Raw genomic sequence first — 288358 nt, forward strand, 5'->3', positions numbered from 1 at the left:
CTTTGAAATCTTCTGTTCAGTTCTTTTATTTCATCAATTCTTCCTTTTGTTTTAGCTGCTCGACGTTGGAGAGCAAGTTTCAGAGTCTCCTCTGACATCCATCTTGGTCTTTTCTTTCTTTCCTGTCTTTTCAATGACCTCTTCCTTTATTCATGGATGATGTCCTTGATGTCATTCCACAATTCGTCTGGTCTTCAGTCACTAGTGTTCAATGTGTCAAATCTATTCTTCAGATGGTCTCTAAATTCAAGTGGGATGTACTCAAAGTCATACTTTGGCTCTTGTGGACTTGCTCTGATTTTCTTCAGTTCCAGCTTGAACTTGCACGTGAGCAATTGATGGTCTGTTCCACAGTCAGCCCCTCGCCTTGTTCTGACTGATGATATTGACTTTTCCATCATCTCTTTCCACAGATGTAGTCAGTTTGATTTCTGTGTGTTCTATCTGGTGAGGTCTATGTGTATAGTTGCCGTTTATGTTGATGAAAGAAGGTATTTGCAATGAGGAAGTTGTTGGTCTTGCAAAATTCTATCATTCGATCTCCGGCATTGTTTCCATCACCAAGGCCATATTTTCCAACTACTGATCCTTCTTCTTTGTTTCCAGCTTCCGCATTCCAATCGCCAGTACATATCAATGCATCTCGATTGCATGTTCAATCAATTTCAGACTGTAGCAGCTGTTAAAAATCTTCTATTTCTTCATCTTTGGCCCTAGTGGTTGGTGCATAAATTTGAATAATAGACGTATTAAGTGGTCTTCCTTGTAGGCGTATGGATATTATCCTATTGCTGACAGCATTGTACTTCAGGATAGATCTTGAAACATTCTTTTTGATGATACATTCAACACCATTCCTCTTCAAGTTGTCATTCCCAGCATAGTAGGATTGTCCAATTCAAAATGGCCGATCCCAGTCCATTTCACCTCACTAATGCCTGGGATATCGATGTTTATGTGTTCCATTTCATTTTTGACGATTTCCAATTTTCCTAGATTCATACTTCGTACTTTCCACGTTCCGATTATTAATGGATGTTTGCAGCTGTTTCTTCTCATTTTGAGTTGTGCCACATCAGTGAATGAAGGTCCCAAAAGCTTTACTCCATCCATGTCATTAAGGCCAACTCTACTTTGAGGAGGCAGTTGTTCCCCGGTCATCTTTTGAGTGCCTTCCAAGCTGGGGGGCTCATCTTCCAGCACTATATCAGACAATGCCCTGCCGCTGTTCATAAGGTTTTCACTGGCTAACGCTTTTCAGAAGTAGACTGCCAGGTCATTCTTCCTAGTCTGTCTTAGTCTGGAAGCTCAGCTGAAACCTGTCCTACATGGGTGACCCTGCTGGTATCTGAATACCAGTGGCATAGCTTCCAGCATCACAGCAACATGCAAGCCCCCACAGTATGACAAACTGACAGGCATGTGGTGGGTCATTGGTATAGGCTTCAGTAGTGACAGTCAGGAGGCTCTTCATTGATCCAACAAATCTTACTGTTACCAAGCGCTGATCTGACACAAAAGGTCCTTGTCTTTTCCTGAGTAAGAATACAGGTGAAAGACAAACTTTATCTTCAGCAAGCTTTATTTTGCTTGAGTCAAGCAAACTGAGTCGGTGGTGGACTAATCCTCTCCAAAAGGCTGACTTGGAAAGGGAAGCAAGGCTAGGGTTTATATAGGTTTTGTGGAGACAATAGAGTAATGAATATTTAGGGGGCTGCTTTCAAGGGGCAGGTATTTCTCAGGATGGAGGTGTGTGTTAATTAGGTTGCCTGCACATCTGGAATCTAAGATGGAACCCGCTGGTTTTCAAGATGGAGTCCTCTCGGCAGCCCTTGGCATCACTTATTATGGGACATAGCGCAAGCTCACTGATCTTCGGCACTACATCGCCATCTCCGGAGAGCTAAGGAAGGTTAAACAGTGGTCATGCGGAGCCTGTAAAGGGGGAAGAAACTAGAAAAACACTAAGAAGGAGATAGTAATTCACAGGTTGTTGCAACCTTATCTTACGTTGACAGGGTATGATTACTGTTTACGCAACTTCTAGATGGTAATCTTTTAAATGCTCTTTTGTTCCACCAGCACAGTTAACCCTGTATCATTACTATTCACTTAATGCTAAAAGAAAAAGATAACGGTGGAAAATACGTGGACCTTTTGTGCTGTTTATGATTTGTTTATGTGAAAGCTTCCCTGAAAGATGTTTTCCAAGGTAGTCCTAACAACAACAACAAAAAAAAACCAACCTGTTGCCATCAAGTGGATTCCAACTTACAGCGACCCAATGGGACAGAGTAGAACTGCCCCATAGGGTTTCCAAGAAGCGGCTGGTGGATTCAAACTGCCTACCTTTTGGCAGTCCAACTCTTAATCACTACGCCACCAGCACTTTGAGATTGTCCTAACTATTGCCTTTATACCTCAGGGCCCAGTTGATGTGCCCTTGTGAGTCCTTGTGGGTCCTTGTGAGTCCAGGTCCAGCTGGGTCACATTCTAGGACAGGGAATAAAGGCTCCAATATTATCTCCTAAATCATCCCTTCCTTTTGATCAGAGATTGGAGATAAGACATTGATGATCAATACCTGGACTTAGTCAGTGTCCTAGATGGTGGCCATGGCAAGATCTTTAAACTCATGGCATTGGTTTTCTACCAGATACCATCTGGTTCTTTACCAGCATCTTAAGTAAAAGCAATGTTCTCATCAATCACGTTGCTGAAGTGAGCAGGCTCAATGTACATCAACATTTTAGCCTGAGGCTTTCTTTTGCTTTTTAAGTGTGTAAGGCAATAGAAGATAAGTTTTATTATGCCTAATACTATTAGGATGCAGACTAAGAATATTACTATTCCTTGCCATAATGATCTAGCCCATGTACTTATTTCTCACGAAAAGCAACCAAATAAATCTGGTGTTTGTGAGGGTGTCACCATGTGTAACTAAGTAGCTTGCTTTCTAATCCTGTGTATATCCTGTTTACAGCACAGACTATACCCTCCTGGGCTAATAAAAAACCTAAGGCTATTTTGTTATCTCATGTCACTTTTGCTAACGAGGTCAGAGATTGCTGTTGTCCCTCCATCCAACTAGCAACTTCATCTGCTAGTTGTCCCATAGTGACTGATAAATTTCTTAAACATCTCTCTAATTCAGCTATACCATAAGTAGGAATAAAACTTCTTAGAAGTGACTAACCCCACCCTGAGGGTTGGACCAATGGGTTTTCTTCTGACTTTCATTTTACTCACTGTCAGTTGGAAGGGGATGATCTAAACTAGGACAGTTGAATCCACCACACAAAAACATGTATTTAAAAGGAGCACACAAAGTTTATCTAGAGAAAACAGAAGGTATAGAAAAATTGGCATGTACCAAACAAGTTTCCATTAGAGAATACATGATTAGCAAGATAAAACAGGGTAGACCTTTCCTGTTGGAGGTCTTCAGTCAATCTATTTAAACATACTAAGTGTTCTTCCCAAGGGCAAGCTGCCCTTCCTTGGTTTACCTGTTAACAGTCTTGGGAGTGACTTCCTTTCTCTATGAATATTCTCATAGTACTGTTTCTTGTTTTTATTATTGAGGTTAAATTCACGGAACATACAATCAACCATTTTAAAGAGTAATATTCAATGGCATTTAGTGGATTTAAAAGTTGTGCAACCCTTGCCTTGCTCTAACTTCAAAACTTTTTCATTATTTAGACCACCCTGCACTTAAGTAATCACTCCCACTACTCCCCTCCACCCTCTCCCTGGCGACCATTAGTCTGCATTCTGTCTCTATGGATTTACCTATTCCGGATACTTCATATCAATGGAATCATAGAGCATGAGACCTTTTGTGCCTGTCTTCTTCCACTTAGCTAACATTTTTGAGGTTCATCCAAGCTGTAGCATGTATCAGCACTTCATTCATTTTTATGGCTGAATGATATCCCATTGTATATACATACCACAATTTGTTTATCCATTCACCTATTAAAGAATATTTGAGTTGTTTACATCATTTGGCCATTAAGAATAGTGCTGCTGTAAACATTCGTGTATAAGTTTCTGTGTGAACATATGTTTTCATTTCTCTTGGATATGTACCTAGGAAAGGAATTGCTGGATCATATGGTAGTTCTGCCTGGTCATGCAGAGGGTCATAGACAAAGAGGGAACCCCTCCATGAAATGAATCAACACGGTGGCTGCGACAATGCAAACTATTGTGAGGATGGGCTCCATTTCACACAGAGCCAACTTGTCAACAACTAACAACAACAAAGGTAATTCTATGTTTAAACTTTTGAGGAACTGCCAAACTGTTTCCTAGTGTTTTCCACAGTGGCTGCCCCTTGTACAGTAATGTACGAGGGTTCCTATTCCTCCACACCCTCACCAGCATTGTTATTTTCTTTTTGGGAGTTTGTTTGTTTGTTTGTTTCATAGCCATCCCAATGGCTGTAAAGGGGTGTCTCATGGTGGTTTTCATTTCTTTTTCCTTAATGACCAATGATTTTGAGCAGCTTTTCACGTACCTCTGAGCCTTTCTCACATCCGATTTAGAGAAATGTCTACTCAAGTCAATTGTCAGTTTTTAAATTGGACCTTTCATTGTTATTTCTAGTATAAATCTCACAATGGCATTTGCTTATATTGTAAACTAAATTGTGTTTGGACTATTAATAGGGAACATAATGTTTTCAATTTAAATTGAATCTATGAAACTAGAGAAGAAAGAAATTACATTGATATGAGTCAGGATAGGCTAAGTTATGCTGCAGAAACAAGTGAACCTCAAAATCTCAGTGGCTTCAAAGTTTCACTTCTTACCCACGAGAAGTTCACTGTAGGCCCTCAAGGTGGTGGGGGGACAGGGGGAGGTGGGTTGGATGGTGAGCTAGGCTGCCAGGGCCTTCCCTGTCTTGTAGCTATGCCAGCTGGAACTTGTAACCATTTTGGTAGTCTCAGCAGGGCACGAAAGACCAGAATATACAGCAGGGGCTTTTCTACCCTCACTCTTCAGCCAGTCCTGCTCACATTCCTTGGGTCAGAGCTGGTCACGTGATCCCACCTGACTACAAGGGGGCAAGGAAGTGTGGCTTCCTTTACGTCAAGGAAGGAAAATAACCACGTTCTGGTGAGCACCGTGTCTACTTCATTCTTATCTCATGCTTCGTAGATACAGTGATCCTTCGTTCATCCATGCAACATTATTTATTGGGTACCTACCATGTGCAGGCCCTATTCTAGGCATTGATCATAGTTCAAAGACTTTATTAAATGGCTGCACTCCACAAAGGAGTTCTGTTAACTGAGACAATACCAAGCTCTGCCTTTTTATTGCTCACTAGAATAGAAAATATAAACTTGAAGAACAGAGACAAAAATCTGTTTCCTGACACATAGGTGCTATATACCCAGAAGATGTTGTAAATCAGAAGTACATCAGAGAATACTTAATTTTTTTTTTTTTAAACTAATATCCAGATGACCTTTGGAGTGAGACACATCAGGTTCCAGTCCTAGATCACCACTTACTGTGTAACTTCACTAAACCCCGGTTGCCTACTTTGTAAAATTAATAAAATAAGGTGGAAACAACCCAAGTGCCCATCAGCAGATGAATGGAGTGTGGGTCTTCATATGCAATGGATTAGTATACACCCATAAAGACAAATGAAGTCCTGATACATGCTACAGCAAGGATGAAGCTTGAAAACATTATGCTGAGTAAAATCAGACACAAAACGACAACTGTTGTATGATCCCACTTATATGAGGTGTCTGGAATAGGCAAATTCATAAAGACAGAATGTTGACACTAGGTCACCAGAGACTTGGGGGAGCAGGGAGTGGGGAGTTATTGCTGACAGGGTTCTGAGTTTCTGTTTGAGGTGATGAAAAAGTTTTGGAAATGGATAGCGGTGTTGGTTACACGACACGAATGTAACTAATGCCATTAAATTATACACTTAAAATGACTAAAATGGTAAATTTTATGTTATATGAATTAACACATAAGGCATCCTGGTAGCACAGTGATTAAGCGCTCAGCTGCTAACCAAAAGATTGGCAGTTCGAACTCACCAGCCACTCCATGGAAGAACTATGTGGCAGTCTGCTTCCATAAAGATCACAGCCTTGGTGTGGGGACCGTGGTCTCGGGGAATATCTAGCTCAATTGTCGTAACATAATTTATAAAGAAAATGTTATACATTCTACTTTGATGAGTAGTGTCTGGGGTCTTAAAAGCTTGTGAGCCATTGTCTAAGATACTCCACTGGTCCCACTCTGTCTGGGGCAAGGAAGAATGAAGAAAACCAAAGACACAAGGGAAAGATTAGTCCAAAGGACTAATGGACCACAGCTACTCTAGCTTCACCAGGCCGAATCCAGTACAACTAGGTGGTGCCTGGCCACCACCACTGACTGCTCTGATAGGGATCATAATAGAGGATCCCAGACAGAGCTGGGGAAAAATGTAGAACAAAATTCTAACTCACAAAAAAAGACCAGACTTGCTGGCCTGACAGACTGGAGAAACCCTGAGAGTATGGCCCCTGGACACCCTTTTAGCTAAGTAATGAAGTCACTCCTGAGATTCCCCCTTCAGCCAAAGATTAGACAGGCCCATAAAACAAAACCAAACTAAACAGGCCCACCAACCCAGGGACGAGGACGAGAAGGCAGGAGGGGGACAGGAAAGCTGGTAACGGGAAACCCAAGGTCAAGAAGAAGAGAGTGTTGACATGTGGTAGCATTGGCGACAAATGTCACAAAACAATATGTGTATTACTTGTTTAATGAGAAGCTAGTTTGCTCTGTAAACCTTCATTTAAAGTACAACACAAAAAATTTAAAAAATATATAAAAAGATGACAGCCTTAGAAACCCTGTGAGACAGCTCTACTCTGTCTTATATGGTCGCTAATAAAAAATGAATAAAATAATATGACTTACCTCAGAGAACAGCTGCAAGGATCAAATGAGGCAATGCACAAAAAGTATACACAGTACCTGGCACACAGAATGTACTCTATATATGTGTAACACACAAATAATTTCTAATTGAAGTTAAATAATTTTAAAATAACATAAAAATGGAATTGCTAGGAAGCTTCCTGCCCACCTATCTGCTGGCCTTCCTTCTTTCCTGAATCATTTAGTTCACAAGCCATTGAGTGGGGAACAAGCAAGATAGCTGCCCATATCTGGGCGCCTGGCACAGGGCGTTGGAGCTTAAGCAGGAGTAGGAAGGCATCTGGAAGGGGGATGGCAGCAATGACTGCAGGCCAGTTACTTACAGGGGCATCGATCCAATGTGTAAACATATTGAGAAAAACAGGAACTAGGTTTCTCACTGTCAGAGAAGGAAGTTAGAAATATAGAAGAGAAAAAAACACCAGAATGAATCGTGTGGTGTTAGACTGAAACTGGAAGTATGGGTAGAAACTCATGGTTTTTAATACACAAAGATAAGAACTAAATGTTGGATGTGTGCGTGTGTGTGTCTGTGTGCACGTGTTTTCTAGCTCTGTTTTATGGGGTAAGACTGTGCCTGAGAGCAGTGATACCCCAATAACAATGTGTACACCTAGTCTAGATCTTTGTTTCTAAATATCATTCTCTGCAAAAAGGAACCAGGGATCCTGGAGAAATGCCTGATTCTGGGGCTGAGGCAGAAAAATACAAGATGCATCTAGAACATTCTGTTGTGCCAAAAAGTAGGGAAGGGCCCAATAAATGGTAAAACCAAGCCAAACCCGTTACTATCAAGCCAGTTCCGACTAATAGCAACCCTATAGGACAGAGTAGAACTGCCCCATAAGGTTTCCTGATAGATTTGAACTGCTGCCCTTTTGGTTAGCAGCCGTAGCTCTTAACCACTACACCACCAAGGTTTCCCAAGAAATGATAGGACATGTTAAGAGGACACAGAAAACAGCTTGATGGGCTGCATACTGGATAAATCTGGGATTGTGTAAGCATCAAAATAAGTAATTATGGTAAGAGATTATAGCCCACTAAATAAAATAGGGATCGTAAGCCCTGGTGGTGCAACAGTTAAGTGCTCAGCTGTTAATTGAAAGGTTGATGGTTCGAACTCACCCAGCAACTCTGTAGGAGAAAGACCTGGCAATCTGCTCCTGTAAAGATTACAGGCAAGAAAACCCTATGGCACACTTCTAGTCTGTCACATGGGGTGGCTATGAGTTGGAACTGCCTCGATGGTACACAACAACAACATAACTGATACAATGAAATGAAAGAATAAGTAAATGGGGAAAAAAGAAAGCTTTTCTTTACAGTAAAATGCCAACTAATAAGTGTACTAGGGATAACAATTAGAAAATCACTACTTCATGACATAAAAAAAAAATTTGACAATATAGCGATTGTAAATTCAGCCAACAAACTTCAATGGATGCTACAACTGGTAGGTGAAAGTTTGATGAGGACTGGGATATTTTTAGTCTCCAAAGTACCTTCTCACACAATTCAAATCAATTATAAAAAGAAAAATTACCACATTTTAATCACATGGTCAAAGTTAATAACACCTGTTGTAAGACAAACTGGCATCGTGTACCACCTGAGAAGGTGTAATGATGAATCCACCAAGATTTCTGTCATGTTCCTGCCAAAGACCATAACCAGAATTTAATCATGAGGAAACACCAGGCAAAGCCAACTGGAAGGATGTCTATAAAATAACTGGCCTGTAAGATGGAAGAATTGATGCATTCAAACTGTGGTGTTAGCCAAGAATATGGAATATACCATGGACTGCCAAAAGAATGAACAAATCAATCGTAGAAGAAATGCAACCAGAATGCTCCTTAGAAGCAAGAAAGGCAAGACTTCGACTTGCTGACTTTGGACGCGTCATCAGGAAAGACCAATCGCTAGAAAAGGACATCATACCTGCCAAAGTAGAGGGTCAGTGAAAATGACTGAAACCCTCAAGGAGTGAAACCCTCAATGAGATAAATTGATACGATAGCCACAATGGACTCAAACATACCAATGATCATGAAGCTGGCAAAACACCGAACAAGGAACATTTCGTTCTGCTGTGTGTAAAGTTGCAGTGAGTTGTAGTTGACTTGACAGTGGGTAACAGCAACAGCAACCTTTAAAAGCAGCAAGGTCGTGAGGTCTTGAAATTCATTCCCCCTGCCCCATTGCTTATCAAAGCTCACGATCTCCAAAGCTTAGTTACTGGAGTGCGAATTTAAGGATTTTAATACAGGGGATATGTTTTTGGCAGTGCTTGGTCACTATACCATCCTGCGTGAAATGGCAGGAAATTGTTTTGACACTACATTTATCAATGTGACAATGTCATGAGTCCTCAATTTCCACAGTCTATAATTTGTTTTGGGCATGGGTCATGACTTCAAATAAGGTTATTTTCCTCTTTCTTCATATAGTTTTTTCTTTTTCTTTTTTTTTAATCCTAATGCCTACTCATACATTTACTCTTTCATTTTCTATACTTTTTCTATAGCGGGGTTTCTGATCTTCTCACTTCTTTTGAATACAGACATTTATTATAAACAGGTGCACACATTCATTTCATTATGTCTGCTAGTATAGTTATGACTGAGCATTAATGTGTTATTTCATCATAAATTATTTTCCTTTCATTCCTAATATAACAAGGACATTACATTGTTTTTAAATTACGTGTGTAGGTAGATGGTTGTATGTGTGAATTTTTTTGCTGGATAGCAGAGGGAACATTATACAATATTTGTCATGAGAAGGGGGTAGGTCTTGGGTCTGATAAGGACAAGAACCTGTGCTCTAATATAAATAACTAATTGTCATATGGATTGAATTGTGTCCCCCGTAAATACGGATTCAATTCCTGACCCTTGTACCTGTGGATGTGATCCTGTTTAGAAAGAGGGGGTTCTTTTGTCATGTTAATGAGGACATGCCCGTGTAGGGTGGATCCTAACCCCATCTGAGTGCTGTCCTTACACAGGAGAACAGATACAGAGAGACTGAGGAAGGATACCATGTGACACTGCAGCTTCAAGCCAAGGAATGCTTGAGCTACTGGAAATAGAGAGGAAGACAGTTCCCCTGTCTTTCAAGGAACACCAAGGATCGCCAGCAGACGCTGGACACTGGTAAAGAGTCTCAGAGGAAATCAACCTGGCCAAGACCCTGATTTGGACTTTTAGCCTCTAGAACTGTGAGAAAATACATTTGTGTTCTTTGAAGCCACCCAGTTGTGGTATTTCTGTTGCAGCAGTACTAGGGAACTAAGACAGGTGGCTAGGACGATCTGAGGGGCACTGTGAAGAGAGGAACAAAGATGCTGGGGCCTCCTGTTGAAAAACCTGAGGGACAGCTGAGAGAATCGATGATGTCAAGTTTCAAGCAGCCTCAACCATTGGTCCTCAAATGCCTAAAGGTCAATCTGGCAGACTGAGGTATAGGCTGGCCAGGTTAGCCCCAGAGGACAGAAATTTGGTCAGTGGGGAAATTTTCAGAGAGGCAGATTTTAGCTCGATAGAGGGAATAATCTGCTCTCAGTTAAGTCTTCCCCAAATAGAATCATCATCTTCTCCTCCCCTCCTACCATCACTAAAGGTGTTCAGACAGATGCTGGCTGCCGTAGAGGTGGTGAGTCTAGGATGGCATCCATCTGGACCCACCTGAGACAGGGTTGTGGAAGCTGGAGGTATTGGCTCTGGAAAAAGGTTGCTGAGGTCCATATTCTGGGCTTGCAGCCCCCTATAGGTTGACAGTGGAATAATGTGATTTCTCTGTGCCTCAGTTTACTTGTATGTATAATGAAAATTATAATAATACCTTTCTCAGAGGGCTCTTGTGGCATAGACCAAGTACTCAATAAGTGTCAGCTACTTCTATTAATAGGAGTCCCTGGGTGGTGCAAATGGTTAAAGAACTTGACTGCTAACTGAAAGGTTGGAGGTTCAAGTTCACCCAGAGGCACCTCAAAAGAAAGGCCTGGCAATCTACCTTGGAAAAATCAGCCATTGAAAGTCCTATTGCACACCATTCTACTCTGTCATGCACGAGGTTGCCATAAGCCAGGGTCAACTTGATGGCAACTGGTTTACCAGTTTATTTCAGTCTTTTTATCAGTCTTTATCAGGAACCCCAGAGCAAAACAGAAATAAGAAACAGAGAGTCCTAAGAACTTTCCACTTCCTTTTTGAGACCCAGTTACATTTTTACCCCTGGGTTCCATGAAACTTTCCTGTATTCTTACATGACAGTTCCTTTTGTTGTTGTTTTATAAGCTAATTTAACTTAGTTTCAGTTACTTGAAACCAAAGAAACTTGACTAATATAGATCAAGAAAACCTAAAATAACCATTGAAAACAGGGCTAGGAAATTAACAAGAGCTGACTGACAGTACTGGTGTTTTGGGGTCAATGTCACGGCAGACCCTCTGCTTGCTTGGGGGACCCTCTATGAAGGGCCTTCTGTGAATTTGAATATACACCCCAATATGCACACTTGCGATACTGTTGCAGAGTAGAGGGGAGAAACCATATCCCAGAAGGTGGGGGAATTTCCACTAACTGCTGGGTGAATGAGGTTGGGTTGAAAATTACCCTGTGAACCATCCCAGGGCTCTGGACCAGCTCAGAAATGGATGGTCGGAAGAAGCGAGGGAGAGGCTCTGACTCACTTCCACCAGCGTTCTTATTAATTGTTTGAGAACACTTCACTAAGCATGCCAGCTTGGCATTCATATGTAAAAGTAATACAGCTAGTCAAATCTGCCAAGCTCAAAAAGTATACTATAATACACCTTCCTGAAAACATCATGCAAAATACCTGGGGAAGAATGTGGGGAGAACGCCGGAATTCTCAGAACCAGCAGAAGGCTGGAGGACTTGCCTGGGGTGACAGCAACCAAAGCAGCTCCTTCGTGGTTCTCATGTCCTGATCTTGTGCAGACCCTGGGTGGCACAAACCGTTAAGCACTTGGCTACTAGTGGAAAGGTGCCTCGGAAAACAGTAAGCTATCTGCTTCCTTAAACACCCTTCAGAGCAGTTATATTCTGCACACGTGGGGTCACTATAAATCAGAATTGACTCTAAGGCAATTAACAACAACAATATGCTGATCCTATTTATGGTGGGGTCAAACCACTTCTTACAATTCCCATTCAAAGTGTTCTCATGAAAGTGTACACTGTTGCCCATTAGCTCTGCTGAAACTTCTGGGAGTGCGTCTTCCCTTCGTTTGTGCCTTCCTCTATCAGATCCAGGGTCCTGGCGAAAGTATCCAAGTGACAGAGCCCAGGGTTGGGAGGGAGACTGGGGATCCCACCCCGCGCTCCTAGGGTAAGAAGCAGTGCTCTGTGCCCCATCAATTCTATTCAGAGAGTAGGATACCCCAGAAGTAGGAAGGGGAACTAGCTGCTGCACAGTCTAAAAAAAAAAAGATAAATATTTGACATATAGTATAAATAACCAAAAAATTATTTTTTCCTTCAAAGGAATTTTAAGTTCAGCAGCAAATGCCCAGTGAGATTTAGGGACTGTGAGTCATATTAGCCTAGCTTTGTGACTGTATTCGTCGGTCCCAGAGCTCCTCTGCCCCAACACCTTCCATGTTCTGGCTTTTCTGTGTTGGGTGATGTGAGATTGTGTGTTGACTTGGCTGGGCCATGATTCTCAGTGTTTACATGTGATCACTCCCATGATGGGATCTGCAATGAGTAGGCAATCAGTCAAAAAGGAGTTTTCTTGGGGGTGTGACCTGCATCCCAATATAAGCAGACATTCTGGCTTTTTGCTTAGATCCTGTGGCTGCCTCCTGTTGGTCTGACCTCCAGTTCTTGGGACTTGAGCTATCAGCTTATCTGCTGATCTTGGTATTTGTCCATCTTCACAGCCTGTGAGCAGAGCATTGCTCTCCTGCCTGCTGATCTCGGATTCGCCAGCCCTTGCAGCTACGTGAATCAGGACAAGCCTTGCAGTCTTACTTGTTGATCTTGGGATTCATGGATATTCACAACCTGTGAGCAAGAGCCCTGCCTTCTGACCTGCTGATCTTGGGTTCACCAGCCCTTTCAGCTACGTGAATTGGGAGGAGCCTCTATCCTAATCCATGGACTTGGTATGTTCCAGCCTCTACAATCGCATGAGCTGTTTCTTTGATTTAAACCTCTGTATACATATATTTATATGCCTTACTGGTTTTGCTTCTCTAGAGAACCCAGCCTAAGACAGGAGACTTCATCGCAACCTACCCAATACCCAAGCCAGGAACCTGGGCTTCATTCCTGACTTCTCTACATACGGTCAGTCACAAGTCATATCACCCCAAATGTCCCTCTTCTCTACCCCTATGGCCACCATCCTGACCACAGTTCTCATCGCCTCTTGCCTGAATTATTACCTGAACCTCCTCTCTGGTCTTTTCTACCATATTTCCCTCTCTAAACCACTCATATACCATGGACTACCTAAAGAATGAACAAATCTGTCTTGGAAGAAGTACAACCAGAATGCTCCTTAGAAACAAGGATGGCAAGACTATGCCTCACATACTTTGGACATGTTATCAGGAGGGATCAGTCCCTGGAAAAGGACATCATGCTTGGTAAAATAGATGGCCAGCAAAAAAGAGGAAGACCCTCAATAAGACAGATTGACACAGTGACTGCAACAATGGGCTCAAGCATAGCAACAACAGTGAGGATGGTGCAGGACTGGGCAGTGTTTCATTCTGTTGTACATAGGGTTGCCATGAGTTGGAACTGATTAGATGGCACCTAAAAATAACAACAACAAACCATCCTCAACCTGCCTCCAGAGTTGACTTTCTAAAATACAACACAGCGCTCTGCTGTCTAAGCCTTGCTTGTCTGTCTCCACATGGGTTCCCAAGTGTGGAAACAGCTGATACCTGCTCCAGCTTGCAGACACACAGAACCCTTGACATGATTTGCTAATGTTTGGTGAGAATATTGCAGATAGACCTGCTAGGGTACACTGTATCCCACCATAAATGCAGACAGAGTGCATGAAACAGAAAGTTCCAAACTGCAGAATTTTAAATAAATCTATTTTTCCCATCCAAGAAAGTAAAATAAAGCTTAGATTTACTCTACTTTTTGGTAAGTGTCTTTCTGGGTAAAACTTAGATTCATTTTGCCTGTTTTTTTTTTTTATAGCCCCCGTTGACTATAATACCTAAATAATACATTATTTAGATATTATTTAAATAGGGTTATTATCTAAAAATATGCTTATGTTACCCTACCAGCCAATGTACCGCCCGTCTGTCAGTGGAGGCTTGCATATTGCTCTGATTCTGAACAGATTTCATGGAGCTTCCAGGCTTAGATGGACTAGGAAGAAAAGCCTGGTGATCTACTTTCAAAAATCAATCAGTGATAATTCTATAGATCACAAGGATCCAATCCACAACCAAACTTGTGGATGGCACAGGCAGCATTAGGGTCTATTGTTCACGAGGCCGCACGAGTTGGGGCTATCTTAGTTACCTAGCACGGCCATAACAGAAATACCACAAGTGGATGGCGTCAACAAACAGAAGTTTATCCTTTCACAGTTTAGTAGGCTAGGAGTCCAAATTCGAGGTGTCAGCTCCAGGGGAAACCTTTCTGTCTCTGTCGGCTCTGGAGGAAGGTTCCTTGTCATCAATCTTCCCCTGGACTAGGAGGTTCTCAGGGCAGGGACCCCAGGTCCAAAGGGCACACTCTTCTTCTGGCACTACTTTCTTGGTGGTATGAAGTCCCCCTGTCCTTCTGCTTGCTTCTGTCTTTTATATCTCAGAAGAGATTGGCTTAAACACAATCTAATATTGTAGATTGAGTCCAGCCTCATTAACAAAACTGCCACTAATCCCATCTCACTAACATCACAGAGAGAGGATTTGCAACACATGGGAAAATCACATCAGAGGACAAAATGGTGGAGAATCACACAATTTTGGGAATCGTGGCATAGCCAAATTGATATACATATTTTTGGGGGACACAGTTCAATCCATAACAGGAGCCAACTCAATGGCAGCTACCCACAGAAGGAACAAAAACAACTCTATCATTTCATGTATTCATTCACACAGAGGCGCAATCATTCAGCAAAGCTTTATTGAGTGTCTGCACTTGTCAGGTGTTGAAAACACAAGACGTGTAAGCAAAGGCCCCTGTTTTATAGTTCAGCCCACGCACCAATTTCTCCTGGCTGCCAGCCTGGTAGTGAGGTAAACGCCTGCCACAGTCATAGGTACCCTCCCCACTGGTAGCCTGTGAGTTGAAAGCTGTTATTTGAACATGTTATTAAAACTCCACATACAAGAAAATGAATAGAAGTATTTCTTCCCTTTCATCAGACTACTAACAAGAAGGAGAAACAGCCAAAATAGCGTTAGCCTTGACCTGAGCTGCTCCATAACTATTCATCATTTTAAAAAGAAAAATAAAAAGGCATCTCTTTTCCTTGGCTTGTTTTTCTTCTCTGTATGGTAAATCCATCCGCTCAGTTTTATTGTCTCCTTTATTTCTTCCTCCGTTTCTGCATATGCCAAAGGTTACTGAGTCACTTATCTTCAACAGATGTAACAGTTTACTCAGACTCTCCAAACTATTTGATAATTGTGGAGAGATGCACATTTGTGAAACATTACTCCACGGGTGTAAATCTGGCTGTGCAACATTTAGGAGATAAAAAAATAAAGAAAACATCCTAAAGCCTCTCTTTAAATACCCACATGGTACACAACTCTAAAAAGAATCTCATTTTTCTAAAATATAAAGCAAACACCCGTGTCCTGCTTCTTACCAAATAGTCTTAAAGTCGAGTAAAAACCGGCAGCTGGTAGCAACCAAACCAAACATTCTGTTTGTTTGGATGTAGTCAGAACTGGATGATTTAAATGAATTGCCAAACATTTATTTCCTTTCTGGAATATAAACGCAGAATAACACGGCAACGGAGCATCTGGATGATTTGGAAATTGGAACAACTACAGTTTTTGGACCCAATATCCTTCATATGTCAATCTCAACAAAATATCTTCTTTGGATCCTTATGCACTGGCAAATCCCAGCACAGTGTTTGCAAAAATGCTATTAATAATCACCAACAATGAGAATATCTACAGGGGATTAAGCATTGTCCCCAGTGTGGTTCCCATTGGTTATTCCAACCGTCTTCTACTGCCGCCATGCTTGACCCCTCCGTTTTGGTCAGGCTGCCCTACTCCCTAGTCCTTTAATACGCCACATGCATTCCTACCACTTTCCTTTCTTGGCCTCATGCTGTGCTTTTCTATCCCAAAAGAAGACTCTTTCCTCTTCTAATCATCTAATAATTCCTCTTCATCCTTCAGATTTGGGAGCAGTAGTCACCTCCTCCTTGAAGCTTCCCTTGACCATCTTAGTGCACAGTTTTCCCTTCCAAGTTAAAGGATAAGGGCTCTCCATGCATTGGGTAGGGAGATGGGAGACCCTTCACTACCTCATCATCATTAAACCTGGGCTATTGCAATCACATTCTAATTGATCATCCCTTCATGAATCACTTTTGTCTAAAATTCATTCTTTGATTTATCCATGTTATTGTCATAAAATAAACTTGATCATAATAATTCACCTGCTTAAAATCTTTGCCTATAAATTCTAGAATGAACGATGAACTAAAGTTCAGGTTCCAGACACATGGCAGACCGAGCAAATGCAGACCCCCACTCCCTCCTAGCCACAACTCACCACAAGCACATAGAAACACTAGCTAAAATATAACAAGATAACTTAAAATGCATATCTGAGTTCGAGTGCTCCAGGTTCCAGAAAAAAAAGAAGGAAGGAACTTAATGCCAGCATGAGTAGCAAGCTTGTAACTCATATATTGGGATGAGGGCAGGATATAAAGTATAGGTCCTAAATGCTAGGGGCTGGGATTTCAATACCCAGACAAGAGGAAGAGATGTAGTCTTAGGCCCACACAAGATAAGGAGATGGAACTGTGATCCCTAAATAAACTAAGACCCTGGAAGAGCTGCCTTCTCAATGGAAATAGAACTAGAAAACTCTTGCTAGTTTCCCAAGAAAGCAACAATGATGTATACTCTGCACAGGGTCCTGGGGAGAAAAAACATCTCTCATGAAATATTATAGTTCCAAACCTGGACCATGCAAGGGTGTGGAGTTGAAATTTATAATACCTTCATTGTGTAGCAACTCTAAGATGAAAATTTAGTGTTAACCAGTCCCAGACTGGTGAACTCTCTGAGTTCCTAGTGGAAGAAAATATAAACTACTCTCTAAGGATATATCCTTAACCCAGAGTAAACACGACTTTCTCAGAAAAAGAAAGAAAGAAACTCACAAACAAAAATTACAAACCATAAAAGGAAAAAACTCACCACACACACACACAAAAGAGGATTAGCAAAAGCTTGAGATGATAATAGAATAATTGGAGTTTATAAAATAAGACTTTTCAAAATTATGTTAAAAAGGAACATAAATTATTGTTTAAGAAAATACTACTATGTGACAAGATCCAAGTAGCTCCTCTAAAAATGAAAAAATATCATTGTTCCAATTTAAAATTTAATGCATATGCTAAACAATGCATTGAACAGAGCTGAGGAAATAATTAGATCTTGAAGAAATTTCTCAGACTGAAATACAGAGAGATAAAACAGAGAGAAAAAGTGAAAGAGACATGGAAAATAAAACAAAATGTCTAATTAATATCTCCATCAGTTAACTTTTGTAGTGTTACAAACCACCCTGTGCTGGTTATTGATGTATTTCTTCTCAGCTTCAAATTCACCCTTTTTGTCTGCTCTGTGAAAATGAATCTGGGCCCTGTAATATTTTTCCTTTATACAATGGCTTAATGTTTAGCTTTATTAGTCAAAGGCACTTGGGAAACTTTACAAGAGGAAAGAGTTTTGCTTTCTGTTTCTGCTGCACTTGTAGTGCACGGAGCTTCCCAAGCACCAAGCTCATGAAGCATGGGCAGTTTTCCCTGTACAGACTCTTGCCTCTTCTCCAGTGCCCAGGTGCTGCAGTGTACAGCAGCCAGCAGCACCCATTGGCCATAAGAAAATAAAGAATACACATACTAGCAATAGCAAGAGTGAAGTAGAGGACATCACTAAATCTTACAGATACTGAGAAAAACTTTATACTGATCAATTTGACAATTTAGATGGAATGAAAAATTCCTTGAAGGGAACCTATTACCATAATTTCCTCAAGAAGAAAAATAAAATATAAATAAACCTATATCGGTTAATGAGTTCCTGGGTGCACAAACGGTTTGCACTCAGCTGTTAACCAAAAGGTTGGTGGTTCGAACCCACCCAGCAGCACAATGGAAGAAAAGCCCTGGTGATCTGCTTCAGTAAAGATTACAGCCAAGAAAATCCTATGGAGGAGTTCTACTCTGTATGACGTGGTGCCACCATGAGTTGGAATCAACTCAATGGCCCAAAACAACAACATATCAATTAAGGAAATTGGCTTTGTAGTTAAAAACCTTCCTACAAAGAACACTCCAAGCCTAGTTGGCTTTACAAATGAATTCTATCAAATATTTAAGGAAGAAATAATAACAAGCCTACATAAACGCTCAGAAAGTTGAATGGGAGGGAACACTTCATAACTCACGTCATAAGACCAGTACTTTCCTGTTGCTAGAATTAATTGTCTCAGTTTCTTAGGGCTTCCATAACAAAATACCACAAAATGGACGACTTTAAAAGAGAGAAACTTATTGTCTCACAGTTCTGGAGGCCAGAAATTCAAATAAGAGTATAAGCCATGTTGATTCTATCTGAGGGCTTTGAGAGAGAAGTTGTTTCATGCTTCTCTCCTACATCCTGGTGGTTCTCAGCAATCCTTGGCACTCTTCAGCTTGTGTCTATCTCCACACATTCCGTCTACCCCTCTCTGCGTCTGTTGTCCTCTTTTACAAGAAACCACTCAGATGGGATTAACACCTACCCTACTCTGGTATGGTCTCATGTTAACTGGTAACATCTTCAAAGACCCCGTTTTCAAACAAGATTGCATTCACAGATCCCTGGGGTTAGGACTTCAACATATCTTGGGCGGGGGGCACAATTTATAAATTAATCTCAAAAACACCCTTTGCTCATTCTTGTATTTCCTCACTCCTTATTTACTGAATAATAGAATCACATTTTTCAAAGTGTTAAAAATACCACTAACACCTTTCCATAACATACAAAAGAGAAAGGCAGAGTTTTCCCTGAAGTCATAACTAGCCAAAGTGATTCATCCTACAGGGTGGCTGATCGATAGACAAGTTGCATTTTTACAATCTCCAGAGATTGTTCTCCGGTGTTGCTTATGAGCTCTGCAGACTTAAGAGTCAGTAATGCGGTCTATTCTATAGGGTTAGTATGAGTCGGAAAGGACTCGACGGCACTAGGTTTGTTTGGTTTTTCAATGCAGTCTATGCTACTGCCATACTTGGGGGATCTCCCCGCTCTGCCATCCAGAAGTTTATGGCACTGTATTGCTGTACAAATTATTCAGTATATATAATTGTTTAATAAAAAAAAAAAAAACCATCTTTGGAGTAATTAGAGACTTCCACAAATGCGGGATAAGAAGAAGAGGGAAGTAAAAGGAAATGTATGAAGATAAGATAGGGAATAATGGTAGGCTACCTCCAGATTCAATTGCTTCATATGAATAAGGAAGGCTAAAGAAGAATTGACGCCTTCGAATTGTGGTGTTGGTGAAGAATATTGAATATACCATGGACTGCCAGAAGAATGAACAAATCTGCCTTGGAAGAAGTACAACCAGAATGCTCCTTAGGAGCAAGGATGGCGAGACTACATCTCACTTATTTTGGACATGTTATCAGGAAGGATCAGTCCCTGGAGAAGGACATTATGCTTGGTAAAGTAGAGGGCCATTGAGTAGAAGACCCTCAATGAGATGGATTAATGCAATGGCTGCAGCAATGGACACAAACATAGCAAAGATTGTGAGGATGGTGCAGGACCAGGAAGTGTTTCTTTCTGTTGTACATAGGGTCACTACTAGTCTGAACCGACTCGATGACACCTAAGAACAACAACCTCCAAATATGGAAGTTAGAGATATGGGAGTCAGTCTGGACTACAAGTTTTGTAATTCCACAGGGCACCCATTTTTTCAAAGGTAGGAATCAAAGATGATCCTAAGATTTCAGGATAGGGAGTAGAGTATGGGCAGTGATGCATTTAACCAATATGTGCTTTGTTAACTCTTTTGTCCCCAGTAATTTGTACAAAGTTGTTTTGGATATTTATTGTTACATAACAAATGACTCCAAAATTTGCAGCTTAAAACAACAAATATTTATTTTCTTGTTATTTCTGTGGGCCAGGAATCTGGGCATGACTTAACTGGGTGTCTCTGACTTGAAATTGCAGTCCAGCTGTCAGTCATCTCAAAGTTCAAGAAGGGCTGGAGAATACACTTCCAAGCTTGATCATAAGACTGCTAACAGACCTCAGCAGATCTACTTCCACATGTACTCATGTTTTTGCAGGCAGGCCTCAGTCCCTTGCCATGTGAAACTCTCCAATGGAGCCTGAATGTTTTCATGACACAGCAGCTGGTAATGCAAAAGACAGAGAGGAGGAGTCACAGAGCACCCAAGATGGAATCTCTAGTTTTTTATAACCTAATCTTTGAACTGATATCCACCTATTCCGTCCTATCTTATTCAGTGAAGTTCAGTACAGACTCAAGTGGAGGGAATTACACGAGGAAGGAATACTAAGAGACGGAGATCATTGTGAGCTGTCTTAGAGGCTGTCTACAACAAAAGCTGGACAATGAATAAGGAAGACTGAAGAAGAACCGATGTCTTTGAACTATGGTGTTTGCAAAGAATGTTTAATATACCATGGACTGCCAGAAGGACGAACAAATCTGTCTTGGAAGAAGGACAGCCAGAATGCTCCTTAGAAGCAAGGTTGGTGAGACTTGGTCTCACATACTTTGTACATGTTATCAGGAGGGACCAGTCCCTGGAGAAGGACGTCATGCGTGGTAAAGTAGAGAGTGAGCGAAAAACTGGAAGACCCTCATCAAGATGGATTGACACAGAGGCTACAACAACAGGCTCCAGCATGATAACGATCGTGAGGATGGTGCAGGACCAGGCAGTGTTTCATTCTGTTGTATATAAGGTCATGATGACTCAGAACCACCTCAATGGTGCCTAACAACTTAACAACAACAATCACAAAAGTCTAGTGGGCTCTCCATGGATAATTGTTTAATGAATGAAATATATAAGAAATAGAGAAAGAAGAGTATGATTAGGGAAAATTTTTGTAAGTTTAAGCGTCCAGTTTTGGTATATCCTATTTTGGTCCCGGTGTGAGATTATAGCAGAGCCTATGTATTCACCAAATCCATTTTCTTTTCCCATGGGCACACAGCTAGACTGCGTTTCCCAGCCTGGTTTGCAATTAGATGAGGCCACAGGATTGAATATTGCCAATGGAAAGTGGGTGGAAGAGATGTATGCCACTTTCAAGCCTGGTCGCTAATCCCGCTCCGTTCTCCATGTTCTACCTCCTTCCCCAAATGCCAGCCAGATGCAGAGGATCCAGTGAAGAACTCAAGAATTGGTGGTGGTGAAGCCACTAAATGAAAGAGCTTGGATGTTTGATTCTGTGGAAAAAAGCACCCCCCCCCCCACAACCTCCCAACTAGCCCACATCTTTATGAGTAAGGAAAAAAAAAAGTTAATAAGCCTCCGAAATTTGGGGGTTATTTGCTACAAGGGATAAGGAGATGTCAAAATGGAGCAATTAAGACAACATGGTATTGACAGGGAGCTAAAAAATAGACCAATATAACAGGATAGAGAGACCAGAAATTCACCAATGTGTGTATTATAAGAGAGCTAGCATTACAGATCAGAGAGGAAATGATGGCTAATCAAGATACAAAAGTTACAAACGATAAAACAAACAAAAAACCCTGTTGCTGTCAAGTCAATTCTGACTCATAGTGACCCTATAGGACAGAGTAGAACTGCCCCATAGGGTTTCCAAGAAAAGTCTGGTAGATTTCAAAAGCTGACCTTTTGGTTAGCAGTCAAGCTCTTAACCACTGCACCACCAGGGCCCCACAAACTATAAAGAGGGAAAAAAAAATCTAGATAAATGGAGCACATTAAAATCATGAACTTCTATTCACCCATAAAGAGTCCTAGAGGTACAGTGTTAAGCGCTTGGCAGCTAACCAAAAGGTTGGCTGTCACACCCACCAGCCACTCTGCAGGAAGAGATGTGGCAGTCTGTAAAGATGTACAGCCTTGGAAGCCCTCTGGGGCAGCTCTACTCCGTCTTACAGGGTTGCTGTGAGTCGGAATTGGCTTGATGGCAGTGGGTTTGTTTGTTTGTTTAATACATTCACAGATACTATAGACTGAAAGAGAAGCCATACCTTGGGAAGATAACTGTAACACATGTAATTGATAAAGGAGTAGTGTCTAGAATAAAAAGATCTCCTATGGATCAGCAAGAAAAATATAAACATCACAGCAGAAAAACGTGCTAAAGACATAAACGGGAATTTCACAGAAGAGAAAACATAGTGGCCCGTAAACAAACAAAAAAAAACCTGCTTATCTTTATTGTAGCAAGGAAAAATGAATTAAAACTACAATGATATACTATATTGATCTTCCAGATTGACAAAAATTAAATAATTGGACAGCACTAAGCATTGGGGCAATTAGAACTCTTACACAGTCCTTTTGGAAAAAATGACGTATTTTTCTGGTAAAGTTAAAAATATGTACATCCTGTGACCCAACAGTTCCAGTCCCAGGTATATACATGTACCAGAAAGTTCAAAATAGCATGGCTCGTTGTTGCAAAATCTGGAAACAACCCATATCTACCAACAGTGTTGTGAGGTGCTATCGAGTCAGCTCCAACTCATAGTGGCCTTGTATAAAACAGAGTGAACTGTTTCCTAGTCCTGTGCCATCCTCACAATCGTTGCTATGTTTGAGCCCATTGTTGCAGCCAACAGTAAATTTACCAAGAGTAAATAGTAATATAAACATTATAGTATAATCAAAGGAATAGGATGTAATAGTTAAAGTGAAAAAAACTATAGCTACATGACTGAACCTCCAAAACATAATGCCAAGGGAAAAAGAAAAAAAGTCATGTAAAAAAACATATAGCGCATTTACTTAAAGTACAAAATCAGGCAAATCCAAACAATATAGTTTAGAGATACACAAAGGTTTAAAAAATAATAATCTGATAGAAAGTACACACGTTTACAAAACTGAGGAGAGTACGTCTGAGAGGGAAAGTCGAGGTGTACTCAGGATGGAGCACATGGGGGCTTCAGAGGTCCTGGCAAAGTTCTCTTCTTAAGCTGAATGGTGTTAGGTCTTTAATATATCTTAGTTAGCGCGACTTGACAGGGCAAAGTCATAGAAGCTTCACAGACACGTCCAAACGCCCTGAGAGACTGAGCTACTGGGCTGAGGGCTGGGGAGCATACTCTTGGGGGACATCTAGCTCAACTGGCATAACGTAGTCTATAAAGAAAACGTTCTACATCTGACTGAGGTGAGTAGCAGCTGGAGTCTTAAAAGCTGGCAAGTGGCCTCTAAGATACATCGACTGGTTCCATCCTGGCTGGAGCAGAGGAGGATGAAGAAGACCAAAGACACAAAGGAAAAATTAGTCCAAGGGATTAATGGACCACAACTGCCACCAGACTGAGCCCAGAACAACTAGATGGTGCCCAGCTACCACCACCGACTGCTCTGACAGGGATCACAATAGAGAGTCCCAGCGGAGGGGAAGAAAAATGAGGAACAAAACTCAAATTCAGAAAAAAAAAAAAAGACCAGGCCTGCTGGTCTGACAGACTGGAGAAACCCCAAAAGTATGGCCCCCGGACACCGTTTTAACTCACCCCTGAAGTCACTCCTGAAGTTCACCCTCCAGCCAAAGATTAGACAGGTCTACAGGGCCAACAATAACACACGTGAGCGCGCTTCACAGTTCAATCACATACAGGAGACTAATGGGCACACCAGCCCCAAAGCAAAGATGAGAAGGCAGGAAGGGACAGGAAAACTGGGCAAATGGGAACATGGAACCTGGGGTGGAGAAGTGGAGAGTGTTGACAAGCCATGGGTTGGCAACCAATGTCACAAAACAACTTATGTATTAACTGTTTAATGAGAAACTAAGCTCTGTAAACTTTCACCTAAATCACAATAAAAAAAATTTATTTAAATGTACATGTATACTAGACACTCTTATGTTGACATATTGCACAAGTTTAAAAGGCAAAAAAAAAATCCTTGTAGAACTATGTTTATTGATCTGAAAGTCTGCCCATGATATATTCCTAAAGATAAAACAAAGCCAAAAAAAAAAACCCTTTGCTATCGGCTCAATTCTGACTCACAGCGACTCTATGTAAACATTATAGTATAAACAAAGGAATAGGATATAACAGTTAAAGTGAAAAAAACTATAGCTACATGACTGAACCTCCAAAGCATAATGCTAAGAGAAAAAGAAAAAAAGTCACGTAAGAAAACATATAGTGCGCTTACTTAAAGTACAAAATCAGGCAAAACTGAACAACACAGTTTAGAGATACACAAAGGTGTAAAAAAATAAACTGATAAAAAGTACACACATGTTTACAAAATTGAGGAACTGCCCCATAGGGTTTCCAAGGAGCCCCTGGTGGATTCAAACTGCTGACCTTTTGGTTAGCAGCCATAGCTTTTAACCACTAGCCCAAAGATAAAAGGGAAGGATATCAAGAATGTGTACAGAGGAGAGAGGGGGAGAGAGAAAACCAGATTAAGAAATATGGAAGGACACAAACCAAAGTGCTAACAGCAAAGGTTTTTGTTCTTCCTCATTATTTTTTCTAATTTTCTACAATGTACGTGTATTACTTTTGTAACTTAAGAAAGAATATTTCTACAGGAAACCATAAGAAGAAGTGGACAGAGAAGTAGGAAGAGAACTTTGAAGGGAGAACCAGGTAACTAGAACTGAGGAAGGAGAAACCGGTCAACTATATCCTGTCATAGGTTCTGACTCCTAACAAAGTAAATGACCTTGCAGCAGAGAGCAACTGAAAGAAGACCTGGGAGGAGGTCACCCCTAAAGTAGCCCCTAAGCGTCTCCTATATAGTGAAGAATTTAACCTCGGCTTATGGGAGGTAATCTGTAAACCCTCGGAATGTCAAAGGTCATGCCTGATAGAGTATCTTCATATGCCTAGGGCTGTGGGTTAGTTGAATAGAAACAAGGTGATGTAGAGTAAGGGCTTTGCTTAGTATCAGCCTCAGGAGGGGCTGGAGACTGAAATCAGCCAGGTGGGCAATCAACCATGCTTGTGTGATGGGGCCCAAATGAAGATTCTGGACACCAAGGCTCGAGTGAGCACCCCGGTTGGCAGTACTCCACGAGTCCTGTCACACACTGACACCAGGAACCGTAATCCTGTCCTGATGCCACAAGAGAGGACTACCGGAAGCTCCGCATTTGGAGATTTTCCTAGACTCTGCCCTATGTGTTTCTCCCTTTGGCTGATTTTAATTTGCATCCTTTCCCTGTAATGAACCATAGCCATGGGAATAACATCTTCCAGAGAGTTCTGTGAGTCCTTCAAGTGAATCATCAAAACTGAGGGTGGTTTGGGGACTGTGTTCCCTCTAACTTCGAAGGTGTCTAACCCTCTCCCACTCCCACAACAGAGTGGCCAAGCCTTTGTGTGGCTTCTATCCTGCTTCCTCGTACTCTGTTTACTGTGGCATGTGAAAAAATTAGGGTCTCTTTGGGAAACCTCATGACGCTAGCAAGAAATACAGTAATATGTGGAAAGGTAGAGAGACTTACACCAATCTTTGCAAAAATAGTTTTTAGAAGTCAGCAAAGTTGTTTAAAGAAGATGACGAGGAGAGGCCCAGAAGCAGCAATAATTTTGGGTCATTCCAGCTCATAAAAAGGCCTGACTGAGCAGACAACAGCTAGTGTGGGCGTGGGTGGTTCCTTTCTCTTTTACTCATCTTGGCTCTGAGAATTATTATTTTTCTTTCTTTTTGTTTTTTTTTCCTCCTCAATCTTGCTGTGGATATCAAGGCAAAATAAGATTTTTTGGATTCTGTATTGTTTACTTTTCTTTTGTCACTTTACTCGATTTGTTACCTGATTTTAAAATGGTAGTGACTAAGAAAAAGGAGACTAGTGTTCAGGTATCTGAATACTCTTAATCACGGTGTTATTGAATTACACCTTTAGGGTCAGGTTTAAATACTTATTCAGTTGCTAATCAAAGTGACTTTATGTCTGTAAAAGAGACTTGTGTTAGGTGCTATGGAGTCAATTTTCAACTCATAGTGACTTATGTGACCGACTAGAGCCGCCCCTTAGGGTTTTCTAGGCTATAGTCTTTACTGGAGCAGATTGCCAGGTCTTTCTCCCGTGGAGCCTCTGGGTGGGCTCAAACCTCCAACCTTTTTATTAACACTTAACCACTTATAAGCACTTAACCACTTTTTTTTTTTAACCTTTTTATTAACCTTTTTATTTATTAACCTTTTTATTAACCTTTTTTTAACCTTTTTATTAACACTTAACCACTTATAAGCACTTAACCACTGTACCACCACGGCTCCTTAAAAGAAACTTACAAATATAAAACTCTTTTATCTCAATTAACAATTTATCATTTAAAAGATGGGTTTCCCCATGGCGTTAAAGTGTCTGAAATTCTGTATCTTTAGTCCAGTGTTCTTGCTCCCACGCCGTCAAGCTGGGACTCCTTCTCCCCGTCATTGTTAAGCCCCTCGGAAACCTAGCGATGGTGCCTATGTTATACAATCTTGGCCTTCACTCCCAGTTGTAACATCTCTCCAGTTTCTCCCTCGGATATCTCACATCTCTCACTGCTGTTTTCTTGAAATTTTCATCTTCGGGCCTAACTTCTCTCCAGAGCCCTACTCCCCTTCCCAAGTATCAGCTGAGTATTTCCATGAGGATGTCCAACCTTAAACCTCTGCCTGAGCAGACTGGGTAGGGCGGGAGCCTAGAATTTGACCCGTCGTCAGGGTGGAGGAGGCCCCAGGCAGGACAGATGGGGCTGTCCCCACAGGACACAGCAGTAGTGGGTAGGATGCAGACAACGGCAGGCGTGGCAGACATCTGGCATCAGGATAGGCGGGAGCGTGAGGAAAGGATCTCATGGAGGTCTCACATCTCGTCCTTGTGCCCTCTGACCATCATAAAAATCACACTTGCCACCGCTTGCCCTGCTCACCCCACCTCTGAGCCTCTCAAGGGGTTTTGTGCCATGGCCACTAAAGTTTCTGATTTCAAAGGCTACCTTAGTCCCAAAGCCTTCAAGAGACAAGTCTTTACAGAGATTGCAGTGCAGGGCCTGGCTGCAGAAGAAGGAACACTGACACCGGGTTCCTCCCAGCACCTCACCTCTACTAATGGCTTCACCCTCTCTGAGCAGAGTTAGTATGTAACATGCTACGAATAGGATCTGGCACCCAGGACTGCTAAGACAATGCTATCAATTACTAGTATCTAGCATCAGGATCACAGTTCCCTTTAATTCTCTCCTTTCCACCTGTATGTAATTGGTCACTGAGTCCCGTGTGCTCTTCATTCAAAAGACCCCTTACATTTATTTAGCGGAATGTTTACAGAGGAAATGATGGGGCGTTTAGGATTCTTTTCAATATAATATGGGAGGGGGAAAGCTGATGGGGTAGGAATGAGGGGATTGGTCATGGATTGATGGATTCCAAGGCTGGGTAATGGGTACACTGGGGTATTACTATTCTATCTACCTTTGAAATTTTCCAAAATAAAAATTAAAACAACAATGAGATTGTGTCTTGTGTTGATTCTTTCCTTTCCATCTCATTGTCACTATAGAAGTTGAAAGAAACAAAAGACAATTGGCCAACAGCAATCCTAGGAGTACGTGTCCCCTGGGGGAAGCTGGCCTGTCACACGAGAGGGCCTCAGGGTCATATTCCCAAAGGCATCTGCTGGGCCCACTGTGGCCACCCACCTCGCAGGCTCGGAAACTGATTTGTCAGCACCTGCTCGTGGCTCTGCCTCAGGGGATCAGGCCCACAGGAACCAAGCTCAGGAGAGTGATGGCAATGTTGAATGCCAACTCATTTTCCTGTAGTGCAACCTGCGACTGCTGAAGGTTAGGAGTCTTTTCTCCAGCTGCTTCTCTCCTAGGCAAGTAGATGGAATGCTTTAGGAGCATGGAGTCAGAGCAAGGGCAGGTAATTATTCTCTGCATGTATTTACTGGCGTCAAGCCAAGGTCCTCTGACCCTACCAGGGCAGGGAAAGCACCAGAGTCCTTGGTAGGTGCCCGCACGGGCCATTGGGTCAAACACCCATCACCTACTGAAAGGCATTCCTTTGTTTAGTTATTCCCTTTAATTTTTAATTATTGTGGAAATTTTGCATGCCAAGGAGCCAATTTTTATTTCATTTTTGTGTTGGATGTTAAATATTGATTTTGTGTTGATCTTTAAGAATACAATGGTTGTCTTAGTCATCTAGTGCTGCTATAACACTGTCTTAGTCATCTAGTGCTGCCACAACAGAAATACCACAAGTGGATGGCTCTAACAAAGAGAAGTTCATTCTCTCACAGTCCAGTAGGCCAAAAGTCCACATTCAGGTGCCAGCTCCAGCAGAAGGCTCTCTCTCTCTGTTGGCTCTGGAGGAAGGTATTTGTCACCCGTCTTCCCTTTGGGAGCATCTCAGCTCAGGAACCTCAGGTCCAAAGGATGCATTCTGCTTCCACTGCTGCTTTCTTGTTGGTATGAGGTTCCCAACTCTTTGCTTGCTTCCCTTTCCTTTTTATCTCTGGAGAGATAAAAGATGGTATAGGCCACACCCCAGGGAAACTCCCTTTACATTGGATCAGGGATGTGACCTAGTAAGGGTGTTACATCCCACCCTAATCTTTTTTAACCACAGGCAGAGATTATGATTTATAACACATAGGAAAATCACAAAGCGGAGAAGAGCCACACATGGCCTAACCAAGTTGGCACATATTTTGGGGGGACACAATTCAATTCATCACAAACAGAAGTACCACAAGTGGATGGTTTTAACAAAGAGAAATGTATTCTCTCACAGTCCGGTAGGCTAGAAGTCCAAATTTAGGGCATCAGCTCCAGCGGAAGGCTTTCTCTCTCTCTTGGCTCTGGAGGAAGGTCCTTATCAACAATCCTCTCCTGGACTCGGAGCGTCTCTGTGTAGAAACCCCAGGTCCAAAGGACACGCTCTGTTCCCAACGCTGCTTTCTTGGTAGTACAAGGTCCCCAACTCTCTGCTTGCTTCCCTTTCCGTTTATCTCTTTTGAAATAAAAGGCTGTACAGGCCACACCCCACGGAACCTCCCTTTACTTTGGATCGGGGAGGTGGCCTGAACAAAGGTGTTACATCCCCCCGTAATCCTCTTTAACCACAGACAGGCATTATGATTTATAACACACAGGAAAATCACAAAATGGAGGACAAACACGATACTGGGAATCATGACCTAACCAAGTTGACACATATTTTGGGGACACACAATTCAATCCATGACAATGGTCATATCATTTCTCTTAATTCCAAGTTGCCAGGGGAGAGAGGGAGGGAGGCTTTTCAGAATGGTGTGGCATTAACTGCTATGCTAGTACCTCATGCTCAACTACAAAGAGCCTTCTAACCCGAATCTGCCTGCTCCGACGCATCCTACCCGCCGCGGCCAGATTCATGTTCCAGGAACATAACTTTAAATACTTCCTAATGGTTTTCCATGGCCTCCCAAAGTCACAATCTGCCTTCTACCTGTCTTTCCAGTCTTATTTGCCACATGGAACCTTCTGCCTCAGTAAACTTGGCCTAGCTGCTGCTGGTGGGGGCGGGGGGGGGGATACAACCTGAATGGTTTCATTGCTATGTATTCATTCACAGCATTCTTTCTGCCCTGACAAATAGAAAAGCTACCTGTCTTTCAAGAAGCAGTTCCAATTCCAGCTTCTTCTGAAGTGTCCTGATTATACCAATTACGGGTGACAACAATCTTTTGTGAAAAAGCATAATAATTGTCAAGGCCGGCCTCATGGGTGAGCCACCTCTTTGGTGACACAGGACCTCACCCTCCGAGGGACTCCAGACTTGGTTTAATGCTCTGCTATTGCCAACTCGAAACTCTTATTGATTTCTGAACAAGGGGCCACACATTTTCATTTTGCCCTAGGTCTTGTAAATCACGTAGCTGGTTCTGATAACTGTATGTATCTCTATTTTAAGTCACCTTGGCCTGCTCAGATCATAGGATCTGATTCCTAACAGACTTAGTGACCATATTAGCAAGTTTTTCATTTCAATCAATTCAACCTATTGAATATTTATCACGCCAGTTTTATACCAGGGGCCAAGAGTTCCTTAAAAACTAAAACCAAACCCCATGCTGTGGGTTCCGACTCATAGTGACTGTGTAGGACAGAGTAGAACTGCCCCATAGTGTTTCCAAGAAGCAGCTGGTAGATCCGATCTGCTGACCTTTTGACTAACAGCCAAACCCTTAACCACTGTGCCATCAGGGTTCCTTAATCCTCCCAAAAAACAATTACACTTTTAAAAGATGTTAAATAGTCTCTGATTGTCCAGTGGGGGATGTCTGAGGCAGGGCCAGTGTGTTGGGATTCGAGGCGGAGCCAGTGTGGTTCACCTCCCGTAAACTGCTCTGTTTTTCACAGCTTTCCCTGTCTTGACTTCTGAAGCCACAGGTTCTCTAAAAGACCTACGGTCCTCCCGGGGGTTCTCGTGGGAAGAGCATGAGAGTCTCATTTTCAGGAAGGAGCAGGGGCCATTAGTGAAGTAAGAGTGAATAGTGGACCAGGACCTCTGAGAGGTGTCAGGATGAATGTCTTATTTTTCTCATGAAATTTCAAATTCTAGGAGAGCAGGAAATGCATTTTGCATGACTTTGAGTTGCCTGTCACAGCTCTTTGCCCGAGATAGGCTCTCAATAAAAATTTTGTGAATGAAATAAAAAGCAGCTGATAGACCAAATTAGCTTTAGTAAGAGCCCTGCTGTGTGCCAAGCACATCCTTCCAGCCAATGAATAATGATCATCTGAAAACCTTTCTAAACGTTGGCATCAACAGGTAACAGGTAGGTAGGGACTGTTTACAAGAACCGTATGTGTTTCTGAATGGTTATTTCACTGTGCTTATTTATAACTCTAATTTTTCTTTTTTTAATTAAGTTTTTACCCATTTATGTGTTGGCGTAGAGCCTAGTTGATTCTAACTCCTAACAACTCTATAGGACAGAGTGGAACTGCCCCACAGGGTTTCCAAGTAAGAAGGAAGGGAGTCTGTGTTTGTGTCCAATCACTGAATGTAAATGTGTTTCTGAGGACTCATACCAGAGAATCAGAGAGATATTCTAGAGTCAAAGTGTGGATGGACAACAGAAAACCTGGAGGCTGGGACCTCATTTGGGAAGTCAACCAACGAGCCAATCTCACTGTTCCTGCCCACACTTACTGTACATTCTGAGGCCTGCTCAGATGCCAGGAGTCTGATCCTGCTAGATTGCTAGTTGTAGACACTATGTATCATTACTGTTCATGTCTCTGTGTTTCCCAGATAGTGGAGAGAGAGGGAGGTGACTTAGGCAAAAGAGAACAATAATTAAAACGACCCAACAAAAACAAAAACACACATGAGGTTATACATACAACCAGCTATCTTAACACCATAGGAAAGCCTTATATAACATTAACTCCTCTAATTCACTCTTTAGCCCCTTGTTGTTGTTGTTAGGTGCCATTAAGTCAGTTCCAACTCATAGTGACCCCATGTACAATAGAATGAAACACGGCCTGGTCCTGCGTCATCCTCACTGTTGCAATCCATCTCATTGAGGGTTTTCCCCTTTTTCGATGACCTTCTACTTTACCAAGCATGACCTCCTTCTCCAGGAACTGGTTCCTGCTGATAACATGTCCAAAGTACGTTAGAAAAGTCTCGCCATCCTTGCTTCAAAGGAGCATCCTGGCTGTACTTCTTCCAAGACAGACTTGTTTGTTCTTCTGGCAGTTCATGGTGTATTCAGTATTCTTCGCCAACACCGTAATTCAAAGGCGCAATTCTTCTTCGGTCTTTCTTATTCATTGTCTAGCTTTGAACTATGGTGTTGGTGAAGAATATTGTTATTGTTTGATAATTTCCACGTGCATATGAGTGGAAGTTGTAGATATTCGGTAATTTCCGCATTCTGTTGGATCACCTTTCTTTGGAACGAAATCTTCTGTTCAACTCTTTTCCTTCATCATTTCTTCCATTCGCTTTCACTGCTCTAAGTTTAAGAGCCCCTTACCCTTCTTTTTTCTTCAGAGAATTTATTAAAGCTCCTGACATAATATATATTTATTCGTAGTTTATTGTCCTCCACTACTCTCTACATTTGTAAGTTCTAAGAGGGCAGAGGCTTCTATCTCCAACACCTGTAACAGTGCCTGGTACAAGACAAGCATTTAACATAGTTGTTATGATTGGAAAGGCACTTATCATGCCCTTCTGCTGTTGATTTTCCCTTTGAGGCTGCCCCTGAAGTTTACTTTAGCCTCATTTAACTCATATAATAACTCACAGCATTAAACTCAGATCATGAGAGGAGGACACATACCCTTGTGCTGAACCAGGCTGACTCTGGGCTCTGAATTATTCACCTCTCTTTCCACCCTCCAGTTTATATTAGATGACCATCACGAGTCTTCACCCTGTTGCATATTAGTTCCGTATCAGTTGACATACCCTTTGCTTGGGCTCTGAGCTATTGGAACATAAGGACAAACTACTTTTTTTTTTTTTGCTTGTTCTTTTTTTTTTAATAATTTTTATTGTGATTTAAGTGAAAGTTTACAAATCAAGTCAGTCTCTCACGCAAAAACCCATATACACCTTGCTACACACTCCCAATTACTCTCCCCCCCTTTTTTTTTTAATGAGACAACCTGCTCTCTCCCTCCACTCTCTCTTTTCGTGTCCTTTTCGCCAGCTTCTAACCCCCTCCACCCTCTCATCTCCCCTCCAGGCAGGAGATGCCAACGTAGTCTCAAGTGTCCACCTGATCCAAAAAGCTCACTCCTCACCAGCATCCCTCTCCAACCCGTTGTCCAGTCCAATCCATGTCTGAAGAGTTGGCTTCGGGAATGGTTCCTGTCCTGGGCCAACAGAGGGTCTGGGGGCCATGACCACCGGGGTCCTACCAGTCTCAGTCAGACCATTAAGTCTGGTCTTATGAGAATTTGGGGTCTGCATCCTACTGCTCTCCTGCTCCCTCAGGGGTTCTCTGTTGTGTTCCCTGTCAGGGCAGTCATCAGTTGTAGCTGGGCACCATCTAGTTCTTCTGGTCTCAGGATGATGTAGCCTCTGGTTCATGTGGCCCTTTCTGTCTCTTGGGCTCATAATTGCCTTGTGTCCTTCGTGTTTTTCATTCTCCTTTGATCCAGGTGGGGGTTGAGACCAATTGATTCATCTTAGATGGCTGCTTGCTAGTGTTTAAGACCCTAGACGCCACTCTTCAAAGTGGGATGCAGAATGTTTTCTTTATAGAATTTATTATGCCAATTGACTTAGATGTCCCCTGAAACCATGGTCCCCAGACCTCTGCCCCTGCTATGCTGGCCTTAAGGACAAACTACTTTTGACTGGAGCAGAAAACAACAAGAATAATTATAACTAATATCTATTGACTGCTTATTATGTACATATCATCTTGCTAAGTCCTTCGGGTTCATTATCTCGTTTAGTCCACACAACAAACCTGTGAAGTAGGTACTATTATTACTCCCATTCAGCAGTTCAGGGAATTGAGGATTAGAAAAGTAACGTGTGCCTAAGTAATGTACCACAGTTTGTAAGTAACAGGATCCAGATCTGTTGGCATGAAGTAAGTGCTCCTAAGGATGAAAGGAGGAAAAAAGAGAGAAGGGAAATGGCAAGGGGGCTGTATTTGTGTTTTGTTAAACCACCATACCTATATCTAACAAACTTCAAGTTATCAAAACATGAATTTTTAAAACCACCATTTCAACGTGAAAAATGTACTCAGGACTAGAGATGTTCTGAACTACAACAATGAAGTTATTATTAATCCCTGCAGCGAAAACAAAAGTGCTTTTAACACCGTAAGTCCGTAGCCATAACACCCAAACATTACTGAACAGATCCAGGACAAGAGTTAATGGTCATTCTTTTCCTGTCACCACCAGCCTGTCACCAGCACAGGGCTTCCTATAAATCCTTATCACCCTATCTCCTTTGTCCTGATTAAAGGGCAGGAAGCCTAAACAGAGCCCCTCTGTTGTTCTGGCTACAGCTCTTTTTTGTTTTGAAAGTGCAGTCTAGTTATAACCAAGAGTAGTTTGCAAATGCAAATCGAATTTCTTAACTAACCAACTGCGTTCTCACCAATGGGCATAATGGAAACTCAGGCTGTAGAAGAAATACCTGAATTTAGCTGTGCCAGCCTCAATGTGAAGGAGCCCTCGTGCCTCATCCATTAAGCACTCAGCTGCTAACCAAAATGTTGGCGGTTCAAACCTATCCATCCACTCTTCAGGAGAAAGACCTGGTAATCCGGCTCCATAAAGATCACAGCCAAAAAAACCCCTATGGGGTAATTCTACTCTGTCACGTGGAGTCGTCATGAATCGAAAGCGGACTCCATGGCACCTAACAACAAGGCTCAAAGCTAGGCTCTTCACTCTGAGCTTAGGCCAGTGTAGGGTGCCACCTTCAAAGTTGCTCAAAGGAACATATAGGGAAGGATAAGGAAGAAAGAGATGTGGATGGGTGATCAAATGGAAGCAGAAGACAAAACCACCTACTTCCTAACTTTGCCCAGGGCTCTTTGTGATTATCCTGAGTGAAATCCATTTTCTAGTTTGGGAAAAGCCACTCTTCCACTGGGCGCCTGGACTTCATGCTGAAAAGATGCTATTATGCTTCTCCCAATGTGGGCAGGAGGGCGTTGAGTGGTAGCTGCTAACACAGCTGAGATTGGAGTCCTTATCCTATTCTCAATAGTGACTCTTGAGGCCTTCAAGCAACTCCCTACAAGCTTCTCACCTAAAATGGTTTTTAGTTTGAAAATGACATGTTCAGGGATCTGTGATAGAGAGGTAGGTGCTTGTTCCTTCTCGGGCTTAATATGCGGACTCGAGTAAGTCATAACGTCCCTGGCCCCTTATCTGCGGCTGTAAAGGAGGGATTGACATTTTGCAACTCCGTGTATTTGGCAATTATATCCAGACAAATGCCAACCAATAGACTAGATAGTACATTATCGATAAACATGTATAGTTCAATGATAAGTCACACTAAAGTTATCCTGAACATGATTAAAATTTCTATTTATTGCATTTTTAATAATGAATTGGGCACTACAGTTCCAGGAAATACTGTTAAATTTAGCAGTTTTATGTTCATATGCATTAGTCAAAATCCTCACTTCATAAAATGTTGTCATAGCAGAATATCCCTTCTATGGAGTAGTAATTTTTTTTAACAGAAGTTTATAGTATATAAAATAAAACTTGCAGAAATCTTGTACTGTGCAATGTTTCGCATTACCTTCTGTTCCACGTAATCCTGAGTTCCTTGAAAGTATATTTGGGCAAATGCTATAGTGCTTAATTTGTGATTGTTCAACTGTTCTCATTCATTCATTTAACAAATATTTAGTGGGCTCTTACTCTGAGCGAGGTGTTGAGCTAGAGACACGGGATATGACGGTGATGTGACTGGTGTGTAACTTCAGGGGTGTTCTGAAGGACCAATGGGAGATTAGCTGGTGTGTGGAAGGGGGTGGGGAGAGTATCACCTTTTCATTTCAGACAAAGGAATAACAAACGCAGTATCCTTGCCAGGACCAACTACCTAATTTTCAAGGTCTTGTGAAAAATGAATATGTGAGGCCTCTTGTCCAAAATCTATTAAGAATTTCAGGATGGTGGCAGCAGAGCGTTAAGCCAAACATGGGCCCTTCTAAGCAGGGGACCCTGTGCAACTGACTACACAGGTCATATGCCCAAGAAGCTGGTTCTGGTCCTCTCTGTGGCAGAGGCCGCAATGCTCAGGAGAATCTGAGAGGCCAGTGTGGTTGAAGAAAGAGCTCTGGAAGGTGGTGTGAGATGGAGTTGGAGATCAAGTTCACCTGAAGCTGAGGTGAATGACATCCATGACTTCTGAGTCCTCTAAAACAATGCCATGGTGTGTTTACTACTTCAATGATATCGGTAGCGATTTCGTTTTTATTTAAATATTTTGATTGGTCTGCATCAGTCATCCTGAGTGTGGTGTCTCCATCATTACTCCTAAGATTGAAGCCAGGGCTACAGAAAATGTTCAAGTGGGAAAAGATTGGACTTCTTGCTTTCTTGGTTCTAGGCGCCCAGGATGGCTAGTTGCCCAGAAGTTCCCAGTTGAACATGCTGAAAGGCCTATCTTCACATGTATGACCCTGACTTTCCTATTAAAGCGTGTGTTTTAAATTTGAGTATAGGAAGCTATACTCAAATTTAAAAGAATATGATGAACACCTTACTTATAGTATTACCTGAGTTCAGATCCTGACATCGTCACATACTGGTACATGCTCTTAGTCATTATTTAGTTTTTTGTTTATTAAAATATGAATTCATGTTTTTTTTTTAAATAGTTAAAATAATACATATCCTTGGTCAAAAACTCTGAAAATAGCATCCCGTGAATCTTTACAGAAATTGTCTAGGCATATACAACATATCTACCTATTTTTTACACAAATGGATTGTACTATACATAACGTTCTTTTCACCAGTACTAATACCTCTTAAAATATTACCATTTTCTCGTGGGCTGCCTTGCATTTCATTTGTATGGATATACCGTATTGACTGAGGCAGTCCTATTAACAAACATATTGGCTGCTGTCTGGTTGGGATTATTACAGAACAATGCTTTAAGGATCATCTTTCCTCACTTGTGCAAGTCTGACAAGAGGATAAATTCCTAGAACTGCTGACTTCAAGGTTATGGACATTTCCAGTTCTGACTGCTGAGCAGTATTGCCAAACCAGGCAAGTTATTTCATTTAGGCTTGATTTCTTCATACCTGTAAACAGTGAACAATAACGGCTTTCCCAAAGGTTCCTTACAAGGATTAAATGAGATAAACGCATGTAAAAACTACAAAAAAAAAGCAAGTAGGCTGTCAGTGAATATGTCTTTGGCTTTCCTTTTACTTATAAAGACAACTATTTATGAATATGATGATGACTCTAACTTTGGCCATGAGCTCAGCAAACACAAATTTCACATGAAATTCTGTAGTGCTATATACCTCGAGGGGCCCTGCTGGCGCAGTGGTTAAGAGTTCCGCTGCTAACCAAAAAGGATGGCAGTTTGAATCCACCAGTCGCTCCTTGGAAACTCTATATAGTGCAGTTCTACTGTGTCCTGCAGGGTCACTATGAATCGGAATCGACTCGATGGCAATGCATTTTTGGTGTTTATTAAGAAAAACACTTTATTTAATATAATTAAGTGAAATCTTCAGAGATGTTCGAGAGGACACAAATGTGACTTTAACTGTAAATACCACTTCCCTAGCTTAATAAAACTGACTTGATGGATGACTCTTCTAACATATATCACTGATAATAAAAACAAAATGTACTAGATTATTATACCAACCAAGATATATTTTCGTCATGAGTTCTGTACTTGAGTGAAAATTTGGCTGCTCAAGTCATCCATTTATTAATAAAATCCATACATACAACTCTGAAGAAAAAGTTTTACAAAAAAGAAAAATTTTAGACCTTTTATTTCCACTTCTGATGACCTGTTGTCTTCCCCAAAACCTCTGGGGCCCTGAGACATTTTAATTTATCAAGAGTCATGAAAGAGGTTAATGAGACGCCTCAGAATGCAAGCCCCGAGAGTCCCGGCCCAGAAGCTCTAGTCGAGATTCCAGCCCGCGGTAAAACTCCAGGCTGAGGCAGAACCTCCTTCAGGAAAGACGGGTCCTCCCAGGAAGCCATTGCGCCTCTCCTTCCTGGCTGTTGATTTGGCCCTCAGTTACTTTGTCCCGAGCACAACCGACCCCACAACCCTCCCGACACAGACAAAGTCCCCGATTGAGTGGCCCATACCCTGCCCGGGACGTGTATAGTGATTAGGGCCACACTCCTGCACCCCGCACGTAAATCTAAGTCCCCGGAGCGCAGCGTCTACGTGGGATTAGGGTCGACACACAAGCATGTCTCCACTGTGTTGGAACGTTTAATTCGCGGCCGCCTGGCTCCGTGACCCGTGTCGCCGGCCCCGACCCCTCCGGGCAGCGGCCCTCGGGCGTTGGGACAAAAGACGCCAGGCGGCGGCAGCGGTCGAGGCTGTGCGAGGGGCCGGGCGGGGCGGAGAGTGGGCGCGGAGGCCGGCCGCCGAGGCCCGGGCGCGCTTCCGCCGGCCTGTGCGCCGCGCCGCGGTCAATGGGCGGCCTCGCCGGCAGGGGCGGGGGCCGAGCCGGGCGGTTCAGGGACCGGAGGAGTGGCCGGCGGCTGGAGTCTCCGAGCGCGACGCGGCGGGGCCTGAGCGCAGAGAGTCGGGCCCAGGCGGAGCCGCCGCCGTCCTCGCTGGCCCGCGCGGCCCGACCAGCCGCGGAGCGGGAGAGGAGCCGGCCGTCCCGGGCCGGGAGGCCCGCCCGCCATGGCCACCAAGGTGAGGGGCGCGCGGCGCAGGCCTGGCCGCCGCTCGGCGCCCGGAGCACAGGAGGGTCGCCGCCCGGGAGGCTGAGGAGCCGCGCCGCGTCCTCTGAGGGGGGCCGGGCCCCGCCGGGGCTCGGTCGCGCAGGGCGGGCAGTGACGGGGTCGTTCGCACCGAGGGCGCTCGAGGCCCGCTCCAGGCGTGGAAGGGGCGCGGGCGGGCCCCCAGGACGGGGGACCCCGGGACGAGGGGGGCCTGGCCGGATGGGACGCCTCGCACGGTGCCCTGTGCAAAGTTTGCACCTGAAACCTGGAGGGAAAGTTGCCGCAGCTCGGAAGTTTCCCATGCGGACGGCCCCTTTGCAGAGTTGGGGTGGTTCCCGGGCGCCCCCTTCTCCGCGGTGCTGTGTTTTGGAGGCGGGAGCCCGAGGGGCGCGCCCTAGCCGCCGCTACCTAGTGCGGGGCCCGTGGGGCCAGGGCGGGTTGGGGTCCCCGAGCCCGGGCCGCCGAGCAGGGCTGGTGGACGGCCAAGCCACCCGGGAGCGTTGCGTTCATTTAATTGCAGTTAAACGCTCCGCGCATCGACTTCGTTTCTCTTTTTATTTTTCTTGTTTTGCTACATTTTCAGGTTGAACGGTATTTCCAGCATGAATAAAATATAAAGAGGGAAATGACTGTGCTTTCAGTGACGTGTTTGCTTGAAAAAAGGCCCACGCCCGAGCTACATGGTGGAACTTTGACTAGGGAATTGGTCAGGAGGGTTCGTTTGCGTGTTTTAGTCTATTTGTGAAATTAGCAGTCACCTTTTGCTCCCAGAGTCAGCAAAAGCCACACTCCCCAGTTCCCTTTTCCTGGGGCGTTTTCAGTAGATACTTGATGTAAAATATTAACAGGTAAAGCCACTGTCGCTGCATGAGGACTTGGAATAGATAGGCGGCGCCTGGTTCAGTGTGCTGTTGATAATGTGATACGGTTTGGGGCTTGGATTTACTTTTGCAAATAGTCACTGTAGTATGACCTTCATAAACATCAGCACCCTTTTTCTGTCTGGTTTGAAATCTATAACCTACTTTTGGAACAGTGAAAACCTTAATTTTTGTTTGTTTGGCTTTTGTTTTTGGGAGAGGGTTACTTAGAAAAGTGATTAGAAACTTGAAATTTCTTTGAAAGGTGAGAATTGTCTTATTTCATTTCAGGCTGTTAAATTTTGCACTCTGAATTCTTCTTAGTGTGTATGTTCATCTCCAGGTAACCTGTTGCCTGATGTAACTGAAATTATTACCTTCTTGCTAATATATTATTGGGTTTTATTAGATGGGATAGAACTTGCCCCACTTGCTTAACACATACTAATTTTTTGTTGACCTTTTTGAAAACAAAGCTTAAGAATTTCTCAGGAAATTAGATTTTGAGGTATGTTGCCAAACATTCCAGAAATCACCAGTTACACATCCCATTATACACTCATCTTGCATCCTTACACGTGATCATAGCGTTGTGGTATTTTCCACTCTGACGTATCTACTGAGGCATGTTACATGTACTTTTTTAAAAAAAATTGTTTTTCTTGTAGAGAATATACACAGCAAAACATACCAATTCAACAATTTCTACATGTACAATTCAGTAACATTGATTATATTCTTTTAGTTGTGCAACCATTCTCATTCTCCTTTATCGAATTGTTCCTCCCTCATTAACACAGACACTCACGTCTAAGTCTCTTATCCAATCTTTCAAGTAACTATTGTCAATTTGATCCCATGTAGATAAATCTTAAAACACTCAGTGCTCCAAGCAGACATTCTTTACTTAAGCTGAACTATGGTTTTGAGAAGATGTCAGGGGATATTTTTGGTTTACGGTTTAAAGATTATCTCAGTACAATAGTTTCAAGGCTTCATCCAACTGCCGTGGCTCCAGAAAAGCTGGATTCCATGAACATGAAATTCTGTCTGCATTTCCCCCCTTTTGATCAGGATTCTTCTATAGAATCTTTTTTTTTTTTTTAATTTTTAATTGTACTTTAGATGAAGGTTTACAGAACAAACTAGTTTCTCATTAAACAGGTTTTTTTTTTAATATACATTGCTTTATGACATTGGTTAACAACCCCATGACATGTCAGCACTCTCCCTTCTCAACCTTGGGTTCCCTATTACCAGCTTTCCTGTTCCCTCCTGCCTCCTGGCCCTGGGCTGGTGTGCCCCTAGTCTCGCTTTATTTTATGGGCCTGTCCAGTCTTTGGCTGAAGGGTGAACCTCAGGAGTGACTTCATTACTGAGCGGAAAGGGGGTTCGGGAGCCATACTCTCAGGGTTTCTCCAGTCTCTGTCAGGCCAGCAAGTCTGGTCTTTCTTATTGAGTTAGAATCTTGTTCTACATTTTTCTCCAGCTCTGTCCAGGACCCTCTATTGTGATCCTTGTCAGAGCAGTCAGTGGTGGTAGCCGGGCACCATCTAGTTGTGCTGGACTCAGTCTGGTGGAGGCCGTGGTAGATGTGGTCCATTAGTCCTTTGGACTAATCTTTCCCTTGTATCTTCTATAGAATCTTTGATTAAAACATTCAGTAGTGGTAGCCAGGCACCATCCAGTTCTTTTGGTCTCATGGCAAAGGGCACAGTTGTTCATGGAGGCATTTAGCCTCACATTCGATTTCCCCCTCTATTCCTGGCTCTCATTCTTTTTCCTCTTGCTCCAGCGAATGGAGACCAATTGTACTTTGGATGGCCACTTGCAAGCTTTTAAGACCCCAGGCTCTGTGTAGTGAGCTGGGAGGCAGAACAGAAGCACATGGACTTTTTTCAAAGTGGGATATAGCTTAGCAAGTAGTGCAGGTATACAAAATGATTCGAAATAGTTAAACTTGATTTTCTTTTGTTTGTTTTGATGGTTAAGCCTGAACTTAATTTTTTCATATAATTAAAAAGGACATTGGATCTTTTACTAAACTTGAATTGAATGTCTGCTTACTAAATAAGAGCCTTAAAGCATGTATTGGCACTTCCTACTTTGTTATCTCCACTACTCAGAAGGCACATTCCAGTAACTCCGGGCCGTTCCTTTCTTTTACCTTTCTAATCACTATCATTTACATGTTTGTGTTGTGACAGACATTTCCATTTGAAGAAAAACTAGAGCAAAGGTATACACTCCAGGCCTGAAAGGAAAGGCACTTATTAAAAGAGAACCCTTCCTCAGTTTCTGATTTTCCTACTTCCTGGTGATTCTTATGTCAAACCAAAGTACCATTTTTCAGTTGTTCCCAGTGAGTGATGTTGCGGATGTTGGCCCCTGCCCCCACCTTTCCCTACTTGGGAATAGTTTATTTTTTGCTTCTTTAATTGGGAAAGAGGAAGAATGTGCTTAGTACGTAACGACAGTGAACTTTTAATGTTAGGCTCATTTGGCACGCAGGTTCTGGCTACAGGCATCGAGTAATGAGGAATAAATTCAGTGTCTGAACATTTTAGGTCGTATTGGTTTCCTTTTTAATTTCCCAGAGAATTGTTTTAGTTCTTTTCAGATACAATGTCTTGTTCTTACATGCTTTCTTGAAGATACCATTACTTTTGAACTCTCATGATTCCATCGGTACGTTCACAGTAGAAAAAAAGACATTTTAGAAGAGAAACTTTAACTGGTCCATTCTTCACAGCTAAAGAAAACTCATCAGTAACTGCACATCTTAAAGGGATTGTTTGCTCTTTTTTTACTTCTTTGCTTTGAATCCTTACTCCGTAGAGTATTGGCCTACAACTCCGAGTCCAGTCATGTCTCATTTAAAAATTCACTGAAAGGCTAACATGAGTCTGTTTTAGTCCTGACTTCTGCTAGAAGCCTTAACCCATAACCCATTGCTGTCGAGGTTATATTTTGACACAGTCATATGATAAGTTTAAGTTTCATTTAAATGACCAAGTCTTGGGAAAGAAATTAAGAAATATGTGTGTGTGTGTGTGTGCGCGCGCACGCGCTGTATATGCCAACAGGGACCTGAGCAAAATAGTTAATGGAACTTAATCCGTATCTATATAATTTCACTGTAGTTTCTGTGTCAGAGTTAACCTCTGGTAACCAACTTGGATGCTTTAATGTTTACGTAGTCACTTTAGGAATAATCATTATAACAAAATTCTGTAGCCCGCCTGTCCCCCTTTTTTTAAATTAGGAGTTCCTGGTGACTTTTTAAAAAAATTTTTTTACTTTTCCTTCCAGCTTCAGTACCCAAAGTACCTTAATCTTGCATGTGTGTTTTGCAGCTTGTCTGATTGAGTTAAGTGGGTGTAGAGTGTTGCAAATACTGGTAGGAAATGAGTGAACTTCTCAGGACTGTTCCGTGATACAGAATTGAGGGAACACTTAAGAAAGCATGCTTTATAGTGCCTCCTGAGCAAAACCTATTTCTCTGAAGAAAAGAATAGAGTATCTTTCTGAAGGTCTTAAGGATTAAAGTTGGTTTTGATTTCTTTTTAAACAGGATGGGAAATGCTAATCATTCAATTTCGTATTGTCTTAATAAATAAAATGGAAATTCTGGTGGCATAGTAGTTAAGTGCTATGGCTGTTAACCAAAAGGACAGCAGTCCAAATCCACCAGGTGCTCCTTGGAAACTCTATGGGGCAGTTCTGTTCTGTCCTATAGGGTCGCTCTGAGTCAGAATCGACTCGATGGTAATGGGTTTGGTTTGGGTTTTTAATAAATGGAATATCTGTACAGTATTTGTATACCCAGACCCAGTTCCATCGAGTCGAAGAGAAAAACTGTGACAGTAGAAAGATGAACAGGGCAGTGGTGGTTCAGTGGTGGACACTCACCTTCCTTGCTGGATACCCGGTCCAATTCCTGGTCGTGGATGGCCACCACCCGGCTGTCAGTGGAGGCTCACATGTTGCTATGATGCTAAACAGATTTTACGGAGTTCCCAGACTAAGACAGAAAAAAAGGCCTGGCCATCTACTTCCAAAAATCATCCAGCGAAAACCCTGTGGAAAGCAACAGTCTAGTCCGCAGCCAGCCATGGGGATGGCACAGGGCTGGGGAGTGTTCCGTTCTCTTCTACACGGGGCCATCGTGAGTCGGGTTGGCTCAATGACAGCTGACAACAACAAGAAAGATGAACTGGTTTTTGTTATTAAAGAAGAGTAGATCGGTTGTTGCTGGCTGCCTTTGAGTTGGCTCCAGCTCATGGTGACCTTGTGTGTGACAGGACAAAGCATTGCCTGGTCCTGTACCATCTTCGTGACCCTTAGTGTGTTTGAATCTGCTGTTACAGCTGTTGTGTCAGGACGTCCTTTTCTAGTGATTGGCCTTTCTGGGTGATGTGTCCAAAGTAAGCAAGAGGAAGTCTTGCCATCCTCGCTTCTAAGGAGCATCCTGGTTGTATTTCTTCCAAGACTGAAATTTTTGTATGTCAGACAAGATTAGAAAGCATAAATATTTTGCAGCTTTTCTGCTGCACCCTGTTTTTATATTGACCATCTGAAAATTATAGTTTTACTTTAATTGTCTGCTTAAAACTTTGTAACTTCGTGTATGTTGTTCCTATTTTCCTGTAATGCTTTTTCTCTGTCCTCTCCTCCAGCTCCTCCCTCCTTCTCTTTGCATAGCAGGTCTTAGCTCAGAGCATCTTGTCTTTGGGAAAGCCTTTCCTGATCTCCCTGACCACTGTGACAGGGTCCATTCATACCTCTCCCTCACATTGTAGACCTTGTCATGACTGCCATTTTACCTTTGTTTCTGTGAGCAATGGCTGTCTCCTTTAAGACACCATAAGCCCCAGGAGGCTGGGGGACTGTGTTTGTGTTTGCTCACCTTTGTATCCTTAGTGACTGGCACAGAGGAGGCTCTTCCTAAAGAGTTATTACATGAACGAATATTGAATTTTCTTGACTTGGTTCCTTCTTCAGTTTGAAAGAGCAGAAGATATTCCAGTGAAATAAAAAAAAAAAAAATTTTTTTTTTTTTGAGCTTAAAATTCCTAATCTCCACTTGTATGCTTTTGCTCTTTTAACTAGGCATTTCACCAAACGTTTTTAAAGAAATACACGTACCAAAAAAACCCCAAACCCATTGCCTATGAGTCGATTCTGACTCATAGTGACCCTATGGGACAGAGTAGAACTGCCCCGTAGAGTTCCCAAGGAGCGCCTGGTGGATTCAAACTGCTGACCTTTTGGGTAGCAGCTGTAGCACTTAACCACTATGCCACCAGGGTTTCCTACACAATGCAAAATATCTGTCTACAGCTTAGGTATTAGCAATACTTTTAAAAGATAATAATTTATTTTTACTAATTATATAAGAAATTGGTTCTTATGTTTTAAGGTAATTGAAACAAGTCTCATACTTCTGAGACCTTAAAGAATTATCTTTAACCCATGAGTTGTTACAAGTGTTATTTTTCTGTTAATGACTTCTAACTTAACTGCACTGCAATCAGGGAATCTCATTGATACCAGTATTGTACCAGAAATTTACTGAGGCTAGCTTTATACCTAGCATATAGTCAGTTTTAATAAATGTTCCACCTGTGAATAAAAAGAACGTACTAAGTTCTTTAATTGGTTGGGGATGGGGGAGGAGTATTCTGTATACAGTCATTAAATTGAACTTTTTAATTATGTTGTTCAAATCTGTATCGTTACTGATTTCTTTTGTACACTCCATCTTTCAAGAACTGATGAAGATGTTAAAATGATAGATTTTTATATTTTCTCTAAGTTTAGAATTAGTATATCTGTCAGGTGAATTGAAGTTTTTATCATTATGACATGACCATCTCTATCTCTAGTAATTATCTAGCAATACATTTTTCCTTAAAGACTGTTTTGTCTAATGTTAATGGTGTTAGTTTCACTAGCTTTCTCTTGGGTAATGTTTGCCTGGCATGTAAAAGCCTGTAGCTGGATTTTACCTTTTTAGTCAGTCTGGAGATCTTTGCTTTGTAGCTGGACGGTTTAGTCTGCTTCTTCTGTTTACTGATATATTTGATTTCTGTCTACCATATAATGGATTAAACCAAAAAACCAAACCCAGTGCTGTCGAGTCGATTCCAACTCATAGCGACCCTATAGGACAGAGTAGAGCTGCCCAGTAAAGTTTCCAAGGAGCGCCTGGTGGATTTGAACTGCCAACCCTTTGGTTAGCAGCTATAGCACTTGAGCACTATGCCACCAGGGTTTCCTATATAATGGATTAAGTGAGGGTTTTTCCCCCTTTCTCTTATTTCACCCTTTTCCCTGCCCTGTCCTCCTCCCCCACTTGCTAGGAAGGTTTTTGCTATATGTCTTTTTTCCAGTGGTTATCGTAAATATGTTTGTTCATATTTCTCAGTTAATGTACAAAATTACTCAATATCTTCACCCTTCTCCTGAGTGACAAAAAGAGCTTAAGCCACTTAACTCTAATCATTTCCCCCAAGACAGGTAGTTATTGCCCAGTATTTTAGTTCTGTCTTTTCCACCACCAACTAGACATTACTTTTATTTTCATAAGGTCATTATTCAGATTCAGTCACATTTTATTGTAACTTTGCTTACTATTCTTTTTTACATTTCAGTCTTTTCTAGGATAATTTTCTTTATGTCTAAATACATTCTTTGGAATGTCCATTTGGGAAGATTTGTTAGTTGTAAATCTCTTATGTGTGAAAATGTATTTTGTCCTTATTTTTGAAAGATAGTTTTGTGGGAGATAGTTTTGTGGGTATAAAGTTCTAGGTAGACAGTATTTTCTTTCAGCACATTAAAGATAAATATCCCCATTTTTTACTGGCTTTTCAAGGTACCATTAAGAACCCAGCCATCTGTGTATTGTTTCTATGTAGGTAGTCTGACTCTTCTCTCTGGCTGTTTGTAAGACCACTTCTGTGTCTTCGGTGTTTTACAGTTTCACTATAATGTGCCTATATGTGAATTTTATTTACACACCTTGGAATTTATCTTGCATCTGAGGACTGGTATTTTAACAGTTCTAAGACAGTACAGTCCAACAGAACTTTCTGTGATGATGGACACGTTCTACATCTGTGCAGTCCAATCAGGTGGCTAAAAAGAGCTTAAAGTGTGGCCAGTGCAGCTGCAGGGCTGTGTTTTTAATTTAAATAGCCACATGTAGCTAATGGCTGCTATACTAGAGAGTACAGTTCTGGGAAGTTCTCAGCCATTATTATCTCATGATTATTGCCTCCTCCACATTTTCATTTTTTGGAACACCAGTTAGCATGAAAAGGTCCAACAGATATTTAATACCGGATCTCGCAAACTTTCATGTTTTCATCGTGCTACGGTCTGTATAATTTCTTTAGCTCTAACCTTCAGTTCACTATTCTTTCTTCATTTAAGCCTAATCATTTGTTTAATCTATTCATTTAATTTTTTTATATTGTGGTAAAATATACGTGATAAAACATTTGCCATCTCAACCATTTAATTTTTTAATTTCAATCATCTTCTATTTGTACAAATTGTATTTGTCTCTATTTCAGTCAGCTTGGTTATTCTTTATAGTCTCTTGTTCCTTGCTAACATTTTTAAACGTCTTTTATTTGAGCATATTAAACATTCATTTTATGATTTTGTGTCTGATAATTCTCACATTAGAAGTCTTTGCAGGCGTGATTCAGACATCTATTTCTGTTCATTCTCACTCACGATGCCTTGCTTTCTTGTGATTTTGTTTTTTTTTTTTCTGAGTTTCTTGTTTTCCTTGGAACCGCATTTGAGGGAAGTCTGATGCCTTGGTTAAAGTTGTGTTCTTCCAGGGAGGATTTATGTTTGCTTATACCAGATTCCTGGGACTATGCCATACTTGGGGCCACTGTAACTTTAATTCCTGGCTTAATGTTTTTCCAGCCAAACCGGGTAGCCATAAATATGGACCTCAGATCTCAGGGCAGATTTCCCGCACTTCCCCTATTCTGCCCCGGTGATAAAAACAACAGATTTTTTTTGTCCTTTACTCTTACCCTGGAAGGCCTAACCCTTGGGGTCCCAGCTTCTAGCTTTTTACAGGAGTCTTCATCTGCCTTTCCTTCTGCCCACCCTCCCATACAGCCTTCAGAGCACACACTCGGGTCTCCATAGTTTGGAGGAGACTCCTAGGGTGAAATCCTGTCTCAGCACATATTTTCCTCTAAGGCTCTGTTTTCACTTCCTTTATGATCTCTTCAGATTCTTTAACTCAGCAATGTGTTTTAAAAGGTGTTTATTTTTTGCTTGTAATATTTTATTTAGTGCTTACCTGTTTTGGTCTGGTGGAGTGCTCCAGGGCACTGGTCTGCCATATTGCTAGAATAAAATCCAAGTCAGAGCCTCTTTGTAACAGATTATAAAGTGAAAGGAATGAACTGTGTGCACGCAGAGTGTTCAGCTCTTCTTTGGGGGGAGAAAGGTAGAAAAAAAGCAAAGTTGTTAAGAATTTTAATTGAAACCAGATCCTCAGTCAAGCAGGCAAAATCACACACTGTGAGCATTTCTTCCTCTAAGAATTTCAATATAGCAAATTTTCAGGTGGTATTTCTTCTATTTTTTTTTTCTTTTGACTATTTGAAAACATGATAGATTTAGCCTTTCCTATTAATTTTTAGAAACTGTAAATATAGTGCTTAAGGATGCTATTCAGTGTGACTCAGTTTTTCTAAGCTATTTGAGGCCTGTGAAAACCAGGTCATATACTCTAATTACCTGCAGAGGCAATATTCAAAAATCATGGGCTTGTGGTTCATTATGCTGAAGAGACATGTGATCATTCTTCCATACCTTCTGCAACTTCCGGTTTCTCTTACCCATTACCGTTCCCTGACTGATTCATTTGAACTGCGATTGAGCTTAGTGCCAGGTCCTCTGCTAGATGTTGGGCTATCAACATGAAATACCTGTTTCGTTTTGTTTTTTTTTCTTTTATAATTTTTTTTATTGTATCTTAGATGAAAGTTTACAGAACAAACTAGTGTCTCATTAAACAGTCAGTACACACATTGTTCTGTGACATTGTTTAACAATCCCACGACATGTCAACACTCTTCAACCCTGGGTTCCCTATTACTAGCTTTCCTGTTCCCTCCTGCCTCCTAATCCCTGCCCCAGGGCTGGCGTGCCCCTTTCGTCTCATTTTATTTTATGGGCCTGTCCAATCTTTGGCTGAAGGGTGACCCTCACGAGTGACTTCATTACTGAGCTGAAAGGGTGTTTGGGGACCGTACTCTTGGGGTTTCTCCAGTCTTTGTCAGGCTGGCAAGTCTGGTCATTCTTTTTGAGTTAGAATTTTGTTCTACATTTTTCTCCAGCTCTGTCCAGGACCCTCTGTTGTGATCCCTGTCAGAGCAGTCAGTGGTGGTAGCTGGGCACCATCTAGTTGTACTGGTCTCAGTCTAGTGGAGGCCGTGGTAGATGTGGTCCATTAGTCCTTTGGACTAATCTTTCCCTTGTGTCTTTAGTTATCTTCATTCTTCCTTGCTCCCGAAGGGGTGAGACCAGTGAGTATCCTAGATGGCTGCTCACAGAGAAAGACCTGTTCTTGCCCTCAGAGAGCATGTTACCACAATTGTACAGCATCACGGTGGAATGCAAGGTTTCCATGGGAGCACAAGGAGGGGCGCCTGGCTCAACTTCTGAAGTCAGCAAGGCTTCAAAAAGAGGTGGTTCTTGAAATGTCTGCTTTTTTTGTTTATTCATTAGGTGAGTTTTAATCCTTATTTAGGGGCAGTGGTAGTTCAGTGGTAGAATGCTTGCCTTCTATGCAGAATACCTGGGTTCAATTCCCGGCCAGTGCACCTCAGGCACAGCCACCACCCTTTCATTGGTGGAGGCTTACACGCAGCTGTGATGCTCGACAGGTTTCAGTGGAGCTTCCGGGCTAAGACAGACTAGGAAGAAAGGCCCATCTGCTTCTAACAGTCAGCCAGTGAAAACCCTATGGAGCACAACACTTCTGCTGTGCATGGGGTCACCATGAGTCAAGGGCTTGACATAAGCTAGCGACAATAAGAATCCTTATTCTATCATACCAGTCACTTAAAAAACAAAAACAAAAACTTACATAGTGTAAGTATTAACAACTGGACAGTCTTCAAACCCAGACTTTGTGTTGTAGGATCCCAAATATTCAGTCAGCAGGCATTTCAGTAGCTACCATGTGCCTCTCTTATGCCGGAAGTAAGGATGACAAGACTTGGATCTTCCCCTAAGAGGGCTGACAGTCAAATATTAATGAGCTATTTAAAATGTACCACTTAAATGGGAGTTTAAATGTGTTTTCTAATGCAAATTCACGGAAGAGGGCTTGAATATGTAGATGAGTGTATTAATAGTAGTCACTTCCTCATGGTGGCCGCACTTAGGGACTTTTAAAAAAATCTTTTAGCTTGGTTTGTATTCTCAAGATTTTCAGTAATGAATTATTTTTTGCTGTTATAATGAGGACAGAAATGGAAGTTTACTTTTTTAATTTAAAAGCTTATTATCTTTAACCAGGCCTCTAAAGCAGATCCCCAGACCTATTCACCTTCTGTTCATTTGTTTTAAATTACAGTAAACTGAAAAAAAATGTTTTTACCCAGTGCTGATAAAATAGTAAATGACACTTTCATAGAAAAGCTGCTTATGAGTACAGGACTACAAAGAGGAACTTAAAATATTACTTGGTTTTCGTAAACGCTGTGTTTTCTCACATCCTCCAAAGGAGAAAATATATATGCTTTTTAAATCTTAAAAAAAAAAAATTATTTAACTAAAAATTTCTTGAATAGCCGGCACCGAACCTGAAAGTCTTAACAATTGCTGCTTTGTAGATACACTTGTAATTTTCTCTGCGTCTCTGTATGCCTTCCCTCAGGACCCAGAGGAGACAGAGCAGCCGACCCTTTGTGGATTGGCAGAAGCTCCCATCGTGCTTGTCTTTTCCCCATCTTCATAACTTAGCCCCTCAGTGCTAAGATTTTAGAGAGAGTTGAATATTATGAAGGTTTTGTAGTCTTTTTGTTGATATGTCAGATTTACTTTGTCCCATGATTCCCATAACTCTGGTGGTGCAGTGGTTAAGAGCTACAGTTGTTAACAAAAAGGTCAGCAGTTGGAGTCCACCAGGCACTCCTCGGAAACCCTGTGGGGCAGTTCCGCTCTGCCCTGTAGGGTCACTATGAGTCGGAATTGACAGCAGCGGGGAGTGGGGGGGCTGGGGGGTTGAGGGGGTGGTGATTACCATGACCAGTAAAGCAGATTCATTGTCTTTGTAACAAAAAAACAACACAAACCAAAGCAGAAAACTCAAAACAAGAACCACAGAAAACCCTTAGAAAATCAGTATTTTTAGAAAGTGGATGATGGAGCCTTTAGGCTACTGAGTTGTTGGTTACCTTAGATTGATCCGTCTTCGTCATTTAACACCAGGATTGCATCCAGAAAATGTGGAGAGAGTTTTAAAATCCCGGTAACATTTAAAGCTACTTCCATTCTAGTTTTACTACCGTAACGTCCAAAGCAAAGTTCTCCCCTTGGAAAACTCATTCCCTTTTTTTGATAAGAAAAAACATCTCTGCCTTTTCTTTTTCTCACCAAACCCCCTACTTCCTGACTCAGTAAGAATCTTGCTATGAAGAAAGATTATGGCAATGGTGGTAAGTTTCCATTTAAAAGAGAGAAAAAATTGGACTATTTTTAAAGTGCCTCAATATTTTATATGTGATAATTCAGTAGGCTTGGGGTGGGGGCTGAAAATACGCATTTCTACAGGTTTTCAAGATGTTGCGGTTGCTGCTGGCCCAGGGACCGGGCTTTGAGAACCACTGCTGTGGAGGATGGGAAAACGGAAGTACAAAAGTAACAGCCTGGGTTCTGTCCTTGGTGGGTCCCAGAGCCTGTGAGACCGTAAAATGGGGGAGCTGCTCTCGCGTGCCCTCCAGAGTGAATAAACACTTCTTGCCTGAAAAGGCGCCTTCTATCTAACTGGCCTCACAGGATGCTGAAAAGCAAAAGATTGTTATTCTCAGATAAAAGCTGCTTCGTTTCTTGTCAACTCGTGGTGCTCTCTGTGCTCTGTCGATTGGTGGTTTGTATTGTGTATGAAATGGTGTAAGATGCTGAGCCTCGGCTTATTACGGTGGTAACATGACGGTGACTTTCCAGTTGTGTTTTAGTTGGCCGGAAACAATACCATACAATTTTGTGTATCATTGTAGTTCACAGGAAGCCATCCAGATTTCTTTGCTTTGTATAACATGTTCCTAAAATGGTTGTAAATGAGAACAATTTTTAATTCACTGGGGTGGGGGGGGGTTGCTATATAAAAGAATCCTGTGTTAGGATTCTTTTGTAATTAGATAATCCGTGATGTTTGTGTAAATGGTTAATGTGCTTGGCTGCTAGCTGAGAGGTTGGAAGTTTGAGTCCACCAGAGGTGCCTTGGAAGGAAGGCCTGGCGATCTACTTCTGAAAAATCAGTCATTGAAAACCTGCGGGACAGAGCTCTACTCTGACACACAGGGGGTTGCCTTGAGTCGGAGTTGAGTCGGCTGCAGCTGGTCTTGAGAGTGGTATTGCGGTGTGGTGAATTAGAGACCAGCAGGAGATGGTGTGATGGGCTTCCCAGCCCACAGAGCAGGAAGGCTGAGTGCCTTCTGGCGGGAGGCTTGCTGGCAGAGTAGGGTGCCTCTGGGCACCTGGTGGAGCCAGGTCTGCCTGCCCACGGAACCAGAGCCGAGCTCCTTCAGGCGGAGGCTTACCAGCAGAGTGGAGTGCCTCTGAGCACTTACTAGCAGAGGTGAAAGAGCTTTGTAACCTTGCCTGAGGAGGGACGAGGCCGAGGGCCAGAGAGAGGCACACCGGAGGGATAGCTGAGAAGAGGCAGTCCTGATGGAAGAAGTGTGTTCTGAGAGTTCCTGGACCTGAACTGTAACCTGTCACTTCCCTAATAAACCTCATAATCGTATTGCCATGAGTTCATTGTGGCCACTGCAGTGGATTACTGACTCAGCAGAGCAGTAGAGAATGCCATGAGGTGGACGATTGGTGTCTTCAGAGTTGGTAAAAAGGTAGAAGCATGTATGACCTCTGCCTCATAGGAATCGGCCGTGGGCTATTGATGTTGATTCTTCCTCCTCCTTGTGAAATCAGAGGTCTGAAGCCCCAGCCACACCATTTTTACTGGTATATAACAATACCTAATTTTGATAATTTTGATTTTCATCAACTTCAGCTTTCCTATTTGCCAACGTAAAAGCCTCAAAGTAATAAAATGCCAAAGGTTTGTAAAAGCCGGAGAAAATAATGGATACAGTCTCTGAACTAGAAAAATCTGCCTCTGAGAAAGAAGGAAACCCAAGAATCAGAGAAGCAACTGGACTACAGGGCTAATAGCCTCCATGAAAACTGCTCCCTTTAACACAAGACAAGAACTGGGTGGTGCCCGGTTACCATTACCAGATGTTTCAATCTGAGACACAATAGGTGCATTCTGATAGGGAAAAAAACGTGGAATGGAAGTTCAGTTTCCCAAAGAATCCAGATTTACTGGATCCCTGAGACTGGAGGAATCCCCGAGACTATTGCCCTGAAAAAACAAAAAAACCAAACCCCTTGCTGTTGAGTTGTTTCTGACTCATGAGTCAGATTGCCCTGAGATAAATCTTCAAACCTTGAAATGAAACTGTCCCCTGAAGTCATCTTTAAACAAAAAACAGTTTAGCTCAAAAAGTAAAGAATGTCACCGTTAAGTATTATACTTAAAAAAATAAATATATCTTTATGAGACCAGAGGGACTACAGGAACGGTAAAGCTTAGATGAGAAGTTTAGCGGGCAGTGAGTCTAAATTAATACAGGTAAAACAACCAGAGCAGAAATAACAAGACTGTTGATGCAATGTGAAGAATGTAACCAGTGTCACTTAACAATATGTATAGAATTGTTAAATGGGAGCATGTTTTGCATTTTTTAAAATTTTTGTTGTGCTTGGTAAGTGAAAGTTTACAAATCAAGTCAGTCTCATACAAAAACTTATATACACCTTGCTGTATACTCCTAGTTGCTCTCCCCCCAGTGAGACAGCACACTCCTCCACCGCACAGCTGAAACAGTTGTAGTCGGCCAACAAGGGCCTATTCTCCTGAAATGGGCCTACACAGGTCCATGCAGGGGGGAAAGGTACTCAAAGTCCATGGACCGTTTATGTCTGGGCAGGAGCCGCATCTGTCCAGAGCTCCCCAGGTTAGTGGAGCTGGCAGATTATCTTTTCCCCCAATTGTGAATTTATTCCTTCTCCAAGGCCGGGAGAATGGCTCCAGGCGCTCAGCAGGCCCTATTTCAGGCCCAGGGAAATTGACAGCCACTGAAGCTGACTCGGGGCCTGGGGGCGAGGTAGAATATACGCAAGTACTTAGCTTTTGCAGAGAGTGCCGTTCTTTGGTTCCAGACGTGTGAGTAGTTCTTTGGTTCCAGACGTGTGAGTAGGCTGTGCAGCTGGGTGTCTCTCGCGACTGAAGCTGGCTTAGGGGCTGGGGGTGAGGTAAAATATACGCAAGTACTCAGATTTTGCGAAGAATGCCGTTCTTTGGTTCCAGAGGTGTGAGTAGGCTGTGCGGCTGGGTGTCTCTCCCTGAAGAAACTGCAGCCCGGAATGCTACCACCAGCCTGCTGCAGCCGCTCCCGGGAATGGTGCCTGAGGGCTCCCGGCGATTCAGGTCCAGCGACTCCTCTCCACTTCTGAACCTTCTCTCCCTCCATCTGCCCCTCAGCCTGTTCTCCATCTTTGCCTTTGATGTTCAGGGCTCCTAGCTTGTCATAAATATACTCGTTTCACTTGTTTTTTAGGGTCTTTATTATAAGAGGGATCACCAGAAGGGTCTGACTACTCTGCCATCTTAGCCCCGCCTCTCTGTTTTGCATTTTTGATGTGGGTGTTTTCACCTACAATAAAATTTTAAAAATCTACCTCTGAGTAATTAAAATTGATTGGGCCTAAGACCCATATGTGCCTTAAGGCAAGGGTGTGCTGTAGAAAATAGCTTCATGATTGGGAGGCTGCCCCAATATAGCTTGCCTATACAGTGTCCGTACTGGTGGCCTGGTGGTTAAAGTGCTTGGCTACTAACCCAAAGGTCGGTGGTTCGAACCGACCAGCTGCTGCATGGGAGAGAGATGAGGCGGTCTGCTTCTGTAAAGATTTACAGCCTTGGAAACCCAGTGGAGCAGTTATGCTCTGTCCTGTAGGGTCACTGTAAGTCGGATTTGATGGCAGTGGGCTTGGTTTTTGTTTGTTTGCTTTTACAGTCTCAGTAAGAATGTGTGTCTGAATAGGAAAAGTGCAGCAGATTACACAGTTGTTGGTGGCATTTATGTACACTATTTAGAGTCTTTCTGTTCGATCTATAAACAGCATGTGCTCTTAGTTACTGAGGGAATATATATTTGATTTTTACTCTCTGGTTAACATTAGCATATTATTATATATAAATACCATGTGCATGTGAAAGCTGAACAATGAATAAGGAAGACAGAAGAAGAACTGATGCCTTTGAATTGTGGTGTTGGCGAAGAATATTGAATGTACCATGGACTGCCAAAAGAATGAACAAATCTGTCTTAGGAGAAGTACAACCAGAATGCTCCTTAGAAGCAAGGATGGCGAGACTGCGTCTTACATACTTTGGACATGTTGTCAAGAGGGATGAGTCCCTGGAGAAGGACATCATGCATGGCAGAGTACAGGGTTAGCGGAAAAGAGGAGGACCCCCAAAGAGGTGGATTGACACAGTGGCTTTAACAATGAGCTCAAGCATAACAATGATTGTAAGGATGGCGCAGGACCGGGCAGTGTTTCATTCTGTTGTGCGTGGGGTCGCTGTGAGTTGGAACCGACTCGACATCACCTAACAACAACAACAAATACCAAAAACCCATTGCCATCGAGTCAGTTCCAACTCATAACGACCCTATAAGACAGAACGGAACTGCCCCATAGGCTTTCCAAGGAGCAGCTAGTGGATTCGAACTGCTGACCTTTTGGTTAGCAACCAGGCCCATAACTACTGTGCCACCAGGGCTCCTACACCAAGGAGTATTTACAGGAAATGTTACATATGCTACATTGCTACCAAAAAATCAAAAGCAAGTTTTTTTTCCCCCATTCATTCAACAATCTCTCTAGGATTTGTAAATTTTGTAAGTGAACAATTACGTACATTTTCCTAATCTCAAAGAATTGTATAGTCTAGTCAGGGGGACAGACCTTTAATACCTGCAGTCAGGTATTGTAGTTGCCAGGGCAGGAGTAGATGAGGTATACAGCGATGACACAGTATTTGGAGCTGGTAAGAGAATCCTCTGGTTTATTTTCATCCCATTCACTATCAGTGGAAACTTAAGAGTAAAATGAATTTATGTCAGTAAACAAGTCACAGTTTGAAAATCTTACATAAAAATAAATGCTAACTAAATACTCTGACATACATTAGGAAACCCTGGTGGCGTAGTGGTTAAGTGCTATGGTTGCTAACCTAAAGGTCGGCAGTTCAGATCTGCCAGGCGCTCCTTAGAAACTCTATGGGACAGCTCTACTCTGTCCTGTAGGGTCGCTAGGAGTCAGAATCGGCTCGACAGCACTAGCTTTGGTTTTGGCTTTTTGACATACGTCAATCATATAATGCAGGAGATGATCACGTAGATACGTGAGTAGATTAGGGAGTGGCATCTAGTAAATTAGGACACTTTTAGTCTGAGGTCTCAAAGAGTTCTTTATAACAGTGACCGACCTTACCAGACAGAAAGTCATTGCAAGGAAGGAGTAAATTTCCAGTCTCCCTAGTTGTGATCTAAAATTTTATCTGGGACTGGTCCAGCTAAGCCACTTTTGCATAGGTTATGCAAATAGCATGCGTCCGTGGCATGGCTTGCTCTTAGGCTTTTACAGTGGACATAGTGTCTTGGAATGGTTAGAACTAATTTGGCTCCTTTTGATTTCCAACCGGCCAGTTTAGTGAAAATGGTTGGAGCGTTTTATATACCTGCTTTGCAATACGTAAAGTGTATTCTAGATTGGCGATTACCAGTTAGTGAGCTCTCAGGAAACCTTTAAATCTAAATAAGCAAACATTGCTTACAGACTCTTCTGTTTTCAGACTTGTAGTTTATTTTTATTGTGCTTTAGGTAAAAGTTTACAGCTCAAGTTAATTTCTCATTCAAAAATTTATGCACATATTGTTTTGTGACATTGGTTGCAATCCCCACAGTGTGACAGCACACTCCACCTTTCTACCCCGGGTTCCCTGTGTCCATTTGTCCAGTTCCTGCCCTTGCCTGCCTTCTTGTCCTGTTTTTGGACAGGAGCTGCCCATTTGGTCTTGCATATTTGATGGAACTAGGAAGCATGTTCTTCAAGTGTGTTATTTTTTGTTTTATATTAAAAAAAAAAAACCAAACCCATTACTGTCAAGTCAGTTCCAACTCATAGCAACCCTATAGGACAGAGTGCAACTGCCCAGTAAAGTTTCCAAGGAGCAGCTGGTGGATTCGAACTGTCAACCTTTTGGTTAGCAGCTATAGCTCTTAACCACTATGCCAATTGTTTTATAGGCTTGTCTAATCTTTGTCTGAAAAGTGAACCTCAGGAATGATTTCATCTCTAGGTTAGCAGAGTGTCTGGGGCCATAGTTTCGGGGGTTCCTCCGGTTTCTGCTAGACCATTAAGTCTGGTCTTTTTACATGAATTTGAATTCTTTTCCACGTTTTTCTCCTGGCTTCCGGGACTCTCTGTTGTGATCCCCGTCAGGGCAGTTTTTGGTGGTAGCTGGGTACCGTCTAGTTCTTCTGGTCTCAGGCTGGTGAAGTCTGTGGTTCATGTGGTCTTTTAGCCCTTTGGGCTAGTATTTTCTTTTGTGTCTTTGGTTTGGTCAGTATATATAGTTACCAATAAAATATAGATTCATTTAAAAACTGTAATGACATTATAGTAATTTTTTGGCATTAAGTATTTCTCAGTGAGTTGTACTTTTGTATAACTCTTGTTTGTGGGTGATGTATGCATGTAATGGATTAATTTTGAGGTCATTGGCATTCCTCAGTTCAGGGTAGCCCATTTTCCTAATTAGTGTTTGGGTTTCCAATTTATTTTATACTTAGAAGAAAAGACAAGTTTTTGTTGTTATCTATTAGAGATGAAACAAATGAATAAATCAGTTTTACCTGATTATGTAAAGTTTATGTATTTCAATGCTGTCATCGTGGTACAGCATAGAGATTCAGATCCCATTGCCAATACTAGCTACATTACTTTGGGAAGTTACTTAGAACATTGATTACTACTGTCAAAAGTAGTTACAGTGTGGATTCCACAACCCAGGTGGGCAAAAAAGCAGAACTTGATTTTTATGTAGTAATTTAAAGTAAATTATGTCCCCATCCTGCTGGGAAAGTGGAACTAGAATCTTAGTTCAGAGTTCTCTTCCTCTTCCCCAAGGTTAAGTCTAATTTGAGGGTAGGGATATTTATATAATGCCATGACTTGAGGTGTATTGGGGAACCTCATCTTAACTCCAGTCACCTCTCCACATAACCCAGGCCCAAGGTGCTGCTTGTTCTTTTAGTGTGAACCCTTCAGCTCCTGGAGTCCTCCCCACCACTTACATGCTTCACCTGAGGACATGGGAGTCATTTTGCTGGTTATTGTTCTGTGCTGTTGAGTTGTAGTGACTCTCTCTGACAGTGTAGAACTGTCCCATAAAGTTTCGAAGACGGTAATCTTTATAGGAGCAGGTCACCAGGTCTTTTGTCCTACGGAGCCACTGGTAGGTTCAAACCTCCAGCCTTTAGGTTAGCAGCCCAGCGCTTAACCATCATGCCACCAGGGCTCCTTGTTCCATGCTTTAAAAAAAACCAAAGCCGTTGCCAGCGAGTCAGTCTCGACTCACAAGAGACACTATAGGTCAGGGTAGCTGTGTCCTGTAGGGTTTCCCAGGCTGTAATATTTACAGAAGCTGACTGCCACATCTTTCTCCCGAGGAACAGCTGGTGGGTTTGAACCACTGACCTTTTGGTTAGTAGCCGAGTGCATAACCACTGTGCTACCAGGGCTCCTTGTTCCATGTTAGAAAAAAACCAAACCAAACCCATAGCCATAGAGTTGATTCCGACTCATAGTGACCCCATAGGACAGAGTAGAATTGCCCCATAGGGTTTCCAGGGAGCAGCTGGTGTATTTGAACTGCTGACTTTTTGCTTAGCAGCTGTAGCTCTTAAGCACTGTGCCACCAGGGCTCCTGTTCCAGGCTGTAGTGAGGCACACATCTCTGCAGAGCTCAGTTACTTTCTGTCCCAGTGCAATGAAGAGCTGTTGTTTTCTTCTGTTAATTTTGCTTTTTCCTTGGGGTTCTGGAACCAGAGTGAAGGTTCTTCTCTCCAGCTCTCACCGCCCTTGTGGAGGTGATAAGCTTTTCATCCTTTGTGCCCTTAATTTACCTGGAATTTTAAGTTAACCATTTTCCCAAATCTGGGTATCTGGCTATGTGAATTTGATTCTTTTTGCCATTGCTTCAGTATGTCTCGTTAATTACCTTTCCTACATCAGAACTAGATAAAAACAAGGCAAAGATGTTAGAGGCATAGAGGACAAAAGAATGAGATTAAAAAGCACATTGACACTGTTAAAAAATCCATGATATAACACCACTGTGTTTTTTAGCAAACCCGTTTACTAAGTTCACAGAGAGCAAATCTCATTGGATCCTCACAATAGTAGAACCTAATGTTGTTTTGTTCGTTCAGTGAGTTTGTTGAGCGCCTACTATGACCAGAATCTGTTGAGGCATTAGCAATACAGCATTGAATAATAATAAAAAAAAATCCCTGCTTCTGCAAAGTCTGGAGTCCATGAAATATGAAATTCTCTTCTGCGTATTCCCCTTTCTGATCAGGATTCTTCTACGGAACCTTTGATCAAAATATTCAGTAATGAGAGCCAGGGAACCATCCATTCATTGGAGGGTTTTCAACAGGGTTTTTTTTTTTTTTTTTTAAGAGTTGAGCTTGCCTTTATTGGCTAAAGCTAACTGTGAGGAGGTGATGCTCTGCTTCCTTTGACATTGGACTTAAGTCTTATTTTATCCCCTCTTAAAGGGCGATTGATTACATCTGATTAAAACCACACAAGAAAATCCTTTGCTCCATTTAATCCAATTAATGAGAACGTGACAAAAGATTGACAGATTATCCTTTGTTTATATGAGATCCAAGATAAGTCAGCTGAAAGAATTTTTATGTGAAATAAAGATTGGTAGCATACTGAATTTGAGATTCTGTATGAAAGACATGTTTAGATCATGTTTCCTGGATATAGTGAAAGTAAATACATATGACCAAGGAGCCCTGATGTCACAACGGGTACAGTGGTTCAGACTCACCCAACAGCTCCTTGGGAGAAAGATCTGGTGATCTGCTTCCACAAAGATTACAGCCAAGGAGACCCTATGGGGCAGTCCTCCTCTGTCACGTGGAGTTACTGTGAGTCAGAATTGACTTGATGGCGCCTAACAACAGCAACAACAAACAGATATAAACTGTCAAACTATTGACTGCTTTGGGTAAGGTAGATTGGCAATATGGCCATCCTTTTATTGACTTGGCGTTCACCCAGTAACAAGTAAAATACTTCTAGACTGCCAGGTTCCAGGCAGATATACAAAGAATTATAGCCAATTAGCACTGACTGCATTCCTCTTCTAAATGGAACCCCTGCTTGCTAGAGCAGTTTCTTACGGTATAAACGTCCTGAAGCCTCAGCAGTTTTGAGAACAGTGGTGTTAGAAAGCAGCTGGAACACCAAGAATTGGGTCAGAATGTTCTCACGGGCTTAGCAGCAATGGCATCGTTGTGGCTTTGAATTTTGAGATTTAATGAATCTTTATTCTTTCCCTGGTTCTTCCATTAAGTGACTTTTTTTGGTATGAAATATATTACTGGGATTTCGTATAATTTGTGCTTAAAAACTATACCTGTGAGTTAAGGTATTATCTGGACAGTTTGGCACGATGTGGTATTTTTTATTTTAACTTATAAAAATTTCAAACAGACAAAAGGAGAACAGTACAGTGGGCCTCCTATGTACCATCACCAGCCTTGACAGTTATCAACTCCAGCCAATTGTGTTTTCTCTTAACCCCCCCAATTTTCCCTTCCCCTCATTATTTTGAAGCAAATTCAAGACATTACATTATTTTATGGTAAATAGTTCAGTATAGATTTCCAAAAACAAAGACTTAAAAAGAATGCATAACCATAACTCCTGTTATTATACTTAAAAAAATTAAAAAATGAATTCTTATTATCTTCAACTATTCAGCCCATTGGTATGCAATTTAAACATATTCATGAATTAACAGAGCGCTGCACAGTCCTTCCTCAGTATCCGAGGGGTATTGGCTCCAGGACCCCCACGGATACCGAAATCCAAGAATGTTCAAGTCCCTCACATAATATGGCATAGTATTTGCATATAGCCTATGCACAGCCTCCCATATACTTTAAGTCATCTCTAGATTACTTATAATACCTAGTGCATGTAAATGCTATGTAAATAGTTGTTATATTGTTTAGGAAGTAATGTCAAGAAAAAGGAGTTGTTTTTTTTTTTTTCTTCAAATATTTTCAATCCACAGTTGATTGAACCTGTGGATGCGGAACCCACAGACACAGAGGGCCGACTGTGTTTATATGGTGACCCCGCGCACCACAGAACTTTCTGGTCCTTCGCCATCCCTGTGATGACCAGTTGCAGATCAGAACATTGTGGTTCGTAGGGTTTCGTTGGCGGATTTTCAGAAGTAGATTGCCTGGCCTTTCTCCCTAGTCTGTCTGAGCCTAGAAGCTCCACTGAAACCTGTTCAGTATCATAGCAACAGCCACACTTACTTTCACAGTAAGTTTTTTAGTAGCTAATTTTTAAATTTTTTTTTAATTGTACTCTAGATGAAGGTTTACAGAACAAACTAGCTTCTCATCTAACAGTTAACACACACATTGTTCTGTGACATTGGTTAACAACCCCACCACATGTCAACACTCCCTTCTCAACCCTGGGTTCCCTATTACCAGCTTTCCTGTCCCTTCCTGCCTTCCAGTCCCTGCCCCAGGGCCAGTGCACCCCTTTTGTCTTGTTTTGTTCCATGGGCCTGTCCAGTCTTTGGCTGAAGGGTAAACCTCAGGAATGGCCTCATTACTGAGCTGAAATGGTGTCCGAGGGCCATACTCTCAGGGTTTCTCCAGTCTCTGTCAGGCCAGCAAGTCTGGTCTTTTTGAGTTAGAATTTTGCTCTATGTTTTTCTCCAGCTCTGTCCAAGACCCTCTATTGTGATCCCTGTCGGAGCAGCCAGTGGTGGTAGCCGGGCACCACCTAGTTTTCCTGGACTCAGTCTGATGGAGGCCATGCTAGTTGTGGTCCATCAGTCCTTTGGACTAATCTTTCCCTTGTATCTTTAGTTTTCTTCGTTCTTCCTTGCCCTGGAAGGGCTGAGACCAGTGCAGCATCCTAGATGGCTGCTCACAGGCTTTTAAGACCCCAGACGCTACTCACCAAAGTAGAATGTAGAACATATTCTTTATAGTTTAAACCGTGTTACACCAATTGAGCTAGACGTTCCCTGAGACAGCAGCTTATTTTGTATCAAGTCTTCTGAAAATATCCAGCTTAGTTTTCTTAGAAAGTTACTAAGTTTATGATGGAGAATTTAAAAGAGGTTTAAAAAACCGTCTCTATCTTTGAGGCCCTTACTTTTTTACTGTTAAGACAATAAGTACATAAAAGCAATTATTCAAGACCGTATTAAATATCCAAATGGAAGATACAGACCAAATAATTAAGGCTCAGCCTACCCCTTCCCCTTCATCCCATGATTTGTTCCCTCCTGGAAGCCTCTCCTTCTATGCCCTGAAGTAAGCCGTCTGTCCACTGTGCTTCTCTTTTTGCCTGGCGCATACTTATTGTCACACCACACTGTATTGTAACTATTTCTCCTTCTCATTCGCCTCTGAGGAACGACCAGTAGGAGGTGTTCAGTGATTTTTTTGAGTAAGAGCTGAGCACCCTTTGATGTACCAGAAAGGGCCCAGGCTTTACCATCAGACAGTCCTGGCTTGTAGTCCCAGCTTCACCACTTTTTAGCTCTGTGACCTTAGGCAAATTATTGACTCATTCTGGGCTCCTGCTTCCTCATCTGTAATTATGCCAGAGTCTATCATATCCCTTGGAGAGACACTTAGCTTCTTATGTGCAGGATAGTCCTAAATAAAGAATTGTTCTTCCCCAAATTTTGACAGTACCCCCATTGATAAACACTGGCCTGGGTTAATCAGGCCTCAGTCTTTCCCTGAAGCCGGACATGGGTTCCCTTACCTGACTCGTAAGACAGAGGGATGAAAACTTTAATAAAATTGGGGGAGGGAGCTCCAATAAGGAAGGGAGAAGGGCATGAATGGTGTGTGCTCTCAACAGTGTTTATTCCAACAGTGTTTTATTGGGTGAGAGAAAAGAGTGATCTGGTATTGTGGAATGGGAGAGAGGGTTGGATTTTTAGGGTGGGTTTAGATTATGGAGGGTCTTAAATGCAAGGGAAATGTATTTGAACTTGGTCCTGGGTAACAGGGAACCTTTTGAAGTTTTTAACACATGACATGATGAATAAATACGTGTTATCCAAAGAGCATCTAGCATTAGTGTGCAGAGTTGATTGATGAGAGGAAGATGAATGGCAGGAAGATCAATTAAGGGACAAGGATGTGGTGGGCTCTGGTGGGATTACTGACATCGCGGAGGGGGTGGGCAAAAACTGACTCAAGGTTTTAGTTCTTCCATTTGCTGGTTGTACCTCAGGGCAAGTTCTTCAATGTATGTAGTCATTACGAGCTGCTATTTCTCCTGCACAACACTCTTAGGGTTGTTTTTAAAATTAAACAAGGACATATGTGAAGTGCCTCACCCCTAGAGATGCCACTTCACCTTGCATCATCTACTTGGTTCTCTGTCTCTTTTGTAGTTTTTATTTGTTTGCAGAAAGGATCACTGGAAGGGGACAGAGGATCCTGGCAAAAATCTGACCAGAGGTTCATTTCCTTCTGCTTGGAAGGGGTCTAGTAACGGACCCCAGTGAGGGAGGACCTGGTCTTCTGGTTTCTCTGTCTTTGTACGTAAGGAATCCCTCATTTTGTAATTGTTTCCCTCTCTTGGTTGCTGTTTAGTGAGAATCTCTTCCTTTGACCAAATATGATCCATTCTTCCATTTTTGGTATAATAAGCATTTCTTTAAGTTAGCTCTTCAAATTGTATTGTATTTAGTCAATGTAATTCTCTTTGACATTCTTACTTTGCTACTTCCTTAGCCTGACAGCTGTGATACAATAAAAACCAGCTGTAGTTTTGTGGTGAGTTTTACATTAGTTGTATTACTCTAAAGAGAAATTGCCCTAAAGAGGAACTGCTGGTAAAAATAAGTTATAGTTAAAAATATTAGTCCTAGTTCAAGTGTCACTTTAAAGCAGAGACCCATATTCTTCACGTAATGCGGTTGTACGTGTATTTATGTAGAGAACATTAAGGAGAGGTATCATTTTGAGTAGCTTAATTTTTAAGATCTGTACATTTCACTTTACATTTCTATTTGTATGTCCGATGCTGAAATTGCCATGTTTTTTGTTTTGGGGGTTTTATTTTTTTTTTAAAGCCAAGTTCAACATGTTTCCTGTTGGATTTTTCTTTCAACTTTTTATTTTGAAAAATTGCGAGAATAGTACTATGAACACTCATACACCCCTCCGTCACATTCACCATTTGTTAGCATTTTACCACGTTTGCTTCCCTCTTGTGTCTGTGTGCACACACGTCTGTACCACTGGGAATAAAGCATAGACGTCTTGCCGTTTCACTCTTAAATAATCCAGCGTGAATCTCCTAGGAACAAGGTCATTCCCCCACATAACCCCAATATAATTATTACACTCAGGAAATACAACATTGACAGAGTGCTGTCCATATTAATTATTCCATTGATTTCGTCATAGCCTTTATGGCTTTTTTAAATTTTTAGTTTTTCTACTATTTTTATTTTTCAACCCTGTTGAGGATTACAAACTGCATTTTCTTGTTGTGTCTTTTTAATTTCTTTGAATCTAGAATGGTTTTCTAGCTGATTTTCTTTTCTTTGATGACACTGACATTTTTGAAGCGTGTGGGCCAGCTGTGTTGTAGATAGTCCCTCCATTTGGATTTGCCTGTTCCCTCGTGATTAGGCTCATGTTAAATGCTTTGGGCAGGAATACTTCCTTGGTGGTATGTCATTCTCAGAATGACTCTTCAGTGTTTTTATGTTTGAGTAAATTTTCTTAGTTCCTCCTTTTTATGTTAGTCCCCACGTTCAACAGCTTTTAGTTTGCATGGGATTTCTATGACAAGGTTGAGTAGCTAGGAGGAGGCTAAACTATAACCCAAAAAAATAAACCAAACCCACTGCCGTCAAGTCGATTCTGACTCATATTGACCCAGTAGGACAGAGTAGAACTGCCCGATAAGAGTTTCCAAGCTATGGAGGGTCCTATTATAAAGATGAGAGTTGAACTAATTGGTGGGCGGTGAGGAGTTGCTAACACTTTAGCATTTCAGATGCTCTCAGCTGTAGGTAACCAGTGGCTTAAGCCATAAAGGTATATATATATCCCATGTAATGAAGTTGCTTCCAAGATTGTTTTAGTGATGCAGCAGTCTTGTGAGGGACTCAGATACTTTCTGCTCTCCCATCTTCAACCCTAAGATAGCTTTAGACATTATATACATTGTGAATAGATCCAACCAAGTCCAGCACTGTGCACGTGTCTTTTTTTCATTAGGGAAGAGATTCTTCCCTAGAATCCCCAGCCAGCTTCCCCATAGGTGCCATTGGCCAGGACTGGGCCAGTGAGTTTGCCCTTGCCACGGGAAGGCTGGGAGGGATCTTGCATATTTATCCTCTGTAGTAGAAGACTGGTCTATAGGGCGGGTCGTGGTGGCACAGGGAATGGTTCTGGGAGGGGCAACCAAGAGTATCAGGCATTGTGTATACAGTAGAGTTGACGTTGATGCTATGTGCCCTTGAGTGGACTCTGATTTGTAGCTACCCTATGTGACAGTAGAACTGGCCCATATGATTTCTTTCTGGGAGCAGATTGCCAGCACTTTCTGCCAAAGAGCCACTGGTACATTTGAACCAGCGACCTTTGGTTAGCAGCCAATTCAACTATTGCGTCACCAGGGCTCCTTATACAGTAGAGTAGACCCAGAAGAGCTTGAAAATAAGGAAACCAGAGGCAAAGAGGAGGTGAAAGGTTCTCATCACCATCAAAAGTGAGCTTTCTCTGTCTGTCCTTCTACCTACCTACCTGCCTTGTGAGAGTGGTGGTTTTCTGGCAGTTTGCCTTATTCCAAATACATACATCGGGTGTTGGCATAAGCTAACTAAGAGAGTTACCAGAGGGTGTCTGCTACTTACAAAAGAGTGACCATGACAAATGGTTAGGCTAAAGTTTCCCTGACTTTTCAGATATCTGGAGAACTTGTTGTTGTTAGGTGAGTTGGTTCTGACTCATAGCGACACTGTGTACAACAGAACAAAACACTGCCCAGTCCATGGAAAACAAATATCCAGAATTATATACAGCCAGGTGTCACTTAACATCTACCGTACATTATGTGCAATAGGATGTTATGTGATTTGGATGTCGTTCAAACACCATATTACAGTGTATACAGGCAGTGCCTGGGTTACACACCCAGCCCCGCCTGCTGTTTTGCCAGCCTGAGGAGCAGGAGCAGCACGGTCTGGCAGCCCCTGCCTCCACCTGCCCACCGAAGCCTGAGAGCCGTATCCACTGGATACAGGAGACCAGCCTTGCTGGCTGTGCCTGGGTGGGGGCTGCACTGGCAGCTGGATCGGAACTTTGCACATCTGGGCACAGGGCAGGGGGTGCAGGCAGGGGAGGCATGGAGAGGTGACCGCGGGGAACGCGGGAACACGTGGGGAGCTGATGTGCAGGGAGTGCTGCTGGAGGCGCAGCCCTGTTGGCGGGGCTGCCTCTTGATCGTATGCAGCCGCTTCCACTGTGGGAGCCACTGCCCTGTGCTGGGAGTGAGTGGCTGCAGGGCTGCTGGGTGGGTGAGTGAATCCAGGAGGAGGAGGCAGAGGACGAGGTGCTGGGGGGATTGGGACGCTCCCTGAAGCCCCGCTGCTCCTTCACTCTGGGGGTTGGGGGTCTTTAAACCATTAGGGAGAAGTAATAAACAAAAGGAGAGCTGCTTTCCCTTAAAAAAACCTCATGGGACCGTGGACATATATGAGGTTGGACGTTGCCCACACGGACGTTAAATGGCCTGTGACTGGTATATTCTTCTGGAGTTTTCGTCCTGAAAAAATTTTTTTAAAAATTTTATCCGTTTTGATTATTGAGCTTTTAGGATGAGGGGGATGGCAGGCGGTAGCTGCCAGGAAGGCAGGGCTGAGAAGGACTGAGGCAGTGTACAAACAGTACTGACAGGTTGGTCGTTTATACTGTGGGCCCAGGAAGGAGGAGTGGAAGCCGGCATACCATCTCACACATCTTCTCTTCTGGTTTTAGGAGTGCTTGATTTCTGAAGTTTATTTTTCAGTGTATTTTTTTTGGTAAGTTATACAAGTAATATCTCCATTTTTCCTAAATACTAGTTTATTTGCATAGGAACAGAGCACGAAAGCCCTGCTAAAAAATAAGGTGTTGATTTTAAAAAAACCTTGTAAGTGAACTTATCATTGTCAGTGTTCTCTAAAGAAATAGAACCAGTGAGATATTGATATCTGTAAAGAGAGGGGAGGGAGAGATATACTTCAAGGAATGATTGTGGGAGCTGGCAAGGTCAAAATCTGTAGGTCAGGCAGCAGGCTGGAGACTCCTGCAGCCTTGAGTCCCAAGATCTGTAGGTCAGGCATGGAGGGGAGATTCAGAGTGGAGAGGACAAGTTCTGCTAGTGTATCTATTTATAGTCTGGAGACAGACACACCTTAAGGAAACTCCCTTTCCCACTGCTTGAGTATATTACATTAGATCACATTATGGAAGATTATCTGCTCTACCCAAGGCCAGCTGATTTAATCACACGTATTTACTCCATGACAACAACTAGACTATGCAGTCTTTGCCCAAACAGCAGGGAACCAGTGCCTAGCCAAGCTGACACTTAATTTTATGTGACATCACAGACCTTTGGGTTACTTGACCTCAGATTTGTAATTTTACGCTTAGCATCCCCTTTATCTGGGCCTTTGCACTTGCTGTGCCCCGTGCCATACTTATTAGCCTCATGTCCTGTCCCTTCCCCTGGTTCCCTTTCATTCTTTAGTTCTCAACTCAGAGACGCCTTCTCAGAGTGACCCTTCCTCAGCTACCTTGCTTAAAGCAGCCTTCTCCCACCCAGTCTCTCTGTCGTTATCACCTCATTAATTTATTTAATTGTTCTTACCACAACCTAGAGTTACCTTATGTGTTTTTTGGCAGTCTCCTTTTTATGGATTGAATCGTGTTCCCCAAGAAGATAGATTGAAGTCCTAACCCCTGTACCTGTGAATGTAACCTTGTTTGGGAATAGTGTCTTTGGAGATGTTATAAGTTAAGACAGAGTAGGGTGGGTCCTAATCCCTCCAGACTGGTGCTTTATAAAAGGAGAGAGCGGTCAAGGTGAAAAAGCCACATGGGGGAACGATACCATGTGAAGATAAGTCTCCAAGCAGCGAAGGAACACCAAGGATTGCCAGCAGCCACTAGGAGCCAGGAGGGAGACGTGGAGCCTTTCTCCGAGCCCTTAGAACGAATCAGCATAGCCAGTAGACCGCTGGCCTTCAGAATTGTGAAAAAATAAATTTCTGTACTTTAAAGCCACCCACTTGTGGCATTTTGTTATGGTGGCCCTAGGAGATGAAGTCACTCCTCTAAAACAAAGGCTTCTGAGGGAAGGTAGACACCTTCTTACTCTTTTTTTCCTACTGTATCCACCTGGAACAGTGCCTGGCCGTAATAACTGTTACACCTTGGTTGAAAAAATGGATGCATATCGCCACCTGCCTTCAATCTTAGAAGATGAATTGGTTAGGAGGCTGTTGAAGTAAATGAAAAGCGTTGATGATGACTCGGACTATGGGATGGAGAGAAGTAAGCAGATTTTAAAAATATTTAAATGACTGGTACCCACCCATCAGCTTTAGCAACCACACAGCATCCCATGAGAATACAGACTTAAAATTTCCTCTGATGGCTTTAAGCATAAAAACCTCGGACCCTGGGGGGAAATTCTTCCCCCAAACTGTGGTACAGATTTAGAAAAGGTGTAACTTTTTAAATGCGTGGGATAAGCATTGACATTTTTTCACAAAATAAAATTTATAAACTTAAAAGAATTGTGATTATCTGTTAAAGCACTGCCTTTGCATCTTTTATCTGGGACCTAGAATAAGTGAATGATTTCATATCAGGAAAACTGTACTTTATGTAATTGGAAAACTGAACTAGCAAAATTACAAATGTTCGGAAAATGGCAGTGAGTCCATTAAATTGAATACGTAAGTGCCTTTTAGGTAATAGACACTGCTAAGTGGCAAAGGGATTAATAATTCATCCATTAAACAAATATTTGTGGCCTTAGGTGCTGTGCTGAACAAGATAGAGGTGTAATTTAGCATTTAGTAGAGACCACAGACTGGTCAACAAGCAATTATAGTCCATGGAAAAATACCTAACACAGATTTTGAAGGCCATGGAGTGCTTCCTAGAAGTGAAATATCAGCTGGACCTGAAAGATGGACAGGATTTAATTAGGTGGAGAAAGAGGGAAGGAACATACAGAGGTCTAGGCATGACCTATTCATAGAATTGAAAATAGTTCAGTAAGTCTGGAACTTACAGTTTAAGATGAGAATGCTAAGTGATAAGACCACTGAGATGTTTAGGGTAGAGTGATTATATATAATTTTTTGTCTAAACTAATGCTTTTGAAAATAACACAGGGCACCATTAATTATCCTGAAGCAATTGGCATAAACTGGGACTGCTGTGGATCAGATAGGACGTATGGTTCTCCTACTTATAAGCCATGTTAAGTAAGGTGTGGACTTACTATAGTGAACAAATAGACATTGAGTACCTATTGTGTACCAGGCAGTGGACTTTATTTTAAGAACTTTGGGAAGCCCCTGAGGGGTTTTAATAAACAGTGGCATCCTCAATTTGCATTTTAGAAAGATCTTTCTAGCTATAGGGTAGAAGATGAATTGGAGAAAGGCATGGCAGATGTGGGGAGGTTGGTTAGGAGGCTGCTAAAGTAAGTAAAAAGAGTTAATGGTGACTCGGACTATGGGCTGGAGAGAAGTAAGCAGATTTTTAAAATATTTAGAAAGCAGATCTGTCAAACCTTTCTTAGATGTGGAAGGTAGTGGGAGAAGGAGTCAAGAGTAGCTTTCAGGTTTGTTTTTAGGGCAGTGATAGGTGGGATTCCATCCACAGTGGTAGGAACACCGGAGGGAGAGCAGGTGTTATGAGGCAATGCTGATGAAGTCTGGTTTTGGAGTGTGGAGTGTCTGCCTTTGGAACATGCATATGAATATCTGGTGGGCAGTTAGATTTACAAGTCTGAAACTTGGGAGAAAAGGCTTGTTAAGAAATAGATTTGGGATTCATTAGTATAAAGATGGCAAGTGAAATTGTCAGGGTGGCTCTCACCCGGGGAGAGTGTGTAGAGGACCCTGGGGAACGCGAACGTTTACAGGTTGGCCTGTCTCCAGAAAAAAGCCTGAGAAAGGAGAGAAAGCAGAAAGGAAGGAAGAAGAAACCAGAAGAGGGCACTTGTGGAGAAGGCTTTCAAGAAGGAAGAAATGGATAGCTGGGCCAGATGCAGCAGGAGGCCAGTAAGCAAGAGCCTAGCAGTGTCCACAGGATTCAGCATGAGAAGGGTACTGGTGTCCTTAGGCAGAGCCATGTCAGTGGTGAGATGCCGCCAAGCTGGACAGCATGTTGAAGGGCGAGTAGTAGATAAAGTAGACCTGGTGAAGGTGGACCGCTTTTCTTGAAATTTAAGTTTCTTAAAGGGAAAAGAGAAAGCATTGGTCAAAGGAAGATGTGGAGTTAAGGAAGATATTTTTTACTTTTTAAAGATGTAGTAAACATGAGTGGTTTAAGTGCTAATGCGAAAGGCGTAGAGAGGTTTAGTCATGAAGTCATTAGAAGTGTAACTGAGAGATGTCCCAGTGTAACTGAGTAGGATCAAATGTCTTTATAGTTTGCTGAGAGAGTTCTCTTTTCATGGCCTCTCCTTTTCTTTCTTTCTCTTTTTAAGTGGGAGTCGAGTTCATATGCTGACATGTAACCCCCAGAAGTGCCCTAAAGCAAAAATTTGACAGTTGGTTTTCAGTGTTGACAGTGGTTTTCAATGTTGAGCTCATCCCATTTGGTTTATAATGTTTGGTGACTGTATTTAAAGAACAATACTTTTTCTTAAGACTTCTGAAAGACTGCTTTTAGCTTTAACTTCTCAGCCCTGGTACTGTTGGCTGCTCTTAGCAGTGAATGTGTCTCAGTGTGCCAACTGTCAGCTAAATAACGCAAATTCCATTGAAGAAAGAAAGTATAATTAGGGTACCATTTGTTTTATTTTACTTCAACTATTTAAAGAAGTATGTCTGAATTTCATAAATCCTGTAAAACCAGAATCATTTGAACTAATTGGGATAAAAATTAATTTGAATTAATGAAATGTCTGATTTATCAAACATTAAAAACTGCTGGATATTAGGTCATTTTACTCAAGAGTCCTCATCCTTTTTGACTCTATCATATGTGTAAAAAAACCTATTGACCTCCAATTTCTTGACTATGACAGTATATTAGATTATACTGAACTAGAACGTGCCATCATATGGCTTTTTGGGTAATGAGGACTGCAAGTGTACCCCAGAGTCTCGTAATACTCTCTGTGGTACTGTTTTAAAGTGTATGATTACATGTCTGTTATTCAGACTCATCACTTTACCAGTAATCCTGAATCCATAATACTATTTTGATATCATTTCCCTTTATAGTTTAGAAAAATCGCTTTGTGTACAAGTATTTTGTTGTTACTAAGCAAAGATTGTTTCTAAGCAACTTTTACTTAGTATTATAGTTCATTGATTTTTGTTGAGCAAATACCATACTTTCCTTCCTTCAAAGCTACTTTAGTTACTTTGGTATATAGTAGGTATATATCTTCTCTTTTGAATGAATGACTTTGTCTTGTGTTAAATTACAGTATAAATAATATATAACATATATAGTCACAATGGAAATCCTGGTGGCGTAGTGGTTAAGTGCTGTGGCTGCTAACCAAATGGTCAGCAGTTCAAATCCGCCAGGCGCTCCTTGGAAACTCTATGGGACAGTTCTACTCTGTCCTATAGGTCGCTCGATGGCACTGGGTTATAGTCACAATAAAGAAAAAAAATCAAAACATATTAAGTATGTAGAGTGAAGATTCAAGCCCTCTTTTTCCTTCTTTGATCCTTGTCGTGGTAACCATTTCTAATTGTTGGGCACGCATCCTTTCAAATGCTTTCAAAATATATTTACTAAGCATACACAGAGTTATTTGTTTTTTGATGAATGGACTCATACTAATATTCTCTGACTTGCTTTTATCATTTAAAATATATTTCTTGGCATTCTTTGCACATCACTGTAGATTTACATTGTTCTTTTTAATTGGTGCGTTATCTTCTGTAGAAGGGAAATACTATTTATTTAAACATTACTCTGTTAGTGGATACTGGTTTTTCCAGTTCTCTTCTGTTATAAATGACACTGTAGTGAATATCTTTGTGTGTGTGTGTGTGTGTGTGTTCGAACAGTTATGTAAGAATATTTGTGGCTCAAGTTCTGAGGTAAAGTACTGGTTCAAAGGATGTTTCGAAGAAATGTTTTTAAAATGTGGACAAATTGTCCACCAAAATATTTTCCAAATTTATTCCATCAGCCACTTATTATGAGAATAGCCATTTCCCTATATCCTTGCCAATAATGGGGATTAGAAGTTTTTTCAATCTTTCCAGTCTGATAGATTAAAAAACTAAAATGGTATGCCTGTATTGTGAGATTGAGCATCTCTTATGGGTTTTTGTGTGATGTGTGTTTTGCTGATGTCTTATCAGTTGCCTTTATTGTTGGTGGACCCATTACACCACCCAGTGTGAATGATACTCAGTCACCTTAGTATCTAATACACACACATATACCTAATAGATCCGTGTTGTGTGTGTATATATGTATGCATCTGTGTGTGTCTATAAATTTATTTTGGTTCTTGTCAGAAAGGTTGACGAGATGCAAATACGTCCGTATCGTTTCGTGTAGAAATGTCCCTAGGATGCTTGTTTCTCCTCTGACAGGCTCCTGCCTTTCATAGTACTCAGTCACTTCCCCGCTGGTGCGTTGGGCTGGGGCCAGCTCCTGCAGTTGGGTCCAGTGAGTTAGAGTTTCTCCGTGGGAACCAAGTCCAGGTGGGGCCTCTGCCAGCCCACCTTGAGCAGATGGGCTCCGACTGTCCCTGCCGCTGTTGGGCATCCAGGTGGGCCTGGCCCCGCGCCATCTCATGAGAGTACCTCAGCCTCCTTGCCTCCCAGAGACTCCAAAACCACCCTGGTGAGACTCAGTCACCCGGCTCAGCCCCTTCAGTTCCGAGGCTAGTCCAGAACCCTTGGTGGGATGTGAGAAAGTCATTATGCAACAGTGTCTGTTAAAGGGCCAACGCCGGGCCCTTTGTGCCAGTCACTGTTGTCAGTGCGTCTGTTATTATTTCATGTATTCCTCGGAGTCTGGGCCGGTGCTGCTGTTCTCACCGTAAGCCTGAGAAATCTGAGACACAGAGACCTTAATCTAAGGAAATCGCAGTGCTGTGAAGGGTGCGGAAACAGACACTATTACTGGGATTATGGAAGTTTCTCCTGGTTGTTTCTGGGGCTCGAGTTTTGGGGTACTGGTGCTTTTACATTTGTCTGTTTTCCCACAGTGGGCATGTAGTTCCGCGATCAGGAAAAGCAAACCCAATTTAGGGGTGGGTGAGTGGGGGACAGAGCTAAGTAAGCTGTAATGCACTTTGCTCTGGAGGTTGAATAATGGATTAGTAACCTCGTGGGTGTAATAAAGAACAAGGAAAGATGTGCTGATAGGAAGAGTCCTCAGATAGTACTATTAAATAATGAAGGAAATGTAGACGAGTGTGTGCTGTGGTCCTAATTGGCTCTGTGTGTATGTGTGTAAAAATGGTTGTGTGTGTGTGCAAGTGCGTGTGTCAAATGCATAAACATTTTGAAGGACACTCTGAAAACTATTAGCAGCATGCCCTTTGGCAGAGGAGGAAGGAACATTTGTTAATGTTTTCTTTTTAGCCGCACGATACTGCTTTGTTGTTGTGAAAGTGTATTTACATATGTTTATGTACAGTGAAAATAGTAGTAATCGGAATGAGAAACTCCAGGAGTATGGTTTAATCACGTATGTATTCCAAAATACAGGTATCTGTTTGCCTTCCCTTTTAGTTATCCAATGCTGCTGTAGCAGAAATACCACAAGTGGGAAGGCTTTAACAAATAAAAATTAATTTTCTTACAGTTTAGGAGGCTAGAACTTTGAATTCAGGTTGCTAGCTGTGTAGGGAAAGGCTTTCTCTTTCTGTCGGCTCTGGAGGAAGAAAGGTCCTTGTCTCTTCTGAGCTCCTGCTCCTTGACATCTCTCTTCCCCCATCTTTGCTGATTGCTTGTTTCATCTGTTTTATATCTCAAAAGAGATTGACTCAAAATAATCCTGCCTCATCAACATAACAAAGACCACCCATTCCCAGTGGATTATAACTGAACACATTATTGTAGTTTTTAGGTGCTGTGGAGCAACCTTACATACACCAGAACAAAACACTGCCTGGTCCCGCACCATCCTCAAAATCGTTGCTTGAGCCCATTATTTATAATCTACTCTGTCAGTCTGTCTCGTTGAGGGTCTTCCTCTTTTTTGCCGTCCCTCTACTTTACCAAGCATGATGTCCTTCTCAGGGACTGGCCCCTCCTGATAACATGTTCAAATACATGAAAAGAAGTCGTCTCATCATCCTCTTTTCTAAGGAACATTCTGGCTGTACTTCTTCTAAGACAGGTTTGTTCGTTCTTCTGGCAGTCCGTTGTATATTAGACATTCTTCACCAACATCATGACTCAGAGGGGTCAATTCTTCTTCAATCTTCAGAGGCACGAAGGTTAGGATTTACAACACATAATTTTGGAGGTCATAATTCAATTCACAACACCTTCCAGTCAGCATCTGAGTTAAAACTTTGGAGCATGTTGCATTTGACTTAAAAGTGACTTTTAGGAGACCAGTCTGTTCAAGGCTCAGGGTTTAAAAGATCTCAGGGCAGTGGCCCAGCCAGGTCACCCCAACTCCATAGAGCCCAGAAATCTCGATTCTAGGTTAATTAAAACTCTGTATCTCACTCTAAAGATGGGGGGTCTTTTAAAAACATAACCACAATACCATTGTTGTTTTTAGGTGCCTTTGAATTGGTTCTGACTCAGTGACCCTATGTACAACAAAATGAAACACTGCCTGGTTCTGTGCCATCCTCACAGTAGTTGTTATGCTTGAGCCCATTGTTGCAGCCACTGTGTCAGTCCATCTCGTTGAGAGTCATTCTCTTTTTCGCTGACCCTCTGCTTTGCCAAGGATGCTGTCCTTCTCCAGAGGCTGATCTCTCCTGATAGCATGTCCAAAGCATATGAGATGCAGTCTTGCTATCCTGACTTCTAAGGAGTGTTCTGGCATCGTACCATTATGATACCTAAAAGTTTAATGCTTTTAAAATATCACACAGCCCTTAAGTATTCAAATTTCCAGTTGTCTCAAATATCATACTTTTTACAGCTTGTTGGAATCAGAATCCAAATAAAGTGTATACATTTTTCTTATGATTGGTCTTCTAAATTTTTTTTAATTTATAGGTTTCCCTGCCCATCTCTTCCCTTCTCCCCTTCTTTCTTTCTTTTTTTTAAAGCAAAAAGAAAGGTTTTATTCAGCATCTATTCAAAGAGGCAAAAGTAGGAAACAGACAAGCATGTTGCTAGAGCCATGTCTGCCCGAGTCCAAGGAACATTACAGAATCATCAGAATATATTAACATTACAAATTGGTAAACCCATTGAAAGCTTCACCTTTTCACAGATTGGCTAGAAACAGTGATCCTACAACAACAGTCAGGAGGGTCTTCATTGGTCCAACAAATTTTCTATTCACTAAATGCTAATAGAAAAAAATAAGAGTGGAAACTCTTCTGTGTTCTGTTTTTGATTTATGAGGAAGTTTCCCTAAAAGATATTTTCCAATATTGTCCTAGGTGTTATCTTTGTACTTCAAGGCCCAGTTGATGTGTCCTTGTGAGTCCAGCTCCACCTGGGTCACATATTAGAGGACGGAGAATAATGACTCCAATATTATCTCCTAAATCATTCCCTCCTTTTGATCAGAGATTGGAGATAACACATCAATGATCAATACCTGGACTTAGTGGAGCTCTTAGATGGTGGCCATGGCAGGCTTTTAAAACTCACGGTGTTGGTTTTCCACTGGATACCATCTGGTTCTTCACCAGTATCTTAAGTAAGAGTGACATTCTCGTCAATCGCATTGCCGAAGTGAGCAGACTCAGTGTACATCAACATTTTAGCCCGAGTCTTTCTTCTGCCTTGTAAATGTGTAAGACAATAGAAGGTAAGTTTTGTTATGCCTGACACGATGAGGATGCAGACTAAGAATATTACCATTCCTTGCAATAATGATCTAGCCCATGTACTTGTGATAACCAGCCAAATAAATCTGGTGTTTGTGAGGGTGTTACAGTGTATTAACTAAGTAGCTTGCTGTCTAATTCTGTGTATATCCTTTTCTACTTCTGTGTTATTTATCCAAATTCAGCAAGAGGTGTTTGCTACAGCACAGACCATATTTTCCTGGGCTAATAAAAATCCAAGGCTATTCTGTTATCTCATGCCACCTTGGCTTCATGAGGTTAGAGATTGCTGTTGTGTTTCTATCCCATTAGCAGCTTTGGCTGTTGTTTGTCCCATAGCGATTGATAAATTTCTTAAAGATTTCTCCAATTCAGCTATACCATATATAGAAACTAAAGCTACCAACTGTACCCAGATTGTTGGACCAATGACTTTTCTTCTTTCATTTCACGATGTGTAACAATTTAACATTCCCTTTCCAATATTTACTAGCATCATTACTATGAATATCTAAAGGTAGTCCTAAAGTTCCCCTGCCCACACATTGGTCAGGAATCTAAACAAGACATTGCCCACGAAAATTTACTGTCAGCTGGAAAGGGATCATCTAACTTAGTGTAGTTGGATCTGTCACACAAAACCATGTATCTATACGGACCACTCAAAGTTTGTCTAGAAAAAACAGGTAAGATAGAAAATTTACGTATGACAAGTTTCCATTAGAGAATTCATGATGAGCAAGATAATACGGGATGAACCTCTCCTGCAGGAGGTCTTCAGCTAATTTCTTTAAACATTCTAAGTGTTCTTCCCAAGGGCAGGCTGCCCCTCCTTGGTTTAACTGCCCATTAACAGTCATGGGTCGCTTTCTCAGAAGCATAAGTCTGAGACAAAATGGAGCCTGAGCCATGAGGTGGATCTCTCCTGAGAAAGTGTTTTCTTTAAGATACATAAATTTCTGCATAGTAAGAGGGTGAGAGTTTGATTACAAACATTAAAGAGGTATTTCATAGGACCCTGTCTTGAAGACTAATTAAACTAATTACTGACTTACCCTAAACATACCTCTCAATCTGATCTCTGAAGTCAGTAATTCTTCCCCAAAGCACAACACCCAGCGTAAAAGGGTCTTACTAGTTTATCTGAACCATTGTTTGACTTAAAAGTGGCCTCAGGAATAAGTTTTGTTTTGTTTTCTCAGAGTTTTAGGTTCAGAAGGACACCCAAAGACAGTGGCCTGTGTGGGTTACCCCAACCTCCATGAAAGCCAGAAATCTGGGTTCTAGGACAATCACAGCTGTTTCATCATTCCCTCTTTTGGATCATAACTCTGCTGCAGAATCTTTGATCAGAAACGTTCAGTAGATCTGGTTTCTAAGATCCAGGGACCATACGGTGAACTAGGAAGTTGAATAGAAACACTAGCAGTGATACTGGGCTAATTGCCTGTGAACTATCAATGAAACCATGACCCTAAGTCTTTGAACCAAGGAAAACAAATCTCACAAGGTGTTTGTTTATACATAAGCAGCATCAGTAACTGTTTTTCATGTGCCCAGACAGCAACTACATTCTGTTATCTATTAAGGCACAAACTGTTCCTTGAGACACTAACAGGAAATCTTATACTGTTAGACCTTAAACATACTAGTTTCTTCAATTGGAAAGTACTTTAAAGTAGGTTCCGATGACTTTTGTTTTAACATTGTGATTCTTTATTGAGAAACTGTATCATAAAACAGATACGGAGCGACCACTTCTCCCTTCAGTTTCATAAAACAGGTCCAAGAGCTGCCGCCGCCTCCTGCAAATTTGGCAGAACAGAGCGCTATCTCCCGGGTTTTCTCTGAGTCACAAAAAGAACCCTAATGGAGAAAGCCGTGGGGTTCAGACAGTGTTTTGCTTGAAACAGTGTGCCCTGCCATGATCAGCTGTGGTGAAAAAAAACGCCCTAATAATGGTTTTCACTGGTGGACCCATGCCTGAATTTTGCGGCTTATAGTGACCCAAAGCTCTTTGAAAACGGAGTTACTTCATTAATATTTCAAATGCCCAATTCCGGACCTAAACTGCAGTTCACCAAAAGGCTTACTAAATGTCACTCTTAGCCAAATGATCAAGCAACAGTCTGAGATTCTCCTTAGTCAATCAGTTTTTCAAAACAAATATGCCAAATGAAACTTAAGGAAACACGAGGAAAAAAACAAATATGCCAAATGAAACTTAAGGAAACACAAGGAAGAGAACAAAAAAGAATAAGCAAAGGCTCGTTTTCTGAGAGCACTCACCCCATTGGTGTCAAAGGGGCATGGAGTGCGAATGCTTGGGTCCAGAAGATGGGACCTCTCTTTTGCCAGCTTCTGCTCCACAGTCCAGGTCTCCTCGAGGTCGACTGGATTCTTAGTTTCAGTATCCTTGACCACTATGTCATTAAGTGTTATAGGGTAAAAATATCACAGTGTTTAGTAAAGCAAAAAGAAAGGTTTTATTCGGCATATATGCCAAAGAGGCAAAAGTGGGAAACGGACAGGAATGCTGCTAGAGCCATGTTTGCCCGAATCCAAGACAATATTACAGAATAAGCGAGAATGGGAGAACGGACAAGCATGCCGCCACAGCCATGTCTGCCCAAGTCCTCCCCCACTTTCTTTTGTATTGGGGATTTATTTGTTAGAGAAAACAGGTTCTGTAGTTTTCTGTAGTCTAAATTTTCTTTTTGCATCCTCATCGCATGGTTGAATATATTCCTTTGAATTTCCTATAAATTGGTAGTAGGATCTCGAAGGTCAGTAAGATACAAATAATTCTTTTTTTTCTTCAAGTATATTTGATAATCAGTGTTGTGTTCTATCAGGAGGTAAATTACATCTGGTTGTGCTATACTGAGATGAATTAAACCATCTAGGGAGTGAAAAATGATATTCCATATTATAGGAAAAACAAAATATTTCTATAAAGACAGACTTCTCATTTACTAATTGATCTCTGACTGGTGCAGTTTGTAAAGACAAGGCAGAATGAAAGCTCGATTTTATTTTCCTCCTTTATTTACCACTTTGCAAAATGAGTTGGTCCTGGTGTGCTGTAATGGCGACCAGTCCGATTGATGACTCGTGATGGCTCATGGATTTAAACAAATTTGCAATCATCATTCTTATTGATACTTAAATGTTGTCCCATATTTAGACAGCGAGCTCCTCTTTAAGCTGGCTCCTGAGTGCTTTGACACAACTATAGCAGGGTTTGAGACTATCTTTAATATCTGATAGGAAAAGATGGTCCAGGCCCAGCTTGTATGTTGGATATGCGTTTTTTTGTTTTGTTTTGTTTTCCCCGAAACATGGAATCAGCCAGTTCTCCAGTGAAACCTGGTTCCTTTTAATGAAAGATGTTTTTGGAGACCACGGTCTGGGCACTAGATTTGTGGTTTCTTTTTTTTTTTTTTAGGTACATCTTTGATCCGTTTGGAATTTATTTTGAGGTAAGGAGTGAGATATAGATCTAACTGTATTTTTTCCAGATAGCTACTCAGTTATTCTAACACGATATACCAAGCCAAACCAGTTGCCATCAAGTAAATTCCGACTTACGCCAACACAGTATAATGCCATCTTTATCATATTACTGCATGTATTTCTGTATGTCTTTGGAAAGAGTTGTGGACTTTGTACTATTTCTAGTCTCTCCTTGTTACTGTTCTCTGTGGGGGGCGGGGGGGGAAGCCATTCTTGTTTATTTGTCCAAATGGATTTTAGGATAAATTTTTTCTGTTTCAGGGGGAAGAAAAAATCTTGTTCATATTTGTATTAGAATTCATGAAGAATGAAGAGAGAGTCTGCTATCTTCACGATATTAGGGCTTCTTATTTAAAACCTTAGGGGGGCTTTTTGTATGAATTAGTTTTTGCTGTATAACAAACTACCCCAAAACTTAGTGACTTAAAACAACAAATACTTACTATTTCTTATGATTCTGTAGGCCAGCTGTGGGTGGACCTTGTAGTCTGGAGAGCCTGGCGGAAGCTGACTTGGATGGTATGGTAGTTTCCCAGGCTGCCGTGACAAAATATCACAGTCTGGCTTATAAGAACAGAAATCTGTTGTCCCACAGTTCTAGAGGCTAGGAGTCCAAATCAGATGTGTCAACCGGGCCATGCTCCCTCTGAAGGTTTTAGGGGAAGATCCTTCCTGTCATTCCTGGCTTCTGGTAATGCCAGGTATTCCTTGGCTTGTAGGTGTGGCTTCACTTGACTGTCCTTTGTAGCCTGTCTCTCTGTGTTTGTTCTCAGTTTTTTTAAAGACACCACTTAGATTGGTTTAGGTCCCACCCTATTCCAGTATTACCTCATGTTAACTGATAACATCTCCAAAGACCCTATTTCCAAACAAAGTCATGTTCAAAGGCATCAGGAGTTAGGACTTAATTGTATCTTTTTGGGGACACAAATCAACCCATAACAACTCATATGTTGGGGCCTCACCTAATACGGCCAGGATGCCTGGGGTCTCTTTCCATGTGGTCTCATTTCCAGAGGCAAACCCAGGCTTGTTCACGTGGTACCAAAGTGTTCCTAGTAGCAAGAGAGGGCAAGCCCCCACGTGCCAGCGCTTTTCATGCCTTTGCTTGTATCACTTTTGCTGTTGTTCTGTTGGCCAAAGCACACACATGGACAAGTCCAGAGTCAAGGGGTGGAAACAGAGCCTTCATGGCTCAGTGGAGGAGGGGCAGAGTCACATTGTGAGGGGGTGTTCGTACAGGAATGTGAGGATTTGCTGTGACTGTTTGTGGAAACAATTTATCAACCCCCTATTTTTTCCCAATTTTATGTGTCTTCCAGGAACATACTACAGTTTTTTCCAGACAGAGAAAACTTTATCCTAGGTATTTAAGTTTATTCCTAGATGTTTTATCTTCCACTGCTATTGTAAATCATATCTTTCCCCCCCATTTTATTTGAGGATTTGGGGGCAAGTAATTAATACCTGTATGCGATTAAAATTAACTACCCTTTTTTCCCCACCATTTTCTTATGCAAAATTTCAAACGCATAGAGAAGTTGAAAGAATTTTTCATTGAACACCATAAACCCACCATCTAGATTCTGCAAATACTGTTTTACTATACTTGCCTTATCACACAGCTGTCCATTAGTCCATCTTTTTGTTTTTTATGTGTTTCAAAATAAATTAGCATTCGGTTGTTCTGTTTTTTTTTTTTCCCTAGCCTTTAATCACTGGATCTGACTCCTTAATCCTTGTGAAAAGAATGTCAGGCATCGTTAAGCAAATGTGGAGAAAGAGCAGTGGCTAGCCAAAGGGCCCAGCATGTCTCTTGCCATATGGTGGTGGGTGTTTGGTAAATATTTGTTGAGTGAATGCAACTCCATTGGTCCTATTTGCATTTGCCTTTTATGGTAAGCAATTGCTTTCAAAACAAACCGTATGTTTCCTAGATACCCATGATCCTCAGTTTATAAGGTAGACTTCTAGATGCTAGTCCATGCAAGACAATTATTTAGGTTTTGAAATGGATTAAAATATATACTATTACGCATTCATTATATATTATAAAATACAGGTAAAAAAATGCTATACGTACTACAACAGTGCTACACACACACATACATGTGGAAATATTCCAAGGAGTCCACTTTTCTGGGTTGCTGCCTCAAGGAAAATATTTGGAAGTCACAGCTGTTTAGGTAACCTTACCAGCGTGCACAGCCCTATGTAAGTGTAATGGAAAGGATTATAGTCGTTGTTGTTGTTGTTGTTAGGTGCCGTGGAGGCATTTCTGACTCAGAGTGACCCTGTGTACTACAGAACGAAACACTGCCCAGTCCTGCGCCATCCTCACAGTCATTGTTACGCTTGAGCCCATTGTTGCACCCACTGTGTCATTCCATCTTGTTTAGGATCTTCCTTTTTTTTCAGTGACCCTCCACTTTATCAAGCATGATGTCCTTTTCCAGGGACTGGTCCCTCCTGATAACATGTCCAAAGTTTGTGAGTCGTAGTCTCACCATCCTTGCTTTTAAGAAGCATTCTGGCTTTCCTTATTCCAAGACAGATTTATTCATTCTTTTGGCAGTCCATGGTATATTTAGTATTCTTTGCCAGCACCATAATTCAAAGGTGTCAAGTCTTCTTTGGTCTGCCTTATTCATTGTCCAGCTTTCATATGCATTTGAAGCAATAGAAAACATCATGGCTTGGGTCAGGCACACCTTAGTCTTCAAGGTGACATCTTTGCTTTTTAACGCTTTTAAGAGGTCTTTTTGCAGATTTGCCCAATGTAACGCATTGTCGTCTGATTTCTTGACTGCTGCTTCCATGGGCGTTGATTATGGATCCAAGTGAAATGAAATCCTTGACAACTTCAGTATTTTCTCCGTTCATCATGATGTTGCTTATTGGTCCAGTTGTGAGGATTTTTGTTTTCTTTATGCTGAGGTGTGATGCATACTGAAGGCTGTGGTCTTTGATCTTCAACTCACCTTCACTTTCAACAAGCAAGATTGTGTCATCTGCATAAGGCAGGTTGTTAATGAGTCTTCCTCCAAGCCTGATGCCCCGTTCTTCATATAATCCAGCTTCTCGGGTTTTTTGCTCAGCATACAGATTGAATAAGTATGGTGACAGGATTTAACCCTGACGCACACCTTTCCTGACTTTAAACCATGTTCTGTTCCAACGACTGCCTCTTGGTCTAAGAACAGGCTCCTTATGAGCATTAAGTGTCCTGAAATTCTCATTCTTAGAATTGTTATCCATATTTTGTTATGATCCACACAGTCGAATGCCTTTGCATAGTCAGTAAAACACAGGGAAATATCTTTCTGTTATATTCTCTGCTTTCAGCCAGGATCCATCTGACATCAGCAGTGATACCCCTGGTTTTTACATCCCCTTCTGAATCCCACTTGAATTTCTGGCAGCTCCCTGTCACTGTATTGCTGGAACCACTTTTGGTTCTAACTTTTTGGACCTAACTTTTGGATGATCTTACTTGCATGTGATATTAATGATATTGTTAGATAATCTCCACATTCTGTTGGATTACCTTTCTTTGGAATAGGCATAAATATGGATCTCTTCCAGTTGGTTGACCATATAGCTGTCTTTCAAATTTCTTGACATAGGTGAGTGAGAGCTTCCAGCACTGCACCCGTTCGTTGAAACATCTCAGTTTGTATTCTGTCAATTCCCCAAACCTCATTTTTCACCAATGCCTTCAGTACAGTTGAACCTCTTCCTTCAGTACTGTTGGTTCCTGATCATATGCTACCTCCTGAAATGATTGAATATCAACCAATTCTTTTTTGGTGTAGTGACTCTATGTAGTCCTTCTATCTTCTTCTGATGCTTTGTGCGTCGTTTAATATTTTCCCCATAGAATCCTTCACTATTACAACTTGAGGCGTGAATTTTTTCTTCAGTTCTTTCAGCTTGAGAAACGCTGAGCATGTTATTCCATTTTGGTTTTCTGTGTCCAAGTCATTATAATATTTTACTTTGTGTTCTTGAGCTGACCTTTGAAATCTGTTCAGCTCTTTTACCTCACCATTTCTTCCAATTGCTTTAGCTACTCGATGTTCAAGAGCAAGTTTCGGAGTCTTCTGACATCCATTTTGGTCTTTTCTTTCTTTCCTGTCTTTTTAATGACCTCTTGCTTTCTTCATGTATGACATCCGTGATGTCATTCCACAACTCACCAGTTTTTGGTCATTTGTGTTCAGTGCATCAAATCTGTTCTTGAGATGGTCTCTAAATTCAGGTGGGATAAACTCAAGGTCGTACTTTCGCTCTCTTGAACTTATTTTAATTTTCTTCAGGTTCAACTTGAACTTGTATACGAGCAATTGATGGTATGTTCCGCAGTTGGCCCCTGGCCTTGTTCTGACTTAGGATATTGAGCTTTTCCGTTGAGTCTTTCCACAAGTGTAATTGATTTAATTGCTCTGTATTCCATCTGGTTAGGTCCGTGTGTATAGTCACTGTTTATGTTGTTGAAAAAAGGTATTTGCAGTGAAGAAGTTGTTGGTCTTGTAAAATTCTATCATGCAATCTCTGGCATCATTTCTATCACCGAGGCCATATTTTCCAACTACCAGTCCTTCTTCTTTGTTTCCAACTTTCGCATTCCAATCACCAGTAATTATCTATACCTCCACTATCAGTGATAGGATTATAGTAGAAGAGTATAAATATGTCTCACTAGCCGAATCTTAAATTTCTGAGTTTAGATGGCGTTCTTAAAATTCATCCCAAGGGCTCTGGATAAGGAATAGTGAGAGTTTTAACTGGAAAAGATTGATGTAAAGATAGACGTATCTTAAGTGTGTGTGTGTGTGTGTGTACATCTCTTTAGCCCTTGAGAATATTTGCAGAATGAACAATGTCTGTATTTCTATTACTTAATTCCTGAAGGAAGGGCATGCTGCTGCTGCTTTCTTTCTGTCTTTAAGAAATGGGTGTATTTTGATAAAATACTAAGGAATAAATCTTACCAGAGATGTAAAAGACTTATACAAAGAAAACTACAGTACACTTCTGTAAGAAACTAAAAGAGACTTACATAAGTGGAAGAACATACCTTGCTTGTGGATAGGAAGACAACGTTATAAAAATGTCTATTCTACCAAAAGCGATCTATACATTTAATGCAATTCCGATCCAAATCCCAACGACATTCTTTAATGAGATGGAGAAACAAATCACCAATTTCATATGGAAGGGAAAGAGGCCCCGGATAAATAAGGCATTACTGAAAAAGAACAAAGTGGGAGGCCTTACTTTACCTGGTTTTAGAACCTATTATACCACCACAGTAGTCAAAACAGCCTGGTACTGATACAACAACAGATACGTGGACCGATGGAACAGAATTGAAAATCCAGACATAAATCCATCCACATATGAGTAGTTGATATTTGACAAAGGCCCCAAAACAGTTAAATGGGGAAAAGACAGTCTTTTTAACAAACGGTGCTGGCATAACTGTATATCCATCTGCAAAAAAATGAAACAAGACCCATACCTCACTCCATGCCCAAAAACTAACTCAGAATGGATCAAAGACCTAAATATAAAATCTACAACGATAAAGGTCATGGAAGAAAAAATAGGGACAACGTTAGGAGCCCTAATACATGGCGTAAACAGTATTAAAAAAAAAAAAAGCAAACTCACTGCTGTCGAGTCGATTCCGACTCATAGCGACCCTAGAGGACAGAGTAGAACTGCCCCATAGAGTTTCCAAGGAGCGCCTGGCGGGTTTGAACAGTATAAAAAACATTATAAAGAATGTAGAAGAAAAACTAGATACTTGGGAGCTCCTAAAAATCAAACACTTATGCTCATCCACAGACTTCACCAAAAGAGTAAAAAGACCACCTACAGACTGGGAAAAAGTTTTTAGCTATGACATTTCTGATCAGCGCATGATCTCTAAAATCTACATGATACTGCAGAAAGACAAATAATCCAATTAAAAAATGGGCAAAAGATATGAATAGACACTTCACTAAAGAAGACATTCAGGTAGCTAACAGATATCTGAGGAAATGTTCATGATCATTAGCCATTAGAGAAATGCAGATCAAAACTACAATGAGATTTCATCTCATTCCAACAAGGCTGGCATTAATCCAAAAAATACAAAATAATAAATGTCGGAGAGGCTGTGGAGAGATTGGAACACTTCTACATTGCTGGTGGGAATGTAAAATGGTACAACCACTTTGGAAATCGATTTGGCGTTTCCTTAAAAAGCTAGAAATAGAACTACCATACGATCCAGCAACCGCACTCCTTGGAATATATCCTAGAGAAATAAGAGCCTTTACATGAACAGATATATGCACACCCATGTTTATTGCAGCACTGTTTACAATAGCAAAAAGATGGAAGCAACCAAGGTGCCCCAGCAATGGATGAATGGATAAATAATTTATCGCATATTCACATAATGGAATACTACGCATCAATAAAGAACAGTGAGGAATCTGTGAAACATTTCATAACATGGAGGAAACTGGAAGACATTATGCTGAGTGAAATTAGTCAGTTGCAAAAGGACAAATATTGTATAAGACCGCTATTATAAGAACTTGATAAATAGTTTAAATTGAGAAGAAAACATTCTTTTGTGGTTACGAGAGGAGGGAGGGAAGGAGGGTGGGAGAGGGGCATTCACTAATTAGATAGTAGATAAGAACTACTTTAGGTGAAGGGAAAGACAGCACACAATACGGGGGAGGTCAGCACAATTGGACTAAACCAAAAGCAAAGCAGTTTCCTGAATAAACTGAATGCTTTGAAGGCCAGAGTAGCAGGGGCAGAGGTCTGGGGACGATGGTTTCAGGGGACATCTAAGTCAGTTGGCATAATAAAATCTATTAACAAAACATTCTGCATCCCACTTTGAAGAGTGGTGTCTGGGGTCTTAAACGCCAGCAAGCAGCCATCTAAGATGCATCAATTGGTCTCAACCCCCACCTGGATCAAAGGAGAATGAATAACACCAAGGACACAAGGCGATTATGAGTCCAAGAGACAGAAAGGGCCACATGAACCAACGACTACATCATCCTGAGACCAGAAGAACTAGATGGTGCCCAGCTACAACCAATGACTGCCCTGACAGGGAACACAGCAGAGAACCCCTGAGGGAGCAGGAGAGCAGTAGGATGCAGACCCCAAATTCTCATAAGACCAGACTTAATGGTCTGACTGAGACTGGTAGGACCCCGGTGGTCATGGCCCCCAGACCCTCTGTTGGCCCAGGACAGGAACCATTCCCGAAGCCAACTCTTCAGACATGGATTGGACTGGACAACGGGTTGGAGAGGGATGCTGGTGAGGAGTGAGCTTCTTGGATCAGGTGGACACTTGAGACTATGTTGGCATCTCCTGCCTGGAGGGGAGATGAGAGGGTGGAGGGGGTTAGAAGCTGGCAAAAAGGACACGAAAAGAGAGAGTGGAGGGAGAGAGCGGGCTGTCTCATTAGAGGGAGAGTAATTGGGAGTGTGTAGCAAGGTGTATATGGGTTTTTGTGTGAGAGACTGACTTGATTTGTAAACTTTGACTTAAAGCACAATAAAAATTATTAAAAAAGAAAAAGAAATGGGTATATTTTGAGTTACTTTGTATAGGACTGATTTCTAAATACAGTGGGGGCAGTTACCAGCAGTCTCCCCCGTACCCAAAACAGCACAGGGGCTATCTCTAGTGCTGCTATTCTTCCTCCCCGTAGAGCTAATGAATCGTTTTGGTAACGGCCTCCTTTTTTCCTGAAAGAAATTGTTTGTTCAGATCAGAAAATTTACAAGCGGCCTATAAAGGGGTTTTGGGTTTGCTTGTTTGTTTTGTTTGACGATTAAGTTTACCTTTGTAATTTTTTGTCTTTTCCTCTCTCCTTCCCATAGGCTCGGGTTATGTACGACTTTGCTGCTGAACCTGGAAATAATGAACTGACTGTTAACGAAGGAGAAATCATCACCATAACAAATCCGGTATGAGAGTTGGGAAGTTTAAATCACGTTGTACCTTGTGGACCTGTTTTTAAGATTCGATTTTTTTAATAAGTTGGTCATTCACCCCACGTGAATTTTTTATTCCTGCGGCTCCTGAAGTATTGCTGGTGAAGTGAGAAAGTATTTAAATAAACATTGAGAAGAATTAAGTTTGCTAACAGTAGCTGAGTATGTCATTGAGTTTATTATTATCTCTTTGTTTTATATCTTTTCCAATATACTTATTCTATACTTTTTTCTTCATTACTTATTCTGTAAATTGATTTTATATACCCCGACTTCTTGAGCACCCTGCTCTTGTACAGAACTTAGTTTTCTGTGCTTTCTCCTGACACTGTAATACTGCGTTTCTAGAATAAAGGATTTTCCTAAATTTCTGAGCTTATTGATTTAAGCTTGCTCTTATTGGAATCATTGTCTTTCTAAACTTTAGTCTTAAATCAGATTAGATTACCAGAAAGCAATAACTTGGAGTGTATTACCTGACTCCTGGTGAAATTATCTTTGCTGAATTACAAGTTATTGCTTCAACTTTTATTCAAATAAGAAACGGCTGTGTGTATAGCAAGCAGGTTTTACATCTCTACCAAACTGTGCTTGAACATGTGTGTGTATGTATGTAAACACACACATACCTGCAAAGTATACATGCGTGTGTGTTTAAATATGTGTGTATCTACACACATGCACACACATCTTCAAATATGTATATGTATTCTGCTCATGTAACCGTGTATATTACCATTCTCTCTGAACGGCATCCACGTGATCTTTTATCTCAAGCTCTTTGTCTTGGAGATTTGGCATATTTCCTTTCATGAAACAGAATCTGTACACATATTGAATTGCTTTCTTTTTTTTAACCTTTGTTTCCAGGAAACTCATAGGCAAGTATCATAGTCATTTTTTCTATTATCTTACCCCAAAATCCTGTTACAGTTTTTTTCATTACCTCTATGTGATAGCTGCCTTCATTTCTATTTAACTGACCTTTTTTTATATGTAACTTTATTATAGGCCTTCTTAAATGTCTGTTGCAAGTAAGTGGTTAAAAATTATAGCAAAACTATAAAATGAACCTCTCGAAATAGAGTTTTAAAAAAATTATCTGAATTGCTAGTATTTCATTCAGGGCAGATGTAAATGGGGGAAGAACAAAAGCAGGCTGAGAGAGTTAGTTTTCGTACTTGTACCACTGGCAAAACTTTGTGATCCGTTGCTCCCTTTCTTTGCCACTTGCCCCTCAACATGCCTAGCGTGCCTGCTTTGGTGACACTGCTCTCTGCCCTTGTCTGGTCCCTGCCCCTGGGTGGATACTGCCTGCCTCTGGGTTGCACACGATCCCATAATGTGTCTTCTGTGTCCTTTCTCACTGTTACAGTCTCTCACATGCTTAAGATGTACACAGTCCTGTGCTGGGTGCCTTGGGGATACAGAAATGGGAAAGCTTTGCCCTGCCCTGTGCTCACTATTTTTCAGTGGTCTCCAGCCTTGTTTTTTCCTGAATGTTTCCAGTGAGGGATATTCATTGCATCTGACATCGGTTTCTACATCCCTCTCCATTTGCCTCTCTACCTATCCCTTTGTGATCCCTTCCTCTTTCTGCTTCTTGAAGGTTGTTGTTCTCACCTGATTCCATCTTTGGCTCATTTTCCTCACGTTACATACTCTCAGATTTGTTTGTTTGTTTTAATTGCCACTGATATGCTAATTACTTTATATCTTCAACTTGACCGTGTCTCTCAAACCTGCAGCTGCCTCCTAGACATCTTTACTAGTTTTTCTGTAGGCACTGCACACTTACCGTATCCAGAGCTCAGCTCATCAGCCACACTGTACTTGCTCCTACTCCTGAATTCTCTTTCTTTGCATTGTAGTGCCACCTTCCACTCAGTCACCCCAAGAAAGACTCGCCACTTTGCAGTCACAGCTAAAGCCTTTGATTTTTATCTGTTAAGTGTTGCTCATATCTCTCCTCTTATCCTCTCCTCTCCTCCCCTGTTTTCAGGCTCTCACCATCTCACCATCTCACCATCCCAGCAGGCTCCCTGCCCTCAGCCTTTGTCTCTAAAACACAACCTGACCATGCCGCTCCTTCAGTAGCTTCCTGTCAGCTCTAGGTCTACAAGACCCACCACCGCCTGGCCCCTTCTTACTTCTCCAGCCCAACTCTGTGTATATCTGCCTCTGTCCCCTGACTCCTCACTCTGGCCAACCGAGCAGGTCATCGAGGCAGACATACACGGTATGGTCATGCCTCTGCTCCTTCTTTTGTCCCCTGATGTGACGCTTGCTCTTCCAGTTACCATCCATTCCCCGTCTCTCTCTGCCATGAAACAAAGCAGAAAAGACTGCCTTCCTGCTTTCCTGTATTGTCTGAAACAGTGTCTCCTCCAGAAAGAACTGACACCTTCAGTGACAGTGCCGAGAGCTCCCCTAGGCGAGGGCTGTGCGCTCTCATTGTGACCACCAGGGTGTGTTAGGTTACTGGGAGTTCTCTGTGCCTGCCTCCCATGCTAACCTGGGAGCTCCTGGAGGATGGAAACCACATCCTGTCTCCCTCTTTCCCCAGCCATTGTGTATTGCATTGTGTATACTAGTTAGCATGAGGTAGGCACACAGATATTTTCATCTTAAAATTATTTTATAGAATTTCAAACACATACTAAAGTAGAGACAACAGATTAATGAACACCTTTGTACCCATCACCCCATTATCCACCTTCAGTAATTATCCACCTGTGGCCAGTCTTGTTTCACCTGTGTTCCCACGTGGTCCTTCTACTTCCTTCCCCTGCTACAGGCTTTATTATTCTGAAGCAAATCCATTGTTATCATTTCATCCATAAATATTTCAGTATCTCTAAGAAGTAGATTTGTTTTTAGACATAATTGTAGTACCATTGTATCACACGTAAAAAAACTACTAACTCCTTAATGTCATCGAATAACCAGTGAGGGCACACAGACTGTGCTGACTTGAATATTAAATTTCTGTTAGCTTAAATACTCACTAGAATATTAACGTCTGAAAAAAATATTAGATATACTCAAGTTTGACAAATTAGCATAGACGACCACATTTTCTAAAAACGTTCTTTGTGTTAATCCGTTTCAAATTTCCCAGTTTTATTCTCTGGAATTATATGTCCTAGAAAATGCATCCAACGTTTTTCTGCCCCTTAAAACTAAAGCACCGTAGAGTTGAAATTTCTCCAAAACATTTATGCTTTCAGTAAGTTTTTACTGGGCACCTGCTGCGTACTGGGTGCTTTGAAGAATACACGTGCAGATGGACCAGATTTTTCCCATCTCTACAGGAAGCGTGACACGTTGCAGCTCTGCCACAAAGGACCTCTTCAAAGTCTGGAAGAGCAAAGATGTCACCCTGAGGACTAAGGTGCACCTGACCCAAGCCATGGTGTTTTCAATCACCTCGTATGCATGCGAAAGCTGGACAGTGAATAAGGAAGGCTGAAGAAGAATTGACGCCTTTGAGTTGTGGTGTTGGTGAAGAATATTGAGTATACCATGGACTGCCAGAATAACAAATCTGTCCTGGAAAAAGTACAATCAGAATGCTCCTTAGAAGCAAGGATGGCAAGATTATGACTCACATACTTTGGACATGTTATCAGGAGGGATCAGTCCCTGGAGAAGGACATCACGCTTAGTAAAGTAGAGGGTCAGCATAAGAGAGAAAGACCCTCAACAAGCTGGATTGACATAGTGGTTGCAACAGTGGGCACAACCATAACAGCGATTGTGAGGGCGGTGCAGGACTGGGCAGTGTTTCGTTCTATTGTGCATAGATAGGGTCACCAGGAGTCAGAACCGACTCAACGGCACCTAACAACAGTAACACAAGGAGCATATGAAATAAAGGAGAAGTTCAAGGTGATATGTAAAAATGTGACAAAGCTATTGACAAGCTGCTGTGGTGGGAGAGACTCATTTTTGTCACTGTTGTCAGGACAGATTTTAATGGAGAAAATGAAACCTGACTGGATAGATCTTTAAGCGTGAATGGGGTTTCACCAGACAGAGATGGAAAGAAAGAATTCCAGACAGAGGGACAGCTGGACCAACGGTGTAGAGATTAGGAGGTATTTGGTGCTGTTTAGCAGTCCCACCTAGTGTATTTTGACAGCCTCTGAGCCAGGTGTTTGGCTAAGTAAAACTGGTTACCGTTGAGTTGATTTCAACTGATGGCAACTCCATGTGTGTCAGAGTGAAACTGTGCTCCACAGGGTTTGCAGTGGCTGATTTTTCTGAAGTAGATCACCAGGCCTTTCATCTAAGGCAGCTGTGGGTGGACTTGAACCATCAACCTTTCAGTTAGCAGCTGAGTGCATAACCATTTGTACCACCCAGGGACTCTGTTTGGCCAAGTACTAGTTAATACATTCTTTAATGTATTTTCCCTGTGTGCTCTACTAGGTAGATAATTTATATCTGTTTTACAAATGAGGGTAATGAGACTCAGAGAGGTTAAGTAACTTGTCTGGGAGCACTCAGCTTGTAAGTGACAAAACAAGAATTCCAAGCCACATATGCCTGACCCTGAAGCCACTGTTTTTTCTTCTCTGCTGGGGACGGTACATGTAAATAAGTGTCCCAGGAGTACAGGTATGTTAACAGCGGTAGGAATAACTCTTAAGTCGGTTAGCAAGGACCTGTGGCCAGGCTGTAGACTTAGAACGTAATTTGGTAAGTGGTGGATTCAGTTAAGCGTTTTGTATGGTTTTGATTGTTGCTGTCATAGGGGAGTGACGTGATGAGACCTCAGGAAAAAGTAATCTGGCAGAGTTGTGTGCACTGAGCTGGTACAGCTAAGCCTGGGGACACGAATCTGGGTTGTGGCGGTAGGAATTGAAGGAAGATGGATGTAGGCAGCTTTGGAGTCCTACCCATGGACCTGGGTACTGATTAGGTATCATGGTGAGAAGAACCCAGGATGGCTGAGAGAATGAGGGATTTATTAAAGTATGTGAGTGGGTAAGAACTTCTTGAAAAGATTAAATACATTTACTTGTTGATACATTGTGTTTGAAAGACAGCAGATGGTTGACCCGCCCTTAGCTTTGTGCCTGGAAGTGGAAATGCAGAGCTGGAGGTCAGCCTCAGGGCTGCAGACAGGTAGACCTCTCTCAGCATCTTAGAACACATGACAAGAAGATGCAGGGATGGCTCTGGATCTTCTGGGGGAGGCGCAGGGGAGCGGGGGGAAGCAGGTATGTCACCAAGTGAGAGGAAAGATCAAGCAAGGAGGAAGAGGAATGAGAAGGATGATGGTAAACCAAAAAAAACCAACACTGTTGCCGTCGAGTCAATTCCGACTCATAGTGACCCCAAAGGACAGAGCAGAACTGCCCTATAGGGTTTCCAAGGAGCGCCTGGTGGATTCAAACTGCCGACCTATTGGTTAGCAGCCGGAGCTCTTAACCACTACACCACCAGGGTTTCCAAAAATGGTAGTAGTTTCTTAAAAAAATGGATAGTTTTTTTTTTAAACCTATGTTATATCTTAGATGTAAAAATAGAATTACTGGACAGAATAAGTATATGTAGTAAATTTGGATAATGTGCTATGTGTATATAAGAATATAAGTTCCCTTTTTAATCATAAAATTAAAAAAAATTTTTTTTTCCATAGGAGAGATTAAATATTCTTTTGTCTGTCATTTTTTTTTTTTTTTTTTTTTAGAAAAAGTACTTAGAATGTCAAGATTTTTTAAAAATCTAGGTAAATACACTGGATTGGATTTTTTTTTTTTTGGTAAAATATTAATGTCTTCAAGTTGCATGATTTTTTTTTAAAAAGGAATGTGGTTATCAGATTCATCTAATTATTAAACTGATAGTGCTATTTAGACACTTGAGCCTAACTATTTTAAGGAAGAAAATGTGACCTGGCTGGAAGAGCAGATTGAAAAAATGAGAATCCTGGTGTAGAGTTCTACTTTATTGTTTGGTTTATTAGTGTAGGAACCGTGATCAGCTAGCTTTCACTGTCTAACACATGGTCCCGAGACTTAGTGCCTTAGAACAGTAGCCATTTGCTCCTGCTCAGAAATCTTCGGAGCGGCTGGATGGTGCTGCTGACCTGGGTGAGGAGTAGCTGGGCCGGCTAATGTGCCTCGTGGCCGACGGGGCCCGAATGGGCTCAGGTGACCTCACTCACCAGTCTGGCAGTCATGCTGGGGGTTGGCTGGCTTTGGCTGGGGCGGAAGAGAGACTGAGCCCTGTCTCTCTCACCATCGAGCAGCCCAGATGTGTCCTCACGGTGGCTGAGGGTTCCAGAGAGCAATTCAAAGGGCGCAAAGTCTTGAGGCCAGGCTCTGAAGGCACGCACCCCGTAGTATTTCAGCCCCATTCTGTTGGCCAGAGGGCCACAAAGGCTGGCGCAAATTTATGATGGGACAGCATTGTATCTCTCAGCATCTGGAGCCGCAAGCTATTTCTGTACTGTACCAAAGAGCAGTAGACAGAAAGGAATTACAAAACATGGCAGTCCCCTAATTGGCTGTTTTTCAAGCTTTGATCATTTATTGTTAAAGTTTGATTTTTCTTTTTAGATTATATCACTTTTCTGGAATAAGGAGAAAGCTTAAGAATTTAAAATGTTGAACGGAGTGTAAACTTTATAGGAATAAAAGGCTTAGTGCTAATTGCTTTTGTGTGTATGGAAGTTCCCAAAGCAAAATTTCTGCAGGAAATTCCAACTATAATTTTTTTTTTTTGTGGTACATTTATTAGGATGTTGGCGGAGGATGGCTGGAAGGAAGAAACAGTAAAGGAGAACGAGGGCTTGTTCCCACAGACTACGTTGAAGTAAGAACTTACTGTCATTCGTTAATTAAGCTGATTTTATATCAGACATCCTTTTATGAATTATCGACTTAAGGCGACAGACTGAAAGATGGAAACTTTTTGTAATATAACAATTTTCATTGTAAAACTAATAAATGCTAGTTTTATAAAATAAGAAAAATATATTGAAATAAAACTAAGAAAAAATATTACCTATAGACCCAAGCTCCAAAGAGTGACGGCAAATAACTTAGATTGTGTTCCTTCCAAGGACAGCAACTTTTGAGTATTCTAAATAAAAGTCCCTGTCTTCCTTTTGCTCCTATTATGTCCTCACTGCTGCCTACAAAACCGTCTATTGTAGAATTGATTCGCAAAGTTTAGATAGCAGATTTTTCAAAGTAGCTCCCTTCTCCCTCTGCTGATTCAGGTCCTACTTCTCAGTCCCGTATCCCATCCCATGGACAGAAGGCATCTTGAATGAGCTGCAGTGAGCTCTTTCCAGGTTTCAGCTCTATTATGATAGGTGCCAAGGATAGTATTACAAACACCCTGAAGAAGCTCTGTCTGGGGACCCATCACTCAGCTGATAAAAACCTCCTGTGTCAACCTCCTGGTGCCCCCTGCTGGTTGGTCATACAAAACCGATGCACTGGGTACTGGTGAGCTTGCCTCTCATCTCAGGACAGACTGGAGAGAGCACAAAATAAAGATGCATTTGGTTCACTCCCCTAGAGAGGAAGAAAGGCCCTGGGAGCTTGTTTACCTGGCACCAGCTGCAGACTGGAAAGGCTGTGTATCTGTTGAGGGTGAGGGACGGGGAGTCTTGAACCCCTGGAGGAGCCGATGAAATCTGTAGACCTTCTTGAGAAAATGTACATACTTCATACAGTGTAATATAGTGTCAGAGCGCCGCCAGACCCCAAACACTGTCCATAGATCGTATGCTTTAACCCCGAGCTAGCTCTGTGCACTCAGTATTCTAAAAATCGACAGGATTGAGAAAAACCTGAGGAGTTAGGTTGATGTTGGCGTTAACTGCACTTTCTAGAAATCTGTGTACTTGTAGAAAGGGATTGTCATTACCCACATTCTTGGGTATACTTAACTTTTAAGAGTGCGAGCCCCCTTTTCACAGTAGCTGACAGTCATTACTTGCCCTCAGGGACTCTGATTCTGAGATAACCCTAATGAATGAAAATAACTGTGGTCCCTTTTCATATTCAGATTCTACCCACTGATGGAAAAGATCCTTTTTCTTGTGGAAATTCCGTGGCTGACCAAGCCTTCCTTGATTCCCTCTCAGCAAGTACAGCTCAAGCCAATTCGTCTGCTGCCCACAGTAACAACCAGGTATGTCATGCATTGTCCTGCTGGTGTGGCCGGCTGTACTGAGCGCAGAGCTCCTTGTGAAAGCCTGTGGTGCATCACAGCTCTTGTCCTTCTCTAAAAGAATAAACCAAGTGGCTGTTAGATTTTTGTGTGGCATTTCTGTTGGATACTAACCAAGAACTCACCTGGTACACCTGCCCAAAGACTGGTTTTTAAATTGGTTAGAGAAGTATTAATTGAGAGTCTGCTTTTCAGACTTTGGCATGATATGTGCACGGACCCCAGAAGTTGCAAATCCCCTCTCAGGGGAGGGCGTGGGAGGAAGAGGAGGGATACTATTGCCAAGATGTTGGTCTAACAGGAGACACATTCTCTGGCCTCAGGCACAGTATTTAACACTCAGAGCTGTAATTCCCTCACCTTGCAGGGTAGAGCAACCTGTGTGAAAAACCCAAAACCAAACCCGCTGCCATTGAGTCCGTTCTGACTCACAGCAACCCTATAGGACAGAGTGGAACTGCCCCATAGGGCTTCCAAGGATCACCTGTTGGAATCGAACTGCTGACCTTTTAGTTAGCAGCCATAGCACCTAAGCGCTGCGCCACCAGGGTTTCCATGTCTGTAAAAGTGGGTAGCAAACGTAGGCACTCGGCACCTGCTACTGTTACTGCATCGCATCAGGGAAACTCAGAATAGTGGGATCATTTGAGAAAAATAATTATTAATTCATCTTCTTAGCAGTTAAAATTCGACTAGTGTAGGTGAATTTGCCTAGTTCAATTATTGCTTAATGATTATCCAGAGTTAGTTTCAAGAAGAAGATTGAGAATGTGGATATTAAAATGTTATTGCTAACATATATCTTTAGATGAATGGACTTTAAAGCATATTATTTCTTGGTATTTTTAAACTACTTGAAAGGTTTTAAATGATCTTAAACCCGATAACCGTAACACTTATATCATTTGCTTACAGAATGTCTCTGTTAGATCTTAACCCTCCAAGAATTTATCAAAATACTGTTGCAGTATATTAACTACAGATTTTATGCATTTTAAAATACTTTTTGTAGACATCCTGAATTAACAAATTAGTCTGATCCAGATAATTTAAAATTCAGGGTCAAGGTGATATCATAGTTGAACTTTTTCCTGTATTTGTTACACTCTAATACTTAAGAACATTGGTCAGTTAAAGATTGTTCATTATAAAGTGTGAGGAAATAATAGTTACACACTACTTGAAGTTTTACCAAAGACTCTCAACCTGAACACTAATGACATTTGGGGCTCGGTAAGTCCTCACTGTGGGGATCTGTCCTGCGCATTAGAGAGCGGTTAATAGCATCCTTGGCCTCCACCCGGAAGTGCCAGCAGCACCCAGTGGTTGGAGACAGCCAGTAAGGCCTCCAGATATTGCCAGATGTCCCCTGGGGGGCACAGTCAACCCAGCTGAGATTCACTGGGTTATACAAAAACATCAGTGAAATGAACATGCCTAAGTACAGGCCAGTAGTTTTATTAAAGGGGATTATAATGAGGTGATCATAGACTACGTGAAGGAAACAAAAGATAGAAATACCCATCTTGTTTTAATTCAGGGGACCTACTTCAGCCGTTATCTGAGGATAGGCTGAGGCAGTGTAGCTGATGATCACAAATTTAAAACCAGGTTCAAATCCTGTACTTTGGTGAAGTAGATTTCCTCTGTGTTTAAAAGTAGAAATATAAACTAATTAGTGTAAGTCTAACTTTTTTCGTCTAGGTTATCGAGAAGGAAATATAACCAACTTTTTATAAAAAAAAAATAAGTTGGACTTTACTAACCCAGTCTAACATTAAATCTAATGAAATCCTTTGAAAAGAAAATGAACTGAAACCAGACTACAAAATACAGGAAACATGACCATAATTAATTAATTTGAGCATTTGAATTTAATTTAAGTCAAAAATAATTTTAACAGCCGTTGGTGATCTCTCTTATCCGGGATGTGAGAAAATTCTGAATAGTCCAGGATTATGGTACATGTTATAAATACCATGGAAGATGTCGTGATTAAGGTCCCAGATGGCCATTACGAACTGGTAGCTTTTAAGGATTACGCTTTCAGGTTTGGCCGTTCCTTCATCTTCTGAACGTCAAGGAGGAAATGTTATTTTTGTGCCAAGGATATACTTGGGATTTCCCGGTTACTCCAACATCGTGCTCCATCGCAGGTGACAGTGTGGCATTGCAGGCACATGTGTCAGGGAAGCCCCGTCAGGCTGTGCAAGGTGCCCCCACCCCCACGCCCACGCCTCTCCTCAGTGCTGCTCACTGCGCAGGCTTCTCACCCAGCATCCGCTCGTCTTCTCAGCATCAGGCGTTTTCCACCTGGCTTTCCTCCCACACCGGCAGGTTCAAGGGCCACATTCAGCTACTGGTTGTCCAACTGTCCGACTCTTGCATTTTTCTTCTCAATCATATCTTTAAAAAAAAAAGTCCTTCCTTGAATTTTGAGGCTGCTGTCTTCATATGGGAGGCCTGGTGGCACAGTAGTTACGAGCTCAGGGTGCTAACCAAAAGGTCGGCAGTTTGAATCCACCAGCCACTCCTTGGAAACCCTATGGAGTAGTTCTGCTGTGTCCTATAGGTCGTGAGTTGGAATCAACTTGATGGCAATGGGTTTGGTTTGGTTTTTTGGGTGTCTTTATTTGAGCCTTCTTTGACTTTGTATTTTTCTTTGACTTTGACTTTGTACTACATTTCAAAGTAATTAGTTCATAAATTTATAACTTAATATGTAAAATAGCACTACCTTTTGCTTTTCTTAAAACTTCTAGTTTCAGGTTGCTTGGGTTACCATGTGTTGTAGTCTTACTGAGCAACCACAGTGCTAAGTGGAGTAGTTGGTGCGGAGCTAGAGGAAATGGGTACATCCTTAAATGACCCAATATGACTTTTGTCCTTTAATAGTATATGAAACAATCCTTTATCATTAAAAAACATAGTCAGGGTCCTTTGGTGGCTCAGATGGTTAAGCGCTGGACCACTGATTGCAAGGTTAGCAGAATAGAACTGCTGTCATAGAGTTTTCAAGGCTGTGACCTTTTTTGGAAGCAGTTTGCCAGGCCTTACTTCCGAGGTGCCTCTGGCTTTGAACTATCCTCAATCCACGTACTCTTTTTCAGTTCCGCCTCTCTCCCTGTTCCACCCTTTCTAACCATGTAGATGATTTCCTTTTAAATGTCTCTCTGAACTTGAATTTTCTCTTCAGCTTGGCCAGTTTCTGCCTCCTTACCCAGCAGCTCTGTCTGCACGCCTCCTTTGTATCTCAGTGTTGGCACAGGCAGAATCTCTCATTATTTCCCCCATAGAGCTAGCTTCTCATCCTGACTTCCCAGGTTCTGTTTTTCTGAAATGCTACTTGTTTCTGTGTCCTTGTTTCATTCCACTTTCAAAGCCTAACTGAGTGCCACTGTGAGCCACGGGTATTGCTCAGGGTGCCCTGCATCCTGTCAGTGTGGAAGGCAGGAGAGAGACTGAGACCCTGTTCTCGTTCATCCCGCTCTTGGGCCTCCTCCTCCCTTGAAAGGCAGCATCACTTGGTTGCCAGGGGCGTGGGCTCCAGAGCCAGAGGGCCAGATTTTAGTCCTAGAGCTCACGCTTTCTTGAGACTCAGGGTAAGGTTAAATAGCCTCCTTGTGCTTCCATTTCCTCATCTGTAAAACCTCATAGGACTGTTGGAAAGAGTAAGTGAGAAAATAATTCTAAAATATTTAGTACAGTACTTAGTACTTAGTAAGGATTTAATAATTGTCCATTGTTGTTATCTTACATGCCATTGCTTCAAAATAAGACAATAAATATGTCAATTCTCTGCTCAAGAAACTTTAGGAACCACTTCTTCCTTACTGAAATAAGTATCCCTGTTCTACATGTCACGAGAAAGAACTGTTCCAGGAGGTAGTCAGTATCCTATTAGAGTTGTGCTAGCAGACACTGAACGGCTGCTTGGTAGGGAAATTGTAGAAGGAATTCATCTGAATTTAAGGTTGGTCTGGATACTTTTCCAACCTCACTAATATTTGTCTGATTCCTCAGTGTGGCCCCAGCCTTATCCTGATACATGTTTTAGGCAGCAGCCAAAGAGCTGTCCCCCCATGTTATCCCACCTTTGCATCTTTGGCTCTCTCTTAGAGTGATAGAATGACTCCTTCCATCTTTCAGAAAAGGTTTCCCACCCCTCAGGGTTCAGCCCAAGTGTGACATGTTTTTATAGAGCCTTGTTTTGGTTCTTTTTCCATCTTCTGGATTCTCTTAGTACTGTTTGTGGCTTGTGTGTTACGTATCACTAATTATATATATATATATATTTATTTATTTATTTGTGTGTGTGTGTCCTTTCAGTGAAAGTTTACAACTCATTAGTTTCTCATACAAAAATTTATGCGTACATTGTTATGTAATGGTAGTCATTCTCCCTGTAATGTGACAGCAGACTGCCCCCTTGCACCCCAGATTTCCCATGTCCATTCAACCAGCTCCTGTCCCTTTCTGCCTTCTCATCTCGCCTCTGGACAGGAGCTGCCCAGTTAGTCTCATGTATCTACTTGAGCTAAGAAGCACACTCTTAACCAGTATCATTTTATGTCATATAGTCCAGTCTAATCTTTGTCTGAAGAGTTGGTTTCGAGAATGGTTTTAGTTCTGGCTTAACAGAGAGTCTGGGGGCCATGTCTTCTGGGGTCCCTCCAGTCTCAGTCAGACTATTAAGTCTGGTCTTTTTACTAGAATTTGAGTTCTGCATTCCACTTTTCTCATGCTCCATCAGGGACTCTCTGTTGATGTATCACAAGTTATATTACCCAGCTTTCACTCTACCATCTGATAAGTTACCCAGTCAAAAACAGTTCCAGGCGGGGCCGAGATGGCTGACTAGGTAGAAGCTACCTCGGATCCCTCTTGCGACAAAGACTCGGAAAAAACAAATGAATCGATCACATGCATGACAATCTACGAACGCTGACCATCAAACACAGATCTAAAGAGTTGACCTGAGTGACAGAGACTCAGCCAGCGCAAGCAGGCTGCACACTGACGCGGCTAATGAGAGAACGAGCAACCACAGTGAAGCAGTGACTGTTTTCGGAGCCTGGAGCCAGCGTCCCAGTCAGAAAACCTTGGAACCGGGCTTTGGACTGGACACAGGGGAGCTGAGCACAGCATCCTGAGATGGCGCAAACACGGGACGCAGCCCTAGCCCCCAGAAGTGACCTCGGGGGAAGCCCAGCCAGTGCACGCAGGCAGCACAGCAACGTGGCTGACAGGAGGAGAGGTCACCAGGAGGTAGCGACTGGTTTTGGAGCCTGGAGTGTGGCGTCCCAGCCAGGGAACCTTGGTGCTGGGCTTTGGGCTGGGAGCTGAGGAACTGACCATGGCTTCTGAGACAGCACAAGCACAGGACACGGACCTGACCCTTGGGGGCAATCTCGACCCAGCCAGCACGCACAGGCTATACACCCCTCAGGAATCTCAGATAAAACAGTCATCACCAAGCAAGATAAGTAACTTTGTCTATATTCCTGGGTGCTACTCTCTCCTATCTATCTGATCCCTCCCCTCCCCTTCCCAGGCGGCTTCATTAACATTGGAATTTCCTGGGCCAGAGAGTGAAGTGCTCTGTGTTTTTTTTGTTTTTTTTTTTTGTCTTTTCGTAACCCATTCTCCTGGCCTGAGAGAAGCAGCTACAAAAAACCCAGGGACCAAAAATCCTTCCTTGACTTCCTGAAATTGGAATACAAATACAGAACCAGCTCCAGCCAAGCATATGAGATCCACAGTCTTGGGCTTTCATCCCTTGAGGGAACAAGGTGGCTCTTATAATGCAAAGGCAATTCTGATAGTGATCTGACTGTAATTGTCCTAGGGGATTACTGGAAAGACAAGTTTCCCAGGTCTGATACCTCTACCTATTAAACAGAGCCCTCACTGACCCACAACTGAGGGCTGAAGCTCCACCCAAGCCACCTAGCCTCCTGCCATAGGGGTCTGAGAATAGTGACACCTACCAATCTGTAGAGGTACATGTGTTGGGTGCCTAAGGTACAGCTGCAGAGCCCACCCACCAAAGTGCTTTAGGAATAGAGACACACCTACCTCACTGGCACTTGGGGGAAGCCTGTCAGCATCCTGCCCCACCCTGGAGTGTGACCCCCCGCTGCTACTAGAATTGGGTGCACACAACTATCATCACTAGTCCTCTAAGTGAATAGGTGACAGTCTACACCACACACTTGGCGACCCAAAAACAGATTCTACTCAAGAATAGTGAATGGACTCTTAGGCTTATATATCTGGTAACAGCCCAAACCAGCTGGTAATAGGACATAAGTGATTCAAAGGCTACAACAATCAAGACAGCGCAATCTAGTAGCCCATCTACGTATATTGAAAGAAAACAAAACAAGGTAAAATTCAGTGAGCAAATATAAAATAAAATAAATCATTACAATATCTAATTAGTGGCTCGGAGACAGCAGTCGACATCAAACCACATAAAGAAGCAGACCATGATTGCTTCTACAACTCCCCAAATTAAAGAATCAAAATCTTTCCCAAATGAAGATACAATCCTGGAATTGCCAGATGCAGAATATGAAAAAACTAATTTACAGAATGCTTCAAGACATCAGGGATGACCTCATAAATGAAATAAGGCAATCTACAGAAAAAGCCAAGGAACACACTGATAAAGCAGTTGAAGAAATCAAAAACATTATTCAAGAACATAGTGGAAAAATTAATAAGTTGCAAGAATCCATAGAGAGACAGCATTCAGAAATCCAAAAGATTAACAGTAAAATTACAGAATTAGACAACTCAGTAGGAAATCAGAGGAGCAGAATTGAACAATTGGAATGCAGAGTGGGGGAGATGGAGGGTAAGGCAATTGACACCAATATAGTTGAAGAAAAATCAGATAAAAGAATTAAAAAAAATGAAGAAACCCTAAGAATCATGTGGGACTCTATCAAGAAGAATAACTTGTGTGTGATTGGAGTTCCATAACAGGGAGGGATAACAGAAAATACAGAGAGAATAGTTGAAGATCCGTTGGCAGAAAACTTCCCTGACATCATGAAAGATGAAAGGATATCTATCCAAGATGCTCATCGAACCCCATATGAGATTGATCCAAAAAGAAAATCACCAAGACATATTACCATCAAACTTGCCAAAACCAAAGATAAAGAGAAAATTTTAAAAGCAGCCAGGGATAAAAGAAAAGTCACCTACAAAGGAGAATCAATAAGAGTAAGTTCAGACTACTCAGCGGAAACCATGCAGGCAAGAAGGCGATGGGATGACATATATAGAGCACTGAAGGAGAAAAACTGCCAGACAAGGATCATATAACCAGCAAAACTCTCTCCCAAATATGAAGGTGAAATTAAAACATTTACAGATAAACACAAGCTTAGAGAATTTGTAAAAACCAAACCAAAGCTACAAGAAATACTAAAGGAAATTGTTTGGTCAGAAAATCAATAATATCAGATACCAACACAACACAAGGTCACAGAACAGAACATCCTGATATCAACTCAAATAGGGAAATCACAAAAACAAATTAAGATTAATTTTAAAAAGAAAAAAATACTCAAAACAGGGAATCATTGAAGTCATTTTGTAAAAGATCACAATAATCAAAAAGAGGGACCAAATACAGGAGGCATAGAACTGCCATATGGAGAGGAAAACAAGGCAATATAGGACGATACAAGTTAGGTTTTTACTTAGAAAAATAGGGGTAAATATTAAGGTAACCACAAAGAGGTCTAACAATTCCATAATTCAAAATAAAAACCAAGAAAAACATAACAACTCAGCAAACATAAATTCAACTACTATGAAAATGAGGAACACACAATTTACAAAGAAAAACGTCTCAGCACAAAAAAGAAAGTGGAAAAATGAAATTGTCAACAACACACACAAAAAGGCATCAAAATGACAGCACTAAACACTGGAAGTCCTATCCTTGTCTGAAAATGGTGTGTTGAAGTCTGTAATTACGCTGAATGTAAAGGGACTAAATACACCAATAAAGAGACAGAGAGTCTCAGACTGGATAAAGAAACACAATCCATCTACATGCTGCCTACAAGAGACACACCTTAGGCTTAGAGACACAAACAAACTAAAACTCAAAGGATGGAAAAAAATATATCAAGCAAACAACAATCGAAAAACAGCAGGAGTAGCAATATTAATTTCTGACAAAATAGACTTTAAAGGATAAAGAAGGACAGTACATAATGATTACAGGGACAATTGACCAGGAAAATATAACCATATTAAATATTTATGCACCCAATGACAGGGCTGCAAGATACATAAAACAAACTTTAACAGAACTGAAAAGTGAGATAGACACCTCCACAATTATAGCAGGAGACTTCAACACACCATTTTTGGAGAAGGATAGGACTTCCAGTAAGAAGCTCACGGAAGACCTAATTGCTACAATCAACCAACTTGACCTCATAGACTTATACAGAACACTCCACTCCACAGCTGCAAAGTATCCTTTTTTTTCTAGTGCACATGGAACATTCTCTAGAATAGATCACATATTAGGTCATAAAATAAACCTTTGCAGAATCCAAAACTTCGAAATATTACAAAGCATCTTCTCAGACCACAAGGCCATAAAAGTGGAAATCAATAACAGAAAAATCAGGGAAAAGAAATCAAATACTTGGAAACTGAACAATACCCTGTTCAAAAAAGACTGGGTTATAGAAGACATTAAGGAGGGAATGAAGAAATTCATAGAATGCAATGAGAATGAAAACACTTCCTATGAAAACCTCTGGGACACAGCAAAAGCAGTGCTCAGAGGTCAGTTTATATCGAAAAATGCACACATACATAAAGAAGAAAGAGCCAAAATCAGAGAACTGTCCGTATAACTTGAACAAATAGAAAGTGAGCAACAAAAGAATCCATCAGGCACCAGAAGAAAACAAATAATAAAAATTGGAGCTGAACTAAATGAATTAGAGAACAGAAAAACAGTTGAAAGAATTAACAAAGCCAAAAGCTGGTTCTTTGAAAAAATTAACAAAATTGATAAACCATTGGCCAGACTGACTAAAGAAGTACAGAAAAGGAAACAAATAACCCAAATAAGAAACGAGATAGGCCATATCATGACAGACCCAACTGAAATTAAAAGAATCATATCAGATTATTACAAAAAATCATACTCTAACAAATTTGCAAACCTAGAAGAAATACATGAATTCCTAGAAAAACACTACCTACCTAAACTGACACAATCAGAAGTAGAACAACTAAATAGATCCATAACAAAAAAAGAGATTGAAAAGGTAATCAAAAAACTCCCAACAAAAAAAAAAAGCCCTGGCCCGGTCGGCTTCACTGCAGAGTTCTACCAAACTGTCAGAGAAGAGTTAACACCACTACTGCTAAAGCTATTTCAAAGCATAGAAAATGATGGAATACTACCTAACTCATTCTATGAAGCCACCATATCCCTGATACCAAAACAAGGTAAAAAAACACCACAAAAAAAGAAAATTACAGACCTATATCCCTCATGAACATAGATGCAAAACTCCTCAACAAAATTCTAGCCAATAGAATTCAACAACATATCAAAAAAAAATAATCCAGCACGACCAAGTTGGATTTATACCAGGTATGCGTGGGTTTTTATGCAAAGTTGGTTTAATATTAGAAAAACCATTAATGTAATCCACCATATAAATAAAACGAAAGACAAAAACCACATGATCTTATCAATTGATGCAGAAAAGGCATTTGACAAAGTCCAACACCCATTCATGATAAAAACTCTCAGCAAAATAGGAATTGGAGGAAAATTCCTCAACATAATAAAGGGCATCTATACAAAGCCAACAGCCAACATCATTCTAAATGGAGAGAGCCTGAAAGCATTTCCCTTGAGAACGGGAACCAGACAAGGATGCCCTTTATCACCGCTCTTATTCAGCATTGTGCTAGAGGTCCTAGCCAGAGCAATTAGGCTAGACAAAGAAATAAAGGGCATTCGGATTGGCAAGGAGGAAGTAAAATTATCTCTATTCGCAGATGACATGATCTTATACACAGAAAACCCTAAGGAATCCTCAAGAAAACTACTGAAAGTAATAGAAGAGTTTGGCAGAGTCTCAGGTTATAAGATAAACATACAAAAATCACTTGGATTCCTCTACATCAACAAAAAGAACATCAAAGAGGAAATCATCAAATCAATACCATTCACAGTAGCCCCCAAGAAGATAAAGTACTTAGGAATAAATCACCAAAGATGTAAAAGACCTATACAAAGAAAACTACAAAGTACTAGTGCAAGAAACTAAAAGAGACCTGCATAAGTGGAAAAACATGCCTTACTCATGGATAGGAAGACTTAACATAGTAAAAATGTCTATTCTACCAAAAGCCATCTATACATACAACGCATTTTCGATCCAAATTCCAATGACATTTTTTAATGTGATGGAGAAACAAATCACCAACTTCATATGGAAGGGAAAGAAGCCCCGGATAAGTAAAGCATTACTGAAAAAGAAGAAGAAAGTGGGAGGCCTCACTCTACCTGATTTTAGAACATATTATATAGCCACAGTAGTCAAAACAGCCTGGTACTGGTACAACAACAGGCACATAGACCAATGGAACAGAATTGAGAACCCAGATGTAAATCCGTCCACATATGAGCAGCTGATACTTGACAAAGGCCCAGTGTCAGTTAATTGGGGAAAAGATAGCCTTTTTAACAAACGGTGCTGGCATAACTGGATATCTTTTTGCAAAAAAATGAAACAGGACCCATACCTCACACCATGCACGAAAACTAACTCCAAGTGGATCAAAGACCTAAACATAAACACTAAAACGATAAAGATCATGGAAGAAAAAATAGGGACAACGTTAGGAGCCCTAATACAAGGCATAAACAGAATACAAAACATTACTAAAAATGACAAAGAGAAACCAGAGAACTGGGAGCTCCTAAAAATCAAACACCTATGCTCATCTAAAGACTTCACCAAAAGAGTAAAAAGACCACCTACAGATTGGGAAAGAATTTTGAGCTATGACATCTCCGACCAGCACCTGATCTCTAAAATCTATATGATTCTGTTAAAACTCAACCACAAAAAGACAACCCAATCAAAAAGCGGGCAAAGGATATGAACATGCAGTTCACTAAAGAGGATATTCAGGCATCTAACAGATACATGAGAAAAATGCTCTCGATCATTAGCCATTAGAGAAATGCAAATTAAAACTACGATGAGATTCCATCTCACTCCAACAAGGCTGGCATTAATCCAAAAAACACAAAATAGTAAATGTTGGAGAGGCTGCAGAGAGATTGGAACTCTTATACACTGCTGGTGGGAATGTTAAATGGTACAACCACTTTGGAAATCTATCCGGCGATTTCTTAAAAAGTTAGAAACAGAACTACCATACAACCCAGGAATCCCACTCCTCAGAATATACCCTAGAGAAATAAGAGCCTTTACCTGAACAGATATATGCACACCCATGTTTATTGCAGCACTGTTTACAATAGCAAAAAGCTGGAAGCAACCAAGGTGTCCATCAACGGATGAATGGTTAAATAAATCGTGGTATATTCACACAATGGAACACTACGCATCGATAAAGAACAGTGACGAATCTGTGAAACATTTCATAACGTGGAGGAACCTGGAAGGCATTATGCTGAGTGAAATTAGTCAGAGGCAAAAGGACAAATATTGTAAAAGACCACTATTATAAGATCTTGAGAAATAGTATAAACTGAGAAGAACACATACTTTTGTGGTTATGAGCGGGGGAGGGAGGGAGGGAGGGTGGGAGAGGGTTATATACTGATTAGTTAGTAAATAAGAACTACTTTAGGTGAAGGGAAGGACAATACTCAATACAGGGAAGGTCAGCTCAACTGGACTGGACCAAAAGCAAAGAAGTTTCTGGGATAAACTGAATGCTTCAAAGGTCAGCGGAGCAAGGGCGGGGATTTGGGGACTATGGCTTAAGGGGACTTCTAAGTCAGTCGGCAAAATAAATTCTGTTATGAAAACATTCTGTATCCCACTTTGAAGTGTGGCGTCTGGGGTCTTAAATGCTTACAAGTGACCATCTAAGATGCATCAATGGGTCTCAACCCACCTGGATCAAAGGAAAATGAAGAACACCAAGCTCACATGATAACTATGAGCGCAAGAGACAGAAAGGGCCGTGTGAACTAGAGACTTACATCATCCTGAGATCAGAAGAACTAGATGGTGCCCAGCCACAACCGATGACTGCCCTGACAGGGAACACAACAGAGAACCCGTGAGGGAGCAGGAGAACAGTGTGGTGTAGACCCCAAATTCTCGTAAAAAGACCAGACTTAATGGTCTGACTGAGACTAGAAGAATCCCTGCGGTCATGGTCCCCAAACCTTCTGTTGGCCCAGGACAGGAACCCTTCCCGAAGACAACTCATCAGACATGGAAGGGACTGGACAATGGATTGGAGAGAGATGCTGATGAAGAGTGAGCTACTTGTATCAGGTGGACACTTGAGACTGTGTTAGCATCTCCTGTCTGGAGGGGAGATAGGAGGGTAGAGAGGGTTAGAAACTGGCAAAACGGTCACGAAAGGAGTGACTGGAAGGAGGGAGCGGGCTGACTCGTTGGGGGAGAGTAAATGGGAGTATGGAGTAAGGTGTATATAAGTTTATATGTGAGAGACTGACTTGATTTGTAAACTTTCACTTAAAGCACAATAAAAATTATTAAAAGAAAAAAAAACCAGTTCCATCCCTTACAGAAAATCCTCTGGCATCGTTCATTTTTTTTTTTTAACAGCTTGGGTGTTAAACAAATGCTTGAAGTTAAGTGGGTATTTAGAGATACAGTACCCTTTTATTATGCAGAGGTTTTCTTTTTTTTAATAATTTATTACTGTTTTTGTTGTTGTTGAGACTATGCACAGTAGAACATACACCAATTCAACAGTTCCTGCATGTACACTTGGGTGACACTGACTACATTCTTCAAGTTGTGCAGCCGTCCTCGCATTCCTTTCCTGAATTATTCCTCCCCAACTATTAGCAGAGATTTTCACCCTAATGGTATTTGTTATAAAGGAATTCTTATTGGCTAAGGGATGAGGAAGGCAATAGAAGTTTATGTTAGAACTACATTTTGCTTCCCCATTTCTCAAAAAAGTCTGTTTTTAGGCCAATTTAAGGGCATTTTTTAGTCCATTTAAAAATAAATCGAAAGAAACCTTCCCAAGGAAATTAAATTTGCTTTTTATTTCATCATCTCAAGTCTTAAATGCCTTAGATTTCTCGTAAGTGCTCACTGATAGTTCCTCTTTACAAAACCCTTTATTGAAAAGGGTCTTTCCTTCTCCCCGCCCCCACTTCTCTCTGGTGACGTAGGAATCCTTTCTGTTTGACCACAAGGCTTTTTAAGGAAAGTTGTATACCACTCTTCGCAGGGTTTGTGAACATCATTTGCCTTTAAAACTGCTTTTGGCTGCCAATCCCAACTTTCCAGGCTCTGTTTATCCCAGCTCTTTGCACCGTGTCACAGCTTTGTTCATCTAGGAAACCTTTCAAAATACATGCTAGTAAAATTTATTGTTTAGGGATTTGTTTGGTTGGTTGTTTTTGCCCAAGTGGAAACAAATGACAAAGGTGAATTTTTTTTTTACCTTAAAACCGATATGATAAAGGGCCAGTCAGCTTGTTATACACATAGCCCATCATGAGAAGAGTCTTCGTAAAGCTGTTTCACGCGAACTCTTATCAAGTCTGTCTGGAAGCAAATTGCCTTTTTTTAGTTGTGACATCATCTGGCTTTGTACATAAAACTGTGTATTTTAAGACTTTGAGCTATCAAAATAAGTAAACGCTCTAATACAAGTAATACCCATTTATCTTAAGGCAAATTTTACTCTTTTATCTCACTATATTTTGGCGGGGGGGAATCTAGAATTGATATCTATGGGTCCAGAATGGAAATCATTTGTAACTTTTTTTGTAATTAATGGCCTGTCAAAAGGGTGGATGCAGTGGGCTACAAATGAGTTTAGTCTGTTCTTATGATCTAGCCTCTTTTTTTTTGCATGAAATGTTTGTTTTCTGTTTTATTGAACTTTAGAGGAAGGTTTACAGAACAAACTAGCTTTTCATTAAACAGTTAGTACACGTATTATTTATGACATTGATTAACAACCCCACAACATGTCAGCACTCTCCCTTCTCAACCTTGGGTTCCATGTTACCAACTTTCCTGTCCCCTCCTACCTTCTAGTCCTTGCCCTTGGGCTAGTGTGCCCCTTTAGTCTCATTTTGTTTTATGGGCCTGTTGAATCTTTGGATGAAGGATGAACCTCGGGAGTGACTTCGTTACTGAGCTAAAAGAGTATCTGGGGGCCACACTCTCAGGGTTTCTCTAGTCTTTGTCAGGCTGGTAAGTTTAGTGTTTTCTTGTGAGTTAGAATTATGTTCTATATTTTTCTTCATCTCTGTCCGGGACCCTCAATTGTGATCCCTGTCAGAGCAGTGAGTGGTGGTAGCCGGCTACCATACAGTTGTGGTGGACTCAGTGTGGTAGAGGCCATGGTAGTTGTGATCCATTAGTTCTTTGGACTCATCTTTCCCTTGTTTTATTCATTCATTCATTCATTGTTTTCCCTAGTTTTCTTCATTTTCCCTTGCTCCTGAAGGGGTAAGACCAGTGGAGTATCTTAGATGGCTGCTCACAGGCTTTTAAGACCCCAGGCACTACTCACCAAAGTAGAACATAGAACATTTTCTTTATAAACGATGTTATGCTGGTTGAGCTAGATGTTCCCCAAAACCATGGTCCACGTAGTCCTCAGCCCAGCAATTCAGCCTCTCAGAGTTAAGGTGTGTCTATGGAGTCTAGCCTCATTTTTAAGAGGACGTGCAAGTTTTATGTTAGCGTTAGTGGTTTTCTAAAGTCAGTAGAGGTTTATCTCTGGAATTAGATGATATACTTTGAACAAAAGATGTGTAAAGAGCAAGATAGGGAGTTTTACAAGGTCTCTTGCATTTTAGCCCAAATGGTTAGACTTTTTACATCAGAGAATCTTATACCCTCTGTAGGCCCTTTTGAGAAAAAGAGTTAAATCTTTCAGAAACTCTGAAATTTTCTTGGGTATACCAGCCAAACAAACCAAACCCTTTGTCATCGAGTCCATTCCAATTAATAGCGACCCTATAGGACAGAGTAGAACTGCCCCATAGGGTTTCCAAGGAGCAGCTGGTAGGTTTGAACTGCTGACCTTTTGGTTAGCAGCCATAGCTCTTAACGACTGCACTACCAGGGCTCTTTCTTGCACACCCATTGCCGTCAAGCCGATTTCGACTCATTGCAACCCTATAGCACAGAGTAGAACTGCCCCATATGGTTTCCAAGGAGGACCTGGTGGATTTGAACCGCTGATCTTTTGGTTTGCAGCCTTAGCGCTTAACCACTACACCACCAGGGTTTCCATATTCTCGTATATAAGAAACGGTTATTACTTGCTTCCTGTTCCCACTTCCTAATGTGATTGCCACATGGTTAAATGATGAGTGAGAAATGTCAGGTAAACCTTTTGGTTTCTCAGTCTTGCCCGTGAGTACAAAAAAAAAAAAAAAAACCTGCAGCCTTCACAAAACGAAGTAATTTTCCATTATTTTTGTTGTGTGCCTCTGGAAAAGTCTTGCCCTAAAAGTTTTAGTCAACAAGTTCCTTCCTTTCTCCCTCCCTTCCTTCCTTCTAAGCAGGAGACATTTGTTAGGGTGTATTTATTAGGGTCTGTCTTAGTCAGACAACAAAATAACAATGTACAAATGTGTGACGGAGGCACAGTGACGATTTCCTTATGTGGTCATAAGGTCGACCCTTGAATGGTGACAGATCCTCTCCCTCAGGCTAGTAACATAAGAGGTAGTGAGCCCATAGCTAGGACCTCCTCTCACCTGGTAGACTTATCCAGCTGAATGGTCTGCACTGACCTGTCCTGCAGTGAACTTTGGATATCTGCTGTAAGGAACCAAATGGGCAGTGGTTGCTGTGACCACTCCCAGCATCTTTTGAGCTCTCATATATCCTTTGTACTCTTGTTTCCTGGCTTGGTAGCAGGCCAAAGGGAAAGCAGCCTTCATAATATATAAGTTATCTTCAGTAATTCTCAAACCTAGATCACTCTTGGCAGGCTACCCCCATGCAGGTGGACACCGAGGGCAGTAATGGTGTCTACTGCCCATCTCCATCTTCTGCCAGCCTCCCTTCCAAAGTTATTATTCTCATGGTCTATGCAGCGAAACTTGATCCTCTTAGACTATGTTTGCCTACTTACTGGGAAACCAGTGAACTGAGTAAGGTCTCATCAAGTTACCCAAACAGGCCATTGCCCAGGTCTTACTGTGTTTTTGTCATATCTGTTGTCAGAAGTGGGAGTTTGGTTTTCACTGTTCCAGTTCCCCCAAGAGTGCCTTATAAGAAGCAGAATACAAGATACCAAAATCTAGCAAAGCCAGAACTTACCATGTTTGTTGTCAGCCGTGACTGACTAGTGTCCTTACTTCCTTTAAAAATAGTTTTTAAAAGTACCCTTTTATCGTTATAGAAGCCGTCCGTACGCATTGTAGAAAATGAAACAATTCAGACTAGCAAAAAGAAAAACATCCCATTACCCACTGCTGTTTACATCTTTGTTCTCTCCAGTGCTCTGCCCCAGACTCCCACTCCGTCTCCACCACTCACAAGGACCACTGAGCTCTCTGTGGGTCCCCTGTGACCTGGAAAGTCTCTGGAGGCGATAAACGGGGGCACTTGTAGCCTCACCTTTGTTTCCCGTTTCTGAGGGGTCACTGTCCTTCACTGCCTGGTGTCCACTAACTTGAAAACGTTCTCAGATATTTTGTCATGCTGTGCAATTTTAAGTGGGAGCGTAAACCAGTTCCCTGTTAATCCAGCTTGATTGTCTGTTTTGTACCTTAGTGATTTCCAAAACTAAGTTTATTTTCAGCTAGAAAATGGGGATGTTGCCACTTCCTTCACAAGAGAGTTGTTGAAAAGTACATCCACATGGCAGTATGTAAATGTTAATAGTCATGACTTCCCCACTGGATAGTGGAAGAGGTGGGGTTTGAAGGCTGGCCTCCTAACCCTATACGTTGATTGGTTGCATGGGAGTGTTTGCCACAGAGATGCCGCGTGACAACCCAGTCAGAACCCCAGTGGCATGCTCTAGAAGACACCTCCGTTCATCAGTTCGTAGACTGGCTGGCCTGAGCTGCTGCTCTGTGCTTGGCTTGCCAGGCTCGTCACGGGCCTGTGTTGGCTCCAAGCAGTCTATCTAGGTGGCTTTGCTGATCTTGGCTGGGCTCTCTCATGTCTGGGGCCTCAGGTCAGCTGATAGCTTTGAAAGCAAAAGTTTCAAGATCTTAACACTTAGTAAAGCTTGGGTATCTTTTTTCTCTGGAGTTTCTTTTATTGGCTGTATTCCTTGCCTGATCTTTGCCCCATTTTCAGTGATAGTGTACTGTGATACCAAGTAGCAGACTTGAGAAAACATGCCAGTGCATTGAGGGTAACCTACTACCATACAGCTGAGGAGGTTCTTTGCATGCAGTGTTTGAAAGTGAGCAGCATGCCGGAATTTTCTGATGAATTAACCCTGCCATGAATTTACCGTTTTTAGTTAAAAGCTTTGCTATGCTTTTTTTTTTTTCATTCACTGGACACCTTTTTTGTTTTAAGGTGGATATTTTGGCTCAGATTGGTTGTCTTGAAAGTCTCAGCCAGTCACCACCTTCTTCACCTTCTCCTTCTCCTTCTTCTTCCATAAATAAGGTAAAATGCAAACTTGAGTGCAAGAAAAAGCAAATCATTTAATAACCCTGGAATTTAATCATTTTTCCCAAGCGAGGTGACTGTTTCAGGTAAGGTATCGTGCCAACGCCTTCTTGGGGCATGGGGACACCAGAATGTGGAATATACAAGAATCAGAAACGCCACTGGGACTTCTGACATGGATACCCTTTAGTTGAAGCTTTCCCTGAGACTTGGTGAATTTATGCCGTAAACTGTGAGGCCTGTAATGAAGTATGGCTGACTGTGCGTCGGGAGTGGCTTGGTAACGTAAAGGGTGAGAAAAGATGAGGAAGAAGACATTACTCAAGAGGAACAAGAGAGGAGGGAAAGGTGGAAGAAGGGTGTAGAAGAGTCCCATACATGGAGCAGAACAGATTATCTGACCAAGTGTCAGTAGTTAAGGGACCCTAGAGATTACAGGGGTTGAGAGCGAAGAAGCCAGGCCAAGGTATTGCTAAACCAGATCATTGTAGATAGTTTGTTACGTTAGGGGTAGGCGTTGGAGAAAGCAAGATCCAACATTTAGCACGTAGAAAATGTGCTGAAACCCCTAAGAATTAGGACTTGCCCTTGGGCTTTATGGGGAAACTGCTCTTATCTGAAGGAAACAGATCTTTGATTAGAACAGAAACTAAAGTGCCTGTTCTTAGCGCTTTCATTAAAAGTTGACCTAGCATTGAAACATGTCTGGCCTTTTCCTCTGTAGCACAAACTACTAAGTGCAGTTTCTGCTCGCATGGGGATTTGCCCATGTCAAAGGACCTCCTGTCTTCATTCTTTTCTTTACGTCCTAGATGAGCCCCCACAGAATCAGACAGCCTCTACTGAGTGCACACTGTGTGCCAGGAATTGGCTTAAGTGCTTCCGTGCGTTGTCATTTAATCCTTACAAAATCCTTGTGAGGAAGGTGATGTTACTATACCCACTTAAAAAAATATATATATATTTAGAGGTGTGGAAACTAAGACCTAGTAAAAAAAAAAAAAGTAAATCGCCTCAGGTCACACAACTAGAAAGTGGTAAAGTAGGATTCAAACCCAGACAGGCACCAGAGCTGAAGTGCTTAACCACTGTACCCACATGAAATTTACTTGATTCAAATTTCTACAGTTTCATAAATGGATTTAAATCCACCCAGTGAACCAATATTCTTATCCTTTCTACCCTATGTTGTGTATTTGTAAGATGTGCAACTTTCCAAAAGTTACTGTCTAGTGTATCGGCCTTCTGTTCCTTTCCAGTTGACTTAATTTGCTTCTGGCAGTCTTGCTGAATGTGAGTGAGGCTGCCTGCTTAGAATCCTAGGCTGAGGTAACAGCTAGAAAGTGGTAGAGCTAGAATTTGACCCTGATTGAGCAGCCTGAGTCAGGGCCATGCCTTTAACTCTGCAGGGGTCCTGCTCATTCATTGGCTTGAGAAAGTCATGTGACTCTCCTGTTCTGCACTCATTGCTGTCTCGTGACCCAGAGCTTTTGTACTTTTTGAAGTTTTAATTCCAGGAATAAAACCTGATCGTTTAGAGGGCAGGGTATATATTATCAAATAAAACTTCCTGAAAGAAAAATGTGGAGAGGAGGGATTCCTCTCTTAGGTGAAGTGTTGATTGTCAGGCCATTAGCATGAGCGCTTTCATCTCTGGTGTTAAGAGTTGCCTTATCTGCCCAGCGTCACCTTGTATGTGAGGAGGACACCATCATGTGGAGGAAATGTCTTCTGCCATTAATATTTAACTTAAAGTCACTAGTAACTGCATTTTTTTCCCTTGAAAGCATGAGATGCTAGAATGAAATCATACTTCCATATATAAAACATACACTTTCTTTGGGATGCATCTGAGATGTGGTAGTCAGTTATCCACCTCACTGTAACAGCCACTATAACATCTAAAACATTAGAGAGGTGTGTTAGTTTGGGCAATTTCTTGTAAATCTTTTTTTTTTTTTTTTTCTTTTTACTACCACCAATTTTTTTTTTTTTTAAATATGAGAAAGAAGACTTGAATAAAAGGAAAGACTTTCTATGCCATGTTCTTGAATAAACAAATTCAGTATTGTGCTTGTGAAAAAAAAAAATGCACTATGAATTTTCCTTGAATTTATTAATTTAAAGTGATACAAATGAAAATACAACACATTTTTAAACCTGCTATTCTAATAGTGAAGTTCAGATGATCTAGTTTAGAAGAGCCCAGAAACAGGCCCAAATTTCATGTGTGATAAAGGTGGCATTCCAAGTCAGTGTGGAAAAGATGGGTTGTCCATTAAATGGTGTTAGGACAACAGACTGACTACAAGGAAAGATGAAGCAGGATCCCTGTGTCATTTCTTACACCCAAGTAAATTCCAGACAGATCAAAGATTTAAATGTAAAAAAAAAAAAAATCAAGCAAGCAAACAAAAAGCAAAGGGCGTGGTTGCCTCAGGTGGAGCGTGGGAGCATGGCTGTGTATGATCTCTTTGGAAGGCACTTTGACGAAATCTGTCAACTTTAAAAGCTTAGTCTCCTCAGCCTAGCAGATTCACTTCTGCGGGCTTTCAGATCTACTGGGGATGTGGGAAAGGCTGTGCAAGCGTGGGGGTAGCAGCATTAGCAGCAGCAAGGCACTGAAAACAAGAGACTGAAACGAACATTGGGAGAAGCAGGTTAAGTTAGGGAAGTAAATACAGTGGAATTCATTGAGTCATGTCAGAAAATGGTGTAATCCACACGTGCTGATGTATCTCGGAGAATGTTTCATGCTAGTCAGTGAAAACGTAAAATACAGAACAGGCAGTATCACTCGGCCCACTTTGAAAACAAGGATCTCTGTGCGTGGCCTGTTTCCGTCAGTACCCCCAGGGAGTTTGTGCGGGGCAGTTGTCTTTGAGGCGATGTCTGGGGGCTTAGGGTAGTCGGCGTATATATATATTTTTTATTCAACATTATTATCCTTTTACTCTGTGTGTGTGTGTGTGTGTTGTTTTTTTTACTGTGTGTATTACCTTTTCAAATAAAAATAAAAACCTGGTTAAAAATACAACTGACTGCTATGAAACAGCTGCAGTGAATAAAACAGATCTTGTTATCAGCACGTATAATCTCAAAAACGGAATGATGAGTGGAAAAAAAGCAAGTCACAAAGAGATACATAAAATGTGATTCTGTTTAGACCAATTAAAAAAAATGACGTAATTGTTATTTCTGAATGTGTACATGTGCAATGGAAGTATAAACACGTACCTGGGAATGAATACAAGGTTCAGAAAAGTAGTGACCTCTGGGAAGGAAGAAGAGAGGGCCGTGGACCTTAACCGTGTCCAGTGGTTTCTTTGTTACTGTTTTTAAAGTTCCTAAGAAAATACCAGGTTGATGCTGCTTTTTGTTAGATGCCTCAGTGGTACAAATGTTTGGCGTGGCACTTAGCTGCTAACTGAAAGATTGGAAGTTCACGTCCACTCAGAGGCACCTCAGAAGAAAGGTCAGGTGATCTGCTTCCAAAAACTCAGCCACTGAAAACCCCATGGAGCACAGTTCTACTCTGACACACATGGGGCCGCCATGAGTCAGAATCGACGTGACTGCAGCTGGTCTGCACGTTTGAAAATTTTTAGTATTAAAAATTAAAATTGTTTTTGGTAGATTTCTGTTGATTCCTCAGTACCCCTCACATTCCATTGTCATGTTATTTTTATTTAGTTCAGTCACGGTTTCCAGAAGTCACAAATACTCTGTCTCCTTTTTTACCCCTGACAACACAGGTCAGTGGTGGCAACGACCCCTGGTCTGCCTGGAGTACACCCAAATCTGGGAACTGGGAGGGCACAGACGGCTGGGGAGCCAAGCCCGATGGAGCCGTCGCCCAGAGGAACACCTCCAACAACTGGGACTCTGCCTTCGGCCATCCCCAGGCCTACCAAGGACCAGGTGCGAAGGGGCCCTGCTGGTGACAGAGCCCACCCTTAGAGTGACAGGGTGCTCTGAGTTAAAAACCCATCTTATTTCAAGGAACTGCTCACATTTGCCGTTGTCCACTAGTAGCAAACCTGTTTTTCTAGATCCAAATGCAGGTAGCTGTTCATTGACTGTTCAGTCCCATCTCATTTATCTGTCAAGGTGTCACGCATTCACGTGTTTGCAGGGGCCAGTTTTCTCAAGTAAAGAACACAGCCAGCCAGGTGGGGGTATGGATGGTTGATGGATGCCATTGGAGGAAAACAGTCTTCCTAGATTCCCACGTTTTTAGGACAGGGCTGGAAAACTAGATGTTTGAGTGTTCTTCCCATTTTTAAATCTTGGCAGCTAATGCGCGTTTGTTAAAATCTTGGGCCAGATAATGTGTATACAAATCAAAAGTGGCCCGTCATGTGTTGGTCCCCTACCTGTGAATTAGCTGTTTGATCATTTCTTTAACTACCCAGGAGGAGCAGGGCTTGTAGACGGGGAAGCAGTTCGGGAATCAGGAAATTCAGGAAAAAGCCAGAGCTCTGCCCATTACTTTCTTAGGATCCCTGCATCCTGTCACCTCTGTTGGTACGTTGTGCCAGAAATTGAGTGTCTGTTCCAAACAGGCAGACCTCACACCCTGGGACCATCAAAGGGCACAGGTCCTGCTCCAGAGCCAGCATTTGTTGACAGGAATGTGACTGTCAGCAGAACCGGGAGCTGTGGGCCAGGCAGCAAATACGGTGTCTAGACTACTGGCGTTCTAATTCTGAAGTGACATGGCTTGGCCACAGGACAAATGGCCGTCCCTCTGTTGGTTGCCATTCTTTTTCCCTTTGGCATCTGTCTCAGCTGCTTCTCTGTGGTGGCAGTCTTAGCACACAGAGCCCAGTGCTGTGTACTGCCTCACAGTGAAAGGACACCCCAGTCCATCAGGGGTAGGAGACAGAGGCTTTAAACAATGGGAAGAAGAAAGAAGGAAGGAAGGAAGAAGTGTGGGTAGCCGGGAGGGAGGGAGATTAGGCTAGTAAAGCTTGTTAATTGCTTTTTTCCCCATTTTTTCTGGTTCCCGCCTCCCCACCACCCCACTGCCTGTTCCTTTCATGGTCTGTCTCTCACCTTTATTTAAAAAAAAAAAAAAACCCAAACCCGTTGGCGTTGAGTCAGTTCTATAGCGACCCTATAGGACAGAGTAGAACTGCCCCCACAGAGTTTCCAAGGAGCGCCTGGTGGATTTGAATTGCCAACCTTTTGGTTAGCAGCCATAGCACTTAACCAGTATGCCACCAGGGTTTCTGTCACCTTTATTAGTGGTGTCGAACTTGTCCTTTTCAAAGACCTGTCATCGCTCTTGTCCTCCTCAGGGCTTCTTGGCTTAAGTGGTATATATTCTGCTTATTGGTGAGTTGATAAGGCTAAGTTTATCAATGGATAAGGGTGCTGGGTGGCCTTCTCTTGTGGGCCGACCACTGAACATTTTTATAGTGGGCATTTATCTGCAGTTACCGAGGCTGACAGCCCCTGTGGGTTGCTTCTGAGCCCTGACCCTATGCTAAGGTTGGCTTTAGTGTCCTAGTTTTCTGTATAATGTTGTGCTTAGAGCCTGGCCTGTCGCATGGTTATTTTAGCCAAAAGCATGACATTAACAAAGCATGTGTTTTCCAACGATTTAATCTTGATTAATTCTTCTGGAAAGATAAAGAAACTACTATTTGTTGACCAGCTGCTGATTTCTAGGCACTTGGGTAGATGGCTTGCATATATTTTATCATTTAGTCTTCACAGCCACCCTGAGAGATGCTTTTTGTAGATGGGGAGACTGAGGTTTAGAGAGATCAGGTGATCTACCTTTTGCTCTGAAGGGCAGGACCAATAATCCAACCTTAAAGCTGCCTAACCACAGAGCCCCTGCCCTCGACCTCTCCTTCCGTACGGCATCCGTTTCTCCAGCTCCTTTTTAAGTTGACCGTTAGCCCCGCTGGTCGTTACTATCAGAAGATGAAGTAGTTTTATTTTGTTTTTCTTTACTGATGATCTTCTGTTCCCACCCTAGCAACTGGGGATGACGACGACTGGGATGAAGACTGGGATGACCCCAAGTCCTCGTCACCTTACTTTAAGGATTCAGAGTCCGCCGAAGCGGGAGGGGCTCAGCGAGGAAACAGCCGGCCGGGAGCATCGTCCATGAAGCTGCCGCTGAACAAGTGCGTCTGAAATGGGGTGGAAGGCCTGACCTGTGCGGGGGACACAGACAGAGCACGGGACAGAGAGCCAACTGCTCCCTTTTTAGTGGCCTACTTAGTTGTGGGTGTGATTTAGTCATTTTTATTTGGATCTTAGCTTGGAAGATTTTTTTTTTTAAAGAATTTTTGTTTTACAGGGTTAATAAGTGAAGTACTTTTTTATTTAATGATCGGCCAAAGAGCTTCTGTTGCTCTCCCTTTCACCCAGGACCCACTCCATGACATGTTAATGTTGCGGCGTGTTGTCATAGGAAAGCCGATAGGAGTAACAGCAGTGCTCTCTTACCTTTTTCACTATTTAAAAGTCACCATGTGCCAGGCATTGTGCAGAGTGGCTTATATACATTCTCACTTAACCCTCATAGCCTCATAAGCTAGATCTAATGCCCGTTTTACTATGGAAAAACTGAAGCTCAGAGAAGTGAAGTAACTGCCCAAACTTACACAGGTGCTGGGTAGTCCAGTCAGGGGTCCAGGCCAGCCCTCCAGCTTCTGTGTTCTCAGTTCCTGTGCCTTTTATGTTTAAGGATTTTTTGCCTCTTAAGTTAAAAAATATATATTTTCAGCGGTACCTGTAGACATACTGCTTTTAAAAGGAGAGAGTGTTGGAAAGAATGAATATGGTAACAGCCCCATGGGATTCTTTGATAGACGTTCTCTTGGATAAGTCTGTAGTGTACACCAGTGTCACTTGTAGGATGTATCATTCATAACCGCTGTAAGAATCTTCCAGTACTCTTCCTATAGTCAGCAATTTCATGTAAATTTTATTTTCTGAAATTACTAATACTTTTTCTCAGTGTTACTCTATGTCAGGAAAAATGATAACAATGTTTGCTATGTAACGATATCTAGATCTACGTACATATAAATTTAATGAGTCCTACAAGTTCTCTGTAGTATATTTAAATAGTGTCAGGTGATTAAGTTATCTTTTGGCTACACACCTTTTCTGCCTCTCTCCATTTACTTTAATGAGGTAGTTTCATAATTGCATCCATAGTAAAAATAGCTGTTCATTATCAGGTGTCCTGTTTCTTAGAGTCAAATTAGAAGGTCTCAGTATTGTCAGGAGTAATATATGTTACTCTCAATTCTTTAAACCTGAACACAAAGTATATTTAAACCCCATTTAAATACAAGGTCTATTTTAGCCCATTTTGAAAATGAAGAAGCAGTGTCTTTTCAAGAAAAATGAACGGCCGTGTTTTAAGAGCTAGTGGCTGAGGTTGTGCTTGTCCCCAGGTCCTCTGCCCCACGCCATCCACCGACCTCCTTGCTGACTTACTGTGTGAATTTGGGGAAGCTTGATCACCTTCTTGGACCTCAGTTTCCTCATCTGTAAAGTGAAGGGCTTGGCTTTCACTAAGGAGTCTTTCTGCTTTAAAATTTCATTCCAGGTTGAAATCAAACTAGGACAATCCTAGTTTGAATCTGTATCTCCGAGGCTTCCCCGTCTGTCTGTGGTGCTGGAAACAATTTAAAATCCTATGATATTTTTATTTAACTCAACTAATGTATAAATGAGTTAAATAGTTGTAAAAAATTTTTTAAAGAAACCTATTTAACACTTCACAGCAATTAATCTGCTTTATGTGACAGCTATATTCCAGTCATGCAGTAAAACCTTATACCTGAAAAAAGGACATCAGAATTTTAAATATGCTCGAGCATTATAAGACTCCATCTTGGTAATACTCAGAGAATTAATAAATGGCATTGCTGATGAGTGAGCATTAAATGTTGGTGTGAGACATGATTTCTGCACTCGGAAGCTGTCAGTCTTGTCAAGGAGCTGTCACTCTGTGCGTCGCTCAAGTTTACTGTCAGCATCTTCTACCAAAGACGCCTTCTTGGATAAAATGTTCCAGGTTAACCCCTTGATTCATTAAACATATAGTCTGTTCCCGGAACTCCTCTAGGTCCTGGAAATACAAATACTTTCTCTGAGGTTCTTCTGGCCTGCCGCAATGTGTAAATGGGTAAAGGCCATTAAGTGTGGCAGATTGAAGAGCAACGTGTGCTCAGAGTGCAGAGGAAGCACAGAGAAGGCTCCTCCGGGGGCTGTAGGGGACACTTCCAAAGAGGAGGTGACAGAAGTATGAATAATTTTAAATGAGTACATACTAGGCTCTTTGCATGACTCTTTTTACTTAATTTCCCATTGTCTTAAACAGCAGATGGTATTGGCTCCATTCTTCACACCAGGAGACTTAAGCTGAGAAGGTCACATAGCTATTAAATGTTGGAGCAAAAGTTCAGAACTCCTCTTTGTTCTCTCTGGTATGAGCTGTGCTTTAAAAAATGAGTTGGCAAAGAAACAAGGATAGAAGGAAGTGAGTCTAAAATGAGGAAAACATGTGCAAAGACAGACCCGTGGAATGTCACAGTGGCCTTGTGCTATATGGATGAAATTAGAAGTGGTGTAGCTGGGGTTATGTTTTGTTTTGTTATAAATGAGGCTTCTTTTCTTATTTTAGGCATTTGGTTTTCTGGGTTTATTTTCCCCTGTTTGCTTTTTCTGTCTGTTAAAGAAAAATTTTCAAAACCCAGATTAATCTTGTCGTCTTGAGAAGTAGCACTTTGAATGGCCACACATTTATTTCAGCTATCCTTACACTTTAGAGATTTCCTTTGGGTGTAGATTTGATTTCTGGAAGAAGCCCAGCTTATTTATTCCATTTTGGGACCTTAAATGAGGCATGTTTGTTTACTAAAGAGCCCAGTTTTCTTATGTCTCATAAACTGGGTCTGAAGATAGTTCCAAAACGAAATGGCACAAATGTCCATGATCAGTAAAGCAAGCCTCTTTGGAATAATTGTGGCCTCCCAGAGTGAGGGTGCTGGAGGGCTGCTTCAATCTGCGTGTAGAAATGCTGGTGTGTGGCTGCTGCCACATAAGTGGCTGGCTTGGAACGCTCTGTGGGCACTTCTCCCTCCCGTGGATGGGCTGATGTTTTCTAGTCTGCCCTTCACTCTGTTGGGTGAAAGGATGTTCCAGGTGCAGCTAAGCAAACAGAGCAGCCATGAGTATCACACCTTCTGAAATCAAGCTGTCCTCTTACCAGGTGAAGCTTAATTAAATGGCTGATTGGCCACTAAACAATCTGATTACATTAGGTTTCATTTACCACAGTTTCCTAGTTCTAGTACTTCTGAAAGACTGGACAAGGATAAAACCGTTTTATTAAGTAAATGTGGGAGAGAGTTGTAGGATCCTCAAAAGGAAAGATGTAAAGCTCAGGAGCGTTTGTCTTCATGATTAGGTTTCCTGGATTCGCAAAACCCGGACTGGAGCAGTATTTGTTGGCCAAGCAACTAGCAAAACCCAAAGAGAAAATTCCCATCATTGTAAGTTCCCTTATTTTTGTTTGTTGCTTTGTTTCTAATTAAGCTCTCTTATTACACCTTAAAGCTGACAGGATTATTGGTGTTTTGGAAAGTATTTTTAAATGCATTGACTACGCCAAAGAACTGACATTGCGTGTTAGTATTTTAGAAACACTAAAGATAATCAGCATATACGAATGCCTGTCATTATAGTGTTGAAGTATTCCTTGTTTTTATCTTTAAGATTATAAGTAATTGAACCAACAACTCCCATAGTGTCTATTCTTTTAATAGCACTCCTGTAAACTATCTGGAAGTATATCTTACATGCTATTTTGTATCAGCTTTACATGATTAGCTAATAAACCCCATTTGAGTCTTTAGGCTTCTACCCTGGCAGAGTTACGCACATGTTATCAGAGTAAGGTACCTTTTCCTATATGCTGGTGAGAATTAGTCTTCGAGTAAAACAGCTGTCGGGTCAAGATAAGGAACTAGCAAGTAAAAGCTGGGAGTTAATGACATTATTAAGAATGCCTGTCTTAGAATAACTTATTATACAACGTGACACACAGGCTCTTTGGTTTTGCCCCAGATTTTGATGTGGTAGAGTTTCTGTCTAGGCACGATCTAGCTGCCTATTCCCAAATGAAATTCTGGAAAAGAGAACTCCCATTGCTCTTGATACGTTCTTTGATAAATCTAGCTGGCTGTTTTCTGACCCTGTTGACTTAGCCCTGTAACTATAAGACGGGGGAGAGCCTTCAGCCTGCTCACCTGGCCTCACACAAGGATGAGGAAGCATCAGGTCTTAGTCCCTAATCTCTGGATCCCGAGAGACTTGCTAAAACTGCAGGAATGAGAGTGGAGTTCTTTATTCCTTGTTCCCACATCTTTGCAAAGCTTAAACCCTAGAAACTAGCAGGCAGAAAGGCTGTAATCAAGAACCTCTTTTCGCCTCCTACCCTCAAAGCAAATTTGGAATCATTATCCTCTAGGGGGTTAGATTAAAGATTTTAATTTTCTTCTGTTTTCTCCAGACCTTTTTTTATACTGCACGTGTATTATTGTTTGTTCCATGAAATTTAAAGCAACTCCACAGAATTAAGAGCCATGGCCCTGTCCCTCCGCTCTCAGAGGGGACCTTGTCACAGCACGGTAGTGGTGGAGTGAAGTTAAAGGACCCTAGCCTTTGAGTTATCCCACAAATTGTGCATAGAACTGGGTCCGTGCACCTGTAGACAGGCCTGCCCACGTGGGCTTCTTGCAGAGAAAAGGAAGCTGAAGGGAACCACTGAGTGTTCAGGAAGCCAAGGGAAGGCAAAGACCTGGTTCTTTGCCTTTAAGGCACAGTAACCCATCCCACTAATAAAATGTGGCCCAAAGAATGTTGGGCTCCAGCCAGTCAGAGTAGCCCTTCTGGGCCCCAGTCACAGAGAGGAAGTTTTCCACCAACTTGTCTGATAGGTTCCTGCTCTGCAGCTGTCAGAGAATCTCCTGGAATCTCCATTGCTTCCTCCTTGGCCCTGGGTACATCTGTAAACAGGATGAAAAGAGCTAGCTTTGGGGAAACAGATCTGTTGTCACTTACCCATGCTTAACGGAAATGGTGTGCAGGCTCAAAACTTAAACACTGGTTCTCTATGCCCCCACATAGAACTTAGCTGGTTTCCTTCTTTTCCGCCCCTGTGAAAACCCTAGTAATCTAGTGCAAGCCCAAGCCTCACCTGCAATATTGGCCATGTTCTCAGTTTGAGCTGCCACAGCCCGTGCAAGTCAAGGCCTGCTGCTCTAGCCTGCCACAGGGCCACACCAAAGGCCTCACGCTCTCCAAGGGGGGCTGACTTCCCTCTTGCCACTTTTTGTATAGACCAAGTGACACCTCCTCAGCCCATGCCACCAAGTTGAAGGTAACTAGGTCTGTAGTGCATAGTGCCTGGACATTTCCCCTTGGTCATGGATAGAAAGGGAGAATGGTGGAGAAAGAATGGCAGACCTTTCTTCTTTGGGCAAGCCTTCCCCAAGTGAGTGGAACACTTGGAAACAGGAAGTGAAGGAGCCCACTGAGCTTATGCGCAAGCAGACCCACGAGAAAGCAGCTAGCCAGGTTCTTGCCTTTGAGGTACAAGTGAAACAGTTGGTACTGATTGGCCATTGCTGATCTGATTAGCCATTTCTAGAAGAAGCTAGAACAGTGCTACCCAAAGTAGGGTCCATGGACCAGTTGCCCATTTGGAGTTTTTGTTAACAGTCTACCATGAGTTAAGTACAGAAAATGAGAGTCAGTGTTTAGAAAGTTTGACAGCAATTTGGCATTGTCCAGACATCCCAAGTGTATAATTTTGTATTTTACAAAACTATCCACCCACGATGAATTGGAAATTTTTTTTAAAAACTAGGCCTTCATCACATATAGCTTGAGAAACCCTAAGCTAGAGAGAGAGAGGTTGTGTTCCATCCAGCACTCCCCTAGAGGGGAGGACAGCAGGTATCTCCTCTCCCTGGGCTGAGGAGAAGAAGGGTTTGCCATAATAAGTATGTTCTTTAAATACAGCATTTAACAGGAGCAGAGAGGATTTATGTAACTTCTCAAGGAGGAGCAAGATTGACCCTGCAGGACTCCTAGTCCTAAAAAGAATTGTTTGCTGATTTACATCCATTGTATTCCCTGTTTTTCCATGTAACATAATTAACTCTTCCTGGAACGTTGTGTAGGTTGGAGATTATGGCCCCATGTGGGTTTATCCTACCTCTACATTCGACTGTGTGGTAGCAGATCCCAAAAAGGGTACCAAGATGTATGGTCTGAAGAGCTACATTGAGTATCAGTTAACGCCTACCGTAAGTATCCCAGTTACCAGAAACAGAATCGTGCTTCCATTGCCAGTTACAGTCTGCTTTTTTTCTTTATTTTCTGGAGTTGGCATTGGTAACTGTCTCTTCTCTCTCCCTTATTTCCTAGAACACTAATCGATCAGTAAACCACAGGTATAAGCACTTTGACTGGCTATATGAACGTCTCCTGGTTAAGTTTGGGTCAGCCATTCCAATCCCTTCTCTTCCAGATAAACAGGTCACAGGTGAGTGTGTTTAACAGGGAACCCGAGATGACGGGTAAAAGATCCCAGTTAGACCATCCCTATGGAATGGTGTTTCCCACCGTCTAGAGGAGCAGGGCGTCTAGCTTGGGAACAGTGGCTAAATCAGCTTTGAGGCAGGAGCCATAGCAGAGTGCACGTGTATGTTGAAAGTTACCTAACAAGAATATTTTTTTAATAATTTTTATTGTGCTTTAAGTGAAAATTTACAAATGAAGTCAGTCTCTCACATATAAACTTATATACACCTTACTACATACTCCCACTTACTCTCCCCCTAATGAGTCAGCCTGCTCCCTCCTTCCAGTCTCTCCTTTTGTGACCGTTTTGCCAGTTTCTAATCCCCTCTACCCTCCCATCTCCCCTCCAGGCAGGAGATGCCAACATAGTGTCAAGTGTCCACCTGATTCAAGTGGCTTGCTCCTCATCAGCATCTATCTCCAACCCATTGTCCAGTCCCTTCCATGTTTGATGAGTTGTCTTCAGGAATGGTTCCTGTCCTAGGCCAACAGAAGGTTTGGGGACCATGACCACCAGGGTCCTTCTAGTCTCTCAGTCAGACCATTAAGTCTGGTCTTTTTATGAGAATTTGGGGTCTGTATCCCACTGTTCTCCTGCTCCCTCAGGGGTTCTCTGTTGTGTTCCCTGTCAGGGCAGTCATCAGGTTGTGGCCAGGCACTGTCTAGTTCTTCTGGTCTCAAGAGGATGTAGTCTCTAGTTCATGTAGCTCTTTCTGTCTCTTGGGCTCATAATTACCTTGTGAGCTTGGTGTTCTTCATTCTCCTTTGATCCAGGTGGGTTGAGACTCATTGATGCATCTTAGGTGGCTGCTTGCTAGCATTTAAGACCCCAGACGCCACTCTCCAAAGTGGGATGCAGAATGTTTTCTTAATAGATTTTATTATGCCAATTGACTTAGATGTCCCCTGAAGCCATAGTCCCCAAACCCCTGCCCCGGCTTTGTTGACTTTTGAAGCATTCAGTTTATTCAGGAAACTTCTTAGCTTTTGTTTTAGTCCGGTTGTGCTGACCTCCCCTTTATTGAGTGTTGTCTTTCCCTTCACCTAAAGCAGTTGTTATCTACTATCTAGTCAGTAAAGAACCCTCTCCCACCCTCCCTCCCTCCCACCTCGTAACCACAAAAGAATGTGTTCTCAGTTTAAACTATTTCTCAAGATCTTATAATAGTGGTCTTATACAATATTTGTCCTTTTGCAACTGACTAATTTCAGTCAGCATAATGCCTTCCAGATTCCTCCATGTTATGAAATGTTTCACAGATTCATCACTGTTCTTTATCGATGCGTAGTATTCCATTGTGTGAATATACCATATTTATCCATTCATCTGTTGATGGACACCTTGGTTGCTTCCATCTTTTTGCTATTATAAACAGTGCTGCAATAAACATGGATGTGTCAGAGGTCTCATGTGTTTATACATATCTTGAATTTGAGCAACATTACTGTGTATTACTTTTTCCTCCAAAAGAAATATGTGAATTTAAAAATTACATGAAAATTGACATCTGAGAAAACACAAATGATCCAATATTGTAAAATGAAAAGAAAAATATATGACCCAGTAGATGTAAGCATGCTGTGCAAACCAGCTGTGTCATTTTCACTAAACAAAAAACAAAAACCAAACCCAGTGCTGTTGAGCCGATTCCGACTCATAGCGACCCTATAGGACAGAGTAGAACTGCCCCATAGAGTTTCCAAGGAGCACCTGGCGGATGTGAACCACCGACCCTTTGGTTAGCAGCTGTAGCACTTAACCACTACACCACCAGGATTTCCTCATTTTCACTAGAAATATGTAAATGTCAAAAATAGAAGTTACGGAGGGTCTGAAAGTTGATGTAGGAAGTTGCTCTGTTTTCTACTTGAATTATTTTGATGTCTGTTGATTTTAAATGTTTTTATTTATTACTGACTGGTACCCTCTCCATTTTCTTGTTTATTTGAAGTGTTGACCTTCCCCCAGTTCCTCCACAAAATATCTTGTCAGAAATCATCTACAAGAGCCCCTTGTAAGAGGCAGTTAGAAAGTAGTTGTTCTGTGTCAGTTTTGAAAGCAATTTTATTGAGTGATTTTTTTTTTTTTTTAATTTCTAGCCTAGTGAAGAACCTGATATATTAGTATTCAGGGACTCAGTGTGCTTGTCTTAGAGTTTGTAAAGAAGCTGAGCATGAGTGAAGTTTAGAAGGGGTTTTAGGATATAGCTAGAGAAGTTTCAGGTGAATGGAAGTAGTAAGTGCAGAGAGGAATGGATTAGGGATGACAGTAAGACAGGTCAGATGCAGAGAGGCCCCTTGAGGAGGTGAAAGAGAATCTAAGCACTAAACCAAACCCTCAGAGAAGAACAGGTATCAGGGAAGACCTGAGAGGGTGTAAGCCTCATTGAGCTAGAGTGGAGGCGAACAGTTGAAGGAAGGCCTGGGAGTCTCCACCAGACAGGTCACCAGCCAGGTTTCACACGTGCCCGACACTGCACAGAGGGCAGCTATTTCCATCTTGACTTTATACACAAGGAAGCTGAAATTCAAGGGAGTTAAGCAGGCGCTGCTTGGTATAGCCATAAAAGGAATTTGAATCTGATTCTGAAGTTTGTGCCATTTACGTGTGTAATGTCGACAAACTGATCTTTAGCTAGAGTTAGTTGTTGTTAGGTGCCGTCGAGTCGGTTCTGACTCACAGCAACCCTATGTACAGCAGAAAGAAACACTGCCCAGTCCTGTGCCATCCTCACAATCTTTGCTGTGTTTATGTCCATTGCTGTGGCCACTTCCTTAATCCGTCTCGTTGAGGGTCTTCCTCTTTTTCACTGACCCTCTACTTTACCAAGCATGATGTCCTTCTCCAGGGACTGGTCTCGCCTGATAACATGTCCAAAGTATGTGACACAAAGTCTTGCCATCCTTGATTCTGAGAAGCATTCTGGCCACGCTTCTTGCGAGATAGATTTGTTCGTTCTTCTGGCAGTCCATGGTATATTCAGTATCTTTGCCTACACCATAACTCAGAGGCATCATTTCTTCTTCACTGTTCCCATATTCACTGTCCACCTTTCCCATGCATATGAGGCGACTGGAAATACCATGGCTTGGGTCAGGCGCACCTTAGTCTTCAAGGTGACATCTTTGCTTTTTAACACTTTAAAGAGGTCTTTTGCAGCAGATTCGTTCAATGCAATATGTCCCTTGATTTTTTTGACTGTTGCTTCCGTGGGTGCTGATTGTGGATCCAAGTACAATGAAATCCTTCACAAAACCTCAGTATTTTCTCCTTTTAGTCTGATGTTGCTTGTCGGTCCAGTTGTGAGGATTTTTGTTTTCTTTATGTTGAGGTGTAATCCACACTGAAGGCTGTGGTCTTTGATCTTCATCGTAAGTGCTTCAAGTCCTCTTCACTTTTAGCAAGCAAGGTTGTGTCATCTGCATAACACAGGTTGTTGATGAGTCTCCCTCCAATCCTGACCCTTTGTTCTTCATATAGTGCAGTTTCTCAGATGTTTTGTTCAGCATATAGATTGAGTAAGTATGGTGAAAGGATACAACTCTGATACACGCCTATCCTGATTTTAAGCCACACAGTATCCCCTTGTTCTGTTTGAGCGACTACCTCTTGGTCTTTATACAGGTTCCTCATGAGTACAATTAATTGTTCTGGAATTCCCATTCTTCACAGTGTTATCTGTAATTTGTTGTTTTTAACAAAGTGTTAGGTTTTTTTTTGTTTTTGTTTTTTGTTTAGTTTTCAAACATTTCAAGTTGTCCCAGCATAATGGAGAGTGGGCACATGGCAGGTAGATCAGCAGGTCTAGGCATGGTGACATATCGGCAGCCCCCAGTGGGGCCGGGCAGTTATGGGAAAGCCGTCCTCAGGGCAGCCAGGTGGGCTGTGAGTACTGCTTCCTCCCATTCAGGGGTGCTCCCTCCCCCCAGTTCTACACCCAGTTCACAAGCTGCCTGTCCCTGTTTTTTGCCATTGTTATTAAATCTTAGCAGCTTTTCTAAAAATTTAGACTTTTTTCCCTGAAAACTTCAGTTCTGTTTCTCCATATTTTCAAGTTTCAGTGGATTTTATACTCTTCTTTGTCAACTTGATTGCACAGTGTGCTCCACATAAATGGATTAATGAACTATTTGAAAGTTGTTAGGATTTTTTTTATATCTTTTAGGTTTTACATGCGTTGTTTATCCTGAATCGAATAATTCAGTGTTATTTCAAAACATCATAGAGTCATGGCTCCTCTCCCATACGAAGGTTTGTTTTTTTTTTTTTTTTTAAAAAAAAAAAAAAAACAGGCATGAAGCCAGGGGAATGTCATAGAAGAGCAAGAAAGCAACAACCTCTCTGTGTGAAGAAAGTTGAGCTTTGGTTCACTGACTGGGCTGTGTGCCGAGGAAACCAGGAAGCACAGAAGTGACTTTATTCCCCCTTCTCTCTCATTTGTCTCCTGCCCCGAGTGTGCACAAGATCATTATTATGTAAAAACTCCCCTCTCACTTTATCCTGGAGGGAAAAAGGGAAGTAATGAAGTAGGTGATGTCATGGTATTTCAGTGGACTTGATAATAAGTCCATGGAAAACTTTAACAGTTAACATTTTTTGTTTATAGATTTTGTTCCTCGTGAAATAATATTGAGTAAATTTGATTTTTATTTCTGGGTTGTGCCAAACTGGTGTATTTATATACTTAGTGAAAACTGAAACAAGCCCTGGTGATGCGGTGGTTAAGCACTCGGCTGCTAACTGAAAGGTCAGCCATTGAAACCCACCAGCCACTCTTTGGGAGAAAAGACGTGGTGATTGATCTGCTCCCATAAAGATCACAGCCTAGAAAACCCTAGGGGGCAGTTCTCCTCCATCCTGTAGAGTCGCTGTGAGTCAGAATTGACTCAACGGCACACGACAAGCAAAAACTGTAAGGTTCATTGAGAATGGGGACATAGAAGTCCCCTTTCCCCTTTTTTTTTTTTTAACTGTCTGTGACCTAAAATGGAAATCTTAACAAAGTATAGAGTAACATCTGAAGTCATAGTCTGGAGATGAACCAGCTATGTCAGAAAAATTCTCAGGAGGACAATTTTTCAATAAAATAGGAATCCTTGAATTTCAACCAGTGATTAGGTGACAAACTCTCAGCATAATTCACTCATATTGAGGAATTCAGTTTGGCGCAGGTCCATGCGGACTTGGTCTTTTCTGTCCTGGAGAAGTGGCCATCTCCTTTCCGAGGGATACGACTCTGTTTCTGCACCACTTAGTGCGTGTGCTGTTTCATCTCTACCTTCAATAACTGGAAAACTTGAAACTCTTCAATATACAGGAAGTGTCCAGAAACATTGTGCTGTTCGAGTTCAAGTCTGTGATGTACTTCTATTAAAAGACTTCTGCTTGTTTTTACTTGGAGTTTCTAAAGGAAGATCCAGGCTGTGCGTTTTAAAAAGTGTTGTTTTAAAATTTATGTACAGTAATCATCACTCTGTGATGAGTTGTTTTTCTTTTGCTGCCTTTACTATTGTCTTTTTGTCTTTGAGCAGCTTGATTCTGCCGCATCTAGTGTGGATCTTTTTGTGTTTATTCTACTTGCAGTTTGTTGAGCTTTCTTGAATGTGTTGACTAAAGCTACCCATCAAAATTGGAACATTTTTGGCCATGATGGCTTCAGATATTTTTTATGCTGTCCTGGAAATCCCACTGCAGTTACATTGGTAGACTTGGTGTTTCTCGAGGCCCTATCCGTTTTGCTTCTTTTTTTCTCTGTTCTTCAGATCAGGTGATTTCTGTAGATCTATTTTCAAATTCACCAATTCTTTCTTCCACCGTCTCAAATCTGCCGAGCCGCCACAGTGAATTTCTTATTTTAGTTATTGTGTGTTTTAAGTCTAGAATTTCCATTTGTTTCTTTTTATAATTTCCGTTTCCTTGAGGATCTCCGTGTGTCAATTCCCTGTTATATTTCTTTAATTTTTAAAACATGGTTTCCTTTAGCTCTCTAAACATGTTTGTAGTAGCTGTTCTGTCTGCTGCTTTGTATTTGTCTGCTAAATCCAACACCTGGGGACACTCAGCATACTGAGTATTTTTAGTGGATTTTCGAATACGGAAACTGAATCATGAGGACCGGCCATAGTTGCTTTCTGGGGAGAGGATTAGCTGATCTCCCTCAACTGTAGACAGAATCCCACCTCCAGAAGCCTCTTAAGCGATAGTAATTTTTGTTTCTTAGGCTTATAGAAATCCTCAGTGTTTCCTTGTCGTTCAGTATGTTTGTTAAGCTGATGTTCTACTTTTAAAGCAGAAACATTACTACTTAAGGTCTGTTTCAGTGTGGTCTTATGTTCTGGGACAGTACCTTTTTGGTATTACAATCATGAAAAAACCTGTTTTTTGATTTTCACTTTGAGTAACTTAAAAAACAAAAGAGGGAGGGGAAGAAAAGCTATAGCCCTGAATCACTTTTCACAAATACTACATTTCGGTTTGTAGGTATTGAATTCTGTTGCACTTGAACACGTTTTTACTGACATAGAAACTCCATACATTTTGGGAATTACTTGTTAGTGTCCACCTTATCTCTCCCTTCACTCCAGCAGGGCTTTGTGTGACTACCCAGCAACTGGCATAATGTTAATTTGTTAGAAAATAGGTAGTTTTCATATTGAGGGAAGATTTCCTTTTAAATTTGTTGAGTTCTTTAGGGATCTATGATAAAATGGCACTTTGAGGTTATGCTTATTCTTGTCACAAAAAGGGTTATAGATGCTTTAAATCAGACTTCAGTTTTTAAAACTAGGAAGTCTTTTGCGTCCTCTAGTGGCCTTTGAGCGTTCAGTATGCTGCCTGTCTTTAGGTGGTAAAAAGTCACCCAGATCTAGCTTTTATTAAATACCTTTCTACAAAGTAGCCACAGCCACAGAAAGGGTTGTAGTAACAGTGACTCGTGTTGGACGAGTTGCACGTCACACTTGGCGGTCGGTTGTGGTAATAGTGACTCGTGTTGGACCAGCTGCATGTCACACTTGGCAGTAGGTTGTGGTAGTAATGACTCGTGTTGGACGAGCTGCACATCACACTTGGCATGTGGGTTGTAGTAATAGTGACTCGTGTTAGACGAGCTGCACGTCACACTTGGCAGTGGGTTGTGGTAACGGTGACTCGTGTTGGACGGGCTGCATGTCACACTTCGCGTGTGGGTTGTAATAATGACTCGTGTTGGACGAGCTGCACATCACACTTGGCAGTGGGTTGTAGTAATAGCGACTCGTGTTGGACGAGCCGCACGTCACACTTGGCGTGTCTCTTGCAGGTCGCTTTGAAGAGGAGTTCATCAAGATGCGCATGGAGAGACTCCAGGGGTGGATGACCAGGATGTGCCGGCATCCCGTCATCGCAGAAAGCGAGGTTTTCCAGCAGTTCCTCAATTTCCGGGATGAAAAGGTTGGGCATTTTATGATGGTGGCCTTAGAGGATATTCAGAGTTATCATGTTCACACTGAAGTCATGTCTGGATGGAGCTAAAATTATGTTGGTTAGCTGGCTAAATCTCATTTCCTCCAAAGACAATGGGAAGACAGAAACCCAATCCCAACTGAGGATATGAATCATGACCTATGAGTCAGGATATATGTAAAAACTGTCTGCTCCTGCTTTCCCAGAAACTGGAAATGGGTTGGCCCAGGGTGAGCAGGGGTGAAGGATAGGGTAGGACAATGGATTTTTCCCTACATGCTTTAACTACTAGGATAGATCCCAAACTGCGCAGCATATTAGCAGAGGAAAGTGAGAGGACAGATGGCCAAACTTTGGCCCTACAGTATTACACCCTTGTGAAAGGAGAAGTAGGCTCAGAGAGCAGCCATTCTTCTCAGAACCAAGTTGCCCTTCCCTAACCGCAATGGTGAGCCCAAAGTAGGTGTTGGTCTCTCTGCCCGCCCCTGTGGGCAGTTATCTGCCGTGATCACCTGCTCCTTATCAGAACTGAGAAAAGTTGTCCTCTGCTTGACATTTCATTATTGTCTGTTTTGGAAAAAGTAAGCTTTTACTGTAGTTTTAATTGTGTCTTTTTGTTCTCTAAAGGTGTCCTCTCCATAATTTCTCTCTTTCCATAACAGATATTAAATATTTTAGAAAACACTCTAAAGAACAAAAGCATGAGTTAGCTTGGACGCCAGTGGCAGAGACTAAATATATTATGATCCTGAGGAAAAATCGTGAAGTTATTTTTTGCTTTAATCAAATAATAGAATATTGTATAGACCTTGTTGATGAAACTTTTAGATATTTACTTGCTCAGCATATTGGTAGTACTTTTGTCCTGTTAAAGTGAAAACATTCATAAAAGTAAATTTAAATATCAGGGTTCTGTCTGTGTATGTTGACAGGCATATACATACATACACTTCATATAATCATTTGGGTCTTATTTTCAGTTATTTCTAGATTTGGGAGGCTCATTTGAATGCTTTGTGTATAATTAGGGAGGAGAGTCAGAAAACCTTGAGGGCTTTAGCATTTCTTTGTGCATTTGTATATATCATAAGTCTAGCTTGGCAGGCTGCTCCGGAAACCCCCGTTTTTCTGTGTAGACGTGATATTCAGCCAATGTGTCGTGTAGCCATATAGCAATGAAACCAGGTTCTTGGAGTGGGTTCTTTGTGAAAGCCAGCTTTGTTACTTTGTGGTTACAAGACTCCACATTTGCCTTTACTGTTTACCCAGAGGACTTTAACAAGGGCTTATTTGGTTGATTTGCCAAGGATTTGGTTTACAAAGTACCTCTAAAAGTCATATTTTATGCAGAGTAGGGTTTAAGAATACCAATAAATCTAGTCCTGGTTTGTTTTGTTTTGTTTTTTTCTGGTGATGATTGTCCTTCAGACTGGCACAGTGGTTAAGAGCTCAGCCGCTGACCAACCAGCAGTTCGACTCCACCAGCTGCTCCTTGGAAACCCTACGGGGCAGTTTTACTCTGTCCTGTAGTTGGAAACCCTACAGGGCAGTTCTACTCTGTCTTGTAGTTGGAAACCCTACGGGGCAGTTCTACTCTGTCCTGTAGTTGGAAACCCTATGGGGCAGTTCTACTGTGTCCTGTAGGGTTGCTGTGAGTCAGAATCAACTTGACGGCAACAATTTTGCTTTTTTTGGTTTCGTCCTTCAAATATTGATCAGTTTGCCATAGATTTATTTTTCCATGAAGAAATAAGTCTTCATATAGACAGCCTGTGGCTGTACTTATTGTTAATTTTGTTAGAAGTCCTACTGGTATTGTGGTTATGTTTTAAAAACATGGCTTCATCTGCTAAAGTTATGTAAGGAAATATTTACAGGCAAAACGGTATGTCTGAGATTTTCATTAAAATAGGTCCAAAAAAAATTTTTTTTTTTGAAATGTAGAAAAGTAAAACAAGATTGGCAAATGTTGATAATTATTGAAGCTGAGCCTGTAAGGGTTGATTGTACTTTTCTCTCTACTTTTGTATGCGTTTCAAAGTTTCTATATATAAAGTATTTGTAAAAATCAATTGCAGATAGTTAGCAGATCTAAACATGAAAGGCAAGGTGATAAAGCTTCTAGATGATAACTAGGAGAATATATTTATGCCCCCAAGGTAGGAAAGGATTTCTGAAATAAAAAAAAAAAGGACTCACCTTAAGGAAATATAATCACCCAGTAGAAAAGTGAGATTTGATCACGTGTGTCACAAAAAGAAGGTATCCAGATGACCAACAAATTATAAAAAGGTACTTAATCTCATTGGTAATCAAGGATATGCAAATTAAAACCACCCTGAGATGCCACTGCCTACTCACCACAATGACTAAATTTACACTCTCCTCACCAAGTGTTGTCATGGCAATGGGAACAACTGCTGACATGCCCTCTGCTGGTGGGAGTGAAAAGTGGAAAGACCGTTTTGGAAAACAGGTTGGCATTATCTCCTCAAGTTGAAAATATTCTCCTGACCGAGCATATCTGAAAAACACATGCACATATCACCATGAGACATGACCCAGCAGCTTTATTCATAACTTGGCAGGGAGGGAGGCTTCCAGACGTAGAATGGATAAATAAATTGAGGAGTAGTCATAGAATGGAATAGTATATAGCAATGAAAATGAATGAACTGTGTCCACACACAACAGTGTAGATAGATGTCATAAGCATAAGGTTGAGCAAAAGAAGCCATAAAATAATGAAGGCATAAAAGAATGCATACTGTGTGATTCTATTTATACAATGTCAAAAAACTAGTAACACTGTTTAGGGATGCCTGCCTGCTTAGATGGTTAAACTCTAAAGAAAAGCCAGGGAGTAATTACCACAAAAGAAAGGATCATGGTTGCCTTTGTGGAGAGAGAAAGGGCAGTGACAGGAAAGGTGCATGAGGGGGCGCTGTTCTATTTCTTGGCCTAGATGGTAGTTAGCTGCACAGGTGTGCACTGTGTAAGAATTTATTGCATGGTTTATTTTTGTTCTGTATGCTTTTCTGTTGTGTGTATTTATATAGCTTATGATAATTTTTTTTTAAACCACTCATAATGTTGGTTCCCACTGTGTATTCTAGAAAAGCTTTAACCTTTTTTTAGAAAGCAGTTAACCTAAAAATGCAAGGTACTTTGCCAAAATTTATAGCATAGGTTTATATTGGCAGCCATTTGGAAAAGTGGCCAGCTCACCTCGCCTCCCAAAGACTTGGTCTCATACTGACGGTTCTGTACAGTGATTACATCTGAGATGTACAGAAGTTTGGCCCAGGGTGCGGAGGGAAATGGTCCGGGGGCGGCTTCCTGAAAATTAGGAAGATAGAGATGATTAGCGAGCCAGCTTTGATGGGGAATTTCAGAAGGCCAGCTGACTGCTGTCCACTTTAACGTTGTGTTGTTCTGACTTACAGGAGTGGAAAACTGGCAAAAGGAAGGCTGAAAAAGATGAGCTGGTGGGAGTTATGATATTTTCCACCATGGAACCAGAGGCACCTGACTTGGACTTGCTGGAAATGTAAGAGATACTGCCAAACGCCCTTTTTTCTCCAGCTTGATCCTCCTCCTTGGCGCACAGATCTAGGCCAGCATGGCTGCAGCTGGAGTTGGGATTGTCAGACTGAGGCTGGTGAAATGAGCGGGGCTTGTAGTCAGAAGGCAAGGAAGACAGCACCTGAGTGTAAAAGGGCTGTCTTTCTAACCACAGTGAGACATTGCAGTCTGCTGCCTTTTTACCTTGAACTTGGTGACTTCATGGTTAACACAGTGCTTAGTAGTTACTTCCAATAAGGTCTGATGAAACAAAGTGGTGTGGAGCCAGTGGACACCGTATGATAGCCAACGAAGGAAAATTCCTCTGAATATTGCCCTTGAAGGGAGCAGTCTCTAACCTGCTTTTACTGTGTGTGTGTGTTTTTAATCTTTTTAAAAATGTAGGTTCAGTTGAAAATTTGGAGTAGTTCCTTTTCTGTGGAAGGACTCGTAAGAAATCTTGGCTTTTTTAATTTTAAGAAGCTTTTTTCTTATGATAGCATCATTGCTTAGGTATTACCAAAAATATAAACAAGGGGGAGAAACCACACACACAATCCTCCGACGACCCAGAGAGAAAATCAGTGTTCATGTGTTGGCGTACTGTCTTCCCAGCCCTCCTCTGTACATACGTAGCTATAGGAAAAATTAGTTTTTTAAATAAAAATGACTTTACGCTGTGCAGGCTGTCTAATCACCTGCCCCTTTCGCCTGGCGATACGTTGTGATGGTCTTTTCATGTCAGTAAATACACTTCAGTGTCACTTAGTGATGGTTGTGGATCCAGGTTGTGTTCTGTGGCTCGAAAAGAACTTACTGGAATGAACGAACAGCCACCATGAGCAACCTGTATTAGCGTTTTATAGCCAGGATTTGACGATACCCCCAGCGATTAGAATTTCACTGAGTGAGCTATTCACCAAATGGCGCTTTTATTTACTTTAGAAATTTTTTAGTTAAAATTCACAAGGAATTAAAGAGGAAGCAAAGTTAAAACATAAGTGACGGACTTTTAAGTAGTTCTCTAAAACACCTGAATCAAGCCTGTTATTAAGACCAATTTACTGAAAGGATAGTTGTTAAAATGCAAGGAAACAAGGACCTGCGGTTGTGTGGGACGAGTCTGCCCGACCACGAGGAACCCTTGTCCAGGTTTGGTAGCGCTCCCTGGCTGTGGCTTCTGTGTGAGTGACAGGCTGCTTTTGCCTACAGAGAGCAGAAGTGCGATGCTGTGGGGAAGTTCACCAAAGCCATGGATGATGGTGTCAAGGAGCTGCTGACAGTGGGGCAGGAGCATTGGAAGCGGTGCACAGGGCGTAAGTAGCCCCTGGAGCCACCTCAGAACCTTGGTCACACGGGGAAGGAGGTGTCCCGGTGCAAACAGAAATGACTGTGGTGAACTGAAGTACTGTCGTTCCTGTGACTGATTACCCCTCAGCCCTAGCTAATAACAGAAAATTGGCTCCAACATAGCCAGTCCAAGAAGTCTCGTAAAATCACCAAGCTCAAATATTTCCAGCTATTTTAGGCTTTGTAAGAGAATGGATCTTTTTACATGCTTAAAGAGTGCTTATGGTTTATTTTTAATCTCATTATTTTACTTTTTAATCTTCATTCATTTGGGAAGATGTGTATTTGACTAAGCAAAAAACAAACAAACAAACAAACCCATTGCCATCAAGTCGATTCTGACTCACAGTGACCCTGTAGAACAGAGTAGAGCTGCCCATAGGGTTTCCAAGGCTGTAAATCCTTACAGAAGCAGGCTGCCGCACCTTTCTACTGTGGAGAGGCTGGTGGGTTCGAATCAACAACCTTTTGGTTAGCAGCCAAGTGCGTAACCACTGTGCCACTGGGGCTCCTATATTTGACTAAGGCCTTTTTTTTTTTTTTTTTAAAGGAAAAACCAGCATAGTCGATGGTGGAAAATATATAGGAAATGTCAGACTGTGCACCTGCTGGGTGAGAGTGGGCCTGTCAGCCAGTTTTCTGTTGCTTCTAGATCCTTAAGAATTTCTGCCCACTCTCCCGTTTCTGTGTTTGCGCACTGGCGTTCTGCTCACCCATCTTTTCCTGTGCAGCTCTGTTGCCGAATGGCCCAGGATAGAAGTGCCCAGTCAAGCATCCAACGGTGCAGTGCTGCAGGATGCTGCCCTGTTACTCTCTAAGCCCAGGTGGCCACAGGTGACTTTTCCGTCACTGAAATGCCGGGATTTAGCACACCAGGGTTTTTGTCCCTTCTGCGTCATCCTGCCATGATTGCAAGCACAGCCTCCTGAGTCCCAAAGGGAGGGCGGGGTCTGGCTGTGGACCACCCTGTTAGTCTCAGGAGGAAGGAGCGAGTCTATCACTCAGAATTTTCTGGACTTCTGCAGATACACCTTCCAGGAATATTGGTTGTATCCAGTGGTTTTTTTTTTTTTTTTTTTTTAAATAAAGGCGGCTTCTACTTTGAATTATGAAAGTAATACATGCTCTCTTTAAAATTTATCAGTATTTCTGTACTCAGCCTCAGAAAGAGCTTAATTGTCTGTCTTTGCAAACATTTTTTTTTTCCCTAAAGGAGATGAATCAGAATTTGAAATAAAAGGAGAATTTTTTTCTTTTTTTTTATTGTGCTTTAAGTGAAAGTTTACAAATCAAGTCAGTCTTTCATACAAAAACTTATACCAACCTTGCTGGGTACTCCTAGCTGCTCTCCCCCTAATGAGACAGAATACTCCTCCTCTCCACCCTGTATTCCCCATGTCCATTCAGCCAGCTCCTGTCCTCTTCTGCCCTCTCATCTCCCCTCCAGACAGGAGCCGCCCACATAGACTCCTGTGTCTTCTTGAGCCAAGAAGCTCACTCCTCACCAGTACCGTTTTCCATCTTACCGTTGAGTCCAGTCCCCATCTGAAGAGTTGGCATGAACGGAGGATTTTAGTGAAGAGGAAAGTAAATGTGGACTGACTTGTGGGTGAATTACTCAAATGGCACAGCAAAGCCAATAGCGATGTGAAGATCAGATCCAGCCCAGAAAATCTCAGCCTTCTGTTAGAGGTTGGCAAACTTCGCCTGCAGGCCAGCTGGGCCCACCACCAATTTTTGTAAAAAAAAGTTTTATTGGGACACAGCCACGGCCATTTATTTACGTATTGTGACACTCTTCTCTAAGCTATAAATGAAGTCATGTAATTTTAAAAAGTGACAGCTGATTTTTACCTGTAAAGTCTTGGAACTGTCGTAACGAATGACTTAAATCTGTACGTTCGTTGAAAGCCACTGCTTTTTTATTTTTGGCAATATTTTAAATGTGCGCAAACCTTACAGTTGAATATTTTAAGGATATGACAAAAATCTAGGAGTATGATTTGTTTTAAAGAATTAAATCCCTATGTCTGACAGCTGGTCAACTCTATGTCCTATATCATCCCTAAGACCAAATTTATAAAGTAGAGAATATTGGCTTAAGGCCACCTTTCTGTGGGGAGGAGGATGGCTGAGACACTTGGCTTAGGATTTAATTCAGGCATATCTTCTTTCTTCTATTCCCTCACAAAAGGGTATTTTAAAATTCCTAATCTGTGCAGTGAAAACTCGAGCATATTCTGTGTTTCTCACTCCAGATATAGAGGCAAAAACTTAAGTCTAGAAGAGTAAACAGTTTATTAAAGTTGTTTATTAAAATTTAACTGAGCTAAAATGCACTATCTGGAGCTTAAGAGCATTCTTATATAATAAAAATCAGTTTTGCTCCTGTTTCCACCCTCTGTCTTACAGACACACACACAAACCTGCCTCATCCTGATGCCTTATTGCAGGGTTTGGCTGCACGTTAGGATCATTTGGGAAGCTTAAACATTTTCTAAACATTCTAATGAGCAGGCGCCATGGACAGTGAGACCAGAACGCCTGTCTGGGAGGAGATGCCCCGACGTGAGAATGTTGAAGAAGGTCTCTAGCTGATTGTCATGTCCTGTCAGACTTAAGCCCCCATATACCACATAAGGAGAGGGGACTGGAGAGGGGGCTTTGTTGTTGTCGCTGAAGTGATGAGTAGACTTGAGGAAATAGCAAAGTTTAAGTTTTTGTCTTTACCCAAGAAATGTGAAAATTCACAAATTTAAGGACATTAGGGTTAAAATATCAATATAATTTTTTTTAATAAAAATATTTATTTGATTCCAAAAAAAAAAAACTGAGCCAATATAGTTTGGATTCATGGTTCCCCGTTACCACAGCTCATAGATTGCTTCTCAGTTCTCTAGCCTAAATTTTTTTAGGAGTCCCCAGGTGGTGCAAACTGTTAACATTCTTGATTACTAACTGAAAAGTTGGAGGTTCAAGTCCAACTAGAGGTGTCTCAGAAGAAAGGCCTGGCAATCTACTTTCAAAAAATTCGCCATTGGAAACCCCGTGGAGCACAGTTCTCTTCCGACACTCGTGAGGTCAGCGAGAGTCAGAACTGATTCAATAGCAACTGGTAATTGGTAGATTTTTTAAAGAAAGATTTGAGTTTTTCTTTTTCTTCTTTAATTTCAATAAGTCTTCAAATGCAAACAGTGATTTCTTTTGAAAAGCAAGAGATGACTCTAAGGAGACTTATGCAAAGGAAAGCAAGCCCTCATGGCGCAGCGGTTAAAGCACTCGGCTGCTAACCAGAAGGTCGGCTGTTTGAACCCACAGCCCCTCCACGGGAGACAGATGGGGCAGTCTGCGTCCATAAAGGTTTACAGCCTTGGAAACCCTGTGGGCAGTTCTGCTGTGTCCTGTAGGGTCTCTGTGAGTTGCAGTCAACTCAGCAGCAGTGGGTTTAGTGTGGTTGGGTTTTGTGCAAGGAAAGTAGCTTAGGATATAGCAACTCTTCTCCAGAAGTTCTTCAGAATGACCCTGGAATCGCAGAACTTTCTCTCTCTCCCTCCCTCCCTCCCTCTCCCCCGCTCCCTCTCTCTCTCTCTCCCTCCCTTTCCCCTCTCTCTCCCTCCCTCCCTTTCTCCCTCTCCCTCTATCCCTCTCCCTCCCTTCTCTCTCCCTCTCCCTCTCCCCCTCCCTCTCTCCCTCCCCTCTCTCTCCCTCCCTCTCCGCCTCTCCCTCTCCCCATCTCCCTCTCTGTCTCTCCCTCTCCTTCCCCTCTCTCTTTCTCCCTCTCTCCCTCTCCCTCCGTCCCTCTCCCTCTTCCTCCCTCCCTCTCCCTCTCTGTCTCTCCCTCTCCCTCCCCCCCTTCCTCCTTCCCTTCCCCCCTCCCTCCCTCTCTCTCTCTGTCTCCCTCCCTCCCTCTCCCTCCCATCATCTTATACATAGGCATGACACAGTGAGGAAAGCAGTGTATTTGGAATTACAGATGCCAGTCCCACCATTTCTTAGCTAAGCGACCTTGAGGACATCAGTTGACTTATCTGAGCCCTATTTTCTAGCCCTTGAAGTGGAGATGGGGTGTCTGCTTCTGGTTGGAGGGCTCTTGTGAGGGGTGGGTGTATGGAGACCCTTTGTGAACTCTCAGCCTCCCCAGTGAGCTTCTCTGTGCACTTTTACTTCCTCCAGTGAATGAGAAAGTGGCCGTGGTGACGGTTAGCAGTAACAGCACCCACCATTAATTGAACATTTCATGTGTAAAACAGTTGTTTTTGCATCAGTGTTTTCCCAAAGAACATGGACTGTTTTAAATCACTTCAGATTCTTTTATCATAAAAGTAATCACTTTCAAAAAACAGTTGAACCCCATTTCAGATTATTCAGAGGATAGTTAGCAACCTGCGCCGCCTTCTCTTTCAGCGTTACCCAAGGAGTATCAGAAGATAGGAAAGGCGCTGCAGAGCTTAGCCGCCGTGTTCAGCTCCAGCGGCTATCAAGGTACGTGTACCGTTCATTCACTGGGACTGTAGTGTCTCGACCAGGCTAACCACCCTCGTCCACCCTTGCCGACAAACAGTAACTCTGCACTTGGGCCTCCTCATCCTGGCGTTTAAGTGGGCCAGGCTGCTGCACTCAGGACCGTTGTAGCTCCACTTTATTACTTTTCAGAAAGCGATTGTATTTACTCCACTTGGCTTTTGGAGCAGGTAAGAAGTAAAAAGGATTTGTCAGGTGGGTGGCGCCTATCTGAGTATCTCTCTCCTATCACTTACAAGAGTATAGAATTAGTACTTTCACCAGGGAGTTTATCCTGATACCCAGGGCAGATAGGTCTTTGAATATAAGTTTCAGAGTATGGGCACCACAGCACATGACCTGGTTTCTTCAGCACCCCTGTTTTAGTCTCCTAGCACTGCCATTGCAGAAGTAGCATAAGTGGGTGGCTTTAAAGAACAGGAGTTTATTGTTCCACAGGGCTATGCTCTGTGTGCTATAGAGATCCTTGTCCCTTTCGGCCTCTGGCAGCCACGGCCCATTCCTTGGCCCATACCGGGATCCTCACATGGTCCCTCCTTCTCCGTGTGTCTTTATCTCTGTGTCAGTACTCCTCTTTATAAGACACCACTTAGAAGGGATTAGGTTTAGAACCCACCTATCATGGATTGAATTGTGTCCACCAAAAATATGTGTCAACTTGGCTGGGCCATGATTCTCAGTGGTTTGACAGTTATGTAATGATAGAATCATCCCCCATGGTGTGATCTGATGTGATCAGCCAATCAGTTTTAAGGGGATTAGGATGGGATGCTATACCCTTAGTCAGGTTACAGCACTGTAATGGGAGTATCCCTGGGGTGTGGCCTGAATCACCTTTTATTTTACAAGAGATAAAATGAGAGAGGAGTGAGCAGAGAGAAAGGGACTTCCTATGACCAAGAAAGAAAAGCTGGGAGCAGAGCATGTCCTTTGGACTAGGGGTTCCTGTGCTGAAAACCTCCTAGACCCAGGGGAAGATGGATGCCAAGACACATGGAGATCTCCAAGGAATGCCGGGCCCATAGATGTTGAAAGAAGACAAGAATCTTCCCCCAGAGCCAACAGAGAGAGAAGGCCTTCCTCTGGAGCTGGCACCCTAAATTCAGACTTCTAGCTTCCTAAACTGTGACAGAATAAACTTCTGTTTGTTAAAGCCATCCCCTTGTGGTATTTCTGTTATAGCAGCACTAGATAACTAAGACACCACCCTACTTTAGTGTGACTTCATTAACATAATAAAATAAGAACACTATTTCCAAATGGAGTTATATTCACAGGCACAGAGGTTAGAACTTCAGCATATACTTTTGGGGGACACAATTTAATCCATAAAACCAAAAGCAAACCCATTGCCATCGAGTCTATTCCAACTTATAGCAACCTTGTGGGACAGAGTGGAACTGCCCCATAGGGTTTCCAAGGCTGTAATCTTTACAGGAACAGACTCTCACATTTTTCTCCCATGGGGTGGCTGGTTGGTTCAATCCACCAACCTTCTGGTTGGCAGCTGAGCACTTTACACTGCACCACCAGGGCTCCTATTTAATCCCTGACAACTCCCCCAAAAACTGCAACAGGATGGAGGAGGAGGATCCTATAGATTTAAGAAACACATCAGCTGTGTTATGAGTTGAGTTGTGTCCCCCCCAGAATACGTGATGGAATCCTAACTCCCTATACCTGTGGATGTAATCCCATTTGGGAGTGGAATTTTTTTGTTCTGAGGCCATATCAGTGTAGTATGTGTCTTAAACCTAACCACTGTTGAGTTGTAAAAAGATGGGATTAGGCACAGAAGTAAGCACAAATGGGGGAAAGATAGGTGCCACCTGGAGATCTCAAAGGAACACTGAGAAGAACATAAGAAGCTGAGACAAGGATTTTCCTCTAGAGCGACAGAGAGCCTTCCCCTAGAGCCAGCACCCTGAACTCAAACTTCTAGCCTCCTAAACTGTGAGAGAATAAATCTCTGTTCCTTAAAGCTAACCACTTGAGATATTTGTGTTATAGCAGCACTATGGAGCTAAGACAAGCTGTATGCCACCACGGACCTTTTTGGATCCTGGTTCAAGAAGCCCACTTATGAGATGTCGGGATGTCTGCGCACTAACTGATTCATTTATGTTAAGAAATTATTGTCTGCTCTTAGATGTGATAATGATATTGTCCTGATTTTAAGAGTTCTTATCTTTTCCATAAGGACAAATATTTATGGATCAGATGGCACATGTCCAGTGAGAGGGGGAGGTAGGGAGTGGAGGCCTAGATGAAACCAGATGGGCCATGCCCTGTTACCTGTGGGGCTGAGTGAGAGGTAGATGGGGGTTCGTGATACTGTTCTCTCCAGTGTTAACAACGTTTGAAATTTTCTATAATAAAAAATTTTAATTAAATAAGTGAAAAGGAAATATTTATGACTTAAAACTACTAAAATAAGCGTCATCCTTTTCAGGTGAAACAGATCTCAACGACGCAATAACAGAAGCAGGAAAGACATATGAAGAAATTGCCAATCTCGTGGCAGAGCAGGTACTGACATAATCACAGGATTCTAGTTAAGTTTGTGTGCTGTCTAATCTACCTGTTTAATTTCGAACATAAAACCTTTCCAAATGGATAGCCTCCTCTTTTCTATTCCTATGTACCTTTGTTAATTGTGTTTGATAATAGTGTGTCTTAGCTTAAGCCGAAGTGGGTGGATAAGTTTGTCGTTAGGAAATCTAAATGAGTAACTTCCAGTGTTGATGCCTCTGCTCCTATCTTAGCCACCAAGGGGTTACATACAGGAAAGAACACTGGCTCAAATCTCGATTTGGACTCTTCTTTAACCTTTCTGAGCCTTGGTTTCCTCATCTCAATGGCAGAGGTAATGCTTACCTTGTGTGGAATGTAATCATGAATATAAAGGCTTCCTTGGCTGCTTCCCTGATATTATCGGTGCTCACAAGGTAACTCAGGATCCAGCTGCTAATAAAGTGCCCAGTACAGTCTCTAGCACATAATTGGTCTTTGTTACAGCTGGGTGGCTTTTATTGAGTCTTTAATAACCTGATTTCAGTTCTTTTTACAAAACAAAAAACAGTTATGTTCCGTTGAGGGGAATAATCATCTCAGTTGTTACGAATTCTGAATTAAAAAATTTTTTCAGATGACTTCTGGAAATACATGTTTATGCGTGTGCACATAAAAAAAATGGATATATGGTCATTAACTTCTCTCCTGATACTTTTTTAAAAAATTACATTTTTAGAACTATAACATAGCTATTAAAATTATCATTTAGAAAAGTTGAAAAATTTTAAAGTTGCCACTTAAAATGATTACCACATTTATTTTTTATACTCTCTGCTAATATTTAGACTTTAAGTTACATTAACTTCACTTGTAAACATACAGTATTAGCTAGTTTTTTTCAAGGCTTTGAACCAGTTTGGAACAGTTTAGTAATTGCCAAGGTAAACGAGGGCAGCGTACACATTGCATAGCAACCAAATCTGTTGCCCGTTCCAGTCTTGACCCAAGTAGGAAACAAGCAGCAGTGCCCTGCTCAAAGATGGCAGCTGACCGCACTGCCTTGAATGTTTGTTGCTCGCCATAGTCCTGCCAATAATCCTCCCACATGAATCCCAAAAGTTTCAGGAGCCTGATGCGGGAGATGAGAGTATTGGCAGGACTGTGGAGAGGGGCACACATTTAAGGCGGTGCAGTCAGAGGCCATCTTTGAGCAGGGCAGATCGGGTGGGCAGCCAATTGTGGTTGCTGCACAATGTGTACACTGCCCTCGTTACTTTGGCAGTTACTGAAACGTTCTGAGCCAGTTTGAAGCCCTGGTTTTTTTTCCCTACGGTATCGTATTTTGAGCCACCTCAAAATAATCATGTAAACCAACTTAAAAATGATATGATGTTTTATCGTTTTCTTCACAACATATGATTCAGAATCTTGGGATTCTTTCCTTTAAGGAAAAGCAGACTGAATGTTCAGCACTCAATAGTTGAACGTAGTACATGGAGGAATTGCGTAATACAATCCTCAGATATAATAGGTTTTTCTTCCTTTGGTTTTCTGACTTCCTCTGCTGATAACAACCAACCTGTATCTCATTATAGCCAAAGAAAGACCTCCATTTTCTGATGGAATGTAATCATGAATATAAAGGCTTCCTTGGCTGCTTCCCTGATATTATCGGTGCTCACAAGGTAACTCAATCATAGAACTTTGCAGGGGATACTAAGTGAGTCAGGGCAGATACGCATGACCCCCACCTGGCCTTTGGCCACTCCGTCTCCTCCTGAATCAGAAGGAAAAGCTTCTGGAAGTCAGCTGGAACTGCTTGGAATATTTAAGTGTTATTGAAGTTCTGTAATGTGTTTAGTTATATGGGTGGTTTTTTTTTTTTCTTTTTGGTGTCTTTTACTCTATAGAAAGATTATTTGTAGGGAATTAGAAATATGAAGAATATTCTTTTGTGCATGTATTTGGTCAGTTATCAAACTGCAGCCATCATGTTTGAAATCCAAGACAATCATAGGAATAGTACTTCTGCCGATCAGTGAGGCCCTTTTCATCTGCTCGGGCAAGCTCCACAAAGATCCTTCCTACCAAGACGAAGCAAAACGTCCCATTCTTGAACCAAATGAAAGGTTTCTTTTCCATTTTTTTTATTGTGCTTTAGGTGAAAGTTTACAGCTCAAGTTAATTTCTCATACAAAAATTTACACACATATTGTTATGTGACCCTAGTTACAATCCCTATAATGTGACAGCACACTCCCCCGTTCTGACCCGGGCTTCCCATGTCCATTCAGCCAGCTCCTATCCCTCTGCAATGCGAACAGTCCTGACGTGTGACCATTTTAGCGTTTTGCTTTCTATTTAAATAGCATGAAGGGGCAGCATAGGTAAATAAGAAGCTTTGAGCACCTTCAGAAAATTTAGTGTACAACTCAGAACAGTTAACTTCTTGTAGGAATTTATGCCAGCAGATGAGAGTTCTAGGCCTGGAAGCTAACTTACTCATGAGTATAGAGTGTTTCTTTTCCCTTACCCGTCACCATCGAGTCGATTCCGACTCATAGCGACCCTATAGGACAGAATAGTACTGCCCCATAGGGTTTCCAAGGAGCAGCTGGTGGATTCGAATTGCTGATCTTTTGGTTAGCAGCCGTAGCTCTTAACCACTGGGCCACCAGGGCTCCTGTTTCTCTCCAGACAGCTCTAAATATTGACGAATATGATGATACCGGAGTGAGAATAACGTTTACAATGACTGCCATCTAAGTACCGATTTAAAATTGATTCAGTGCCTCTTAGCAAAAATCAAAGTAAAGCTCAGACTTTCAAATGGCACACTTAAGCCCCAGCTACTCTAGTTTATGAATAAGAAAGACTGAAAAATTTATGCCTTTGAATTGTGGTGTTGGTGAAGAATATTGAATATACCATGGACTGCCAGAAGAGCAAACAAGTCTGTCTTGGAAGAAGTACAGCCAAAATGCTCCTTAGAAGTGAGGCCGGGGAGACTACATCTCACATACTTTGGACACATTATCAGTGAGGACCAGTCCCTGGAGAAGAACATCATGCTTGGTAAAGTAGGTCAGCGAAAAAGAGGAAGACTCTCAGCAAGATGGATGGACACAGTGGCTGCAACAGTGGACTCAAACAGCAATGATTGTGAGGATGGCACAGGACTGGGCAGTGTTTTGTTCCGTTGTACATAGGATTGCTACAAGTCGGAACCAATTAGATGGCACCTAACAACACTCTAGTTTATAAAGATGAGACAGACAGATAGGTCCCATATACTTACGCAACTCTGTGCCTAGTCAAGTGACGTTCTAAACTTATCAATGCTGTCTCCTTGCTCCGTGCCACTCTTATCATGGCAGTACCATAACATACTACAGAGGTCACGTGCTATTCAGTTTTCTAATTTGTTGTAGCTTAGTTACATTTCTCAAGAATAGCAATTTTTTCTTCCCAGTGACTTTGAAGGAAGTTAAATTTAGAGGCTTTCTTATGTTCTTTTTTTGTGGGGACACTTTCTTGTTCAATAACAAGTCAATTATAGAACATGTTAGCATTGTTGTATTTGAAACTAATGACTAATCCTCTTAGCTTTGTTTTCTTAACACCACTGCATTTTCCATTTCACAGGGAGCAATAGAAAAAGTGAAAGAAAGTGATAAACTAGTTGCGACTAGTAAAATCACCCCGCAAGACAAGCAGAACATGGTAAAACGTGTCGGCACTATGTCTTATGCTTTGCAAGGTGAGATAAGAGGCTTATGAATAACTTAGTGGAGACTTTTTCCCCAGAAAAGTTTGCTATTTCCTTTTCTGGGGAGAAATCCAACTGTGAACAACAGTTACATAAATAAGAGCTGATTTAAAATGTCCTCATAAGCTTCCTGTTTGCAGGATCCCAGTGTTAATATGAATCTCTAATGTTTAGCCTTTTAAACATTGACCTGACATAGCTATGAAAGACAGCTTGCTTAAACCTATACGTTTTTATTATTTCTTGGAAACACTGAAGACTGTGTAACTCTTCATACCAGTTCCTATCATAATGCTTGATTAAATTCTGGAGCTTAGCTCTTAGCATGCAGTGACCTCCATGCCCCAAGACCGTGGAATGTACAGGAAGCTTGTAGATGGGGTTTTGGGCATAGTTGGACTGTTGGCACAAAAGCAGGTGCTAATTGATATTCATAGGGTTGAGTGTTGTTCTAGTAAATCAGAGCAGCTAAGGAGTTTTCCCTCTGTTCTAATGGATGGATAGACTTTGCATGGGCAAGGAGAGAGGCAAGGGTCTTCCAGCATGAACAGAAGCACACAGAAGAGCGGTACAAGATGGTGCCACTGGCCTGAGGAAGCAAAGCGCCCTGGGAAGTTATTGGGGGATAAGTACTGGCGTGTGTGGAGGGCCTTGAAAGCCAGGTAGAAGAGTCCAGACTTGACAGAAATGTTAAGAAGCCATGGAAGGATTTCGAGCAAAGAAAGCAATGCTCACGCGACAAGGGTTTGATAGCTATGTGGGATAGAGTGGAGAAGGCAGACATTAGCCCAACCAGAAAACTGTCAGCTGCTAACCAAAAGGTTGGCGATTCAAGTCCACCTAGAGTGGCCTTGGAAGAATGGCCTGGTGATCTACTTCCACAAATGCAGCCGTTGAAAACCCTACAGTTCTACTGTGACACACATTGGGCCTCCATGAGCCAGAATCCACTTGATGGCAACTGGTTTGGGGTTTTGTTTTGTTTTTTAAAGAAGGTGTGGTATTGGGAGAAGAGAATGAAGCATACTTGCAGGCTTTTCCAAGGAACAGCCTTCAGGACTAGGGAGTCAGTGGGGGAAAGAGATTTCCAGAGCTCAGGTACCTAATGGCAAAAATCGGGAAACCTGATTGGAGCTTTGGGTTTAGAGGGAAGGGTTTGAAATGGGGAATTTGCTGTTGAACTCGTTTTTGAGGCTATCCGAAATAGGTAAATAAGAAGCTTTGTACAGCTTCAAATAACTGTAATGTAAAACTCAGAACAATTAGCTTTTTTTTTTTAGGATTTATGCCGGCAGGTGGCTTTCTGGGCCTAGAGAATAAAGGAAAAGATGGGTTTCAGAGTCATCAGGGCAGAGGTGATGAGGAGCGAGGGAAGGATTGCCTTCTCCACATGGGGGATGGGGGGGACACTGAGAGACAGGCTTTGCTAAGAGGAGTCAGGGATCGTTGCATTCCACAAAGGTGAAGATGTTTTCCCTCTGCATCACACGCTTTTGCCTGATGAGAGGCTGTCTGACTGCCTCTCGTTGGCGGTCAGGGGCCACAAAGCTCCCGTTACTGGAGAAGGGGCAGGGGGAGCACAAGCTCAGGGCATCCACCTCACCTGCCCAGCCTTTCAGGTATGCCTCACTGAGCCAGAGGGGACAAGGAGAGCCCCCCAGGTACCTGCTGGGTCCAGTGTAAACACACTGAACGTTCTGGAACGGCAGTCATCTTGTGGAGAATCGGACCAAATCAGTGTCCCACTTGATCATTTGCATTAGAAAAAGTTCCACCTTTGCAGTGTTATCTGCAGTGGGTTTCACGGTATTTAGTGTAAAAGTCAATGAAAAGCGTCCATTTACTGGAACGGGGTATTTTGTGGTTACCTTTTCCCAGGTCGTTCTCCCATTCTCTTTATAAAGTGGTTGGCCGAGAGCTGACAGTGCACTGAAGCCAATCAGGTTACATCTGGTTGATGACTAGCCGTCACCAGGCAGAGAAGCGACGTGGGGTAGTTTGGAATTTGCAGGAAACTGACTTGTGTCTCGGTTTTGCTTGTAGCCGAGATGAACCATTTTCACAGTAACCGGATCTATGATTACAACACTGTCATCCGTCTGTACCTGGAGCAGCAGGTACAGTTCTACGAGACGGTAAGCCTGCAGTCCTTCCTCCACGCCTTCCACACCCACGCAGCAGAGCAGGATTTGTGGTTAGGTCCTCGACCACGGAAAGCTGATCTGCCTGTATGTTTTCATGCAGATAAGTCAAAAGACGTTAAGTATCGAGACAATTTTTAAGTCTCTTTTCATTAAATCTTTCTCCTTTTTGAAAGACAGCGGGTTTTTTAAAAAAAAAAAAAAGCTTTCTTTTGAAGAAGAAGGGTATTGGGTCCTAGTTGTGAGGCCCAAAGAAGTCCTCATTGTGCGGCTGCTGTCCCCCTTCACAGGCTCTGTTGTCTGCTGAATGAGCTGGGCTTGTCCTCTGCCACGGGGGCCTCGACCTCGGGGGCCAGCGCCTGGCACCGCTCAGGAGACCAAAGGCCTTCTTTGTGTGTGCGTGAGGGCTTCACAGCCTACCAAAAGGAATTTCAAAAGGAAAACAAAAGAGACCGTAAATATTTTCATTCAGAAAACAGTAATGAAAACTTAAAGTGCCACAGCTTTAGATAGCAAGTTGGTTGTTCTCAGTGTGTGTAGAGAACAAGGGTCCTACAGTATTTAAACGGGAACTCAGAAATCTGAAGAGAAGGCCTGTAACTTTCTAGTAGAGCATCTGCTGGCCGACTGGTTTCTGCCTCTGCCCTCCGCTGTGTCCGTGCTATTATGGCATGTGTGTACAGGGTGTGGTAGGTGAGCCACATTCACAGCCACGCGTGTGTCACCTTGGACTGGGCGCTGTGGCAAATGCCTGTCAGTGCCTGTCTCCAGCGGCAAATGCTTGAAAGCTTGCCGTGGATTGGAATCGTGTATTAGAAGCAGTTGGTTTGGGAGACTAGCTTACAGAAAGAATTCACGTAAGCGATATTCTCCCTTACAGTCTATGGCTCCTGTGCTCTTTGCCTGCACCTTTTATTTAGGGCCATTGTGTGTTTACCTTTCACCATGAATTAGAATGACAGATCTACTTGTTCTACATGAGAAAATAAAGAACGACTCTTGATATTTGGATAATGTTGATTTGTTAAATAATTTTCAAGCCCAATTAAGGTGTAGTTATTAATGGATTTTTATTTGAATCATTTGAATTTATAAAATTTATAAAACTGTTCACCCAGTGTCTTTGCATAGGCATAAGTGGCTGATATAACATTTTAGAGCCAAGGGTCACTTTCCTATAAAACTGAAAAGTATTAAAATTTGCATAATTGTTCATAGGGCAAACATTTATTGAATATCATATCGTTATGTGGTAAACACCACTGCAAATGTTTAGGACCAAGGATGAGTCAGACATGGTCTGTGCCTTCAGGGAGCTGTCTATCTGGGGGAGACTCGGGCACCCGGACATAGTTACAGGACAGCAGGGACACAGCAGGGACCAATGGGGACACAACGGCCTCCAGCCCAGTCCTAGGAATTGTAGGTCTCCAAGAAAGGAAGGGAGATTCAGGCATGCACGACGACCCCATCAGCCTGACTCATCTGAGGAAGAGTAATAGTCTGGCAGTTCTGCTCATGGCAGAGGCAGGAGAGAAGCCTGGATACAGAGGCCGGGACCACGTTTAGAAAACCTCACAGGCTGATCGGGTATGCAAAGGAGTGGGTACTTGGTTCTGCAAGCCATGGGCACCATCCCAGTCTGTGATTTAAAAAGGTCTCCAGCAGCGTGGAAGCATGAGACTGGTGCAGGGAGCAAACAGTCCAGGCTGTCCCCAAGGTCCAGGCCCCAGTGGGGTGGAACGGGACGGCCACCGAAGGTACCGTGCTTTCAGCATTTGAATCTGCTGATGTTTTGGTCACAGGAGTGGTATATAATAGAATGCTGCAAAGGTGTAGTGGGGTGGCATCTCAACATTGTTCTGCTTTTCCTCCAGATTGCAGAAAAGCTGAGGCAGGCCCTCGGCCGCTTTCCAGTTATGTAGAAGAGACGGAACAGGAAGAAAACGCCGAAGTGCTTCTTTCTGACTTGGGCAATGTAATTTAAAGTTTATTTTTTTCCCTATCACAAAAAAAAAAGAAAAGAAAGAAAACCAAAACAAATAGAGTGACAAACAAATTGTGTTTATTTTACTGAGCAGCCTAAACACCTCCCTTCTCTTCCACAGCCACTATTTAAACCAATGGAAATTGTGTCTATTTTTGAAAAGTACTTAAAATTAGTAGAATTTTGAACGGAAAATTTGGTATTTTACAGAGAACCCTAATTTATGATTTCTCTTGGGATCTTTCAGTTCTTACCCAATGTCAGATAATTACTAATTACTTTCTTAAAAATATGAAATATGCCAGAATAAAAAATATATATGTTTGTATATTTTTATAACTCTCAGTCCTTTGGGAATTCCTGTCTATTGAGGAAAATTGGCCCGCCTTTCACTTCTGTATTTATGATTAAAGAGCTGACCATTTCAGAGAGGCCTTGGGGCTACCGATGCCCCCGTCTTGCCCCTTATGCAGGACATACGATGCCGTCCTGTAAACTCTGGTCATCAGAGTGTCCTGGTTTCCTCTCTGCCTCCTCCCGTCCACCTTCCCCTCCTCAGGGTGATCCTGGCTGTGTTGTTCTCACTTTCAAGGAGCCCTGGTAGCACAATTGTTAAGCACTCAGCTGCTAACTGAAAGATTGGTGGTTTGAACCCACCAGGCACTCAGCAGGAGAAAGATGTGGCAGCCTGCTTCCATAAAGATTACAGCCTTGGAAACCGTATCGGGCAGTTCTACCCTGTCTTATAGGGTCGCTATGAGTTGGAATCGACTTGACAGCAGTGGGTTTTTACAGGTTCTCCTGTGAAGACCAGTGCTTTCTCTCTGCACATCCTGCCTCATCATGTGAGGGCAGGTTCGCACCAGAAAGAATAATTCAGAAAAGCTGAGGGTCAGTCAGCCCTAAGCAGAAATGCCACTGATAGCATGATTTGCCCCTTGGTTTGGATTGTGGACAAGCAGGCAAACTGGTATTTTCTGGAAAGGTGAAAACCTGTCCCCTCCCCACCAGGAGGAAAAGTATGGGGACTGGTGGGGTGGCAACCTGAATAATGTGCACTGATCACCTGGGCTTTTGAGGTTAGGGAAAAGTATGGCATGATGATTCTTCTGACTCCGATCCTACAGTTCAGAGAGAGCTTTCCTGATGATTAGCACTTCAGTGAATCCACAAAGCAAGCCAACTCTTGACCACGTGTCAGCTTTCAGTCGGAACATTCACGTGTTCGCACACCTTCTGTCCTTGCAGATGGACATTGCCATTGTCCACAGTTGCCTTACTCCATAACCTCACTGCTTTCATTCATCCAAACTAATAGTTATTTTTTATAAAATGGAATGTCCGGGTCAACACAAATAAGGTAAAACCACGACAGAAGTAGATGAGGAATTCAAATGAACGTGAATGTGAGAACATCTTGTTCTTTAATATGGTGGGTTTTTGTTAATGTTTTCTAAGTAATTTTCCCTGCTTGATTTTTCTTTTATGAAAACCCACAGAACAGTGTTTATAATACAACCGTTTAATACATGTACAAATTGTAAAGAATATGTATAAATGTTTTACACAAATGTACGAGCATGTAAAAGCCAACATAGAAATAAATTGTTTAAAAAAAACTGTACAGTAAATCCTGAAAGCACTTTTTCAAAACACTTTTTGGTGTTTTTGTGTGATTTTTTTTTTTTTTATTGTTAATTGCTTCTGATTGTTAGCTGATAAAAATAGCCCAGGTAATAAATTTTTCCCTAAAACTTATTTCTCCTGACATGAACTAATAATACTGATTTCTGAAGCCAGTGGTATCAATCCTGGAGGCACATCACACTTACCTGGGAAGCTGCAAGAAGTACCGATGGCCAGTGTCCACCTGCAGATAGACTGATTGACATGCCAGGAGGAAGGGGCCAGGAAGATGGAACAGGAGCCTGAGAAAGGAGACGACATGGAATACTCAGAACAATGGTACCTGACTGTGAGCCAAGGAAAGTGAAGGGAATTTGAAAGTAAATAAAAGATGACCCCTTGGATGTTGATACTTGGGAGATTCTACTTCAGGTGGCAACATTGTAATGACATAGTATGTGTTTCCTTCTCTATGGGTTCAAACACACCAATTGGTTCTTATATGGTCATATGTTAATGTTTTGATTTTTAATTATATGAACTTTTGGCATCACAGAAGAGGTATAATTATAGAATAAGATGTAACTTTTACTAATCTTGTAAAAATAACATGTAGAGAGCAGAGGTAAAAATAATACATATATGGAGAGGATCGGTAGAAAGCTCATGGAAAAAAGGTAAGTCCACTAGTTTGCATTGTCAATAGAATCAGCAGATGGTGTGTAAAACCCAAAATATTAAAGTATACCATTTAAAGGAGTAAAAGCAATTGCTAAAGTAACTATTTAACTAAAAAATGGGAAGGCAAAGAGACAGAGATAGGAGGGATAGATCATATTTTATACCTCTCATTTCATACTGTCTGAAATTGAAACCCACCACTCATCTGTCAGTATGTTCTACTGTAGTGTTGCTGTGATGTTAGAATTTTTGCCACCAATATTTAAATACCAGCAGGGTTACCCGTTGAGGACAGGTTTAAGCAGAGTTTCCAGACTAAGACAGACTAGGAAGAGCACTTATAGTGATCTGCTTCTAAAAAAATTGGCCAATGAAAACCGTATGAATAGCAGCAGAACACTGTCTGATACAGTGCCGGAACATGAGCCCCTCAGGTTGGAAGGCACTCAGAATATGACTGGGGAAGAGCTGCCTCCTCAAAATAGTCAACCTTAATGACATGGATGGAGTGAAGCTTTTGGGACTTTGATTTACTGATGTGGCATGACTCAAAATGAGAAGAAACAGCTGCAAACATTCATTAATATTCAGAATGTGGAATGTACAAAGTATGAATCTAGAAAAATTAGAAGTTGTAAAAAATGAAATAGAACATTTAAAGGTAGATATCCTTGACATTAGTGAGCTGAAATGGACTGGTATTGGCCTTTTTGAATCAAACAGCCATATGGTCGACTATGCTGGGAATGACAAGTTGAAGAGGAATGGTATCACATTCATTATCAAAAAGAACATTTCAAGATCTGTCTGAAGTACCGTGTTGTCAGGGATAGGATAATATTCATACACCTACAAGGAAGACTGGTTTAATATAATTATTATTCGAATTTACACACCAATCGCTAATCCCAGAGATGAAGGAATTGAAGATTTTTACCAACTTCTGCAGTCTGAAATTGATGAAACGTGCAGTCAAAATGCATTGATAATTAGCAATTGAAATATGAAAGTTGGAAACAAGAATGATCTGAAGTCGAAGAATATGGCCTTGGTGATAGAAACAATGCTGGAGATCACATAATAGAATTTTGCAAGACCGTCAACATATGCATTGCAAATACCTTTTTCCAACAACATACACAGCAGCTCTACACATGGATCTTGCCAGATGGGATACACAGGAATCAAATCAACTACATCTGTGGGAAGAGATAATGGAGAAGCCCAGTATCAGTCAGAACAAGCCCAGTGACCAACTGGGAAACAGATCATCAATTCCTCATTTGCAAGTTCAAGTTGAAGGTGAAGATAATTAAAACAAGTCCATAAGAGCCAAAGTACGACCTTGAGTATGTCCCACCTGAATTTAGAGACAATCTCAAGTATAGATTTGACGAACAGTAAGGACCGAACACCAGACTAATGACATAAGGACATCATACATGAAGAAAGCAAAAGGTTATTTAAAAGGCAGGAAAGAAAGAAAAGACCAAAATGGATGTCAGAAGACTCTGAAAGTTGCCCTTTAATGTCAAGTAGCTAAAGCAAATGGAAGAAATGATGAAGTAAAAGAGCTGAACAGATGATTTCAAAGGGCAGCTCGAGAAGACAAAGTTAAGTATTATAATGACATGTGCAAAGACCTGGAGTTAGAAAACCAAAAAGGAGGAACACACGCAGCATTTCTCAAGCTGACAGAACTGAAGAAAAAGTTCAAGCCTTGATCTGCAATTTTGAAGGATTCTGTGGGCAAAATATTGAATGATGAAGGAAGCATCAAAAGAAGGTGAAAGGAATAGACAGAGTTACTACACCAAAATAGAAATGGTCAATATTCAGCCATTTCAGGAGGTAGCATGTGATCAAGAACCAATAGTACTGAAGGAAAAAGTCCAAGCTGAACTGAAGGCATTGCCAAAAAACAAGGCTTCAGGAATTGACAGAATACCAACTGAGATGTTTCAACAAACAAGTGCAATGCTGGAAGTGCTCAGTCATGTATGCCAAGAAATTTGGAAGACAGCTACCTGGCCAACTGACTACTGACTGGAAGAGATCCATATTTGTGCCCATTCCAAAGGAAGGTGATCCAACAATGCAAAAATTATCAAACAATATCATTAATATCACACGCAAGTAAAATTTTGCTGAAGATCTTTCAAAAACTATTGCAACACTACATCAACAGGGAAGCCAAAAATTCAAGCTGGATTCAGAAGAGGACATGGAACCAGGGATATCATAGCTGAAGCCTGGCTGAAAGCAGAGAATACCAGAAGGATGTTTACCTTTGTTTTATGGACTGTGCAAAAGCTGTGTGGATCATAATAATTTATGGATAACATTGTGAAGAATGGGAATTCCAGAACACTTAATTGTGCTCATAGGGATCCTGTATACAGACCCAGAGGCAGTCATTCAAGCAGAACAAGGGGATAGATACTTCATGGTTTAAAGTCAGGAAAGGTGTGCATCAGGGTGGTATCCTTTCACCATACTTATTCAATCTGTATGCTGAGCAAATAGTCTGAGAAGCTGGACTGTATGAAGAAGAATGCAGCGTCACGATTGGAGGAAGACTTGTTAACAACCTGAGCTACGCAGGTGACGCAACCTTATTTGCTGAAAGTGAACGGGGCTTGAAGCATTTACTGATAAAGATCAAAGACACAGCCTTCAGTATGGATTACACCTCACCATAAAGAAAACAAAAATGCTCACAACTGGTCCAATAAGCAACATCATGACAAATAGAGAAAAGATTGAGGTTGTGAAGGATTTCATTTTACTCAGACTACAATCAACGACCATGGAAGGAGCAGTCAAGAAACCAAACGACACATTTCATTGGACGCATCTGCTGCAAAAGACCTCTTTAAAGTGTTAAAAAGCAAGCCTTTTGCTTTCGAGTCCATTCTAACTCATAGCGACCCAATAGAACAGTAGAGCTGTCCCATAGGGTTTCCAAGGAGCAGCTGGTGGATTCAAACTGCTGACTTTTTGGTTAGCAGCCATAGCCCTTAACCACTACACCAACAAAAAGCAAAAATGTCACTTTAAGGACTAAGGTGTGCCTGACCCAAGCCGTGGTATTTTCAGTCATCTCAAATGTATCCAAAAGCTGAACAATGAATAAGGAAGACCGAAGAATTGACGCCTTTGAGTTAGAGCGTTGGTGAAGAATATACTGTGGGCTGCCATAAGAATGAATAAGTCTATCTTGGAAGAAGTATAGCCAGAATCCTTCTTAGAAGCCAGGATGGGGAGACTTCGCCTCACATACTTTGGACATGTTATCAGTAGGGACCAGTCCCTGGAGAAGGACATCATGCTTGGTAAAGTGGAGGGTCAGCGAAAAAGAGGAAGACCTTCGATGAGATAGATTGACAAAGCCGCTGCAACAATGGGCTCAAACATAGCAATGATTGTGAGGATGGTGCAGGACCAAGCAGTGTTTCGTTCTGTTGTATAGTGTTCTGTGAGTCAGACTAGACAGCACCTGACGACAACAACAACAAAATTAAAACACCATGAAATGTAGGAAGAAGTATTTTAAAGTCATAATGGAACTGGTAGTGGTCCCTGTGACACAGGAATTATCACCATTTTGAGGACCATCCTTCCAGTGAACAAACACTCCATGATGTAAAGAGATCTGAACTGTGAATTAGGAGCCATGGGCTGTAGTCCCAGCTGACACCAACATGTCACCTTGAATAGGTCTGCTAAGCTCGCCAGCCTTCAGTTCCCTCACTTGTAGGGAAAGAGGATGAGAATGGACCTTTTCTATAACCCTTCCGAGCTCTGAGGTCCTCCCTGTGTTCCACAGAGAAGAGCAGGGCTGGGCTCAGGCTTGAGTCAGGTGGCAGCACCTTTCAGGTTCAGCCAGACCTGGGGCCATGTCCCAAGTGACCCCTTATTTCACCATCAGTTAAAAGGCAGAGTAAAGTGAGTTCCAGAATTGCTGCTTTCATTGATCTCAACCCTGCCAATTCAAGAGTAGGAGCTGGCCACTGGGTTTCCCCTGCTGCTCCAAGCACCTAGCAGAGAAGATAAAAGCTCTAGAAGAGCAGATGTGATGGGGAGCATGCAGCGAAACCCTCGTATTTCCCATGTAGCACTTCTTTCTCTTAACATTGTCAGCACTAATTGACTCCCACAGCAATTAGTGAGGTGAGGCGAGGCTGCCAACCCTCCTTCCATGAAAATCATTGTCACTGTTTTTATAAATGTCAGAATGAAGGTCCAGGAGGGGCAGCTCCTCACCTCCGAGCCTCACAGCACCTGAGACAAACCAGGCTTCTGGAAAGACTTCCCAATTGTCTTTCCCTTGACAAACACTGATCCTTCACTAACCGATGAGCCTATTAATCAGAGTAACTTAGTAATGAAGATCAAAGACCACAGCCTTCAGTATGGATTGCACCTCAGCATAAAGGAAACAAAAATCCTCACAACTGGAACAATGAGCAACATCATGATAAACGGAGAAAAGACTGAAGTTGTCAAGGGTTTCATTTTACTTGGATCCACAATCAACAGCCATGGAAGCAGCAGTCAAGAAATCAAAAGACACATTGCATTGGGCAAATCTGCTGCAAAGGACCTCTTCGAAGTGTTGAAGAGCAAAGATGTCACCTTGAAGACTAAGGTGCGCCTGACCCAAGCCATGGTATTTTCAATCGTATCATATGCATGTGAAAGCTGGACAATGAATAAGGAAGACTGAAGAAGAATTGAGGCCTTTGAATTGTGGTGTTGGGGAAGAATTTTGGACTGCCAAAAGAACCAACAAATCTGTCTTAGAAGAAGTATAACCACAATGCTCCTTAGAAGCAAGGATGGTGAGACTGCGTCTTACATACTTTGGACATGTTGTCAGGAGGGATCAGTCCCTGGAGAAGGACATCGTGCTTGGCAGAGTACAGGGTCAGCGGAAAAGAGGAAGACTCTCAACGAGGTGGGTTGACACAGTGGCTGCAACAGTGAGCTCAAGCATAACGATTGTAAGGACGGCGCAGGACCAGGCAGTGTTTCATTCTGTTGTGCTTAGAGTCGCTATGAGTCGGAACTGAGTCAACAGCACCTAACAACAACAACATTAATCAGAGAATTGGGAAGTCTTGACTTCCTTAAAGTAGACATTACTTAGGCTACAGGAAAGGAAAACAATCCAGGATTTTAGAAAGATATGCTTAGCTCTCCGGCTTGCAAGTTTCTATGGTCTTCCCAGATACGTTCTCAACCATACAGAGGGTCAGAGAAGTCCAGCTCAGCTATTTGAGCTTATTACTTTGCACCAAAATCCAATATCATGCGATGGACTGTGGCTGGAAGGTTAACCTGAAGCAAGTGTTAGATGCGAAGAGTGAGGACCGTGGTCTGTTGAAGCGAGTCCTCTTGTCAGAGGGGAGGCAGGGCCTTCTGGGCAGAATTACCGCAGGGCTCCTCCTACCCCCACTTTTCTGGAGGAAGCCTCAGGCTCACCCAGTCCTTATTTGCCTAATGTAGGTTATATTTAAAATTGAATCCGTTCTCATCAGTACCTAGTATATTTTTGCCAGTTAGGTATGAACTTGGTTACCTATTTTGTTTCTTAGCCATCCTAGCCACCGTATAAATGATTCTTCAGTGAAGGGGTTAAAAAGAAGTTAATAATTTATTAGGGAGGGTTAGGAATGGGGGTGCACCTACAATCACACATAGTTGGCTCTGTCGAGATCATCTCATTCACTGCCCCTTCCATTATCCAGATAAGGAAACAATTCCAGGCTAAATTCAGTTAATCCCTTCATTTAATAGATGTTAAAGGATTCCAGACAGTGCTCAAAGCCAAATAAAGAAAAAAAATCTGCAATAAAATGATTTCATGGGTCAGTTGGATGGTGATTTTTGTGTTCTAATTTTACTTGTTATATGCCCTACATAATTTAAAGGACAAATGCATTAAAATAATGATGAATTTATGACCTTGGGCACAGAGTGTATAGAAATGTCATTTTTGATGACAACCTAAAGGAAAGGAAGAGCAGTATAGGAACAGCTTTTGTGTGTTACTGAAGTTAACTTGGTGTCAATTTAGGATGTTAAGTATAATCCCCATAGTAACCACAAAAAGTAATCTAAAAAATACACACCAGAGAGGAAAGGAATCAAAATGGTTCACGACAAAATTATCAAACACAAAAGTAGGCAGCGTTGAAGGAAGTGAAGGACAAAAAATATAGAAGACACAGAAACCAGCAAAATGGCAGAAGTAAATTCTTACCAATAATTAAAAAGTATAAATGGATTGAACTCTCCAATCAAAAGGCAGAGATTGGCAGAATGGATAAGAAAACATGATCCAACTATATGCTCTCTACAAGACACGCACCTTAGATCCAGAGACATTGGTAGGTTGAAGATGAAAAACGGGGGAAAAAAATACTCCATGTGAATAGTAGCCAAAAGAGAAGGAGTAGTTACTTTAATACATCAGACTAAATAGACTTTGGGGGCCTGTCGGCACAGTGGTTAAGCATTTGGCTGCTAACCAAAAAGTCAGCAGTTCAAATCCATCAACTGCTCTTAAGTGATCTGTTACAACAGACAAAAGAAGGACATTGCATAATGATAAAAGGGCCAATTCATCAAGAAGATAAAACAATTATATATGCATCCAAAACAGAAAAATAGATGAAACATTGATAGAATTGAAGGGAAAAATAATTCTACAATACTAGTTGGAAACTTCAACATAAAAAATACTTTGAATAATGGATAGAACATCTAGACAGAAGATCAAGAAGGAAATAGAGGACTTGAACAACACTGTAAGCCAACCAGATCTAACAGGTAGGTGCTCCACCCAGGCACAGCCAGTGCACATGAGTCACTCACCAGGATAGACTATATTTCAGATCACAGAAGAGTCTCAAGTTTAAAAAGATTGAAACTAGAAATCGATAACAGAAGGAAAATTTCACAAATATGTGGAAATTAATGCTATCAACCAATGGGTCAAGAGAGAAATCAGTAAATACTTAACAGTTGAATGAAAATGAAAGCACAGCATACAAAAACTTACGGGATGCAGCAAGGGCCGGTGCTCAGAGGGAAATAGAGCCGTAAATGCCTACATTGAAAAAGAAGATCTCAAATCCATAACCTAACTTCGCACCTTGAGAAACTGGAAAAAGAAGAGCAAGCTAAGCCTAAAGCTACCAGAAAGAAGGAAATAATAAAGATTAGAACAGAGAAAAATGAAATAGACGATAAAAAAAAATAGAATCAACAAATTCAAAAGTTGCTTTTTAACTGGTGAGGAGTGAGCTTCTTGGCTCAAGTAGACATAAGAGACAATGTAGGCAGCTCCTATCTGGAGACGGGATGAGAAAGCAGAGGGGGACAGAAGCTGGTCGAATGGACATGAGGAACACAGGGTGGAGAGGAGGAGCGTGCCGTCTCATTAGGGGGAGAGCAGCTAGGAGTACCTGGCACGATGTGTATAACTTTTTGTATGAGAGATTGACTTGATTTGTCTACTTTCACTGAAAGCACAATAAATAAGTTGCTCTTTGAGAGGATCAGTTAAAACCACAAACTTTTAGCTAGATTAATAAGGAAAAAAAAAAGACTCCGCTAAAATCAGAAATGAGGTGGGGATATTGCTACTATCACCCCAAACAGGAGTTCAGTACCCCTTCAGGAATAACTCCAATTCCCGCATCCTCCCAGCCCCAGGTAACTAATAAACTTTTGTTTCTATACATTTGACTATTCTAGATATTTCATGTAAGTGGGATCATACAATGTTTGTCCTTTTGTGTCTGACTTATTTTCCTCGGCATGAGGTTCATCCTTGTCGTAGCATGTATCGGGACTTCACTTCTCCGTACGGCTGGATAATATTCCCTTGTATGGGTAGTCCCCATTTTAGTCATTCATCTGTTAATGCACGTTTAGTTTGTTTCTACCTTTTGGCTCTTGTGACTAGTGCACAGTGAACATTGGTGTATAAGTATCTGAGTCCCTACATTTAAGCCTTAAGCGTGGCAATAACTATGAGGATGACGCAGGATCAGGCTGTGTTTTGTTCTCTCGTACATAGGGTCGCTGTGAGTAGGACTTGACGACACCTAACAACAACAACCTCACAACACTCGTCGTTTTGTTTTTCCTATATTAGCCATCCTAGTGAGTGTGAGGTGGTATCTCATTGTAGGTCTGAATTTCATTTCCCTAATAGACCAGTGGTGTTGAGTGTCTTTTCATGTGCTTATTGGCTATTTGTACATCTTCTTTGGAGAAATGATTATTCAACTCTTTTGCCCATTTTTAAATTGAGTTGTTTGTCTTTTTGTTGACATGCCTGGTACTTTTTGATTGAATGCTAGACATTGTAAATTTTACATTGTTGGCTGCTGGGTTTTGTTTTATAGCTTTAAATAGCATTGGACTTTTTTCTAGCATGCACTTCAGTAACTTGAGATCAGTTTGGTCCCTTCAAGATTTGCTTTTAAGCTTTATAGTGTGAGACCAGAGCAACCTTTAGTCTAGGCCTAATGTAGCCCTACTGCCAAGGTCATGTCCTTCTGAGGATCCTACCAGATGCCCCATATTATGAAGTCTTTACACTCTGGCTTGTGTGAGTTATGCAAATTGTTTGTCCTATTGATTTCTGCTGCTCGTATCAGTGCCCTCTCAGAGTTTCCTCAGCATCTCTAAGGGACTCTTATACAGATCTCCAGAGTTCTTGCTTGCCCTCCATGTAGCTCCTTTCTCTCCTGCAATCTGGCTTTCAGACTTTACTCACGTTGGCCTCTCTAAACTCTAACCTCTGTCTTCTCAGCACGGCCACCACTGATCTCCATCTGGGTTCCCCCTCCCTGTACCAGGCCTGGAAACAGCATTTAGGCAGTAATTTGGGGCCATCCTGGGGCTCACCTTGTTTGTTCCCTCTCTCTAGTGATCAAAGCCTGCACTGGCCATTGTCTAATGTTTGAAGCCATTTTTCATATATACTATCTTGTTTTCTGTTTATTTAAGGAGAGGTGGAAGGTAAACTGGCCTCTGTTACTGCATCCAGAAGTCCCATCATTTATTTCTAAAATCTAAAGTGGGGAAAGTTTTCCCATTTTAGGGAACGTCTTGGCACACACATTCCTCAAGATTTATTTTTATTTTCAAGCATGTTTCAGTGGTCCCTAGAATGACAGCACTACGTTTATCACCATTCGCTTCATGTCTTCCTCTGGAGCCACTGAAGGATCACACTGCCCATCTCCACACACTGCCCATCTCCATACAAGTAGACATTGCTCTGTGACTTGCCTTGGCCAAAGGAATGTAACTGGAAGTAATGTGTAGACTTCCAGGTGAACACGTGATATTGTCAGCACTCATCTCTACAGCTCTTCCTTCCCATGGTAATAACGGGAGTGAGTGTTGCTCTCAAGGGGCCAAAAACTTGAAGCAGCCTGGATAGCTGGGCCGATGCATAGAGGTGAGGTGGTCTGGACAGCTGCTTGGGCCTGTGGTAGAATTTGCATAAGCAAGAAATATATTACGGCTATGCTGAGCCACTGAGATTTTGGGGTTGTTAGTTATGCAGCGTAAGCCAGCCTATCCTGACTGGTATAGTCCTCTTTCTTTTTTAGAGCCAGAGTATGAGTTCACTTTGACTCCAGACATATCTAAAAATGTGCTGGCTTAATGAAGTGGCAGTATTTGGGAGTGTTCCATATGGAATACTATGAATCCACCCTAAAATGAAGGGCAAGGGGAAGCAAAACAAATTTTTACAAGAACCAACAAATAGAAATGTCTGTGAAAATTGGGGATTGAACTCTTTGTTGGTGTGTTTAAATCACTTCCAGAGAGATCAATCCATCGTCATTCAGAAGTGATTATTCTTCCTTTGGCACCCGTCTAAACAGAAAATGGACAATGAGCTAGTATGAATGGTGGCTATGCAGATCTACACCACGACAAGAATCAGCCCCTGGTGAATTAGAATTTTTCTCTGAGGAGGCTTAGTTCCTGATCTTGTTTTCCATTAACTTTGTATTTCCTGTGGCCATCGTACATTTCTTTGCAGTTAAGATTGATTTCCCCACCACCTTTAGAAGTACTTTTGACAGCATCTTCTAACTTCCTTCTAAAATAAGAATTCTTAACTTGTGATCCATGTAGTACTTGGGAGTGTGTTCCAATGAACCACATGAGATTGTGGGGAAATTGTTAATGAGCATGTATGCATTTTTTTCTGGAGAAAGGAGTTCGCACTTTTCATCAGATACTTAAAGGTATTTCGTCGTTGTTGTTGTTAGCTGCCAACTCGTGAGATCATGTATAGCAGACTGAAGCGTTGCCTGCTCTCGTACCATCTTCATGATCTTTGGTACGTTTGAGTCTATACTGTTTTGGCTATTGTGTCGACCCACTTCACTGAGGCTTTCTCTCGTTTTTTGGTGGCTCTCTAACCAAACATGGTGTCCTTTTCTAGAGTCCTGATGATGTGTCCAAAATAAGTGAGTCAAAGTCTCACCATCCTTGCTTCTAAGGAACGTTCTGGTTGTATTTCTTCTAAGACTGATTCGTTTGCTCTTTGGACAGTCCACTGTATATTTCATATTCTTTGCCAACACCACAGTCTGAATGTATCAATTCTTCTGTCTTCCTTTTTCATTATCCAGCTTTCACGTGCATATGAGGTGATTGAAAGACCATGGCTTGGGTTAGATGCACCTTGGTCATCAGGTAACTCAAAAAAGGTAAAAAGCTACTGCTCCAAAGACAAAGTCAATTTCCACACCTGACTAGACTTTCGTCTCACACTTCTACAGCTACATCCTGTTCTTTTTCTTGTAATTCCTTCTCCTTCTCTTTCCTTTCTCTTAATATGTGAACTGATGGAGTGTCCTGAGGAGGGAGCAGTCAGTAATTTAATAATTGGGTGGGTGTAGGTATATTATGTGTTTGTTTTTGCACTGCAAGTCACTTTTCCACTTAGTCCTCAACGTTTTAGGCTGGTGACCTGTCCCTGTCTGACCAAGGTAGTGTTTGAATCCGTGCCACCATTGCGTAGAGCGCCCAGGGGCTCTTCTGCTGAGAATACCTCTGGCAGGTGGTAGCAGATCAAAGACCTCCTGGCACCCTTTGGCCAAAGGAGGGGAGAAGTAGAAAGTAGCCAAGGCTTGAGGAGAAAGAAGGAAAAGTCCTTCTTCTGAAGACACGTGTTTCATTTCAAAGCTGACTGGCCTGTTTTGCTTGGTGTGGAGTTTTAGATTATTGAATGAAGGCTTTTGGAGAAAAGTGGAAAAGTTGTGGCAGAAAGAATGAAAAGAAAGGGTAGAGGATTTATATATACACACACACACACACACACAAGGAACCGTGGTGGCACAGTGGTTAAGAGCTCAGCTTCTAACCAAGAGGTTGCCAGCTCAAATCCACCAGCACCTATGGGACAGTTCTACTCTGTCCTGTAGGGTCGCCATGAGTTAGAATCAACTCGACAGCAACAGGTGTTCACATACATACATATACACACACACACATATATATGTTTGGTTTTTGCTGTCAAGTTAGATTCCGACTCATGACAACCCCATGTATTTCACAGTAGAACTGCTCCGTAGGGTTTTCAAGGTTGTAGCCTTTCAGAAGCAGAGCACAGGCCTTTCTTCTGAGGTGCCAGTAAATGGGTTCGACTCACCTGCCTTTCAGTTAGCAGCCGGGCGCTTAACCATTTGCACCACCCGGATGTCTACATCTATCCTCACTACCTCCAGAAGGATCTTGGCACTGGGAGGCAGAGAAAGCATATTTATTTAATTCTGAGCAATCCCTTCCGGATGTAAAGAGAGTGAAAAAAAGCTGGCAGTCTAGTCAATATTACTGTCTAAATAAGCATGTGTGGGCCCACAGTGGTCTGCTGGACATCATTTAGGCAGGAAGCAAGTCGAGCTTTGAAACAGCTGCTGTTACTGAAAACACCCGCTGGCCGAGGACGCCTTAGATGGAGCCAGACACGGCGTCTTCCTGCTCGCACATCACGGGCTGTTAATCTGTAAATATGCTTTAAAACCAAACTATGGGGCATTTTCGTAGTATCAAAGCCATGTCCTCACTGAGAACTGAACCGAACACCTCTTTTAACGTGGGGTTTGTAGGGAGAAAAAAAAAAAAATTTTTTTTTTATGTAAGTAGGAACTCAAAAGGACACGAGCCAACTGACTTTGAATAACATTTGCCTTTTTGCTTTTATTGTGCTCACTGAACTGTGGCAGATCCTCTTTTAGTTATCATGCCTGTTATCTCTTACATGGATTCATGTTCAATTTTGTGGTTCTAACAGTCACATAACTTGATTTGCAAAATGCTGTACAATTTTTTCAGTTGCAGTCAGCTTTTTATTCCACACTGCACTATGGAAATACATCTGTAGGTAAAGTGATAAGTTGGTCTCCTTTTCAGGAGCTACGTTGAAAATACCAATGACCTCGATGTTAGTCAGCCAATAAGGAAACCCACCTTAGCCTGCTGAACTCGCCAGAAACACAGTAGAAAAACAAGTTTTGGCAACGGTGTCACAAAACAATATATGTATTAATTGTTTAATGAAAAACTAGCTTGCTCTGTAAACTTTCATCGAAAGTACAATAAAAACAAGTTCTGTCAGATAAATATGAAATCAGAGAGGCAGTGTAGCCAAAAAGAAACAACTGTGCAAGAAGTCTGGGGACCTCCTAGCGTCTGATAGCAAGTCCTGTCAGCGTCAGTGTTCTCGTGAGCAACTCAGAAATCATTCCTGTCCTCTCTGCTTCTCCATCATTGTCCTGAGGAGGAAGTCAATGACACATGGGAAAACATGAAAATAAGAAGTATATATTAATAAGAATATAATGTATTTACCTTGTATAGGAAGTATACACTCAAAGAAGAATTTAGCTTGGACTTCTTTAAATAATAAATGAACCAACTGAAACTAAAAAGGGAAGTCTCCCAGAAAAACCTGGTGGATTAGACACACGCATTCACCTTCACTCTCTCCCAACACACCACTAAAATTAAGTATACAGAAGTTATAAACACACAGAGAAAAAGGTAAGTGGAGAAAACAACAGCAGATGAGAAAGATAAAATGTGTTAACTAGAAAGCTGATAGGATGAGTGGTAGCTGTGTTGACAGACCACATTCAACTCTGAGTTGTACTAATGCTATTCCTTCCTTCCTTTCCTGCCTCTTCCTTCCCTCCTTTTTCTTTCTTACTTTCTCCCTCCCTCCCTCTCTCCCTTCCTCCCTCCCTCTTCTCCCTTCTTTCTCCCTCCCCCCTTCCTCCCTCCCTCCCTCCCCTTCTCTCTTCTTCCCTCCCTCCCCCCTCCCTTCCTCTCCCTTCCTCCCTCCCTTCCCACTCTCCCTTCCTCCGTCTCTCCCTCCCCCTCCCCTCCTCGCTCTCTCCCTTCCTCCCTTCCTGTCTCCCTCCCTCCTGTTTCTTCCTCCCTCCCTCCCCCTCCTTTCCTCCCTCCCTCCCCCTTCCCTTCTTCCCTCTCTCCCTCCCTCCCTCTGCTATGTGTTGATTTCCTACTCAGGAAGATAAAAATGTGGTTCTCTTACACCATCTTCCCACTGCATACCTTGCATGTACACATGAACATGTTCCCACATTACTTCCCCATCCTCCCAGTATAGCTACATTACAATTTATTCATACAATGTTCATACGACTAAAACTAAATAAACACCATTGGCAGCTGAGCCATGTGGTATATGTGCTAAGATTACATTTCCTTAATAATTGACACTTGCCCCTTATTATTCACTTCTATGAAGAACAAGCAGACATGTGCTGTTCTTGGCATGTGAAAGACCCCACCATGGCCACACGGTAACGGGTGTGCTTTTCCAGCTGTGGTGCTGGTTGGAGCTCGAGACTGACTGGCAGGTGGCACACCTGTATGAGGAGCTTGGTCCTGGCACAGAAGTGAACAAAGCTCCCTGGTCCCCGGAACCCACAGGTACCACCTAAACCACAGTCTATCAAACCACCCGACTAACAGGTACTGCTGACCCTTAGTAGTGGACAAGGCAGCAGGCACCACAGAAGTGTGTGTGCAGAGCAGCCTGGAGCGCCGGGAGTACACCAGTGTCTGCGTGGTAGCCTGGAGCTGCCAGGCACCCTGACGGGGTGTTTGCATCTGAGATGTGCTGTGAGAAAAATTAATGGGAGCCTCTACCCGGGTATCCCTGAGGCCGTAACTCTGTGTGTGTGTGTGTGTGTGTGTGTATAGATAAATACAGGTAGATATCAGTACCTCTTTTTTTTTTTTTAATTAATACACTTTATTTTTTAGGATAGTTTTAGATTTGCAGAAAAATTGAGCAGGAAGTACAGAGACTCCCCATGTGGACCCCGCACTCCGTGCACACAGTTTCCCCCGTTAGTAACATCTGTCACACTGTGTGCAGCTAACAACAGCAGCACAGCCTGTTGCCAAAGCTGTTGCCCTCCAGTCGATTCCAACTCATAGCGACTCCATAGGACAGAGTAGAACTGCCCCTAGGGTTTCCAAGGAGCATCTGGTGGGTTCAAACGGCCAGCCTTTTGGTTAGCAGCTGTAGCTTTTAACCGCTACGCCACCAGGGTTTCCAAAGAGCAGCATAGTGCTGAATAGATTTGTTCAACAAACAAATCGATCAGGGTAAGAAACCCTGAAATGGATAACCAGAAGAAGCTGTGAGTCCCCACTTCGACAGAGACTCAGCGTTACTAAGCAGATTCATTTATTCCTTCGACAAATATTTCTGGAGTGCCTACTGTGTATCAGGCACTGTTCTAGGCACTGGGGATACAATGGGAAACAAACAAGACAAAACAAAACAACCCCGCTCAGGGGTCTGACAGTGGGAGACATGGCTGACACACAGGAGAAATAGTAAATGGAAACACACCAACAATCATAAAGATGGCACAGGACCAGGCAGCATTTCATTCTGTTTTACATAAGGTCACCGTGAGTCAGAGCCAGCTTGACGGCAACTAACAGCAATTATGTTAGAGAGTGATAAGCATTAATAAATAATAAAGCAGGGGCCCCTTTGCAACTGACTCTGACTCAGTGACCCTATAAGACGGAGTAGAACTGTCATAGCACTTCCGAGGCTGTAATCTTCCTGGAAGCAGACTGCCACATCTTTCTCCCAAGGAGCAGCTGGTGGGTTGGAACCACTGGCCTTTCTGGCAGCTGAGTGCTTAACCACCGAGACACCAGGGCTCCTAAATAAAGCAGGAGAGGCGATGTGAAATGTTGGGGGTGTTGGAGGAAATTTACATAGGGAGTCTCAGGAGGGCCTCATGAGGGAGATGATATTTCAACAGGCCTGACAGAAGTGAGAGAACAGTCACCTGGAAATCAAGGAAACAGTATGCCAGGTGCAAAGGCCCTGAGGCTGAGGCCCTGGGGTGTAGCAGGTGAGCCAAACCAAGCACCCAGCAGGGAAACCACAGATGCTGTGGGGCCGTGGGGTCCACAGCAAAGACTTCGGCTTCTACCGAGGGGATATGCTGTGACCTGATCAGAATGACTGCTTTAACAAGGTACTCGAGCAGCTTGAGGGGGTGTCTTAGTTCCCTGGTGAGGCTGTATCAGAAGTTCCACAGGTGGGTAGCTATAGCGAACAGAAGTTCATTTTCTCACAGTTCAGGAGGCTGGAAGTCTGAATTCAGGGTACTAGCTCTAGAGGAAGGCTTTCTCTCTTTGTCAGCTTGTGGAGGGGGGAATTCCTTGTCTCTTTCAGCTTCTGCAGTCCTGGCTTTCCTTGATTTCTTGGCCATCTTCATGTGGCATCTGTCTTCCTCCGTTTGTCCTTCCTTGTCTCTGTGTTTATATTGTTCCTTGTAACTCAGAAGCGATTAGGTTTAGGATATAGCCTACGCTGATATGGCCTCAACATAACAAAGAAAACCCTATTCCCAACCGGGATCACATCCACAGGTACAGGGTTGGACTCCAACATATTTTGGCGGGGGGGGGGGGGGGGGGGACACAATTCAATCCCTAACAGGGGGCGAGGGAGGAAGAAGGGTGACTAGACCCAGGCTAATGGTTATGCTTGGCTCAGGCTGGTGACATGGGTGCAGGGTGCTGTGGTGACCCCAGGCTCCTCTTCAGCTGCTGGGGATGTCACTCTTGGCTGAAGGGACCTGCCTTGCCCGAGACTATCCCCCCTCGGAGGCAACTGGAATCCAATGACTAATGGACAAACGGAGTGGGTTCATTTGGGATATGTCTGAGGGCCACCCACACCAGAGCTCCTGAGGGATCAGCCGGGCCTCTGTTTCAGCTACATTGAAAGGAAGTTACTTGTTCATCTGCTGAACGTGCTGGTGCCCCATGACCCGACTCACACGACAAAGACGGTATGCTCATCACCACGGCACCTCCTCTGCTGCTGTGGAAACCAGAGGGCAGAGGCCCGGGCCCAGCAGGCTCTCGGCTCCTTCAGGCAGTTCCCAGGTAACAGCTACTACATCTCATGGAGTCTAAGATGTACATTTGAACATTGCCGAAATCAGGGCCTATCTTCCAATCGGTGGCTTGCTATAGTTTCATTAAAAAAAAAAATATATATATATAGTTTCATTAGCAGTGTTTTTTTTTTTCAGTGGTACATAAAGTAGTGGTTCACCTTAGATTGATGGCACAGTAGATTCTAGAAGCTGTAAAGCTCAGGTGCTGGTCTCTGCCCGTAGAAAAAATTCTAAAATATGTATAGCACTCATGTGTAGAGTTTTAAATTATGTGCTGCCAGGGAAGGTGGGAAAGAGGGGGAGAGAAAAAATAACTGAAAGACTTGGTCCCCCCGTCAATGACCTTACTGTGTACCATACAAGTGGAGCCCTGGTGGCACAGTGGTTAAGCATTAAGGCTGCCATCCAAAAGGTCAGCAGTTCAAATCCACCAGCTGCTCCTTGGAAACTTTATGGGGGCAGGTCTACTCTGTTCTATACAGTCACTATGAGTTAGCATCAGCTCAATGGTAAGGGTTTTTTTTTTTTTAATATATATATAAAAAAAAAAAATTGAAGTTCCCAGCGTACGACGTATTTGAATTACAATGAACTTACGATGTCCCTTTTTTTACATCTTGTCTTTAGTAACATGTACTACATATAGTGTCGCAGTGCCTAATTCATTATCATTCTCAGGTGTTCACTCACTGTCATTCAGTTTTATGATTTACTGTCCAAAACGCTGTGTTTTGAAATGAAAACAAACAAAAGAGGTGTTCAACTTATGACAGAGTTGTTGGAACAGAGCCCCATTGTAAAACGGGGACTACCTGTAATTTGTCAAACAAGGCTATTTGTAAAAAAGAGATATAAAAACATTTTTCAAATAATCTGTGAGCAAGTGCCAACTGAAGTGTGAATGTGAGTGCATTCTGACACAATTAACTGAAACCTCAAGTATTTCAGGAAGGCGTCCTGGAAGAAGCGATCTTTGGGTTTAAAAGGAAAGGAAAAGCGAGTGTACCAGTTTCCTAGAGCTGCTGAAACAAAACACCATAAGCTGGAAAGCTCGTAAGAACAGAAATTTATTGTCTCACAGCTCTGAGGCAAAAAGCCCAAATCAGGTTATTCCAAAACCAAACCAAACCCATTGCCACTGAGTCGATTTCAACTCAACGACCCCACAGGACAGAGTAGAACTGCTCCACAAGGTTTCCAAGGAGCACCTGGTAGATTCAAACTGCCAACCTGGCTAGCACCCCCAGGGCTCCGAATCAGGGTGTTAGCCATGCTGAATCCCTTTGAGGGCTCTGAGGAAGAGTCTGTTCCATGCCTCTCTCCTAGCTTCCGGTAGTCCCCTGCAACCCACGGCGTTCCTTGACTTGCAGCTGTTTCTCCCTTTGTCATCACATGGCTGTTCTTCCTACGTGTTTCTTCTCCTCTCTCATAAGGACAGCGGTCATACAGGATTAGGACTCGCCCTACGCTGGTATGGCCTTGTGATAATATTTTCTGGTAACGTTTTCAAAGACTATTTCCAAACAAGGTCACATTCACAGGTTAGGATTTCAACATTATCTTTCTGGAAGACACAATTCAATCCATAGCAGTGGGCCAGCAGCTTCTTCAATGGGCACACTTTTTCCTGAGGTAGTAATATCTCCATTTTACAGATACAGACACTGTTCAGACAGCTATGGGATATCCACCACAGGGAGCTGAATTTGTGAAGGAAAGAGCAGGAGGCTCCAGAGTGATTCAAATCTCAGCCCCCATTGTCCACCTCACATCTACTTTATTCCCCAAATCATCACTCGAGAGGTTTCCCACAAATAGCAGAACCCTGGTCTGGCCATTCCTGAATGTCTGTAAGATATCACAGTGTCCACTCGGCGCTCGGGCACTGCCTCCTTCTGGAACAACTCCAGGAGTAAAGGCTTGGTCCACAGTCTTCAGTTCGAACAAGATGGGGCAGGGAGAGAGGACCAGGTTGGTTTGGGGGACTGATGGAGACACCCCCATGGAAGTCTCTGGGATCATCTGGACTTACTCATCAGAAGAGAAAGAAATGAAACTTCCAAACCTCGGTCCACCTTCCCCCAGCTTGCAGAAAACAGACAGAGCAGAGGTCTGGGCTAGCACTCAGTGCCCACAGGGAAAGTGAGGTGCAGACAAGTTAAGGTCAAGGTCCCACAGTGAGTAGCAGACCATGGTCTGGAGAACATGGGCCTATTCTGTCCTTTCCATGACAACGTCCTGTTGGTCCCTAACAGCTCCACCTGGCATGGACAATGGACTGCAAATCATCATTTATAGAAAGTGGTAAAGGCAACACTGAACACTCTGTGCCAGGCGCTTACTGAGGCTTTACCAAATTAATTCTTTAGCTGGTGCAACTGGTTTGTGCTTGATTACTAACCTAAAGGTTGGAGGTTCCAACGTACCTGGCACTGCTGCTGAAGAAAGGCCTGGCAATCTGTTGTTGCTAGTTGCCCTCACATCAATTCCAACTCATGGCGACCCTATGCGCGTCAGAGTAGTACCGCTCCATAGGGTTTTCAAGGCTGTGACCTTTCCGAGGCACCTCTGGCTGAGTCTGAGCCGCTAACCCTTCAGTTAGTGGTCCAGCGTTTAACCATTTGCGCCAAGACGAGACTCCTTTAAGATTGCAGCCAAGAAAACATTATGGGGCACGGTTCTATTCTGTAACACATGGGGTCGCCACGAGTCCTAATCTACTCTGAGGCAATGGGTTTCTCCTCACCGCTACCCTATTACTCCCTCCCACTGTACAGACAGAGAGACTGAGGCACAGAGCGTTGTACTGACTTGCTCAGGGTGGCAGCGGTGAACCGCAGAGGGGGCGCAGCGCCTGGCCGCAGTGGGGAGGCCTTGGCCGCCTCCCAGTGGCTCTCAGCCTCGCAGGCCCGCCGGCCTGCTGTCCTTATAAGGCCCCGGACGTCCTTTCAGGATTACACAGGGCACCAGGCACCCCCGGCCTTCATCCTCCTCCGCAGAGAAGAATGCCTGGCATCTTCCTATCAGCTGTTCGCCCCGGGAAGCCCTCTTCCCACTGGGGCGCAGGATCAGCCCCTACGCGGCCTCCCCTCTGGGGAACCCCCTGGCCCGGGCCGCGCCCTCTCACCTGCCCCGCGGGCGGAGGAAGAGGAGGAGGTGGAGGAGGCTGGGAAGAGGAGGAGGCCGGGGAGGAGCCTGCGCCCGGCGGGAGCGCCGCACAAAGTGAAACTCCTGGAAGTGGCGGCGGGGAGCGCGGGGACCGACGCGGCCCCGGCCCCGGCCATGTCCCTGAGCAAGGGGCTGCGGCTGCTCGCGCGGCTGGAGCCCGCGGGAGAGAGCAGCGTCCTGCTGGAGGCGCGCGGCCGCGGCGACTGCCTGCTCTTCGAGGCCGGCACGGTGGCCACGCTCGGTGAGTGCGGCGCCTGCCCCGGTGCCCTCGTCTCCGAGCCCCGGTCCCCTGCTCTCCGGGCCCGGGTCCCTTCCTCTCCTGACCCCGGTCCCCTCCTCACCGGGCCCGGGTCCTGCCCCCTCCTCTCCTGGCCCCGGTCCCCTCCTCTCCGGCCCAGGGGCAGCCCCCAGAGCGGAGACCCCGCATTTGCTGAAACCGAGCAAGGGCACCTCCCGTCCCCGGGACTTGGGGGTCGCGCGTGGGGGGCGGCCTTTCTGAGTGGCATGGCGAGGGGACGGAGGTCGGGGACACTCCCGGGCCAGGCTCTCGGTCCGCGCCCGCCCGCCCGCCCGCCCGCCCGCCTGTGCGCGGAGGGTCGAGTTCTCCGAGCGCCGGGCTCCGGCGATTTAGGGCGCGCGCCCTCTCGGGGCGCGTTACACATTCATGACGGTCCCAGTGCGCCGGTCGCTCCGCTTCTGTTGCACCGGCTGGTGAGGAAGCCAGGGATTGCCGTTTGGTTTGTGGGTCTGGCTTAAGGATCAAAGCCCTATAACGGAGAGACGACCCCCAAACTGCAGCTAGCGCCGCCGCTTGAAGTGTTAGTACAGCAGAGTAGAGAACGTGGATTTTGACACACTACCTGGTGACTACATTTCTGCCGGGAATATTTGAAGGGAGGCACAGAAGTCCTGAGAGGGGCGGTGTGCTCCGAGGACTTTAGAGACATAGTCTCATTTAATTTTCACAATTAGAAAAGAGATATTATTATCCTGGTATTGCAGATGAGTAAACTGAGGCCTGAAGAGAAACTTTCTTGCCAGGGCGACACAGCTCCTGTCTGAGCATTTCTGTAAGGTCACACAGTGCGCGACTTCTTGTATCACTACGTCCCCTCCCTTGTTTTGTTGCCAGCATTCATGACCAGGGTCTAGGTAACACCAAAGTGAGCAAAAGCGGGTAGGATTGTTAGGATTTTAAACAGCAACACAGGACAGTGGGCTTAGGGTGGCCTCCAGCTCCACCATCTTTCTGTGTACGAAGCTGAACAGAGCACAGAGCAGAGTCACCTGGAATGGAGGTGCCGGGCAGGTGCAGCGGACGCTCACTTGCTCAGGTCTTTAGAAATGTGTCTTTTTTTCTGCATTCGTATCCATTGCCTCCTCAGTGAGGATGGATGCCTTGGAAGCACCATCTCTCCTATTTCCACTTCCCTGTTCCTTCCGTGAGGGAGACCCAGGTTCGATTCCCGTCAACCAGTGCACCTCAAATGCAGCTACCACCTGTCAGTCAGTGGAAGCTTGCCTATTGCTAGAATGCCGATCAGCTTTCAGTGGCGCTTCCAGACTAAGACCAGGAAGAAAGGCCTGGCAATCTACTTCTGAAATATTAGGCCGTGAAAACCCTATGGATCACAGTGCTTTGATCCCTTTGTGCGTGGGGTCACCGTGAGTTGGGGCTGACTTGATGGCAGCTAATGATGACAGCAGTCACTTCATTAGCATATAATTTTCTGGCTTGTTTTTAGTCACTTGACTACTGAAACAATGTCTCCAGTATTCTCAGTATCACAAATGTGCAGTGAATTGTGGATTAAGTCATTATCCGATTATTCCAATCTGTGCCCTGTCCTGAGAAGTCCAAATTTGGTCATTTGGTAAGGCCTTGAAAGAAACCCACAAAAATTTCCATTCCATTTTAGACGTCTACTTCATAGAACGTTTATCAGAACTGAGATTGATTTCATAGTACGAAAATACCCCTTCATCAAAGATATGAAAATGTCCTTCGGTTGGATCACAGTAAAGTAAGGTTCATAGACATTTAAGCCACCAGGGGAAAAAGATTTTTTTTTCCCCAAAGCGAAGATTTTAAAATGATTAATGAAAGTAAAATAGTGCATATTTTCCATTAAGAAATGAAGTTTGTGCCGAGATGCATTTGTATTACATTGGTGGTTGATTCCAGGACAGAGGGTATAAGGAAATGGGTGGAGGTGTCCTGCCGGCACAGTGGTTAAAGCTCTCAGCTGCTAACAGAAAGGTCGGTGGTTCAAAACCACCCGTGGTTCCGCAGGAGAAAGATGTGGCAGTCAGCTTCTTTAAAGATTCACAGCTTGGGAAGCCCTGTGGGGCAGTCCTGTGGTGTCCTGTAGGGTTGCTATGAGTAGGCACTGGTTGGGCTCTTTTTCCTACAGCGTGCACTCCACATCTGTCACTTAACCTAGCATTCATTTATCAGGAGACCTGGGGTTGAATAACAAAAGGGAAAAAAATGAGTTGCCTTTGAGTCACCTCTGACTCACGGTGATGCTGTGTGTGTCAGAGCTGTGCTCCATGGGGTTTTCAAAGACTGAGTTTTTGGAAGTAGGTAGCCAGCCCTTTCTTACGAGCCACCTCTGGGTGTGTGGACTGACCACACCACCCAGAGACACTGGCTGGGCTGAATACTTAACTTTTGAGGTCTGGTTTTCTTAAATGAAATAAAACTCTTTTTACAAAGCAGCTGTAGCGTTTACTGGCATTGCTGCCCCAGAGGAGGACTGTAAGAACCTTCTGTGACGAGAAAGTTGTTTCAACTTTTTAAATACCCGAAACAGGTCACGTCTGTACAGTGTGGCTCAGGACCTGAAATTTCCGTCTGTGTTTGCAGGTCTAGTGTTTTTCATTTCCTTTCTTGACAAGGTTAAGAATGCCTTCGTTTTTTACACGAAAGTTGTAATCTCTAGGCTTGTGTGGGACTCACATACTTGTGCCAGCCAACATATTGTTGTTGTCAGCTGCTGTCGAGTCAGCACCCGACTCATAGGGACCCCATGCACAAGGGAACAAAATGCCGCCCAGTCCTGTGCCATCCCCATGATCAGCTGGTGTCTTAGTTATCTAGTGTGCTTTAACAGAAATGCCAAAGGCCGATGGCTTTAACAAATAAAAAATTATTCTCTCACAGTCTAAGAGGCTGTTGTTTTTGTTGTTGGGGGCCGTTGAGTCAATTCTGACTCATAGTGGCCCCATGCACAACAGAATGAAACACTGCCTGGTCCTGAACCATCCTCACAAGCGTTGCTACGTTTGAGCCTATTGTTGTAGCCGCCATGTCAGTCCATCTCGTTGAGGATCTTCGTCCTTTTTACTGGCCTCTATTTTACTAAGCGTGATGTCCTTCTCCAGGGACAGGTCCCTCCTGATAACATGTCCAAAGTACATGAGATGAAGTCTCACCATCCTTGCTTTCAAGGAGTATTCTGACTGTACTTCTTCCAAGACGGATTTGTTCATTCTCCTGGGAGTCCAGAAATTTATTCTCTCACAGTCTAGAAGGCTGTTGTTGTTGTTGTTAGGTGCCATCAAGTCAGTTCCAACTCACTGGAGCATTCTGACTGTACTTCTTCCAAGACAAATTTGTTCATTCTTTTGGCAGTCCATGGTATATTCAATATTCTTCTTCGCCAGCACCACAATTCAAATGCGTCAATTGTTCAGTCTTCCTCATTCATTGTCCAGATTTTGCATGCATATGAGGCGACTGAAAAAACAATGGCTTGGGTCAGGCGCACCTTAGTCTTCACGGTGACATCTTTGCTTTGCTTTTCAATGCATCAAAGAGGTCTTTTGCAGCAGATTTGCCCAATGCGCTATGTCCTTTGATTTCTTGACTGCTGCTTCCAGGAGTGTTGATTGTGGATCCAAGTAGAATGAAATCCTCGACAACTTAAATCTTTTCTCCTTTTATCATGATGTTGCTTATTGGTCCAGTTGTGATGATTAAATTTTCTTTATGTTGAGGTGAAATCCATACTGAGGGCTGTATGGTCTTTGATCTTCATCAGTAAGTGCTTCAAGTCCTCTCACTTTCACCAATCAAGGTTATATCATCTGCATGATGCAGGTTGTTAATTTACACATCAACCACTAAGGCCAAAGATGAACAAGTTGAAGATTTTTACCAACTTCTTCAGTCTGAAATTGATAGGACGTGCAATCAGGATGCATTGATAATTACTGGTGATTGGAATGCATAAGTTGGATACAAGAAGAAGGATCCGTAGCTGGAAAATAAGGCCTTGATGATAGAAACAATGCCAGAGATCGCATGATAGAATTTTGCAAGACCAACAACTTCTTCATTGCACATACTTTTTCAACAACATAATTGGCAACTATACAGGAAAAAGAGGGAGAACCTCAACAAGATGGATTGATACAGTGGCTGCAACAATGGGCTCAAGCATAACAAGGATTGTGAGGGTGGCACAGGACCGGGCAGTGTTTCATTCTGTTGTACATAGGGTTGCTATGAGTCTGAACCTACTCAACAGCACGTAACAACAACAACATACACGTGAACCTCGCCACAAGAATCAAATTGACTACATCTGTGGAAAGAGATGACGGAAAAGCTCAATATCATCAGTCAGAATAAGGCCAGGGGCCGACTACGAAACAGAACATCAGTTGCTCGTTTGCAAGTTCAAGTTGAAACTGAAGAAAATTAGAACAAGTCCAAGAGGGCCAAAGTACTACCCTGAGTGTATTTCACCTGAATTTAGAGACCACTTCAGGAATAGATTTGACACATTGAACACTAATGACTGAAGACCAGATGAGTTGTGAGATGGCATCAAGGACATCATACATGAAAAAACCAAGAGGTCATTAAAAAGGCAGGAAAGAAAGAAAAGATCAAGATGGATGTCAGAAGAGACTCTCAAACTTGCTCTTGAATGTCAAGTAGCTAAAGCGAAAGGAAGAAACGGTGAAGTAAAAGAGTTGAACAGAAGATTTCAAAGGGCAGCTGGAGAAGATAAAGTACAGTATTATAATGAACTGTGCAAAGGCCTGGAGGTAGAAAACCAAAAGGGAGGAACATGCTCGGCATTTTTCAAGCTGAAAGAACTGCAGAAAAAATTCAAGCCTCGAGTTGCAATACTACTGAAGTATTCTACGTGGGAAATATCAAAGGACACAGGAAACATCAAAAGAAAATGGAAGGAATATACAGAGTCACTATACCAAAAAGAATTGGTTGATGTTCAGCCATTTTAGGAGGTGGCATATGATCAGGAACCGATGATACTGAAGGAAGAAGTCCAAGCTGCACTGAAGGCATTGGTGAAAAACAAGGCTCCAGGAATTGACGGAATACGTACTGAGATGTTTCAGCAAGTGGATGCAGCACTGGAAGTGCTCACTCGTCTATGCCAAGAAATTTGGAAGACAGCTTCTTGGCCAACCCACTGGAAGAGATCCATATTTATGCCTATTTCCAAGAAAGGTGATCCAACTAAATATGGAAATTATCGAACAATATCATTAATATCACACTCAAGTAAAATTTTGCTGAAGATCATTTAAAAGTGACTGCAGCAGTATATTGACAGGAAACTGCTGGAAATTCAAGCTGGATTCAGAAGAGGACGTGGAACCAGGGATATCATTGATGTCATGTGGGTCTTGGCTGAAAGCAGAGAATACCAGAAAGATGTTTACCTGTGTTTTATTGACTATGTAAAGGCATTCGGCTGTGTGAATCATAACAAATTATGGATAACATTGTGAAGAATGGGAATTCCAGAACATTTAATTGTGCTCATGAGGAACCTGTACATATCTTAGTCATCCAGTGCTGCTGTAACAGAAATATCACAAGTGGATAGCTTTATCAAAGAGAAATTTATTCTCTCACTGTCTAGTAGGCTAAAAAGTCCAAATTCAGGGCGTCAGCGCCAGTGGAAGACTTTTTCTCCCTGTTGGCTCTGGTAGAAAGCCCTTGTCATCAATCTTCCTCTGGACTAGAAGCTTCTCCACACCTTGGGTCCAAAGGATGCACTCTGCTCCCGGCACTGCTTTCTTGGTGGTATGGGCACTGCTTTCTTGGTGGTATGAGGTCCCGAGTCTCTGCTTGCTTCCCTTTCCTTTTATCTCTTGTAAGATAAAAGGTGATTCAGGCCACACCCCAGGGAAACTCCCTTTACATTGAATCAGGGATTTGACCTGAGTAAGGTGTAACAGCCCACCCTAATGCTCTTTAACATTTCTTGCCTCATTAACCAACACAGGCAGAGATTAAGATTTACAACACATAGAAAAATTACATACACCACAAAATGGAGGACAACCACACAATACTGGGAATCATGGCCTAACCAAGTTGACACATGTTTTGGAGGGACACAATTCAATTGATGACAACATTGATCAAGAGGAGTTGTTCGAACAGAACATGGAGAGACTGTGTGGTTTAAAGTCAGGAAAGGCATGTGTCAGGGTTGTATGCTTTCACCATAGCTATTCAATCTGGAATAATCCGAGAAGCTGGACTCTGTGAAGAAGAATGGGGCATCCGGATTGATGGAAGACTCATTAACAATCAGCGATATGCAGATGACACAACCTTGCTTGCTGAAAGTAAAGAGGACTTGAAGCACTTACTGATGAAGATCAAAGACCACAGCCTTCAGTATGGATTACACCTCAACATAAAGAAAACAAAAATCCTCACAACTGGATCAATAAGCAACATCATGATAAATGGAGAAAAGATTGAAGTTGTCGAGGATGTCATCTTACTTGGATCCACGATCAACAACCATGGAAGCAGCAGTCAAGAAATCAAAAGACATATTGCATTGGGCAAATCTGCTGCAAAGGACCTCTTTAAAGTGTTGAAAAGCAAAAACGCCACCTTGAAGACTAAGGTGCGCCTGACCCAAGCCATGGCATTTTCAATCGCATCATATGCATGTGAAAGCTGGACAATGAATAAGGAAGACAGAAGAAGAACTGACACCTTTAAATGGTCCTGTTGGCGAAGAATATTGAATATACCGTGGACTGCCAAGAAAACAAGCAAATCTGTCTTGGAGGAAGTACAACCAGAATGCTCCTTAGAAGCAAGGATTGCAAGACTATGTCTTACATACTTTGGACATGTTGTCAGGAGGGATCAGTCCCTAGAGAAGGACATCATGCTTGGTAAAGTACAGGGCCAGCGGAATAGGGGAAGACCCTCAAGAGATGGATTGACACAGTGACTGCCACAATGGGCTCAAGCATAGCAATGATTGTGAGCGTGGTGCAGGCCTGGGCAGTGTTTTGCTCTGTGGTACATAGTGTCACTATGAGTCGGAACTGTCTCGACGACACTTAACAACAAGAACAACGTTCAGTCTGTATGCTGAGCAATAATCCAAGAAGCTGGATTATATGAAGAACGGTGCATCAGGATTGGAGGAAGACTCATTAGCAGCTTGCAGATGACACAGCTTTCTTGCTGGAAGTCTAGGAGGCTAGAAGTCTGAATTCAGGGCTCCAGCTCTAGGGTAAGGCTTTCTCCTCTGTGTCGGCTCTGGGAGAGGTCTTTGTCATCAGTCTTTCCCTGGTGTAGGAGCTTCTCGGTACAGGTACCTTGGGTCCAAAGGACATGCTCTACTCCTGGCATTGCTTTCTTATTGGTATGAGATCCCACATAACTCTCTGCTCATGTCTGTTTTTTATATCTCGAAAGAGATTGACTTAAGACACAACTGTATCTTGTAGATTGACTCCTGCCTCACTAACATAACTGCTGCTTATCCCACTTCATTAATATCATAGAGGTGGGATTTACAACACATGAGAAAATCACCTCAGATGACAAAATGGTGGACAATCACACAATACTGGGAACCATGGACCAACCAAGTTGATACACATTTTAGGGGGACACAATTCAATCCATAAGAGTTGTGTAATTGGAGTGTTGTGAGCCATAGGGTTTTCATTGACTGATATTTGGAAGTAGATTGCCAGGCCTTTCTTCCTAGTCCATCTTAGTCTGGAATCTCCTCTGAAACCTGTTCAGCATCATGGCAGCACGCATGAGGTAGGTACATTGGCTGGGAATCGAATCCAGGTTTCGGACATGGAAGATGAGAATTCTCCCACTGAACCATCACTACCCCCGGCAGCCAGCATAGTCAGCACCTAACCCTGACCATTCACACTTTCTGTGATGTTCAAGGTTGAGGGCAGGTTCCTTCTCAGTTCAGCTGTGGTTTTCCAGTGATGGGTCTAAAGGGATAATATCATGGGTTTATTCCAGTGTGGGTAATGGTCTCTTCTTGGGCCCTGGTTAGGCTGGGTTCTCTAGAGAAGCAATACCAGTAAAATGTATAAATATATAGAGAGATTTATTACAAGGAAACGGCTCACACCACAGAGGCTGGAATGTCCCAAGTCCGTGAATCACAATAGAGGCTTCTCTCAATTCACATAGCTGCAGGGGCTGGTGAACCCAAGATCTCCAGGGCAGAGAGCAGGGCTCCCATTCACAGGCTGTGAAGATCAACAAATCCCAAAATCGGCAGATAAGCTGTTAGCTCAAGTTTCAAGAACCAAAGGTCAGATGAATAAGAGGCAGCTGCAGGATCCAGAGCAAGCCAAAAACCCAGAGCGTCTCCTCATATTTGGATGCAAGCCACACCCCCAAGGAAACTCCCTTTCAACTGATTGGCTACTCAACAGCAGATTCAATCATGGGCGTGATCATATATAGACACAGAGAATCATGGCCTAGCCAAGTCAACACACAATCTTAATCATCACAGGCCCTGAGTGCTCCGAAAAATTCCGTCCGATGCGCACTGCTGCTTTTAGGTGAGTCAGCAGACACCCATAAGCACATGGCCTCTGACAGCTGGGCCCAGCGTCTTTATAGCAAATCTTATCCCGGAGAGATGCTGACTTGAAAAAATGCCTCTTGCTTGAAGGGTTCAGCATTCCTTAGCAGCCGGGCTCTGGCATTGCGTTGTGCTTTTAGGGAAGAAGTCCCTGGGTGGTGCAAACAGTTAAAGTACTCCACAGCTAATGGGAGGGTTGGAGGTTCAGGGCCACCCAGGGGCACCTTGGGAGAAAGACTTGGTGATCTACTTCCAAAAAAATGAACCACTGAAAACCCTATGGAGCACTGTTCTACTCTGACACACGAAGGGGTTGCCATGACTCCGGGTCGACTCGGTGGCAGCTGGTTTTGGTTTAGGAAAAACTGATGATTGGTTCATAGTCCTCTGTTGTTGTTAGGTACCGTCAAGTCAGTTCCAACTCACAGCGACCCTATGTACGACAGAACAAAATGCTGCCGGATCCTGAGCCATCCTCACAATTGTTGCTACGCTTGAGCCCATTGTTGCAGCCACTGTGTCAGTCCATCTTGTCGAGAGTCTTCCTCTTTTTCGCTAACCCTCTACTTTACCAAGCATGATGTCCTTCTCCAGGAATTTATCCCTCCTGATAACATGTTCAAAGTACATGAAACGAAGCCTCGTCATCATCGCATCTATGGAGCATTTCTGGCTGTACTTCTTCCAAGACAGATTTGTTTGTTCTTCTGGCAGCCCATGGTATATTCAAGATTCTTCACCAGCACAATAATTCAGAGGCATCAATTCTTCTTCGGTCTTCCTTATTCATTGTCCAACTTTCACATGCGTATGAGGCGACTGGAAACACCATGGCTTGCATCAGGCACACCTTAGTTCTTAGAGTGACATCTTTGCTTTTTGACACTTTAAAGAGATTTTTTGCAGTGGATTTGTCCAATGCAATGCGTCTTTTGATTTTTGACTGCTGCTTCCATGAGAAGTAAAATGAAATCCTTGACAACCTCAATCTTTTCCCCATTTATCATGATGTTGCTCATTGGTCCATTTGTGAGGATTCTTGTTTTCTTTATGTTGAGGTGTAGTCCACCCTGAAGGCTGTGGTCTTTGATCTTCATCAGTAAGTGCTTCAAGTCTCTTCACTTTCAGCAAGCAAGATTGTGTCATCTGCATATCACAGGCTGTTAATGAATCTTCCTCCAATCCTGATGCCCTGTTCTTCTTCGAATAATCTAGTTTCTCAGATTATTTGCTCAGCACACAGATAGAATAAGTATGGTGAAAGGATACAAGCCTGACACACACCTTTCTTGACTTTAAACCACAAAGTATCTCCTTGTTCTGGTCAAACGACTGCCTCTTGGTCTAAGTACAGGTTCCTCATGAGCACAATTAAATGTTCTAGAATTCCCATTCTTCACAACGTTATCCATAATTTGTTGATTCACACAGCCAAATGCCTTTACATAGTTAATAAAACACAGGTAAACATCTTTCCGGTATTCTCTGCTTTCAGCCAGGATCCATGTGACAGCAGCAATGATATCCCTGGTTCCATGTCCTCTGCTTGTAACATGAAATCTATAGGGCAGTCTCCAGGCCGTCAAGCCTTTTAGCAGGAGATCCGTTAACGGAATAAGTCCAAATTCTTTCTTCTAAGAGAATGAGGTTGAGAATCAGTCTTTTATGTACATCAGAGAAGAAGGAGTCCAGAGGCAGAACAGCCAGCCTTATTGGCACCAACTTAAAAGTTTTTTGTTTTTTTTTTTGAAGTTTTCTTGGTAACCTGATTCATTGGTAGGAGGCTTCTTAAGTATAGATGAAAAGCTGTCACGTGTAGCAATTTCCCTTGGGCCACAGTCCACAAATAGTATCCAGATGTTCTCTTATTTGCAGTAAAAAATTTGCATATTGGGGCAAAAAGCACTTGCCATCTTTCTGTCTCCCTTTCTGGCTCTCTTAGACTTGGCGTGAGCTGGGTGTAGGGAGAGGTGCATAAGTGGGGCTGCCACGTGGCTCCATAGTGGCCAACAGACACCCGGGAAGGGTGGCCTGAGGGTGTCTGGAGACTGCACCTGTGTTCGTGTGTGAGTGAAAGCCTCCTGCTCTCACCCAGCCTTGCTCACTGTTGAACAGGCAGCAAGGAGGGAGGGGTGGGGAAGTAGACTTGGGAGACTTAATTAAGTTGATTAGAGAGTGTTCCTAAGTTACCTGGAGCTTCTGGGGGAGAGGGTTCTATGTAAACACTGGGCCCCTGGGTCCTGCAGCTGCTGTGTTCGTGCAAAGGTCACAAAGTCGAGCTTTGTTTGAAGTGGCAAAATGGTTTAAAGCTACAGCAAGGTGCTGTCAGGACTATTGCGGTCCTCGTGTTTCTGACCTGGATTTATTTGGTCAGTGTTATGGATTGAATTGTGTTCCCCTCCGCCCCCCAAATTTCTGTTGTAAATCCTCACCTTTGTGCCTGTGGTAGGAGCCCTGGGGGCACAGTGGTTAAGTGCTGGGCTGTGGTTTGATCCCACCAGCTGCTCTGCGGGAGAAAGATGTGGCGGTCTGCTTCCATGAAGATTTACAGCCTCGGAGCCCCTGTAGGGCAGTTCTGCTCTGACCTATAGGGTTGCTATGAGTCAATCACCTTGATGGCAATGGGTTTGGTTTTGGTTTATGCCTGGGATTATAATCCTATTTACGTTAATGAGACAGGATTAGTGTAGCGTGTATCTTAAATCAATCTCTTTTGAAATGTAAAAGAGATTAAACAAGCAAGGGAGAGAAGCATCGATGGAGGGAGAGAGATGCCAAGCCACATAAGATCCCCCAGGAACGGGAGCTCAAAGAGACAGGGCCCTTTCTCTGAGCTGACAGAGAAAGAAAGCCTTTCCCTAGAGCTGGCACCTTGAATTCAGACTTCTAGCCTCTGAAACCGTGAGAGAATAAATTTCTGTTTGTTAGAGCACCCGCTTTTGGTGTTTCTGTTACAGCAACAGTAGATGACTAAGGCAGTCAGTGACTTGAAGCCTGACCTGCATGAGAGCATCTGGGAGTTCCTGGGTGGTACAATGGTTACTGCACTCAGCTAACGTATCCAGGTTGGAGGTTGGAGTCCACCCAGAGCCGCGTTCTAAGAAATGTCTGGTGGTCCACTTCTGAACAATCAGCCATTGAAAACCCTACGGAGGACAGTTCTACTCTAACACACATGGGGTCCCCATGAGTCAGCGTCTCCTCCAGGGCAGGGGGTGGTGGTGGGGAATTGCTTCTGAGAGAATGGAGTGAGCTGCCCTTTACAAATTCTCTGGACCAAGGTTGAAGCTGTGGTGAGGCGGTGGAGGGCTCCAGCCTCCTACCTGGAAACTTGGGCAGTGACCTGGGCCCAGCGGTCTGTTCGCCTCCGTGACCCTTGCTGCCACCTTCTCTAGCGCAGGTGTTCTCAGTGCAATGTTTACAAAGATCCCGACGGACTCAGCACAAGCTTTAGCTCTCAGTTTGGAACTCACTGCTAAGATCATGGATTTAGCCCTTGCCAGGCTCGTGTGGCTATGAGTTGGAATTGACTCGACGGCAATGGGTTTGGTTTGTTTTTTAGGCTCATGTTTCGGCTCTGTGGCCCCAAACTTTTTTTTTTTAAACTTTTAATTGTGGAAATTTTCAAACACACGAAAGAGAAAAGTGAACCTATGTACCTCTCACTCAGTGTTCATAGTTATCAATATATTGTCTGTTTTATTTTATCTGCCCCTCCTGTATTTTTTATGAAAAACTAACCTAAGATTTAGCTTGTTTAATGCCAAGCAAGATTTTCATTTATTGACTTTTTTTTCTTGCATTTATGTGTAGGTTCAAAACCTACTTGGCATATTTAAATGTGACCAAAAGCAGAAAGGGTGGTGTGAATTGATTCTGAGATCAAAGTGACCACTTGGGAGAGCCAGTCACAGCTGGCAGAAGCGGTGCTCTTGGAGCCAGGCCCCCCGCAGCCTTCCTGTGGGCAGCAGTGATGGGCTCAGAAGGAGGAGCCTGGTCTCATTGGCGGCACTGCCCATAGACCGGGACAAAGGATGGCCTTGTCCCCAAACACTTTACACGGCCTTGGCTCCCCTCCCAGCAGGAGCTGTACCCATCTGGCGCTGTGCTCCACCTTCTGGACTTTGGACTTTCTGCACAGTGGTCCCCAGCCTCCTGTGGGCCTGGTGTGCAGTTCGGTGTCCACCCCAGGCTTGGGGGTGGCAGGGGTGAGGGATGTGGGTAGAACTCGAGACACCGGCGGGGGATTTCTTGTGTGTACGTGAGGCCTCTGCCGAGAGGTGTGAAGCCCTGCGGGGTGGGGGGTGGTTGGAAGAGAATGGGACTAGGTTGGGGCACCTCTGTCCACTGGCCACATTTGGGACCCGGCCGTCCAGGCGATGTATTTCTCAAGGCAGGAGGACAGGGAACATGTTGTATTTCACAGTTGGCTAGCTTGACTTAAAACTTTAGTTAGACATGTGGGGCACAGGCTTCGATTCATCCTCTGGCCACAAGCCCCACAAGCGATGAGAGCAGGCCTGCTCAAGGGCAAAGGTGGCGGTGTGCTGCTCCAGTTGCTGTGTGTGTGCACGCGCATGTGTGATGTGTGCCTATGTGTGTGTGTACATGTGTGGACGAGTGTACACGTGCATGAGTAGTGTGTGTACATGTGTGTACTTGTATGCATATGCATATGTGATGTGCCTGTACACACGAATGTGTAGTGTGCATAGACATGCATATATTTGTGTGCATGTGTGTGTGCACACGTGTGTGTCACGCATCTCTGGAAGGCTCCTTTGGTGCTCAGGTTCCCCACTGTGGTTTCTGGCCACTCAGCTGCTGCCGCTTGGCTGCTTCAGCCTCCCACCTAAGGACGAGAACGTTCCGTTTTCTTTCTACTTGAATTGTCCTTAAAGCCCCAGGTAAACTGACCCAGGCCCAGGCTTGGGAATGAGATCCCAGATGCTTGGGGTCCCCACACACCTCCTGGCAGGGCTAGGTGGCATGGTGGCCACCCCACCCCACGGTGGGCCAGCGAGGTATCTGCCTGATGAAGGTGAACTCTTAGAAACCAAGCCCCAGAGCTGCTCCAGCATCCCCGGCTGTCCCTGCAGACAGCAGGTCTTCCGTGATGGGGGAGGTGGGACCGTCATCACTGGCCGGCCAGTCCCACCTTTGTGGTCGTTACAAAACAGCTGAGGCAGTCCTGACCACTTTTCAGGACTCACTGGAAGGCACCTGGAGGCATTGTTCACGTCAGGGTCAATCCTCCTTTCATGTCCTTGAGCCAGTGTCCCCCATGTAGAAGTTTTCTAGGAAATAACCACAGATTGGAGCCTGTTTGTTCAAGGATGCATGTTGGAGGCTGATTTGAATTTTTAGCTGCTTAAATAGAATAATAATAATAATAATAATAGCTAACACTTAAGCAGCACTTGCCATAGACCAAGGCATCCTGGGTGGCAAAAATGGTTAAGTGCTCGACTACTAGCTGAAAGGTTTGGCGGATTGAACCCACCCAGGGGCATCTCGGAAGATAGGCCTGGCAGTGTGCTTCAGAACGGTCACAGCCATCAAAGCCCTGCGGAACACAGTTCCTTGCACGTGGGGTCACCGTGGACTGGAATTGACCCGATGGCAACTACCAACAACCATATGCCCAGCACTGTCCTGTTTTACATGTGTGGACTTACTTGATCTTCACAACAAGGCAGCCTCTAATGATCTGTGTTCTACACTTGGAGAAACGGGGGCACAGAGAGGCTGAAGGACGCACCCAAGGTTCCAGCTCTGGTTAGTGGCAGAGCCGCGTTGTGAATAAGTCTGGGTGGCTCCAGGGAACAGTATGTTAGTAAGATCTCATTAGAAAACCAGGGCACACAGGTGATAAGTAGCACAGGCGTGTTTACCCAGTGTCCTTTAAAGCATGCGTGGTCTCATTGAGCCATGGCTGCTCTCCTGGCTCCAGTGTGGGTGTAGAATTTGGGGCGTGGGGGGCAGGGCTGATGCTCTGCCCCATGGAGGACTGTGATGTTCCAGTCTCTCTCTGGAAATGGTCAGGCTCTGGAAGGTGTCAGGCACAGTTCCTTATCTCTGCTGACTGCCGCCTTTTGTGTGTGCTGTTGATCCATGCAAAGGCTGGGGTTGGCAGGCGGGAACTTGTATTGACTTTGTTCTGATTGTGGCTGTAATGCTTTACACAGAGAAAGCAAACTACTTTCTCCCTTTCCTCAGTTCAAACTCTAGAAAGTTCCAGCGACGCCTTCTCCAAACCCTTCCCATGCTCCCCTAGCCCTCTGCCCAAGAGGCTTCCTCTCCTTCCTCTCAGCAGGTGACCACAGTGACAAGGACCCAGGGCTCCGTGTGGGTAACTGATGTTTTCCAGACAGCCGTGGGCAATGAGCTGGAGACACTGGGCCCCTGCCCTTCCTGTCTCCCCGCCCCCACCGCCCCATTCTGCTTTTCAGCCTTAGAGGTTACACCTTTTCTTCTAGAAAGTGTGTGTGCCTGTTTAAGAGAACAAGATATTGTAGCTTCGGGTGTATTAGAAATGGAAACCGCCTCGCTTACTTCGTAGTCTGAATTGTGGGGAGAGAGAAGGGAGGCGGCGTCCAGAGCCTGCCACACATTTGCTGGAGAAAGTGGTAACAGTTCCCAGGCAAGGGACCAGCCAGCCTCCTTGCCTCACTGTGATCAGCAGGCGGTGCTCCAGGTGCTCCATCCGTTACTGGAGACCTCGTAGGTCTGGGGTGGCACCTGAGTCTGCGTGAGTCACTCTCCAGGTGATGCTGGCCGTGGACCACATGGAATAGCAGGTCTGGCGCTGGCATGGTGGGCAGTAGCCCTGGCTCCTTGTGCTCTTCCTGGACTTGGGGGAGTTTAGCCAATCCCTCCCTCCAGGCCTCAGAATCCTAGTCTGAAACAAATGAATCACAATGTAAGTTGCCTTTCCTACCCTGAGATTCCACGTGTATATATTTTTAAAAAGGCTTAAACACTAAGCATAAGCGCAGTTACTTCACACACCTAAAATTATAAACTACCCAGAACTTCGAATCTTAGGAAGAGTTACCTGGCAAGATAAGGTCTAAGATGGCTTGGAAGTCTGAGCTAAACCTAGAAATCTGATGCTATACATTTTTTATTGGATACTTATGAATTAATTAAAATGTGTGAGACGATCACTCCTTGATTCTGCCCTTTTCCTACAAGCAAAAAAAAAAAAAAAAAGGCAATAGCAATTTTAGCTTAAATTAGGAAAGCAAAGTAAGGTATTTATTAAAATATCATAAGCTATGGTTTTTTTTGTTTTATGCTAATTCAGTGGTTGCTTTAGTAGATTCTTATTAATATCTGTTGACGTGCTTCCAGTCGTATCTTTCATCATATTGCCCAGCATTTTAAAAATAATCTGGGCGTCGCTTGGTTCGGGAGGGGGTGTTTGTGTGTCCGGGAATGTGTGGTCTATTTTGACTGACAATACTTTGCATGAATTTAGCCTTGCTATGAATCGTATCAATGGCCGATGGATATTGTATGTTGGAAAAAGTCTCTTTAAGAAGAGGAGACAGTTCTCTGCTTTTCCTGGTGCCCGATTCAGCAGAACTTAGGTCAAGTGGAACCAAGCTGGGTCCTTCTGGTAGAGATGAGTGATTAGAATGCTATCGGATGTGGCCACAGATCATGTGAACGGTGACACATGCCATTACAGCTCGGGGACAGTGATTGAACCAGCCTGTCTCAATAATGGAGGTGGTTGGTTTTTGTTTAGATGCTGTGGAAACAGAAAGGAGTGTTGAAAAACGAGGGCTGGAAATGACTTCTTGCTACTCCCGCCTGTTGTTGATACCTGCCATCGAGTGAGCTTTGACTTGTAGGTGACTCCATGTTCAACAGAACATAACACGGCCAGGTCCTGCACCATCTTCATGATTGTTGGTGTGCTTGAGTCCATTTTTGCAGCCTGTATATTTTGTGTATTCTGTGTATTTTGAGTGCCTACCAATCTTTTTTTTTTTTTTTACCAATCTAGGGGCTCATCTTCTAGCACTATATTGGACCATATTCTGTTGTGATCCCTGGGGTTTTCACTGGCTAATTTTCAGAAGCAGATCTTGAGGCCTTTCTTCCTAGTCTGTCTTAGCCTGGAAGCTCTGCTGAAACGTGTCCACCATGGGTGACCATGCTAGTATTTGAAATACTGGTGGCATAGCTTCCAGCATCAGAGCGAAATGCAAGCACACTGGCAGACCTGCACGGCCGTGTATCCCCTGACCCTGGGCCACTCCTCCAACCTCATCTTCCACTGCTTCAACAACCCTGACTTGTTCGTGTCTCAGAATCTTTGTACTTGCTGTTCCTTCTGCCTGGAATGCTCTTCCCATTAGATCTTTCCTGGTGGCCCTCGTCCTCGTTCAAGACTCAACTCAATGGTAAACGCGACTTTGAGGGTAAATTCCCTAACCGCCCTGGCTTAACCAGCCTATGGCCTCCACGCACCAACTGTCTTTGTTCCATCGCTGTTTTATTTTCTGTGTGGCGCTTGTGACTGAAATCACCTCATTTATTTGCTTGCATGTGTCTGGTCTGTGTCCACCACGAGAATGTAGGCTCGATGGGGACAGGCATTGTCTGTCGTGATCAGTGCTGTATTTCCAACACTGCCTGGTGTAGATAAGGGAGAGACTCTTGAAGCGTCTGTTGAATGACGGACAAAATGGCTTTGGAAGATAAAACTGGGAAAAGTAGGTCAAGGGCATCTGATGTTCTGGGGGAATATAAGTTGTCAACTTCCCTTCCTTGGACATCCTCAGATCTTAGTGCCATCATGTTTACCAGTTTTGAGGACCCCAGCTTCCATTAGACGAGGTGGCCATTGCTGACCCACGTCCCAAGATAGGCTGGTATGTGCCTCACACTGTGCAGAGACTGGAGATCTGTTTGTAAGGAGACCCTGAGATTAAGTGAAGAGTTTCTGAAATCAGCCGAGACAGAGGTCTGGGCAGAAGGACAGAAAACAGCTAGCTACTCTTTCTTTTTCCCACTTGATGGTTTACACAGTATGTGTGTGTCAATGGGAAATTTGAAAATAAAATTTTACTTTCTAAGTGGCAAAAAAAAGTCACGAAGGTTTTGAAAGAGATCGGTGAAGACAGAAATGGTCTATCACATAACAAAGCATCCTCTAAAGCCCTAGAACTGGTATAGGCCACAGGCACAAATCAGTAGAATAGACGGCTCAGAAGAGACTATGTCAACACAGTAATTTAGTTTATTATGCAGGTGACGCATCTGTGGTGGAAGCAGTACAGCCAGGATGCTCCTTAGAAGCAAGGGCAGTAACACTTCGTCTCAGGTGCTTTGGACATGTTATCAGGAGAGACCAGTCCCTGGAGAAGGACGTCGTACTTGGTAAAGTAGAGGGTCATTGAAAAAGAGGAAGACCCTCAACAAGATGGATTAATACAGTGGCTGCAACAATGGGCTCGAGCATAACAATGATCACGAGGATGGCACAGGGCCAGGCAGTGTTTCATGATGTTGTACACAGGGTCACTATGAGTCGGAACCAACTCGACGGTACCTAACAACAACAACATACAGGTGAGGATTTAAGTAAGCCAGGGAAAAAGAGGGTCTACTTGATAAATAAAAATTCCAACTTGAATTTCTGGCAGTTCGCTGTCAATATACTACAGCTGCTTTTGAATGATCTTAAGCAAAGTTTTGCTGGCATGTGATATTAAGGATATTGTTCAATAATTTCTGGATTTGGTTGGTTCACCTTTCTCGGGAATAGGCATAAATATGGATCTCTTCCAGTTGGTTGGCCAGGTAGCTGTCTTCCAAATATCTTGGCATAGATGAGTGAGCACTTCCAGCGCTGGATCTGTTTGCCGAAACATCTCAACTGCTATTCTTTGATCTTCATTAGTCTTTGATCTTCATCAGTAGGTGCTTCAAGTCCTGTTCACTGTCAGCAAGCAAGGTTACTAATGAGTCTTCCTCCAATCCTGAGGCTACGTTCTTCTTCATATAGTCCAGCTTCTCGGATTATTTGCTCAGCATACAGATTGAATAGGTATGGTGAAAGGATACAACCGTGACACACACCTTTCCTGATTTTAAACCACACAGTATCCCCTTGTTCTGTTCAAACAACTGCTTCTTGATCTATGTACAGGTTCCCCATGAACACAAGTGTTCTGGAATTCCTATTCTTCACAATATTATCCACAATTTGTTATGATCCACACAGTTCAATGCCTTTACATAGTCGATAAAACACAGGTAGACATCTTTCTAGTGTTCTTTGCTTTCAGCCAGAATTCATCTGACATCAGCTATGATATCCCTGGTTCTATGTCCTCTTCTGAATCTGGCTTGAATTTGTGGTGGTTCTTTGTTGATGTACTGCTGCAACCATTTTTGAATGATCTTCAGCAAAATTTTACTTGTGTGTGATATTAATGATATTTTTTGATAATTTCTGCATTCCGTTGGATCACCTTTCTTTGGAATGACCACAAATACGGATTTCTTCCAGTCAGTTGAACTGGTAGCTGTCTTCCAAATTTCTTGCCATAGACAAGTGAGCACCTCCAGCATTGCATTTGTTTGCTGAAATGTCTCAACTGGTATTCTGTCAATTCCTGGAGCCTTGTTTTTCACCAATGCCTTCTGTGCAGCTTGGACTTCTTTCTTCAATACCATCGGTTCTTGATCATATTCTGTCTACTGAAATGGTTGAATATCGACCAATTCTTTTTGGTACCGTGACTCTGTGTATTTCTTTCATCTTCTTTTGATGCTTCCTATGTTGTTCAATATTTTGCCCATAGAATTCTTCACTATTGCAACTCGAGTCTTGAATTTTTATCTTCAGTTCTTTCAGCTTGAGAAATGCCAATAGTGCTCTTCCCTTTTGGTTTTCTAACTCCAGGTCTTTGCAGCATTTCATTATGATACTTTGTCTTCTCCAGCCACCCTTTGAAATCTTCTATTCAGCTCTTTCACTTCATCATTTCTTCTACTTGCTTTAAGTACTCTATGTTCAAGAACAAGTTTCAGAATCTCTTCTGATGTCCATTTTGGTCTTTTCTTTCTGTCTTTTCAGTGACCTTTTGCTTACTCCGTATACCATTTAAGCCTCAGCTGAAGTTGTCAAGGATTTCATTTTACTTGGATCCACAATCAGTACCCATGTAAGCAATCGTCAGGAAATCAAAGGACATACTGCATTTGGCAAATCTGCTGCAAAAGACCTCTTTAAAGTGTTAAAAAGCAAAGATGTCACCTTGAGGACTAAGGCGTGCCTGACCCAAGCCATGGTATTTTCAGTCACCTCATATGCATGTGAACACTGAACAGTGAATAAGGAAAACTGAAGAAGAATTGATGCCTTTAAATTATGATGTTGGCAAAGAATATTGAATATGTCATGGACTGCCAGAACAACGAATAAATCTGTCTTGGAAGAAATACTGCCAGAATGCTCCTTAGAGGTGAGGCTGGCGAGACTTCTGTCTTGGTTATCTAGTGCTACTGCAACAGAAATACCACAAATGGATGGCTTTAACAAAGAGAAATTTATTTCCTCACAGCAAAGTAGGCTAAAAGTCCAAATTCAGGGCATCAGCTCCAGGGGAAGTCTTTTTCTCTGTGTTGGCTCTGGAGGAAGGTCCTTGTCCTCAATCTTCCCCTGGTCGAGGAGCTTCTCAGGCGCAGGGACCCCACGTCCAAAGGACACTCTCTGCTGCTGGTGTTTCTTTATTGGTGGTATGAGGTCCCCCCATCTCTTCTTGCTTCCCTTTTTATCTCTTTACATTGGATCAGGAATGTGACCTGGGTAAGGGTGGTGTTACAATCCCACCCTAATCCTCTTTAACATAAAATTACAATCACACAATGGAGGACAACCACACCATACTGGGAATCGTGGCCTAGCCAAGTTGATACACACGTTTTTGGGGGGACATAATTCAATTCAATCCGTGACAACTTTGTTTCGTACACTTTGGACATGTTATCAGGAGGGACCATACTTGGTAAAGTAGAGGGTCCAGGATAAAGAGGATGACCCTGAATGAGATGGATTGACAAAATGTCTGCAACAATGGGCTCAAACGTAGCAATGAGTGTGAGGATGGTACATGACCAGGCAGTGTTTCATTCTGTTATACCTAGGATTGCTATTAGTTGGAACCAGTTCGAGAGCACTTATCAACAACAGCAACAAGTTATTCTTACAAAATCCTGTCATGCGATCTCTGGCATCGTTTCTATCACCAAGGGCGTATTTTCCAACTACCCATCCTTCTTCTTTGTTTCTAACTTTCACCAAACACCAGTAATTATCAATGCATCTAGATTGCATGTTTGATCAATTTCAGACTGCAGAAATTGGTAAAAATCTTCAATTTCTTCATCTTTGGACTTAGTGGTTGGTGCATAGATTTGAATGATAGTTGTATTAACTGGTCTTCCTTGTAGGCGTATGGATATTATCCTATCACTGACAGTGTTGTACTTCAGGATACATCTTGAAATGTTCTTTTTGATGATGAATGCAACACCATTCCTCTTTAAGCTGTCATTCCCGGCATAGTAGGCTGTATGATTGTCTGATTCAGAATGGCCAATACCAGTCCATTTCAGTTCAGTAATGCCTAGGATATCGATGTTTATATGTTCCATTTCATATTTGATGATTGCCTATTTTCCTAGATTCATACCTCGTACATTCTATATTTCTATTATTAATGGATGTTTGCAACTGCTTCTTCTCATTTTGAGTCCTGCTACCTCAGCAAGTGTAGGTCCTGAAAGCTTGACTCCATCCACGTCATTAAGGTTGACTTTACTTTGAGGAGGCAGCTCTTTCCCAGTCATCTTCTGAGTGTCTTCCAACCTGAAGGGCTCATCTTCTGGCACTATATCAGACAATGTTCCACTGCTATTCTTAGGGTCTTCACTGGCCAGTTTTTTAAAAACTAGATGGCCAGGTCCTTCTTCATAATCTCTCTAAGTCTAGAAGCTCTTCTGAAACCTGTCCACCATGGGCGACCCTGCTGGTATTCGAAATACCAGTGACATAGCTTCCAGCGTCACAGCAGCATGAAAGCCACCACAGCATGACAAACTGACATACCATTAGTGTTGGTTCTGTTCATGAGAACATATCAGTATATGATGGGTCCTAGACCTCATCACTTCTGAGCAGTTATTACTGAGTCGTTATCACTGAGTCATTATCACTCCTGATGAAGAGCAGCCTAGACACAGTCAAGGAAGCACAAACAGGGGGAAGATAGGTGCCACATGAAGATCGCCAAGGAACCAGAGTACACCTGAGCTACAGAAACTGAGACAAGGACCTTCCTCCAGAGCTGACAGAGAGCAGGGCTTTGAGCCGGTTCATTCTGGTTTGACCCCCTGTTAGAATTTGCACTTCCACCCCCAGATATTCTATATCTGAATCAACATTTTAACAAGATCCCTAGGTGGCTCTTATGTATAAATGAAAAGTCGATTCTGATTCATTATATCTAGGGTAGAAATTCAAATTCTCAGCAGTGGGTCAAACCCTGGTATTTCTATTATGGCAGCTGTAGGGAACTAAGACACTGTCAACATGGTTAAAAGGTAAGCAACTGCCCAGAAGGAAACTATGGACAAACTTTTGCAACATATAAAATGGACAAAGGAAAGACTGATAATTGTGGTATATAAAAGAGCTCCTACAGATCAAGAAGGACAAATAGTTGAACACGAAAACTGGCAAAGGACATAACAAGCAATTCTCAAAAGAAAAACAAAGCAAAGCAGCTGGCACTGCCTGTCTGCCTAGCACAGTAGTCTGTGTGACAGACGTTCAGTGGATGGATGCCTCCCCATGGTCCTCTAGCCCCCGCTGTGTTTCGGGCACGGAGCCGAGACTGAGCTGCCAGCCTGTGTGGTAGCACCCCCCACATGCCCCTTCCCACCTGGCCCTTCAACTGAGCCTTCACATGTCCCTCTCCTTTCCCATGAGGGCATCTGGTTCTCTTGTCTACCTGGCTCAACTGGGTCAGCCCAGCATCCTCCAAACAAAGGCAGACTTGCTTTGCCCGAAGGGAATGCACCTGCATAGGTCACGCTCAGACCCTGAGACTATGGAGGCAGGCGCAGCGTGTGAGGCGCGAACAACATGTGGCAGGACCAGGAGTAGCAGGAGGTAGCAGTGGGGGCCAGACATGAAGACAGGCAACAGGTATGACATCCTCCTGAAAAGAAGTGTTAGGAGGACAGCATAAGCCCCCCAGAGGAGGAGGACAGGTATTGGAGGCAACGACGGTTCCTCATATGGAAATGGACTTCGCAGATGGGGGTTCCTGGGACAGAGGACATCACGGGCAATGATCAGGAAGGTCTGGGCCCATATCCCCCCTGGAGAGGTACACCACATGTTAGCACAGAGTCGTCCTGCAGTCCATACACTTGGTGAGCCCTGTGTTTCCCAAATACGTTGACCTTTTGTTCACAGAATACCTGCCAGCATCATACGGCACACCCGTGTCCCTTGGGAATGCTGGCTATGACGTGATTAGGATTTTAAGGCCAGACTCTGGCCCAGCTGGAGTTGGAACTGCCCCTTTTCAGGACTGGAGTTAATTCCAGGCATAGAGAACGTGTACTTCACTTGGCTTCTTGGAGGCACTTTTCTCCTGGTTGTGTTCCTGCCTCACTGCTGATTTGCCCTCTGCCTTCTCCTCAGTGCCCAGAACAGTGCCTGGCACACAGAAGGCATCAAGACCCTTGTGGAGTGCCTCCAGTTGTCCATTCAATCCAGCCTTTGCACACTTTCTGTGGGGAGGGCGGATCTGGGCTCTGGGGGAATCGCTGACTTAGAGGAGATAAGCGTCTAAGCAGCGGCACACCTGTGAATTAGGAGAAGGTGGAAGAGAGGGTGGGGGACAGATTTTGTCCTTCCCTCAGGCTCCCTCAGGCCCCCAGCCTATGGCCTGTCTGAGGCTCATGCAGGGTACCAGTTGCCCTCGAGTCGATTCCAACTCCCGGTGCCCCCATGTGTGTCAGAGTAGAGCTGTGCTCCGTACTGTTTTCAATGACTGAGTTTTGGGTAGTATATCACCAGGCCTTTCTCTGAGGCCCTTCGGGTTAGTGGCTTAACATAATGACCGTCTGCACCACCCAGGGACACCTCACGTAGGAGTCATATATGCAGTCACATTACTACTGGCTGCTGAGGGTGTGTGTGCGTGTGCATGTGTGTACATGCACGTGTGTGGAGGTAGCGACTTGTTTTATGACGGAGGCGGCTCTAAGGGACCTCTTAGGCAGGGGTGGGAGGGACATTTCAGGTGAAGGAAGAATCTGAGTGAGGAAGAAGTGGGGAGGTACCAGATACCTGAGGAACTGGTTTGACTGGCCTGTTAGGGAAGAAGTGAGAGAAGACCTGAAGTAGCAGGCAGGGACCAGACCCAGCCCAGGCCCAGCCTGGGACCTAGCTTGTTAGGACAGGGACACAGCTGGAGGGCATGCTGTGTGAGGAAGCGGGGGAAGGCCCCGGGGACATTGGCGGGAAACTGACCAGAGGAGGGAAATCTTCTGTAGTCAGCCCGAAGCATTGTTCAGAAGGATCTGCACCCACCCTCCAGAGTCTAAAGAAAAAACACAGGCATTTGTAGAGAAAGTAGCATTTTATGCCTTGTTCTTGCTCCCTGTTGGGTGGGAGGGCTGGTAGCCGCCTTGTCCCAATGAAAGGACAAATCCCCAGCACCCCATGCTGCCTCATCTTCCTATCCTTGCACTGCTGCCCAGAGCTTGACCACCTGCTGGCCGGGGTGTGGACACTGCTGCTGGGCTCTGCCAGAGCCCTTTAGCATTACTGTATTGGTGGGTTTTTTTTTTTAGGTGCAGATGGCTTTGCTGGATTCCTTCTTTTTAAGGAAAAAAAGAGTCTGACTGTAAAGAATCCACCTGGCCTGCATTCAGGGCCCTGAGGGGACAGTGTGGAGAGTGCTGGAGAAGGGCTGCCCTGCCCCACAGATATTTTTCTTCTAACTCCTCCTCAGATTTTCTCTGGCTACCTTGTACAAAGCACAGCCAAAATGCTCCTTAGAAGGATGACGAGAGTTCGTCTCATTACTTTGGACATGTTATCAGGAGTGACTAGTCCCTAGAGAAGGACATCATCCTGGTAAAATAGAGGGTCAGCAAAAAAAGAGGAAGACCCTCAACAAGATGGATTGACACAGTGGCTGCAACAATGGGCTCAAACATAGCAACAATTGTGAGGATGGTGCAGGACCGGGCAGTGTTTCATTCTGTGAAACATAGGGAGTCGGAACTGACTGGATGGCACCTAACAACAACAACAACAACACATGCAGCCTCAGGAGAGGCCTCGGGATAATGTTTTGTTTTTAGTTCTTCCCCCTCTCCCTCCCAAGGGCTCTTCTGTGAGTTCTGTGAGGCATGGACTTTTGGGTGAGGGAGAGTAGCTGTGAGGAGTGCAGGAAAATTTATTAGCAGGCCTGGCCGTGTGTGTCTGGTCAGCTTGCTTTTACTGGGCTCTCAAGCCTTGGTTTCAAACCAATGTTTTGATTTCCACTTTGCTTAGCAACCACCCTGCAGCCTTTCTCTGCCCTCTGAAAACCACTGTCTGTCTGAAGAGCTGCTTGGCTCTAAACCGATAACCCTGGAAGGAACAGCCCTAAACCAGTCAGAATTAGGACATGAAGGAAACCTTTTTAGTCTGACCTGGAAGGTTCTATCCTCTTGAGACCCTGAAACACACTCTTATACAGAGTATAAGAACGTAGCTACAGTGGCACCTCCGTTTTTGCTGTTGGCATTGTTAAATTGACCTACTTGTTTTCGACCTGTGGGCAGGACTTGACTGGCGTTTCCTTATGGCCTGTTGTTGTGGAAAATATTATTAAAGAAAGGAGTATGTTTGGTGTATTTGATTATTGACCTGTCCTGGCTGCCTGCTGATCAAGAACAAAGTCTCTGGCCTGGTTTTTAACAACCAGAGCAAACACTGGTGACAACCAATTGGAACTGCTGTCCCATGGCACCATCCCCTTCCTCGGGGTGGTGTGACCAGCAGAGCTCTGTCCTAGCAAACAGGATCCGTGGCCAGGTTGTTTCTGCTTCGGTGCAGCCACACTGGACCTGTTGGGTGTCCTCTGCACTCCTCTTTGCTACTTACTTCTAGAACATTCTCTGTCCCTCTTCCATAAAGTCAGTCCCTGGGTGGTATACATGGTTAATGTGCTCAACTGCTAATTGAAAAGTTGGAGGTTTGAGTCTACCCAAAGGCACCTCTGAAGAAAGGCCTGGCAATCTACTTCCACAGAATCAGCCATTGAAAACTCTGTGAAACACAGTTCTATTCTGACACACAGGGGGTTGCCATGAGTCAGAATCGACTCAATGACAGCAGTTTTTTTTCCTCCATAAAGCACTTAACTTTGAATTTCATGTTGCAACACCCACCGGAAGGTCCACTCAGGCTCATTAAACATCCAGACTCACAAGACTCCCACAGACCCCACTCAGGACAAGCAGCACAGCTCGCTAGCCAAGCAGCGTGTGGTGTCGTTTGGTGGGAATAGTCCTCACAGTGGCCATGCAAGTTCACACAACCATCGGGAGACCTCGCAGAGGCAGCCCAGGTACAAGGAGTTAGGACTCTTCTTGTGTGGATGTGAGAGGCATCTGGGCTTAGAAGTCTTACTCCCACAGGCTTTTAGTATTAGGTGGCTTAGCTTTCAGGGGCTCCTCAAAAGACATGCCAGCAACAGGAGTCTCTGCATGGCTCCATCAGGCATTTATAGTTCATTTGTAGTTCTTCTCAATCCCGGCATATTTTACCAATCAGGATTGTTTTTATTATAAGCCATGTTATCTAGTAATACAACCCACCCCCCAAAAAAAAAACACCACTGCCATTGAGTTGATTCTGATTCATAGTGACTCCATATGGCTTCCAAGGCTATAGGTCTCTACCGAAGCCAACTGCTTCTCTCTCTTGCAGAGTGGCTGGTAGTTTCACCGCCGACCTTCCGGTTAACAGTAGATGGCTTTAGCCACTGTGCCACCAGGAGTCCTTATATAGTAACACAGACAGCTTTTATCAGGTTTCCAGGGAAACGAGACCAGAAAGTTAACCTAAGGTCAAATCCTCCTACAGGAGGGGAACCAGCTTTGTTAACCCTTTACCCACACACGTCAGGAGACTGTATCACCTACTGGCCCTCCTTGTTGCAATTGTCTGGTTCCTTGGCAATTTTACTTTCTTTCTCTCTGTCAGTTTCTCAGCTACTAATTCCCCTCATACTTCTTGGTAACTTTAATTGCCACGTTGGTAATTGTCAACCGTGCTTGCTGTGCCATACTGGCTAGCCAACATCTGGGGTCACCAACAAAAGCACCACTTATACACAGGCACTGGTTGGAACAACGCTTTACTCACACAGAGAAGAGACAGAGCAAGGCCAGCCTCAGTGGTGGTCATTGGTCTCCTGCAGAGGTCACTCCCTGCAGCAGCAACACAGAGATGGTGGTTTCCACACACCCCTCTTGTGCTGCAGAAGAGGGATCCTGTTTCCTCTCCACCAGGAACAGATACAGAAGTGGGGTTGGCCAGGTGCCATATAACACACACTTAGCTAAGCAGATCCTGGTGGGAGGGATGTGCTGATAGCCCACCAGGTGCTGTGGGATGTGTTTTGGGTCAAGGCGCCCCAGAAAGGGAGTCAGCCTACACTCTCATCCCGTCCTAGAAGCCAGCCCAACCCATTTAGTCCTATGAACAAGGTCATTTGTAGGTCACAGAGAAAGGTGGAAAACTGCACTCAGACTGCGTCCTTCCACAGTGATCCTGCTGAAGACATCAGCCTCTCGGTTCCTTGATGTCCTCTCTTCCAATAAGCATGTCTTCTGCCCTGCTCAGCTACTCATTCCACAGTCATACCCTTGACCTTCACATGACCAGTGACCCAAACCCCTCCATCATCTGTTTCAAACAACTTCCACTTAGATCCTTTCAACTGATCCCTCAGCACCCCAGGTCAGACAGTCTTTGACCCTCCTGCCATTCCAATCCCTTGATCCTGTTGTCTTTTCACAGCCCCTCCCTCCTGCCCCACTCCCTGTCTTCCTTCTCTGCCCATCTTAAGTTCCGTGTCAGTCACTAGCCCTCCCTCGCGCTCACCTTCCCTTCCCCTGCCTCTCATCTGCTGGGTCCCACTTGCCTGGCGTAACCACTGCCCTGGTTCCATCCTTCTCTCCACCTGTCTGTATCTGCCTCTGTGCAGCTCAAAGTTCCCAGAAGTGACCCACTACTGTGCTGACCAGTCTCGTTGTAATTGCATGGTCCCCACTATCAGGTGGGCCCTTCCTGTTATATTCTTATAGTCCAGTCACTCACCCACCTTCCCAGACCACTCTTTCAAGCCTTTCCTCTTCCCCACTGTACCTTACCTCCTCTGTCCTCACTCTTAGTGGATGGCAACATTGCTTCTCATTTCACTGAGAAAATTGAAGCAACCTGGAGAGACTGTCCACAAGCTCCCTGCACACTTTCACCCACCCTCCCACCCACGTCTATTACGTTATGCTCCATCTTCTCTCCTGTTGACCACGTACAACCCTGACTTGTACATGGGATTCCACTGCGACATTACTCTGGCCAGGAGGCCTTCTTAGAAGCCACTGTCTAAAATTCCAACCTCCTAAGCACACCCACCTTCATATTCCCTCCCGGCTCGCTTGTCCTCCTTAGCTCTTCTCCCTGTCAGTACTGTGCTTATTGATCTTGTCTATCCACCTTGGCAAGACACTTGAACCAGGCTCAGCATGGAGTAGCCCTAGCACCTCTCACCTTCCTCGGCGTGCCTTGGCAGTGCTGCTGTCCTGCCTCACACCCCACCCTCGGATCTACCTGCACCACCATCACTCACTTACTCATTCATTCATTTGTGACATGCCTCCCTTCTTTCCACTGTGGAGTGTTGACTCAGCTCAATGCTGGTGTGGATGGATTTTTGTCTCTCCGGTTTGCTGCTGTGTCCCTGTGCCTGGAACTGTGCCAACCCTGCAGGCACTCCAGTGTGTGCTTGGTGAATGAGTGGCTGATCCCGGAGCCTGAGGGAGGTGGAGAAGAAGGTTGGGAGAGCAAAGGAGAGAACGGATCTTTTTTTTTTTTCTTCTGATAAAACTGGGTATGTATTTATTTCCAAAGAAACTGGGTCTAAACAACATAAAAAACAGGATGCGGTTATTCAGTTGTCACCTACTTGGGTTTTAGTAACAACACATATTCAGACATTTTCTTTGGCGCCACAGCTCATAAACAGCGAGTGGAGATAGAGTTTGTTGTTGTTATTGAGAATATACACAGCAAAACATACACCAATTTAACTGTTTCTACATGTACAGTTCAGGGACACTGATTACATTCTTCTAGTTGTGCAACCATTCTCGCCCTCCTTTTCTGAGTTGTTGCTCCCCCATTAACATAAACTCACTGCCCCCTAAGATTCCTATCTAATCTTTTGAGTTGCTGCTCTCACTTTGATCCCATATGTTGTTGTTAGGTGCCGTTGAGTCACTTCCGACTCATAGTGACCCTACGTACAACAGAACAAAACACTGCCCGGTCCTCCACCATCCTCACAATCGTTGCTATGTTTGAGCCCGTTGTTGCAGCCACTGTGTCAATCCATCTCATTGAGGGTCTTCCTCTCTTTCACTGACCCTCTACTTTACCAAGCATTAAGTCCTTCTCCAGGGACTGATCCCTCCTGATAACATGTCCAAAGTATGTGAAATGAAGTCTCGCCATTCTCCGTTCTAAGAAACATTCTGGCTGTACTTCTTCCAAGACAGATTTGTTCATTCTCCTGGCAGTCCATGGTATAGTCAATATTCTTCGCCAACACCATGATTCAAAGGCATCGATTCTTCTTCAGTCTTTCTTATTCATTGCCCAGCTTTTGCATTAATATGAGGTGATTGAAAATGAATGGCTTGGGTCAGGTGCACCTTAGTCCTCATATTAAAAAACAAAAAACAAACTAATTGCCGTCGAGTTGATTCCAACTCATAGTGACCCTAGAGGATACAGTAGAACTGCCCCATAGGGTTTCCAGGGAGCACCTGGTGGAATTGAACTGCTGACCTTTTGGTTAGCAACTGAACTCTTAACCAATATGCCATATAAAAAAAACAAACCCGTTGCCATTGAATCAATTCCGACTCATAGTGACCCTATAGGACAGGGTAGAACTGCCCCATAGAATTTCCAAGGAGTACCTGGTAGGTTCAAACTGCCAGCCTTTTGGTTAGCAGTCGTAGCACTTAACCACTATGCCACCAGGGTTTCCTTCCTCATGTAGGTAGATCTTAAAAGAGCATGATGCTCAAGGCAGACATTTTACTAGTTAAGTTAAACTAATGTTTGATTTTAAGATGACATCGGGATATTTTTGGTTTAATGTTTAAAGATTATCTCAGGGCGATAGTTTCAGGGGCTCATCCAGCCTCCATGGCTCCAGAAAGTCTGGAGTGAGAGGACTGATCTGAACAGCTCAGGAAGGCATTGACAATGGGAGGGGAAGCCAAAGTGTTCTCATGTGGAAACGTGCACAGGAAATGCAATACAAAGTATGGAAGATGGAATATTCCATCTATTTTGGAGATATTTAATAAGGAAGGACGGAAGTTACAGATGGGCAGGCCAAATACAGTCTGCAGAGGTGTGTGTTCAGCCCACATAGTGCTTAAAATAAAATTGGGTTGGTTGCCAATGTTGGAAAATCAGGAGTGTCCTATTTCTTGTGAAGAACTGGAGACTTGCTACATGGTACTGGCAGGCTGAACTGGTGGCATGGGCTGGAACTGCCCAGTTGCCTCTTTAGAAGGGAGTCTGTGTTCTCTTGTCACCCACAGCCCCTCCCAGAAGCTCCGTTCTTTCCTTACCTGCCTCCTGCTTGTAGACATTTGGTGGGTGGCTTCCGTTTTGGAGAGTGAAGTGGGTTTCTTCTTCCTTTGCACCTACCTGAGGAAATACAGTTGTTGGGACAAGCAGGGGGTGGGGCAGTGTTAAGACAGGCTACCCAAAGGCCAGCCTCTGGGTGTGCTGGGGCAGGTGGGCAGTGGGCAGCCAGAAGGGCCAATGTGCCTACTTGTACATTGGAGGAGTCAGAGGGAGACTTCGAGATAAAGGCATTTAGATAAGAAAGTAAGTTTACTGGAAAAAAGATTTGCAGGGAGACCAGGCTTTAGGAGAGCTGGCTCACCAAATAAAAAGCTTACCGGGGTTAGTTAGTCCATTTGTGGAAAAGCAGCCACCTTCTCACACGATTGTCACATCCACAAAGGTCACGACTTGTTTTGCGTTGTGACGTTGTCTAAGTCAGGTGTCATGGGTTGAACTGTGTCCCCCAAAATGTATGTTGAAGTCCTAACCCTACCTGTGAACAGTACCTTCTGCGGAAAGAGGGTCTTTAAAGATGTCATCCTGGAGTAGGGTGGGTCCTGATCCCATCTGAGCGGTGTCCTTGGAAAAGAAAAGGGACGGAGAGATACACAGGGCATCTACAAGCCAAGGAAGGCCTGGGGCTGCTGGAAGCTGGGAGAGGCAGGACGGGATCTTCCCTTAGAGCCTTCAGAGAGAGCGTGGCCCCGCTGACGCCTGGGAGTCAGACTTCTGGCCTCCAGAACTGCGAGTGAATGAATTTCTGTGCTTTAAAGCTGCCCACTGTGAGAGACTTCGTCACAGTAGCTGTGGGAAGGGAGTGTATCAAGGATAAAGTTGTTCTTACTGAGGACGCTGAGCCTTTTATTTGTGTTTGTTTTTTTTCCCTATGGGCCACGTGACATGCAGACCCGGCACCTGTGCCGGCACAGGGCACGGGGTCAGTGTTGTTGCCACAGCTTCCCTTGTGGTCAAGGGCCCACCCCCAAGTGTGGATTTGACCGTGTAACCTTGTTTAACAGTCTCCTGGTGTTCAGTTTTATTTGGTCAGGTTTATTTGCATAGATGACTGAACACACAGAGACCTCCTTGTTTTACGGTTAATGAGAGCCAGGGGATTCCAAGCCTTCAGGGCTCTGTTTGAAGGCTGCATAGGGCTCCTAGGTTGAAACATGATCTTTTATAAAAATATATTTCATTTTGTTGTCGTTAAGACTATGCACAGCAAAACATGCACCAATTCAGGGTTCTACATGGACGATTCAAGTGGCATTGATTACATTCTTGAGTTGTACAACCATTCTTACCCTCGGTTTCTGAGGTGCCCCCCACATTAACATAGACTCACTGCCCCCAAGGTTGCCATCTAACGAAACATGTTTTTTTGTGTCAGAATTGTCAGCGCATTGATCAGCTTGTGTACTGACAGGAGGAACCACACCTCTGCCTGGTTCGGCCCTCAGCACCTGTCAGCTGCAGATCCCAAGCTTGGCAACGCACAGGGCCTGCAGGGAGTGACATTCATTTCTACCTTGAAGGTTGGGATCTCGTAGGTGTAGGTCCTAGAGCCGGGAGCAGCCCCAACCATACTCCTTGTTTCTTAGTGATAGGCTTATCATTGTTCCCAGCAGGAGGGTGCTCTTCATCTCAGACCTGGGAGCAGATGGGGAGGGGGAGGAAGAGGATGCCTCAGTCTTGTCCTTCATCCATATGGTGCCAAGGGCAGGAGACCTGTGGGTTGGATTCCTCTTGGGCAGGCAGAATAACAGCCCCCAAAGGTGCCCATGTCCTACCTTCCATGGCAAAAGAGCTTTGCAAATGTGATAGATTAAGGACCTTGAGATGGGAGATGACCCTGAATTATCTGGGTGGGCCAGCCCGTTGTCATCAAGAGGGCAGAAGAAGGAGGTGGAAGAGGGAGAGAGAAGGACATGTGACCATGGAAGCAGGGGCCAGAGTAAAGCGATTGCTGGCTTTGAAGATGGAGGAAGAGGCCACTAGCCATGAAATGCAGGTGGCCTCTAGAAGCTGGAAAGGGCAAGGAAACAGATTCTCCCCTAGAGCCTCCAGAAGGAACACTGTCCTGCTGATGCCTTGATTGTAGCCCTCTGAGACCTGTGCCAGACTTCTGACCTACACAACTGTAAGATAAGAAGTTTGCATTATTAAAGCCACTGTGATTATTGTGACTTTTACAACAGCTGTAGGAAGCTCATACGCCATCCATCACCTCTCCCAGCTACCCTGAGTCCTCTGAGGCAAGTTGGTGGAGTGGATACGACAGTGGCCTCCCAGTCTTTTTCCAGGGGACCTCCAGGCCATTATTTCAAAAATAACTTGTTTGCTGAAGGTGTCTCCCACCCGCTTCTGTCAGCAAACTCTGCTTAGTCTTCAGGACTTAGGTTCTGGCTGCTTTTGGCTCCCCAATACCTCATCAGTCTCCTCTACAACCTATAGTCTCATCATAAACCCATATAAGGTCTATGATTTCGTAACTATCTTCAAGTTTCTCTGCTACCACCACCCCCCCAAAAAATCAGTTACACAAATTCATGTGGGCATTTGGGGGAAAAGTAGTTCATTAAGGTAGTCCTTAACCTTTTCCAGGCCACTAGCCCCTTTAACTTGGAGCCTTGGTGGTGCAGTGGTCAGCAGTTTGAATCCACTTGTCACTCCGAGGGACAAAGATGTGGCGGTCTGCTCCTGTAAAGATTTACAGCTTGGAAACCCAATGGGGCAGTTCTACGCTGTCCTATAGGGTCACTGTTAGTCGAAATTGACTTGACAGCAGTGAATTAGACTTTTGGTTTCACCCCTTTGAGGAGGTTCCTGGGTGGTGCAAACTGCTAAGGGCTCGACTACCAATCAAAAGGTTGGTGGTACAGATCTACCCAAAGGTGCCTCAGAAGACAGACCTTGAAAGCCCTACAGAGCAGTTGTTCTCTGCACACATGAGGTCACTGTGAGTCAGAATGGATTTGACAACAACCAATGACAACAGTTCCTTTGAGATTCTGATGAAATCTCTGGATCCTACCCCCATAAAATACACATCCAACTTTAGGGATTATACAGATTGAATAAGCCATAGGAAACTCCTTCTCCATCCATCACCTTTCTCAGCAGTCCTAAGTTCTCTGAGGCAGGTCGGTGGAGTAGGTTAGAGTTTCACAGAAACCACAGAAGCTCTGGTGGCTTCCTGGGCTTTCCCCCGTCCCTGCAGTTAAGAGCCCTTGTATTAGATTGACTCACATTACGGCCGAGTCACTCCTTCCTAGTGAATCTCCCTAATAGTATTTGCCAGGTCTCAAAGCCATATATTTTTGAATTGTTGGGTCTCCAGCTGTACTGGCAGTGGGCCTTTCTCTTTAAATCACATCTCACCACCAGTCCTGCCTGTTATTATTTTTAGCTGCCATTGAGTTGGCAGTCGATTCATGGCGACCCCATGCACAACAGAACAAAATGGTTCCCAGTCCTGTGCCAACCCCGTAATTGGTCATGGATCAGACTGTTGTGATCCACTGAGCTTTCACGGACTGATTTTCAGAAGGAGATCGCTAGGCCTTTCTTCCTAGTCAGTCTTAGTCTGGAAACTCCGTTGAAACCTGCCCGCATCCTAGCGGCGTGTGAGCCTCCACTGACAGACGGGTGGCGGCGACGCGTGAAATGCGTTGCCCGGAAATTGAAGCTGGGTCTCCTGCATTGAAGAGGAGAATTCTGCCACTGAACCACCACTGCCCTAGAGAAATGAAAAAGGGGGAACTCTGGCCTTCCAGTCTGTTCCCCTCTCTGCCCTACTAGCTGTGTGTCCTGAGCCACAGCTTGGCCAGACCTGTCAGGTGAGGGATGGTAGATTTCCCTGGCTGACTTGGGGTGACAGCCCTCCCGGGTCAGCCAGAGAAGAAGGGGGCTGGAACACAGGACCACGAGGTCCCCAGTGAGGACAGCTCTGGTGTGCCAGTGCCAACCCCCGGGCTGAGGTCTGAGGAGGGCTGCAGAGGGAGGGTGGGACTCCAGACTGACTTTATTCTGCAGAGCAAGTTGGGACAGACCCGTGTGGATGAGTACAAGTGCACTTTACGGGATGAACGACAGAAACGTGGAAGTCAGGTCATCCTGGAGAATGTGGGAGGGTGGGAACTTTTGAGCTGGGGTGTGCCAGGAGGGGTATCAGCTAAAACTAGGTTCATGTCCTGAAAAGTGCCTGTCCATGCTTTCTGCACTTGTCTTCTTACTCTTCTAGCTGGTCCACACTGCCTTTTTAAGGCACACATCCATGGAGACAGCAGGAAGTGAACCCGAAAGGTTCCATGTGGTCTTGGGCAGGGTCAGATTACCCAATGAGCAAGTTACGCACGGGCCCAATCGTACCTTCCCGCCAGCCTGCAGTGCACAGTTTCCCCTGTCCCCCACCACAGCAAATGGTTCACCACAGATTAGCAGGTAAATACAATCAAGCCCGTGTGTACCTTGCTCAGTGTAAACAGCTACGTACTGTGCTTCCTGGCTAATCCACCTCTGCTCATGGGGCTTAGTGTGTGACGCTTCCTTACAGATTCCCCTTTCTCTGACTCCACGGTCTGTTTTCTGTCATTACTTTTTCTTTTTTGGAGGTCATTTATGGGATGTATATGTTTTGATATTACAACAAGGTTTTAGGCACATTTTCTCAACAAATATTCAGTGTGAATATCACATATAGCATCTAAAATGGGTGGTTACTTCCAGAGAACAAATATTCGTTCTTATAGCACGATTAATTTAAGCTAGATGTAGTGGTGGCACAAACAGTTAAGCATTTGACTACTAACAAAAAGGTTGGAGGTTCGATCCTACCCAGAGGCACCTCAGAAGAAAGGCCTGGCATTCTGCTTCCAAAAGGTCACAACCATGAAAACCCTATGGAACAGCTCTACTCTGCAATACATGGGGCCGCCATGAGCCAGAAACAACTTGACGACAATTTTTTTTTTTAATTTTAAGTAGGGCTAGGGTTGCTATGGGAACCCTGGTAGCGCCATGGTTAAGAGCTTGGCTGCTAACCAAAAGGTCAGCAGTTGGAATCCACCAGCTGCTCCTTGGAAATCCTGTGTTCTACTCTGTCCCTTAGGGTCGCTATGAGTCAGAATAGACTGGTCGGCAACGGGTTTGGCTTTTTTAGACCCTATTAGATTATGTTGTATTGCACGGGGCAAATCTCCTCAAAAGGCCTCTTTGGAGTGTTAAAAAGGAAAGATGTCAATCTGAGGACTAAAGTGCTCCTGACTCAAGATACATGCAAAAGCTGGATAATGAATAAGGAAGACCGGAGAAGAATTGGTGGCCTTTGAATTAAGGTGTTGGCAAAAAATTTTGAATATACCATGGACTGCCAAAAGAATGAACAAATCTGTCTTGGAAGAAGCACAGCCAGAATGTTTCTTAGAAACAAGAATGGGGAGACTTCGTCTCATGTACTTCGAACATGTTACTAGGAGGGACTAGTCCCTGGAGAAGGACATCATGCTTGGTAGATTGGAGGGTCAGTGAAAAAGAGGAAGGCCCTCAATGAGATGGATTGACATAGTGGCTGCAACAGTGGGCTCAAACATAGCAACAGTTGTGAGGATGGCGCAGGACTGGGCAGTGTTTTGTTCTGTTGTGCATAGGGTCACTGAGTCGGAATCAACTTGACAGCACCTAACAAAACCTAACAGATTCTGTTATTTAAGGTGTTAATGACAGAATACATTTATTGCTATACAAAATATTTTTAGTATTTTGATAACTGTTATTAGGTGCCCATTTTGATAACTAGATTTCAGTAAAGTTGAATCTTATTTGTTTTTGTTGTTTTTTATCACAGTGTCATGGACTGAATTATGTCCCCCCAAAAATATGTGTATCGGCTGGGCTGGGCGATGATTCCCAGTATTGTGTGATATTCCTATATGTTGTAAATCCTGCCTCTGTGATGTTAATGAGGGAGGATGGGCCGCAGTTGTGTTAGTGAGGCAGGACTCAATCTACAGGATTGGATTGTGTCTTGAGGCAATCTCTTGAGATATAAAAGAGAGTAGCAAGCTGAGAGGGGGCGGGGAACACTTGCCAGGAGCAGAGCACATCCTTTGGACCCGGGGTTCCTGCGAAAAGAAGCCCCTAGTCTGGGAGAAGATTGATGAGAAGAACAACAGAGAGAGAAAGCCTTCTCCTGGAGCTGACACCCTGAATTTGGACTTTGAGCCTACTTTACTGTGAGAAAATAAACTTTGCTTTGGTAAAGCCATCCACTTGTAGCACTTCTGTTATAGCAGCACCAGATGACTAAGACAAATAGCTTTTTTTTTATTGTACTTTAGATGAAGATTTACATAGCAAATTCGTTTCTCATTAAACAATTAATACATGTATTGTTTTTTGACATCAGTTGCCAGCCCCACAACATGTTAACGCCCTCCCCTTCTCGACCTTGGGTTCCCCATTGCCAGCTTTCCTGTCCCCTCCTGTCTTCTTGCCCTTGTCCCTGGGCTTATGTGCCCATTTAGTCTCGTTTTGTTTTATGGGCCTATCTAATCTTTGGCTGAAGGGTGAACCTCAGGAGTAACTTCGGTACCGAGTTAAAAAGGTGTCCGGGGGCTATACTTTCGGGCTATAACAGCTTTATTGAGATATGATTCACGTATCATAAAATTTACCAATTTAAAATGTACAGTTCACAGTTTTTTAGTGTATTCATGGATTATGCTACCATCATCACAATCTAATTGTAGAAGATTTTTGTCGTTCCTAAAATAAACCTCATACCCATTAGCAGTTGCTCTCATTCCTACGGCCCCCCCCCCCCCGTTAACCTAATCACTAATCTACTTTCTGTCTGTATACATTTGCCTATTCTGTACACTTATATAAATGGAATCATACAACAGGTAGTCTTTTGTGACTGGCTTCTTTCACTTAGCATAATGTTTTCAAGGTTCATCCAGTGTTTGGTTCTATGCATTTAAAAACATTTTTAAAAAGCTGCTGTTGAATCTTTTCATACCCATGGCAGCCCTCCATCATGTGCATCAGAGTAGAACCGTGCTACATAGGATTTTCAGTGGCTGGTTTTGGGGAGGTACCTCTGGGTGGACTTGAACCTCCAGCCTTTTGGTTAGCAGCCAAGTGCATCATTATAAAGGTTAAGGACCTCCCTGCTTCCAATGGTTCTTCCCTCAGTCACTTTTGCTTTCTTCTTTGTCCTTGAACTAGACCATGTCTTTGCTTGGATCTGGACAATTACTGGCCCTGCTGATGCAGCCTGCCTTGGGATTAATTGGACTGAGCTTGGCCGGGGGTGGTGCGGGGAGGGGAGTCTGCAACTGGCCCCAACCCTGGTCACCTGGCCGCAAGTGCAGCCTTTGCTCAGAGCCTGGGTTAGCAGGTCCCGTGGAGGCGGTGGCACCGGAAGTTGCAGTCTCCCGTGGATAATATTTATGAAAGGATGCCCTCCAAATGGTTAACGATGACTCACTCCTGTCTATGAACAGATGGAGCGGGACTGCTTCACAGTGTGACAGAAAGCCGGGCCCAAGGAGTCTGCTCCCAGCTTGCAGCCAGAACCCCAGCGCCTCCAGGCCTTTCTGGGGCTTAGTCCTCTCGAGCCCCAGGAAGCTGTCGGTGCCTCCAGAGGGAGAGCAAACTTTTCTACCTCATTGCCGCCCTGTGATTTGCTGATCACAAAGCCTCCACTCATTTTCTTTGTGGGCCGAGCGAGCCATTGTCTTCTTCTTTTCTTTCCTGAGTGGGTGGGAGCTAGATTGGAGAGCTGCCGGGTAAATGAACCTCGCACAGGGGCCGCACGCTGACGGGCTTTGTGATATGCTTCTTTTCCAGCCCCGGAAGAAAAGGAGGTGATTAGAGGGCAGTATGGGAAGCTCACGGACGCCTATGGCTGCTTGGGCGAGCTCAGGCTGAAGTCTGGTAAGTAAGCGCCCTTCCTTCCGATGGAAAGGTTAGCTGTCCGCACGTGCACGGCCAGACTTCTGATGGTGGGCAGCAGCCTCTCCTGTTAGTTGGAAAGATTGTGGGGTTTAGGCATTTTATTTTAAGCTTTGTCATGTTTTAAAGTGTTTCTTTATATCATTGCACCTGCGTCTCAGTGCCGGGTTGACTCTCACCTGTCTGCGCAGGTGGAGGTGGAAACTCCCCTCATGTTTGCCCACCAGGGCTGAAGTTTTTCCCACGTCCGGTCTGGGGGGTGGTTTGTAGTATAAAAGGGACCTGTGCTCTAGAAGGTGTGCCAGCATGGGGGCAGGAGGACGGGACTAGAATGTATGGCCAAGGCTCAGGAGCCCTGGACTGCCTGGGTGCATCTTGGTTTTCTTCATTGCTATGCTTGTGTTATTTTATATTTCTTACCCATAATCCCACTTTTATTGGTTCTAAATGTTTCGTCTCATACTCTCATTTTTCTACTTGCTTTTTTAAAATTGTGGTTATAAATACGTATATATATATATATAAAACATTTGCCAATTCAGTTTTTGCATGCACACTTGGGTGACATTGATTACATTCATCAGGCTGTGCAGCTGTCACCACCGTCCGTTTCCAGATCATTCCACCACCCTTAATGGAAGCTCGGTGCCCCCTAAGCAGTGACTCCCCCTGGGCTCATCTTGAGGGAAGAGGAGGTGGGACTGGCAGTTGTTTGCAAGGAGATAAGACCCCACCCAGAGGATTTGAGTAAAACACGGACTCTGGGCAGGAGGGAAAGAATGGAAATTGCATTCAAAGAACGGGAAATTGAGTGTGACTTGGGAAGGGAGAGAAGTTAATCTGAAGAGGTGGGCATCCCTGCTCAGTGTGAGAGCTGAGGGGTGAGCTGGTCGCTGGCTGTAGGGGGCGGGGGCTGGTGCCTCTGGCTCTCCTGGACCTCAGGGGTGCCCAGAGTGCCCTTCTGGTTCTGCACCCACAGGCCAGGACACAGGGAACCCACCTGATTTATTTTGTCTCCCCCCCTACCCCCACCGCCCCAATGTCACCAGTGATCGCTGGCTGTGGAGTGCCTCAGTGATTTATGTGGCCAAGACCAGAGTATAGGGGACATTCCTTATTCTCAGCCCCATTGGTGGAAATGGGAATGGCTGTGAATTACCCAGATTCAGCCATGGGTGGCTCCACCTGGGCTCAGCATGGACCGCTCTGTATTCCTACAGCAGATGTTCTGACTTGCTAAGGGTTTTTGAAGCTGACAGAATAGCAGTTGTGTTTGCCACTATCTTTCTGGGTCTTTCTTTCAAGGAATGAGTTTTCCTGAACTATGATTATTAAAGTCATCATTTCCCAAGCGTGTTCAGAAAAAAACCACAGGGGCTGTGCAGCAAAATGCTTTCAGTAAATGTCTGTTTTGTGCCAAGTGCTAGAGATATACTTTCACTTCTTGAATCCTAAAAATAAGCTGATAGGATAATGTATCTTTATCTCCATTCTCCAGTAAAGAAAACAGGCTTGGAGAGTTACAGTATTTTGTCTAAAGTAGTAAGTTACAAGTAAGAAGCTTAGCAAGGAGCCCTGGTGGTGCAATGGTTAAGCACCCGGATGCTAACCCAAAGGTTGGTTGTTCGAACCCACCAGACCTGGTGATCTGTTCCTGTAAAGATTATAGCCTAGAAAACCCTATGGGGCAGTTCTACTCTGTCACATGGGGTCACTATGAGTCCGAATCAACTCCATGGCACATAGAACAACAAGAAGCTAAGATGGATTTGAACCTAGTTCTAGCTGCTTCCACACACTCATTTTTTCCATGAAAATGTGCCACCCCAAGGCCAGTGTCCACCTACTGGCCTCCAGAAACCTGTCCCTGCCCAGGAGTGAGAGACCACAGCCCCTGGTGGGGTGAGGGGTCGTGGCTTGGTGTGTGGCCTGGGTGCTGGCGAGTCCTGGCCGGTCCTCAGCCGTTGAATACCCCGGTTCCTGCCTGCCAGAGTCAGCATGCTGGGGTCGGGGGAATGAATTTGACTCCTGGAGTGCTGGGATTACCTGGCCTGTTCTCCACACACTTCTGAAAGTGCCCTGGGGCATCTGAAGGGTGGGGGCCAGGGCCTCTGAATTGAGTTCTCAAATGCCTTTTGGTGCCATCGAGGAGTGTTTGGCTTTAACTGAATATTCTTCCCACTGTAAGTCCCCGACCCAGAAAGCTGATGTGTTTTTCTTTTGCTTTTCCCTAACCTGTATTGAGGGTGTCGAGGTCAGGGCAGCCTGGAGTGAATCCAGCTTTTAGTTGCCACCAAGATGACCAGCCTGAGTGAGGGGTCAGCCTCCCTTTTGGCTTCTTTAGGAGGGGGGTCTCTGTAGAAAGAAAGAGGCTTCCCTCGGGCTCTCGACTTGAAACACATTGTTAAACTGCAATCCACCTAAGTGAGAATAGCCTTTTATGTTAGAAATTAAGAAACACGCACAAAAATTGCATAGAAGCTTTATCCCAGGAGAGCCCGAAGTCCCTCCTTCCTCCCTGAAATGGCAGCAGACATTTCCTGATGCATATATAAGACAGAACACAGAAAGCGAGAATATAGCAATAAGAAGAAACTTCCAATGATTATAGGGATTTAAAACCAAAAAACCTCTTGTCATCGAGTCAATTCCAACTCATAGCGGCTCCACAGGGCAGAGTAGAGCTGCCCATGGGATTTGCAAGGAGAGGCTGGTGGATTCGAAATGCCAACCATTTGTTTAGCAGCCTGAGCTTCTACCATCAGAGCTCCACAGGGATTTAACTCGTCTTTAACCTGAGCTTCCAAGGCCTCCCATTTCATAGCCTTAAGGAACTCGCCTCAAACCTCAGTCTCCAATGAATTGTGCTCTGCAGTTTTGCAGTGTGCAACCTGTGAGGCTATACACAGCAGCCCTGTAAACACTCCAGCGGGCAGCCCTCCTGGATTCTAGTTCCAGCTTCACAACTGGCTGACCTGCATTCATTTAATCTCTCTAGCTCTGTTTCTCCATCTGTAACTAGGAAAACTGCCTCATGGCTGTCTTCTAGAGTTCTTAAGAGATTCGCGGGGGTTGGGGTATGGTAGCCTAGAAGAGCATGGAGTGTTCCCCCGCACCACCAGGCAGGAGTGCCATGGCAGCTTGGTGGAGGGCGGCCTGGTGATGGTGGCAGTTCTGGGCCGATGGGGAGGGCCCTGTGGGATACTCAGTCCCACTCTCTACCGCCCCAGGAGCTCTGCTGTCTCCATTCCCTGTCTCAGGGAGGCAGGGAGGAGGTAAAGGGTGCTGAGTGGGGGTGGGAGGCTGGCCTGCGGGGGGTTCCTTTGGGGAGTGAGGTGAGGGGTAAAGGGCCAGGCCAAATGGCTTTGGCTCATTGACTCCTGGTGGGTGGCTCATGGACACAGGCTAACTGAGGGCTGGTTTCCATGGACAGTCGCTTCAGAGAGAAAACTCCCTGGAGAGGGAAATTTTACATCTTTAGTCTTGTCTTTCGAGATTCAGGGAATGAGATACTGTCTAGCAAGTCTTGAGATGAAATATTCTTCACCAGAATTAGAATAGTTTATTTAATATGTATACCCATAAAGTTTATAATGAAATGTGCAAAGGCCTGGAAATAGAAAACCAAACAGGAAGAACATGCTTGGCGTTTCTCAAGCTAAAAGAACTGAAGAAAAAATTCAAGCCTTGAGTTGCAATAGTGAAGGATTCTATGGGAAAATAGTAAACAATGCAGGAGGCATCAAAAGAAGATGGAAGGAATATACAGAGTCACTGTCCTGAAAAGAACTGGTCAACTATCAACCATTTCGAGAGTTAGCATATGGTCAGAACCAACGGCACGGAACGGAGAGGTCCAGGGTGCACTGAAGGCATTGGTGAAAAACAAGGCTCCAGGAATTGATGGAATACCAACTGAGATGTTTCAACAAACGGATGTAGCACTGGAAGTGCTCACTTGTCTATGGTGAGAAATTTGGAAGACAGCTACCTGGCCAACTGACAGGTAGAGATCCATATTTGTACCCATTCCAAAGAAAGGTGATCCAACCAAATGTGGAAATTATCGGACAATATCATTAATATCACGCACAAGTAAAATTTTGCTGAAGATCATTCAAAAGCAGCTGCAGCGGTATATCCACAGGGAACTGCCAGAAATTCAAGCCAGATTCAGAAGAGACTGTGGAACAAGGAATACCATTGCCAATGTCAGATGGACCATGGTTGAAAGCAGAGAATACCAGAAAGATGTTTACCTGTGTTTTATTAACTATAGAAAAGGCGTTCAATTGTGTAGATCATAACAAATTATAGATAACATTGTGAAGAATGGGAATTTCAGAACACTTAATTGTGCTCATGAGAAACCTGTACTTAGACCAAGAGGCAGTTGTTTGAACAGAACAAGGAAGTACTTCTGACTGGTTCAAAGTCGAAGAAGGTGTACATCAAGGTTGTATTCTTTCACCATACTTATTCAGTCTGTATGCTGAGCGAATAATCTAAGAAGCTGGACTATATGAAGAAGAATTTGGCATCAGGATTGGAGGAAGACTCATTAACAACCCTGCTTACTGAAAGTGAAGAGGACTTGAAACACTTACTGATGAAGATCAAAGACCACAGCCTTCAGTGTGGATTACACCTCAACATAAAGATAACAAAAGTCCTCACAACTGGACCAATAAACAACATCATGATAAATGGAGAAAAAATTGAAGTTGTCAATGCACTGCATTGGGCAAATGTGCTACAAAGGACCTCTTTAAAGTGTTAAAAAGCAAAGATGTTACCTTGAAGAATAAGGTGTGCCTGACCCAAGCCATGGTGTTTTCAATCACATCATATGCATGTGAAAGCTGGACAATGAATAGGAAGGCTGAAGAATTGATGCCTTTGAATTATGGTGTTGGCGAAGACTATTGACTATACACTGGACTGCCAGAAGAACGAACAAATCTGTCTTGAAAGAAGTACAGCGAGAATGCTCATTAGAAGGGGCGATGGCCAGACTTTGTCTCACATACTTTGGACATGTTATCGGGAGGGACCAGTACCTAAAGAAAGACATCATACTTGGCAGAGTAGAGGGTCAGTGAAAAAGTAGAAGACCCTCATCAAGATGGATTGACACAGTGGCTGCAACAATGGGCTCAAGCATAATGATTATGAGGATGGTGCAGGACCGGGCGGTGTTTCATTCTCTTGTACATAGGGTCGCAATGAGTTGGAACCGAGTCGACGGCACCTAACAACATACCCAGTGGTATGCTGGTGAATATTTAATATCTAGCTCTCCGGGGGGGGGGGGACCCCTGGTATGTGATGTTTTCCAATTTCCATGGTGTAAATACATCTACCATGGTGATTTCAAGCTACCAATGAGGAGTTGGGAAAAAGGACACCCAATCGGCTCCCAGGAGCTAGTGTAAACTGGCTCCAGCACACCACTGCTTATCCCACGTTCATGTTCTAAAAGAAAAGGTGAAAGAGGTACTTGAGACCATGCCACGTGGGCACTAGTATCCAGAATTCTGAGACGGTTAGTGTGCGGAAGGCTCAGGGTCGTCTGGCCCAGAGTCCTCACTTCATGGGTGGAAAGCCTAGAGTTCAGGATTCAGTTTGCAGATTTAAGTGAGAGTGTCCCATGTGCCCCGGGGTTGAGATTGGGATGGACCTGGCTGGGGAGGTGAGCTCAGAGGCTGAGCAAACACTGGGGTGGGGAGGGGAGGGGGTGGTGCTAGCAAGGAGCAGAAGCAAGGGGCTAGCGCTGTCGCTACATAGATGGAGCATTGTATCCACATGTGACTGATTGTGATCCCAGCAGCCAGCCCTTACAGCCCGTTGACAAATGGCCACAGCAAGATAAGACATAAATCTCATTCCTGCAGGGTCCAGGGACACTGGGCAGCTTTGACTGGGAGTTGGGTTTTGCAGGCAGCCCTGCTGGGGGTAGAATCCCCAGGTGACAGGGAGGTCGTTGCATTCCCTTACTCCACCCTGCTTATTCAGGCTGTGGGCAAGGGTGCCTGGACTCAGCCTTCTGCTGTCTGGAGGGCATGTGTATGTGTCTGTCCTTCTGGTTCTAGGGTGTCTTTTGGCCTTCTGACCCATGGCTTGCCCTCCCTCTCCCCACATCTGACGCTGGCCAGCTCCTTCTGACCCATGCCTGGTCTTGCTTTGGCCTGAGCACTAGAAGCAGAGTGTTAAAGCTGGAAGGACATGGGGGCTGTCTGGTGCACCCTTTCCTGAGTTCCAGGGAAAGTAGGAGACTTCCCTGAGGTTCCTGAGGTCATGGGGCAGCGCAGAAACCAGAGCCCTGGTCTCCTGATGCCAAGGAGAACTGACCTCCTGGGGCCGCTGTAACAAAGCACCACACTCTGGCTGGCTTATAAGAACAGAAGTGTATTCTCTCACAGTCTGGAGGCTAGAAGTCCATTTCAGGATGCTGGCAGGGCCATGCTGTCTCTGAAGGCTCTAGGAGATCCTTCCTTGCCTCTTCCAGCTTCTGGTGGCCCCTAGTGGTTTTTGGCGCTCGTCGGCTCATAGATGCATCATCACTCTAGTCTCAGCCTCCATATTCCTTGTGTCTGTCTCTCTTCTCCTCTTTTATAAGGACATTGCTTATTTTGGATTAGTCCCTGGGTGATGCAAATGGTTAAATACTTGGCTACTAACCGAAAGGTTGGTGGTTCGAACCCACCCAGAGCTACCTTGGAAGAAAGGCCTGGTGATCTACTTCTGAAAATCATCCACCGAAAACCTGATGGAGCCCAGCTCCACTCTGACACGCATGGGGTCTCTATGAGTTGAAATTGACTTGATGGCAACTGTTTTTTAGTACAGGTTTAGGACCCCCCCACCACTCCAGTATGACCGCATGTTAACTGATGACATCTTCAAAGACCTTATTTCTGGACAAGGTCACATTTACAGGTACCAGGGGTTAGAGCTTCAACATATCTTTTGCGGGGGGCACAGTTTAATCCATAACACAAGGTGAGTTTGAGTTGTACTCCCCCACCCCCCACTACCAGATCCTCACTGGTTTCAAACCCCTGGAGTCATCCTCTTCTGACGACCTTGGTGACCCTACCAGGCCTGGCTTGCTTCCTGGCTGTCAGAAACAAAGCCCAGGTCCTGTGCTCAAGGTGACCATGGGAAGGGGACTTTACACCCACTTGGGGCAGCTGAATCTCACAGAACTTACTTTAGCACCCAAAAGACAGCGAACGTGTCACTGGCCCACATCGCAGGGGCTGCCCTCTTCCTTCATCGGACTGTGCTGGGCTTGAACCAGGGCTCTGTCCTTAAAACCTGTGGTACCACTGAGACGTCACTGAGGCTGTTAAACAAGATCTGGTAGGACACACACACAAACTCGTTGCCATTGAATTGATTCCGACTCATGGCCACCCCATATGTTACAGAATAGAACTGCCCCCTAGGGTTTTCTTGGCTGTAATATTTATGGAAGCAGGTCCCCAGTTTTTCTTCCACAGTGCCGTTGAACGGGTTTGAACTGCCAACCTTTCAATTAGTAGTTGAGTGCAAACATGGTAACCCCAATATTGAAGTCAGAGAAGCCATACACTGAGTAGAGAGTGGGGTGGGGTAAGTTCCAGCAATAAACGACCCTCAGGGGTCACATAGACTGTCCAGGGGACACAGGCATGGTAGTTCTCAGTCGATTCCGACTCACAGCGACCCTGTAAGGCAAAATAGAACTGTCCCATCAGATTTCCAAGGCCGTAATCTTTGCGGAAACAGACGGCCACATCTTTCTCTCTTGGAGCGGCTGATGGGTTTGAACTGCTGTCCTTTCGGTTAGCCGAGCACATAACCACTGTGCCAGCCACCAGGGCTCCTATGGTAGTTTTATGGGAAACAATTTCCAGACCCTCAGCTCTTTCCTAGAATTGATTTGTCTGGAAATATGCCTGTGAGGGAGGGGGCAGGCTTCCCATCCTCACTCTTGCATCTGCAATCCTTCTTCCATGTTACAAAAGAAAAGCCCACCTCCTCCCGTCCAGAATCTTCCAGTGGTGCATGGTTCCAGGAAGTAAATACCTCTGGGATGCCAAATGACGTTAAGGAAGTAAGTGATGTCAGTGACCGGGCGACACATTTGTTTGCAAGTCAGCCGAAACCCAGTTATTTGCATTCCATGAAACTGGAGGCAAGCTTCGCTGGGCACCAGCTGACAGCACTAATTTTGTCAGTAGACCATTGTGAATTTTTTTTTTTTTATTTTAGCATGTAACTCAGAAGAAGTTTGTTTGAAGAACTCAGTGACACTTTCTATGACAGTTCTTTCTACTTACATCTATTTATTAATGTGTGTCTTAGTTATCAAGTGCTGCTATAACAAAAATACCACTAGTGGGTGGCTTTAACAAACCGAAATTTATTTTCTCTTTGTTTAGGAGGCTAGAAGTCCAAATTCAGAGAGCAGGCTCTAGGGGAAGGCTTTCTCTCTCTGTCAGCTCTAGGGGAAGGTCCTTGTCTCTTCAGCTTCTGTTCCTTGGCCGCTTGGCTCTCTTCATGTGGTGCGGCATCTCTCTTCCCAAATCTCTCCTTGCTGCCTTGCTTGTTTAATCTCTTTGCTGTCTCAAGAGAGACTGATTTAAGACACAGCCTACACCAATACTGTGTCATTAACATAACAAAGACCACTCTTTCCCAAATGGGATTGTAACTGCTGGTATAGAACCAAAAACCCATTGCCACAGAGTCAATTCTGACTCATAGCAACCCTACAGGACAGAGTAGAACTGCCCCATAGGGTTTCCAAGGAGCGGCTGGTGGATTCAAACTGCTGACCTTTTGGTTAGCAGAGAAGCTCGTAACCACTGCACCACCAGGGCTCCTACCACAGGGTTAGGATTTACAATACATTTTGGGGGACACAATTCAATCCATAACAATGTGAAAAAGGTTTCTTAGTGTTTATATCGAGGAGCCCTGGCTGCGCAGTGGTTAAGCTCTCAGCTGCTATTCGAAAAAAAGATTTGTGGTTCGAACCCACTGCTTAGCTGGGGAAAGATGTGGCAGTCTGCTCCCATAAAGATTACAGTCTTGGAAACCCTATGCGCAGTTCTACTCTGCCCTATAGAGTCGCTATGAGTTGGAATCGGCTCATCGGCAACGGGTTTGGTATCCATGGACACTTGAACTAGAAGTCCTACCCGTCTCATTAAGAGACACCTTTCCAACAGCTCTTCACTTTTTCTGTTAAGTGATTATTTTTTGAAATGTTTTGTTTACATTGTATTGTTTACACTGTTTGACCAATTGTGTACTAACGGTAATTGTAATGATAATTCAAAACAGATAATTCAAACCAAAAGAGACTCTTATTAGACAATAGATAAGTGGTAACTTTGGTGAAGGGTAAGACAGTCCACAATACTGGGGAGGCCAGCACAACTTGCCCAAGGCAAGGTCATAGAAGAAGCTCCATAGACAGAACCAAAGTCCCTAAGGGACCGAATTACTGGGGCTGAGGGCTGTGGGGACCATCTAGCTCAATTGGCATAACACAATTTATAAAGAAAATGTTCTACATTCTACTTTGGCGAGTAGCATCTGGGGTCTTAAAAGCTTGTGAGCAGCCATCTAAGATACTCCACTGGTCTCACCCTGTCATGAGCAAGGGAGAATGAAGAAAACCAAAGACACAAGGGAAAGATTAGTCCAAAAGACTCATGGACCACAGCCTCCACCAGACTGAGTCCAGCACAACTAGGTGGTGCCCAGCTACCACCACCAACTGCTCTGACGGGGATCACAATAGAGGGTCCCAGACAGAGCTAGAGAAAAAATGTAGAGCAAAATTCTAACTCACAAAAAAAGACCAGACTTACTGGCCTGACAGAGACTGAGGAAACCCTGAGAGTATGGCCCCCGGACACTCTTTTAGCTCAGTAATGATGTCACTCCTGAGGTTCACCCTTCAGCCAAAGATTAGACAGGCCCATAAAACAAAACAAGACTAAAGGGGTGCACCAGCCCAGGGGCAAGGACCAGAAGGCAGGAGGGGACATGAAAGCTGGTAATAGGGGACCCAAGGTCGAGAAGAGGAGAGTGTTGACATGTCGTGGGGTTGGTAGCTAAAGTCACAAAACGATATGTGCACTGATAGTTTAATGAGAAGGTAGTTTGTTCTGCAAACTTTCATCTGAAGTACAATTAAAAAAAAAAGGGAATCTAAAAAAAAATAAGAAGAGACGCTTTTTAAACCCAAACCAGAAGAAACTCTTTTTAAACACTGAGCTTTCAGATCAAATTGCTGCACTGTGTGATAGGGTGAGCAATAAAAGATATCGAAGCACAAAATATGTCCCATTTGCATGAAATTCTGTGGGGAAGTGAAATGGCAATGCGAGTAAAAATCCCGTCTGTTCCAGAAGAACTTGTTTCCGAGTTCCTTTACGTAGTCGATGAGGCTGAGCGTCACACCACGGTTTAGCTTCCGCTGGATCCTCGTAAAAAGGACTTCCTACCACAGTTTTATGCTGCCATGTCAATATTTAGACTATGCTGAAAAAAACCATTTACAACTGTTTAAACTAATGATGGTATTGTTAGCAAGGGCTCAATTGACTGAACACTTTCTTCAGAGTCCAGCCAGCAGAGTGGCTGAGGACTAGACAGAGCCTGGGCTCGGTGGCTTCTTGGTTCTAGCACCGACCACCTGTGTCACTTGGGCAGGTGATCAGCTCCCCTGGGTGACAGTTGCTCGTTTGTAAAATGGTGATAATTGCCCTGCAAGATCAGCGTTGTTAGGTAGGTTGGTGATCCCATCTGCAAGGATACAGGTAAGAGCACCAGCTCTGGAGCCAGACTGCACTGGTGTCACCTGCCCAGGTGGTGTAACCAGGAAGTGGGTCTGAACCAGCTTTTACATTGTGTCACCTGTGGGAGGCTCCTTCACCTCTCTGTGCCTCCATTTTCTGCCCTGTAAAAAGTGGCTGGTACTGGTCCTTCCTTCATGGGGTTATTGAGAAAATTAAATAAGTTACCAAGTACCTGGCATCCGGTAAACACTGCCAAACGTGTTAGCTGTTGTTGAAGGGCAGGCTCCCACATGCCCCTAGATGGTGGCTCCTCTCATCCCCGGGAACCTCTCCCTTGTCCCAGCATCCTTGTCCCAGGACTAAACCAGTTGCTGTCGACTCGATCCTGACTCATGGCAACCCCATGTGTGTCAGAGGAGAACTGTGCTCCATAGGGTTTCAATGGCGGCTTTTTCCGAAGCAGATTGGCAGGTGTCTTAGTCATCTAGTGCTGCTATAACAGAAATACCACAGGTGGATGGCTTTAACGAAGAGAAATTAATTTTCTCACAGCCTAGTAGGCTAGAAGTCCAAATTCAGGATGTCAGCTCTAGGGGAATGTTTTCTCTCTCTGTCTGCTAGGAGCTTCTCCAAGCAAGAACCCCAGTCCAAGGAACACGCAATGCTTTTTTGGTGGTATGAGGTCCCCCACTTTCTGCTTGCTTCTCTTTCCTTTTATCTCTTGTAAGATAAAACCTGGTTCAGGCCACACCCCAGGGAAACTCCCTTTACATTGGATCAGGGATGTGACCTTAGTAAGGGTGTTACAACCCTACCCTAAACCTCTTTATTTAATCTTGCCTCATTAACCATAGGCAGAGATTAGGATTTACACCACGAAGGAAAATCACATCAGATGATAAAATGGCGGACAATCGCACAATAGTGGGAATCATGGCCTAACCAAGTTGACGCATATTTTGTGGGGACACAATTGAATCCATGACACCAGGCCTTTTCTCCGAGGCACCTCAGGGTTAAGTCGAAACACCAACCTTTCAGTTAGTAGCTGAGAGTATTAACATCTCAGGGCTAGGAGTCAGCTTTCGCTGTGGTGGTGGCACCTTCCCTTTCTTTCATTTATTTTAAGAGCCTTTAATACCTGCTGCAGCACACCTTTCCCAGGCTGCCCCCAGGCACTGCTGTCCTGAATGGGAAATGCTGGCTACCTTCAAAGGAGCTTGGACCCTTGCCAGGGACTCCGTACCCCCACGCAGAGGCTGTCAAGGGAGTAGTGTTAGAAATCGGCTTCATAACTTGGATGGAGGGATTGAAAGTAAAATTTTCCATGGCTGTCCTGGAGCCTGCTCCCTGCAAACTGGGTCTTAGCCTCATCAGCCTGGGCACAAGGACTACTGTCCTCTTGCTACACCAAGGGATGTGGGGCTGGACTCTGCCTTTCCCTGTGCTGAACCCATCAGAAGAGGCCGGGGAATGCCTGGGAATTTCGTGCCTGCAAAGGCTGTGGTAATATTGCACCCTCGAGGCTATAATTTGAGAATGCCAGCCCCACACCAACTCCACCGTCTTCCAGAAAGGACACCTGCCCTATTTAAGAAACTCCACCCCCAGACACCTGTCACCATGCAGTGTTACAAGGGAGAGCGGTCATGACTTCATAATTTCTGTAAATCACCAAGGGACTTCCCATTTCCTTTCCCCGCCCAGCCTGGGCTGGTGCCACACCTCTGAGTGGGGATTACGGAGCTATTTGAGTTTCTTTGCAAGGGCATCATGCAGAGGCAGGTGGGCAGAGCTCAGGGCCCAGGGGCAGATCTCAGGTTCCTCCTCATCATGCCTTGATGCTGTCATCTTCAGGGTCTGCCTGCTGCCTGGTCACGCTGGATGTCACTCGTCCTGTGACTCATGAGGCGGTTCTCAAGGAGTCGTGTGCTTCGTCTTAGGGAAGGAAGAGGGCCTGGAGTTATCCTGTAGAGGTGGAGAGGACAGTCAGGGAGGAGTGAGGGTTCAGTGACAGAATTCTCACCTTCCATGCAGGAGACCCAAGTCCAATTTCTGGCCAGTGTACCTCATGCACCGGTACCACCTGTCTGTCAGTGGAGGCTTACATGTTGCTGTGATGCTGAACGGGTTTCATCAGAGCTTCCAGAGTATGACCAGGAAGAAAGGCCTGGCGGTCTATTTCCAAAAACCAGCCTATGAAAACCCTAAGGAGCACAATGGTCTGATCCCACTGTGCATGGGGTTGCCATGAGTCAGGGGCTGACAACAGCTAACGACAACAGAGGGTAGTTATCTGAGCTGCAGGTGATGGGAAGTCCCTACACTCGGGGTCCCTATGGCTCCTTTTCAAGACTGATTCACAGTTCATCTCAAAGCAGTCCCTGCGCTGTCTCCTCTGGAAAGTGCTGCTCATTTCCTTCCTGGCAGTAGGTGGAAGTACCCCCTCCCCTATCCCCTGCCAATCCTCAACACGGAGTCGCTTGCTCAGGCGGCTCAGCTCCTCTTGGTCCTGTGTTTCCCCACTGCCGCTGCACACCCCTCTCTCAGGCCCAGCTCCTGCATCACACTCGAGAACGGTTTCCTCACCGTCCACATCCCTGGCACATCCTCTTCAAATTTCTGCCAAACTGGAGCACAGCTTCCTTTATGAGAGATGAGGCAATGCAGTTGCCGGCTGGTGCCCCACCCCCTCTGCATCTTGTGGGGGACCTCCTTCTGGAATGACGGATCCCGAGTAGGTATTACCTCACACCAGTGGCACTTTTCTCAGTGACTGTGAGGAGGGAATTTGGAAGGCGCTGGCGAGTAGGTGCGAGAGAAAGACGTGGCAGTCTGCTTGCATAACGATTACAGCCTTGGAAACCCTGTGGGGCAGTTCTGCTCTGTCCTACAGGATCGCTATGAGTCGGAAGTGACTGGATGGCAATGGGTGTGGTTTGATTTTGTTCTGGTCAGTAGGTGGAATTGGCAGTCTTCGAGGTGTTTTATCTTGTCTGAGTGTCCAGAGATCTAAGAGTGTTGAAAACCATTGTCCCAGGTAATCCAAAAAACCAAACCAGTTGCTTATAAACCAGCTGATTATGATTCATGGTGACCCTGTGTGTTTCCGAGTAGAGCTCCATAGGGTTTTCAACGGCTATTTTTTCTAAAATAGATTGCCAGGCCTATCTTCTGAGGCACCTGTGAGTGGATAACCATAGTTGTTTTTGTTGGGTGCTGCTGAGCCGATTCGGATTCATAATGGCCCTGTGTGGCTGAGTAGCACTGTCCCACAGGGTTTTCAAGACTTTTAAACCAGATTGCCAGGCCTTTTTTCCTAGGCACCTCTGGGTGGGTTCAAACCTCCAACTTTTACTCTTTTTTACTGACTTCCTACTTACCACGCATGATGTTTGTCTTTGTTATCTAGTGCTGCTGTAACAAAAATACCACAAGTGGATAACTTCAACAAACAGAAATTTACGTCCTCACAGTTTAGGAGTCCAAATTCAGAGCACAGCTCTAGGGGAAGGCTTTCTCTCTGTCAGCTCTAGGGGAAGGCTTCTCTCTCTCTCTCTCTCTCTCTCTCTCTCTCTCTCTCTCTCTCTCTCTCTCTCTCTCTCTCTCGGCTCTAGGGGAAGGCTTGCTCTCTCTCTTTCTCTCTCTCTCTCTCTCTCTCTCTCGGCTCTAGGGGAAGGCTTGCTCTCTCTGTCGGCTCTAGAGGAAGGCTTTCTCTCTGTTGGCTCTAGAGGAAGGCTTTCTCTCTGTCAGCTCTAGGGGAAGGCTTTCTCTCTGTCAGCTCTAGGGGAAGGCTTGCTCTCTCTGTTGGCTCTAGGGGAAGGCTTGCTCTCTCTATTGGCTCTAGGGGAAGGCTCGCTCTCTCCGTCGGCTCTAGGGGAAGTTCCTTGTCTCTTCGGCTTGTTTACTGGGTCTTTGGAGATTTCTACGTGGGTTGGCATCAGTCCTCCCTATCTCTGCCTCTAGTTTGCTTGTTTAATCTCTTTATATCTCAAAAAAGATTGACTCAAGACACATCCTACACTGATCTCGTGTAACTAACATAACAAAGACAGCCCATTTCCAAATGGGATTATAGCCACAGGCATAGAGGTTAGGGTTTACAGCACATATTTTGGGGGGTTACAATTCAATCCATAACAATCTTTTTCTCCAGGGATTGGTCCCTCCTGATAACATGTCCAAAGTAAGCAAGATGAAGACGTGACATTTTTGCTTCTGTAAGGATTCCAAAAACCCATTGCCATTGAATCGATTCCGACTCATAGCGACCCTATAGAACAGGGTAGAACTGCCCCATAGGGTTTCCAAGGAGCGCCTGGCGGTTTTGAACTGCCGACCTTTTGGTTAGCAGCTGTAGCACTTAACCACTATACCACCAGGGTTTCCCAAAAACCCAACCGAGTGCTGTCGAGTCGATTCCAACTCATAGCAACCCTATAGGACAGAGTAGAACTGCCCATAGAGTTTCCAAGGAGCGCCTGGTGGATTCAAACTGCCAACCCTTTGGTTAGCAGCCGTAGCACTTAACCACTATGCAACCAGGGTTTCCATCAGCCAAGAAAACCCTGCGGAGCATAATTCTACTCTGGGATACACGTAAGTTCGCGTTGATTCAGAATCGACTTGACTGCAACATGTTGGGTATTGCTTCCTTGGGAGCCCCTGGGTGGTGCAGCGAACGGGCCTAGCTGCTAACCCAAAGGCTGAAAGTTTGAATCCAACCAGAGGCACCTTGGAAGAAAGGCCTGGCAATCTACTTGTGAAAAAGTAGCCATTGAAAACCCAGTGGAGCACAGTTCTGCTCTGGTGCACATGGGGTCGCCATGCGTCAGAACTGACTCCACAGGATCTAGTCTTGCTTTGTCAGGCTTCTCTGCGGCTGCGCGGTTCTGACGCTTGGCTCTCTTGTCTGGTTTGCCTTCCAGGTGGCACCTCTTTGAGCTTCCTGGTTTTGGTGACAGGCTGCACCTCTGTGGGCAGAATTCCAGAGGCTGAAATCTACAAGATCACGGCCACCGATTTTTACCCACTTCAGGAAGAAGCCAAAGAGGAAGACCGTCTCTTGGCCTTGAAGAAGATCCTCAACTCGGGCGTGTTCTACTTCTCGTGGCCCAACGAAGGGTCCCATTTTGACCTGACCGTCCGGGCGCAGAAGCAGGGCGACGGCCACTACGAGTGGGGCAATTCCTTCTTTTGGTGAGGGGCTCCGTCGTCAGATAAATGTTCTCAGTGCCTCGGTTTCCCCACAGTGAATTCCTGGCTTCTGTTTGGAGACGGGGGTGGGGTATGTCTCCTCATGTATCCCAGTGCCTCCCTTCCCCAAGTGCTCCTGGGGGCTCTGGTTTGGTTGAGTTTTTGTACCTGGCTGCTAATTGAAAGACTGGAGGTTCAAGTCTACCCAGAAGTGCCTTGGAAGAAAGGCCTGGCAATCTACTTCTGAAAAATCAGCCATTGAAAACCCTATGGAGCACAGCCCTTCTCTGACACACATGGTGGCCCCATGAATTGGGGTTGACTTGACAGCAACTGGTTTAGCTTGGTTAATGTGCTCAAACTTTCAAATGCAGGCGAATCTGCTGAAGGCGTTGAAGTGCAGGTTCCAGCCCAGTAGTTCTAGGCTGGGCCTGCTTTCTCCCTCAGCCGCTGGTGCCGAAGGTGACCACCCTCTGAGTGACAGACAGGCTCTGGGGGTTGTGTTTGTGTGACTCCCTCAGTCCGCAGCAGCCCATCCCTTGCCTGGGTGTGAAGCGGCTTTGTATCCAGAGAGCCTATGAGCTGGGGTCAGAAACCATTTCACACAGAGCAAGAAGCATGGCAGCACTGCTGTAAGTGGTCACCGGGTATCTGAGTCCCTGCCCATTTGTCGCTGCTCTTCTCGGGTCACCCGGGCCAGCTGTATGGCTGGAGATTGAGGAATGCGGGAAATGCAAGACGAAGTGAGTGGGGTGGCCCCAGATGGGCCTGGAGAGGGCGAGGTCACCACAGTGCCTTTTGCAGTGGACTTCAGCTTGGTCTTGAGCTGCAGAGGAGGAAGTAGTTGGGGAGGTGCCAGGCTGCCGGGGGAGCACACTGCAGGGTGTGGTGCCCAGGCTTAGGGCGGAACCCGGAGAACCGACCACAGTGAGTCACCTCTGGCTAAGGGGTCGCAGGCTGAAAAGCTAAACTCACTGTATTGTGGGCAGCGTCTGAGCCTGGTAGCCCCATGTCAGGAGTCAGACAGGGTCTGCACTGAGGTGGCTCGTAGAAAAGGCAGAGTGTTTGCTGACGGTCATCATTCCGGGCCACGTATTGATCTCACCAATAATTGCTTCCACACACAATCACATCTTGGGAGGAGCCGCACAGCTCTAGTTTCCTGTATAGATTTGGGGATCTTCCTTGGAGAATATGAGCTGTCCTCCCACCAAGGGTCTGGCAAGTATGACTAATAAGAACCAAGGTTTACTCAGGGGTTATCCCTCTTATTGCTATATGGTTAGCAGACTCTGGAGTGTTCTGGAGGCCTTGCCTTGATGCCATGTACGGACTTAATACATTTATTACTAAACTGGTTTGTCGGAGTCTGAGAGAGTGATCCGGAAGCAGGAAATATTTTTGGAAAGTGATGCTGCAGGATTCTCCTTTCTTCAGCAGTGGGCACCGTGGTACGGAGAGCGGAGATGTGGGTCTGATGTGGGGCCGTGCTGGGGGCCGTGGCTGGGGGGATGCTTCTAGAGCCAGAGGCAGAGTCAGGGTGGCTAGCCGGAGAGGAGGGCCGGCTACTTCTTGCTGCATGGCAAAGCTGCTGCCGGTGAGGTGGGGTTTCCTAGCACTGTTGTCCAACAAGAAGAAAACGCGAGATCTTTGAGGAAGGCTCAAGGGCAGAGATAGTGTTGCCTTTTTTAGATAAGTAGGGCGTTGTGATCTAGATTTGCTTGATGCCCCGTCAGAGAGAGGCTCAGGTGATAGTTCCCGTCTCCCTAGGAGCAGGCTCAGGGCCCTGGCTCGGCCTCCCAACTCGCTGGTGGAGGTGAAAGCAGCAGAGGTGTCCTCTGGGGGCTTAGGGGTCCATGCACCTCGACTGAGACCCCACTTCTCAGAGCGGCCCCTCCTGTGCTCACTAACTCAGGTACGAGTGGGGAGGCCAAGGGAAAGAAACGGATGATTCGAGCACCTGCAGCCCTTCGTGGTGAGGGGCTGGCAGTGCTAAGCAGAAGGGCCGTGTCTCCACTCCATGACCTTATCCCAGTACTCAACTTCTCTGTGCCTCAGTTTCCGTATCTGCAGAATGGGGTTAGCGTCCATACCTTTCACATAAGGCCATTTCGAGGAGGAAGTGAGCTGATCCATCTGGAAACACCTAGAATGGTGCCTGGTCCACTTGGTTAATGTTGGCTGTTGACACACCACCACCGCCATGGACACCGGGGGCCCCAGCAGCCCGGACAATGCCCTGGGCATGGGAAGGAAACACAAACACTTGGGTTAAAGTTTACTTCCACCTCACCCTTTGTTATTCATTCTGGATTGCTTGCTTATGCTGTCATTATATCCACACCACAGTGTAGGTGTGTAATTTAAATAAGCCTGCATACATTGGACGTGTGGTTAAATTTTTAACTAATAGGGTGTATCAAAAACTATGGACTCCAGAGGGTTAAAACAGAGGCTTCTTTGAACTTCCCTGACAGGCCCACCCCTGGCTTTGCTTCCAACCCTGTAGCAAGGGTTCCTTATCAGGAAAGGAGGAGTCCTGAGTGATGTGAGTGATTAATGCACTCAGCTGCTAACTGAAAGGTCGAAAGTTCGAGTCCACCCAGAAGCACCTTGGAAGAATGGCCTGGTGATCTACTTCTGAGAAGCAGGCATTGAAAACCCTATGGAGCACAGTTTTACTCTCACACACAGGGGGTCGCCATGAGTCAGAGTCGACTTGGTGGTGTCTGGTTTATTGGGAAAGGGTTCCTTCTCCCACACACCTGTACACATCTGGTGTCCTACTGTTTGGGTCTCTGTGAAGGGCCTAGATCTTCTCAGGCTATCTGTCCACGGTGAAGAGTGCATGGGAGACACTGTGCTTTTGTCCCCTCCCGAGCTGAAGTGCCGGCCCCAGTAGGAGCCCACTGCACACACGCTTTGGATGCCATGTTCACGAATCCGTTTTGCAGGAACCAGCTGTTGCACGTACCCCTGAAGCACCACCAGGTGAGCTGCTCCGACTGGCTGCTGAAGGTGATCTGTGGGGTGGTGGCCATCCGCACCGTGTACGCCTCGCACAAGCAGGCCAAGGCCTGCCTCATCTCCCGCATCAGCTGCGAGCGGGCCGGCGCCCGCTTCCACACCCGCGGCGTCAATGACGACGGCCACGTGTCCAACTTCGTGGAGACAGAGCAGGTCAGTGGCCGGGCCCTGGCACCGGGGGGCTCAGAATAGTCAACAAAACAACAATGAACAAAAAACCAGACCCGTTGCTGTCGAGTTGATTCTGACTCATGGCCACCCCATGTGCTGCAGAGTAGAACCACCCCATATGGTTTTTGTGGCTATTACCTTTACAGAAGCAGATGGCCAGGGCTTTCTTCTGCGGTGTTGCTAGGTGGGTTGGAAGCGCCACCGTTTAGGTCAATAGCCTAGCACACACTGCGCCATCCCGGGAACTTGGTCTGAACTCCTCCTCCACCCAGACTCTCAATCCCCACTCCCTAGGACACAGCACAGGCGAAAGTGTATTCTCTTTTGGGGAGAAGAGACTCTGGAGCTTTTTGGGGTGGTTTCTGATCGCGGCTCCTGACTAACTGAGAATGGAATGTGTAAGTGGTGCTGGGCATGGAGGCCTGGCCTCTGGTTGCCTGGTGGGTATTTTTTGCTTCACTTCTCATGGTGGGAGAATGCTGCTTACCCGAGGTATTTTTAGCTAGAAGGAATCAGGAGTCTTTGCTGTGGTCATCCAGGGTGGGACTTACTCAGAGGGCAGCTGTCGGATGAACCCCTCTGGTTGGAAAATCTTTTCATGACAGGAGTGAGTAGATTAGGACCATGGAAGGAGGAGAGAAGAGACAAGTATTCTTATTTTTATTCTAAATCAACCACGGCGTGAGCCAAGATGCAAGCAGCGGCAGCTGGGCGTTGAGAAGGCTGAGCTTCAGCAGCAGCAGCTTCCAGCACCCGTGGAACACAGCCATCTGCTTAACGTCTCGATTTCTTTCCCTAACTTGCAGGCTGTAGGCTAACACCCTGAGTCGAATGGCAGGTGGGCTAAGTTGTAGGGAAGGAGACCCCGGTGAAGGCACAGGTATAATGTGGTTGTGGACGGCACACAGAGCCCATTAACCAGGAAACACTGCATGCAGTCAGTGGCTTACAGCAAGCAAGGTATGCACGGGCTTAATGGTGCTTACTTACTAATCTGTCGTACACAGTTCACTAAGTAAGCTCGTGGAATTGTGCATGACAGATTAGTAAGTAAGCACCATTAAGCCTGCGTGGCTTATTGGGTGATCTGTCCCTGGTGGCACACTTCTCACACCCCGTTGATTTGGTGGAGATGTGGCTTTGCATTTCCTTGTCACTCCTGCTGCTGCTGCTGCCATTGGAGGGGTTCTCCTGAGGACACAGAAACAAAAAAAAAACAAACCCATAGCTGTGGAGTCAATTCCGACTCATAGCTACCCTATAGGACAGAGCAGAGCTGCCCCCTAGGGTTTCCAAGGCTGTAAATCTTTACGGAAGCAGACTGCCACACCTTTCTCCCGAAGAACCGCTGGTGGGTTTGAACTGCAGACCTTCTGGTTAGCAGTCAAGTGCTTAATCGCTACGCCACCAGGGCTCCTTATGAGGACTTTAGCCAGTTTAATTCAGCACATATTTGGATACTGACCGTGTGCACATCTTTCAGAGCCTGGAAGGTGAGTGAGGGCATCTTGGTTGGAGCAGCCACTCAGCAGGAGGGACTTTAGAACCGGGCCTTGGAGTGAGCCAAAGGCGGAGTTCCTTGCATGTGATTCCCCAGTGATACGGGCTGTCCTGGGTACTGACCAAAGCTGTTAAAGAAATATCTAGTTAAAAACAAAGAGAGAGAGAGAAAGAGAGCATGTGACCCCAAATGCAGGCCGTTTTCTTTTTTCTCGCTCCCTCCTGTTCCGTGAAATGACTCCTTTTTGCCGCCAGGCCCTGCTACCATGATCACTTTTTCCATCCCAGATTTTAGCCTGGGGTTTGGTGTTTAGTCTGCCAGCTCTTCAATTACTTTTACAAATATTGGTTTATTAGTTATCACCCGCTGTGGGCTGGGTGCTATGCTGGACCCTGGGGGCCCAAGGTGCAAAACATATTTGTATGAATTGAAATGCCAGAGCCCCTTAACCTGGTAAGGGAGCCAGACTCCAGAGATAGTCACAGGCCGCCCTGCAGGGACTCTGCCATCTCGGCCTTTGCCCCATTCTCCACCCAGCCCTGGGGCAGAAAATACCTGGCTTGTCCTCTCATTTGTGTGTCCCCAGATTTTTGGATTTCAACCAATTAAAAAAATGGAGGTGGTCTCAGAGTCTCATCTACTTTTTTTGTTGAGTAAGTCATTGAAGGAAAACCACATTCCACAATCGGCCCGTTTCCTACAGAATTATTTATTTTATTTTTTTGTTGTTGGGAATATACACAGCAGAGCATGCACCAGCTCAACAGTTTCTACGTGTGCAATTCAGGGACACCGATTACATCCTTTGAGTTGTGCAACCGCTCTCACCCTCCTTTTCTGAGTCGTTCCTCCCTCACTTACATAAACTGACTGCCCCTGAAGCTTCTTATCCAACCTGTCGAGTTGCTGTTGGCAGTTTGATCCCATATAAATAGTTGTTAAAAGAGCACAATGCTCCAGGCAGGCCTTTTTTCTACTAGTTAAGCTAAACTATTGTTTGGTTTTAAGGAGACTTCCGGGATATTTTTGGTTTAAGGTTTAAAGATTATCTCAGGGTAATAGTTTCAGGGGCTCATCTGATTTTCATGGCTCCAGAAATTCTAGATTCCATTAGAATTTGAAATTCTGTTCTGCATTTTCCCCCTTTTGATCAAAGATTCTTCTATAGAATCTTTGATCAAAATGTTCAGTAATGGTAGCTGGGTACCATCCAGTTCTTCTGGTCTCATGGCAAAGAAGGCAGTTGTTCATGGAGGCAATTAGCCACACAGTCCTTATCCTTCTCCTGTTTCTGGCTTTCCTTTGACCTCTTTTGCTCCAGGTTAATAGAGACCAGTTGTGCCTTGAATGGCTGCTTGCAAGCTTTTAAGACCCCAGGCACTACACTACTAACTAAGAAGTAGAACAGAAACATTAAACACGATATTAGGCCAATTAACTGGGATGTCCCATGAAACCATGACCCTAAACCTCCAAAAAAAAAACCAGGAATCAAATCCCATGAGGCTTTGGTTGTACATAAGGAGCCCCAGCTGCTGCTCTTTTTGTTGTTGTTGTTGTAAATACGTCTACCATACAACTTTTGCCAATTCAACTTTTTACACGTACAGAACTTGTTGACATCAGTTACGTTAATCAGCTGTGCAACCCTACCCCTAATCAACATGATGTTTCCATCCCCATAAACTGGACTTTCCTAAACGATTTTAACACCACAGTGTAAGAGGACATAATCCTTGGTAAAGGACTATGCTTTAAGTGCCCGTTAGCTTTATGATAGATCTCTACATTGTCTTTGCTTTTCTCAGCTCCCACAGACAAGTGAGCATTTTGGCAGGCGAGGGCTTGGGGGACATCGCCCTAGTTATTTCTTGTATGGGTGTCTCGTGACTTGAGTTTTTCTCCTCATGTTTTCAGTTTGCTGGTTAGGGCTCAGGGCAGGGGCCTTGTCTTCATGTCTCCTGACTCTCCCAGGAGGCCTTAGAGAAATGTCTGAAATAGGACCAGCCTCACGCCAGCTCCCGGGCGTCCAGCCCATGTTGTTTAAATTGCTTCCATCTTTCTTCTCAGGATTAGGAGGGATTTCTTGCTCCCAAAAAGCTTTGGGAGGTTTTTTGTTTGTTTGTTTTTTGTTTTCATTCCCACCCACCCACCCGCCGCCTCTGGATCACAGTAGTGTGTTGGTGCATTGTCACTCTCTCCAGAAAGAGTACCTTCCTCCCAGGAACAGCAGACCTGCTGACAGACAGCCAGAAAGCCCAGCTGCTGTTGGTGCAGAGACCACAGGCACTGCAGACTGAGGCCCTGCCCTGTGTGCATTCAACCCCTCAGCGATTTTGCTTTCAACACAGACACATAGCAGGACATCAGGATTGTTATGGATTGAATTACGTCCCCCAAAATGCCTGTTGTAAATCCTAACCCCTGTACTCATGGAAGTCATACCATTTGGGAACAGGGTTTCTTTGTTATGTTAATGAGGCCATATCAGTGGAGGGTGTGTCCCAATCGTTTTTGGTTAGGTTTGATATAAAGGTCAGATCGGACACTGAGAACCACCAACCTTTTGGTTAGCAGCCAAATGCTTAACCACTGTGCCACCAGGGCTGCTTCTGTTAAGCAGCACCAGGAAACTCAGGGCTCTTACACCCTGAGTGCCCATTTGCTGGGCAGGTATGTCTGAGGCCAGCTTGCACTTTGGGTGAACCATGGTTTCTCACTGTGGGAAATACAAGCCAGGATGTTCTCTGTGACTCAGAGAGCCCCCAACAGTGCGACCCGTGGTGTGTGAGGGAGAAGGTCCCACCTGGTATATTTGAGGAATCACTTCCCAGAGCTTATCAAGGTGTCCTCGTTAGCACTGTGGAGCAGACCCAGGGCTTCTCCAGTCCTTGGCACATTCAGCTGTGTGCCATTCGCGGTGCCGGGCGTGCAGCAAGACCAGGACAGACAAGGGCTGGTCCTCCAGGGCGGCTTCCTTCCTCCCCATTGGTGCCCAGTCAGTGCCAGGCCAGGGACAGATGAGAGACTCACCAGGCCAAGTGAGGATCAGGAGAGGCCATGACGTTAGAGGAAGGGCCCATCTAAGGTGGGGGATGCATGGAGAGAAGGACAGACAGTGGAGAAAAAGACACGAGACGGAATAGAGGGGAAGAGTGAAGGCCTGGTGTCTTAGTTACCTGGTGCTGCCATTAAAAATACTGTGAGTGGGTGGCTTTAGAGAACAGAAATTTATTTTCTCACAATTCAGGAGGCTGGAAGTCCAATTCAGGTCATGAGTCTAGGGGAAGTCTTTGTCTATTCCAGTTTCTAGAAGGTGCCAACGATCCCTGGTGTTCCTGGGCTTATGGATTCACCTGCCTCCATTGTCACATAGCGTCTGTCTCCCCCTCTGTGCCTCTGTGTCTCTTTTGCTCTTTGTATAAGACATCACTCAGAAGTGATTAGGTTTGGGACCCACCCTACTCTGCTATGGCCTCATTCTCCATAACAAAAGAAACATCCTATTTCCAAATTCGGTCACATTCTTACGTACAGCAGTTAGGACATCAACACATATTTTAGGGGACACAATTAGGTCCATAAGATGGGGCTTCCCTCTGGAAAGCTCTTGCCAAGGGACACCCCAGTGATGCTCATGGGGCCCCAGCCTGCTCCTGATGGGGGGCTGGCCATTTCTCTAAGCATCTCCAAGATGGTTTCTAACGTAGGACTGCATCCCCTTCTCTCAAATGTGTAAGGAGGCAGGGTGAGCAGAAACAGCCAGAGGGGAGCAACTGTTGCCAGAAGAACAAAAACATGGCTTCTCCTTATGGCAAGAGGGCTGCTTGCTCTCCACTTCTGGGGTCACAGAATGCTTTCTGTGTAAGGCACTTTATAGCAATATGGGTGCTTAGGTTGGGCCAAGTTGTTTCTTCTGAACAAAAATTGCTCTTTAAGTGGAGTGTATACTTCACTGACGTCCCTGTACATGCGGATCTGCCTTCTACCCCTCCAAGAGGCCCAGGCTCTCAGCAGCTGCACCTCCTGTTGACAAAGGTGCTCTTCATTCCCCATTCCTCCTCCCCCAGCCCCTGGCGACCACTGATAAACTGGGGGGTTCTAGGGAAGCCAGCCTCAGGTCTTCTGCTGAGCTGTTGGAAGCGGTGGGTGTGGGCTGCACAGCACAGGAACTTGGACTGGACTCAGGGAAGTTTTCAGGGCTGTGGTGGTCCACTGGGATCCTGGATCACACCCTCACAGGAACCAGGCGCGTCCTGCTTCCTGACGTTTGTAACATCAGAGATGTGGGGCCCCTTGAGCCGGGACAGTGGCACCTAAATACATGGCCTTGGTGGCTTTGATTATGGTGGAATAGCAAATTGTGTGTTGGATCTTAAGGTCCCTCAAATCAGTGATTCAGTAGACAAAGTCTGGGTGATGCGTTCAGGTAGTGTTGGGTTGCCTCCTGTGTGGCTACATGTGAAGAGTCTCCTCGCCCCAGCGTGGCAGGAAGCGAGTTTGGGGGAAAGGGGCAGGTGAGCCTAGGAGGCTTCAGCAGCTGCAGAAGATCCACCACCACACAGTGATTGCCCTCTGGTCTCAGGGGCCTGGGCTGAAGCTGGTCCCCGAGGGCCTCTGTAAGGAAGTGAGGCTCTTCAGCCCACGCCCACTGTCCGTTGGGAAGTAGGGCTCTGACTAATTGCCCTGCTCTGTCGTTGGCAACCAGAGACCCCATAAGGAGCAGAGGCTCCCTGCTGTGTGGGGAGCTCTCAGCAGGCAGGTGGGCTCCTCATGAATTAAATTCTCAGGAGCCAGAAGAGAGACAGCTTTCTGCACCGTCCCTGTTTGCCTCCATGATGGGCCACATGTGAGTTTGTGTGAGTGGGTGCATGTGTGTGTGCCATGCTTGTGAATGTGTTTGAATGCCTGCGTGTGAGTGTGTACACCCATATGTGTGTGTGCCATGTGTGAATGTGTGTGGGTGTGAGAGAATGTGTGTGTGAGTGTATGAGTGCATGTGTGAGAGTCCATGAGTATGTGAGTGGGAATATGTGAGAGTGAGCATGTGTGTGAGTGCATGTGAGTGTGTGAGGGAGTGCATTGTGAGAGGGTGTGAGTGTGTAAGAGTACATCAGTGTGTGGGAGAGTGTGTGTGAATGCATGTGTGAGGGACTGAGTGTGTGTGAGTGTGTGAGGGAGTGCGTTGTGAGAGGGTGTGTGTGTGTGAGAGTACATGAATGTGTGGGAGAGTGTGTGTGAACACATGTGTGAGGGACTGAGTGTGTGTGAGTGTGTGAGGGAGTGCATTGTGAGAGGGTGTGTGTGTAGATGGCCTTCTCAGACTCCCTCACAGAGGGCCTGAGTCTTTTCAGCACTGTGGTGAGCCGTGTCTGGTGGGTTTGCGCTACAGCCCTGACTAATCCTGCAGAAACCTCCCCCGCCACCCAAAAAAAAAAGAGAGAAACATTTGACTAGTGAAGGTAAGAGCACTGGTTAGTGCTGGGAGGTTATGGTTCCCTGGTTCCCATGTGTCCTCCTAAGAACGAAGACTTGGGAAGCACTGGTTTACAGATACCTCATCGGAGGGAAGGAGCTCAGGAAAAGCCTTTTACATAGAAGTACATTCTTAAGTACTCCTGCCTTGTCCTCTTCCTTGGATGGCCCTTTGGCCTCTGCTCCTGCTGCTCCATGAAAGGGGCCACTCAGGGTCACCTGAGGCTTCCTGGTAGCCAAGTCCAGCAGCCCCACCCAGGCCTCACCCCACTGGCACGGCTTCCTCCCTCCTGAAGTGCTCTCCTTCCGGGTTTCCCTCCCACTCTGTCTGTTCCTTCGTATGCTCCTCTCTCCCCACAGCTCAAAACCCATTTCCCCATGTTCTGAGCCTGCCTTCTCTTTCTCTCCATCATCTCTGGGTGGCCTCATCCACACTCACAGAGCAGCCTGATGCCCTGAACAAAGAGAGAAGCTGAGTTTGTGAGCAAGTCATTCACTCCTCAGAGCACGTCACCTCTCTGTGCCCCAGGTGACACTTACTCCATTGAGAGAGATGGACACTGAGGGTCACCCTCCTGGGCAGGTGGGAGTTTGCAGAATGGAGGTTGAACCAGGTTGGGCTTTCATGCTCCCGTCTGCCTCCCTCAACTCCTGTGGACCCAAACGCTCTGTTAGGATTTCGTCTGTGAGGTGAAGTCCTGCACCCCAGCAAGTTAGACCTGTGTTCTCTCACCCAAAATGGAAGCACAGGCAATCCCTCACTAGTGTGTGAAGGTCAGGGTATGTCCCATCACCTTGGGAACAAATAAGGTGGCCTTGGGGATAGGATGGGACCCAGAATAAAATGTGATTGTCTCACGGAAGGAAGGGGGTGGAGACACTTGGAGGCATCTTTTCTTCTCGCCCACGGGTGGAGTCTGGGACTCTTTGGGGGTTTTCTGAAGCTGGCTTTGCACAAGTTTCATCTCAAGAGGAACTGGGCAAGTGTTGGAAGTAGCACTGTTAGCAGCATTAATTAGAGTGAACGGTAGTCCTTTCTTAAACGAAGAGTTGGCTTTCTGGGAGAATGCTGGCTGGGTTGGTTTCTTGTTCAGTCCTATAGACTGTGTGAGTCACAGCTGCTGGTCAGGTTTATGGACTTCATCTCATTGGGTGTGTGTGTGTGAATTTACGCAAACTGCTCTTTTGTTCTGGCTTTATCAGTAGAATGATGGAGCATAACAGACTGGCTGGTGGTCGGTACCTGGAGACAGGCAGCAAGTTCTCACCCGGGGCTGTTTTCCTTTGGAGACTAATGGACAGACTTTCAGTCGGATGCTGTGGATACCAGGCTCATATAATTCCTGTAGTCCAGGGAAGCTGCAGGGCTGCTTTCCAAGTCCTCGCTGCAGAATGACTAATGAATGTGCCACCTGAGCGTGATCTGCCGGGCATGGAAAGCTACCCGGTAAAGGGAGCAGGGTGGTGAGAAGTGGAAAGGACCCACAGCCTCGCCGGCTGGCCCTGCCAAACCAGGATACAGTTACTCAGATCAAAGCCACGCATCTGGTAACGGCCCAGCCTTCCCCTGTGACGCTCAGGACTGTGCTCCGTGCCCTCTGAAAACTCCCTTACACTGCACTCATAGGCCTGCGGGCCCACCGGAAGCCGGCCCACTCTGAAATAAGTGTGCGTGTGGGTGGGGAGGAGGAGTATTTTTTAAAAATAGAAGTATACTGTGTTTCTATGCAGGCGCCATTCCACAGGAAGCTTCTGGAAACTGTGTTGTGTGTTGACGTTGTGGATGTGTCAAGTCTTGACTTGTGTTGTCAAGCACAGGATTGACTAGTACTGTCGGTTCGGCCTTGGATATAGCTGTTCACTGTACTTCGTCCAGCCCTTTACTAACAGCACTGCCACTTAGCTATGGGATCAGGTTAAAACGGAGGGCTCTAAGGAAGACCATGTAGGGGCAGTGGTGGCCCAGTGGTAGAATTCTCACCTTCCATGCGGGAGACCCGGGTTCAATTCCTGGCTAGTGCACCTGATGAGCAGCTGCCACCTGTCTGTCTGTGGAGGCTTCCGTGTTGCTGTGATGCTGAGCAGGTTTCAGTGGAGCTTCCAGACTAAGACAGACTAGGAAGAAAGGCCTGGCAATCTGCTTCCAAAGACCACCCATTGAGAACCCTATGGATCACCACGGTCTGATCTGTAGTTGATCACGGAGATGGTGAAGGACCAGGCAGCACTCCATCCCTTTGTGCGCGGGGTCACCGTGAGTCAGGGCCAACTCAGTGTCAGCTGACAAAAGAAGGTCTTACTGAAATCCCAGAGTACCCCTGCTTCTCTTCCTAACGTGCAGTGGAGCACTGTGGGATGTTCAGGGAAACCAGCAAGGTTGCTCCCCGAGAAGAAGGCACTCCCCACCAGCGCCAGCTGACCCTGAGGACAGGGCACTTGGTCACTCTCTGGGAGGTGGCTTGGGCAGCAGGCCCGGAAGTCCGCCCAGCAGCTGGCAGGCCCGTCGGCTCCTGGGCTGGGCCTCGGGTCAGGGCGCAGCCCTGCTGTGCTGGCCAGAGGAGCTGGGTGCTGCAATCCACCGCCTGCCCTTCTCGCTAGCTGGTGCTCGGTCTCAGGCGGCAGCATCCGGTTACCAAGCTGAGGACACTCGGTTTCATTGAAGAATCTCTCTCCCTTTATGTTTCCTCCCCATGCAGACGATTTACATGGATGATGGGGTGTCGTCTTTTGTCCAGATCAGAGGCTCCGTTCCGCTGTTTTGGGAGCAGCCAGGCCTTCAGGTGGGTAATGAAGACATCGCCATGTCCGTTGTGTTCTCTTCTAAAACTCTCTGGCAACCTTTCAACCAGGTTTTTGGATGGCACGGTGTCCGATCTTTTCCTCTGCCCAGCTGTCAAGGTGTATGGGGGGTGTGTGCGTGTGTGCGTGTGTGTGTGTGTGCAGATCCATGAACTGTGTGTGCATGTATGTGTGTGTGCGGATGCATCAGGTGTGCTCATGTGTGTGTATGTATGCGCGTGTGTGTACGTGTGTGTGTGCAGATGCTTGGGGGGAGTATGTATGTGTGGTGTGTATGAGTGTGTATGTGTGTGTGTATTGTGTATGTATGTGTGGGGTGTGTGTATGTATGTTTGTGTATTGTGTGTGTGGGTGTGTGTATATGAGTGTCTATGTGTGTATGTATATGTGTATGTATTGCATGTGTGTGTGTGCAGGTGTATGGGGTGTATGTATGTGTATTGTGTGTGTGTGCAGACAGGTGGGGGGTGCGTGTATATGAGTGTCTATGTGCGTATGTATGTGTGTGTATTGCATATACGTGTGTGTGCAGGCGTGTGGAGGTATGTGTGCACACATGCGTGGTATTTTTATGTAGAACACACATGCACTGATTTGTAATTTTTGATTGGCAAGCATGTATTGTGCTTCCTGTGGACTTGGGTAACTGCTGGGGTGTCTTTTCTGAGTAAGTGAACCACATTGTGTACTTGGGTAGAATTACCTTAAGTTATACCCCAAAGTCAGTGTACTCAGAGCACGGCCGCAGTTGCGTTGTGAGGGTCGTGAATCTCTTAGAGGACCCTGCGTGGCCATGCAGGGGTCTGGCGTGTGGAGGTGTCTGTGGCAGAGCTGCCCGAGAATTACACGTAGCTTTCCTGTGATTTCTAAAAATACACCTGGCTATTTTTTATTGGCACAGGGCTCCGGCCAGTGTCAGAGGGTATTTGGCGTTCTGACTCCTGGGGAGAGGGCGGCGTGTGGCGGTTTGTTCCAGGGACACACTTGTCCTCAGCAGAGGGACGTGTGCTCTGCTCAGTGACTCTCCAGCAAGGCGGGCTATGGGCGAGTGGGTTGAGGTTCCTCAGCACTGATCCTGGATCCTCTTCCCCATCTGAGGGAATATTTGCCGTGTTCATAAACCCTCTCTGTGGGCTTTGTTGTTTTCGGCTCTTCTTACCCAGGCTCGTGTTACCCCCATGAGGTCGTCATCCAGGGCTGAAGAGCGTCAGGGTGCCATTGCCAGGCCCTGGGGTGTCTGTCACAGCAGGGCTCAGAGTCCCAAGTCTTGGGTTCAACTTCTTAACACAGCCCTTGACGAGACACAGTGTTTGGCACGTCACTTTGTCCTAATGGCTGTCACCAGGCTGCAGCTGACCGCTGTGGTAATGTACCACGCTGGCTCTCAGAGCGAGGACGGTTGAACTGGGTGTCTCATTGGGCTCTGAATTCTGTGAAAACAAATGGCTTTGTTAATTAACACTCGGTCTTTCTGTCAAAAAGGAGCGGCTAAGATGTAGACGGCCAGCGCATGGCACTGAAAGGCAGCATCCATAAGCCCTTCTGAGGATGGTCATAACACGTGGAAAATTCCTTTGGAGAGCTTCCAAAAAGAGTGTTTTGATTTGTTTTTTTGAACATGTTTATTGAGATATAATTTACCTGCCATAAATTTTGTCCATTTAAGGTATACGATTCAATGGTCTGTAACGTATTTACAGAGTTGTGCGATCATCACCATAATTTAATTTTAGAACACTGTCTTCACGGTTAAAAAACCTGGTCCCCATCAGCAGCCGCTCTCCAGTCCCTCCCCTACAAGCCTAAAGAACCAGAACCATTACTCCACTTTCTGTCTCTATGGGTCTCCATATTCTGGACCTTTCTAAAGAGTTTCTGAAACTTGATTTTCTTTACATTTGGGTTTTTCCTTCTGAAACTTCTCAAGCTCTGAATTTAGAATAAAAAGCATAGATCAAATGAGTATAGTGCATAAATGAAACAGGGAGACCAGGCTTCATGTAAAAATGTGTAAGAAGTCCAAAAACTGAGGGGTGGTCCTAATATAGAGTCTCGGGATTTGGGAAGGACCCTTTGGGATTCAACCATTTCATCCTTCCCCCAATTCAGGGACCCTTCCTCACCAAATCTTAAGGAGCCTGTCCTCCAGACCTGACCAGGAGTCCAGGATTTGGGATGGCTCTGGTAATTAGAGATAGGTCTTTCCTGTATCAGGAGTCTATGGGTAGTGCAAACGGTTAACACGATCGGCTGGAGATTCAGGCACACCCAGAGATGCCTCAGAAGAAAGGCCTTGTAATTTTCTTCAGAAAATTCAGCCATTGAAAACCTCTGTGGAGCACAGTTCTACTCTGACACACATGGGATCACCATGAGTCAGAATTGACTCAACTGCAACTCTCCTTGTGTTAAACCGCTGTCTGTAGTCTGATTGCTTCTACAGGACGTACCATGGATGCTCAAGAGTAGGTCCAGTTCTTTTCTCACCTGACATGCCTTCAGACCATTAGAAGGGAATTCTCCCTTTTTCCATTTCGTCTTCTCTGGGAAGAACTTTTCAGCACCTTCAACTATCTTCTGTCATATTTCTAGGAACTTCTGTGTTCTCCCTCCTTCTGCCTCAGTATTCTCATCCCTCCTTCTGCCTCAGTGTTCTCCTCTCTTGTCCGCAGTGTTCTTCTCCCTCCTCCTCAGCATTCCCCCTCTTCCTCGGTGTTCTCCTCCCTCCTCCTCAGCATTCTCCTCCCTCCTCCTCAGTGTTCTCCTCCCTCTTCCTCGGCATTCTCCTCCCACCTCCTCAGCGTTCTTTTTCTCTCCTCCTCAGTGTTCTGTCTCCTCAGCGTTCTCCTCCCTCGTCCTCAGCGTTCTCCTCCCTCCTCCTCAGTATTCTCCTCCCTTCTCCTCAGCGTTCTCCTCCCTCCTTTCAGTGTTCTCCTCCTTCCTCCTCTGTGTTCTCCCTCCTCCTCAGTGTTCTCTTTCCTCCTCCTCAGTATTCTCCTCCCTTCTCCTCAGCGTTCTCCTCCTTCCTCCTCAGTGTTCTCCCTCCTCCTCAGTGTTCTCCTTCCTCCTCCTCAGTGTTCTCCTTCCTCCTCCTCAGTATTCTCCTCCCTTCTCCTCAGCGTTCTCCTCCCTCCTCCTCAGTGTTCTTTTCACTTCCTGAGTGTTTCTCCTCCCTCCTCCTCAGCGTTCTCCTCCCTCCTCCTCAGTGTTCTTTTCACTTCCTGAGTGTTCTCCTCCCTCCTCCTCAGCATTCTCCTCCTTCCTCCTCAGTGTTCTCCTCCCTCCTCCTCGGCATTCTCCTCCCACCTCCTCAGCGTTCTTTTTCTCTCCTCCTCAGTGTTATCTCTCCTCCTCAGAGTTCTCCTCCCTCTTCCTCAGTGTTCTCCTCCCTCCTCCTCAGTGTTCTCCTCCCTCCTCCTCAGTGCTCTCCTCCCTCCTTAGTGCTCTCCTCCCTCCTCCTCAGTGCTCTCCTCCCTCCTCCTCACTGTTCTCCTCCCTCCTGCTCAGTGTTCTCCTCCCTCTTCCTCAGTGTTCTCCTCCCTGCTCCTCAGTGTTCTCTTCCCTCCTGCTCAGTGTTCTCCTCCATCATACTCAGTGTTCTCCTCCCTCCTGCTCAGTGTTCTCCTCCCTCTTCCTCAGTGTTCTCCTCCCTCTTCCTCAGTATTCTCCTCCCTGCTCCTCAGTGTTCTCCTCCCTTCTACTCAGTGTTCTTCTCCCTCCTCCTCAGTGTTCTCCCTCCTCAGCATTCTCCTCCCTCCTCCTCAGCATTCTCCTCCCTCCCCCTCAGCGTTTTCCTCCCTCCTCCTCAGTGATCGGCCTTTCTTTTCCTCAGTGTCCTCCCTCCTCCTCTTCGTTGTCCTCCCATCCCTTTTCCAGGCCCAGGGGATGGCAGAGGGGGCTGGGAGTGTTCATTTGTCTGCACATTTTCACAGGAACTCTGTCTTCATTAACAAACTCCTGTGTCCTTTCCCAGTTCTAGCAACTCTGTACCTTTACCACTTACAAATTTTACCCTTAAAACGATTTCCTCTCCTGGGATAGTTGGTTCAAGACTGTATTTTTTATCTTGTCCATTGTGCTGAAGAATTCGTCCCCCTTGTCACTCTAGAATTGTCCTCTCCCCTAATGTGCTTACTCATAGGGTCGCTATGATTCAGAATTGACTTGATGGCAATGAGTTTGGTTTGGTTCTTTTAACGTACTTACACAGACACGTGTCTTGGGAAGGTGAGGTACATCTGTGTCGTTTAGTTCCTGTCACTAAGGCAACTGGAGGAGGCTGAGGTGTGGATGAGTCCCCTCTGCTGTCCCCACCTTGCCTACATACGCCTCTTCCCTGTCAAACGCTGTGCATTCAGCGCTGGGATGCGTGGCACTCTGTGTGCTTACTTGTGTGTTTATACCTTTTTTTGTTCCAAAAAGGATGGGAGATGGGTTGTAGCACAACAACTTCAAAAAGAAGTGAGGGGGTTGAGGGAAGGGAGAAAAGACTCACGATGACAGTGAATTGGAGCTAGAGATAAAGTTGGTGCACGTAGCGTGTGCCCTGTCTTGTGTGCTTGCACAAGTGGGTGTCGTGTTCATTCTCAAACGTCCCAGCAACCATCACGGAAACAGGCAAGACCACAAGGCAGTTTATCACAGTACCTCAGAGCATAAACTTTGAAGTTGTACAGACCTGAGTTCAAGTGCAGATTCTCGCCCTCCTACGTAGGAAACATATACTTTTGAGGAATTTCTTATCTTTCTTAAGCCTTAGTTACCAAAAAACCAAACCTGTTTTCATTGAATCTATTCCAACTTATAGCTACCCTATAGGACAGAGTAAAACTGCCCCATAGGGTTGCCAAGGCTGTAATCTTTACGAAGAAGACTGCTACATCTTTCTCCTGTGGAGTGGCTGATGGGTTTGAACTGCCAACCTTTCAGTTAGCAGCCGAGTGCTTAATCACTACATCGCCATGGCTCCTTACCCTTAGTTTACTCTACTGTAAATTGGGGTTAACAGTACCAACCTCAGGGTTATGGGAATGATTAAATATGATATGTATTAGAATCTAGCACAGTACCTAGAAAATACTCAAAAATGGTAGCTGATGTTATCACTAATAATATAAGTAAATTATGGCATCTAAGAGATAAAAACACTAATAGAAGCAGAACTGTTTGCATCCTGAGAACTGAGTGAGCGTGTCTGCTAAGTCTACATGAGGACCCTCTGTGGTGTGTGGCAGTGTCCTCAGTGTCTCCTCTATGGACACACAGCACAAAGACCTGCTTCCTGGGATGTCTCAGCTACCACCCCCTGTTGTAGACTGATGGCAAATCATCAATCTCAGATGAAGCCATTTATTCAACAGACACCCACTCAGCATCTGCCCGGTATATGGGGTACCAGGGAGGATATATCATGCCTGCCTTCAAGGAGTGGGGAATAGGGGCATGACAGGACCATGTGATTAGAGCTGTCCTAGAGGAAGGCTGAAGATCATTCAAAAGCTGCCGCAGCAGCACATCCACAGGGAACTGCCAGAAATTCAAACTGGATTTAAAAGAGGACATGGAACCAGGGATATCATTGCTGATGTCAGATGAATCCTGGCTGAAAGCACAGAGTACCAGAAAGATGTTTCCCTGTGATTTATTGACTATGCAAAGGCATTCGACTGTGCAGATCATAACAAATTATGGATAACATTGCAAAGAATGGGAATTCCAGAACACTTAATTGTGCTCATGAGGAACCTGTACATGGATCAAGAGGCAGTCGTGCAAACATAACAAGGCATACTGGAGGAAAGGTGTGCATCAGGGTTGTACCCTTTCACCATACTTATTCAATCTGTATGCTGAGCAAATAATCAGAGAAGGTGGGCCATATGAAGAAGAATAGGGCATCAGGATTGAAGGAAGACTCATTGACAACCTGCATTATGCAGAAGACTCAAACTTGCTTACTGAAAATGAAGAGAACTTGAAGCAATTACTGATGAGGATCAAAGACCACAGCCTTCAGAGTGGATTACACCTCAACATAAAGAAAACAAAAATCCTCACAACTGGACCAATAAACAACATCATGATAAACGGAGATAAGATTGTCAAGGATTTCATTTCACTTGGATCCACAGTCAACATCCATGGAAGCAGTAGTCAAGAAATCAAAAGACGTATTGCATTGGGCAAATCTGCTGCAAAAGACCTCCTTAGAGCGTTAAAAAGCAAAGATGCCACCTTGAGGACTAAGGTGTGCCTGACCCAGGCCATGGTGTTTTCAATTGCCTCATATACATGTGAAAGCTGGACAATAAATAAGGAAGAGTGAAGAAGAATTGATGCCTTTGAATTGTGGCATTGGGGAAGAATATTGAATATACCATGGACTGCCAAAAGAACAAATTTGTCTTGGAAGAAGTACAACCAGAATGCTTCTTAGATGCAAGGATGCCGAGACTATGTCTCGCATACTTTGGGCATGTTATCAGGAGGGATCAGTCCCTGGAGAAGGACGTCATGGTTGGTAAAGTAGAGAGTCAGTGAAAAAGAGGAAGACCCTCAATGAGATGGATTTGACACAGTGGCTGCAACAATGGGTTTAAGCATAGCAATGATTGTGAGGATGGCGCAGGACTGGGCAGTGTTTCATTCTGTTGTGCATAGGATCACTATGAGTCAGAACCGACAGGACGGCACCTAACAACAACAACAGAGGAAGGCTGAGGTCCCTGTGGCAGCTCTCAGGGAGAGCTCACCTAGGCGAGGGGTAGGGGAAGGGTTGCTCAAGGCTAGTGGCGGCTTCCTTAGGGATTCATCTTAGGGAAAGGCTTGAGAAAGGATGGGGAAGAATCACCAGGGCGGGAAGGCAGCTGTCCCAAGGGAACAGGAGATGTAGATGTTGCCACCCCTGAGGTCCCAGCATATCCACACTGGCTCAGCTGCTTGGAGTCCTAAGCATGAGGGATATGAGGAGAGATGAGACTGGGGAGGTAGGCAGGGCCAGATCAAGATGGCCTTTGTATGTTCTACCATGGAGTTTGAATTTTATCTGAAAAGCAGCTAAAGCAGAGTTGCTCAAGCTTTGTTGTACGTCAGACACGCTTGGGGAGCTTTAAAAACTTTTCACACCCAGGTTGCATACCACACCAATTCGGATATCTGGGGTAGGTGGGCAGGAGCATCAGTATTTTTTCAAGGCCCCTATGTTACTCCAGTGTGTGGTAATGTTGGGGAGCCACTCAATGGTGTGCTGGTCGACCAGTGCTCTGGAATATGACGGGGGAAGCTTTGATTTGTAGCATTTGCTCATTCCTGTGGTGTAAATGCTCCCAACATGGCCGATTTTAAGCTATCAACTGACGCCACTCAGCCTGGGCTTGGGAAGGGATGTGCGCACAGCCGGCTCGGTGCTGGTAGGAGCATCAGACCATGCACTAACTAAGGGCTTCAGGGGTGGCTGACATGATTAGAAGGCTAAGAATTTTCAGTTTGAAGGCGGAAGCCTGAGGGTAAAGAGACAGATGGGGGGCAGTTGCAGCAGTCCAGTTCAAGGTGATGGCATTCTTGAAGGTTGGAGCAGTGTGTATGCAAGGAGAGATTCCGAAGATACTGGGTGTAAAGATGTGACCCTCAGGTGCTGTTGGAGACTTTGCTTTGACTAACACAGCCAGGCATTGTTGGGACTTTGACTATTCAAATGGCCAATTCCCTTACCTCAAATGTATAGTCTACAGGATTGAGGTAATGACTTGAGGGGCCAGGCATGAGTAATTGACCAAGTACCCACCTACCAAGGGGGAGGGAAGACAGGGTGAAGGAGAAGAAGGTGAAGGCTAAGAAAAGCACCATGGTCAGTGCCAACCAGTTGGTGCCAACAGTAGTTTGATTCTAGCCCAGCTGAAGCTCCTTCTTGGGCTTCTGACACACAGTGACTCAGGATGCAGAGAAGAGAGGTATGAGGTGAGGTTAGAGTGGGCAGAGGAAGAGGGAAGGACTGACAGGACCAGGGTGATTCCTCAAAAAGTGAAACATAGAATTACCACATGACCCAGCAATTCCACTCCTAGGTGTGCACCCAAGAGCCCAAACAGATACAAGTACACCAGAGATCATTGTATCACTATTCACAACAACCAAAAGGTAGAAACAACTCACGTGTCCATCAACGGATGAATGGATAAACAAATGTGGTACATATATGCAACAAATATTATTCAGCCATAAAGAGAAATGAAGTCCTAATACATGCTAGGACGTGGATGAATCTTAAAAACATGTTAAAAGAAATAAGTCAGTCACAAAAGGACAAATATTGTATGATCCCGCCAATGTGAAATATGTGTTGTTGTCATTACGTGCCGTCCAGTTGGTTCCGACTCATAGCGACACCATATACAACAGAACAAAACACTACCCAGTCCTGCACCATCCTCACAATCATTGCTATGTTTGAGCCCACTGTTGTAGCCACTGTGTCAGTCCATCTCGTTGAGGGTCTTCATTTTTTATCCCTGACCCTCTACTTTACCAAGCATGATGTCCTTCTCCGGAGATTGGTCCCTACCGATAACATGTCCAAAGTATGTGAGTGAGACGAAGTTTTGCCATGCTCGCTTTTAAGGAGCATTCTGATTGTACTTCTTCCAAGACAGGTTTGTTCATTCTTCTGGCAGTCCATGGTAAATTCAATATTCTTCGCCAACACCACAATTCAAAGGCACCAGTTCTTCACTCTTCCTTATTCGGAAACCCTGGTGGTGTAGTGGTTAAGTGGAGATGGCCCAAGGAAGCCAGAGTAAAGGAGGCCCAGGAGGAGGGAGGCAGGAGCATCTACTGAGAGAAGGTGGAGGAGCCGCAGCTTCCTGTCTGCTCGAGGCCATCCGCTTTAGGAGGTGGAGACTCTGTGGCTGTGCAGGGGTGGGCTCGACCTGTTCGCTGTTCTCCCCCTGCTGCCCTCATTCCTTCACAGGCATTTGCAACCTGAGCAAAAAGGAAACCAAAGAAGACAAGTGGGTTCATGCAGCACTTCTCAAACGTTAGCACTTGTGCGTGAGATTTACCTGCATGAGATTTACCTGCACCAGTTAAAACCGTTGATTCTGACTTGTGTGTAGCTGATCCCATGTGTGCAGGGTGGAACTGCGCTCCCTAGGGTTTATATGGCCAACCTTACAGAAGCACATTGCCAAGCCTTTCTTCCAAGGTGCCTCTGGGTAGGTCTGAACCTCCAGACTTAGTAGCCCAGCTCTTAGCCGTTTGTGCCGCCCAGGGAGTTACCTGGAGGGCTTGTTAAGACACAGATTCCTGGCCCCACCTGGAGATTGTGGTTCAGTGGGTCTAGGGCGGGGTCCAAGAATTTGAGTTTCTAACAAGCTCCCGGAAACCCTGGTGGCGTAGTGGTTAAGTGCTACGGCTGGTAACCAAGAGGTCCGCAGTTCAAATCCCCCAGGTGCTCCTTGGAAACTCTACGGGGCAGTTCTACTCTGTCATATAGGGTCCCTATGAGTCAGAATTGACTCTACGGCAGTGGATTTGGTTTTTTTGGTTAACAAGCTCCCAGGTGCAATGCCACTGGTCCACGTGCACAGGTTGAAACACACCCAACCTTTAGGCCCATGTGCTGCCCAGTTCACTCCTCTGCACGGTGCCCTTGGCTTCTTCATTACCTGGGGGGGTTTGAAAGGCTGAGACAGGCCTGCCTCCTGGACACAAGGATGCTGATTAAGTCTGGGGTGAGAGGCAAGCCATGAGGAAGCAGAAGAAGAGCAGGGCTCTGGTCTCAGGTGGACTGCACCCTCCCTTTCTCAGCCACCAGCTGCCACTCCCCTGAGGCCCTGTAGGTGAGGTGAGGGCCTGCTGTGCCTTCCCTGTTTGCTGCTGGTTCTCAGTGCTCAGAGCCACAATTCCCATCCCGTGGATTTGCACTTGCTGTGCAGACTTGTTAGAATTTCTAAGTGTCTCTAGATCTTTCCACAGAGACTCTACTCGGCGGCCATCCGCTGGGCAGGGGACTTGTTGTCCCCCATTTCTTTCCATGGTGCCCAGTACTACACTTGACTCAGATGTGCTTAGTGTCTCTTATGGACTGTCTGTGCAGTTTTGTTTTTTTGGGGGGGGGGGTGGTAAAAATACATATAACAAAACACTTGCCAATTCAACAATTTTTACATGTACAGTTTAGTGGCATTGTCATCGTGTTGTGTAACCATCAACCACTCTGCCTTTCCATATTACCCCCCACCAAGAACAGAAACTCAGGGCCCTCGGAGCTAATACTCCCTCTTTCCCCCTCCCTCCCAGCCAGGTAACCACTGATCAGCTTAGGTCTCTATAGGGTTGCCTGTTTCATACAAGTGGGATCGTACAATATTTGTCGTTTTGTGACTGACTGACTTCAATTAACATAACGTCTTCAGGCTCCATCCATGTCATAGCGTGTATCAGCACTTCATTTCTCTTTACGGCTGAATGATATTCCATTGTGTGGATGGACCACATTTTGTTTATCCATTCATCTGTTGATGGGCATTTAGGTTGTTCCCACCTTTTGGCTATTGTGAATAGTGCTGCAGTGAACGTTGGTGTACAGGTATCTGTTTGTGTCCCTGCTTGAATTGCTGGGTCATATGGTAATTCTATGTTTAACTTTTTGAGGAACCACCAAACATTTTTCCACAGTGGCCGAGCCATTTTACATTTCCCACCAGCAGGGAATGAGGGTTCCAATTTCTCTACACCCTTAACCAAAACCAAAAACCTGCCCTACTTATTACCTATTGAGTTGATGCTGACTCATAGCGACCCTACAGGACAGAGTAGAACTGCCCCATAGGGTTTCCAAGGTTGTAATCTTTACAAAAGCAGACTGCCACATCTTTCTCCTGTGGATTGGCTGGTGGATTCAAACCACTGACCTTTCTGTTAGCAACCAAGCACTTTAACCACTGCACCACCAGGGCTCCCTACATCCTTGACAATACCTGTTATTTTCTGGTTTTTTTGATCATAGCTATTCTACCGGCGATAACGTGGTATCTCACTGTGGTTTTGACTTGCATCCAGTGATGTGGTGTGTCTTTTCATGGGCTTGTTGGTCATTTGTATATCCTCTTTGGTGAGATGTCTATTCAAGTCCTTTGTAGGTTTTTTTGTTAATTGTACTTTAGGTGAAGGTTTACAGAACAAACTAATATCTCATTAAACAGTACACATATTGTTTTGTGACATTGGTTAACAACCCCACAGCATGTCAACGCTCTCCCTTCTCAACCTTGGGTTCCCTATTACCAGCTTTCCTCTCCCCTCCTGCCTTCTAGTCCTTGCCCCTGGGCTGGTGTGCCTCTTAAGTCTCATTTTGTTTTATGCTGTGTTCATTTTTTGATTGGGTGACTTACGTAATTTTTAATGGAACTCAAGCTGTCTTTGTAATAAGGGTAGCTGTAGAACCTGCAGATTGGACACAGCTATGTTGAGCCACCTATGACTGTAATTCCCACCTGTTTGAAAGAAGAGGCATTCAGTTATGACTCAGGGAGAACCTCAGGCATGTCCAGTAATGAAACTTGTTATGACTAAGAATCAGGCTTCAGAGCCCTGAAACCTTGTTGCTATATTCTCCTCTTACTGTGCGCCCATGGAAATTATTCTAAAAACAGCCACAGCCTCTTGGTGAAGCCAGAGGAGACTTACCTGTAGTGACCGACTGGTCAGAATTAGCAGCCCCTTTTCTGGGGTATCAGTCTTAGTCATTTGTTGTGGAGCAGAGCACAACACTAATCGGGCACCTTGACTGTAAATTCAGAAGGCAGGTGAAGACAGTGCAGGGTGGAGCAGCCCCTCTCAGCTCTGCAGGTCTGCGGACACGTTTGGAGTTGTGACTGGCCTTTCCTCAGCCAGGTGTTGAGGGACTAGGGAAAAGGAGGGCAGAGTGACCATGAGCAGCAAAACAGAGGTGTGTGACTTGAGCCTTTCTTAGGAGCGCTCTTTAGTTAACAGTTGAGATGCATCATTTTACAGACTCATCTCCCTTGTGACCAAGGTGTCGTAGGATCGAAATAGACTTTGGGCTTTATTTGTGGAATCGTTTATGTGGAGAAACTTTCCCGCAGTAACTTCTAAACCCAGTTTTCTGGATTGGTGCTTTCCTCAGACGTGAAGAGGACGTTTGTATACCCGTGTTGTTAATCCTTCATACATAGTAATATATGATACATACCCGTGTTGTTAATACTTGATACGTAGTAATATATGATAATGAATTATTGATTAAAAAATAAAACAAGGAAACCAGTTGCCAACCACACCGGTTGCCGTTGAGTCAGTTCCGACTCATGGTGACCCCGTATGTGTCAGAGTAGAACTGTGCTCCACAGGGTTTTCAATGGCTGATTTTTCAGAAGTAGATCACAGTGCATTTCTTTGTGGCGTCTCTGGGTGGACTCAAACCTCCAACCTTGCAGTTAGCAGCTGAGAGTGGTAACCATTTGCACCATCCAGGGGCTCCTCATGTCTCGTCTCTTTAGCCTCCTTTAATCTGAAAGGTTCTTCAGTCTCTCTGTCTTTCATGACACTGGCATTTGTGGAGAATGCAAGCCTTCTTTTTCTTTAATCAAATGTCTCTCATTTTGGGTTTGTCTGCTGTTTCCTCATGAGCAAGATTTGGGTCATGGATCCCCAGCCAGAAGGCTACATAAGTTACAATGCTGGGTCATCTTCAAGGGATCACATCTGGACGCACCATGGTGTCTCTCTGCCTCTCATGGTGATGTTAATTCTCATCACCCAGTCACAGCGCTGCTCAGTTTCTCCACTTAGAGTTAGTGGTTTTCTTTTCAGCTAATAAGCAAACTATGGGAGGCACTTTTAGACCACACAATATCCTGCTCCTCATCAAACTTTTCTTTAAGATTTACCATCAAATGATGATTCTTGCTTGAACAATTCTTTACTACGACAATTATAAAATGATGATTTTCCACCACATTTGTCAGTTGAAATTCAACTATAAGGAAGAACCCTCCCTTTTCCCTGTTCACTCGTCTGTCTGTCCATTCATCCATCCATCCACCCACTCACCCACCCACCCGTTCATCCATTCACTCACCTATCCATGCATCCATCCATCCATTCATCCACCTATCCACCCACCCATCAACCTGCTCATCCATCTTCCTACCCATCCATCCATCCAACCTCCCATCCATCCAACCTCCCATCCATCCATCCATCCATCTGCTCATCCATCCACCCACTGACCCACCCACCGACCCACCGACCCACCCATCCATCCATCCATCCATCCATCCATCCATCCATCCATCCACCCACTCATCCATCCATTCATCCATCCATTCACCCACCTATCCATGCATGCATGCATTCAGCAATCCATCCTTCCATCCATTCGTTCGTATACTTATCCACCTGTCCACCCACCCACCTACCAGCTATCATCAGCATAAATTCACAGTTTCCTATTTTATTCATCAGGTTATAATCCATTTCATAGGTAGTTTTAAGTTTTTTTTTCAAATTAAGTTCAGTGTTAAATAGATCGTTCTAAATATAAGACAAATTAGTTTGCAGATAATTATGATAACTCAAATTTTAGGGGGAAATCAAGGTTCTTGGAGTAGAAGAGGCTGGGAAGTGATTTCTCTCTCCTTAGTTGACTTGTTTACACCTCTGTGCTATTAAATGACTTAGGGATCCAACATCTGTCTGATGGTATTATCATGAAATTTCTCTTCCGTCTATGGAAGAATTCCAGCGGACGAGTTTCACACTGCAGAAAGACTGGCAGCAGCCAAGCCAGACTTCAGCCCAGGACCTGAGTTGAGAGCACTGATGCAGAGGCCAGGGAGCAGACACCTGTTCCTCCTGCTCTGGGAGTCCTCCATGGAGGTGGCTACCACATGCGACCTGGCTGGCAGTGAGTGGGGGGACCAGGAAAGGCATAGCTTCCTGGAAGAATCACAGTTGTTATTTCTTTTCCTTTAGGTTGGCTCCCATCATCTGAGACTCAACAGAGGCCTAGAAGCCAACGCCCCTGCTTTCGACAGGTAAGGCTCATTGGACACAACAGAAGCCTGTGCTCTTTGGGGTCTGCTTTCCATTACACAGTTACACAATAGACAGGAAGCAGAGGTCCCCCAGTCCTGAATCTAAACCTGCCCTTTACTTTGATCCTTTATGAAGAAGGGCCTTACAAAATGGGATTTTTACTTTATCTCAGCTCTCACTAAATACTTAGCAATTATTATATCTTATCAGTTCTTTCTTGCAATAAAGCTCCATCAGTTAGTTCCAGTTAATAAGGAATAATCTAAATTATACGATATAGAATGTAGGATATGTGTAGCTGTTCACGGTATATCAAACCTACTGCCATCTAGTCGATTCTGACACAAAACCAACCCCATAAGGTTTCCAGGGCTGTAAATCTCTACGGAAGCAAACTGCCACACCTTTCTCCCAAGGAGCCACCGGTGCCTTTGGACCGCCGACCTTTTGGTTAGCAGTCAAATGCTTTAACCACTGTGACACCAGGGCTCCTTACACAGTTTACAGAGGTATGAAGCGAAAAGTACTTTAACTCCCAATTATTAATATCAGTAGTTTTTTTATGTATCATCTTTAAAAAAAAATGGATCATAACATATTGTGTTGCAACTTGCTTAAGAAAAGCTATTTCTAAGCTAAACTGTTAGTAACATGGACTTGAAATAGCTAATGTTGTTAGGTGCCATCAAGTCAGTTCCAACTCATAGTGACCCTGTGTACAACAACACAAAACACTGCCCAGTCCTGTGCCATCTTCACAATCATTGTTATGTTTGAGCCCATTGTTACAGCCACTGTGTCAATCCGTCTCCCTGAGGGTTTTCCTCTTTTCCCTGACCCTCTACTTTACCAAGCATGATATCCTTCTCCAGGGGCTGATCTCTCTGGGTAATATGTCCAAAGTGTGTGAGATGAAGTCTGGCTATCCTCTCTTCTAAGCAGCTTTCTGGCTCTGCTTACTTCCTCGAGGACAGATTTGTCCATTCTTCTGGCGGTCCATGGTGTATTCAATATTCTTCACTAACACCCTTATTTAGAGGCATCAGTTCTTCTACGATCTTCCTTATTCATTGTCCAGCTTTCACATGCATATGAGGCAATGGGTCAGGCTTGGGTCAGGTACACCTTAGTCCTCAAGGTGACATCTTTGCTTTTTAATACTTTAAAGAGATCTTTTGCAGCAGATTTGCCCAATGCAATATGTTGTTTGGTTTCTTGACTGCTGCCTCCATGACCACTGATTATGGATCCAAATAAAATGAAATCCTTGACCACTTCAATCTTTTCTCCGTTTATCATGATGTTGCTTATTGGTCCAGCTGTGAGGACTTTTGTTGTGAGAAAATAGCTAATAGCTCCTTAAAACATTTCTTCTTTTATTTAAATACTAATTTTAAAAATTATCTTAGCAAATGTAATAAAAATTCTCAAAAGTAATTTTTTTTAAGTGTTTCAATCTTTCTACCTCAGACATGGTTTGTACTTTAAATTTGCTTAGCCCACATTTTTCGTTTACCGATACACCAGTATCGACAGCCCAGCTGGAAACCCCTAATTAGCATGTTGCCGTTAATGAGCTTTTGCTGGCAAGTATAATATGTTAATGAAAAAGCCTTTTCCAGGTGTTATTAATGTGTACTCTTCATGTGTTCTAACGAGCCCTGGTGGTGCAGTGGTTAAACCACTCGGCTGCTAACCAAAAGGTTGAAGGTTCAAACCCACCAGTTGCTCTGTGGGAGAAAGATGTGGCAGTCTGCTCCTATCTTGGAAACGCTGTGGGGTTGCTATGAGTAGTGAGTTTAAGTTTTATACGTATGAAATTCTTTTAGTTGACATTGGATTTACATGGAATATTCTTAAGGAAATAGTAAACACATCACTGAAAACGAAATCCCCCCTGAGCTGACCGGAAACCAGAGGGGAGGGCCAGTCATGGGCTTGTTTCAAAATCTCTTTATGAGCTTTTTTCTAAAAAAAAAAATATATATATATATATATATATATATAATATGTGTGTGTGTGTATGTGTATTAAAGTATGTTTATATGGACTTAAAATTTGTCTTAAATCCTGGCAATGCATGGTGTGTGTGTATGCATATACCTGAGAGAATAAGACCTCTCTTTTCTCACGAGAAGACACCCTGGTGACGCAGTGGTTAAGTGCCAGCTGCTAACCGAAAGGTTGGTGGTTCAAACTTACCAGCCGCTCTATAAGAGAAAGATGTGACATTCAGCTTCCATAAACATTATAGCCTTAGAAACCCTGTGGGGCAGTTCTACTCTGTCCTATACGGCCTCTATCCCAACTAGACAGTAATGGGATATTTTTGGTTTTTCTCACGAGCCCCCCAGAAGCTGTCTTGTGCCTTGGAAAGGCTTCTCTAAATCCAGGGGTAAACCTAGATCTCTTCTACAAATCACAGAACAGCTTTCTGACGGCTAAGTCCTTTCACAGGAAGCTGCTATTTAAGACGTTGGCTTAGAGAGTGTTTCTCTTTCAATGCTTTTTAACTGGGAAGTTTGACTAGAATGGTATACAGCAGATTCCCTAGAGAAGGAGTTATCTGTTTCCGCGTTCATTGTCAAACTTGTCTTAGTCTTCTAGTGGTACTGTAACAAAAAATACCACAACAGAGCAGGAGTTTGTTCTCTCACAGTTCTGGAGGCTAGAAGTCTGAATTCAGGACGAGGCTCTAGGGGAAGGTCCTTCTGTGTCTCTTTCACCTTTCAGTGGCCAGCAATCCTTGGTGTTCCTGGGCTTGTAGACGTAACTGCCTGTGTTTTCACATGGCGTCTCCCAGTGTGTGTGTGTCTAGTACACTGCTTTTATAAGACAGCACTTAGAAGGGATTAGGTTTAGGACCCACCCTCCCCTGGTATGACCCCATTAATGCAACAGAAGAAAACCCCTGTTTCCAAACAGGGTCATATTTACAGATACAGGGGCTAGGGCTTCCACATAGCTTTTTGGAGGACACGGTTCGATCTGCAACAACCACACCCGTCCCGCTGTAGAGTAATATTTGACGATGAGGTAACAGGTTTGTCTAGTGCAACCCGAGGGAGACCCCAGAGAGGGCAGGGGTGCTTTCCCCAGACTGGCATGCAAGTTTTTATGGATGCATCTGGGACGTCCAGTTTTTTTAGTTCTGATGTGTTTGGCCCAGAGCCAATCCTTTCGTTGCTCCCTTCCCCCACCCTCAAAACAACTTGAGCATGAGTAATTTTAATACTCACAGAATACTTGTTCTTTGTCAGTATTGCCGTGACACACTCCCCTGCTGAAGTGGATTATGCATTCCCCTTCACTCATCTGTGTGTCTGAAGGAAGCGGGTGTGTTGAGCAGGTCTGCTCGTCACGGCATGGTAATGAGTTTTGAACGTATTAACCTTTATTGGCGGCAGTGCCTGGGTCACCTCCTCAGACCTTCTCTCACTTTGCATGTATCGACTTACACTGGGAATCTTGTCAAGGAGATCAGTTGTTTTTAACTGTTGGTACTCTCAACTACACCCTGATGAGGAGGAGGAGGACACTTCCAAATGGAAACCTGATTCCTCAGTCTCCTGAAAAATGCCAAAGTTTTCCAAGTAGCTTCATGTAACACTAGCAGATGGGCAGAGAAAGTAAAAAAGAACCAAACTCAGAGAAGAGCATCGCCATTTGTACTGACCTCAGCATGGTCTCCTGGACTCTTTCCCTAAAGCCCTGGAGTCAGTGGAATGAATCTCTTAATTGATCAAAATATAAGTACATTCTTATTTTTAGATTAAAGCAAAGGTGTGTTTGTTTTCTAGAACTGCCGTAACAAGGTACCACAAAATGTGGGGCTTAAAATAACAGAAATGTATTGTCTCACATGCATCAAGGTGTTGGCAGGGCCATGCTCTCTTTGCAATAGGGAAAGACCCTTCTTTGTCTCTTCCAGCTTCTGGTAGCCCCAGATGTTCCTGGGCTTGCAGCCACAGCGTCACTCCTTAGTCACATGGCCTTCGTCACATGGCTGCTCTCCTCTTTTATAAGGACACCACTCAGGTGGGATTAGGACCCACCCTATTCCAGTATGACCTCATGGTAGCTTAATGACAACGTCTGCAAAGACCCTTTCCAAACAAAGGACACGCTCACAGGTACAGGGGTTAGAACTTGAACATATCCTTTTAGGGGACACAATTCAATCTCTAACAGAAAGAAAGAGAGACAACTCCCATGACCAAGCACTGAACTTTTCACTTTTCCTTGTCACGCTTACTCCTTGTAACCATTCCTTACAGGAGGATTACCTTATCTTACAGATGGAGAAACTAGCTCAGAGAAGATCAACAATTTGATCAAGAATATTTGGGGTTGGTGACAGGATGTTGTTGTTGTTGCTAGGTGCCCTGGAGTCAGTTCTGACTCTTAGCAACCCCATGTGTTATAGAGTAGAACCGCCCTATAGGGCCTTCCAGGCTGCAGTCTTTCTGGAAGTGGGTTCTGTGGAGCGGCTGGGTGGGTTCTAGCTGCCAACCTTTTGGTTAGGAGTTGAGCATCTAACTATAGCGCCACCAGGGCTCCTGTGACAGGATAAAGGACATCGTGAATAATGCTTCTCTCAGTCCTAAAGTGTGGACCCATGAGAAGCAGGAGCAGGGATCAGACAAATGGAGCTCAAATACCAGCCTTGTTTCTGATGAGTAGCATTGTAGGCGCGGCTTGGGTGTGTGTTCACAACGGGCTTCTTCACATTTCACCCCAAAATTAACATTACCCTGTGACTGGCAGAGCTGGACAACCCTGGCTTCTCTGCCCAGAGAGAGTCTGCTCTGGAGTGCCACCTGCTGTAAAAATCAGGCCAAATCCTAAAAGATCCCAGGAGAGGCCAGTCGCATCCTTTTGTTTCTTCTTCCTTTCAACCAAGGCTGACTCATAAATCTGCCCAGCTTGGTTGCTATGAGTCAGAATGGTGCAGTGGTTAAGAGCTCGGTTGCTAACCAAAAGGCTGGCAGTTTGAATCCACCAGCCATTCCTTGGAAACCCTGTGGGGCAGCCCTGCTTTGTCCTATGGGGTCACTATGAGTCAGAATCCACTCAGTGGCAATGGGTTTGGTTTTTGAGCTGAGGCCCTGATCTCAGCAATCTGATAAACCCATGACCTTCACTCCCACAGAGGGCGACTGCAGGGTCGGCGGGGCTTCCAGGAGCACTGTTCCAGCTGAGTCCCCCCCATAGAGACACAGGAGTCCAAGAGGCTAGGCCCACCCCGGACGAAGTCAGCAGAGGAACCTAAATTCAAACTATCTACTTCAAATCCACATGCTTTCTACTACACAGTGCTACCCCTCAAAGTTTGGAAGAGAATGCTTTTTACCTTACTGAGCTAAAAATGGTTCTTTTTTGATAATTAATATATATTTTTAATTCAGTTTATAAATGAAACATCTTAACCTTGAAAACATTAGGAGGGAAATAAGTCAGTCACAGAAGGAGAAATATTTTATGATCCCATTTATATGAAATAGGCACATCTAGGGGAACCCTGGTGGCGCAGCGGTTAAGAGCTTGGCTGCTAACCAAAAGGTCAGCAGTTTGAATCCACCAGGTGCTCCTTGGAAACCCTGTGGGCCAGTTCTACTCTGTCCTATACGGTGGCTAGGAGTCGGAATCAACTTGACAGCAACGGGTTTTTTTTTTTTTGGTTTAGGCACACCCAGAGAGAACAAAAATTTTTAGTGGTTGCAGGGGTGGGAGAAGCCCTGGTGGTGCAGCGATTAAGCGCTCTGCTGCTAATCAAACAGTCAGAAGTTCTAACCCACCAGCCGCTCCTCCAGAGAACAATACGGCAGTCTGCTTCCGTGTAGATTACAGCCTTGGAAACCCTATGGGGCAGTTCTGCTCTGTCCTAGAGGGTGGCTATGAGGGCCTAAAACTTCAGCACTTATATGTATTTAAAAAATACTCTCTGATAGCTGATTATTTTCCAAAAGTCCAACCAAAATTTTGTTGTTATACCTTCTTTCTTTGTTAAATTTTATTAGAGTGAAATATATATAATAAAACGTTTTGTCCTTTTAATTATTTTTAATGTCCATTTCAATGACATTAATTCAATATGTTGTGCAACCATCACCAACATCTCTTTGCAAAAGTTTTTCATCATCTCAGGTGGAGACTCAGTACCCCTTAAGCCATAACTCCCCATTCACCACTACTCGCAGCTCCTGGTAACCACCGATAAACTTTGTCTCTGTGTGTGCCTATTCTGTAGATTTCATAGAAGTGAGATCATACAGTATGTGTCCTTTTGTGCCTAACTTATTTCAGTCAGCAGAATGTTTTCAAGGTTATTCCATGACATAGCATGCATCAGAACTTCCTTTCTCTCTACATCTGAGTAATATTCCATTGTACATGTGTACCACATTTTGTTTATCCAGTCATCTGTTGATGGACACTTGGGTTGTTTCCACCTTTTGGCTATTGTGAGTAAGTGCTACGATCATTGGTGTACATGTATCCGTTAGAGTCCCTGCTTCCAAGTCCTTTGGGTGTATAACTAGGAGTGGAATTGCTGGGTCGTGTGGTAACTCTGTTTAAATTTCGAAGAACTGCCAAACTGTTTTTTACACAGAGTGTGCACCATTTTACCTTCCCACCAGCAATGCACAAGGGCTCCGCTTTGTCCACAACCTTGCCAGCACTTGTTATTTTCCATTTTTTCTGGTAATAGCCATCCTAGTAGGTGTGACGTGTTGTACCTTCTTGTTTCATCTGCAGCATTTAAGGGAAAAACTGGACACCAAGGTTGACAACTCTGCTAACAGCTTTTCTAGTTTTGAGAAGGATGGGTACTAGATAAAATATGAGAGTAATTTCAGAGATACGCACAACATGTCAAAGGCTCGATAACAGAGCCTTGGTAGTGCAGTGGTTAAGCGTTAGGTTCCTAACCAAAAAGGTTGGGAGTTCGAATCCGCCAGGCTCTCCTTGGAAATCATGTGGGACAGTTCTACTTTGTCCTATAGGGTTGCTATGAGTTGGAATCATCTCGATGGCAGTGGGTTTCATGATTTATTAATTAAAAGTCCAGTTAGCTCTTCTCGGCTTAATGGTGGCACTTTATATAAAGCCTGGCATGTCATTCATCCAATGTTGGAATTGTTTGGAAGTCAGATACGCTGGGGGTTACTCTTGGCACTGCCTTTCCTCAAGCATCCTGTTGATGTACTGACCGCAGGCCGCAATGAGCCTGAGGGTGGCTGGCAGAGATTGGTTTCCCTTCCCCCGGGCTCATCTTCCCCACGTTGGGTCTTGGGGCTCGGCTCGTCTGGAGTCCCGGTGACACGACTGCGTGGTCCTGCCATGACAGGCATATGTTGCTTCTGAAAGAGCAGTACGGGAAGCAAGTGGTTGTCAACCTGCTGGGGAGCCGAGGCGGAGAGGAAGTGCTCAACAGAGCCTTCAAGGTAACACGTCCGTCTGTCTGTCTGTCTGTCTGTCTGTCAGAGGAAGTGCTCAACAGAGCCTTCAAGGTAACGTCCGTTTGTCTGTCTGTCTGTCAGAGGAAGTGCTCAACAGAGCCTTCAAGGTAACGTCTGTCTGTCTGTCTGTCTGTCAGAGGAAGTGCTCAACAGAGCCTTCAAGGTAACGTCCGTCTGTCTGTCTGTCTGTCTGTCTCTCGCGGCTCCGAACTGACGGGCTGAGGTGGGGGTGGGTGGGGAAGGGGTGCCCGCTGACCTGCACAGGGGCTCCAGGTGAGGGCTCTTTATAAGCATCACTGCTCTGCTTTTGGAACTTTTTTCCACCAGCGCTCCCACCACTTAACGCAGCAGCATAGGAGATCCAGGAGTCCCCACACATTCGATTCTTACAACGTGGTGGCTGGGGAGGACCTGCTCAAAGTCAAAACAAGACATTTCCTACCCGCCACTGCATGGGGTCTTGAGGTTCATGACAATGCCCTCTCGCAGCTCTCTGGAGAGTTCCTTCTCAGTCCAGAAAAAGGGAGCATGAAGCCCACCCTCTCCCATCCCTCGCCTTCACCCTTCCTTCGTTCTGATGGCCCCTCACCTCCTGGGAGAACCCTAGGGTCCCCTCTTGGGGTAACCCCACAAAGACCCCTGCCGGGGCATGTGTGGCTGGGTCTCTCTACTTAAAGAGTTTTCCATATTTTCCTCCTGCTTCCATGGCAGCCTCGAAAACTTCATTCACCAGGGACTGCTGGGAAAGCTGCTCTCTGCACAGCCCGTGTGGGCTCCTGCAGCCTCCCCGGGGCACAAGCAGGTGTGGAAAGAAACCCCACAGGGCTGGGAAGCCACAGAGCAAGTGACCCTGCCTCGCCTGGCTCTCCCTGCTCGTAGGGCCCAGGCCTCTGTGGAACCTGCTTCCCAGGTGTCTCATCTCCTACCTGAAAAGCTCAGAGTGAGCTGTGTCCTTTCGCTTTCATTCCAAGCCACACATGCCCTAATTGTCAGAGAAAAGCCCTCTGTTTTTGTGTTTTATGCTTTTATTGTGGTAGATATCTATGTAACAAAACTTCTGCCCTTTCAACATTCACTCTTACCCATTTCCAGATTTTTCCATCACCTCAGTGATGGATTTTTCCCTCAAGCTCAGTGAGTCTTCCCCCACTCCCACTGCCATCCCCACCCCCACCCCCACCCGCCCCTTGTAACCACTAATCCACTTGAGTCCCTATACACTTCCTCTGGTTGTCTGAAGCTCCAGGAAGCTCCTTCTGAGGCAAGTTTGAAGGCAGAGCTCCCTTCAGCAGGAGGGAGGGCAGAGCTCAGCCTTGGCTGCTTGGCCTTCTGGCAGGAACCCCAGGTCAGCTGAGTGCTTAGCTCACCCCACTTAGAAAGCCACATCTTGGAGCACAGGCTTTTGGTTGTCGGTTTTATTTGGCCAGACCTGCTTTTCCTGTGTGGTTTGTTGTTATTAGCAACAAGCTCCAGAAGTATTTCCCTTCCACCCATCTTGGCAGTGACGCTTCCTTCTTATTTTAAGGAAGAAGAGAAAAAAAAAAAAGGCAAAAAAAAATATGAAAGAATAGTAGCACTAAAAAACCCAAACCCATATAGTAAGTCAAGAAATAAAGTATCACTTTATTTAAAAAAGAATCCAAGGTGCTATCTCCCCTGTGGTGCCTTGAGTTATGGGAAGAGGAAACCTTTAGCCTCCCCTCCTGGCATAGGTGGGAGTGCTCCTGAGCGCTAGGATGCTGGGTCAGAACTTGGGAGATGTGGGTTCTGTCTTCCTGGGATGTTACACTGAGCCTTGGCTCCCGGTGTCAAATGACCTAGTAAGGTTCTTGTCTACATCAGGGCTGCTCAGAGTGTGGTCCGCGCCCCCTAGAAAGTCTGTGGCTGCGTGTTCTCTGTCCATACTCCAGAGTGTCAATCAACTCTGCCCCTAAGCTCACTGACTTAGTTCATCTGACTTCAACATCATAGCAAGACTTTCTCAATGAAGCCATGCAGTGATTCACATTCTGGCGTGTTGTGGACAGGCACTTTAAGTATGACCAGACTGGATGACCTATAGTCCTTTTAGTCCTTTGTTATGGATTGAATTGTGTCCCCCAAAAATGTGTATCAACTTGTCTAGGCTGTGATTCCCAGTATTGTGTGACTGTCCACTTAAATTCCATGCAGACCACACCCCCAAGGAAACTCCCTTTCAACTGATTGTCTCCTCACAGCAGATCCCATCATGGAGGTGATCACATTATATCAGATCCCATCATGGAAGTGATCCCATCATCACACGACTACCAAACTACATCATAACTGCCAAACCACTGAGAATCATGGCCCAGCCAAGTTGACACATAGCCTCAACCTTCACATCCTTGAAGGTCATTAGCACCTCTGACTGGACAGACACTGGACTAAGTGGTGTGTGGTACAGGGTGGGGTGTGTGAGGCCAGGTGGCCTAGGGAGACAGCTAGTTTGTCCTTGGCCTTGAGGCTGTTTAGTGAGAAAGCTGAGGTGTTGCCAGGCCACAGGAGCCTCGTGTGTGGAGAAAGGCAGCTGTGAAGAGGGTCATGGAACCCCCAAGTGATCATGCCCTGGACTCCCCATCTCTGTCCCACCTTCAACTCATGGTCTGGGCCTGGGCTAGACTGGCTTTACAGACCCTAGCCTCCCCTCCCCTTCCACTGGGCCACACATCCTGCACCTCCCTAGAGGCCCCAGCTGACAACCTGGCCACATCCACCAGACACTTGTGCTTAAGTCCGGATGTGACCGGTTACCAGGGCAACCATGAGCTGCATTATGAGCTCCACAGCCTGCTGCGATGCTGCTGTACTTGGGGCCTGCAGCCCTTGGGTTATATGAGAACAGAGGAAGCCTCCCACCTGTGCTTCCTGAGGGCCCTGCAGGTTGTGATGTCGGCAGGAACCCCCTTTGTCTTGGCTAGCTTTTGCCCAGGGTGGACCTTCTGCCACTCTGCAGGCAAGGACCCTTTGTGGTTTTGTCCCACGTGTTTCTGTTCTGGCTTCCCTTTCAGGGCCAGGAAGCAGACACGACTCAATGCACACTACGCTTTAGAACGAAGCCCGGACGTTCTAGCGAGTAGCGCAGTGTTGTGTGGTGAAGCGTGCCGTCATCTTTGTCTCTCTCTCTTCCCCCCTCCACTCTCTTCTCCCCTTTGCAGAAGTTGCTCTGGGCTTCCTGCCACGCCAACGACACACCTATGATAAATTTTGACTTCCATCAATTTGCCAAAGGCGGGAAGCTAGAAAAATTGGAGAACCTGTTGAGGCCGCAGTTGAAGTTGCACTGGGACGACTTTGATGTGTTCACGAAGGGCGAGAATGTGCATCCACGGTGAGTCGCCTCCAGGGGCCTCATCGTCCTGTTGGCGGAGGTAGCAGAGGCGCTGGGAGGACTCTCCTGGTCCCCGACCCCTGCAGTGTGTGCCTGCATCAAAGACAGACTCCGTCTTCTTGCTGCTTAGGTACTCCTGTGGTTTCCTGGGCCATGTACTCCGTGATTTTGGGGTTCAACTGCCTCTGTTCCCTTCCCGCAATCAAAAACATGCTTTTTGATTTTGCAAGTAGATTTTAAAATATAGTTTTCTGGAAAAAGAAATTTGTTAATAAAGGGGACCGCATTAAATGTTGAGCTCCCCCCCCGCCGAATTGATTCTGCATCACGGTGACCCCATATGTGTCAGAGTAGAAATGCGCTCCATAGGGTTTTCAGTGGCTGGTTTTCTGGAAGTAGACTGCCAGGTCTTTCTTCTGAGGTGCCCCAGGGTGAACTTAAGCCTTCGACTTTTCAGTTAGTTGCGAAGCACATTAACCCTTTGCACCACCCAGTGTAGAGCTAGGGTGACAATGTAACTTAGCGCCCAACCTGAGGTACTTGCGAGAGTGAAAGGGGTGCTGGGACAGCTGGCGTAAACTCAATTGCCCAAGGAGACAGGGATGGGTGCTACCCCCTCAGAGCTGAGGAGAAGGCCCCATGAGGAGACCTGGACAGGTGCTGCCTGCTCAGAGCTGAGGACAAGGCAGCATGAGGAGACCTGTATGGGTGCTGCCTGCTCAGACTTGAGGAGAAGCCCCCACGAGGAGACCTGGATGGGTGCTGTCACCTCAGAGCTGGGGAAAAGGCCCTATGAGGGGACCTGGACAGGTGCTATTCCCTTAGAGCTGAGGAGAAGGCCCTGTGAGGAGACCTGGATGGGTGTTGTCACCTCAGAGCTGAGGAGAAGGCCCTGTGAGGAGACCTGGACAGGTGCTGTTCCCTTAGAGCTGAGGAGAAGGCCTTGTGAGGAGACCTGGATGGGTTCTGTCACCTCAGAGCTGAGAACAAGCCCCATGAGGAGACCTGGGCGGGTGCTGTTCCCTCAGAGCTGAGGAGAGGGCCCTGTGAGGAGACCTGGATGACTGCTGTCTGCTCAGAGCTGAGGAGAAGGCCCTGTAAGGAGACCTGGATGGGTGCTGTCTGCTCAGAGCTGAGGAGAAGGCCCTGTGAGGAGGCCTGGATGGGTGCTGTCCACTCAGAGCTGAGGAGAAGGCCCTGTGAGGACTAGACAGGTGCTGCCTGCTCAGAGCTGAGGAGAAGGCCCTGTGAGGAGACCTGGATGGGTGCTGTCCACTCAGAGGTGAGGAGAAGGCCTTGTGAAGAGACCGGATGGGTGCTGCCTGCTCAGAGCTGAGGAGAAGTCCCTGTGAGGAGACCTGGATGGGTGCTGTCCTGTCAGAGCTGAGGAGAAAGCCCTGTGAGGAGATCTGGATGGGTGCTGTCCCTTCAGAACTGAGAAGAAGGTCCTGTAAGAAGACCTGGATGGGTGTTACGAACTGAGAAGGCTGCATGAGGGGACCAGCATGGGTGCTGCCTGCTCAGAGCTGAGGAGAAGTCTCCATGAGAAGACCCGGACAGGTGTTCCCCACTCAGTGCTGAGAAGAAGACCCCATGAGGAGACCTGGATGGATGCTGCCTGCTCAGGGCTGAGGAGGAGGAGGAAGCCGGGTTCCCTCAGATCAGCATTCACAGTCACATGTGTGCAGGTTGTTGAGCTGGGCTCGAATCTGCCCCCTTCCCAGCAGTGGTGGATCCATTGGACAGGGGTCTGCTGGCTACTTGGGCCAAGGGGCAGAGTCGTTCTTGGTTCCTGTCTCCTTGGGGGTCTGTGGTTAAATCTGCTCCTTTGTGCTACGCCATTGCCCCTTCAGACATGATTTGTAACCCTGGTCTCTCACTGTCACCCTAGCTTTCAGAAAGGAACTCTGCGAATGAACTGTCTTGACTGCCTGGACCGAACCAACACCGTGCAGTGCTTTATCGCCCTCGAGGTCAGTGTCCAAAACCCCGGCCATCGCTGGTGGAGCACCTTGAGAAGCATGGGGGCCATCGCTGGGTCAGCTCTGACTCTAAGAGAGGGGGACAGGGCTGAGCTGTGCCTCTCTGGGCGGTTCGCTTCCCCGTCCACAATATGCTTTTGCCCCATCATAGGGAAACTCACCTCACACCCTTTTTTGGATTGTGCCTGGACATGGCAGCCCAGAGGTACCAGGTGCCCCCTTGAGACACAGAAGTCCCATGTGGGCAGAGACAGATCTAGCTGCCCCTGAGGGTGGCTGAGTGAGACCCAGGAGGAGTAGGAAGTCTGAAGACCTGAATTTGTATGTGGCCTCTCCTGGCTCATTCTTGGAGGGAGAAGGCGAGTTAGCACCACTTACTATCCAGGTCTCTTGTGGTGGTGGTGGTGGTGATGGGGCCAGGGGTCAGGGGTCAGAGGTGAACCAAGCGGAGTGCCTAAATAGTCAGGATAAGTCATGGTGGGAACCTTCTCTGTGACCAGAATGCCTCTTGCTCTGGGTGGTACAGTCTTCCAGCGCCCAGAGCAGCCTGCAATGTGCTGAAATAAGGAACTTACTAGGAAGACCCCTGGTGGCGTTTGCTCCAAGGCCAGGGAGCTGCTGGTAGCTGTGGAGAAGCCCTGGTGATGCCATGTATTTCTCACACAGGTCCTCCATCTGCAGCTTGAGAGCTTGGGGCTGCTTTCAAAGCCCATTGTTGACCGCTTCTTGGAGGCCTTCAAAGCCATGTGGTCCCTGAACGGGCACAGTCTGAGCAAAGTGTTCACGGGCAGCCGGGCCCTGGAAGGGAAGGCCAAGGTAGGGGCAGTCAGGGAGGGAGGGCAGGTGGCCTGAAGTGAGTCTCTCTCACGGTCTTGCTCCCGGCCTGCGGCAGGTGGGGAAGCTGAAGGATGGGGCCCGGTCGGTGTCACGCACGATTCAGTCTAACTTCTTCGACGGTGTGAAGCAGGAGGCCATCAAGCTTCTGCTAGTTGGGGATGTCTACAGCGAAGAGTCGACTGACAAAGGCAGGATGCTCATGGACAACACGGCCCTTCTGGGTAAGAGGACCCTCAGCTCACACGGAGGGATGGGTGTCGGGGACGTGCCTGCCAGCCCCACATTCTACGCCTCCACCTGTAATCCAAGATGGTGGTTGGCAGACACCCCTTTCTGGAGGAGGGTAGAGCAGAGAGCATCTGTTCTCTGTACTTCTGGCCTGTGACTTGTACGTAATCTGTCTCATGCTCTGACCAGTTTGTCTGAGCAACTTAACGACTGTTGCTGTTTTTCCAGGGTGTTTTATTTATCTATTTATTTATTTTACCATACTTATGGCTGTGGGTTTATTACAATCATAAAGGATACAAAGAGACACATAAGGTGAGGTCTGGGCGGAGTCATAGCACAGAGCTTCCATGTCCCTAAGAGGGCTCTGTGGGCCTTATCATGTGGCCATGATAGATTACATCATGCCTCATGAGGCTTAATTAGCACCAGACCCCCTAGTTGGTCCCTCTCAGTCTGGTCAGCCCCCATCCACGTGTTGGTACGGCTAGAAAGAACTGAGAATGAAGGACAAATTCCCTTCTGCAGGGTGATTGCACAGCTCTTGGTGCCTTACACCCACTATCGCTAATGCTGAAAACCATTCTGTGACAAGGCTGCAAAACATGAGTGTAACCAACATCACTGAATTGTACGTGTAGAAATTAGTGAATTGGTGAAGTTTTCTTGTGTATACTTTCACTGCAAAAAATCCTAGGAAGAATTCTTATTCCCAAACCCAAACCTGTTGCTGTCAAGTCGATTTGGACTCATAACACACTATAGGACGAAGTAGAACTGGCCCATAGGGTTTCCAAGGCTGTAACTCTTTAGGAGAGCAGACCGGAACATCTTTCTCCACGGAGCAGTTGGTGGGTTTGAACCGCTGACTTCTATGGAGCAGTGTGGTAGATATATTTGCAACAACAACAAAAAGGAGTAGCTGCGGAGGCTGCTTATGTACAACCAGATACCTCATGGGATTTGATCCCTTGGTTGGGAGGTTTAGGATCATGGTTTCATGGGACATCCCAGCTGAGCACTTAACCACTGCGCCACCAGGGCTCCCCCGAGTAGCACAGTGAGTTTTGTTTAGTAGCAAGGTAGATATATGGCACAAAACAACAGACATGATTTAGATTTGGGTTAAATCTGTAGTTAAAAAAATTGAATATATTTTGGGTTTCCAGAGGGTGAATACGGTTCAATGTAGTGAGCTTTAAAAGCTACAAGTCTGAGGTGTAAAAAAACAAACAAAAAACCATTTCAGACACGCTGAATGGAAGGTGGAAAATTCAAAGAAAGGTGTTTTGGTTGGTAAGACATTTTAAGTATATATGTACATATATGAGAGCAGACCACTGCATCTTTCTCACTTGAAGCGGCTGAGGGGTTCAAACCACTGACTTCTGTGGGGGCAGTGTGATAGATATATTTACAACAATGACAGAAAAAGAAAAGAGTAGCTGCTGAGGCTGCTTATGTGCAGCCAGATGCCTCATGGGATTTAGTTCCTTGGTTGGGAGGTTTAGGGTCATGGCTTCCTGGCACATCCCAGTTAATTGGCCTAATGATGTGTTTAGCACTTCTGTTCTAAAACCCCTAGTTCCTTGCTTAGTGCCTGGGATCTTGGAAGCTTGTAAGTGGTCTCTGTTCGCCTGGAGCAACAGAGGAAGAAGGAGAGTCATGAATAGGAGGAGGAAATGGCGTGTACGTTTAATTGCCTCCATGAACCACTGCCTCCTTTGCCATGAGATGAGATCTGGATGGCACCCGACTACTGTTATTGAACATTTTAAGCAAAGGTTCTATAAAAGAACCCTGATCAAAAGAGGGAAAATGGAGAACAAAACTTCAAATTCTCATAGACTCCAGCCTTTCTGGAGCCGTGGTGGCTGGATGAACCCCTGAAACTATTGCCCTGAGATAATCTTTAGACCTTAAGCCAAAACTATGCCCTGCAGTCTTCTTAAAACCAAACAATAGTTTAGCTTAACTAGTAAAGAGCATCTGCCTTGACTATGGTGCTCTTTTAAGATCTTATATGGGCTCAAATTGACAACAGCAACTCAAAAGATCAGATAGAAAACTTAGGGGTCAGTGAGTATATGTTAATGGGGGAGAAACAACTCAGAGAAGGAGGGTGAGAATGGTTGTACAACTCAAAAAATGTAATCAATGTCATTGAATTGTACATGTAGAAATTGTTGAATCGGTGTATGTTCTGCTGTGTATTTTCTCAATAACAACAACAAAAATAAAATATATATTAAAAAAGAAAAACTCTATAGGACAGTTCTACTCTGTCATGTGGGGTCACTTTGAGTTGAAATCGACTCAGTGGCACCTAACAACAACAGTATTTTCATGCCTTTATTGCAAAAACACCGTAAGATAAATGTAATGTTTTTTGTGGTTTACAGACTTTATTTATAAGGCTCCTGTTTTGGTCGGTAGCAATAGACTGGTGGATTCATTTTCCTGGGCCAGGGAGCCCCTTCTGCGTTTGAGGTTGTGAGCTGCAGGGAGATGTGCCTTTTTATCCTTCCTTACAGTGACTCCCAGGATCCTGAAAGCTATGTCGGAGCGGCAGTCCGAATTCACAAATTTCAAACGGATCCGTATCGCCATGGGAACCTGGAATGTAAATGGAGGGAAGCAGTTTAGGAGCAATCTCCTTGGGACTGAGGAGTTGACTGACTGGCTGCTGGACGCGCCCAAGCTTTCTGGAGTTGCCGAATTTCAGGGTGAGAGCAGTTACTTTGGCGAAAATGAAATACGAATTCCATTTACCCCTCAGGTTTGACTTTTTTAATAACTGCTGCCACGTGGAATTCAATATTGGGCCTTTTTTTTTTTTACTTTTCAGAAAGTTCCAGAACACTGCCTAACAAATTAACTGCTCATACTTCAACCTTTTCTTTCTTTTTTTTTTAATCAGTAGAATTTATTTTCTTAGAGCAGTTTTAGGTTTACAGAAAAATAGAGCAGAAAGTACAGAGAGTTCCCATATGAACCCTCTCCCGCTGCCCAGTTTCTTGTATTATTAACATCTTGCATCTCTGTGGCACGTTTGTTACAATTGACGAACCAATATTGATACACCATTATTAACTAAGGTCCATAGTTTACATTAGGGTTCATTGTGTCATAAGGATTCCTAGTGGCACAGTGGTTAAACTCTCAGCTGCTAACCAAAATATCTGGGGTTCCAATCCACCAGCTGGTCCACTGGAAAAAAAAAAGATGTGACAATCTGTTTCTGTAAAAATTCCAGCCTTGAAAACCCTAATGGGGCAGTTCTACTCTGTCCTATAGAGTCACTCTGTCATCTCGATGGCAGTGGGTTTTGTTTTTCTCTTTGTGTTATACAGTCCTGTGGGCTTTGATACAGGTATAATGTCTTGCATCCACCATGACAGTGTCACGCAGAGTAGTTTCACTGCCCTAAGAATGCCCTGAGCTCCACCTAGCCATTCCTCCCTCCCCTGGCACCACTGATCTAACTCTATACATACCAACTCCTCACTTGCCGACTGTCTTGTTGTCTGACATTTTGAATTTACGACAGTAGTAAAAAAATCTACTATGTGACTATTTTGTGCTCAATGACGTACATCTGGCAGTAACAAATGCCGGACGCCAAGGTGTGAGGCGAGAGTAACGCTGGCTGTGATGGTTAACGTCATGTATCAGCTTGGCTGGGCCTTGATTCTTAGTGGTTTGGCAGTTACACGGTGATGTAATTTGGCGGGTATGTAATGATGTACTCATTGTAATTTCTGCATAATACCGATTTTCACTAACAACCTGGTCTTTGGCACCTAAGCATGTTGGTAAGTGAAGAGTAGGTATATTTTGCCTTTTCCGGAAAGTCACATTGTTGGAGTCATACAGTGTGTAGCTTTTTCAGACTAAGATGTCTTCGCTTTTCAAAATACTTGGAAGAGTTGTCAAAGGGGTGAGCCTCTCTTTCACGTATCGAGATTTTGTTGTGTGAGATTTTGAAGGGTGAGCCTCTCTTTCATATATCGAGATTTTGTTGTGTGAGATTTTGAATGTTAGAACCTGTTTGTCATAAGATGATGTGGCTTATAGAGCTTTATTACTGTCAGGAGCTTGTCTGGAGCCCACATGTTTAATGTTAGTGGCTGACCAAGACTGTCTTGACATCTGCATTTTCTCAAACCAACTAAATACATCCACTGTAAGCAGGCAAGAAAGTTTGTGTACCTATTAAGAATAAAATAATTCCAAGTTTGGCACCTCTCCTGTCCCCTGTCAGCCAATATAATATTTAGTGGCCTCAGAACTCAGCATTTGAAGTCTCAGTTACTTCGTCAGTCAGCACTGACCCAACAGCCTTGCTTTTCCTGCCTCCTTAGATTTTGGAGCAGCCTCATACCCAGGGCATTGGCTGTTGATGAGTGATTCAGTCCACGGACGTGGGGGAGCCAGACCCTAGCCGTGCACAGAGCCCTGCCTGTACCCTCCTTTCCCACCCACAGATGGGGGAGCACTCCAGTCTGCAGCTCAGAGTTAGGGCTGTGTAGGTGGCTGTGGTGTGTCCAGAGACCACTCTGTCCCCACGGATGCTGAGGACACTAAGTACAGCCTTCGAGCCAGCGAGTGTGCTGAAGACCAGTTGGCTGAAGACCAGTCAGTGGAGCCCCTGCTGCTGCCAGTGGTGACTCCTCCTCAGTTGCCTGAGGGACAGTGTGGGTGGTTACACCAGCTGATGGTGACTTTGCAGGGATCTTATGGGGACAGAAGTGAGTGGGGTCGCTCCCACTGGGAACCTACCAGATTCAGGACAAGAAAGACTTGTAGTTACTGTTGCCAGCCAGGTCAAGCAGAGGAACAGGTATTGTTTTGTTTTAAATGGAAGCTTTAAACCGGTGAAGCTTGAAGTTCAAAGTTGACCTGTTAGCTCAACAGAAAAGGAAGTGGCTCACCTGGCCTCCCATTGATGGGGGAGAGGAGGGGCTTTCTTTGTCGCAGCAGTTGGAGCACATCTGAACCTGATGCCTCTGGTACCGAGTGTCACAGCCTGGCCAGAGAGCACTGGGTTCAGTCGCGTGCTGTGGGGCTTGTGTTGAGCATAAACTTGCTGGGTTAAAGGAAACAGACAGAATGGTGAACAAGCCTCTCAGCTCACTGCACTTCCTTTAAGCCAGGCATTTCAGGAGCAGATTTCATTGAAGCCATGCCTTGGGTTGGGCTGGGTTTTCTCTGCTCTCCAAGAGCGAATTAACCAGTAAACAGGGTATGCCACTGGCTTGCACTGAGCAAGGTACGCACGGGCTTAATATTATTTACTTGCTTATCTGTGGTAAGCAATTTCACAAGTTTCACCACATCTTTGACTCAGATTGGTGGAAGGCACAACTGAGACTGTGTATACCTTGCTCATCAAGCAACCTGGCCCTGGCTGTCACAGTCAGGAAGGTGGTTCCAGGACAGGGCTGCATCCATCTGTCTCAGCCGAGCAGTCGTACTCAGCACTGTCAGTCCTTCAGAGAACACTGAGTTACTCAGGCTGGCTGGTCTAACCAAACCACCCAAACTTGCTATGGTCGAGTGAATTCCAACTGGAAAGTTACCAGGAAGGAAGAGGGGTGGGCGGACGTTAGACGGTGGGCCAGGCAGGTGCCCAACGTGATCTAGTGTGGCTTCAAGGCGACCTTGTGAAGAGCTGGTTACAGACCCTTTCTGCAGGTAAACTGACATTCAGGGGCTCACAGCTGCCCAAGAATACACCCAGGGAAAGGTCATGTGTCATGTGGGTGCACAGTAGGACTGGAGGGATGGGGTGTCCAGGGCACCTTTTTGAGTGGGCTGGGTTGGTGAACGCTGGCTGTGTGGGGCGGTAAGGCTGAGAAGAGGGACAGGGTGGGCTTCTTGTGGACTGGGTAGCCCAGGCTGTTGCAGCTCTGAGTCCATCCCCCGCCTTTCCCCAGATGACAGCAACCCAGCCGACATCTTTGCTGTGGGGTTTGAGGAGATGGTGGAGCTGAGCGCAGGGAACATTGTCAATGCCAGGTAAGCGACCAGCGTGAGGGGTGGAGGTGGTTTCTGGCAGGGGCCTGGCCAGGAGCAGGGCCTTTCTTGGAGCCACCCTGCTTCTGAACCTGTGGTGAATCTGTGGTGTGTAGCTCTTTCTGATTCCACTCTGCCAGGAGCCAGCACCACCCTGTGTCACCTCATTAGCATACACTCCTAGGTATAGTCTGGAGGCCTGTAGAAAGCAAGGCACCTCAGTGACCCAGGAAGTTCCAGCAGTTTAGAGTATCTCAGGAACTGAGACAAAGGACAAAGACCAAATTACTCTAGGTAAAGTTAAAGTAAACCCTACAACTCTTTCGCTAACAGACACACCTGCCCTTCCTTTTTCCCCCTGAATAAGGGAAGAGGAGAAGGTGTGGTTGTCGCTTGTCTCTGTGAGGAGCAGCAGCCTTGGCCTCTGGCCTCTGTGAGGTGATTCATGCTGCCCTGGGGTGTGGCGTGAGTGCCTGGAGGGTGGGTGTGGGCTGAGTGGGGCCAGTCCTGTGCCCTGGCTGAAGGTGAGAACTCCTGGGTGCTGGGAGAGGTGCCTTGTTCTCAAAGTAAGGTACAAAGGAAAGAATCGAAACCACAGATTAATATCTGGTATAAAATCAACCTCGCTTTTTTTTTTTTAATTGTGGTAAAATATACACAGCCTAACATGTCCATTTTGACCATTTTCAAGTGTGCATTAATCACACACACAGTGTTGTGCAACCAATCCCACTATCTGTTTCCAAGACGTTTTCATCTCCCCAAATAGAAGCTCGGCCCCTTAAGCCACAACTCTCTGTTCCCCGCCTCAGCCACTGTAACCACTAGTCTAGTTTTGTCTCTATGGGTTTGCCTAGTCTAATATTTTATGTGACGTTTTATGTAAGTGGGATCCCATACAGCATTTGTCTTTGTGTCTGACTTATTTCACTCAGTATAATGTTTTTAAAGTCCTCCTGTGTCATAGCGTGTATTAGAGCTTCATTTCTCTTTAGGGCTGAATAATATCCCGTTGTATGGATAGACCACATTTTGTTTATCCGTTCATCTGTTAATGGACACTTGGGTTGTTTCCACTTTTAAGCTACTGTGAATCATGCTACAATGAATTTTGGTGTACAAGTATCTGTTTGAGTGCCTGCTTTCAATTCTTTTGGGTATATACCCAGGAGCAGAATTGCTGAGTCATATGATAACTCTATGTTTAACTTTTTGAGGAACCGTCAAACTGTTTTCTGGAGTGGCCCCATCATTTTGCATTCCCAGTGGCAATGTGGAAGAGTTCCACATCCTCTCCAACACTTGTTATTTTCTTTTTTTTTTTAATAATACCCGTCCTAGTGAATGTGAAGTGGCATCTCATTGTGGCACACAACAACAACTAATGATGTTGAGCATCTCTTCATGCACTTATTGGCCATTTCTATATCTTCTTTGGGGAAACCCTGGTAGCATAGTGGTTAAGAGCTACGGCTGCTAACCAAAAGGTCAGCAGTTCAAATCCACCAGCTACTCCCTGGAAACCCTATGGGTCAGTTCTACTCTGTCCTATAGGGTCACTATGAGTCGGCATTGACTCGACGGCAATGGGTTTTTGTATCCTCTTTTTTTTTTTTTTTTTGGAGAAATGTCTTTTCAAGCCTTTTGCTCATTTTGAAATTGCATTCTTAGTCTTTTTGTCATTCCTTTCAGCCTTCTCCCCGCCCCAAGTTTCAGCTTTATTCCAACGAACTTTCAGAACAAATCAATAAAATTAATTCAGTTGAGCTCTTGTGAGCAAGGTCCCGTCCTGGGTTTCAGGGGTAGACATGGGAGGTACTTCAGTGAGTGTGACACCAAAAAGATCCTTGAAGTCCATGACAGGAGCCAGGTGGGCACTCAGTTGGGGTGCAGGCAGGATGGCGTCAGTTCTGTAAAAGGATATGACTAGGGCTGGAGGAGCTGTGGGTAGGAGGGCGCCCCAGCTACCTGTCCACAGCACCCTCTGCTCTTCTTTCCAGCACCACCAACAGGAAGATGTGGGGAGAGCAGCTCCAGAAGGCCGTCTCGCGCTCCCATAGGTACATCCTCCTGACGTCAGCACAGCTGGTGGGCGTCTGTCTTTACATCTTTGTGCGTCCCTACCATGTCCCCTTCATCAGGTAAGAACATTCAGTGGGTGAACATCTAGGGGAGCGAGGGCTTGACAGTCTCTGCGTTTTGTTCTGTGGCCTCTTCTTCCCCTCCTGCATCAGGAATCAGGATCTGCTGTTATTGTAGAGAAACATAACAAAACCCTAGGCAGACTAGAACGTTGTCTCACCATTAAAAAGTCACCACGGGAAACGTCTAGGTCAGGAAGCCGAGCTCTTTTGGAAAGAGCGTTACAAGATCAGCATCATCCAAGTTCAGTTTTGCACACGGAAAGGGACTTCTTGTTGAAATTTTACAGACAAGAAACTCTTCGACCAAGTGTTGAGTAATTCAGCAGGAAATGCCAATTCTTTTGTTGCTTTTTAAAAAGAATTCTAAGTAGGGTTTGTGGGCAGAAAGCTGTACAGCTGTCTCCACCCCATTGTTGCTGCTCCAAGGAGACAGCTTGTCAGAATGTCGGAAAAGGGAAACCTTTGGGAATGTGTTTCCTGCCAGGAAATGTGGGATTTGTGTGTACGTATACATGTGTGCATGCCTTTGCTTGTGTGTGTGCGTGTTTAAGATTTTGGAGGCGCCTCTCAGCCAAAGATGAGACAGGCTTGTGAAACAATAACACGTGTGAGGAACATGCTTCTTAGGTCAACCAAGTACACAAGGCCAAATGGGCAACACCTGCCCCAAAGCAAAGATGAGAAGGCAGAAAAGGACAGGAAAACTGGGTGAATGGACACAGGGAACCCGGGGTGTAAAGGGAAAGGGGGAGAGTGCTGACACGATATGGGGATTGCAACCAATGTCACAAAACAACTTGTGTGTAAATTCTTGAATGAGAAACTAATGTGCACTGTAAACTTTCACTTAAAGCACAATACAATTAAAAAAAAAAAAGATTCTGGAGGAACTCACCTTTTCACTCAACTTTTTAACAGCCTCATATTACTACCTGTTCTTATCATATCATTCAAATTTCCTCCTGTCTTTCTAATTGTCCCACCACCTGTCTCAGTTTACCTTACTGTGGCGGTTTGCATGTTGCTGTGATGCTGGAGGAAACCCTGGTGGCGCAGTGGTTAAGTGCTACGGCTGCTAACCAAAAGGTGGGCAGTTCAAATCCACCAGCCACTCCCTGGAAACCCTATGGGGCACTTCTACTCTGTCCTTTAGGGTCACTATGAGTCGGAATTGACTCAGCAGCAACGGGTTTTGGGTTTTTGTGATGCTGGAAGCTCTGCCACCAGTATTTCAAATACCAGCAGGGTCACGCATGGTGGACAGGTTTCAGTGGAGCTTCCAGCCTAAGACAGGCTAGGAAGAAGGGCCAGGAGATCTATTTCTGAAAATTAGCCAGTGAAAACCCTATGAATTACAACAGAATATTGTCCAGTACAGTGCTGGAAGATGAGCCCCCCACAGGTTCAAAGGCACTGAAAGTACACAGTGAATTGAGCACACCAACAATCAGGAAGATGGCAGAGGACTGGACAACATTTCATTCTGTTGTAGTCGTCAGAGCCAATTTGACGGCAACTAATAAAAACCCAGTACAGGCGTGAGCTAGCCTTTTCCTCCTAAATCAAGTAGGATTACACCTGGTGGAGCACCTTGGTATATCTGGAAGACCACAAGTATACCCTTGGTCTAGCTAGCAAGACTGTGCCCTGGGTTCGTAATTCGCTTATATGACTCTTCCGGAAAAGTTTTTAAGTTGCAACCCTTTGACTGTATCATGGCAGTCAGGACGAGTCCAGCACTCACGGGTAAAGGTTAATAAACGTTAGAGTCACGGTAAGGTTGGGGTCAAGGTTAGAGATTAACCTTGAGAAAAAGGAGCCACGTTGAGGAGTTGTGGATTTCCCAACTCGGCCTCAGGTCTAGTCACCTGGGTCCTCAGCTTCTCTTTAGCTCAAGCTTGTTTAGCTGGCACACCTGTTCCCAAGCTGTCCCCCTCGTGTCATTTGCTGAGTAACAGTCCAGGGAGCAGACGCACCAGTGACCTCAGTCTGTGGCCTAGTCGCTGTTGTTAAATCATCGGCTTTCAGTCCCTGGGTTTGTGGATGGGCTTGTCACTTGTGTGCATTGTGGTTGTTGTCAGGTGCCGTCGAGTTGGTTCTGACTCACAGCAACCCTGTGTACAACAGAATGAAACACTGCCTGGTCCTGCGCCATCCTCACAATCGTTGTTATGCTTGAGCCCATTGTTGCAGCCACTGTGTCAGTCGAGCTCACTGAGGGCCTTCCTCTTCTTTGCTGACCTTCTACTTTACCAAGCATGATGTCCTCCAGGGACAGGTCCCTCCTGATAACATATCCAAAGTATGTGAGACGAATGTATGTGTGCATTAGAAATTGGCATTTTATGTGGAACAGAATATCAAATCCCTGTGGAAACCAGACTTACTGGATCCATTGAGGCTGGGGAACCTTTGATTCTATTGTCCTGAAATAACCTTTAAACCTTGCACCGAAACTATCCCATGAAGTCATCTATAAACAAAACAACAGTTTAGCTCAATTGATAAAGAACATTTTGATCTTTTAAGGAATTATCTATATGTGATCAAATTGACAACAGTAACTCTAAAGCACAGCTGACAGCTTTAAGGGGCACAGAGAGTAAAAGTTAATGGCGGTAAAACGAGGTGGGTAGAGATCGTGAGAATGGTGACACACGCGAAGAATGTAACCAGTGGCATTGATTTGTACATGTAGAAATGGTTGAATGAATGTGTGTTTTGTTGTGTATATTTTCACTAAAAAAAAAAAAAGTTGGCTTTAGTGTGAGCAGGAGTCTGGTGTTGAACAAAAATCAGTTTGAAACCACCTACCAGCCCAGCAGAGATAGCTGGTTGTTTCCTTGTCCTGGAGCCGTGTTGACTATCTGGATGGCATCTCCTCTGCCTTGCGTGGAAGCTGCACAGGGGTGGGGGACCGTGACGTGACATTCATGGAAGCCGAAAGCGGGACTTGACGTGTTGGTGCCTTCATCGAGTGCGTCCTTGGGGGCTCTCTGAGTACGAAAGCACATCAGAGTTGGGGCATCTAGGAGATACTGTGTCCTTCCACGAGGGAGCTTGTCCTCAGTGAGAGGAGAGGCCTCCTTACAATGGGAGCCACGGACATCATGTTGGTCACTCAACAAGGTGTGACTCAGCACGCTCCGATTTATGTGTTTCCTTGTAGCCATTAAGAAACCAACCAAACGTGTGCATTCTTCCGTTCCAGGGACGTGGCCATCGACACGGTGAAGACGGGGATGGGAGGAAAGGCGGGAAACAAGGGCGCCGTAGGCATCCGCCTCCAGTTCCACAGCACCAGCTTCTGCTTCATCTGCAGCCACCTGACAGCTGGGCAGTCCCAGGTGAAAGAGAGAAACGAGGACTACAAGGAGATCACCCAGAAGCTAAGCTTCCCGATGGTGAGAGGCTGGGATGGTGGACGGAGGCCCATGGTGGTGAAGGGGGTGTGGTGCTGTGGTCTCCTGCTCATTCAGTCCCGCCAATGAGTTTTTGAGCTGCTTGTGTGTGCCAGGCTTTGGGGACACAACCATAAGGAGGGGCCCTGCCCTTGAGGAGCTCAACCTTGGGGAGGACGGAGTGGCTGTGTCTTTCCACAGAAATGACCGGGGGCGTACATGGGTAGTCTGGCCCTGGCCTATTCTGGGCCCCCTCCATTTTCTTGCCATTCACCATCTTTACATATACATCCAACAAAACGGCTCAGATAAGAACCCCTTTTTAGAACTCAGAAGAATTCATGACTGCTGAGCCCTGGATCCTGCCATCTGGGCTTGAGGTTCTGAGAACACACATAATGCTGCCCTCTAGTGGTGGACTTGAGGTTTCACCCTGAAAACAAAAACCAGTTGCCATTGAGTTGATGCTAACTCCTGGCAACCCCGTGTGTGTCATAGTAGAACTGTGCCCCATAGGTTTTTCAGTGGCCGATTTTTCAGAAATAGATCGCCAGGACGTTCTTCCAGGGTGCCTCTGACTGGCCTTGAACTGCCAACCTTTTGTTAGCTGAGCGTATTACCTATTTGCACCACCCAGGGCTCCTTTCACTCTGAAGCCAGCAGATTTTCTGTTTAAATTAGGATTTTAATGTTCTCCTTCCTATGCAAAGATAATGCCCCGGCACACCCTCGGCCTGGTGCACAGTGAGCCCCAGCTGTTTCACGGTAGTGAGGACAGACTTTTCTAGCCACATGCTCTTCCAGCGTCCGGTTGGCTCACACAGCTCTTCGTATGAGGACAGGGTCCTTACGCCTGGCCTCCCGTTCACTGAACTGCACACACACGTGAGGCTCAGCTTCCTTGTTTTTTCATTAGAAGTGCCGTGCTCCTCGTAAAAAGTGTAGTTGTTATTTCTTGAGTTAAAGGAGAAACAAATAATTTGGGAAATTTTCAGTTTCTGGTTTTTCAGATTATGTAGAACATTAACCAAGCCAAAAACTCTTTCTCCATTGAGTCGATTCCGACTCATAGAGACCCTCTAAGACAGAGAAGAAGTGCCCCATAGGGTTTCCAGGGAGTGGCTGGTGGATTTGAACTGCCCACCTTTTGGTTAGCAGCTGAGCTCTTAACCACTGCACCACCAGGGTTTCCTCCAGCATCACAGCAACGTGCAAACCACCACAGTAAGCTAAACTGAGACAGGTGGTGGAACAATTAGATAGACAGGAGGAAATTTGAATGATATGATAAGAACAGGTAGCAATATGAGGCTGGTAAAAAGTTAAGTGAAAAGGTAAGTTCCTCCAGAATCTTTTTTTTTTTAATTGTATTGTGCTTTAAGTGAAAGTTTACAGTGCAAATTAGTTTCTCATTCAAGAATTTACACACAAGTTGTTTTGTGACATTGGTTGCAATCCCCATATTGTGTCAGCACTCTCCCCCTTTCCCTTTACACCCCGGGTCCCCCGTGTCCATTCACCCAGTTTTCCTGTCCTTTTCTGCCTTCTCATCTTTGCTTTGGGTCGGGTGTTGCCACCTGGGCTCCATGTAGAACACTTTGCTTTTTTTGTATATTAGTGTGATTTTGTTAAAAAGTCCAGTGAATAGAATACTTGAGATATAGTGCTGGGGAGAAGAAATGTCAAACCAGTCTCACTTAAAAATGCTACTTTGAAATAGTAAACTTGGGACACATTCGAAATAATTAAGGGGCTCACACTATAGCTCTTTCTTTCAACAACAGAATTACTGAGGGTACTGTATACCTGTGCTGTCCGATATAGTAGCCACTAGCCACAAGTTCAGATGCTATTCATAAGGTTTTCACTGGCCAATTTTTTTAGAAGTAGACTTCCAGGTCCTTTTTCCTATACTATCTTAGTCTCCACTGAAATCTGCCCATCGAGGGTGACCCTGCTAGTATTTGAAACACCGGTGGCAAAGTGTCCAGTATCACAGCAACGTGCAAGCCACCACAGTGCAACAATGTGAGACTTCATCTCACATACTTTGGACATGTTGTCAGGAGGGATCAGACCCTGGAGAAGGACATCATGCTTGGTAGAGGGTCAGCAGGAAAGAGGAAGACCGTCAACAAGGTGGATTGATGCAGTGGCTGCAACAATGGGCTGAAGAATAACAATGATTTTGAGGATGGCACAGGACTGGGCAGTGTTTCATTCTGTTGTACATTGGTTCGCTGTGAGTTGGAACCGACTCGATGGCACCTAACAACAACTAACTTCAACAGCCACAAGCAGCTATTTAAATTGAAGTTAATTAAAAAAACAACTTCCTCTGTTGCACTGGCCCCATTTAATGTATTCAGTGGTTATGTGTGGCTAGCGGCTAGCAGGTTAGGCAGTACAGATATAGAGCATTGCCGTTATTGCAGAAGGTTGTATTGAATAGCATTGCTTTCTACACTCATTGATTCGGTTGTGATCGTTATGATCCTTTTGTCCAGGTTATTATTGTGGGCTGGGGAGAGGGGTATGCCACGTAGTGTAGTGGGACAGAAATAGCTTTTGGAGCCAGCAGATCTGAGTTCAAATCTTGTCTCCATCACACACTAGCTGTGTAACCTCCACAGGTTAGTTTCTGAACTTTTTTTTTGTAAATCTGAGAAAGAGAGCCGATAGTGTCTGCTTCACAGGAAGAAATGCTCCTGAACAGTCTCGGCCCTTGGAGACGTTGATACACAGCAGCTGCTGTCGTTGTTGTGATTCCCCGGGGAAGAGAGGGGACCAGGTGCCTGGGTTCCAGCTGTCCAGGGCAGGGCTGGGTTCATAGTGACTGGGCCAGGTAGGGGGAGATGACCAGGAGGAGGAGAGGATGAGATGGAGAATCTCAGGGTGAAATGTGCAAACTCAATGCTTCTTAGCCTGTAGACAGCAAGCGCCCAGCCTGATCCTTGAGGCCTGGATCAGCAGAGTAACCATCTCTATCATGCTTTTCCCGTTAGACTTGGAGCTTTGTCCAAACCACTCAACAGAACTGTTATCTGAAATTAAGAAGCAAACCATGTAAAAATTCCTAGATAGGTTTATGGGATTCGCGACCTGCTCTCATAGAAGACCTTTTTATTTTTTAAGGCATATTTTAAGAAAATTATGATTTTGCTTGTCATCCACACGGTGACCTTGTTTTTCTCTCCTGTTCCACCTTCTCTGCAAGACAGGCTTTACTGATTTCAGTTTTCTTTGCAACTTAGGGAAGAAACGTTTTTTCTCATGACTATGTGTTTTGGTGCGGCGATTTAAACTACCGCATTGATCTTACATATGAAGAAGTCTTCTATTTTGTTAAACGTCAAGACTGGAAGAAACTTCTGGAATTTGACCAGCTACAGCTACAGAAATCAAGTGGAAAAGTAAGTTGTGCTTTTAAAATATTTTTTCAGCAGGTGCTCCAATATGGAATAATAATAAATATATACCCTAGTTTTCCCCAAACTAAGTTTCAGAGTGGATTTAGCAGCATTCCTCCTGGTGTACTGACCCTTTAATCATTATGTAGTGTCCGTCCTTACCCTTTGTGGTGGATTTTGCTTTAAAGTCTATTTTGTCAGAAATTAATATTGCCACTCCCGCTCTTTTTTGCTTGTTTGCTTGATACGTTTTTTTCTATCCTTTGAGTTTTAGTTTGTGTCTTAGAATCTGAGGTGTGTCTCTTGTAGGCTGCGTGTAGACAGATCGTGTTTTTTTAATCCATTCTGCCACTCTCTGTCTCTTTATTGGCGCATTTAGTCCATTTACATTCAACATAATTATTGATACGTATGAGTTTTTTATGAGTTTAGTGCTGCCATTTTGATGCCTTTTTTTGTGTGTTGTTGAGAGTGTCTTTGTTCCACTTAATTTTTTGTGCTGAGTCATTTTTCTTTATGTATTTTCTTTTCATCATTTTCATTGTTGTTGATTTTGTATTTGCTGAGTCTTTATGTTTTTCTTGTTTTTTATTTTGAAGGGCAGGATTGTTAGTTTCCTTTGTAGTTACCTTAATATTTACCTCTGTTTTTCTAAGTTTAAACCAATCTTTATTTTCTTGATATTGCCTTGACTCCCTCTCCATATGAAAGCTCTATGACTACAGTATTTAGTCATTCTTTTTTGTTTTAATGTTGTCATCTTTTACATATTGATGTCTCTGTTTCCCTATTTTCATTGTTTTAGCTTTGGTTTATTTTTGTGACTTCCCTATCTGGGTTGATATCTGGTTGCTCTGCCCAGTGCTCTAGTCTTGGGTTGTTATCTGATGTTATTGATTTTCTAACCAGAGGACTCCCTTCAGTATTTCTTGTAATTTTGGTTTGGTTTTTACACATTTCCCTTGACTTCTGTTTATCTGGAAATGCCTTAATTTCACCATCATATTTGAGAGACAGTTTTGCTGGATATATGATTCTTGGCTGGAAATTCTTTTCCTTCAAGGCTTTATGTATGTCTTCCCATTGCCTTCTTGCCTGCATGGTTTCTGCTGAGTAGTCAGAGATAAGCTTATTGACTCTCCATTATAGATGACTTTTCGTTTATCCCTAGCTGCTCTTAAAATTCTCTCTTTATCTTTGGTTTGGGGAAGTTCGATTATAATACATCTTGATGACTTTCTCTTGGGATCTGCCTTGAGTGAGGTTTGATGAGCATCTTGGATAGATATCTTCTCATCTTTCAAAATGTCAGGGAAGGTTTCTGCCAACAAATCTCCAACAATTCTCTCTGTGTTTTCTGTTATCCCCCCTGTTCTGGTACTCCAATCACTCATAGGTTATTCCTTTTGATAGAGTCTCACATAATTCTTAGGGTTTTTTCTTTTTTTTAATTATTTTATCTGATTTTTCCTCAGATAAATTGGTGTCAAGTGCTTTATCTTCAAT

General features: G+C 44.3%; 2 protein-coding genes, 1 long non-coding RNA gene and 1 other non-coding gene across 10 annotated transcripts in view; all 4 read left to right on the plus strand.

The window, feature by feature from the left end:
* Positions 1-14066, plus strand: part of LOC111753129 (uncharacterized) — a 16838-nt gene extending 2772 nt beyond the window's left edge. The window contains exons 2-4 of the long non-coding RNA XR_002787979.2: positions 4100-4273; positions 12888-13112; positions 13207-14066. This is a non-coding gene — a long non-coding RNA (uncharacterized LOC111753129). The remainder of the gene's footprint in view (positions 1-4099; positions 4274-12887; positions 13113-13206) is intronic.
* A 24652-nt stretch (positions 14067-38718) lies between these two features.
* On the plus strand, positions 38719-154871 carry SNX9 (sorting nexin 9). Its single transcript, XM_010598835.3, has 18 exons — positions 38719-38845; positions 88086-88172; positions 94953-95027; positions 96234-96359; positions 118021-118186; positions 120258-120408; positions 123714-123798; positions 126493-126618; positions 126740-126857; positions 134197-134327; positions 137786-137889; positions 139116-139219; positions 143658-143735; positions 146227-146303; positions 147884-147973; positions 149934-150048; positions 152101-152192; positions 154076-154871. Exons 1-18 carry the CDS (start codon positions 38834-38836, stop codon positions 154121-154123), a joined length of 1785 nt encoding a protein of 594 aa, XP_010597137.1. The 5' UTR covers positions 38719-38833; the 3' UTR covers positions 154124-154871.
* On the plus strand, positions 49533-49603 carry TRNAR-UCU (transfer RNA arginine (anticodon UCU)). Its single transcript has one exon. It is a non-coding gene; the product is annotated as a tRNA-Arg (tRNA).
* Positions 154872-176291: 21420 nt separating the features above from the next.
* Positions 176292-288358, plus strand: part of SYNJ2 (synaptojanin 2) — a 136518-nt gene continuing 24451 nt past the window's right edge. For 5 of the 7 annotated variants that reach the window (XM_064292722.1, XM_064292725.1, XM_064292734.1 and 2 more), the window contains exons 1-16: positions 176292-176418; positions 214884-214970; positions 230719-230989; positions 233941-234166; positions 243857-243940; positions 257955-258016; positions 265369-265465; positions 268660-268832; positions 270724-270805; positions 271481-271630; positions 271707-271872; positions 274414-274605; positions 277819-277900; positions 279898-280038; positions 283253-283445; positions 286697-286855. In XM_064292722.1, coding sequence (XP_064148792.1) covers positions 176292-176418; positions 214884-214970; positions 230719-230989; positions 233941-234166; positions 243857-243940; positions 257955-258016; positions 265369-265465; positions 268660-268832; positions 270724-270805; positions 271481-271630; positions 271707-271872; positions 274414-274605; positions 277819-277900; positions 279898-280038; positions 283253-283445; positions 286697-286855 — 2292 coding nt within the window. Of the gene's footprint in view, positions 176419-214883; positions 214971-230718; positions 230990-233940; positions 234167-239917; positions 240535-243856; positions 243941-257954; positions 258017-264855; positions 265466-268659; positions 268833-270723; positions 270806-271480; positions 271631-271706; positions 271873-274413; positions 274606-277818; positions 277901-279897; positions 280039-283252; positions 283446-286696; positions 286856-288358 lie in introns of those variants that run through there. The other 2 variants (XM_064292743.1, XM_010598836.3) reach the window with 2 other exon arrangements.

The sequence above is a fragment of the Loxodonta africana genome, chromosome 1, assembly GCF_030014295.1.
Source record: "Loxodonta africana isolate mLoxAfr1 chromosome 1, mLoxAfr1.hap2, whole genome shotgun sequence".
Taxonomy (NCBI): domain Eukaryota; kingdom Metazoa; phylum Chordata; class Mammalia; order Proboscidea; family Elephantidae; genus Loxodonta; species Loxodonta africana.

Bases quoted from the DNA above. Each gene is read 5' to 3' on its own strand.
- SNX9 (XM_010598835.3), top strand. The intron at 123,799-126,492 runs GTAAGTTCCCTT...AACGTTGTGTAG, and splicing joins AAGAGAAAATTCCCATCATT to GTTGGAGATTATGGCCCCAT. The intron at 139,220-143,657 runs GTAAGTAGCCCC...CTTCTCTTTCAG, and splicing joins TTGGAAGCGGTGCACAGGGC to CGTTACCCAAGGAGTATCAG.